The sequence below is a fragment of the Schistocerca piceifrons genome, chromosome 1 (genome assembly GCF_021461385.2).
Source record: "Schistocerca piceifrons isolate TAMUIC-IGC-003096 chromosome 1, iqSchPice1.1, whole genome shotgun sequence".
Lineage (NCBI taxonomy): Eukaryota > Metazoa > Arthropoda > Insecta > Orthoptera > Acrididae > Schistocerca > Schistocerca piceifrons.
The window spans coordinates 165,935,999-166,224,356 of record NC_060138.1 but is presented as its reverse complement, the minus strand read 5'-3'; the positions used below and the strand labels follow the sequence as shown (position 1 = coordinate 166,224,356).

Below are 288,358 nucleotides of genomic sequence, written 5' to 3'. Positions count from 1 at the left end.
CAAGGACCACACTCAAAGGTCTCTAGAGGCACAGAGCCAAGGTGTGTAGAAAAAGGAGGTAGGCCAATTTGGCTCCTGGTAAACAAAAATTCTGAGATGCCCTTCCACACATTGATGTCACTTTCAGGACTCTCATGTCTGTGCATCTGGCAGGACATGGAAGCTGTTGTGTGCATTAAAGAAAAAACTTGTTTCATGTCAGTCATGAGCTAGGGTCACTGTAATTATGGTGTGGTTCAGTGCATTAATATTGCTTTGAAATATGAGAAAAATTATTTGTCATGGTTTTCCCAAAGAAGAGAACTTGCTAGGTGGATGGATAGTACCATCCAAATGCACGGACGAAGTGAATATGTAACTACAAGTGCAGTTCATTTTCAGTCTGAAGATTATGAATGAGATTTGAGAAATGAACTTTAAGGGTTACTTTCAAGAACCTACTACCCACAGCAATACACATCGTAAACATTCCAAACTAGAATGAGAAAGAAATTACAGAAAGCAGAGATGTAAACAAAAAGATAAGTAGTCAGTACACAAATAACACTCGAGAAACTTCTTGGCAGATTAAAACTGTGGGCCGGACCAAGATTCGAACTCGGGACCTTTGCCTTTCCCGGGCAAGTGCTCTACCAACTAAGCTACCCAAGCACAACTCACGCCCCATCCTAACAGCTTTATTTCTGCCAGTACCTCGTCTCCTACCTCCAAACTTTCATATCTGTGCACACTCCGCTGAAGAGTGAAAATCTCATTCTGGAAACACTCAAGAGTTATAACTCAAAAATTACCTTAAAATAAATTAATTCACAGATAGAGTTCATGCTTTTTTCGTGCAGTACTGGGTTCCTCTTAGACAATGAACGACTCACTGTATTGTATAGGAAATAAATACAGTAAATTATGTTCCTCAGGTTTATTACCTTTTGCTCCCGTATACTATTGCTTCATTTCTCATGGAAGTAACAGATATTTTTTTCGTATTCTCGAGGTGTAAGCAACTGAGCTCTTATACCTGCACATTTCATGTGCTACTCTAAGGGCTACAATAACGGTGTAAGTCACAGTTGCTGCATAGCTCAGTTTATGAGATTTATGTTTGACATGCTGAAAGTTAGGTGTTATAAACAGGTCGACTGTGAAATTTTATCAAAATAAGATACTGCAGTGATTTACGTATCTGATATTTCTCTCTCTTGTTTTTTATTTGATTAATAATTGGAAATTAGTGTAGCTGTATAGTACTTAGTAAATAATTCAAGGAATGATAAAAGTAAATTCATTCCTTACAGATCTGGAAGTCGTGCACAACGCAGCAAAGCAAGAAGTTTGCAAAAACTAGCTTTGTAGCTTTGGTGACTTTAGAAACTGTCACTGAGAGAGGGGGGGGGGGGGGGGAGATGAGACCACAGCTAATGATCCTCTTCACGAGCTCAGTGAAATAGTGGTAATGATTCAGAAATTAAGGAACTGAGGGCCGAGATAGAACTTTTAATAGAACTAAATGCACAGAAAGAATCAGCACCAAAGAGATTTGAAGTAAAACGAATGCTCTTGCCATGCTTTTTTTCATTAAAGTGGACAAAAAGCTCATCTGATGCAAAAGAAAAAAGCATATTACACAGAAGTGTGAGCAATGTGTTGTCAAAATGTTTCACACTGCTAATCCGATGTCTGTTGAAAGAAAGCAAAAGGGTAAAGTAGAATTCAGAGTACGTTGCCTATGCATAGACTTCCAGAGCTCAATCACCAAAAACATACTTATTTGTGAAAGAAGCAAAAAATACCCTTGCTGTCCAGGGCAACACTTCCGAAGCGAGTGAAGGAATTTAAATGCAGACAAAGTACTCTCAACGATTAAAGGTTGCATGATCTGTGGGTTGTGTAAACAGTGGAAGCAACCAGTTTAATAGACTTTTACACGATTATGACTAGTATCTTGCTTCAGAATTCATTAAGACAGTTGAGGAATCGGGAATAAATGTTGTAGCTGTGACATGTTATACAGGTGGTAAAAATATATGTGTTTGGAAGGAATTGTGTGTCAGTACAGATAAAACATACGAGGGTAATCCCAAAAGTAAGGTCTCCTATTTTTTATAAGTACATAGACCTGTTTATTTCTACAAAGGTTTGCATCAGTTTACAGCATGAACATTTAGCTATTTTTTGACATAATCACCATTTCTGTCGGTGCATTTTTGTAGATGCTGTGGCAGTTTTTGTATGCCCATGTCATACCAGCGTGCTGCCAGGCTGTTCAGAAAGTTATGAACCTCTTCTTTCACCTCGTTGTCGGAGCTGAATCGCTTTCCGGCTAAATGTTCTTTTAACTTAGGGAACTGGTGATAGTCACTGGGCACCAAGACAGGACTATAGGGTGAGTGGGTGGGTGAGTGATTGTTCCACTGAAACTGTTGCAGGAGAGCAACGGTTTGCCGAGCAATGTGTGGGCGAGCATTGTCATGGAGAATGTGTACGCCCTTGCTCAACATTCCTCTTCTCTGGTTCTGAATTGCCCGTTTGAGTTTTTTCAGAGTCTCTCAGTACCTGTCAGCGTTAATTCTGGTCCCCGTGGGCATAAAGTCGGCCAAAAATACCACTTTCCGATCCCAAAAACAGTTGTCATGACTTTACCGGCAGATTGTGTTTGTTTGAATTTCCACAGCTTTGGTGAAGAAGGATGCCGCCACTGGTGTGATTGTTGCTTAGTCTCAGGTGTAAAGTGGTATGCCCAGGTTTCATCACCCATGAGAATTGAGTCCAGAAAGTTGTTCTGTTCGGGTGCAAGGCGGTGAAGAAATGCGCAGGAAGCATCAACTCGTTGCTGCATGTGATCCTCAGTCAGCATGTGTGGCACCCATCTTGCACACACCTTCCGGTATTTCAATGTTTCCATTAAAATTCTGTGAGGGACCGGAAACCTCAGGAACCAACGTGCAGAGATCATCCTGGGTGATCCACCAATCTTCACGCATGCTTTGCTCAACCTTCAACACTGTCTCCTAATCAAACGGTCTCCTGCTCCTTTGTTCATCATGAATTTTGGTGCAGCCAGCTGCAAACTCTCTACACCACTTACGAACATTTTTGACATCCATGCAAGACTCGCCATACACTTCCATCAATCGGCGATGGATTCTTTGTGTTAAAAAACCGAATAACTGCGCGCAGTTCGCGCTTGACGGTAGCATCCAATGGGAGCTCCGTTCTCAAAGCCTGCCAAGCTCAAGACTGAGCGCCTCAGCACGGCGTGCGCATGTTTACACACAGCGCGTGAAGCACTCTTCAGAACAGTGTGACCAACTGCCACACAGACAGACTTCTGAACCTATAAAAAAAATAGGAGACCTTACTTTTGGGATTACCCTCATATTTCATAGATGCAGGTGACTATGCTAGGAATAACATGGATTTTCGGCAATGTACCATATCTGTTAGAGTATTGAGGAACCATTTCATTACACCACCTAATAGGTCTAAAATAACCGAGGGAACTATACAAGAACTTTTTTAAACAAAAAAAAGTGACCTAACAATCACATGCCGCATTACCCAAGCACATTTAAATGTAACTCGGCGAATGCATGCATATTTTCATGACAAGCAGCTTAAGCCTTGAAGTATGCTCTTACCAAAGACATCAAAAGTCATTTTATTGATCTCCTTAATGAGGTCTTGAAATCTAGAGTTCCAAAAGATGAATGTTCATGTGGATTTGGAATGACACTCTTAATTCATGAGAATACACTAAACAGAGTCGTAGACATTTGTTTGGCAATATGAGTTGGTGACATAGTTGCCTTTCCAGAAAGGTTTTATCAAATCGATGAAATCTCTCTTTGATAGTTTCGAAAGCTGAAACAGTATGAAAGTCGGCTACATATTAACTTCCAGACTAAATTGAGACTGCTTGGTATTTTTTTCTATGGTACAAGAATTTAAGGTAAGGAACAGGGTGCGTCTCCTTATACTGTGATGATTCTTTCTGTGGAAACATGCTGGTTGCTGAAGAATTAAATGCAGACTCTTCCCAGTGTGATGGTGACTCCTGTTTGGCACCCCTAATTTTTATTACCAGTGAGATATGCATTGCTGATGAATTGCCAATATGAGAAATTACAGAAGCTGTGAATGTCAAAGAAAATTTGTTAACAGATGTGGTAACAGCATGCGATGACTATATAATCTCAGATGTTCTTTCAGATGTGGTGAAATACATTGTAAGCTTTATTGCATTTAAGTGCCAAAACACTGATAAATTGTTAGGTTTTCCAGCATCAAAATGTGAAGTATTTTTAGAATAATTTGCTGCTGTTCATAGAAATGAATTGTGAAAACAATAAACTGTAAAGTCTCTGTGCTCTATTTTGAGGCAGAAGTTTTCTGAGGTTCATGACATAACTGTTGGTCTTTATGTAAGAACAAGGAATTAATACGGATTAGGTATCTTAATCAAGAAGCAAAGTTGGAAGCCATGAAAAAAAATGTGACATATGGAGGAAGCAGCTTTGGATTGCATCTTCATCTGGTGAACAGCAACAGAAATCTGGAACAGACTTCATTAAAACCTGCTTCTTCATCGAACAAGTAAGTTAGTTCTCATCTTAATTATCATTTATTTGGTCCTAATGTGTAATACAGATGTCATTCCACTTCCCAACTGCGTACTGAACCAAATCGAAAGCAAAATGGACAAGTAACACGTGACAGAGTCTGTAGTATGGTGCACTTGCCATGTAATCACACAGCCTCATGGTGACATCAGGGGGGCTCCAGCCAGTAGCAAGCATTTCTGCCAGAATCACCTCACCTCCCCATCCCACTCAGCACAGGCACAAGCCGTGTGTGAATTGAAGTAAACTGAAATCTGTATTAACGAAGACTGGTAAATCGAGACTGACTGGTCTGAGTTGACGAATTTGTGGCACTACTCAAGCTATTGTTGAATCATAATTGTTTTCAGTTTAATAATAGAGCTTACAGACAGTCTAAGGGGCTGGCTGTGGGCTCTCCATTAGTGAGTATAATCGCTAATATTTTTGTCAGCCATATTAAGCATCAGTTCTTTATGTTACATCCGAATCATTTGCAGAACATAGTGCGTTATCATCACTACTACTTTTGTACAATGGTCTCAGTGAAAAAGTCTGGCAATTTCAACAAGATCTAAATGACTTGCATCCCAATGTACAATTTACACCTGTAAACAACTACTCCTTACCATATTTGGTTCTGCTTATTACTGGAAAAGACAATAAAATTATGTATAGTACTATCCACAGTTTGTCCAATTACCTGCACAGGTATAAAATGGCTGCGTTACAGGCTATGCTGCAGTGAGCCAAGTAAGTACCATTCAGTACACAAGATTATGAAAAAGAACTTAAAGTTGTTCTGTCAAACAGTGGACAACTTCCAGAATGAAATTTTCACTCTGCAGTGGATTGTGTGCTAATATAGAACTTCCTGACAGATTAAAACTGTGTGCTAGACTGAGATTCAATCTTGGGACTTTTGCAGGCAAGTGCTCTACAAACTGCGTTACCCAAGCACGACTCACAACCTGTCCTCATAGCTCAGTCAGTAGAGCGCTTGCTGGTGAAAGGCAAAGGTCCCGAGTTCAAGTAACAGTCTGGCACAAAATTTTAATGTGCCAGGAAGTTTAGTGGACAACTTAAACTTCACTAACAGATAAGAGCTTAAGAGAGAGAAAACTGATAATCACGGGATCTCACACACAGCTACTATTACAGATAAGGCATGGAATGCATATTGTAAAATATAGTATATAGAAATTATTTCTGACAAAGCTGACAAAACTGCGGTTTTTACATACCGAGCTAAGTTAGCCTTCAGTATAGACAGAACGTAACCTGCAGCCACAAACCACATGCACTATCAGGTGTTTACCAATCTAGTTGTAATGACTGTTAATGACTTTATGTTGGACAAACAGGACATATGTTCACTATTTGGTTCAAAGAATGCCAGCACATTAGTCATTCATGATCTGCATTGATTAATCACCTAAAATACCTGCCCAAGATGCAGTGACTTGGAGCCTTTGCACTGACTAGCCCGACCATTTGCTATGCATGATGAAGTACAATGAGTAACAATATTATGAAAAGGGAAGTTGCCACTCACAATATATCAGAGACGCTGAGTCGCAGATAGGCACAACAAAAAGACTATCACAAATATTAAAGCTTTTGGCCAGTAAGGCCTTTGTTAAACACACACACACACACACACCTGCAGTCTCATGCAACTGAAACCACACTGCGAGCATCAGGACCGGTGCGTGATGGGATTGGCAACTGGGTGAGGAGGGGGAGGGGATAGTATGGTGGGGGTGGTGGTCAGTGTAGTTTTGCAGGTTAGTCAGAGGGCAGGGGAGGGGGAATAGTGAAAAGGAAAGAAGTAAAAAGGCTTTGTGTGATCGTGGAATGACAGCTGTTTAGTGCTGGAGTGGGAACAGTGAAGGGGATGGATGGGCGAGGACAGTGACTAACAAAGGTTGAGGCCAGGAGGGTTACTGGGAGTGTAGTATGCATTGCAGGGAAAGTTCCCACCTGCATAATTCAGAAAATCTGGTGTTGGTGGGAAGGATCCATATGGTACAGGCTGTGAAGCAGTCATTGAAATGAAGGATGTCGTGTATAATGAGTTTGTCGCCTCGTTCTATTGGTCTGTTCTTCTCATTTTTCAAGTTATATTTCCCCACCTTCTCTCCTTCTGTATTGTACATTTTTTTTATTCACATGCAGATGGGATTTTAACATCTCAAAACCGGTTGTGGATTGAACAAATCATTATTACAGTTGAAATTATCCCTCTCAGATGCAGATGTCCTACAAATAAAATTTTGAGTTTCTTATTGGCCAAAAGGCAGGGGAAAGGCTGCATGAAACAAAGAATTTCTCAATCAAAGAATATGAAACAAAAATGAAAAATATTGAAATGGCACCAAAAGATTTTTTACACTAAAAATATTGAGAAACAAGTTAGTGTGTATGTAAGATTGAAAACTTTGAGGAGATTTTTATGAACAAGTAATCAGAATGAGCAAGTTAAAGTAACAAAGTGAAGTCGCTACAAAAACAGAAATTTTTGTTAGGCATGTAGTCTAGCTGTTGTCTATAAAGGTATGCTGTTGGTAGCTGCACCTCCTTCGAAATTGGATGAAAAGTTGGTCGTCGTGATATGCTATGAATAATACGGCCCACACCAGAAATTTGCAATTGAAATACTTCACTTGCACTTAGATGTTGCATGAACTACTGTTTATGGCCAGAACAAGAATCGTCTACTTCAATTTTGCACAGATAACCCGATAGCCGCATACTACACTTGATTTATGCCCAGTAATATGATTAGAACTTGCTGGCAGATTAAGTGTGTGCCAGAAGAGACTCAGAACTTGTGACCATTGCCATTTGCTGGCATGTGCATGCAGGAGAGCCCCTATGAAGTTTAGAAGGTAGGAGACTAGGTGTTGGTGGAAGTAAAGTTGTGAGTGTGGGTGTTCTGTGGGTAGCCTCATTTAGTAGAATGCTTGCCCCTGAAAGGCAAATGTCCCAAGTTTGAATCTGAGTCTGGTGGATAGGAAGTTTCATATCAGTGCAAACTCTGTTGCAAAGTGAAAATTTCATTCCGATAATAGAGTGAAGTGATCTAACACTGATACAAGTATTCACAAAAGTTCATGTGAGGTGAACAGACATTTAACACAGTTACAGAATTATACTGTTAAAACACTGTCTTTTGGCTTCAACACTCAAATACAAGGGCAGAAAGTATTGTACCCTTATTGTTACTTTTCAACATAATCACTGGAAAGATTGAGACATTTATCGTATTTGTGGCCAAGCTCTGCAATACCCTCTTCATATACTGTTGCCGCCAATGATGTCAAATGATCATTGACATGATTTTTAGATCTTTGTTGGTTTGAAAGTGCTGCCCTCCTATCCACATCTTCAGTTCAGGGAAAAGGTGAAAGTTGCTGGGTGCCAGGTCAGGACTGTATGGCAGATGATCAAAAATGACCAATTGAAATTCTTCAAGGAACTGTTGGGTTATGCCAGCAGCGTATGGATGAGTGTTGTCATGGATCAACACAATTCCTAAAGTCAGCATTCCTCTTCTATTGTTTGGAATGGCTTTCCGTAAACGTCATAAAATTTCACAATAAGCAGCTGCACTAGTGGATCCGGGCTACATAAACTGTACAAGCAACACACCTTTTTTGGTCCCAAAACACGATTACATTTTAGAGAAGTGAACAGCAGAAGGAGATTTGTTTCAATGTGAACTTTCAGATGCAGAAAAAATTTCTATTGATTTGATGTAAATATGTGGTCCTATTTCAGTAACAATTTTTTTTAGTAAGGAAGCTAATTTCTGTGAAACTAAATGAGTGCAAATGTTGCTGACGTATTTTTGTCGTTAGCTGCATAAATGCTCTAGTCGTGTATGTAGCTTTTTCATCTACTTTATCAGGAAGTTAGTAACTGGGTGTGTGTTTACATATGAACAATGGCAATGAAATCAGAAATTAGTGATGTTTTGTAATTAGCACATTTTTTGTTAAACTAATCTGGTTCATTAATTGCTGACAATCAGGAATGTAATCCATCATAGATATTACAAAATGGATGTGTGTATGTTCCAAATTTCCTTCTAAACCAGTGGACCAATTTCAACCAAACTTCATACAAACATTCCTTGTTGCAAGGCAACAACTGCTGTTCAGGAGATATGACGTCATAAAGACTGAGATGCATGAAAAAATGCCGCATCATGCACAAAGTTTTAATACATTTATTCTTTACTACCAAGACATTTCTACAGTCAAGTCGACTTAAGGAAATCCTTGAAACCTGGCAATGCTGTTGATAAATTTCAACAACAAAGTGCAAATGGCTGTAAGCAAAAACAGTAGCCACCTATAAAGCTGTGAAGAGGTGTTGCAACAGAGACATGTACAAAATCGCATTGTAGTTCCTGGACATGTAACTAGAAATATTGTTTATTATAAAGTTCTGAGTTAAACAAACATTACAGAGAATTTGTACTGTGCATACTATATGCCTTAATTTGGATACTCTTCATACACATCTTTACATCATGCGTATTTTTTTTGTACGATTGTTTCATAATTTTAAAGGTATTTTCACAAATGCATGGAAATGAAATTTTTTCCATGTTACACTATAAACACATTTCATTTTTAGTTTTCATTTCTAATAGGAAATTGCCAAAATGAATACCCAGGTATAGCTGGGTTTGCCAACTAGTAGGTAATAAAATTAAGTTTGATAAGCCCTGTGTCAACATCTGAGATTTTTATATACTGTGCACATATTGTATGCATGATAGTATTGAAGATGTCAAAATTAATAATAATTGTTGTTGTTGTTATTTCTGGGGAAAGTTAATCTTAACAGGTGGAACAGATCCACATGCTTTGTCACGTGTGGAAATGAGAATACTAGTAAACTGGACAAAGTGCCCATGGTGTTAGTGTGCCTCACATTTATGGATTTCCTTTATCCATTGTCAGATAGCTCATATGTTGGCTAGATGCACGCCTGGCAAACTTTGTAATGTCAGCTGCAGTTTGTGCAGTGCTCCTTGTACCATATGCATTTTTAACACTAAGGTGCCATATTAAAATGCTGTGTGTTTTCAGATTATTATAGTTTAACCTATGCTTCCGTGTTCTCAGGACAGCTATAAAATAAATTGCTCCCAACCTCAGAATGAGCACACTGAGGTTCTGTGATGAATAGATATTATGGAGAAAGCTCACACTTACAAAATCTAACCTCAGCTACATCTCTGTCTGGATAAGATTCCTTAGACATTAAGTGTGTTCCCCGGCAGGGTATTTATCCTTTCTGGCATTCACTGCTGCCGTAATGTTGCCTGAGAGTGGAAGTACCAAGCAAAATAAGTATTGAATATCATTTGTATCAATATTTGTATTAACACTCCTCAGGAAAAGTAACTTTACCAGTTAGGTCAACAGGACCTTGACATATTAAGACAAAACCATGCAATTACATAAACAATTTAAGAAAAATACTGATAGTCAATACAACAATCTCTTTAAGTACAATACTCAAGAATGCTCCAAGTAACAGTATTTTATAAGAAGATAGGAAAACAGTCTTCACGATGGGCAGGCAATAAGCATCTTTCAAATGTGTTTGACTAAAGTGGAACAGATAATTCAGGTTTACCTCAATGGAGTTCATTAAAAGGAAACAAAAACAATTAAAGCTGCTTGATATGAAACCATCATGCTGCGGGCAATGTGGCCCGGAAGAACAGCCCCGAAATTACTTAGGGCAAGTCCGATTTGCTGCTCACCACACTTATCCTTTTCTAAGTGTGCACACATCCCAAGGCACCAACATAACATGGTAAACTGATGAACAGAGAAGTAACTTTTAAGTAAAATGAGTAAAACGTAAGTCATCAGATTACATGTTGGCAGTGTAGACAACACAGTTGTAATAAGTTATTAAAAGATAAGGTAACTGGCCAAGGCAACCACCCCCACCTACACCCAATGGTAAAGAAGTTCAGCAACCAGCCAAGATTCAGCTTGAACTCATGCCACAAGGTGGAAACAGTAAATACTTGACCATTGTGCAGGGCACAAACACAGGTGGAAGGAAGTTGCGAATGGTTGGCTGATGAACCTCAGCTACATTAAGTGCAAGCTTGGCTTGGAAGTATAACCCACCAAAATACATTCAACAAGATTTGCCCACATAAGACACACAAGCTTGCAGGCACGAAGTATCTAAAGTAAGCAACTTGTGGATTTAGTGCACAACATATATAATTGAACATCCTGATTAATGACACATTGAACAATTAAAAAAATGTAATTTCAAGCAATCAAAAACCCCAATAATTTTGACACTGTACCACACAAGCGACTTTTAGAATGGATTCATGATTTCCTGTCGGAGAGGTAACAATTTGTAGTAACTGACGGAAAGTTATAGAGTAAAACAGAAGTGATTTCTGGCATTTCCCAAGGTAGTGTTATAGGCCCTTTGCTGTTCCTTATCTATATCAACAGTTTGGGAGACAATCTGGAGCAACTGTCTTAGGTTGTTTGCAGATGACACTGTTGTTTGCCAACTAGTAAAGTCATCAGAAGATGAAAACAAATTGCAAAACTATTTAGAAAAGATATCTGTAGGGTGAAAAAAAGTGGCAGTTGACACTAAATAATGAAAAGTGCAAGGTCATCCAGACGAGCGCTAAAAGGAATCTGTTATACTTTTGTTTCCACGATAAATCAGCAAATCTAAAGGCCATAAATTCAGCTAAATACCTAGGAATTACAATTATGAACAACTTAAATTGGAAGCAACACAAAGAAAATGTTGTGGGGAAGGCTAACCAAAGACTGCATTTTACTGGTAGGACACTTAGAAAATGTAACAGATCTACTAAGGAGACTGCCTACACTATGCTTGTCCGTCCTATTTTAGAATACTGCTGTGTGATGTGGGATCCTTGCCAGATAGGATTGACGGAGTACATCAAAAATGTTCAAAGAAGTGCAGCACGTTTTGTATTATCGCGAAATAGGGGAGAGGGTGTCACTGAAATGATAGAGAATTTGGGGTAGGCATCATGAAAACAAAGGCATTTTTCGTTGTGGCAGTCTCTTCTCATGGAATTTCAATCGGCAACTTTCTCCTCCAAATGTGAAAATATTTTGTTGATGCCGACTTACATAGCGAGAAATGATCACCATAATAAAATAAGGGAAATCAGAGTTCGCACGGAATGGTATAGTTGTTCGTTTTTTGTGCACGCTGTTCGAGATTGGAATAATAGAGAATTGTGAAGGTTATTCAATGAACCCTCTGCCAGGCACTTACATGTGATTTGCATAGTATCCATGTAGATGTAGAATCAGATACAGATGTGCATTTAGAACCTACAATCAAAGGCCGACTCTATGACATTTTCCAAACTGAAGCTTTTGCTTTCCTATGAGCAACATGCTTCTCAGATTGCCTGCCCAGACACAGGAACAGTGAATAACAACAACAGGAGGCTGAACCAAGTCTGATATAGAAGCAGCAGGACACAGACTTGCAGGAAGTGAACCAGATACAATTATCGCGCTCACAGTGGGGAGGAAGATCAGTCTTTAGGAATACCATGTGGTCTCGGCATTGAAGCAATGAACTAATAATAGCTCTCGAAGCAACCATAGTTGCTGTGTGGTGACAAACAGTGGAAAAGCTTGGAGGTGCGAGGAAATGCATGGATGGCGATGACACACTACCCGCCTCCAAATCTGGTCGGCATAGGAATAATGTGTCCACTCCCATTTCCAGTGCACATCCCCCGTGTCCAGTAGATGCGCAGCCAGACAAACTTGGAAGTCACTCAGACAGGAGAACAAAAAGTCCGCCTATCAGCCTGCAGATCTGCGCTGTCCTTGCTACTTCACTCACTGCCTCTGCCCATAAATGGGCTGAATGCCACCTGCAGCAAACGTGCCACAATCCGTTCATGCTAAAGATCATGTTCCAGAGGACATGGCATGAGCTATTTATCACATACAGTTCCCTTTCCTCATTTGTTTCCAGAACCAATGTTAGAAATGTAATGGTTTTATGTAACATGAATCGAATACAATGGAAAAACTGATAGAAGCCAACATTGAGGAAGATCAGTTTGCATTCTGGAGAAATGTGGGAGGCAATACTGACTGGTTAAAGAAAGATAAACTTATGTTTGTAACATTTGTAGACTCTGAGAAAGCTTTTGACATTGTTGACTGGAATACACTCTTGAAATTCCGAAGGTAGCAGGGATAAAATACCAGGAGCAAAGACTATTTACAACTTGTAGAAAACTAGTTGACATGAAAGGGAACCAATGGTTGAGACGGTGACACAGGCTACGACACTATCTCCAAAGTTATTCAATCTGTACACTGAGCAAGCAGTGAAGGAAAGGAAAAGGAATTAAAGTTCAGGTGGAAGAAATAAAAACTTTGTAATTTACCGATGACATTGCAATTCTGTTAGAAAGCAAAGGACTTGGAAAAGCAGTTGAATGGAATGGACAGTGTCTTGAAAGAAGGACACAAGATGAATGAATATCAACAAAAGTAATGGAATGTAGTAAAATTAAAACAGCGATGCTGAGGCAATTAGATTAAGAAATTGGACTCTAAAAGTAGTTGATGAGTTTTGATGTTTGTGTGGTAAAATAACTGATGGTGGCCGAAGCGCAGAGGTTAAAAATGTTAAGTGATAATGGCAAATATGTTTCTTAAGAAGGGAAATTTGTTTAACATCAAAAATAGATTTAAGTGTTAGGAAGCCTTTTCTGAAAGTATTTGTTTGGAGTATAGCCTTGTGTGGAAATGTAATTTGATGATGATCAGTTCAGACAAGAAATGTGTTGCTCCAGAAGAATGCTGAAGATTAGATGGACAGATCATTTAACTATTAGGAAACACTGAATAGAAATGGGGAGAATATCAGTTGTGGCATGACTTGGCAAAAGAAGGGATCTGTTGTGGGATCAGCAGTTTAATATTGGAGGGAAGTGGGGGGAGGGGGGGGGGGGGGGTGGGGAATTTAGAGGGAGACAAAGAGATGAATACAGTAAGCAGGTTCAAAAGGATGTAGATTTCAGTAGTGACTGATGAAGATGCTTGCACAGGATAGGGTAGCATAGAGAGCAGCTTAAAACTAGTAGTCAGACTGAAAACCACAAAAACAAAAATTGTATCAGATCATCTTTTTCATAATAAAAATATAACATGCACAAGTTGTTAAGATTTGAATCATTCACATAAATAACATTGTCACTGACAAAAAGCAAATTTTACAGGAGAACAAAAACAAAATTGTTTTATGCCCATATGTTTGGGCTCTCTTGACTCTCACCATGTATATGAGGTAAAGCATCAATCTACATATTTTTGTGATGGTTATTATACAGTTGCTTATATCAAAGAACGGAAAGTCCAAGACAGAATAACAGTATTATGAAAAGGATTGATTACTACTCAACGTTTAGAGGAGACCTTGAGTAGCAAACAGGCACAACTAAATGACTGCTATACAGTTTAGCTTTTGGCCAAAAGGCCTTCTTCTGAAGTAGAAAGCACACACATTCACAAAAAGCCCAAAAAACACACACACACACACACACACACACACACCTGTGACCACTACCACTGTCTCTGCCCCTGTGGTCAGACTGAGTTGTGACTGTGCCTGGTGGGAGCAGCAATCCAGTGGTGTGGATAAGGAGGTGGCTTGGGACAGGGAAGGGGAAGGCATAGTGGTGCTTGTGGGAGCATGCAGTGATGTAGGGTAGGGCTGCTAGGTGCAGTCAGGAAGTTTGGCGAGGAGTGGCAGAAAGGGGGGAGGGGGGGTTGGATGGATGGGAGGAGGACTAGTGGGTGTAATGGTGGAATGGAAGGTTGTGTTTTGTGGGGGTGGGGGCAGACAAGGGGGCAAGTGAGTGGAGGGCAGGGAGTAGCGAAGGTTGAGGTCAGGGGAGTTACAGGAATGTATAGAAAAAACTCTCCCTCCAAAATATCCTGTTCATGTTAAGCTGAGCCACACTTTGTAAATGTTATTGTGTATGCTGCCAGTAAACAGGGAGTGGTGAGGTAAAAGTGGTTTTCCTCTGATCTGAACAGCTCTCACACGGTGCACGTCCACATATGCGTTGATTTTAAAATTCATAACAAAAATACGGGGTGATTTATCCCACAGGATCATACAGCACTGCAGCAAACCAATAATGAGTGCAAAATGAGGTCTCAACAAGAAAACAATGAAGCCTGTAACAACTTTCTGAAGAGGGATTTGTAATAAATCCGAAACTGGCCTGGGTTTGATTCAAATAAACCTTTGTAAACCATGCTTGTACTGGTTGCTGCTTCAATTTTAAACCTTAAAAAGCACTGTTTCAATTTTATGAGATGAACAACATTGTATTTGCCCATTACAATGTTTTCTCTGGTTTTTCTGTGTTACTTGTTGTGGAAATAGAGAGCTTATTTTGAGAAAATACTGCAACCCAGGTCGAAACCTCTAGGTATAAAAGGCAATGTCCTGACTGATTGACTCATCCATTGCCCAGCCAAAACTTACAAGGATAGAAACTTGAAATTTGGAGGTGTGGGTTGTATACTACAGGCATTGATTAAGAAGGAATTTCTTGAAATTTCAACCCTAAGGGAATGAAATAGAGGATGAAGGTCTTTTTGAAAAAAGTTGCTACTTAGGCAATTTTGAAGCTAGACCTATAAAAATTGTTGTTTGTTTTCTTGGTCAGAAATAAAGAAATATATGTTTCAGCATTTTTGTAAATTTAACCCTATGGGGGTGAAACAGTGGATAAAAACATATTTTAAAAAAGTAGATTATTGTTGAAGAATTGCTAAAGTATTTTTCAAGCTACATGTATGAATGTATTTGGAATCTCGGTTACAAATTAAAAAAAAAAAAAAAATTCAGTGTTTTTCGAACCCCTAAGGGAGTGAAATAGACAGATTTTGTATGAAAATATTTTATTATGAAAACATTTTTAAAGCTGAATTGAATAAAATTTAAATCTGGCTTCTCAGTTAGAAATTAAAAAATACTTGTTTTCACTGTTTGTTTAAATTCAACTCTTGTGGGGTGAAATGGGGGATATAAGTTTTTATGGAAATATTTCGTTGTACAAACATTTTTGAAGATTAACCTATGAAAATTTGTATTTGGGTTCTCTGTTAGAAATAAAACATACACATGTCACTGTTTTTGGAAATTCAACCCCTAAGGGGATGAAATAGTGGGGGATACATTTTAAGACAATATTTCATTGTGAAAGCATTTTTAAAGCTAAATTTCTGAAAATTTGTGTTTCTCTTCTCAGTTAGATATGAAAAAATATGCGTTTTTGGAAACTCAACCCCTAAGGGGTGAAATAGCGTCAGATTGATTCACTGACTCATCATCACCCAGTCAAAACCACTAATGATAGAAACTTGAAGGTTGGAGAGGGTGTGGGTCTTTACTGTAGGCATCGTTTAAGAAGGAATTGTCCAAAATTCCTCCTAAGGGGCAGAAATAGGGGATGAAAGGCTTGTTGAAAGTATGTCATTTGTAATGGAATTTTGAAGCTAGAACTACAAAAACTGGTATTTGGTTTCTCAGTCAGAAAATAAAAAACATGTATTCCAGCATTTTTGGAGATTCGACCACTAAGGGGTTAAAATAATGGGCAAAAGTTTTTTTTGAAAATAAATAATCACTAAAGAACTATTACAGCATTTTTAAGGCTACATCTATGACAATTGGTATTTGACTTCTCAGGTAGAAAAAAAACGTATTTCTGGAAATTCAACCACTAAGGGAGTGCAAAAGGGGATGAAAATTTCTAAGAAAATATTTTGATATGAATATAATAGAAAGAAACATTCCACATGGGAAAAATATATATAAAAAACAAAGATGCTGTTACTTACCAAGTGGGGAACTGCTGGTAGATAGACACAATAAAAAACACACAAATTTCAAGCTTTCGCAACACCCTCTCCCTTAAAACCCACATCATTTAGTCTTTCCCTCTCCTTCCCTCTTTCCTGATGAAGCAACCTTGGGTTGCGAAAACTTGAAATTTGTGTGTGTGTTTGTGTGTGTTTTATTGTGTCTATCTACCAGCACTTTCCTGCTTGGTAAGTCACAGCATCTTTGTTTTTATATATATTTTTCCCATAGGAAAATATTTTGTTACATTAAAAATATTTCTCGGTTAGATATAAAGAAATATTTGTTAGGGGATGAAAGTGGCTATGGAAATATCTCCACCAGAATGTAAAAGACATGATTAACAAAAACTTTGGATTCCAGCTACCAGAATCACCTTTTGGTCAGAAGTTCATTCGGGAAAAAACCATGCTTATATGGCCTTAAAGGTGTTGCAATTTGTGAACTACATAAAAATTTGATAAAATAAAGAGAAAAAAAAACTCTCCAGGCCATGCAGTCTACACGAATGAAGCATTGGGTGCTTAGCTAGTACATTATATTTATTGCAAAACAAATCAACAGCAGTAGATGAATTTAATGCTATTCCTGTACAAGTAGACTAAACATGTACATGCCACATTGCATTTTCTGTCCTCAATCAGTGGGCTCAGCCAGTGGATTTTGACTGACAGATGAGCAAATCCACTATTCCCTTGGTTGCTACCAATAAAAATCCACTTTTTCAAATGGTATATACTGACACATGTTAAGTACATCTTTCTTGTTGGCACCTATTATTGGCAGTTTGCAAAATTCAATGGGGAACACTGGAATGTTATCTGGTGGCAGACTTATTTTCCCAGTACCTCTCAGCTTTTTGCAATGCCTTGACAAACCCATAGTTGCAGTATGTTAAGACTTTCTTCCCCTTACTGTAGTACAACTGTCAGATGAAATTCATAGCCAAATATACTCAGTTATTGTGAATGAGCCTTCGTGCAACCCTTGGTCTAGTGCACTAATATCACTGAGGTTCCATCTCGCAGAAAAGGAATCCATTGTCCTTGGCATTGGCATTGGCATTGGCAATAACTGGAATCCATTCAGCTCGGGGACATACCAGAAAGGTCTTCTTGTTCCTCTCTATAAGGACAAAATATATATAACATGGTAGCAAGCTATGCACTGTAACAAGGAATTTCTGATCTATAGCAGTTAGATACTTATGGACGAACAAATTTTGGGACAACGAAACTGACTGCTAATTGTTGTCAGCAAAAGACAATGTTCAGACCAGATTAGCAGATTCCAAAACTCGCCATCACTGAGTGATTGAAATGTGGAAGAAAGTGCTTCAGAATGGGTGACAGTATATCTGCTGTGTATCCTGACAATGCTTTTATTCCAAAAACACATGAAAGCATTGTTATGACTAGTATTCTGTACTATTTTTTATTAATGAAAATGTGTACAATGTGCAAATGTGTGTATTGTCAAGTTGTAACACAAGTAGTGCCATTAATAAAATACAAAAGAATGTATCAATTATGGACAGAAGAGTACCTGCTGAATATAAACACACACAGTCATATTATTAGCCATTGTTTTGCATTTCCCGGTATTAGCAGCAATTGCATTGAATGTTGCTTCAGCTCTTGCATGTTGCATTGCGCTTTCTCTTTTAGCATTTTTATTTCTTTCAGCAGAATGTAAACTAAACATCTACATAAAAAGTTTGTCACAATATGAGCATGTGTCCAGCCATGGTACATTACATTTTAACTTAAAATGACTTCCGAAAATCTCTCTTTACTGATATTTAGCTAAGCGTTCTTTTCTGGTAAAGCACAGAACTTTGTGCATTCTCATATCTGAACTTAGATAACAACTAACCTTTTACCCTTGGAGTAGTGACCTTTTTGCTTTGAAGACAATATTTGTTTCTAACAATATTTTTGGTTCTCCACTGTCTGTCATGAATCGGGATTCTTCGATGTCTGTTAGAATGCACTCCTCTATCTTCTTTAATGACTGATTTCTCTTTAATATGTTGATCAAAATTTTCACTCTTTGAGTTTAAAGTGCAAAACATTTCATAGTTTATTTTGACAATGCCTTACCAGTTCCTAATAGCAAATGGCATGTAAATGAACTATGATGATGTGATACTTTCTTCTGTTGTATGTCTCTTCACATCAGCCATCTCAGTGTACTGGAAAGCCAAAAATTGTCTCTTCATGTCATAATCAAATGCATAAAATCTCCAAATAATCTGCACCATATCATTAACTCATAAAGCTCCACCTGAAAAATGCGAATTATATTTAAAATATTCCAGTATTGATTAAGTTGTACGCTGCTTAATTAACTCAACAAATATTTAATATACACAAATTTTTGCTACACAAATGACAAGTAGCAGGTATGATGTTCTTCATCAGGTAGCAGTTTTCCAGTAACAGGATCACTTCTCCTTGAAATATAAGGGCATCTATTATACCTCAGTGCCTTGTATCTATTGTCCTTCCACTCACAAATGTTAAATTTACATTTGCTTCCTTTATTGAAGTGCCGGCCGGTGTGGCCGAGCAGTTCTAGGCGCTACAGTCTGGAACTGCGCGACTGCTATGGTCGCAGTTTCGGATCCTGCCTCGGGCATGGAAGTGTGTGATGTCCTTAAGTTTAAGTAGTTCTAAGTCCCAGGGGACTGATACCCTCAGAAGTTAAGTCCCATAGTGCTCAGAGCCATTTGAACCAACCTTTATCGAAGCAATTTTTGTGCTCCGCTCATTACTATAACATTCTGCACTTCACGCAAGATGTTTTCACTCACAACATTGTTTGCTGAACAATGGCTTAAAAATAATGCAAGGCATAAGCAATTTAACCAACAGATGCAGGCTGTCAGATACAATGCTGTTACAATGCTGTTCCACTTTTGGCAAAAATGTTGGTTACAACATTGTTCAGATGAAAGATTCATTTGAGGATGTTCATTAACATTCATAAAACTCTCAACAGAGAAGGAAAATGTTGTTGTTGTTGTTGTTGTTGTGGTCTTCAGTTTAGAGACTGGTTTGACGCAGCTCTCCATGCTACTCTATCTTGTGCAAGCTTCTTCATCTCCCAGTACCTACTGCAACCTACATCCTTCTGAATCTGCTTAGTGTATTCATCTTTTGGTCTCCCTCTATGATTTTTACCCTCCACGCTGCCCTCCAATACTAAATTGGTGATCCCTTGATGCCTCAGAACATGTCCTAAATTCTATTCAATACCTCCTCATTAGTTATGTGATCTACCCATCTAATCTTCAGCATTCTTCTGTAGCACCACATTTCGAAAGCTTCTATTCTCTTCTTGCCCAAACTATTTATCATCCATGTTTCACTTCCATACATGGCTACACTCCATACAAATACTTTCAGAAATGATTTCCTGACATTTAAATCTATACTCAATGTTAACAAATTTCTCTTCTTCAGAAATGCTTTCCTTGCTGTTGGCAGTCTACACTTTATATCCTTTCTACTTCGACCATCATCAGTTATTTTGCTCCCCAAATAGCAAAACTCCTTTACTACTTTAAGTGTCTCATTTCCTAATCTAATTCCCTCAGCATCTCCCAACTTAATTCGACTACATTCCATTATCCTCGTTTTGCTTTTGTTGATGTTCATCTTGTATCCCCCTTTCAAGACGCTATCCATTCCATTCAACTGCTCTTCCAAGTCCTTTGCTGTCTCCGACAGAATTACAATGTCATCGGCGAACCTCAAGGTTTTTATTTCTTCTCCATGGATTTTAATACCTACTCCGAATTTTTCTTTTGTTTCCTTCACTGCTTGCTCAATATATATAGATTGAATAACATCGGGGAGAGGCTACAACCCTGTCTCACTCCCTTCCCAACCACTGCTTCCCTTTCATGTCCCTCGACTCTTACAACTGTCTTCTGGTTTCTGTACAAATTGTAAATAGCCTTTCGCTCCATGTATTTTACCCCTGCCACCTTCAGAATTTGAAAGAGAGGATTCCAATCAACATTGTCAAAAGCTTTCTATAAGTCTACAAATGCTAGAAATGTAGGTTTGCCTTTCCTTAATCTATCTTCTAAGATAAGTCATAGGGTCAGTATTGCCTCACATGTTCCATTATTTCTAGTGAACCCAAACTGATCTTCCCCGAGGTCAGCTTTTACCAGTTTTTCCACTCGTCTGTAAAGAATTTGCGTTAGTATTTTGCAGTCGTGACTTATTAAACTGATAGTTTGGTTATTTTCACATCTGCCAACACCTGCTTTCTTTGGGATTGGAATTATTATATTCTTTTTGAATTCTGAGGGTATTTCACCTGTCTCATACATTTTGCTCACCAGATGGTAGAGTTTTGTCAGGACTGGCTCTCCCAAGGCTGTCAGTAGTTCTAATGGAATGTTGTCTACTCCCGGGGCCTTGTTTCAACTCAGGTCTTTCAGTGCTCTGTCAACTCCTCACGCAGTATCATATCTCCCATTTCATCTTCATCTACATCTTCTTCCATTTCCATAATATTGTCCTCAAGTACATCTGAGGGTATTTCACCTGTCTCATACATTTTGCTCACCAGATGGTAGAGTTTTGTCAGGACTGGCTCTCCCAAGGCTGTCAGTAGTTCTAATGGAATGTTGTCTACTCCCGGGGCCTTGTTTCAACTCAGGTCTTTCAGTGCTCTGTCAACTCCTCACGCAGTATCATATCTCCCATTTCATCTTCATCTACATCTTCTTCCATTTCCATAATATTGTCCTCAAGTACATCACCCTTGTATAGGCCCTCTATATACTCCTTCCATCTTTCTGCTTTCCCTTCTTTGCTTAGAACTGAGTTTCCATCTGAGCTCTTGATATTCATACAAGTGGTTCTCTATTCTCCAAAGGTCTCTTTAATTTTCCTGTAGGCAGTATCTATCTTACCCCTGGTGATATATGCCTCTACATCCTCTAGCCACCCCTGCGTAGCCATTTTGCACTTCCTGTTTATCTCATTTTTGAGACATTTGTATTCCTTTTTGCCTGCTTCATTTACTGCATTTTAGGAAAATGTTAAGGAAACAATTTAGACAATGTTTGGAAGTTCTCACTAGTTTGTTTTCTACCCTAACATGCAATTTTTTTTCTTCAGCTGCTTTGTGTCATACTGCGGTTGGAATTTCAAGATATTGTAACATATATTTGTCAGACTGAAAAACAGACTATTCAATGGCTTCTTTTGCAGTTAATGATGTGATTTGTATTTGTTTACTGCAACAAAGAAACAATGTGGTGGGGGCATGTATGCCTTATTTATACAAAGGCTTCGCTCCTTTCTACTACAAGTTACCATTCTTCTGAAATTTTATAATACAGGGTGATTCAAAAAGAATACCACAACTTTAGGAATTTAAAACTCTGCAACGACAAAAGGCAGAGCTAAGCACTATCTGTCGGCGAATTAAGGGAGCTATAAAGTTTCATTTAGTTGTACATTTGTTCGCTTGAGGGGCTGTTGACTAGGCGTCAGCGTCAGTTGATGCTAAGATGGCGACCGCTCAACAGAAAGCTTTTTGTGGTATTGAGTACGGCAGACGTGAATCGACGACAGTTGTTCAGCGTGCATTTCGAACGAAGTATGGTGTTAAACCTCCTGATAGGTGGTGTATTAAACGTTGGTATAAACAGTTTACAGAGAATGGGTGTTTGTGCAAAGGGAAAAGTTCTGGACGGCCGAGAACGAGTGATGAAAATGTAGCACGCATCCAGCAAGCATTTGTTCGGAGCCCAGGAAAATCGACTCGCAGAGCTAGCAGAGAGCTGCAAATTCCACAATCAACTGTATGGAGAGTCCTACGAAAAAGGTTAGTTATGAAACCTTATCGTCTGAAATTGGTTCAAGGCAGGCAGCCCGTGACAGAGCACTTCATCACTGGTCTCCAAGAAGCCCTGATCTTACCCCCTGCGATTTTTTCTTATGGGGGTATGTTAAGGATATGGTGTTTCGGCCACCTCTCCCAGCCATCATTGATGATTTGAAACGAGAAATAACAGCAGCTATCCAAACTGTTACGCCTGATATGCTACAGAGAGTGTGGAACGAGTTGGAGTATCGGGTTGATATTGCTCGAGTGTCTGGAGGGGGCCATATTGAACATCTCTGAACTTGTTTTTGAGTGAAAAAAAACCTTTTTAAATACTCTTTGTAATGATGTATAACAGAAGGTTATATTATGTTTCTTTCATTAAATACACATTTTTAAAGTTGTGGTATTCTTTTTGAATCACCCTGTATGTTATGAGTTAACATGTTGACTGCCACATGCATTGCGGTGATTCACCATCGGGCCAGACCACAGTGTCAAACATGAGATTCTGCTGTGGCCTGTGGCGGCCTTGCGATGCTCAACGTGTTACTGAATGATAGGCTCACTGTTCAATATGTTAATAAATATAGTGTCCTATATAATTTGACACACACAAACACCCAAACCTTAGTATATAGTTACACACAGCTGATTCTGCTGGGCATTTTATGTGCAGCTGTTCAATATGTGCTGTGGAAACTTCATCATATTAAACAATACCAGCACAAATTTAAAACTGTGCAAGAACTGAGGTGCAGATAAAGCAGGGACTTCATTGGAAACATATCTTCAGTGAATATGTGAACCTGTAAGAAATGGACCGTAAAATTCTATAGTAAATTTGAACTGTATCCTGACAACCCAAAATTTAATATATTCTTGTGCTTTAAGCAAGAACTATGTTTTTGGCCCTTTTGTACTTCATGATTTGTGTATTTTGATATGCAGATTTCATTTTTAATTGTGTAGACAGATGAATATGATAAAGCACACTACAGACACACCACCTTGATGAAGTTCAGGATTTCCGCAATGTATGGTTTCTATACCAGTTGATGGATCAACATGGTCTCTTACATAGGCACCTTGTCTGCTGGTTCATTCTGCAGAACTAGCAAAGATGAAATTACTAAACTACTTAACAATCAATTTCAGATCAAAAATCTTCACCATTTCAGTCTAGAAATCATTCATAAAGACTATATGTACTTTTTAAAAATCCTACAATGATTACAGAAATGGCTTTATAGTATGGGAAATACTTATACTTGACACACCAACCAAGTTCATTTACTACACAATTACAACTAACCACCCGAGTCATTCCATTTTATTCCACAACTCAAAGATCTGGTTGCTCATGAATCTTCTTAAGAACTGAGCAACCATCAGAAGTATGGCTTGAAGACCTCTGAGGAGAACTTGAATTCCTGCTTCCTCCCCCTCCCCCCCTCCCTCCCTCTCCCCCAATAACCTTTGTATGCAAGACTCTCTTGTGTTCCCCTCCCCCCATGCTGTGTTCTGTGACCAGTAGAAAGGATGGATCTCTGGTGTGGCAAAAAAGGTACCAATTGTTTATTGCTTTTCATGTTATTGTTGTCCAAGTGTATCCACATTTTAGACTCCTCTGCCCACTGTTCTAAAGATAGTGACTGAATTGGTTATTCATATAAATGCTTACATTACATAAATGGAACTGAAGACATTTTCTGTCAAATGAGTTCAGTGTTTATTCTGCAGATATAGAATCCTAAACAAAACATTATAACTTTTCCTCTATAGAATTTCCTCTATACAGAAACTTCTTGAGCACAAAATAGTACATAAGTGTTGTCCAAGTCATCCACTGGTCTGTGCAATTCATGACATATCCTTCACAGCACAGATATATCTACCATTTTCCTTTGGACACAGAGTCACATTGGCATTTCAGTTAATCGACTAGCTGACAAACTAATCAAAGAACCAATGGGGGTGGAAACATCAGTACTAGATATTCCAAGTACTGATTTATGGTTACACATTTGACACTGCATCCTGAAGAAATGGGAAGAAAAATTACTAAATACTGCACAATCCAATACTACTAAAAATCAAAAACAGCATCAAGTCTGGGCAGACATCACAAAAATTTACAAAGCTCAAGAACTGGACAAACAAAAACTGCTTGTGAATTTGTACTATAGCAAGAACAAACCTCCACAGTGTGTATGCGGAGCAGCCCTAATGATTTGGCAAATCTTTGAAGATTACATAGTTACATCAGACAAGTAATGTCACTTGGACCTAGGAAACCACCTACCAGAGATTCTAGTATATGATGGAACAGCTGTAAAGCACTTCTTATGGTCAGCACTATTATGTGTTGGGGAAAGGGAGGGGGGAGGGCAAATGTGAATGGTGAGATCTCTTGCCAACAGTCTAAGCCCAAGGTGCCACCTGCACTTCGTTACTTAGTCGGGCTTAAAACACTGAAATACCTTTAAACGTATAGTCTGGAAGATAATCTATATTACTAATTGGCTAAATGGTGCTCAGTCCCAGTTGCAAGGTTTCTGTGTAACAGCTTCCAGGAGAAAGAAAATTAGGTTTCCAATATTTCATATAATTATTGACTGAAGTTAGAAATTTAAAATGCTGTTGTAATTGCTCATTAAGAAGTACAATCTTACGTTAAAGGTTTGATACAATAAGTCAAGCAGAGACTGGGTATGTGTTCTGAGACAGCATAACTCAAGGCATGCAAGTTACCAGACCAAATTCATTCAGTATTTGAGAATAAGAGCACTTAGTGATTTCCAACAAACATTAAACATAATTTCAAATCTAGTCTAAATTTATCTTACATGCTTAACACCAAATAGTTAACATATTAACCCTATTTTTGGCAATATAAAAGTTGTAGAGAAAAACATTTTCCTTGTTTATCCTCATTATACATACTTAGAATAATGATAATAAATGTTTTAGTTATAATATTTATTCTTTATATAACAAATACAGAATGATGCTTGAGAGCAACGTTGCCAAACAGCGACACTGGTATTCTGAAATTTGAAGGTAATCTACTTTCTGATTCACTTCAGTTCATTTGTGATAAATGTGTCCACAACTAACTTATTGTCTTCATACATGAGTATACCAGCCTCTTCATACACACAACAACTGAAAATGAAGATTACCAATGATTGATGATTTCACACATCAATTACATTTTGTACAAAAAGCTTTGAAACAAATTCTTCCAGGCACAAAACAAAGAACTGTATTACACTTAGAACACGTGACCGCTAAGTAACTTCTTGGGAAATAACAACATCGACCCTTTGATCCATGAGTAGGCCAGATGTCAAGGCCATCAAACCTCACATCTTGTGCAGGCACTGGAATCTTTGCACTCTTCTTGGGAAGTGGCGATTCTTTACTAGGTTTTCCCGCTTTCCTTTTGTTTGAACCCATCAAAGCATTGGCAATGTCTACTCAAAATGAATTGAATGAAATTTTCATATCACAATTGCAAAAAGGTAACCATGCATTGATGACATACAGGTTCACACCCAGCCAAAAATTCTCAGGTAACAGCGTTAAAAAAAATTTGACTTGAGAGGCACTCGGTATAGTTCGATAAGCGTTCCCGCCAGGTCTACGCCACCCATATGCTTATTGTAGAAACTGACAATGTTTGGACACGGCACATCTGTCTTTCGTTATTGAACAGCACTCCAATGTTTCACTGGTTCTATTCCACAAAATGAACTTGCTAAACACATTATCTCGTTATCTGTGCATCTAACTACAATGATTCCTAAATTTTTATCCAACCTATAATCATAGCTTCATAACCTCACTTCAGCAGTGACTTCTCTGGTTCAACAGGGAAATTTTTTATATGATTACTGCATACTGTTCCAAGAGAATCTATGTTCACTTTATTCTTCAGGAAAATGAACAGTTCTAGTGTGGAAAAGAAGTTGCCAAAGTACACTCTTGAGTTGAGGAGCTGAGCTGTTGTCTTATGTAGCAGAATTACAACTTGGCCACCAATTCCAAATTTCTTTTCATCGTCCATAATCATACCTTTACCAGCATATGGAATATAATTGTATACAATTCCAGACACTCCTGCTTATACAAAAATCTTGAAGCCCCATTTGTGAGGTTTGTTCTGAATATACTGATGTAGATTGCCAGCCCTGGTACCTAAATATGGAACTATAATATCATTGACTGAATAATCATTTTCTGCATCAAGGTTTCGACACTTGCTTACTACAGCATCCAGAACAGGTCTAATTTTCACCAAGATGTCGCTAGAAATGGGGATTCTGAAATGTTTCCAAACTCATAACACAGGAAATGTTTCTATATTAGTAGAGTGAGCCCAATAATCAGTATATGAAGGCAAATTTATTATACCCATGTAAATTAGCATGCCAATGAATTGCTCCATTTCATTTACATCTGTATCCAGTAATGATGATGTCTGCTGCACAGAAAATAGGTTTGCCTGATCAACAGTCAGTTTTATTATCTCAGAGTCAAATAGTTTTCCGAAATATTGTAAAGGAGTTTCACTACATGATTCACGTAACTCATGAGACAGCTCTGAATATACACACACAAGATCTTGCTTCACCTGTTTGAACTGACTTGCTGGGGGAGCTTTATTCTTGGTGGAGGTGGATGGTCCCGTTGTGCCACTTACATCACATTGATGACGTGGTACTACTTCGTCTGTTGTTACTACATCATCTTCAGAATCAGTTTCTGTTATGATTAGCAACTGATAATTAATGAAATTTGAGGCAGGTAATCTGGATCTTCATCAGAATTGTCCACCAGAATATCTAGTTCTGAACTTGAACTGTCACAGTTAGAAAGCAAATGGTCCAGAGGAGGAAATAAAGTGGCTTTACACTTCCTTTTTCCATAAAAACTCACTGGATTCATCTTCATTTTAGTTGCAAACAAACATACCTATTAGCTGTGATGTTATTTTTCAATTACTTTTACTGGCAATGTTGCTCTTCAGATTTGCTTGTAAACCACAAATAACATTTCATATTACAACGGCAGACATTTTTCTACAAATAAAACAGGTATTGCTTGCAGGACATATCCTGAGGCATCAAGGAATCATCGTTCTGGTAATGGTTGGGAGAGTGGAAGATAGAAACTGTAGATGGAGACCAAGCAAGGAATACAGTAAGCAGATTCAAATGGATGTGAATTGCAGTAATTGTACAGAGATGAAGAGGCTTGCACAGGACAGACTAATGTGGGCAGCACCATCTAACGGATTGTCGGACTGGAGACCACAACAACAACATAATAATCTTGTATTTACCTTAATGACAAATTTTATTAGTTTAGTTACAAATTAATGTGTGAAGTGTCATACATATGATGTCAGTATCACTATAGAAAAAAACTCTCTGAACTGTACGAGAATATTGAGGGACTAGTAACAATGAACAAATCCCTTTAAAATCATCACCGCCACATCCATCACCACTAAAATCAATAACTGGTAGCCTGTTGATGTCACTGTGCAGCAATGTTTCAAGGCTATCAGTCCGTTGAGGTGAATGTCGCCTTGATTTGACCTCTAGTCGTTCAGAGTTGGTTCTGGTAGGATATCAAGCAGTTACCAGACCCACTTGTGAACTACCTGTGCATTTCTGACTCGGTTATACTTTACACACAAATGGATACGAAATACAAACATTACGCATAGATTTTGATGTACGTACATTCATCGGTAAATTTAACCATTAACAATTCTCTTCAGGAAAAATATGCTCAGTAGGGGATTATACAAAAAAGGAGACAGCTTTGTGTTGTCAAATAGAAAGCCTACAGCTATAGGCGAAGTGATACAGAAATTTTTGCAAGTTAGAATAAAAATGGTAAAAAAATTATTGAAGTTTTTGAGCTTCACATCACATCACTGTTTTATACAGGATGAGGTATTTGCAAAGAAGTTTTCCAGGAACTTAATTATAGGACAACAGAAGGAATGATTAATAAGAGGAGTGGGCTTAATGTTGCAAATTGGAGAATGCAGTTCTCTAATGCCGAGCATATATTCAGAAAAAAATTGAGGGAAACTTACGTTGGGAAGGTTTAAAGCCCAAGTGACACAAGTGGCTGCTTGGGATGCCAAGATAAGATGAACACTAGAGGCACCAGTCAGTAACTTTCCCAACAACATAATTTACTATGCTCCCAAATTGTTGTTGTTGTTGTTGTTGTTGTGGTCTTCAGTCCTGAGACTGGTTTGATGCAGCTCTCCATGCTACACTATCCTGTGCAAGCTTCTTCATCTACCAGTACCTACTGCAACCTACATCCTTTTGAATCTGCTTGGTGTATTCATCTCTTGGTCTCCCTCTACAATTTTTACCCTCCACGCTGCCTTCCAATGCTAAATTGGTGATCCCTTGATGCCTCAGAACATGTCCTACCAATCGATCCCTTCTTCTAGTCAAGTTGTGCCACAAACTTCTCTTCTCCCCAATCCTATTCAATACCTCCTCATTAGTTATGTGATCTACCCATTTCATCTTCAGCATTCTTCTGTAGCACCACATTTCGAAAGCTTCTATTCTCTTCTTGTCCAAACTATTTATCATCCATGTTTCACTTCCATACATGGCTACACTCCATACAAATACTTTGAAAAATGACTTCCTGACACTTAAATCTATACTCGAAGTTAACAAATTTCTCTTCTTCAGAAATGCTTTCCTTGCCATTGCCAGTGTACATTTTATACCCTTTCTACTTCGACCATCATCAGTTATTTTGCTCCCCAAATAGCAAAACTCCTTTACTACTTTAAGTGTGTCATTTCCCAATCTAATACCCTCAGCATCTCCCAACTTAATTCGACTACATTCCATTATCCTCGTTTTGCTTTTGTTGATGTTCATCTTATACCCTCCTTTCAAGGCACTATCCATTCCGTTCAACTGCTCTTCCAAGTCCTTTGCTGTCTCCGACAGAATTACACTCTTATCGGCGAACCTCAAGGTTTTTATTTCTTCTCCATGGATTTTAATACCTACTCCGAACTTTTCTTTTGTTTCCTTCACTGCTTGCTCAATATACAGATTGAATAACATCGGGGAGAGGCTACAACCCTGTCTCACTCCCTTCCCAACCACTGCTTCCCTTTCATGCCCCTCAACTCTTATAACTGCCATTTGCTTTCTGTACAAATTGTAAATAGCCTTTCGTTCCCTGTATTTTACCCCTGCCACCTTCAGAATCTGAAAGAGAGTATTCCAGTCAACATTGTCAAAAGCTTTCTCTAAGTCTACAAATGCTAGAAACATAGGTTTGCCTTTCCTTAATCTAGCTTCCAAGATAAGTCGTAGGGTCAGTATTGCCCAACGTGTTCCAATATTTCTACGGAATCCAAATTGATCTTTCCCGAGGTCAGCTTCTACTAGTTTTTCCATTCGTCTGTAAAGAATTCGCGTTAGTATTTTGCAGCCGTGACTTATTAAACTGATAGTTCGGTAATTTTCACATCTGTCTACACCTGCTTTCTTTGGGATTGGAATTATTATATTCTTCTTGAAGTCTGAGGGTATTTCGCTTGTCTCATACATCTTGCTCACCAGATGGTAGAGTTTTGTTAGGACTGGCTCTCCCAAGGCTGTCAGTAGTTCCAATGGAATGTTATCTACTCCTGGGGCCTTGTTTCGCTCCCAAATAAGAAATAAAAAAATCCCAACTGATGATATTTTATCAGTTAAAAATTATTTTTAAAAAGTAATTGTTAAAAATATCTGATACACATGAACTGCTGTTTAAGAAACACACAACTCCTCGGCTAAGATTATCACATAAGTTTCTTTTTGTCTTAACACCAATGGCGCTTCTTGTATCTGTACTTGTATCCATTTTCCCATAGTTTTCCAGTGTTTACAAACACCAGTTTCATTGTTCACCCTTACTAAAGTAACTGCAGCTAGTTAATATTTTCTCACCATTGGGGAATATGGCAACTGTCAAAGATATGGGAACATATGTACAGGTAAAGACACAAGAAGTTCTACTGGCAGCAGAACAAAAATGAACTTATGTGCCATGTCAGCAGAGGAGTTACAGGGTTGTAAAAGAGTCTTACAGTCTGCCTGACTAGGATGGTTCAGACCAGTGTGCGGGCATGTAAAGTACAACTGCTTTGGGATAAGATGGAAGCAGCTGGATGTCACCTGGAAGACTTGTCGTCATATCCCTATTGATGCACATGCATTGGGCTTACTTGGAATTCACTCCAGAAGTGGTGATATTAATTTTTATGAGCAAGGGAAGCCAAGAAGATTGACAAGGACTGAGCTATGAGATAGCAGTGTGTTAATCAGTGGTACAACCTGTGATGTAGCAGGAGCAACATTCCGTCTCCCAACTATTATCACTGCAGTGAATGTTGTAAATCTGACACCGCCTACACTGCTATATGTGTTGCCAGCCCAAAACCTAACCTTCCTATAGAAGACCTCCCACATTCCATAGTCTAATTCATGACATCACATAGAAGCATTGTGGAGCAGATGTTACAACACATACAACAGTATTGTGAGAAGCATAACCAGACATTATTGACCGTAAGTGTCACAGTTTCTAGTGCTGTGCTGGTTTTTATTGTGAGAAGCAAAACCAGACATGACTGACCATAAGTGTCACAGTTTCTAGTACTGTGCTGGTTTAGACAATCCTTTGCGTGGCCTATATCAATCGTGTAGTGTAACATGATGTTCATTAGAACATCATGTTCCACCATGATTTCTTTCAGTAGCTAAAGGTACTCATGTTCTGTGTTATCATGGTGTAGTGTAAATGAGGGGAAAACACCTATTTTGCACGCCCTCATATCTCTATGTGCAAATGGTGTGCACAATACATGGACACAACCCGCAATGAGATACGAAAAAGGTCATTGGCCGTGAATAACAACTGGTGGTCTGGTGGTATCTATGAACGATATGGTGAACTCCTCACAGCAAGAGGGTTGCCGACATTGTCAAGGGCTGGAACAAAGAAAACTGTCATTGAACTTATTTGCTCTGATAGTGGACATTGCCTGAAATGCTTTACTGTACACTGAGTTGTGTAATTGTCATTACTCAGAACATTATTGTAAAATGGATCTGTCATTTGTTTAACTTGAATTGTTCAAATAAAGAAGACTCATTGAAGAAAGGAGTAAACTGATTATCTCAGTAATGCCAAGTAGTGAAGAGGTTTTTTTTCCAGCACAACCCTGCAGGAAGAAGAATTAAATTCACATACTACCTTAACCAGCTCAGAGAAACAACTGCAAGATTTTGTAGAACAAAAGTTACAGGAGACTGTGGAATCTTACAGCAAAATATCCCTTCTGTGGATAGCACTGCACAATAACAAGAAGAATTTTAAAAATTGTTGAAGGTTTTAGAGAAAACACAATCAGACTTTGAGAAAAGTAGGTGGGGCTAAACAATTGTTGGAGAAATTCCAGTTAGGATCAGGTTTAAATTTATCCCAGCAATTTCCTAAATTTAAACTAGAGTGGGAAGTACATCCCACTTCTCACCCAAATTTTCTAGATCATTATCTAGCAAGTGGGAGACCTCATTAAAAATAGATTTTGTGTTAGGCTATTTAATAGTAGATGCAGCAGAATGGGGCATTACCCATTCTGAAGCCTTCAAATCTTGGAACGATTTCAAAGGTTGTTTCAGGAGGAAATATTGGTCAACTACCATGCAGGAAAAATTAATACTTGAACTACTTAATCCTAAAAATTGTAATAACAGTGGCAATTCCTACAAGAAATATGTGGAATGGCACTTAACTAAGGCCAAATATTTAGACAATAAAACAGAAGAAGGATATTTAGTAAAAGTATTGGTAAGGCAATTACCATATCATGTACGTAAGGAAGTCTGGCATTGGGGATGGACAAATGTTAGTGACCTGTTAATATTTATTGAGGGATTGGATAATTTAAACAAAGAAGGGAAACACTACTTCCATGGAAAAATCAGGCATTGGAGAGTAATGAAGAAAATCATTATCGTTTCAGATTTAAATGGAAAACTGAAAACAAATTTTGTAAGATCAAAAGACAATGTAATAGTACGGGAAACAACTGAACTGATGAACAGTCTATGGAGTTAACTTCCATCAATCATTCCAGCACTAGAGACAATGTTCATGATGCCACATGAGCAGGAGGCACACATGTAAACAATTAATAGCTTGTATGCACACAATTCCCATGCATGATTGGATACTAGAAAAGGAAATAGCAGTAGAGGAGGAACAAATAAAATCTGTAATTGTGGAAAAATTTTTTGAAATAGAGGTAGATATTCATGTAGATTCAAGTAGTCAGATATCAGTAATTCAGCAGGAATTTATGTCTTTGATTCATAGTAAATGGATATGTTCAATACTACTAGTTACTGGTGTTTATGTACTAGACATGATGAGAAGTAATGGCAAGCCTATAAAAGAAGAAAAAATAGTATCAATTAAGTGAATGGTTGTGCGTTTTACCGAGCTTTACTAGTCATCCCTAATTTAAACTTGCATTTATTACTCACACTTGATTGGCTATTACAGTGTAGAGTATCATGGAGGAGCAGAACTATTTCTCACAGTGTACATTTAGAAATAAAATACGAGAAATTAGTCAGAATTTAAAAGAGATAGTCAAGATACATTTGGCAGCTACTGCTGAAACAGTAGTAGTGGAGAATGGTGTAGACGAATGGCTGAAATCCATGAAGTCTACAACTGAAGCCTTTCGTATATGGTACGTTAACCACAAATAAGGAAGTTTTCTCTGATAAGCCAGGATGGGTAGGAAATTATATCTGTAAGTTTAAAATAAAAGATAATAGGAAATTTTTTGTAAGCTGTATGCTATTCCTATGAGTTTACAGAAAGAGGTACAGGAAGATATATGTAAAATGATCGAAAATGGGACTGGTGAACATAGTTTAAGAGTATACAATAATTCACTATTGGTAGTAAAGAAAGCTACTGGAGGAATGTGCTTAGTATTAGATGCTTGCACATTAAACAAACACATTGAAACAGAAAGAGACCATCCAGTATGAATAGAAAAATTACTATCCAGATTTGAGCAAACCAATGGATCTCACAGCCAGGTACTTGCAAGTAAGTTTGCATGAAAGTTCAAGGCCATATATGACACCCTGGAAGAACATGAGCAATCAAAGATTGCCCAGAACAAAGGAATGTCAAACAGTTACCATCAGTTTTGGGTTTAGCTGGATTCTGCCAATGTTTCATACAAGATCAGTCCACGAATGATCAGCATTAATTAAGGGATGAAGGAATGGCTGAAGCCTTTAACAAAATTAAACATTCCTCATTAAGTGCTAAACTACTTATGCCTCCAAAGTTGCATCAACCTTTGAAGTTAACAATGGATGCTTCAGAATGTGAATTAGGTTGTGAACTCTTTCAGGGGCAATGGGATTCAGCACAAGGAGAACACAATACCATACCTTTTGCTAGCCACGGTCTTAATAAGAATGAATAAGGTGCCACAGTCCAGCCACAGAGGAGCATTCCCCTCGTAACTCAGCACCATCTGGGACTGGAGCAACTGAATTACATTCTCCGTCAGGGTTTCAATTACCTCTCATTGTGCCCTAAAATGAGAAATGTCCTGCCCACTATCCTCCCCACCCCTTCTACAGTGGTATTCCACCATCCACTGAACCTACACAATATACTTGTTCTTCCTTACACAACCCTTGCTCCAAATCCCTTACATCATGACTCATACCCCTGTAATAGATCTAGATGCAAGACCTGTCACATACATCCTCCCTCCACCACCTACTCCAGTCTGATCACTAACATCACCTATCCCATCTAAGGCAGGGCTACCTGTCAAACCAGTCATGTGATACAAGCTAAGCTGCAACCACTGTGCTGCATTCTATGTAGGCATGACAGCCAACAAGCTGTCTGTCCGCATGAACGGCCACTGAAAAACTGTGGCCAAAAAACAAGCAGACAACTCAGTTGCTGAACACGGTGCCAAACATGATATCTCTCATCAAAATGCCTGCTTCACAGCCTGTGCCATATGGATCCTTCCCACCAACACCAGCTTTTCTGAATTGTGCAGGGGGGAACTTTCCCTGCAATACATTCAACATTCCCATAACCCTCTTGGCCTCAACCTTCATTAGCCACTGTCCTCACCCATCCAGCCCCCTCCCTGCTCCCATTCCAGCACTACACAACCATCATTTCATCATCACACCATCTTCTAATTTCTTTTTATTTCTCTCCTTTCCGCTACTTAACCCCCCCTCCTCCACCCTACCTTCTCACCTGCCCTCCATCTAAACTGCAGCACTTCTCTGTCCGCCACCCCCACCATACTATCCCTCCCCCTCTCCACCCCAGCCTCCTCCTTACACCCACCCAGTTGCCACTCCCATCATGCACTGGTGCTGCTGCTCGCAATGTGGTTTCAGCTGAATCTGCTGAGAGAATAATGAAAGAAATCAGATGACTGTGCAGAACATATTGTTCACATAGGCACACAACACGGGTGCAGTTGATCTCTGAGTTTCAGGTGATTTTAAATGAGTGTCTCTACCTATCTACAGACATGTGTTCAAGTTGTGTGTGTGTGTGTGTGTGTGTGTGTGTGTGTGTGTGTGTGTGTTTGTGTGTGTTTTGCTAACAAAGGCCTTAATGGCTGAAAGCTATAATTGTGTGAATCTTTTTGTTGTGACTATCGCAACTCAGCATCTCCGCTATATGGTAAGTAGCAGCTTCCCTTCTCTAATATTGTAAGAATGAATTAAACTATACAGCTATGGAAAAGGAATTATTAGCTATTGTATGGAGTTTACAAAAGTTTCAAATGGTCATATAGTTATCAAAGATTGCAATATAAACTGACCACCAATCTTTGAGTTTCTTAATGGAGAGTAAACTGCTTCACAGTAGACTAATGGGATATGTGATGTCACCGCCAGACACCACACTTGCTAGGTGGTAGCCTTTAAATCGGCCGCGGCCCGTTAGTATACGTCGGACACGCGTGTCGCCACTATCAGTGATTGCAGACCGAGTGCCGCTACACAGCAGGTCTAGAGAGACTTCCTAGCACTCGCCCCAGTTGTACAACCGACTTTGCTAGCGATGGTTCACTGACAAAATACGCTCTCATTTGCCGAGGCGATAGTTAGCATAGCCTTCAGCTACGTCATTTGCTACGACCTAGCAAGTCGCCATTACCAGTTACTATTGATACTGAGAATAATGTACCGTCAAGAGCGACATTCACCATTTATGGATTAAAGTTAAGTATTCCACCAGCTACATCTGTTTTTTCTAAATTCTAATTTCCTTGTCCTGTTCCAGACCTCACGCCAGCCTGCGTGAGCTAAAACGCGTGCCTTTCGGCTTCCTCTTGTAACCCGGTGTTGGCTCTCCTGCCAACCCACAACAGGATAGGTATTATTTTTGCAGGATTTTCCTATAGAGCTAAATTATATTAAATGGTCATTAAATACACTACCTGGTGCACTTCCCCAATTACCCCTTGGCATGAATATGTTAACTAGAGCAGAGGGACCAGAACTCTATTAAAGGAAATCAAAAAGGGAGTTAAAGGAGAAGAGTTTTTCAGTCACATGTTGTTGTTATTGGAACAGACTATTTAACCAGAAAACGAAAGGAAATGCTGGATCATTTACAAGGATACTTTGTTTCAGAAACTAAATAAGAACTCTCATTACTGTAGAATCTGTTTCCCTCAAGTCATGATAGATGATTTGATTTGGTTCTTACACAGAGGTTATGGGTACTTTGGGATAAGGAAGTGCATTAAACAGCCAACAAAATTTTATTATTTTAAAAATGTGAGCAGAAGCGCGAGTAATATTTTACAGTTTTGTGAATTGTACCAAAGGTGAAAGGTAACAACAATAAATTAACTTACAAAAGGTATGCAATAATGTAAGCAATAATATCTAAGGTGTTAAATGACTTATCAGCTGTGGATTTAAGTGGACACTACCAGAAGGGAGAGAAGGTGTTACCTACACTCTTGAGATATGAGAATGCTGGTCCAAGTATGTAAAACTATACCCAATAAATTAGCAAATTCAGTCATGATAATTAAATGCCAGAGAGAATACTTTCAAGATGTGGTAAACCAAGTCGTTTATTAACCGACCATAGAACACAGTCCACTAGTAATAATTTTAAGAAGTTTCTTGCTTGGGAAAGTATTAGAAATGTCACTATTTCTAAACTCCATCTGCAGCTGAATCTGCTGAGAGAATAGTGAAAGAAATCAGATGACTGTGCTGAACATATTGTTCACATAAGCACACAACATGGGTGCAGTTGATCTTTGAGTTTCAGGTGATTTTAAATGAGTGTCTCTACCTATCTACTGAGCTTTTGCCAGTAGAACTAATTAGTAAGCAATTTACTGGAGAACCATTGTTAAAACATTTCACTTGGCTTGACAATGTGAAAATCACCTTCGACAATGTACAAAGCAGGTAGAAGAACAGTTAAGACATCAGTCTGAAATTAGGAGTCAAAGCACATAACAGAACCTTACAGTTGTTTATGTAATGCAGACACCAGCCAGAAGAAGTTCTGTGATTAAATCTGTATGATTATTGTGATTGAAACGTGAATGAATTCACAATTGCTAATTCGTATCAAGTATTGAAGATACATATGTTGTAAATGAATTACATAGTACATATGTCAAACAAGGATTTTTTTAAATTTATTATTTTTTTAAACAGGGAATTTTATAATGTTTTATCAGCATCATATAGAATGAAGAGGTTTGTATTATTTTTCTAGGGGAAGTGTACCATAGTTGAATAGCATATGCAATGATTGACAGACAGACTTTTGATGATAACAGATTATGACAAACTTTTTTTTCACATGTTGAACTTCACTTTCATCATGTATTTTGATAGGGGTTTGTTGAGACTACTTCTCTGGAGGCTTTGAAGGTGAAACCGTAACATGGCTTCTTATATCTTATTCACAGGAGTCCTGGAGAATGAAGAATTTATGATAAGACATTGACAAGTAGACAGCTATTTTGGTGGCACACTTTCAGGTGAGCAGAACGAGTCACAAAACATGACAACAGTAAAGGAAATGACTTGTTAACTTGTGCCAGAGTAATAAGAGATAATTGGAGAGTGAGATACAGGGAGATAAAATGTAGATATTAAGTACTGAAAATCAAAAGTGATAAAAAAATCAACATACACCAACATTAAAAACTACCCTTGTGAATCATACAATGAAGGCTTTCACGGCCGGATGGTACTATTGTTGATAATTCTTCTGGGTTATATGGCCATGGTCCATGGAATATTTCTATTCCTAACGATTCGTCCAATACTACGTTGGACATCCTCAGAGGAACGGCTGGTCCTGTTGAGTCCCGCAGACTGACGAGTCGGGTGTCGGAGAGCGGCCTAAATACCGAGGAAAGTGGGCGTGGTCTAGCTTGCACATAGTAGCAGAGAGAAAACTAGTCAGAGATAAAATGTAACTATCGATAATAGTCCGTCATAGATAAAAATCACTTATCGATTCTGTAACGCCACTGTCCATATCACACTTAATTTCAAGGCCTCTTCTTTTCTATTAAAATTATCTTCGTGTTTATAAATTTCAATAGCCTCCCTATACAGTCATGGATAATAGTTCGTGGTAGCACTTAAAACTGTAGTTTTACCCAGTTGGCAAAGACTTTTATGCTCCTTTACCCTCGTATTCACACTTTTTTTCGCAGTACCAATATAGACCTTGCCGCAGGTACACGGAATTTTATACACACCGCTAGATGATAATGGTGGCCTTCTATCTTTAATAGAACAAAGTACTTGTCCTATTTTTCTGGTAGGTTTGAATACCGGTTTCACTTTGTTTCAGCAAAATTTTGCCGATTCGATCTGTAACCTTGCTAATGAAAGGTAAAGACACCCTCTTCTTCCATTGTTGTGTACCATCCTTGTCCTTTGGCCTGCTGTAATTAGGTCTTAAAACACTATTAATTTCTTTGCTTGAGTACCCATTCTTTTCGAAGGCCTGTTTCATATGATTCAGTTCCGTATCCAGATGTTCCGGCGTACAAATCCGTTTGGCCCTGTCCACTAAACTTTTGATTACACCTCTTTTTTGTTGTGGCTGATGATTGGAGTTCTTATGTAAGTATCTATCAGTATGTGTGCTTTTCCAAAACACTTTATGTTTTAGACTGCCATCGGTCTGTCTCATGACTAACACATCGAGAAACGAAATAGCCTCGTCTTTTTCCACTTCAATGGTAAACTGAATTTTTGGGTTTATGCTGTTAAAATAATCAAACAATTCGTCTAAGGCTTTTTTACCATGTGTCCAAAATGGTTCTTTATTTAAATAAATGTCACAGGCCTTATGACATTAGTAAAATAGCTTTTAAAAACAATAATAAATTAAACAATTTGTCAAATATTAACAAGGAAATGAGATTAGGAATTAATGTCAGGAAAAGACCTTTTAAACTGTTAAGAAATCAAGCAATTTGTGAAACATTAACAGGTATTGGAAGTCACCCAAACTGCATATTAATAACCAAAACCTTAACATTTACAAAATTTTAATTGGCTTTTAAATATAAAGTCTTAAATGATTTCAGGAGATTTGGTAACAATTACAGTAGCAATGCAAGAAATGCATTACATCCATTGGTGATACGTTCAGAACCAGGAGAAGTTACACAGATACAATTCATTCACGCAGCAGCTGAGATAACCCAACGGACAGCATGGGCGGTGTGAACGCATCACCCAAGGGTCTGTTGGTGGATGGGGTAGGTCCTGCACAAAGTGAACTACAACAGACAAAGAACTAATGCTACAAAATTAGTAACAGTGCACTGGTTTACAAAAAGTGGCACATATTTCATTATATTACCATTTAAGAGACAAGCACAAATAAATAAAAAACAAACACCTGCCCACTCAGCGAATATGGTGACTTACATCTAAACCTATACTCTGCAAACCTCTGTGAGGTTCATGGCAGAGGGTACATCCCATTGTACCATTATTAGGGTTTCTACCCATTCCATTCAAATATGAAACATGGGAAGAATGATTGTTCAAGTACCTTTGTGTGTGTGTGTAGTAATTATTCTAATCTTATCCTCATGACCCCTATGTGAGCGATACATATGGGGTTGTGGTATATTTTTAGAGTAACCATTTAAAGCCAGTTCATGAAACTTTGTAAATAGACATTCTTGGAATAGTTTATGTCCATCTTCAAGAGTCTTCCAGTTCAGTTCCTTCAGTATCTCTGTGACACTCTCCCATGGATTAAACAAACCTGTGATATCCCCTGTTAGTTCAATATCAATGTTCAATGTTCAATATCCCCTGTTAGTCCTATCTGCTACAGGTACCACACACTTGAGCAATATTCTAGAACTGGTCGCACCAGCGATTTGTAAGCCATCTCATTGGAGACTGATTGCACTTCCCCAATATTCTACCAATAAACAGAAGTCTACCACCTGCTTTATCCACGACTGAACCTGTGTGATCATTCCATTTCATATTGCAACAAAGTGTATTTGTATGAGTTGGCCATTTCCAACAGTGACTCACTGACGTTACAGTCATAGGATAATGTGTTTTTTTCATTTTGTGAAGTGCAAAATTTTACATTTCTGAACTTTAAGAGCAAGTTGGAAATCTCTGAAACATGTTAAATCTTATCACGAGCTGACTGAATATTTATGCAGCTTCTTTCAGATAGTACTTCACTATAGATATCTGCATCATTTGCAAAAAGTCTGATTTTACTATTAATATTGTCTGCAAGATCATTAATATACAACATGAATAGCAAGCATCCCAAGACACTTCCCTGGGACACATGGGGCACACTTGAAGTTACTTCTACATCTGACTACGACTCTCCATCCAAGATTACATGCTGTGTCCTCCCTGGTAAGCAACAAAGCACTTAACAACTACATAGCATTCTGATTACAGGAAAGAGAAAACCAATAAGGTTTATGTGCCCCCAAAATTAATTGGTAAACAGTTACTTGTACTAATTATGCAGCAGGAGCAGTCATTAAAAACTATTTTTAAATGGAAGAAAATTCAAACTCGCTGACTTCTAACATATTTTCCAGTAAGACATTAGCCATATGTAACAAATCATGCAGCTCTTACCAATGTAAACTCCACTGTTTCAAATAACTAAGTAACCAGATCTCAGATGTCAAACTTTGTTTACCAGGCTGCCCATAATAACTACAGTGGAAAAGTACATTCTTATTTTATCAGAATTTACCATAGAAAATCTCATGGTCAGTCAACTAACAACCCCACCAAAATGTTGAGTAATGAAACAGAGTTACTTCCATTAAGGTAAACTTCAGTTCTTTTGGAGTGAACCCCATAAACAGCAAACACAGCAGACCTTCCATGCAGGAGAAACTAGTCTCAGCACTATGACTTTAACAAAACAAGGTGCATAAGCCACAGAAAGAGTCTCACCAAATATATTTGATGAATTGGTAGCGAAGTGGCACTCAAAATCTCCACATGCTCAGCACAGGCAAATTTACAGAGTTCCACTGCCACCACAGCAACACAAAACACCATCTTCCTAGACTGATATCTGTTCTCTGCAAAAGCTGTTTACTGTCGGCTCCAGACAGTGGAGGTAACCCAGCCTTGCGCCCTGCAACTGTTCATTCCAGTTTGGCCCGCAAATTGTAACTGTCAGTCTTCAAGCCGGTCAAAGCTCCTCGTGTGGAGAACCACCAAAGATCATGCCCCACAACTGTGATCTAGCAGTTGATCTATCAATGCATGCCAGCACGGTTCAGTGACATGGTGCAGTGTCATCCATAAAAATTCCATCATTCTTTGGTTGCAAATGGTCTCCAAGAAGCCCAACATAACCATTTCCAATCAATAATCAGTTCAGTTGGACCAGAGGACCCAAACCAATCCATTTAAACATAGCCCACCCCATTATGGAGTCACCACCAGATTCCACAGTGCTTGGGTGCATACCTTCAAGGGATGTGCACCACACTTATACCCTACCATCAAGTCTTACCAACTGAAACCAGGACTCATCTGACCAGGCCACCATTTTTGAGTCATCAAAGGTCCAACGAAATGGTTACAAGCCCACGAGAGGAGCTGCAGGCAATGTCGTGCTGTTAGCAAAGCCACTCATGTCAGTCGTCTCCTTAACATAATTAGTTCATTAATACCAGATTTTGCTGCACTGTCCTAATGGATACATTCAACATTCATACCACATTGATTTATGCAGTAATTTCAAGCAGTGTTGCTTGTCTGTTAGCACTGACAACTCTATGCAAATGCTGCTGCTCTCCATCATTAAGTGAAGGTCGTCAGCCACTGTGTTATCAATGGTGAGAGTTAATGCCTGAAATCTGGTATTCTTGACACACTCTAGACACTGTGGATCTCGAAATACTGAAATCCCTAACTATTTCCAAAATGGAATGTCACATGCACCTAGCTCCGACTACCATTCCACCTTCAAACTTCTGTTAATTCCTGTCATATGGCCAAAAACACGTCGTAAACCTTCTCACATGAATCACATGAGTACAAATGACAGCTCCGCCGATGCACTACCCTTTTATACCTGGTGTACATGATACTACCGCCATCTGTATATATGGATATTGCAATACCATGACTTTGCCACCTCAGTGTTTGATAGCGCCAGTCTCTCATCAGGAGGCTCTGTACTTCTCTGCATGATTTCGTGTACTTTGAGCAGAGCCACTAGATGCCTTTCCTGTATGTAGTCTACGAAAGGTTCGTTGATGCCCTGCTCATCTTCTCTGACAAGCTGTTGGCTACCTTGGGCAGCATGGACAGCGATGTGTGCTGCTCCGTGGGGCAATGGCTTCGTGACAACATTGGTGCTGATGCTGCCAATTGTAGTACTCCCACTGTGGCTGTGGGCTGCACACTGCTTAGCACATTTCAAGTGGGTGCGCATGGCTTGTGCTCCCACCAGTATTAGCTGCCTAAATGTCGATGCATGAACTGTTGTATTTTGCGGACAATGATGTTTAATACTGTATATTATTTTAATAATGCCTTTGGGCATCAAACAGGTATCTACCCTCCATTTTGGCATACCTATATCCCTTAGGCGTTCAGCTGTCGACCTCTTGACCTCTATACACTGCGCAACATTGTGTGCTGTCCCCAGGGCACTACAGTATTTAGTGAAAATTGTGACAACATGGATGGAAGAAGTGTTTAACTCAGACTGTGGTGTTATTTGTTAACTTGCAAGTTCTTGAGAGTCCTCTTTTTACACTAAATGGAAGATTCTTCAACAGTGCAGTCATTATAGACAGAGCACAAGCTCAGAATACGAAAGCAAATCAGCTTTGCCCTTTCAAAGGAACCATCCCACCATCTGCCTGGGGCAATTCGAGAAATTGTGGGAAACCTTAATATGGATGGTCTCTAATTAAACCTAATTCCACAAATCATAATCCCTTACACTTAATTCCTTAATCTGCTACACTAATTCCCAGATGACTCTTTACCCTTCATTTAATAATGCATTGATCTATGAGTCGACTTAATTACTCAATATTACTTCCTAAAGTTACTAAACTAGGTGACAAATAATTGATGCACAGGTAATTCTGGGTGTTGTTCACTCTTTACAACCCAAAAATGCAATATGCATGAATGGTCACCAGAATCACTACAGTTCTGGTAGCTGAAATGTTTATATTCATAACATGGTTATGCTGGTTCTCTTGGTACTGCTGCATGGGTTTCAACTTCTGTTCTGCAGAAATATGTCCCTTGTGTGATGTTATAAATTTATCTAATGAATGAAGGATATCTGCATCTAAGATATCATTCAAAAAGATCAAGTTCTGAACCGACAGTATTTCCAACTGCTTCTCTGGCCAAAACAGCACAGTGCACGTCACTATGATCATTGCCATTCCTGTAATCGTGGATGGAAAGCAGAAGGTTATCCTGGCTACGTCATACCCTGCAACTTCCCCTTCTCGTAACAATTCAGAATTATAATCCAATGTACACCCATTCTCTGCGGATAGGGGGTTAGCACTTTTCTCCAACACTCTGTTGCTTCAGATTTCAGTGGAACAGTTGCACTTCAGACGCCTATGTGTCAGTTCAGACCACCCTAGTTGGACAGATGATGATACTCTCTAGCTGGCAACCCCATACCTCTTTCGAGGACATTACAGTGTAAGTTCCCCTGTTTTCCGAGACTGTTTGCTAGTTCTTACCTATATCCACTTTCCTACTGTATCCCATTTTACTGGGTAAGAGCGTACAATGAAACATTGATACTGGGCACTGCAGCTTACTAATTGAAAGCTACTGACATATGGAACCTACAATGTGATAAAACAATGACAAACCATATTCAGTTGGTTCTATTATGAGCCGTAACTCTGTTATAAAAGTCCTTTCATCCTCTCTGCAGTCTGCTTAGGAACATCTACAGTGGTAATGGTGTGGAATCAGTTGTATGCCCGTGTATGGCAAGGACAACAGCTTCCTGCAATGTCGTTGCTTCTAACTTGTGTTATTTATACCGTCTGTCAAAATCCATGACAATATGGCTACAGTTATTCCAGTTAGTTCTGGATTCTTCCTAGCTGCCCATGTTGGCCCACCACTTGAGGGAAAGGGCTTCCACGTCCAGGGCTGGCTAAAGGGATTTGCCGCCCGCCCCCCCCCCCCCCCCCTTTTTCAACACAGTCAGATTTTCTCACAATATAATTAATACATGATGCCTTATTTTCACATACCACACTAATTCATCTCTTTTGTTGTGACTATATCTTTAAAATCAAAGCAGCAGTAAGTGATATGTTTGCAGTCCAATACATTTTAAGCCATAATTCCAAAATTAATATGTCATCAAGATTAATTTACGTCACTGGAGAGCATCAAACTAAAATCTGCTCACTTTTTCTAGTTCCTTGAGCACAGACTTGAGTCTCTTACCGATTAGCTGTTCTGTAAAACACAGGTCCCTGAAAGCACTGTGTCCAGAGACGTTTATCTTGACATGCGGCACATATTCATCGCTGTTCATAATTAAGACAAAGAAACAAAATCACGAAACTTCCTGGCAGATTAAAACTGAGTGCTGGACCGAGACTCAAACTCTGGACCTTTGCCTTTCGTGGGCAAGTACTCTACCAATTTTTTTTTTGTCCGTTGTTGATCGTTGGGTTTGGTCGTTGCAGACGTCACATGACATCCGTTTAAGTTCGTTTGGTGATCCTTCCGCTCAGTTTTTATTACAGAGACCAACCAGCTCCCTGACCGAACACGCTGAGGTACCATGCCGACTGCCAACTGAGCTACCCAAACACGTCTCATTCTGGAAACAAAATCACGTCTGTTTACTGTGCACAGATTCAAGGCCAGGTCATCGGAAGATAAATATTTATATTCGATATAATCTACTGTTGTTGCTGTAAATATCGATACCAATGACCAATCGATTTAAAAATATCTCCAGGAACAATAAAAATAAACGAACTGTAGCATGTGAAACCTCCAACGATCAGTCTGCACAGGCAGATGACGTCTGTCAGACAAAAAAAATGCAGCCATACCCTACATTCTACAACAAATCTACACTATGCTAATGACTGAAGAAGTTTGATAAACACAAATCAATCAAACCAAAAATTAATTAAAGATGCGTGGAACACGTATCTTGTATGACAGATATTGTTCTTGCAGCGAACTGCTGCATGACTTCGTTGAAATCCAAAGCTTCCGCTAACTCTGGTCAGTCGATACCGTTGCTAGCCCACTCAGTCGTACCTGGCCCATTGTTGACGAAAAAAAAAAAAAGGTTCAAATGGCTCTGAGCACTATGGGACTTAACATCTGAGGTCATCAGTCCCCTAGACTTAGAACTACTTAAACCTAACTAACCTAAGGACATCACACACATCCACGCCCGAGGCAGGATTCGAACCTGCGACTGTAGCGGTCGCGCAGTTCCAGACTGAAGCGCCTAGAACCGCTCGGCCACTCCGGCCGGCCCCATTGTTGATCTCATGTACGTTTTTATCAGTTTAAGCTTCGAAAAACTTCTTTCTCCACTTGCCACTGTCACCGGTTGCGTCAGCAAAATTCGTAATGCTGCACTTAAACGTTGGGCGCAAAGCCATACTCTTGTGAGTTTCAACGTTTCAATTGGCGTTCTACCAGGCTTCACTAACGTTGACACTGCTTTAAGTTCATCTTTAAAATTGACAAGACTGGTGTCCTTAGCCTGTCCGTGACTAAAACTGTCGCACGACTTGGAATACTTTTCACTTAGACCGTCAGGTGACATGTCCTTAATTTTACTGTCATAAAAAAAAGAAAAAAAAAAACACGAAAAGCTCACTGTGACATTTGAGCTGTTGAAACCTCTCACTGAGGGCGCACATTATAACATCCAATACTTTAAAATAAAAATCTTCTTCGAACTGCAATTCTGGATCTTGGATCTTCAATTTTCTCATCTTCTCCCTCATATTGGAACTGTTACTTCTTCGTCGGACCTACTTTTGCCCAGCGCAGTGCAGCAACTCGGCATGGCATAGACACGACAAGTTTCTGGAAGTCCTCTGCAGAAACACTGAACTTTGCTGCCTCTGTAGTTGTCCATAACTGCGAAAACATTGGCGGTGTGCGCGAATTCACATCTCGGTGACATCCCATAAATATACGGTGGAATTCATGTCGGGCGATCTGGGTTAGCAATCATTGGCGCGAATTGTCCACAACGTTCTTACATGGCGCATTGTCATTCATAAAAATCTCACCTTTGTTTGGGAACATGAAGTCCATGAATGGCTGTAAATGGTCTCCAGGTAGCCAGACATAATCATTTCCAGTCAGTGATCGGTTCAGTTGGACCAGAGGACCCAGTCCATTCCGTGTAAACAAAGCCCACACCATTATGCAGCCAGCACCAGCTTGCAGAGTGTCTTATTGACAACTTGGGTCCACGGCTTCGTGGGGTCATCGCCATACTTGAATCCTACTATCAGTTCTTACGAATTGCAATCGGGACTCATCTGACCAGCCACAGTTTTCCAGTCGTCTAGGGTTCAACCAACATAGTCACGAGGTCAGGAGAGGCGTCGCAGTCGATGTGCCTGTTAGCAAAGGCACTCGCGTCGGTCGTCTGCTGCCAAAGTCCATTAACGTCATATTTCGCCACACTGTCCTAGCGGATACGTTCGCCGTACGTCCCACATTCATTTCTGCAGGTGTTTCAAGCAGTGTTGCTTGCTTGTTATCACTGACAATTCTACGCAAACGCCGCTACCCTCGGTCGTTAAATGAAGGCCATCGGCCACTGTGTTGTCCGTGATGTCAATTCCCGTCGAGCAGGCACAATCTCGTCGGAAACCATTTCACTTGAATCACATAAGTACAAATGACAACTCCGCCAATGCACTGCCGTTTTATACCCTCGTACGCAACACCATCGCCATCTGTATATGTGCATTTCGCTATCCCACGACCCTCTGTGTATTTCTCTGCTTTACGTTTGGCAGTTACTCTTCAACTGCCAGAACACAGAGCACAGCGTTTCCTACTGGTGCAGCAGCTTGCAGTATAAATGGCAATCTCATTGGACATTTGTTAATCGGAGCTGGTGGGAACTTCAGGTTATACTGTGGGTCCAGGTGGAACGCAGAGCAAATTCTTCTGGAGTTTATAATAGTGAGTTGATAGTGTCCACAGATATGGTACAGCTTGGTGCGTGTCTCGTATGTTGTAGATAGTATCGAGTGTAACCTCACTGTAGTGGATAGGCGCGGATACAAGGTTGGGCTCAGGATGGCAGAGGAGAGGGTGATTGTCACAAATAGTAATTTTTCTCACCCCTCCCCTCAATACAGTATTAACATCCCACAGATTCATAGCATTTTAATGACAATATCAAAAGATATAAACATTATTTAATACACTCCTGGAAATGGAAAAAAGAACACATTGACACCGGTGTGTCAGACCCACCATACTTGCTCCGGACACTGCGAGAGGGCTGTACAAGCAATGATCACACGCACGGCACAGCGGACACACCAGGAACCGCGGTGTTGGCCGTCGAATGGCGCTAGCTGCGCAGCATTTGTGCACCGCCGCCGTCAGTGTCAGCCAGTTTGCCGTGGCATACGGAGCTCCATCGCAGTCTTTAACACTGGTAGCATGCCGCGACAGCGTGGACGTGAACCGTATGTGCAGTTGACGGACTTTGAGCGAGGGTGTATAGTGGGCAAGCGGGAGGCCGGGTGGAAGTACCGCCGAATTGCTCAACACGTGGGGCGTGCGGTCTCCACAGTACATCGATGTTGTCGCCAGTGGTCGGCGGAAGGTGCACGTGCCCGTCGACCTGGGACCGGACCGCAGCGACGCACGGATGCACGCCAAGACCGTAGGATCCTACGCAGTGCCGTAGGGGACCGCACCGCCATTTCCCAGCAAATTAGGGACACTGTTGCTCCTGGGGTATCGGCGAGGACCATTCGCAACCGTCTCCATGAAGCTGGGCTACGGTCCCGCACACCGTTAGGCCGTCTTCCGCTCACGCCCCAACATCGTGCAGCCCGCCTCCAGTGGTGTCGCGACAGGCGTGAATGGAGGGACGAATGGAGACGTGTCGTCTTCAGCGATGAGAGTCGCTTCTGCCTTGGTGCCAATGATGGTCGTATGCGTGTTTGGCGCCGTGCAGGTGAGCGCCACAATCAGGACTGCATACGACCGAGGCACACAGGGCCAACACCCGGCATCATGGTGCGGGGAGCGATCTCCTACACTGGCCGTACACCACTGGTGATCGTCGAGGGGACACTGAATAGTGCACGGTACATCCAAACCGTCATCGAACCCATGGTTCAACCATTCCTAGACCGGCAAGGGAACTTGCTGTTCCAACAGGACAGTGCACGTCCGCATGTATCCCGTGCCACCCAACGTGCTCTAGAAGGTGTAAGTCAACTACCCTGGCCAGCAAGATCTCCGGATCTGTCCCCCATTGAGCATGTTTGGGACTGGATGAAGCGTCGTCTCACGCGGTCTGCACGTCCAGCACGAACGCTGGTCCAACTGAGGCGCCAGGTGGAAATGGCATGGCAAGCCGTTCCACAGGACTACATCCAGCATCTCTACGATCGTCTCCATGGGAGAATAGCAGCCTGCATTGCTGCGAAAGGTGGATATACACTGTACTAGTGCCGACATTGTGCATGCTCTGTTGCCTGTGTCTATGTGCCTGTGGTTCTGTCAGTGTGATCATGTGATGTATCTGACCCCAGGAATGTGTCAATAAAGTTTCCCCTTCCTGGGACAATGAATTCACGGTGTTCTTATTTCAATTTCCAGGAGTGTATATTCAAATGGTTCAAATGGCTCTGAGCACTATGGGACTAAACTTCTAAGGTCATCAGTCCCTTAGAACTTAGAACTACTTAAACCTAACTAACCTAAGGACATCACACACATCCATGCCCGAGGCAGGATTCGAACCTGCGACCGTAGCGGTCGCGCGGTTCCAGACTGTAGCGCCTAGAACCGCTCGGCCATCCCGGCCGGCATTTAGTATATTAATAACAACAATTTGTTTACATTAGTGGTTAGAAAATCACTTTAGAATAAACTGCAACACACTGCAGTTAAGACAAACATATAATTTCGAAATCTTGCTTCCAAAATTTTGAGACTTTCATGTGTCGTTCAACCGATTTAAGAAGTATAACAGCAAGGCTCTCTCAAAACTTTGAAAAAGCCGTAATTTACACAATCGAAAATCAAAGAGCGCACTAATCCTTATTAGTGTGCCGCTCAGCACTGCAAATGTGAATACTCAATTTACTCTGGCTTTCGGATCCTATCTGTCAACTATTTATTTATTATTGCTTACAATTTCGACAGCCGCACTTGGAATCCAGCGTAGGGTGTATTTTTACATACCTGCAGATAGTTGTACATAATTTTTTTTAACCTTCACTTCAAGACTTGTAATTTAAGCATTGTCAATAATTAGTAAGGTTATTATATAGGACACTTAGAATATTTATGGAATATTAAATGAAAAGGAAAACGCCCCAAACCCTTAAACCATGATACAACATTTGTCATTCATTTACTAGTTCGTAATCTTAACCACTCGGAAACATGAGCGATAAAGGATATACACTATGTGATCAAAAGTATCCTGACACCTGGCTGAAAATGACTTACAAGTTCGTGGCGCACTCAATCAGTAATGCAGGAATTTAGTATGGCGTTGCCCCACCCTTAGCCTTAATGACAGCTTCCACTCTCGCAGGCATACGTTCAATCAGGTGCTGGAAGGTTTCTTGGGAAATGGCAGCCCATCCTTGACGAAGTGATCCACTGAGGAGAGGTATCGATGTCGGTCGGTGAGGCCTGGCACGAAGACGGCGTTCTAAAACACTCCAAAGGTGTTCTATAGGATTCAGGTCAGGACTCTGTGCAGGCCAGTCCATTACAGGGATGTTATTGTCGTGTAACCACTCTGCCACAGGTCGTGCAATATGAACAGCTGCTCGATCGTGTTGAAAGATGCAATTGTCATCCCCGAATTGCTCTTCAACAGTGGGAAGCAAGAAATTACTGACAATATAAATGTAGGCCTGTGCTGTGATAGTCCACGCAAAACAACAAGGGGTGCGAGCCTCCTCCATGAAAAACACGACCACACCATAACACCACCGCCTCCGAATTTTACTGTTGGCACTGAGAACGCTGGCAAATGACGATCACCGGGCATTCGCCATACCCACACCCTTACATTGGATCGCCACATTGTGTACCGTTATTCGTCACTCCACACAACGTTTTTCCACTGTTCAATCGCCCAATGTTTACGCTCCTTACACCAAGCAAGGCGTCGTTTGACATTTACCGGCGTGATGTGTGGCTTATGAACAGCCGCTCGACCATGAAATCCAAGTTTTCTCACATCCCGCCTAACTGTCATAGTACTGGAATAGATCCTGATGCAGTTTGGAATTCGTGTGTGACGGTATGGTTACACGTCTGCCTATGACACATTACGACCCTCTTCAGCTGTCGGCGGTCTCTGCCAGTCAATAGACGAGGTCGGCCTGTACTATTTTGTGCTGTACGTGTCCATTCACGTTTCCACTTCATTATCACATCAGAAATAGAGAACCTAGGGCTGTTTAGGAGTGCAGAAATCTCGCGTATAGACATATGACAAGTGACACCCAATCATCTGACCACGTTCGAAATCCGTGAGTTCCTCGGAGTGTCCCATTCTGCTCTCTTACGATGTTTAATGACTACTGAGGTCGCTGATATGGAGTATCTAGCAGTAGGCGGCAGCACAATGCACCTAATATGAAAAACGTATGTTTAGGGGGTGCCCGGATACTTTTGATTACATAATGTATATTCTTCAGGAACCCCTTGAATTCTACACGCATGATCCCTGTTGCCATTACTTATTCTTTGCGAGAGAGTCTCCGATTTTTGGGGACACAATACTAAATCTATAGAACCAAAGTTCAAGGAAACCCATATGATCTCCAGACAATACCAAGCCCACACACCTCAAACCTGAGAGGGAGCCACAAGTGAGCTAGTTTCGTCTTCAACATTCCCAATGGAGTCGACCTATAGAACATAACGGATTCACCACGCCAGCTCCTCCATAGCCTGCTCTTGCTGGGAGACTGACATACATCATCATTTAAGTTCTCTTTTATTCTACCATGGCTGCAACGCTGTTGGTCACATGTCCAGTGCTTCTGGTCGATGTATGTGTAGAAAGTAATTCCCGTCGCCGGTGAATCCTCAGTGATATTCACTCACTCACTCATTCAGAGTACACACTTCACATTATCACTTCCAACTGGGTTTCTCTTATGTACTAAATATTTTCTAAGTTCCCTCCCAGGTACCTTGCAGTATTTGCTACTATGTTCACCAGATGCCACTTATTTTTGTCTCCAATAATGTCATGTGTAGCAATGCCAATTATTTGATTCTGCATATCGCCGTAGATTGGACGTTCTAGTACAATACGTGTGGTGTATCAATGTCACGTGCACACTTATTTGTCGGAGGTTTCTTTATGCTGTATAAATATTCAGAGTTTGGACCATGGTCTGCCAGGGATTGTAGCTTGCCTCTAGATGCATGTACATGGTTCATAAGCATCCCGTCCTTGATGTTTGGAAATATGTCATGTACCCTGAGACCTGTTGTGGTAGTGCCCCAGTTTCTTAACCACTCATGTGTTATTTATGTTTTTAGGTTTTATTTCAGGTTTTATTTGGTTATTTCCTGACCCGTAATTTCCTTTGCGAAACCAATGTGAGTTCCTCCATATCTGACAGTAAGATCTATTGGACAGACGCCTCGTATGACTCATACTGCCTCAACCAGCTCTGTCCTGCGAGCCTCAGCAGCAAACTCCTCTGTCTACGCCTTAAGTCTGATCTGTATCGATTGTATCGCAGTTTGTGTGCCTAGACGCTGCTGGCCCATTTGTGGGCTCGAGAGCCATGTCGAGTTTGTTATTGGGAACAGGTACAGCCAGCCTGTTTAAGGATACTTTTTAACTGCCTGCAATGTTTTCTGCAGCAGGTGAGTCCACAGGCTAGCAACTTAAAACTTTCCTACATTAAATTGCTTGTAATTTTCTAAGAGTCTGACATTTTCGAGACTTTTAGTGTTCATGCTCTTTATTCTACGAAAGGCAGCTGAGAAATTGTGAAATTCATATATGTAAAAACATAAACACGTTTATCCAAAGCTCTGTTAAATCGCCTAGAACCTGAGATAGATGTACATATCGGAGAGTACCAAGCAGGGATCAGGAAGGGAAGATCGTGCAGTGAACAGATCTGATGTCTGAGAACAATATTAACAACGAGAAAGTAGAGGAACACCACAACAACATTTGTTGATTTCAAGAAGGCGTACGATTCCATAGACAGAGAAACACTTTTCAATACACTGGAAGAAATGAAGGCAGACAACAAGACCAGAAAACTAATCCAGGAAAAATTAAAAAATACAAAATCCAAAGTGAAGTTCACAGGAGAGATCTCGGAACCGTTCGAAATCAAGACTGGGAGATGGCCTGTCACCCATTTTAGTTAACACAGGTTTAGAGAAAATAATCAGGACATGGGACTAAGGACCCAATGCGGTAAAGATGGGGAGACACAAATATAGAACCATCAACGTAAAATGTCTGGCCTTTCCCGATGATATAGCAGTCATAATAAATAATAGAAAAGAAGCCAATGAGGCCCTAGAGACTCTACATGAAATCGCAGCGAAAACAGGACTACAAATTTCGTATGAAAAAACCCAGCACATGGACATAAAATCCACAGACAGAAACCCGTTGGTAACAAAGTATGGGATGATAGCACAAGTAGAAAGTTTCAAACACCTGGGAGAGATTATAGAGAAAACAGGACTAAATTCGACAGCCAATGAAAAAAAGAGTTGCAAACCTACAAAAAGCTTACAGGCTTACATAGAACCATTACAACAAAAGAAGCATTTTCGTTAATGCCAAATTAAGGCATTACAAAACAGTAGTCTTACCAGAAGCCTTGTATGCCTCAGAAACGACAGTAATCAAAGGAAGAACGAAGATCAAGGAAATGGAAAAGCAAAAGAGGAAAATTCTGAGAAAGATCTATGGGCCAGTTCAGAGACAGGGGATCTGGATAAAAAGACGGACAAAAGAACTGTACAAACAGACAGAGACAATTATAGACATCAGAATAAGAAGGGCTAAATTCTATGGGCACATTTATAGGATGAACGAAAATAGGCTGATCAAGTTTTTTTTTTAACACAGTGATGAGTGATACGGTGAAGGCTAACTGGGCAAGGGAAACAATGGAAGACTTCAAGAAACTAAATATCTCCACAAAGGAAGTAACAAACAGAGAAAAATACAGAGAAAAAATCAGGAAACAGAAATTCGAGGAAACACCAAAAGAGAAGAAACCAGGATAGAAGTGGACAAAAGAGAGGAAGAAGAAACACAGTGAATATATGAGAGGTTTTGTGGGAAGAGAAAAGGAAGAGACAAAAAAAGTGCCACGAAAATGGATTGTGTTTTAACGCTTTCCTAAATGGGGAATTAACGATGATGATGATGATGATGAAAACGCGGAATGGCAGTTGGACCTAAACACATAGGACATTCCCATTCGAAGAACCTTACGGGATTCAGTATTCTGAGATCCACAGTGTCAAGAGTGTGCAGAGAATACCAAACTTCAGGCATTACCTCTCGTCACGGGAAACGCGGTGGCCGACGGCCTTCACATAACGACCGACAACAGCGGCGTTTGCGTAGAGTTGTCAGTGCTAACAGACTAGCAACACTGCGTGAAATGATCGCAGAAATGAATGCGGAACGTTGGACAAACGTATCCGTTAGGAGAGCGCGGTAAAATTTAGCGTTCATGGGCTATGGCAGCGCACGACCGACGCGAGTGCCTTTGCTAACACCACAACACCTCTCCCGAGGTATTGACCATATTGGACGATCCCTAGACGACTGTAAAACTGTTTCCTGGTCAGGTGAGTCCCGATTTCAGTTGGTAAGAGCTGATGACAGGGTGCGGGTGTGGCGCAGGCGGCACGAAACCATAGACCCAAGATGTCAACAAGACACTTCAGAAGCTGGTGGTAGCTCCGTAATGGTGTGGGTTGCGTTTACATGGAAAGATTGGGTCCTCTGATCCAACTGAACTGATCATTGACTGGAAATGGTTATGTTCGGCTACTTGGAGACCATTTGCAGCCGCTCATGAACTTCATGTTCACAAACAACGATGGAATTTTTATGGATACCAATTAATCATGTCAGTGGGCAACGATACTTCACGATTGGTTTGAAGAACATTGTGGACAATTCGAGTGAATTACTTTGCCTCCCATATCGACCTACTTAAGTCACAAAGAACATTTATGGGAAATAATCTAGAGGTCAGTTTGTAGACAAAATCCTGTTCCGGCAGCACTTTCGTAGTTATGGCTGAGTATTTCTGCAGTGGTTTTCCGACGACTTCTTAAGTCCATGTTATGTTGGATTGGTGCACTACGCCCCGCAAAAGGAGGTCCGACAAGATATCCCACGAGTTTTCTCACCTCAGTATAAGCGACTTTGACAAGGAGAAGATTCTTAAGCCCATCGTTTGGGAACGAGCTACACGGAAATGGCGAAGCAGGTCATCTGTTCACGTGTTACTCTTGTGAGAGTCAACGGAAAGTGGTCGAAGGACGGTGAAGTCATTAGTTGGGAACAAGCTATTTGAAGTCCACGCCTCGTGACAGAACGTTGAGGTTGGAGGCTTGCCTGCTCTGTAAAGCCGGATAGACGGATGTATGTGGCAGTTTTGACACGTAGGATGCACAGGATCACCTAGACTGAACCGCCTGGTCGGATGAATCACGTATATGGTTACACCAGGTCGATGTTGTGCGAAGACATGCCTCATCCCAGCGAATGGTTGCTCGAAACATACACGGCGCCACGGTTGCCAGTGGTTGAGAGACACCACGACAACTGCATAATCTTTATTTCGAATCACCTGCATTCCTTCACGCTTGGTATCTTCCCCCACGACAATGGCATCTTCTAGCAGGGTAACTGTCCGTTTCAGAAGGTCATGTTCATGCATTAGTGATACACTATGTGGTCAAAAGTATCCGGACACCCCCAGGTAATATCAGCGACCTCAGTAGTGATTTTACGCCGTGAGAGAGCAGAAGGGGGCACTCTGAGGAACTCACGGACTTCGAACGTGGTCGGGTGACTGGGTGTCACTTGTGTCATACGTCTGTACGCGAGATTTTCACACTCCTAAACATCCCTAGGTCCACTGTTTCCGATGTGATAGTGAAGTGGGAATGTGAAGGGACACGTACAGCACAAAAGTGTACAGGCCGACATCGTCTGGTGACTGACAGAGACCGCCGACAGTTGAAGAGGGTCGTAATGCGTAATAGGCAGATATCTAATCAGGCCATCACACAGGAATTCCAAACTGCTTCAGAATCTACTCCAAGTACTATGACGGTTAGGCGGGATGTGAGAAAACTTGGATTTCATGGTCGAGCGGCTGCTCATAAGCCACACATTACGCCAGTAAATGTCAAACGACGCCTCGCTTGGTGTAAGGGGCGTAAACATTGGACTATGGAACAGTGGGAAAAACGTCGTGTGGAGTGACGAATCACGGTACACAATGCGGCGATCCGATGGCAGGGTGTGGGTATGGCGAATGCTCGGTGAACGTCATCTGCCAGCGTGTTTAGTGCCAACAGTAAATTTCTTAGGCGGTGGTGTTATGGTGTAGTCGTGTTTTCCATGCATCCCTTGTTGCTTTGCGTGGCACTTTCACAGCACAGGCCTACATTGATGTTTTAAGCACCTTCTTGCTTCCCACTGTTGAATAGCAATTCGGGGATGACAATTGCATCTTTCAACACTATCGAGCACCTGTTCATAATGCATGGCCTGCGGCAAAGATGTTAGACGACAGTTAACATCCCTCTGATGAACTGGCCTGTGCATAGTCCTGACCTGAATCTTATAGAACACCTGTGGGATGTTTTAGAACGCCGACTTCGTGACAGGCTTCACCGACCGACGTCGATACCTCTTCTCAGTGCAGCACTCTGTGAAGAATGGGCTGCCATTCCCCAAGAAACCTTCCAGCTCCTGATTGAACGTATGCCTGCGAGAGTGGAAGCTGTCATCAAGGCTAAGGGTGGGCCAACACCTTACTAAATTCCTGCATTACTGATGGAGGGCGCCACGAACTTGTAAGTCATTTTCAGCCAGGTGTCCGGAAACTTTTGATTACATAGTGTAGGAGGAGGATGATAGAGAACTCAATTGATGTTTTAGTCATGAAATGGAAGACATCCGCACCGTTATCGGGCAGTAGCTGCACGTCGATAAACCGTATGGCCGTAATTTACGGGAATTGTGTGACCGGTATGTAGGCGTCTGGTGACACACACCTCCGGAAACCTACCAAGGGCTTTTCGAATTCTTGCCGCGCAGAATCGCTGCTGTATTCCGTTTCAAAGGTGGACCAACACGCTATTAAGCAGATGTTTTGGCTCATCGATATAGTACGTTTTCAATTATTTTTAGATTTTATCCTCTTCTCACCCCAAAGGTTGTTAGGAATATGTTACTCCTAACAGTATATCCTCGAATAGTATATGTCATACATGTATCACGTTCGACTGAAATCAGATTTATGCTTTCTTATCACCGCTCTCCTATCCCCATCTCCACAAATAGAGTACTAGGGTTGCTTACCACCACGGTAATTATCTCCTGATGCTGTATCATAAATACGCAAAATTTGTCTGAAATTTCTGCTCTTGTTCAAGTGTTGCAGAGCTGTGTTGGAACACACATACCATTTTTACGGTTTCTTAACTCATTCGGTAAAAACGGAACTTTTATTGGATCACCTAGTTGTCCATCTGTAGGTCTCTTTGTCCAACCGTTAAAAACCCTTGTTCTCACGGACGGGTAGAGTTATCGAGTTCTAATTTATGTCATATGCTAGGGTCAACGGTCCCTTGGCGGCCTAAGAAACTGAAGCTTCTAAGTCAATGCAATCAAAAGGTACGGCCTTTTACGTCACATATTTTCATACAAACTCACTCATTAAGGCCTACATGGCACTTCCCGTTGACCTATACTCGTCAAATTTGGCAACAAGTAACGTTTCGCCCCTCAAGTAAAGGAAAAAGATCAGAATATTGTCAGTTTGGAATTATATCACACGGGAAGAAATTCTTTTTACTTTTGTTATCCGAGTTCAATCTTGAAATTGAAACATTCTCTAAAGTCTTGGAATCCCCAGGACCGAAATCCTGCCTGTATCAATGTCGATAATAGGCAAAAGTCCTCGATATTCTCAATGAACGTAATCTGTATACATAATTAAGTTTGCAAGGACCACTTCTATTCGCACCTGGCCAATTCTTTATACTTATAGATGCATAATAAGCCCAATTAGAGTATTTCATACCGTCAATTATCGCTACATTTTCCTGCCACTTTTATTCGCATAATTTCTATTTGGTTGTCTCCATAGGAATGATGTAACATCTATTATACGGGAGACACAAACACCAATATTAAGAAGCTGTGCGCCTCCACGGTTACATATTCCAGAATCTTGGATTTAATATTCACTTGAGAGAGTTTGGTAGTAGTTACTTGAATCCCTCCAGCAGAGATGGAGAAACAGGAAGTTACTAGTGTTGTTTACAGTGACTAAACGAAAGGCCTCACGGACACAGCTGTGGCACGGAGCCAGCCACATGAGTAGCCACGTGTTGATACGCGCTACTTGGTTTTTCAGAGGATTGCTGTTGATAAGCTGCACAAACCGTTTCTTGTTCGACCAGGTGTAGTGTTTTACTTCATCTTCTGTCCACTGTGGGATGATAAAAGAAGTATATGACACAAACTACCAAGGATGATGTTCACACTAGCATAACTTCTGCTAAACTTCAGGCCAGATGCGCACACGATTATTAAAAGTAATGTTTTTCAAATATATATTTCAATCTCGGTAACGTTTCAAAACCATTAAGAAATCAATACCACTGATCCGGTGAGCAAGGTGGATGAGACAGGCGAAATACCCTCAGACTTCAAGAAGAATATAATAATTCCAATCCCAAAGAAAGCAGGTGCTGACAGGTGTGAAAACTACCGAACTATCAGTTTAATAACCCACGGCTGCAAAATACTAACACGAATTCTTTACAGACGAATGGAAAAACTGGTAGAAGCCGACCTTGGGGAAGATCAGTTTGTATTCCGTAGAAATGTTGGAACACGTGAGGCAATACTGACCCTACGACTTATCTTAGAAAATAGATTAAGGAAAGGCAAACCTACGTTTCTAGCATTTGTAGACTTAGAGAAAGCTTTTGACAATGTTGACTGGAATACTCTCTTTCAAATTCTGAAGGTGGCAGGGGTAAAATACAGGGAGCGAAAGGCTATTTACAATTTGTACAGAAACCAGATGGCAGTTATAAGAGTGGATGGACATGAAAGGGAAGCAGTGGTTGGGAAGGGGGTGAGACAGTGTTGTAGCCTATCCCCGATGTTATTCAATCTGTATATTGAGCAAGCAATAAAGGAAACAAAAGAAAAGTTCGGAGTAGGTATTAAAATCCATGGAGAAGAAATAAAAACTTTGAGGTTCGCCGATGACATTGTAATTCTGTCAGAGACAGCAAAGGACTTAGAAGAGCAGTTGAACGGAATGGATAGTGTCTTGAAAGAAGGGTATAAGATGAACATCAACAAAAGCAAAACGAGGATAATGGAATGTAGTCGAATTAAGTCGGGTGATGCTGAGGGAATTAGATTAGGAAATGAGACACTTAAAGTGGTAAAGGAGTTTTGCTATTTGGGGAGCAAAATAACTGATGATGGTCGAAGTAGAAATGATATAAAATGTAGACTGGAAATGGCAAGGAAAGCGTTTTTGAAGAAGAGAAATTTGTTAACATCGAGTATAAAGAGTCAGGAAGTCGTTTCTGAAAGTATTTGTATGGAGTGTAGCCATTTATGGAAGTGAAACGTGGACGATAAGTAGTTTAGACAAGAAGAGAATAGAAGCTTTCGAAATGTGGTGCTACAGAAGAATGCTGAAGATTAGATGGGTAGATCACATAACTAATGATGAGGTATTGAATAGAATTGGAGAGAAGAGAAATTTGTGGCACAACTTGACTAGAAAAAGGGATCGCTTGGTAGGACATGTTCTAAGGCATGAAGGGATCACCAATTTAGTATTGGAGGGCAGCGTGGAGGGTAAAAATCGTAGAGAGAGACCAAGACATGAATACACTAAGCAGATTCAGAAGGATGTAGGTTGCAGTAGGTACTGGGAAATGAAGCTTTCACAGGATAGAGTAGCATGGAGAGCTGCATCAAAGCAGTCCCTGGACTGAAGACCACAACAACAACAACCACTGATTAGTATTGAATAAGTAAGATCTACTCTATGTTTATCTTTTATCTAGTGAAAACTCAAGAATGACCTGTAACGGAAATCACGCATGTCAGCCAATCTTTTATCGAGTACTAATTCCGAATGAAGTTTAATGCAGCATGTGGAGAATACTCTGTACTGTCTATTAGCTAAGCCTTTAAAGTACTCGTGATTGGGCCATTGTTTTGAATTCATTTAGTAAATGTAGCACTTCCATTTGATGCAAGTATGTTTTCAATAGATCATATACTTTCTAGTATCTCTGGTCTATGTTTCGCACTGTATTTCAGTATGTCTATGAAATGGCTACAGAAACTGTGTGGCTAAAAATTTCCGGACGTCCATTCCTGGTCGTTATCACAGGCAGTAGTAGATCGCATAGCTTGCATACGTTTTCTTGTTCCACGAATTATGTCGATGAACCTTTGCCCGCTGCAGTCGTGATTGACAATGTAGTTGGTTCAACAAAGGAACACACGGGGGTCGTGTGCTACGCTGTACCGTGTCCAACAATGTAATCTGAACTACGTGCTCCGAAATATTTGTGCCTGTACCAGCGATGCATTCCGTAGTCAGATGTGCCCTACATCACTGCCTATCCAGCTTTACAGAGCAGCCAAGCATCCGACCCCCACATTTTGTGGTGAGGCTTACGCGTCCAATACCTTGTCAGCTACTCGTAGCGTGACCGTCCTTCCCATAGATGTTCACGACAGTAACAAGCGCCACAGCCGACGAGTTTCGTCGTTTCCGAGATGCTCGTTCCCAGGTGCCGGGGGAATAATAATCTTCCTTCGTCAAAGTCGCTTACGTCAGCGGATTTCGCCATGTGCTGTCCCTATTGTCACCAGAATGATTCTCCATTCGTCTTTGCACCGTTTATACACTTTTGTTGCTGCGCCACGTGCTCACGAAGCTATCAGGCAGCATCGTCTTGCAGTGGGCAGAGTTCACAATGTCACGCCTCATAGGTATACTGCTAATGTCTCGCAAGGCAAGACTTTATGCTTCATGTACATAAACAAAGACACACACAGTAGACTGTCGCCGTTGTTGTCCAAGATGTATTGCACCAGAATTAAATATGCCAGCTTTTCCTCCCTCACCACCGAGCTTTCCGGGACGTTTCCCTTGGTTATAAAGCAAATACTGGAACCGAAATTATAAATGTGTGTGCGGCGTTTCGAGATGGTCGTCGTCTTCCACTTCTCATCTTGCATGGTTTCCTTCCAGTCTTCTTCCTGAAGGTACTTTCAATTCATCTTGCATCCATCTTCTAAGTGGTCTAGCGCTTTTGCTTCTCTCAGCTTGTGTCTGTTCACAGATTTTTACTGGTAATCAGTGCCCATTTATTCGTTGAAGGTGACCATAAGAAGTTAATTTTTTTCATCTATCGCTTCGCGAACAGTGGGGGAACTGGTAGCAGTCTGGGGAACGAAATTCATAATTCTCAACTTAAAGTGTTTTACTCTGTAAGGCAACGGGGGATAATATCGAGCTCTTCCAAGTAGTTCATAATTTAAATTTAAAGCATAGCAGCAGAAATAATATGTTGGGCTGGTGCACTTCAATCAAAATGTTTTATAGTAGAATTAAGTTACAAAGATGCTTAGAACAGCTGCAAAGTAAGTCGTTATTTTACTGTGAAGACATAATTCAGTTTCGATATTTGTAGTGCCAGACAAGTATTTGTATGTCTCATAATTCGTGCAAAGACGTCATTAAATGAAGGGAGAAGGCGAAACTGTGCCAAAACATGGAGTTATTTCTAATTATGTAAATCTGATAGCATGCCATAAATTAGTTCTGATTTTAATTTTCTGTACTTAAGAATAAATATATATATTAAATGCAGAATGAAAATTGTGTAATGCAAAATGAACATGAAAATACTTGTTTGTGTTTTGATGAGCGTTGTAGTTCCGCTGCGTAGTGTTTTTTTTTTAACTGCAACGAATTATAAAATTATGTGGTGATAAATGTGTGTAAAAGTATATAATGTATTTAGGTTTAAGTATTTAAATCTTATAAAAATTGTAAACGTATGCTGGCCATGTTCAGGAATTATTTTGATTAATGTAGTGTCACGTGACCCGACTCAGGACTGGGGATATGAGCGGGAAAACGGAGTCTTTGGGTCGTTGTCCGTTGTGGTGGTAAGTTCGGAGCGGCAAAGTGCCGCGAATGTAAGCATGGACGCCAATGTATGCGAATAAACTGTGAAGGAACAACGTGAAGTATGTAGGTGTGAGACAATAAACGGTGTGTACGAATGGCACCGTTTATTATTTATCCAGACGGATATGTGAACTTTGATGTGCATGGCCACAAAGTTAGAAGTGTTTTTTTTAATAAACAAGTTTCAATCTGAACTTTTCTAGTGTACCACATTTTGCGCAAGGTTGTGGTATGGACAATTGTGTATTCAATTCACTGCTGTTCAAAGGCTGGGCAATATATGACTCAGTATTAGGAGCGCAAATGCAACCGTTCACTACCAACCCCCTTTGCAGATGAGCCACGTGAAAAATAGATAGTGAACGAGCCCGAGTACAGTCGCAACTTATCTATATCTTAATGGCGTTGCTCACAATCAAGGACCACGATGGCGAGGTATGAAGTTGATTACATGGCTTTGCTGACCTAGACTCCTCAAAGCTCCGCCCAGAACCTCACTCACTATCTTTTAAATGAGCTAAAGCATCGATTGCATGATAGATTCAATCGTTTAAAAATGTACAGATTTGTAAGTTAAAAACGCTCAATATTTAACGTGTTAGGAATTTCTACTGAGGTGACAAAAGTCATGGGATGCCTCCTAATGTCGTGCAAGACCTCCTTTTGACCGACGTAGTGCAGCAAATCGAAGTGGCGTGGACTCAGCAGGTCGTTAGAATTACCCTGAAGAAATATTGAGCCATGCTACTTCTACATCCGTCAATAATTGCGAAAGGGTTACCACTGCAGGATTTTGTGCACGAATTGATGTTTCGATTATGTCCCATAAGTTTTCCATGTGATTCATGTCGTGCTATCTGGGTGGTCAAATAATTCGCTCGAATTGTCCAGAAGCAATCGCGAACAATTTCGGCTCGGTGACATCCTGCTTTGTCATCCATAGAAATTCCATCGTTGTTTGGAAACATGAAGTCCATGACTGGCTGCAAATGGTCATCAAGTAGCCGAACATACCAGACACCCAGTCTACTCCACGTTAACACAATCCACACCATTATGGAGCCACCAACAGCTTGCAGAGTGCCTTGTTGACAACTTCGATCTATGAAATGATAATTAAATCAAGACCCTACGCTGTCGACGGGCGTTAGTTGAAACTGTGTGCCCCGACCGAGACTCGAACCCGGGATCTCCTGCTTACATAGCAGACGCTCTATACATCTGAGCCGCCGAGGGGACAGAAGATAGTGCGGCTCCAGGGACTTATCCCTTGCACGCACCCCGTTAGACTCACCTTCCCAACTTAACGTCCACACACTACTTTCGTAATGCCCCGCTCATTACGCTCTTTACTCGGGGCAGACAATCTTACCGACTCCCGTAAGAGTTCGGGCAATACGTGTGCATCCAGCACAGAAGAAGAAGGTCGATGGCCGGTTAGCCTCAACTATACGAAGATGGTATCTGTTCTTTAGGACATGTCCAAAACAACCGATACCATTTTCATACACTACTGGCCATCAAAAATGCTACACCAAGAAGAAATGCAGGTGATAAACGGGTATTCATTGGACAAATATAATAGAACTGACATGTGATTACCTTTTCACGCAATTTGGGTGCATAGATCCTGAGAAATCAGTACCCAGAACTACCACCTCTGGCCGTAATAACGGCCTTGATACTCCTGGGCATTGAGTCAAACAGAGCTTGGATGGCGTGTACAGGTACAGCTGGCCATGCAGCTTCAACACGATACGACAGTTCATCAAGAGAAGTGACTGGCGTATTGTGACGAGCCAGTTGCTCGGCCACCATTGACCACACGTTTTCAATTGGTGAGAGATCTCGAGAATGTGCTGGCCAGGGCAGCATTTGAACATTTTCTGTATCCAGAAAGGCCCGTACAGGAACTGCAACATGCGGTCGTGCATTGTCCTGCTGAAAAGTAGGGTTTCGCAGGGATCGAATGAAGGGTAGAGCCACGGGTCATAACACATCTGAAATGTAACGTCCACTGTTCAACGTGCCGTCAATGCGAACAAGAGATGACCGAGACGTGTAACCAATAGCACCCCATATCATCACGCCGGGTGATACGCCAGTATGGCGATGACGAATGCACGCTTACACTGTGCGTTCATCGCGATGTCGCCAAACACGGATGCGTGTCACGATGCTCTAAACAGAAACTGGATTCATCCGAATAAATGACGTTTTGCCATTCGTGCACCCACGTTCGTCGTTGAGTACACCACCGCAGGCGCTCCTGTCTGTGATGCAGCGCCAAGGGTAACTGCAGCCACGGTCTCCGAGCTGATAGTCCGTGCTGCTGCAAACGTCGTCGAAATGTTCGTGCAGATGGTTGTTCTCTTGCAAATGTCCCCATCTGTGGACTCAGGGATCGAGACGTGGCTGCACGATCTATTTCAACCATGAGGATAAGATGCCTGTCATCTCGACTGCTAGTGATAGAGGCCGTTGGGATCCAGCAAGGCGTTCCGTATTACCCTCTTGAACCCACCGATTCCGTATTTGCTAACAGTAATTGGATCTTGACCAAGGAGAGCAGCAATGCGATACGATAAACTGCAATCGCGATAGGCTACAATCCGACCTTTATCAAAGTCGGAAACGTGATGGTACGCATTTCTCCTTCTTACACGAGGCATCACAACAACGTTTCACCAGGCAACGCTGGTCAACTGCTGTTTGTGTATGAGAAATCGGTTAGAAACTTTCCTCATGTCAGCACGTTGTAGGTGACACCACTGCGCCAACCTTGTGTGAATGCTCTAGAAAGCTAATCTTGTGCATATCACAGCATCTTCTTCCTGTCGGTCAAATTTCGCGCAAGTCATCTTCGTGGTGTAGCAATTTTAATGGCCAGTACTGTACTTGGATCTATGACTTCGCGGGATCTGTGCCACACTCGAACCCTACCGTCAGCTGTTACCAACTAAAATCGGGATTCATCTGACCCGGCCACGGTGCTCCAGTCGTCTAGGGTCCAACGGACATGGTCACGAGTCCAGGAGAGGCTGAGCAGGCGATATCGCGCTGTTAGCAAAGGCACTCGCATCGGTCGTCTGCAGCCGTGACCCGTTAATATCACATTTCACGGTACTGTCCTAGAGGATACTTCGATACTTCTTCATTCATCCGACATTGACTTCTGCGGTTATTTCACGCAGTGTCTCTTGTTTGTTAGCACTGACAACTCCACACAAACAGCGCTGCTCTGGGTCATTAAGGAATGGCCGTCGGCCACTGCGTTGTCCGTGGTGAGAGGTAACGCGTGAAAATTGATATTCTCGGCACAGTCTTGACACCGTTGACTTCACAACATTGAATTCCCTAACGATTTCCGAAAGGGAATGCTCCTGCGTGTAGCTCCCAACTTCCGTTCAGCGCTCGAAGTCCGTTAATTCGCGTCACGCGGGCATAATCACGTTGTAAGCTTTTCCACGTGAATCACCTGAGTAAAAAGGACAGCTTCGCCAATGCGGTGCCCGTTTATACCTAGTGTACGAGATACTAGCAGCACCTGTATATGTGCATGTCGCTACCTCATGACTTTCGTCATCTCACTGTCTGTCGCCTTCTAGCAGGGAATTAACTTGAGTAATTTCGATATTCTTACGTCTCATTAGGGTTTATTGGTTGTAGAACATATTTAGTGTGTACCAATAGAACGGTTTAGATTTCCGTCATGTTATCATTTGAGAAAATCTATCACTCCGATCTCATACAGGCGCGTAGGGTAACACGTGCGCTCCACCTTTTATTCCGATATTTGATGCCACAAGTTTCCTCGGCAGACTTTTTCTGCTGTGACACTGAATTGTGAAGTCTACTGAAGCGTACGTCAACACTTTTTCCCGCAGCGATGTTTGCCACTGCTGTTACTATTGCAGATATGGGTCTTTTCTTGAAACGTGTATAAAGTCGGAATACGTCCAGTTGATTCAAAAGACTTGCAAACAAACTGCCAGTTTTGTTTTACCCATCGCAAGCAAATCAGCAGAAGGCATCCCTTTCACATCCTAACAAACGCAGGTGATAGCCTCCCCTGTAGGCGAAACCGAATTCTCCTGTTTTGGAGCAGCGCCGTCAACTTCCACCTATTTTATGGACTGCAGTTTCATTTCTGACAAAAAGTGGCAGGTCCATGTCTCATCTAAAGTAATAAATTGGCAGACAAAATCAGTTGGATTAATTTTAAAATGTTTCAGACATAGCTGCTAAAATCGTTGTAGCATTTGCTTGTAATGAGCATTTTTGTGCAAAAGTTTCTCGTAGTTAATTCTTATCTGTAACGTACTGTTTCTTCTGATATTCCTACAGCGTCAACTATCTCATATAAATTTTATCGTTGATCGTTCAATAACATATTGTGTACTATCTCGTTGTATTCAAATCCTTGCTGCAGTTCTGTGATTTGCCTTAAATGCATCATCTTCAAGAGGGAATCGAATTCGCTATCTCATACGGATTTAATCACCGATCGTTCAGTAACATATTGTGTACTTTCTCGTTGTATTCAATCTTTGCTGCAGTTCTATGATTTGCCTTAAATGTATCAGCTTCATGAGGAAAAAAATGCGTGTTTGAATTCATTCGCATATTTCTTAACTGTCGGAAATGAAGGTGCAGAGTGTCTATAAAACTTAATCACTTCCGATGGATTCTGTTTGCGTCGAATAAAATCATTTTTATGACAGCCCAATATTCCTGGTCATATGTTTGAAAGCAACTCATACGACAGGACTTAATTAAAAAGCGATTTGAATGAAATGAAAGACTGGCTCAGACAGCCGACAATTAATTTTCGTTATTGTGCAGTATGTAGGTACCAACATGGCAGCAATTTATATCACTGCGAACAGTTTCTAAAATGACAAGTGAAATGTCAATAGGCCCGTGATATTGGTTACAAAGTTTTAATCTTTTACCGTCGACCACTACATGGCATTAGCGAGGTGAGAAGTTAGTATCGTTTTAAAATTTGTCATTTGTTATCATTAAAACATGGCAGCTCAAAAACAGACGCAATATTTTTTACACAGAGCGTTTAAACTAACCGTCGAAACACTCCTATTCCTTTTTAAACTAAGCTGCATACCTAACTTGTACCACTTTAATGGAAATGCCCTGAAAATATCCCTCATTTTGTGCCAAATTTACACCCATGAATGAATAATAACGAGATCGGGTGCCTCCCCAGTTGACGAATAGGAGAAATGCTTCCTAAATGGGAGATAGCGAGGAAATGAAATACTCGGAACAGAACTTAAATGAGCTAGTCTACGAGTGCGCAGCAGCACTGGTAGAATTAACTACAGAAGGAGACAGAGTCGATACAGTTAAAGAGCGAGCGCAGTCCTACGGAAACAGTAACCAGCAGCCCGGCTGTCTCACTGCGTTCAAGAAAGTATGGAGAACTACCACATGAGTCATCTCACTGAAGCAAACCATTTACATCTACGACGTTCCTTCTGTGATTAAATTTTTCGTAGGTAATATAGTCACCCATTCACACCTCCCCCCAGGACATTCCCTGACGAGGTTAATAGTAATAAAAAAAAATTAACTCAAAGAAAACGGCAAAGTGAAATGTTAGATCACAATATTTGAAGTGCAAGCTTTAGGTGATTGATATGCAGGGCTGAGCAGGTTGATCCATCATCGGAAATAGCTTGGGATAGAGATGAGGTACAGCTAAATGTTTCAGATAAAAGTTGTAGATCTCAAAGAGGATCACACACTACTACTAATGGCCATAACCTCGAAAGTGATTTTTGAGGTAATTTGGGGGTTAAAGAGATTTTTTAAAAAGGAACTTAAATATTTGATTTAAGATTTGAAAGTGTGGCAAATTTTACTTATAAAATGATTCATTATTCAAGATCATGGTAAGAGTCAATGAAAGTGAAATCAGCAAATATGTTTTTAGTTCTGGTACGGATTAACTCGGAACAGAGAAGGGATACAGCAAAATGCAATGTTAGATACATGTTGGAAGGGGCATCCCAAGGAGTGTGATAGGAGAGGAGTGATTCACCGACTTGTAAATCTGTAATATACGTTTCATTTATGCTTGTTCTTTCTTGCAAACATCAAAATAATATTTATGCATTGTGATGTACTTATTTTTGCCAATAATCACATTAATTAAAACTCTAAGTTCAAATTTCTCTTCGCTCTTTCCAAATGCGTCCTCACAAATAGGGGTTTCCATGAAATAGAACTCAACCTTCGAATGTTCTTAGATAATTGCCTTTAAGAACATGGTTATTGGTAGTAATATGTGACCCCTAATGCTCCTTCCAATTTATATCTAACATATTTTGCTGTACCCCTCGTCTATTCCAAGTTAATCTTACTAGAACTAAAAACATGCTTGCTTATTTGATCTCCACTGAACCTTGCCACGATCTTGAACAATGTAAATTGCCCCGCTTTTCAGACCTTAAACCAAATATCAGGGTTCCCATTTAATAATTCACTTTAACTCCCAAGTTACCTAAAAAATCACTTTCGAGGCTATGGCCATTAGTAACACTGTGTGATCCTTTTCGTCACCTACAACTTTCATCTAAAACATTTTGCTGTATCTGATCTATGTCCTGAGTTATTCCCTTTCATGTATTAAAATGATCCGCTATCCTACATCTGTCGAATTCCGACGTGTTGTTGGACTTCCTCCTCCTTAAACGAGGCGTAACACGGTCTTCTCACAAATAGCCAAGATTCAGTTGTTAATTCTGAATCAAGTGCCTGGTGCTTAAACTTTTCTTGGATGCAGAATGTAAACTGGCGTAATTCATGCCTCATCTGTGCGATTGCGCTGATGTACTAATTATTTGAATATCCACCCTTGTAGTATGTACATAATGCCAATTTAAAGTTTATTGCATGCCGCCTTGATATTCCTGCAATTTTAAGGGCCAGCAGGGCGTCCGTAGAAAGCTCCTAAAATACGGCAGCGTCACGTTAATTGATATAAGTAACTCCGCGAACAAGCAGAGATACTGACCGACCGCCGTGTCATCCTATGCCATGTGGCGTTATTTGGATGCGACGTGGAGAGGCGTGGGGTTAGCATACCGCTCTCCCGGCCGTTGTCTGCTTTCCAGACCTTGAAGCCGCTACTTCTCAATCATTTAGCCTCACGTGTTAGAGTGCACCGCGTTCTAGTCTTGCCACCAATCCCTGGTAGTAATGGGAACTGAACTCGGGTCCTCCGCATCGCATGGCAGCAAGATGCGATGACCGCTCAGTTCCGGAAGCGGACATCAAGCTATGAGAAATAATAAAATTTAATTTGCTTTGCACTACTGAACCTGCAAAACGAATTTACCCGATGCTACGCTATCGGATGCAGGTGTACATTTCAACATGCTTTGTGCACAGGCCGTAAGCACCATTACGGGAAGCGACGACCCGGGACTGCGAACGGCTGATGCAACGAGTGGCCAGATGTTGCATCAGCCTACTCTCGGCGGAATACGGCGAACCGTGGAAACGCCAGTGTCTATTATGAGGCCGATTCGGGTAGTTGTCTGATCATAGTCGTCTCTCTGCTGTTCAATGTAGATCGTCTCCTTACGATGTTTCCTAGTGTCACTGTCCACTCTGTCGTGTACTTTTTTTTCCATGAACAGAGTTGCCATTGAGTAAATTATGAATCGTGGTCGCTATTAAACGCGGAATCGTGAATGACGGTGGTAATTCTTGATGTGTCTCTCGTTATCTATCGCATGGAGCGAAGCGGTGTGCAATGATGGATTACGCATCAATTTAACGATGGAGGATTGGAGTGTATGTGACGACGGTGTGTTGGAACGGACGGCGTTGAACTGTGTGTGACGTAATACGAGTGCAAAATACATGTGTGATACACCACGGAAAGTGGGCATTGAATTTTAAACCAAACGTTCTCTCATTAACCTTAATACTGCTTTCTGAATTAATATTTCACTCTACAGTATGGTATATTCTATTACGAAAAATTCTGACATGGAGTTGTCAGCGAAATGCGAGGTCCCATGTTCGAGTCCCTGTCTCATACATAGATTTTATCTGCCAGAAAGTTTCCTGTAAGTAATATTACCTTGAAATCATCTTCACTCAGCACCAACAACTTGTCTGAATTATCATAAATCATAAAGCTGAACTCCAATTTTCAAAAGAGCTCATCCTTCTTTTTATATTGTTCGTTGCCTGTTTTACAAAAGTTGCAATAGGCGAACTCTGTGACATGCATCGTATTGCGACTGACAGGAGAAATGGAGGCGAGTGTCTTTAAAAATCGTACTTAACAGCACTACAGTTATTAATAATAGTACCAGACGTCATGAGTAATGTAGATGGCATTTTTAACGTAACGCTCGTTTTCGAATCCAAACTTGTTTTGTACTTACGAAACTGAAGTTTAGCATGTTCTCACTCTGATTGTGAAAAATCGTCATTCTGCAATCACATCGGTCGCCTGAATGGTATCATGCCTGCAGCATATGCAAAAGTATCGTAATAAAATTCGACTATCTTAACCTTCCTCCCACGAATTAATTAGGTTTTTGCTGCCAGCGTGCGTGTTTCAACACACGTTGCCTGAATCAGACACGTGAACTTTCTTTTTTGGTTCTAAGGCGCGCAGTCCGGAACCGTGCGACTGCTACGGTCGCAGGTTCGAATCCTGCCTCGGGCATGGATGTGTGTGATGTCCTTAGGTTAGTTAGGTTTAAGTAGTTCTAAGTTCTAGGGGACTGATGACCACAGCTGTTAAGTCTCATAGTGCTCAGAGCCATTTCTTTTTTGGAACCTCTTTTTAAAATACTAGTTTGCCTCTGGACTGCAGTTTATTTGCCTGTTATTCATTGCACGATCTTATTTCATAAAACTTGTGTACGCTTGTGTCTTTTCATGTCGCCTATGTCATCTTACATTTTCTGTTTTTCCATCTACATCATACTACGCAAGCTACTTCATGGCGTGTGGCAAAGGTTGTTTCTGGTACCACTAACTGACCCCTCCCCCCCTCCCCTCCTACCCTAATCCACTCGCGAATGGCGCGTGGGAAGAATGATTGTCGGTAAGCCACTGTATTCGCTCTAATTTCTCGAATTTTCCCTTCGTGGCCACTACGGGAGGTGTATGTGGGAGGAGTTAATATTTTGTCCGATTCTTCCTGGAAAATGGTTGGTTGGTTGACTTGGCTTTGAGTACTATGGGACTTAACATCTGTGGTCATCAGTCCCCTAGAACTTAGAACTACGTAAACCTAACCAACCTAAGGACATCACACACATCCATGCCCGAGGCAGGATTCGAACCTGCGACCGTAGCAGTCGCGCGGTTCCGGACTGAGCGCCTAGAACCGCGAGACCACCGCGGCCAGCTGGTTGACTTGTGGGAGGGGACTAAGCAGCGAGATCATCGGCCCGTCGGATTAGGGAACGATGGGGAAGGGAACCGGCCGTGCCCTTTTAAAGGAACCATCCCGGAATTTGTCTCAAGTGATCTAGGTAAATTACGGAAAACCTAAATCAGGATGGCCGGACGTTGGTTTGAGCCGTCGTCCTCCCGAATACGAGTCCAGTGTGCTAACTACTGCGCCACCTCGCCCGGTCCCTGCAAAATGATGTCTCGAAATTTCGGCAGTAAACCTCTCCGTGATGCACAACGCCTCTCTTGTAACGAGTGGAAATGGAGTTTGTTGATCATTTCGGAAGCGTTCTCGCGCCGACTAAACGATCACGTGACGAAACGCGGCGCTCTTCGTTGGATATTGTCTCTCTCTTCTATCAGTCCTACCTGCTAAGGATCTCATATTAATGAACAATACTCAGGAATTGGTCGAACAGGCGCCTTATAAGCCCTTCGTTCGCATATGAGTTTAACGACCGGGAGAGCGGTGTGCTGACCCCACGCCCCTCCTATCCGCATCCTCCACTGAGGATGACACGGCGATCGGATGGTCCCGGTAGGCCACTCGTGGCCTGAAGACGGAGTGCTTTTCTGTATATGAGTTACATTTCCTTAAGATTCTTCCTATGAATCTCAGTCTGGCATCTGTTTTTCCTGCTATTTGTTTTATGTGGTGATTCCAATTAAGGATTGGTATTCCCAGATATTTTACGGTAGATACTGCTTCCGACAATTTGTCATCAAAAAATTAGTTGTGCACTAGCGGATTTCTTTGCCTGTGCGTGCTCAATATATTACATTTATTTACGTTCACAGATTACTTTCAAATTTTCGCTCTTTAATGGGCGAAGTTACCGAACTTTATGTGCTGTTGTCACCCTTGGTAGCTTCGCATAATGGTTTGTTACTGTTCGCTAGCATCTGTTGAGATAGGAGGGTGTATTATGTCGTTGCGTTAGTTATCGAACTTCAATTGTTCTTTGCCGGTAAATATGATGATATCAAATTTATGTTAAGTCGTTCAGCTCCGGGGGGCACTATTAAACATGTTAAATGTGCGCTTTGATGTTATATCAGAAGGAATGAAGGCGAAATTTTTACTTTACTTAAGTTGTAGTACTAGATTAAGAAATCTTCTTAGTCACATATTAGTCTCGGCTTACGTAGCTGCTTTCGAACATTTACAAAAGCAACGTGTTACTGACATAAAAATGGTAGCAAAGTCACATGGTACGCTAGCATTAGTGATGATTTACAAATTATAGCTAAAATGCTCCCATTCGTGATGGTAGACAAACAATCAGGGTATGTTGAAAACTACGATACGGTAGGCCGCACTCGTTTACTGGAAGGTTACGCTGTTGCGTGTAACGGGATCGTCAATAGCATTTTGCTTTGTCCTTCACGGGCTCACTCTCTCAGTAGCCGTTTGAAGTTTTTGTGTTCAGCATCCGCAGCCCTGGTGGCTGAAAGTTGTCCGTAGTGTGGTCTACAACTCAATAAGCACATAGCGGTTTTTTTGTGATATTTTGCTACTGTTTCCGTATCAAACGATCCTGAACTGAGTATTTTGAAAAAAAAAAAAGGAACCAATGACCGTAAACTGACATTTCATGTGGCCTGAGAGGAAACTGTTTCTAAACTGACAATGTTTCATAGCAAATAACTGCCAGACACATCGATACTGCTGATACCAGCTAGAAAAACAAAACACTAGCTGATGAAAAGACTCCGGTTACCTATTAGTTGACATTAATGTGAGATGTATCCACCCTTCGTCCTTATGGCGGCTTTAATTCTGCTGGGGACACTTTAAGTGAGGTGTCTGAATGTTTGTGGAGGAGTAACAGCCCATTCCTCAAAAATGGTTCAAATGGCTCTAAGCACTATGGAACTTAACACCTGAGGTCATCAGTCCCCCAGACTTAGAAGTACTTAAACCTAACTAACCTGAGGACATCACACACATCCATACCCGAGGGAGGATTCGAACCTGCGACCGTAGCAGCAGCACAGTTCCGGACTGAAACGCCTAGAACCGCTCGGCCACAGCCGCTGGCGCCCATTCCTTCTCAAGAGTTAATACGAGAGAAGGTAGTGACGTTGAATGCTAAGGTCTCTAGTGAAGCCGACTTTCGAACTCATCAAAATTGTTCCAGTGGGTTCAGTCAGGGACTGTTGGCGGGTCAGCGCATTTCAGGAATTTTCTTGTTCGTAAACCACTGTCTCGCAGATGCTGCTTTGTGGCAGGGTGCACTGTAATGCTAATACAATCAGCCATCGCCTCCTAACTGTTGCCATGTGGTACTTAATGCAAAATGCTGTAAGATGCGTTCATATCCTTCAGCATTTAGCACTGCCTTAATCGCAATAGCAGGATCGGTTCGATTCCCGGCTGGGACGAAGATTTTCTCCGCTCAGGGACTGGGTGTTGTGTTGTTCTAATCATCATCATTTCATCCCCATCGACGCGCAAGTCTCCGAAGTGGCGTCAAACCGAAAGACTTGCACCCGACGAACGGTGTACCCGACGGGAGGCCCCAGTCACACGACATTCACTTTTTTTTACTTTAAACACGAAAAACACCTCCATACCGTAAGGCCACATTCACCGTACGTCATTGCTGGCACTACTCGTGATAGTAGATAACGTTATCTAGCCTTTGCCAAACTCAGATCTTTCCATCGGATTGCCACAGGATATACAGTGGTTTATCTTTCCAAAACACCAGTTTCATGTGCAGTGATGTCGCTCTTTACACCACCTTCAGCGCCACTTAGCATTGCCTACAGAAATGTGCGACCTTTGTACCCCATTATTTTTAACTCCCTATGTACAGACACTGTGGTGGCTTGACTGCTGGTAACACTTTGGAACACACGACTGATTTCTTCCACTGATTTCGTGCGAGTTTTTAGAACCACCCTCGGCAATGCTCGTTGGTCCTTGTTCATCAGTACGTAAACGCTGCCTGGTCTTGGTTTAGCTATGGTTGTTCCTTCGCGTTTCCACTTCACACTCGCATCAACAACAGTCGACTTTGAAAGTTATTGAAGAGTTCAAACGTTCCTGATGGATTTGTTACCCAGTTGGTATCCAGTGACTAATCCACGTCCGAAGTCACTGCTGTTATTACCTCTCCACTGACAACACAACGCCCCGCTCATCCTTTTATACTGCCGAATCCGCCTCTCGTGACATCTGATGGTCAATTCCGGATTGCATACGGTTGTCCGTGTACTTTTGATCGCTAGTGTACACTATCATTTGCAAAATGTCCACTGTTTACGTTCCCCACTTGAGTGCCGAAGACTGAGGCATCACTCGTTACATGAATTTGCAGACGTGTATTGAATGCGTGGTGCAGTAGGATGTAGGTCCCAGAAAGCTGAACCGATCCACACAAGAATTCGTCAGCAGGTATAGTCCTAACCGGTAGAAATTTACAGCAGTGGATAGCCATAGAAGAGACCAAGATTCCCAACAAAATATTGTTCTCACAATAGTATTTGAGAAATATTTGGATCGTATGGGAGACGATTCATCAATAAGGACCGGATAACCAGTCGGTGAAATGCACAATTCGAATAATACAAAGTTGGAAGGTCTGGTGCAGCAGCAGTTACAAACAACGCGCGCAGACAATGGGGCCATAAGATTTTGAACCCAAGGCTTAGACCTGTCAGTGTATTTCGACGTAACGTAAGCAATGAAACTGTCGTCTCTCGCTTTCAATAGCTGCTCTGAGCTTAACTTTGTTGCTATAAGTGCAATTTGTCATTAAAAACTAAACATTCAGTTCCAGCCATATGTTGCTTTTCTCAATGTACTCCGTTTAGTATCATTCGACATATTTATACTTTTGATCCTAAAGATTTGGGATGCACTGTATACCGTACTCCGGTCGTTTCTTTGCTTCACATGTTAACATAGACAGGAATGGGTTTCTCCACACCACTTTCCCGCTAACCAATTACCCTGGGAAAACTTTATCGTCACTGGGACAGTACACTGATTTCCAGAAAGAATTCGTCGTCACATAATATTGTTTTATCGTCGTGTACTACGTTCTCTGGCGTTTTCATGAGATTTGATGTGTGTATCTCAATACTATGATTCTGAAATGAAGTACTATGATTCCGAAATGAACTACCTCGTGGAACGCGATCAGGTGTGATAACAGATACCACCTCCTATTATCTTCTATTACGTCCGCTGCTAGAGATATTTTCAGTACATTTCATATTTATGTCCCTACACTGTCCACTTTCTTCCCTGGCCACACTGGATATCTTCTAACGACTCTCTTGTCTTCACTCACAGCAAATACAAAACATGCACCGAATTAAAGTTGACTGAGACATATATTAAAAACATTCCTATGACGCTAATGTCTAAAAACTAAGAATCACTATACTTTCAGATCATAAAACTTGCGATTTCGGAGGCTAAAAAGATTTTATAAAAATTTGCGAAATACGAGGCAGCAGTTCGTAACGGGTGATGTTCACTGATTACATACCATGGCGGAACTAATGAGAGAACGGCGTTCATAAAAATCATCATGAGGTTATTTGCACTAATATATGCAGCGGCATAATGAACTACAATTATACAAAACATGATATTGAACGGATTGTGAAATTAAATTTTAGTTGTGCTGTCAGGTACCAACATAACGAACATCTCGGATATCGCAACGTATTCCGAAAAATTCGCCAAAAGCACGTACAGTTATGCCTGTAAACGTCACAGACATTTAAGCTGTGTTATTACACCCTAATCTAACCACCACCTCGGAAATCGTGACTTATTCCTAATAAAACCGCACTCCATGCACGACTTGATAACGTCTTGCCACAAGTCAAAAGTTATTGCACTTTTCTACAATACTGTAGCACAACAAATCGTATTTAGTTCGCGTATTTTTCGGAACACCGGCAATAGTTCGAAACTAATTTGTACATTATTACCTGGTGTTTCTGATCGCACATTCTCCCAGCTGCCAACATTATTTTTTCCACTTCGCCGTTGTATCTCCTGTTCTAGTTTGGACCTGAGATCGCGTTGTAATCCACAGCATACACCTCGTGTGGAATCACCGTTACATCTTAGTTTGATCGAACGTGGCACCCGTTAACGAGAATTGTTATAACCGCAGGTCGGTATTGGGTTTGCCATCAACTGTCAAAGACCATGGTGTCACATGAATCACTGAAGAACGAAAGCTGTTTACACGAAAAGCCATCTTCCACTCGTTCGTAATCTTCATTGCCCCGCAACGTTCTTTGAGGGCATCTTCTGTAGAACAGCCGTTGCTAGGCAACTGAATTATATTGCACGGTGTCATAGACCGTACTATTGCTGAATGTGGACACCGATAAGCGTGCATATACACGAAGCACTACACATTTATTTAGAGCTGCTTTGGTTTTCCTTTCTCACACGTCCTATGATAATTACGCCGTGTTGAAAATACACTGGTGTGCAAAACTTAAGGTCGAAAATAACTAAAAATAAATGTCGTTTGACTAGGGCCTCCCGTCGGGTAGACCGTCCGCCGGGTGCAAGTCTTTCGATTTGACGCCACTTCGGCGACTTCCGCGTGGATAGGGATGAAATGATGATGATTAGGACAACACAACACGCAGTCCTTGAGCGGAGAAAATCTGCGACCCAGCCGGGATTAGGATTGACATTCTGTCACGCTGACCACCTTTTTTATTCGGTATAGTTCGTTGCGTTTGTGCATTTGGTCTGGGCGGACGTCACAAGACATCCGTTCAAGTTGATCGTTGATTCCTTCACTCAGTTTTTTTTTTAATTACAGAGAGCACGCAGCCCTCTAACGGAACACGCTGAGCTACCGTGCCGGCACCATTCAGCTACCGGGGACTGACGTCGAAAATAACTGCCGCATGATGTGTCACTGCCAAGAAACATAGAGCGATGAAATTTGGATCATACATAGAAAGAACAACTGCAGTATAAGTACGGTAGGTGACTATATGAAATACGGAATAAGACGAACAGAAATGTCTCCTTAAGTGATTTCAGAAGGGGAAACATGATTATTAGTAGGGTGTGTGATCAACACGAAAGGCAACGCATGTTCTGCAACGTGCTCCCATGTTGGCCACAAGGTTGGTAAGGAGTTATCGTGGTAGGGCGTCCCATTCCTCCACCATCACGGTGGACAGCCACTGCGTGTCGTCGACGCATATGGACGTGGTGCGCTACCTCTCCCCAACGCAATCTACACACGCGCGAGAAATTTAAGACAGGAGCACGGTCAGACCAGTCCATTCGCCGAATATCCTCTCGTTTCAAGAGATCCTCTACCTGCGCTATTCCAAAAAAGAATGTGTAAATGTGTGAGAATTCCTAATGGACCATACTGGTGAGGTCATCGGTCCCTGGACTTACACTCTACTTAAACTAACTTAACACTTTGCTGTCCGCACGTCTCGTACAAATTTATTCGCTTGGCGCCGGAAGCGATTATTCGGATTACTTGGCTTGTCGCCGGCCGCTTGTCACCTTTCCGTTGATGACAAGCTTCAAACACATTAACTTTTGCGAGCTTTAATTTTCCGTAAATCCTCTATTTTGCCGTATCGTTCCACAAGCTCGAATTTTCTTTTCAGGTAACTTCTCTGCAAGTTCTACACTGTTATAATTATTACCCATGCAGAAGTGATGCCACTTTCCGTCAGAAGGTGTCACTAGTTCCGTCACTGTTTTGGCTAAAGGCTGTCCAGCGCCGGAATATATCTTGAATGAGGAAATGTATCCCGTACTCGAATCACACAGCATCCGAATGAGTATGCCGTATTTCGTAATTTTCGATGGATTGTAAACTTTAAAATTTAACCGTACACGCCACGGTATCATTCTTTCATCATTTGAGATGTTTTGAATTAGATTAAACGTTTCTTTAAACTTTTTGGAAAAATAATCAATTACGAATTGCACTTTGACAATCCGGTCGGCATTATCCAGTTTATTGTTGCTGTCGGAAAAATGTAAAAATGATAATTGTCTGTATCGGTTGCGGGACATCGTTTTGCGAAATATCGGTGTGTCTATCAACGGATTCGTTGACCAAACTATTTTCGCTGTTCGGGTCCCGTAACGTCGACAAATTTGGCATTTTTTAAATCCAGTTTCCTTCTATTGCAATTTTGACTGTAGTACTTGGTGGTTTCGTTGCTAATATATTCAAATAGATCGTTCCCAATATATAATTCTACGATATCCTCGACGCTCTGTGTATCTTTCGGAAACGTGTTTGGACCCGGGAATCCTTCAAATTTATTATTGGTCCTCGGTAAATCAAAGTCTGACCACTGTGCAGTGTCTTCTTCGTCTGATTCAACCGACTCAGTTGCCAACCGTAGCGTTCGCAGAATTCTTCGTGGACGTATTTCACTATCTTCCTACGATTCTGCTTCACTTCCATTTTTTTTATATCCAATGTCTTCTTCCCGATCGGCCAAGTCGTCCTGAACGTCACACAAGATTTCCGCGCATTCATCGTAAATAATCCTATGGTCTCTTTCATCCGCCATGATGAAAGGGCACAAGCACTTGTAAAAACAAAAAACTTGTTGACGTGTGCAACTTATTGTTACCTAAACAAAACACCAACAGAATGCAAAAGATACTAAAGTGCTGTCGCAGGCCACTGCGTGATACTATGCTCACGACACCACTCTGGTGTCGCCGGCCACTGAGCGATACTATGCACACGACTGTGGTGTCGCCGGCCACTGACCGCTATTTCGCGCATGACACCACTTTGATGTCGCCGGACTGCATAGTGCTAATCTAACTTACGCTAAGAACAACACACACACCCATGTCCCAGGGAGGACTCGAACCTACGGCGGGAGGGCGCTATTCGATGTGGTCGCTCATTGTCATCTATAAAAATGAAATCAGGCTGAAATCATCTCTGAAAAGAGAGGAAGGACAGAGTCACAATAACGTTGACCAGTGTGTGTGTCGTGTTCAAAGTTTTCGAGGCCAGTGCGCCCATGTACATTACGCTTCCTTGTACCATAGGATTGAGGCCACCAAAACGATCATGTTCGATAATGTTCATAGGCGCCTTACGTGTTCTCACATCTGACCATATGAGGGCGCGTACTGCACCAGGAACAATGTGCAACATGATCGTTTTGACTATCCAGTAGTTATGGTGTGGGGAGGCATAATGTTTCGTGGACGTACTCACCTACAAATCTTTGAAAACGGTACACTCACCGGTAATTTCCAAGTATGATTGCCTATGGAAGTCGCGGGGTCCAAACGATACATATCGAACGTGCGATCGTAAATCGATCATGCAACTCGGGTGGCGGCTGTTATGAGTATGTTTACGGTGGTCACTACAGCAATGACAAAAGAAGAGCGTTACAAAAATACTTGTAATTGCAAAGGAGACGACTTACCTTACTCGTCGTCGGTGTTGTCGTCATGTTAAAGTCTATTACGGTGGTCTGGATGAACAATTTGGAAGAGTCGAACCATGTATTCTTCCCGATACTCGTTCGTTCTCCGCACTGTCCGCAATGAAATTGTAGAGGTATTTCAGCATGGAAACTGTTCTTACGAAGTTTTACACACTTCGCACCACCACAATCTACGTAGTCCCTTCTGTCCTCGTCCGGTAGCACTCCATATTTGCGACAAAAAGTCAAACAATTTTCAGTCTGAAACCGCGCGACCGCTACGATAGCACGAATCCTGCCTCGGGCATGGATGTGTGTGATGTCCTTAGGTTAGTTAGGTTTAAGTAGTTCTTAGTTCTAGGGGACTGATGACCTCAGATGTTAAGTCCCATAGTGCTAAGAGCCATTTAAATTTTCTATCCTGGATAAACATGGAATTAGATTTTTCCATGTGAGAGAATCCGCCAAAGAAACGTCAAGAACACCAGACGTCCCACTCACTAACGACATAAATCGTCTGGGTTTCCCTAGCAACTCACAAATAATTCGCGGAGGTATGTAATTTAGAGCAACTACGGGAACAACGGGAAACAGATAAGGAGAAGCATGGTCGATTTACGATCGCACGTTCGATATGTATCGTTTGGACCCAGTGGCTCCGATAGGCAATCATTCTTGGAAATTACCCACTCAGCCTGTCAACATTATCGTGACACTTTACTCTTTCCATACTGTGCGTCTTTTCATCGGTGCATTCGACCCCGATTTCATTTTAATGGATGAAAATGGACACCATCGAATTGCGCAGGTAAAGGAGCTCATGGGAAGAGAGGAGATTGGGTGAACCGATAGACCAGCCCGTTTCCCTGCTTTAATCCCCATTGAGCACGTGTGGAATGCACTGGGGAGGACACGGTAAAACACGTAAAGAGTATGTTATAGTATCTCATATAGTGGCTCAATGCGATGCTATTTTCCTGCTTCGCAAATGCTGGCAGAAGCTGCGTCAACATGAGGAAGATGAATTGAGAAACTGAATTCGTATTCATCTGTCACAACCGCAAGCGAAAAATATTTACTGTTGATGAACAGTGTCATCATGCTATCTACACGAATAAATTAGTATCAGGTTAGAATAGCTTTGCTAACTCAGAGCGCTAAAAAAACTATCAGACAGCAAAACCAGAAAGCTTGTTACTACGGTCTCGTTTTATTATACGAGTATTATCCATTCATAGTCAGTCTTCAATACTGTATTGTCGTTTCCACAAGTACGCAGCAATTTTAATTCGTATTCATCCGTGACAACCAAAAGTGGAAAAAGCTTAATGCCAATGAATTATATAAGAAACCAAATAATTTCAAAATAATGTACCAAACCATCTTTTAGAGACGGGTGCCATACTTTCCTTAATTTAAAGATAGGAAGTATTTGTCGGTTGTTGGCGGTACATGCCGAGAAACAGGTATGTTATTTTTCCATGTGTTGTTATCACATAAAGATGAATATAATTTCACCTAATTCAAGTCTATGTATTGAAAGCAATGATACGAAAAGATTTCTTCCCCTTTTCTCCTTGTTTGTAATGAGATTTTCATTCAAATGTACCAAGCAGTGCTAAGACCTTATTTATAATAAAGTTTGCACGTTTAACATTGTCGATGGTACTGGCGATGTTCTTCCCTTTAGGGAAGATGTAGTTTATTCTTGACTACTTCAGTTTCGCTGGTGTTGAAACAATCTGAAATGCCTTGATGCAGTTGTAGACAGTAATTAAAAGTCATGTGACAACAATTTATGTCGTAGCTTCGTTTTTATCAGCACTGTTAAAACCAGTACGAATACGTGTAGATATGAACGCAGTACTTGAAGTAAAACTAGCTGAGTAGCTGTTCAATACCTCTTGGATTCCCTGGACATAAAAAGGACACTGATTGCCTTTACTGTCTGATTATTGGGGTATTGGCAGTTGTTGAAGTCTGAGGTCATAGCTGGTAGTTGGGTCATAACAGCTCTCTTTCGAACATGCTGGACAAGAAGGCGAACGGAAGAGTGTCAGCTCATGCACTCGCACTACAGACCACCTCTCTCTCAGCAGGCTTGGTCTGAGAGCGCACACACTGCTACCACCATAATCACTTAGACTCGCTAGTATTTATTTATTTCAAGTTTCTACTGCCAGTCACTTTTTATTTTATGCTTAATCTAACATAATGCAACGCGTTTCGAACATGTTCTGTTCATCTTCAGGCGTTTATACATACATACATACATACATAGAGAAATGTTACTTAAAAATAAACAGTCTTAAACTAGATTAATCTAGAATGCTTTGTCCATTGCTTTTTACTGTACCTGCTGGTGTGGCATTTGGGGGGAAGGAGGGGGGCAGTGTATGGCTAGAAATCGAAATTATCCCACACAGTCACGATTCACAAACATAGCCATTGTTGTTGTTGTGGTCTTCAGTCCTGAGACTGGTTTGATGCAGCTCTCCATGCTACTCTATCCTGTGCAAGGTTCTTCATCTCCCAGTACCTACTGCAACCTACATCCTTCTGAATCTGCTTAGTGTATTCATCTCTTGGCCTCCCTCTACGATTTTTACCCTCCACGCTGCCCTCCAATACTAAATTGGTGATCCCTTGATGCCTCAGAACATGTCCTACCAACCGATCCCTTCTTCTGGTTAAGTTGTGCCACAAACTTCTCTTCTCCCCAATCCTATTCAATACTTCCTAATTAGTTATGTGATCTACCCATCTAATCTTCAGCATTCTTCTGTAGCACCACATTTCGAAAGCTTCTATTCTCTTCTTGTCCAAACTATTTATCGTCCATGTTTCACTTCCATACATGGCTACACTCCATACAAATACTTTCAGAAAAGACTTCCTGACACTTAAATCTATACTCGATGTTAACAAATTTCTCTTCTTCAGAAACGCTTTCCTTGCCATTGCCAGTCTATATTTTATATCTTCTCTACTTCGACCATCATCAGTTATTTTGCTCCCCAAATAGCAAAACTCCTTTACTACTTTAAGTGTCTAATTTCCTAATCTAATTCCCTCAGCATCACCCGACTTAATTCTACCACATTCCATTATCCACGTTTTGCTTTTGTTGATGTTCATCTTATATACTCCTCTCAAGACACTGTCCATTCCATTCAACTGCTCTTCCAAGTCCTTTGCTGTCTCTGACAGAATTACAATGTCATCGGCGAACCTCAAAGTTTTTATTTCTTCTCCATGGATTTTAATACCTACTCCGAATTTTTCTTTTGTTTCCTTTACTGCTTGCTCAATATACAGATTGAATAACATCGGGGAGAGGCTACAACCCTGTCTTACTCCCTTCCCAACCACTGCTTCCCTTTCATGCCCCTCGACTCTTATAACTGCTATCTGGTTTCTGTACAAAATGTAAATAGCCTTTCGCTCCCTGTATTTTACCCCTGCCACCTTTAGAATTTGAAAGAGAGTATTCCAGTCAACACTGTCAAAAGCTTTCTCTAAGTCTACAAATGCTAGAAACGTAGGTTTGCCTTTCCTTAATCTTTCTTCTAAGATAAGTCGTAAGGTCAGTATTGCCTCACGTGTTCCAATATTTCTACGAAATCCAAACTGATCTTCCCCGAGGTCGGCTTCTACTAGTTTTTCCATTCGTCTGTAAAGAATTCGTGTTAGTATTTTGCAGCTGTAGCTTATTAAACTGATAGTTCGGTAATTTTCACATCTGTCAACACCTGCTTTCTTTGGGATTGGAATTATTATATTCTTCTTGAAGTCTGAGGGTATTTCGCCTGTTTCATACATTTTGCTCACCAGATGGTAGAGTTTTGTCAGGACTGGCTCTCCCAAGGCTGTCAGTAGTTCTAATGGGATGTTGTCTACTCCCGGGGCCTTGTTTCGACTCAGGTCTTTCAGTGCTCTGTCAACTCCTCACGCCGTATCATATCTCCCATTTCATCTTCATCTACATCCTCTTCCATTTCCATAATATTGTCCTCAAGTACATCGCCCTTGTATAGATCCTCTATATACTCCTTCCACCTTTCTGCTTTCCCTTCTTTGCTTAGAACTGGGTTTCCATCTGAGCTCTTGATGTTCATACAAGTGGTTCTCTTGTCTCCAAAGGTCTCTTTAATTTTCCTGTAGGAAGTATCTATCTTACCCCCAGTGAGATAAGCCTCTACATCCTTACATTTGTCCTCTAGCCATCCCTGCTTAGCCATTTTGCACTTCCTGTCGATATCATTTTTGAGACGTTTGTATTCCTTTTTGCCTGCTTCATTTATTGCATTTTTATATCTTCTCCTTTCATCAATTAAATTCAATATCTCTTCTGTTACCCAAGGATTTCTACTAGCCCTCGTCTTTTTACCTACTTGATCCTCTGCTGCCTTCACTACTTCATCCCTCAAAGCTACCCATTCTTCTTCTACTGTATTTCTTTCCCCCATTCCTGTCAATTGTTCCCTTATGCTCTCCCTGAAACTCTGTACAATCTCTGGTTCTTTCAGTTTATCCAGGTCCCATCTCCTTAAATTCCCACCTTTTTGCAGTTTCTTCAGTTTTAATCTACAGGTCATAACCAATAGATTGTGGTCAGAGTCCACATCTGCCCCTGGAAATGTCTTACAATTTAAAACCTGGTTCCTAAATCTCTGTCTTACCATTATATAATCTATCTGATACCTTTTAGTATCTCCAGGATTCTTCCATGTATACAACCTTCTTTCATGAATCTTAAACCAAGTGTTGGTTATGATTAAGTTGTGCTCTGTGCAAAATTCTACCAGGCGGCTTTCTCTTTCATTTCTTATCCCCAATCCATATCCACCTACTACGTTTCCTTCTCTCCCTTTTCCTACACTCGAATTCCAGTCACCCATAACTATTAAATTTTTGTCTCCCTTCACTATCTGAATAATTTCTTTTATTTCATCATACATTTCTTCAATTTCTTCATCATCTGCAGAGCTGGTTGGCATATAAACTTGTACTATTGTAGTAGGTGTGGGCTTCGTATCTATCTTGGCCACAATAATGCGTTCACTATGCTGTTTGTAGTAGCTTACCCGCATTCCTATTTTCCTGTTCATTATTAAACCTACTCCTGCATTACCCCTATTTGATTTTGTGTTTATAACCCTGTAGTCACCTGACCAGAAGTCTTGTTCCTCCTGCCACCGAACTTCACTAATTCCCACTATATCTAACTTTAACCTATCCTTTTCCCTTTTTAAATTTTCTAACCTACCTGCCCGATTAAGGGATCTGACATTCCACGCTCCGATCCGTAGAACGCCAGTTTTCTCTCTCCTGATAACGACATCTTCTTGAGTAGTCCCCGCCCGGGGATCCGAATGGGGGACTATTTTACCTCCGGAATATTTTACCCAAGAGGACGCCATCATCATTTATACAGTAAAGCTGCATGCCCTCGGGAAAAATTACGGCCGTAGTTTCCCCTTGCTTTCAGCCGTTCGCAGTACCAGCACAGCAAGGCCGTTTTGGTTATTGTTACAAGGCCAGATCAGTCAATCATCCAGACTGTTGCCCTTGCAACTACTGAAAAGGCTGCTGCCCCTCTTCAGGAACCATATGTTTGGCCTCTCAACAGATATCCCTCCGTTGTGGTTGTACTTATGGTACGGCTATCTGTATCGCTGAGGCACGCAACCTCCCCACCAACGGCTGAAAATAATTATGATTCCCCCTAGTATTGACTCTTGACAGAGATGTTCTGTGTAACTTGCAGAGGTAGACTGAATCTTCGTTGTGAGCAACTAGCAATTTTTTTCGTTGTACTTTAATCTCTCGGATATGCCAATACTTAGTGGGTATGACAACCAAATCGTTCATTCAGGTACATCCTATGGAACATATGGATAAGATATCTGCGCTGAGGTACTTCCATATTTCTTATTGTAAAATTTCGGTTGTAGCTCAGTTTGGCTTTTAACACTAAATAATTGGACTTGTGAAGTGTAACTGGAAGTTGGTACAGTCTGAACCATGACCAGTGCAGCTTTCCCAACAGATTTAGTTGAAATCTACTATTAACTTCTCCCAGTAGTAGGAGTATGCGCAGCTACAGACAATATTCGAGGTTTTCTGATCTTCATTCTGATTATGTTAGACATTTATTTCGAAATAAATTCGCTGAATGCGAATAACTTGGCTTCAGTTGTGTTAGGTGTCGATGTACTATCTATTGGCGACATACGAAAATTTGTGCCACACGGGGCTCGAACCCGAATTTGCCGTTTACAGCAAGCGGCCGCCTTACCTTTAGACTATCCGTTCACGTCTCGAAACCTCATTTTTAGTACCTTTACAAATATTTTATAAAGGCCATTAAAAGAGCAAATGTGTCTCTAAGACTTCGGCTGTACTTCATTTTTATCTTCGCATTGTTTTAGTATTATTACTTCTAGTGATTTAAGTACGCTCAGAAATTTTCGGCGGGCAAAGCAAGTCGCTGGTCAGCCCAGTTAAAAACATCACAAGTAAGCACTGCCTCGTATCAAGGCATCCGTTCTATGGCTATTTGATGGATGGTAGACGGTTCTGATTTTTACCACATAAAAGGAAGTTTATTGTCCATTTTCAGGCTTCCCGCTGAACAGAAGATGCGAGTTCTGAAACAGTTAATAAGTATTAAGAGACAAAAAAATAAACTTTTAATTTTTATTTTATTACTTTGTTAATGTTTATGTGTGAATACTTGACGATTCCACTTAAAAATGCTGGTAAGGCTTGTGTGCATCATTCCTAGCTGGAGCACAGAGCAATTACTTCAGTATGTCCATCCCTTTTTTGTCATATCTGTTTTTGAAATTCAAATAAATTTCTGCTTCACTGGTCGCCAGATACTTTTACTCGCTGTGCGCTACGGCGAACTTTTACAGCTTATGTTGGCTGCCCTGAAGAACGAAAGTGCCGGCAGAACCGGCTGAACGCACGGTAAAGCCTGCTGCTGCCGGACAGGTAAGATTTGAAGGTGTCCCACTCATTTGTATGCCAGCTACCACCAGCACTTGTTGCTTAGAATGCAAATCAGTTCATCAGCACAAGGAAAAAAAATTCTGATAGGAACAAGTATCTTACCCACTGTGCCTCTTGAGAAGCGCTAGTCACCAGAGATGACTGAAAGCTATCTCTTCGGACCATCACTCTCTTCACTTCTGAACTTGATATAGGGTCTTTGGGCATCTTGCTATACCAGCACTCCTGTGAGAAATACGGATCTTGTCGCAGTAGTTTGCAGTGGCTTGCGTGCCTCAACGAAACCTTAGGTGCAACCATAGCGGGGTGTGCCTATGGAGAGGCGAGACTAACATGTTCATGAAGAAGGGCGGCGGCCTTTTCAGTAGTTACAGGGGCAACAACAGTCTTGATGATTGACTGATCTGTCCTTGCAGCATCAGTCGTCATGGCCTTGTTATGTTCGTACTGCAAAAAGGCTGAAAGCAAGAGGAAGCTTTTTTTGTTTTTGGAATCATCAGTCTTCTGGCGCCATTCCTCTCTTGTACGAACCTCTTCATCTCGGAGTAGAGCTTGTACGCTAATGATTTGTTGAATGTATTCTAATCTCTGTGTTCCCCTACTGTTTTTACCCTCTGTAGATCCCTCTAATGCCATGGAAGTTATTCCCTGATCTCTTAACACATATCATCCTTCTTGTCAGTGTCGTTTATATTTTCCTTTGTTCGCGATTCTGAAGAGAACCTCCTCATTCCCTGTTGTATCAGTGCACCTAATTTTCGATGTCCGTCTTAGTAGCACACCTCAAACGTTTCGATTGTCTTCTCTTCCGGTTTTCTCACAGTTCATGATTCACTATCGTACACCGCTGTGCTTCAGATGTACATTCTCGAAAATTTCTTCCTCAGACTAAGACCGATGTTAGATGCTAGCGGACTTCCCATGGCCAAGAATTTTATGTGCTCCTTATGTCCTTCTTGCTTCGTCCGTCATGTGCTGCTTCGCTTCCATGGTAGCATAATTCTTTAAAATCGTCCGCCTGTTTAGGTGGGTGGTACCGTGCTAGCCTCCCATGCAAGCGGGCCTGGGTTCGATGTCCGGCTGGGTTGGAGATTTTCTCCGCTCGGGGACTGGGTGTCGGAGCGCAAGCAGCCGAATGTGGGGTCGAATGAAATAAGACTTGCAATTGGCGGCCGAACTTCCCCAAATAGGGGCCTCCCGGCCAAGGATGCCATACGCTCATCTCCATTTTTTTCCTTGAAATCATCTACTTCGTAGTCCCCAGTTTTGATGTTAAGTTAATCGCCAATCCCATTTCTACTACTCCTCATTAGTTTCGTCTTTCTTCGGTTTGCACTCAATCCAGATTATGTATTCATTGGGTTCATTATTCCATTCGACACGATCTGTAGTTCTTCACTTTCAAATGTTCAAATGTGTGTGAATTTCTAAGGCACCAAACTGCTGAGGTCATCGGTCCCTGGACTTACACACTACTTAAACTAACTTACGCTAAGAACAACACACACACCCATGCCCGAGGGAGGACTCGAACACTTGGGGGGAGGGGCTGCGCAATCCGTGACATGGCGCCTCAAACCACGCGGCTACTCCGCGCGGCTTAACTTTCACTGAAGATATTTATGTCATCAGCGAATCTTATCATTGGTAGCCTATTTCATATTCTATTACGAGAATTTTAATCGCGGTTGTGAACCTTTGTTTTATTTTCGTCGTTGCTTTTTCGATACACAGATCAAACAGTAGGGGCGAAAGACTACATCCCTGTCTTACACCCGTTTTAATTCGAGCTCTTCGTTATTGGTCCTCCATTTTTATTGCATCCTCTTGAATATTGTACTTATTATGTATTATACGTCTTTCTCTACAGCTTAGTCTAATTTTTTTCCATAATTACGAACATCTTGCATAATTTTACACTAACGGCCGCTTTTTCCAGGGCGACAAAAGCTATGAAATACAGCCGTTATATTTTCCGAGCACATACAAGTATACTGTATGGATCGGCGTGGAGAGCTGCTTCCTTCGAACTGAACACCACGACAACGACATATTACGACGACGTGCTGAAAAGTAATGCGTCCGAATATTTTATATGAAAATTCGTCGAGGTTTTTAAATGGAATAAACGTTATTAACGTTCTACATCTTTCTCCTTCATGTCTACGTATTTATTTCTCAACATAGTCGCCCTGGCGACGAACACATTTCTCCCAACGAGAGAGAAGTTTGTTGACACCGTCACTTTAGAAGTTCGACTTCGTTTATGGAGCCACAACATCACTTCTGCTTGCAGCGCTTCTTAACTATCAAGGTAACGTCCCCGAGGTGTCCTTCAGCTTTTGGAAAACGATAAAAATCGGATGGGGCCGAGACGGGATTGTATGGAGGTTGATCCCAAGATGTCGGGTTGTTGCGGATGTCGCAGCGCTCGTGTGTGGTCTTGCATTGTCATGCTGATGGAGAAGGTTCTCCACGTGTGGACGAACTCTTAGAATTCGAAACTCGATTACAGCATGCTGTTTCTCACGCACAGAGTAGTTAACGTTACGCACCGCCATGTTACACTCTATAATTCGTAGCCCTCTAGTAGCAGAGGGCTGTAAATATGTAGACATGAAGAATAAAGATGTAGAATGGTAATAGCTTTTGTTTTATTTAAAAAGGTTTTAGTATTTTTACATAAAAAATTCCGAGGCGTTACTTTTTAGCACGCTCTCGTAGGCTTAGAGGTAAATTTCCCATCGAGGATGATGCCACTTGAGATTGTATACAAGTTCGGATTGGAGGAATGATGGTGAATAAAAAAAGCTGCGTCTTTTTCAAAGAAACCGTTCCGTCTTTCGTATTAAGCAATTTCAAAACGCCAAAAAGAGCCTAATTCTAGACGGCCGAACGGGGATTTGAACCGACATCATCTCGAACGATACACTGGAATTCGCAGGACAAGCATTCGTCTCGCTGGAGAATCCCCCGCACTGGTTAAGGTAATGGACTCTGAGCAGGGAGGTACGGGGTTCAAATCGCCGCCCTGGCAGCCACACCAACATAATCATATATTCAGCAAGCCACTGTACAGTGCGTGGTACAGGGTTTCTCTAGCTTGCTTAACATGGTTGGTTTCTTTGAGAAGGACACAGTCGATTTCCTTTACCGTCCTTGTCTAATTTTAGTCTGTGCTTCGTTTCTAGTGACCTCTGCTGTCGACGGGACGCTAAACCCTAACATTCGCCGAAGAGTCTCCGAATGAGAGTACATTATCACAGACAGGTAAGTCTTTTGTACATTGGCAAGTTGAGGGAAGATTACGTCAGTGTTTTTCCAGCCGCCAAGAGCGTCCAGTGTTTGGCGAAAACACATGTTTGCGCTGTCTTCAGAGTGGCGCACACTGCAATATCGCTGGACAACCGCGCGGTCAGCAACGACCAGCAACGTGCGCAACACGTGATCGGCGGTGCCCTCCTGCAAGGACAACTTGTTTGGTCGAAGCCTTCTGACTTCTGGCTTCCTGCCCATAAGCCATAACTTGCTGCCAGTATGCGACAAACTATCTACTATTAAAACAGCCAACAACATTTTACATTCACTTTGCCATCCCTATAGTCTTCTGATTCTCGTAAGAGATTATGTGGAAGGGACGTCATCAATATTGATCGATTAGTCTGCGATAACCATAAATTGAATTTTAAAAGCCCCACCTTCTCTTACTATTGTGAACATAATTAGGATCTCAAGTGAAAACAATTTTATGCGGTACCTAAGCCCACTATTCTATCATGGAAGCTAATATAAATTGTAATAAAATTTCAGAGGGTGCGTTAAGGTGATTTTGGACTGCATTCATACACAAGAAAGCCTGGTGCCCGCAAGGTATTAAAGGGTAATTTGACAATGTGTTTCTTATTGTCTCGCATAGGGAATGCTATCTACATCTTACATCTCTACACCATAAGAAAGCTTATGTTGTGCGGTTGAGGCTTCTTAAGGTACTGTTGTTCATGTTATAACTAAGTGCCTCTACTAATTCAGCCCAAAAATTCATGGTAGCAGGAATTGCTTTTACTGCTACAGTTCTTTAAAGGTGGTGGATTGCACACTTACTAATTAGACATTTGCTAGACAGAGCTGAACTAGAGCTGAAATGTAAAATGTAAATATCGTGTGACTAGGGACTTTACTTCTGAGGTCATCAGTCCCCTAGAACTTAGAACTATTTAAACCTAACCAACCTAAGGACATCACCCACATCCATGCCCGAGGCAGGATTCGAACCTGCGACCGTAGCGGTCTCACGGTTCCAGACTGTAGCGCCTAGAACCGCTCGTCCACCCCGGCCGGCTTGTGACTAGGGCCTCCTGTCGGGTAGACCGTTCGCCGGGTGCAAGTCTTTCGATCTGACGCCACTCCGGCGACTTGCGCGTCGATGGGGATGAAACGATGATGATTAGGACAACACCAGTTCATGAGCGGAGAAAATCTCCGACCCAGCCGGGAATCGAACCTGCGCTCTTAGGATTGACATTCTGTCGTGCTGATCACTTTTTTTTCGTTTTCTTCGTTGTTGATGGTTGTGTTTGGTCGTTGCGGACGTCACCTGACATCCGTTCAAGTGCGTTGTTGATCCTTTAACTCAGTTTTTTTTATTATACAGGCCAACCAGCTCTCTGACCGAACACGCTGAGCTACCGTGCCGGCGTCCACACAGCTAAATGGTTCAAGTGGCTCTGAGCACTATGGGACTCAACTGCTGAGGTCATAAGTCCCCTAGAACTTAGAACTAGTTAAACCTAACTAACCTAAGGACATCACACACATCCATGCCCGAGGCAGGATTCGAACCTGCGACCGTAGCGGTCGCGCGGTTCCAGACTGTAGCGCCTAGTACCGCTCGGCCACTCCGGCCGGCTCCACACAGCTACCGGGGTCGGACAACTGAAATGTGGTAACATGATGAGAAATAGCCATGAAGATGTATTAATAGTACGTTACAAAATGATATTTAACTTAGGTACAGTTTAATGTGTGGCACTTGATGTCCTATACATAATACAGTGATTAGAGATTGAAACGTCCTCTTAAAACATTTATACATGACTGTGCTTAAACTGACACACAATATTTTGTTAGCGCAACGCAATCTGACTTTCAAAATTCCCTACAAAAGAATGGCCCTGACTAACATTAAACTATACCTTTCACAAATCACTTACCTCACAAAAATCTTCGCTGCTCAAGCTACTGCAATACAGCGAGCGCCACTACTGCCAGCTAAATAAAAGATTCAAACTATGGAAGGCACTAACTACTGATAGGGATAGTTAGCAAATGAAAGATATTAATAGAGAACAAACAATGTATTTACCTTGATATCATCATATATAAATATAGCAGTTCATGACAAATTTCAAAACTCCGCCATCTCTCTCTCCACATCCACCACTGCTGGAGGCTCACCTCCAACTGCGCAACGCTATGCGCTGTTCACATCCAGCTGCCGCTGCCCAACACTACAATGGCAGACAACAATGCAAACTAGCCACAGACTGCGCACAGCACAGCCAGTGATTTTCACACAGAGGTGGCGTTACCAATAAAAAAACCTAAACAGCCTACTTACATAGCCCCCATGCTCCCCACAAAAAATTTTACAAGTTTTTTTTTGGGCAGTGGCCAATAATGATTTGATAAAATTTTTTATAATTACAATAACAAAGAAATCAAATGCACACACTTATTGATACAACGTTGGTCAAAAGCTAAAATTTTCTCACAGTCCACAAAGACAGTCCTGATCATTCATCATAATAGTAATTACAGTTTCTCATTAGTAAAAGAAATTGCACACAGAAGTAGTGGATTTCCATACAGTCTTGAAGAAGTAGTGTTGTCCTTCCAACGGAAAGACAGTGCTGACTCTTGACATGCATACAGGTAATGGGCCACAACAGAGCAAACCCACAGCAGAGTCAGTCGAAATTTTGAAGAGCATTGGTAGGTAGGTCATCACAGAGCAGACCCACTGTAGTCCTGGTAGAGATTACGGTATTGGTGGGCCACCAGAGGTGCAGACCCACTGCAGTCCTTGTAGAAATAATGGTATTGGTGGGTCATCAAAGATGCAGACCCACTGTAGTCCTTGTAGAAATAATGGCGTTGGTGGGTCATCATAGATGTAGACCCACTGTAGTCCTTGTAGAGATAATGGTATTGGTGGGCCACCAGAGGTGCAGACCCACTGTAGTCCTTGTAGAGATGGCCAGCAGCCATCTGTTGCGATTGTGCAGGTGCACATTCACCATCGAAGAGTCTTGCGGAGAATATAGCAAGTCCATAAACCACCACTTGTGCACTCACAAAGTTTTTTGGAATTGTCCTTAGAACGAGCAATGCTGTTATCCAGTCCCTTGCTGAATTATCAACACACGTGCAAACACTAACAGTCCCTACTTCTCACATATTGTCCATATACTATGACCAACAGAAACGTGTGCAGTGAAATGTAACTTACAAGTTAATAATAAGATGAACTGGTGTCAATTACAATTTTATAACATGAGAATACAATTACAAAGGTACAAAATACATCACTAAAAACATAATAATACAGATAACATTTGTAGTAATACGGGCTTTACAAAAGAATTGAAATAACATATACATCAGTGTTACAGGAATTATGACATAAGTACATACATAAAAGATCAGAATAACTTTTGGAACATCAACTTTACACATGAGCATTAAAACAAAACAGAATAAATAATGTCTAAGCATCTTTACAAAGTAAATAACAGAGTATTAGAAAAATTCTACAACATAGCTCTCATCAGCTAAACACATAAAGACAGGAAAAACACAAATACACAAGAGTACACAAACATATAGAGGGATGACACCAAAGGAAAGGACAGGGTTTGTTTTACTGCAGTATTTTGCATGGAGATCTCCCTTCGTTCATCATTATTCCCAAAAGTCCTATCTAAGCCTGCTTTCTGTATTCTGTTCACATCCTCTGTCAAAAATAGTTTTTCTCCACTGTACAGTATCCTTTTTTTTTTTTTTTTGCCAGACCATTTTCTGATAGCTTCTCAATGCATTTCTTATAAATTCATCATAGTTAGTTTCTTATATAGTCTACCCCCTCTTAAGCTAACTTAAATCTACTGATCTCAGATGCTAAACTAAGAGACGAGGCAATGCAGCAGCATACAACAAATCAACACAAACAGCAATGACAAAAAAATGCCAATTTGCAAAGCAAGCAGCAGTAAATCTAAATTAACAGAAAAAATGCAAAATTACAACTAATATGAGCCAATGTGCAGCAACAAGAAAAGCTTAACAGAGTAATACAAAGTTAAATTTAGCAGCACTATGCCTGGCAAACAGCAGCAGCAAACATGACAAATCTCAAGCGGAAAAAATATTACAGTAAAGACAACAATGCAAAAAAGGAAAATGTCTATTCACATCTTAATGTCTATGTAATTAAAGTGGTGCACCACAACAACTGATTGTAAAAAGAAATATTACCATGTACTTCAAAAGAAAATTATGTGTTACTGTTACTAGTTCCTTCTTATTGTTCTTTCCTTTCCAAGTGCTCCTTTTTTAAAGAATGTGGATCATAAAATAATTATTTAATAGATCTGTTGACAGAAAGTGTTCACATTAGCAAATTCATTTCATTTTATAAAAGCAATGCTGCAACACAGCTGGAAACCAGATATCAAATGAAATAAGCAACTATGAAAAGCAAAGCATAAAAATATCATTCAGTAGTCATGTGACATTTCATAAGTTAGTAGAAATTCTCTCAACTCTCATAGAAAGACTCTTGTCATAATCAGGTGTGCAGATGTAAAAATATTTCTTGTCATTTTATTAGGCATTTCAGTAAATATCATAAATTACGAGCTCCACAGTATGCTTTCAACAAGGAAGTGTCAGTAGCATGGGCAATGGCCTACCCTTTTTTTTTTTCTACCTGTGCCGCTGAAAGGCTAATGGCTTTTTTTTTTTCGGGCGGCTGTCGCCCAGGTGGGTGCCCGCGACGCATTATGTGCGGGTGGTCACTTAACTTTCTTACGGAAATATTTACGACAGCATTTTCCGCTACTGTGACAGTCTCATATACAAAATTTCACGGGTCGAGAATTTGCGTTGCAAATGTGTAGAAACAAAACCCTATAAATATAAGTGTCCAAATAAAATATTCGTCAGCATTGTGATACAGTCACGCATTGACGCACACATTTCATAACTTTTAAAGTACGAATCTCGGTTTCCAACAACCTTTTTCACAAACCAGAGTCCCTAAACACTACTCATTATTCCTTACCTTATTCGTCGACACTTCTTCGGTATTTCATCATAAGAAATACGTAGCATAATCAAACTCCTCATATATGGTATCATCATCTTATTAATCATAAACATACCTCAACAGTATAATACACATCATCGTCGAAATAATATCATAACATCTTAGTCAACTCTCAAAATCGTTGTAGCTTCCTCCAATAATTTCAAAACCTAAAAAAAATTCTCTGCTGATTTCAATAGTGTCATCTACCTCAAACGTACTTTAAAATCATGCTCCCTTACCAAGTATATCATTCAAAGCTCATTCATTGTCACATAAGAAGAAACACTTGAATCACAAATTCTTTCTAGTTTACAATGGACCGCAGGGTCGCCATATGAAACGTCCTCTTAAAACATTTATACATGACTGTGCTTAAACTGACACACAATATTTTGTTAGCGCAACACAATCTGACTTTCAAAATTCCCTACAAAAGAATGGCCCTGACTAACATTAAACTATACCTTTCACAAATCACTTACCTCACAAAAATCTTCGCTGCTCAAGCTACTGCAATACAGCGAGCGCCACTACTGCCAGCTAAATAAAAGATTCAAACTATGGAAGGCACTAACTACTGATAGGGACAGTTAGCAAATGAAAGATATTAATAGAGAACAAACAATGTATTTACCTTGATATCATCATATATAAATATAGCAGTTCATGACAAATTTCAAAACTCCGCCATCTCTCTCTCTCCACATCCACCACTGCTGGCGGCTCACCTCCAACTGCGCAACGCTATGCGCTGTTCACATCCAGCTGCCGCTGCCCAACACTACAATGGCAGACAACAATGCAAACTAGCCACAGACTGCACACAGCACAGCCAGTGATTTTCACACAGAGGTGGCGTTACCAATAAAGAAACCTAAACAGCCTACTTACAAGATCACTCCGCTTTCTCTTGACAATCTATGATATTGTCACTATAATTGATAGTAGTATTGCAGACACTCTTGATTTTCCTATTGTATCTAGGGACTGCTAAGTTCGAATGTAGTCTTGTGGGAATACACTGAAACAAAAATCGCAGCACCAACACAGTGAATCTAGAGTAATGAAATTTGGAGAATATATTTTGTCTACGTTACATATTTAAGTGATTAACATTACAATATCGTAGGTCAATGTAAGCACGAAATAAGCAATTGTAAATGTGAAATGCGGGTACAATAATAACTGGTGTAACCACTAGAATGCCGAATGCAAGAATGCAAACGTGCACGCATTGTGTCGTACTAGCACTGGATGTCAGTTTGCGCGATGGAGTTCCATGGATGTTGCACTTGGTCCGTCAATACCAGGACAGTTAATACACTTTGTGCGTGACGCTAGAATTGTGGTCTGATGATGTCCAGTATGTGCTACATTGGAGACTGATATGGTGGTCGAACAGGACAAGGAAGCATGTCAATGTAGACCATGTTGGGTTATCACACCGATATGTGGGCGAGCGTTGCCCTGTTGGCACCCCACACCCCCCTAGAATGCTGTTCATGAATAGCAGCACAGTAGATCGAATCATCAGATAGACGTACAAATTTGCAGTCAGGATGCATAGGATAACCACGAAACTACTTCTGCTGTCATACGAAATCGCACCCCAGAACATACATCTACTTCATTACTCTGCTATTCACAATAAAGCGCCTGGCAGAGGGTTCAATGAACCACCTTCAAACTGTCTCTCTGCCTCTCCGCCGCGCGGGATTAGCCGAGCGGTCTCGGGCGCTGCAATCATGGACTGTGCGGCTGGTCCCGGCGGAGGTTCGAGTCCTCCCTCGGGCATGGGTGTGTGTGTTTGTCCTTAGGATAATTTAGGTTAAGTAGTGTGTAAGGTTAGGGACTGATGATCGTAGCAGTTAAGTCCCATAAGATTTCACACACATTTGAACATATTTTTTCCACCGTTCCACTCTCGAACGGCACGTGGGAAAAACGAGCACTTGAATTTTTCTGTGCGCGCCCTGATTTCTCTTATTTTATCGTGATGATCATTTCTCCCTGTGTAGGGGGGTGCCAGCAGAATCTTTTCGCAATTGGAGGAGAAAACTGGTGATTGAACTTTCATGAGAAGATCCCGTCGCAACGAAAAACGCATACTCTGAGAGGAATCTGACTGGTATACAAAATGGCTCTGAGCACTATGGGACTTAACATCTGTGGTCATCAGTCCCCTAGAACTTAGAACTACTTAAACCGAACTAACCTAAGGACATCACACACGTCCATGCCCGAGGCAGGATTCGAACCTGCGACCGTAGCAGCCACGCGGTTCCGGACTGCGCGCCTAGAACCGCTAGACCACCGCAGCCGGCGACTGGTATACAATCTGGACCGGAGGCCTTGCCTTTATTACGTGATTTACGCTGCTTTATTACACTGAGGATGTGTTTCTCATCTTGGCAGTTGTTCTTAATTGGAATTCAGGAATATTTACTTCGTCTTCTTTGGTGTAAGTCCAGTGTGTCTAGCACGCAGACAGATTGGTTGAGGGCTCTCAACTGGCCACCTTCTAACCAACACACGGCCATCACTGGCACCGAAGCAGAATCACCTTTCATTAGAAAACACAACAGAGCTGCACCTTGCCCTCGAGTGAGCTCTCGCTTGACACCACTGAAGTCGCAAATGGCCGTGGCTTGGTGTTAGTGGAATGCACCGTATAGGGCGTCAGGCTCGGAGCTGTCCTTGCAGTAACCGATTCGAAAACAGTTCGTTGTGTCACTGCGGTCCAAACTGCTGCCATACGCCGAACACGACGGTCTTCCCTCTCGGTAGTGCCACGTGGCTTGTCCGGAGCCCGATCTTCTTGCGACCGTACATTCTCGTGAGCACTGCTGCAGACAATCGTGTGTAATGGCTACGTTCCTGACAAATCGCTCTGCATTATCGCAGAAACTCATTGAGGGGTTGATAATGGCATCTTTGTCTCCTTAGAGGCATTCTTGACTAACATAATCTCACAACGTCCAATATCAAACGTAACTAACGCTAACGACCGTTACAGTCAGTATTTGAAGCAAACCTCATACACATCCTCATAACGACGCTACTAGTGCCACCCTTATGCAACTGGAGCCGAAATTTGAATAGAGATTATCTTTCAGGTGTCGAAAAGCGCCTCAGGTGGCACACCACCTTCTTTTATCCCCCGTCAGTATATACTGAAGTGGCCACAGGTACAGGGCTATTACAAATGATTGAAGCGATTTCATAAATTCACTGTAGCTCCATTCATTGACATATGGTCACGACACACTACAGATACGTAGAAAAACTCATAAAGTTTTGTTCGGCTGCAGCTGCACTTCAGGTTTCTGCCGCCAGAGCGCTCGAGAGCGCAGTGAGACAAAATGGCGACAGGAGCCGAGAAAGCGTATGTCGTGCTTGAAATGCACTCACATCAGTCAGTCATAACAGTGCAACGACACTTCAGGACGAAGTTCAACAAAGATCCACCTACTGCTAACTCCATTCGGCGATGGTATGCGCAGTTTAAAGCTTCGGGATGCCTCTGTAAGGGGAAATCAACGGGTCGGCCTGCAGTGAGCGAAGAAACGGTTGAACGCATGCGGGCAAGTTTCACGCGTAGCCGCGGAAGTCGACGAATAAAGCAAGCAGGGAGCTAAACGTACCACAGCCGACGGTTTGGAGAATCTTACGGAAAAGGCTAAAGCAGAAGCATTTCTTAAACAGGAGATTGGAAAACCGATGGATCGGTCGTGGTGGAGATCATGATCAACAATTCATGTCATGGCCTCCACGCTCTCCCGACTTAGCCCCATGCGATTTCTTTCTGTGGGGTTATGTGAAAGATTCAGTGTTTAAACCTCCTCTACCAAGAAACGTGCCAGAACTGCAAGCTCGCATCAACGATGCTTTCGAACTGATTGATGGGGACATGCTGCGCAGAGTGTGGGAGGAACTTGATTATCGGCTTGATGTCTGTCAAATCACTAAAGGGGCACATATCGAACATTTGTGAATGCCTAAAAAAAACTTTTTGAGTTTTTGTATGTGTGTGCAAAGCATTGTGAAAATATCTCAAATAATAAAGTTATTGTAGAGCTGTGAAATTGCTTCAATCATTTGTAATAACCATGTACTTAACTGTCTAATTGCTGGTTCGGAACTATTCTGAGTGTCTGCAGGATGTCGTGTTTTATGCCCGTCGGCGGTAAAGCACAAGACGGAAGTAATGCAGCCGATGGTTGACAACGTCCTTTTCGGAAGGTGTCAACACTATAGGCGGACGAATGTCATGCGTTGAAGGACGTGGCACGGAAGCAGAAAGAGATTCATGTTATGAGATGATAATTAAATCAATACCCTAAGTTGTCGACAGGCGTTGATATACATCAACGGGGTCAGTTGAAAATGTGTGCCCCGACCGGGACTCGAACCCGGGATCTCCTGCTAATATGCAGACTCTATCCATCTGAGCCGCCGAGGGCACAGATGATGGTGCGACTGCAGGGACTTATCCCTTGCACGGTTCCCGTGAGACCCACATTCCCAACTTAATGTCCAAGTACATTCGTAGTGCCGCTGCCCACTACACTCATTACTCGTGGCAGACAATCTTACTGAGTCCTCTAAGAGTTCAGACAATGCGAGTGCAACCAGCACAGAAGAATGAGGTCAATGGCTGGTTACCCTTAACTATATATACCATGGTATGTGTGTCATCTGGAGGCTGCTGCTTGGAACTGAGAGGTGCCAGGCGTGTGGTTGTGTCTCTGTGGTGGCCGCCTTTCGGGATATTTGTTGCGTACCTATTGCTTGGTACACAACAGGAACCACTACTATTTCAGTCCTTCTCTTTGGAGGCCTGTTATTGAATCACAGTTCTCCGAAAGTTAACAACAAACCTCTCGTTGAAACAAAACACTTCTCTAGTAGTGCTACTGCTAACGTTGTATTGTCATCTCCGTGACGCTCTCACGCTTGCTAAATGCACATGGTTACTTTCTATATACATGAAATGTTGGTCTCTCGGGAGGCGTGCCAGAGATAGTCCCTGCAGTCGCACTGTCCTCTGTGTCCTCGGTGGCTCAGATCAATCTCTGTAATAAAAAATTTGAGTCAAGGAATCAACGATCTACCTGAACGGATGTCCTTTGACGTCTGCCCAGACCAAACACAACGAACTATATCGAACAAAATGAAAAAAGAGATGGATAGAGCGTCTGCCATGTGAGCAGGAGATCCCGGGTTCGAGTCCCGGTCGGGGCACACATTTTCAACTGTATCCGTTGACTTATATCAACGCCTGAATGCAGCTAGCGGTATTCATTTCATTGTAATTTTATGGTTACTTTCTTTTGGATCTTCTTCGATTTCTTTATTACCCTACCTGTTAAGAGACCCAGACACACGAAAATACTCGAGAATCTGTCGAAGAAGTGTTTTGCAAGCCTATTTGTACATGAGTTAAATTTTCGTGGGTTTTTTCTAATGAAATTCAATCTGACACGTACCTCTTCTATTGTTAGTTTCATACAGCCCCTCCACCGTAAATCGCTCCGGATACATGCTCCTAAATAAGCGCTTGAGGCAACTGAGTAATCAGATAGTAATAGATATTTCCAGCTACTTCTGAGCAAAACGTTATATTTGTTTATGTTGAGGGTCAACTGGAAATCTCCACAGGACGTGGTCTTCTGAAGGTATTCCTGAATTTCACCTCGATTTCCCGGCATTGCAACTATACGCTGATGAGTCAAGGCATTATGATTAGTACCGAACACGAGAGACTAAATGTTCCCTTGTAGCGCTGCGGCCACGTGATGCGATAGTGAAAGTATAACAAGTGGAAAAGAAGCGAATTTGGAATCATTCTTGCGAAGAAGCAGACCGGAAATACGGAAATCCACTGATATATCAATTCTGACACAGGACGGATTGTTATGACCCGGCGGTTGGGAACAAGCACCGCGGAACTGTTCGGGTGCTACTGCCGCCAGCATCTGTGGAAAGTGGTTGAATGACGGTGACGCCACAAGTAGGCGACTTCCACGCCTCATCACAGAACGTGGTCGTCGGAGAATTTCACACTCTGTGAAGCGACATAGGGGAGACGATCTGTGGCAGATTTGACAACACAGAGCAAGGCTGGTGCAGGCACAAGTGTTTCGGAGCACACTGTCCAGTGCACATTGCTGACCATACGGCTACACAGCACAGGATCCTTTCGTGTTCCCATGTTCACACTTCCCCCGTCGAAGGTTCGAGTCCTCCCTCGGGCATGGGTGTGTGTGTGTGTGTCGTCTTTAGTGTAAGTTAGTTTAAGTTAGATTAAGTAGTGTGTAAGCTTAGGGACAGATGACCTCAGCAGTTTGGTCCAATAAAACCTTACCACAAATTTCCAATTTCCATGTTCAAACGGCGGTATAGTTAATTATAATTGCAGTGGGGTCGTGATCATCGAGACTGGACTGTGTATCAATGGAAACTTATCGCCTGGTTGGATAAACTATATACACTCCTGGAAATTGAAATAAGAACACCGTGAATTCATTGTCCCAGGAAGGGGAAACTTTATTGACACATTCCTGGGGTCAGATACATCACATGATCACACTGACAGAACCACAGGCACATAGACACAGGCAACAGAGCATGCACAATGTCGGCACTAGTACAGTGTATATCCACCTTTCGCAGCAATGCAGGCTGCTATTCTCCCATGGAGACGATCGTAGAGATGCTGGATGTAGCCCTGTGGAACGGCTTGCCATGCCATTTCCACCTGGCGCCTCAGTTGGACCAGCGTTCGTGCTGGACGTGCAGACCGCGTGAGACGACGCTTCATCCAGTCCCAAACATGCTCAATGGGGGACAGATCCGGAGATCTTGCTGGCCAGGGTAGTTGACTTACACCTTCCAGAGCACGTTGGGTGGCACGGGATACATGCGGACGTGCATTGTCCTGTTGGAACAGCAAGTTCCCTTGCCGGTCTAGGAATGGTAGAACGATGGGTTCGATGACGGTTTGGATGTACCGTGCACTATTCAGTGTCCCCTCGACGATCACCAGTGGTGTACGGCCAGCGTAGGAGATCGCTCCCCACACCATGATGCCGGGTGTTGGCCCTGTGTGCCTCGGTCGTATGCAGTCCTGATTGTGGCGCTCACCTGCACGGCGCCAAACACGCATACGACCATCACTGGCACCAAGGCAGAAGCGACTCTCATCGCTGAAGACGACACGTCTCCATTCGTCCCTCCATTTACGCCTGTCGCGACACCCCTGGAGGCGGGCTGCACGATGTTGGGGCGTGAGCGGAAGACGGCCTAACGGTGTGCGGGACCGTAGCCCAGCTTCATGGAGACGGTTGCGAATGGTCCTCGCCGATACCCCAGGAGCAACAGTGTCCCTAATTTGCTGGGAAGTGGCGGTGCGGTCCCCTACGGCACTGCGTAGGATCCTATGGTCTTGGCGTGCATCCGTGCGTCGCTGCGGTCCGGTCCCAGGTCGACGGGCACGTGCACCTTCCGCCGACCACTGGCGACAACATCGATGTACTGTGGAGACCTCACGCCCCACGTGTTGAGCAATTCGGCGGTACGTCCACCCGGCCTCCCGCATGCCCACTGTATGCCCTCGCTCAAGGTCCGTCACTGCACATACGGTTCACGTCCACGCTGTCGCGGCATGCTACCAGTGTTAAAGACTGCAATGGAGCTCCGTATGCCACGGCAAACTGGCTGACACTGACGGCGGCGGTGCACAAATGCTGCGCAGCTAGCGCCATTCGACGGCCAACACCGCGGTTCCTGGTGTGTCCGCTGTGCCGTGCGTGTGATCATTGCTTGTACAGCCCTCTCGCAGTGTCCGGAGCAAGTATGGTGGGTCTGACACACCGGTGTCAATGTGTTCTTTTTTCCATTTCCAGGAGTGTATTACACTGATCAGCCAGAACATTTATGACCACCTACCTAACAGCCCCTGTGTCCACCTCTGGCACTGATAACAGCAGCGACGCGTCGCATCTGTGCGCACACACACACACACACACACACACATACACACACACACACACACACACACACACACGCACGTCACCTAATTTCCGTAAACTCCGGGGGTGGGGGGAGGGGGAGCGATGAGCTCTGACACCAAGTTCAGTCACATATCAGATGTGTTCGATCGATTCAGATCAGATCTGGCAAGTTGGGGAGGGGGGGGGGGGGCAGGGCAGCACATCGACTGGAACTCGCCACTGCGTTCCTCGAACCACTCCATAACACTCCTGACCTCTTGACCTGGCGCATTATCTAGTTGCAAAACGCCACTGCCGCAGGAAACAAGGTCGTCATGAAGGGGTGTACTTGGTCTGAAACCAGTGTACGATACTCCTTGGCCGTTATATTGTAACGCACGAGCTCCACTAGACTCATGGATGCCCACGTTAATGTTCCCCACAGCGTAATGGAGCAGCCACCAGCTCGTCTCCATACCGCAGTACAGGTGTCAAGGAGCTGTTCCGTTGGAAGACGACGGATTCGCGCCCTCCCATCGTCATGATGGAGGTGCTGGGGTTCATCAGACCATGCAACGCTCTGGCACTGCCTCAACGCCCAGTGCCGACGGTCACGTGCTCATTACAGCCGTAAATGCCGATGTCGTGGTGTTAACATTGGCACCCACACAGATTATCTGTTGCAGAGGTCCATCGTTAGGAATTTTCGGTGCACCGTGTGTTCAGACACACTTGTACTCTGCCCAGCATTAAAGTCTGATGTTAGTTCTGCCACAGTTCGCCGCCTGTCGTATTTTACCCGTCTGCCCAACCTAAGACGTCCGACATCTGTAATGAGGGGTGGCCCCCAATCCCAAGACGTCAGGACGTGGTTTCACCTTGGTTTTGCCAAGAAGAAACTCACCACAGCACTCCTCAAACACTCGAGAAGTCGTGTTGTTTCTGAAACGCTCGATCCGAGCCTCCAGGCCATCAAAATCTGCCCTCGGTCAGACTCAGGTAGATCGCACGCCTTCTCCATTCTACACACGGACAGCATGGTCACTCATACCACATGGCACAGTGCGTGTGTCTGACTAGCAGTCATTCCTCACCAGGTGACGCTGGTATCGACTGGATGGGTTTACATCGGTAGCAGGTCAGTGGTCATAACATTTTGGCTGGTCAGTGTATACTCCAAGGCGATGATCGTGCTTGAATATGCACTCATCCAGGAGAGTGGCTGCTCAAAACGCCGTCATAAAACGTGTGGCAGTAATCGAATGCACCACGTCAGCTGTGGACTATGTGAACGTTATCTCGGAGTACTTGCGTCTCTTCATGCTTGATGTCTTCCCCGGGGTAATGGCAACGTCCAGCATGATAACTGTCCTAGACTCAAGGCCAGCCCTATACTACAGTGGTTTCCGCTGAATCGCTGCTGTAAAGCGTTCCACAGGTTGACCAACACGCTATTAAGCAGTTGGTCATGATGTTCTGGTTCAGCAGTGCGTACCACAAGATCATACGCGAACTTCCAGCATTATACGCTAGCTCGTTTGTAATTTATATTCCGAATGTAACAAAACGAAACCGACAAATAGTGGGGACTTTAGAATGAAATTTTCACTCTGCAGCGGAGTGTGCGCTGATATGAAACCTCCTGGCAGATAAAAACTGTGTGCCGGACCGAGTTCGAGTCTCGGTCCGGCACACAGTTTTAATCTGCTAGGAAGTTTCAGTGGGGACTTTGTGTGCCTTGAGGAGCAAATTATGATTAGGAACTGAGGGCTAGAAACGACGTCACAGACCGTCGAAGTAGCAGAGACTGATAATGCACTCTGATCAGAGGCCCTCGACTCGGTGGTAGCCTGTTCGGATTTTAGTTGCGCATAAAATTCAGCGCCGGTATTAGACCCGCACTGGGAGGAGAGCTAGCAGCATGAAGTTTCTGATTTTGCGTCAGGATCCCAGGCTAAATTCCAAGGCTGCCTGCAGTGCCTCACTGAGGGAGGGAATGTCACAGTGTTTGTGATGATCCGTCCACCGGATGAGGACATCAAGCACGGAAAACCGCTCGGTGCTGTTCAAAAGTATGCTATGTGCTCGCTCCGGGTTTCACGTTCTCTCTTCTTTTTCACGACCATAACATCACAAACTTGACACTCAGCCAGACACCTTCACTAAAGAAACATACTTCACACACAGTAATCATACTGCACAAAGGATGGATGCCCATGAGTACACGTAAAGGCAGTCTTTTCGATTCAAGTGCTTCTTGACGTCTTCCAGCCGAGAATACTATACGACATTTACACTGAGGTGACAAAAGTGTGTGTGTGTGTGTGTGTGTGTGTGTGTGTGTGTGTGTGTGTGTTGGGGCTTACGGGCGCTCAACGTCGAGGTCATCAGCACCCTGACACACATTAAAAGAAAAGAATGTGGACAGATTTAGTAAAATGCATGCATACACGCCAAGAAATCTGGAAAAGATGAAAAATGCTGTATAAGAAAATAAAACGCAAGGAAAACGAGAGAGGAGCGTGAAGGATGCCACAGGAAATTGTCACTACCTGGCCACTTACGTAAAATATGGGCGAACCCGTCACCTTGTGAACAAATTAAAACCCTCTCTCTAAAATCTTGGTAAAAACATTGGACAAATCACAGAACTTTAAAACTTTAACGACATTAGTTTGGGTGTTTCCTAAAACAGATGGCAGATCCGCCGGCAAGTCACCCTCGGCCCACTCGTCAGAAAATAAAATGCAATCCAATAAAACTTGGCGCACAGCGACCTGGACGCTACAAGCACCACACATTGGAGGGTCCTCTCGCCGGAGCCATGCGTCATAGGACTGTGGCGTATCCGAAGCCGAGTGAGGAGAACCTCGTCCCGTCTACGTGGCTGGAAGGAAGTACACCAACACGCGTTGTGGGCCTGACTAAACGGAGCTTATTGTCAGTCATTTCCAGCCACTCATCCTCCCACCGAGATATGACTCGTGAGCTCAACAGCGAGGTAAGTGCATGAAGAGGCTTGCACGCTGAAATTCTTGCGGATCGAGACTCGCCTCCTTGGTTGCCAGACCTGCCCTTTCGTTCCCAGCAATGCCGACGTGCCCTGGAACCCAGCAGAAAGCCACCTCCTTCCCCAGTCGTTGTAGTTGGAGGAGGGCATCCTGAATGGTCTGGACTATTTTATCTGCTGAATACAAGCGATGCAATGAGTGAATGGCACTTAGCGAATCGGAACAGACAAGAAATCTAGGACAGGAAGAGCGTCTCATCTGCTCCAGTGCCCCCAAGATCGCAGACAATTCTGCATCAAAGACAGTAAACGCTGGAGGCAATCGGACCATTGGATATCGAAATTAGAATTATATTAACATCTTCAGCTGCGAAAGGGCGTTGATATATATCAACGGGGTCAGGTGAAAATGTGTGCCCCCACCGGGACTCGGACGCGGGATCTCCTACTTACATGGCAGACGCTCTATCCATCTGAGCCACCGAGGACACAGAGGATAGCGCGACTGCAGGGACTATCTCGCGCACGCCTCCCGCGAGACCCACATTCTCACCTTGTATTGTAAGGTGTCAAGCAAATCCAGCACCTTCCATGAAAACCCTGACATGATAAGCAAATCCAGTAGTATGTCACATAGCTCCGAATAAATCGTGACATTAAATTAATCAAAGTAATACGAGTGAGCAAATGGAATATCACAGACTAACACAAGAATTCCTAAATGCGTGTCATACCTTCCCACCGTGAGACAGACGCAGTTCCGAGGGGAGAAACGAGAACAGAAGCCGAGAGCAGAACCGTGTTAAGCTGGAAGGCCCTACGATAAGGGACGGATGGACACCCACGTCGCCAGCTAACCGCTAGGACCACACCACCCGCAAGTTTTAGCGTGAGGCTTTTTCGCGTCTCTGTTACGTTAGGACCACCCCCCAGCCCATGTTAAAAGATAGAGCCCTCCAGAAGAACAGTATAGATCTTACGATAACACTAAAGGACCACACCAGCTGCAAGTTTTAGCGAGAGACTTTTTCGCGTCTCTCTTACGTTGCAAACTTTAAAAACATTGCCCCACCACGAAAAGTATAACGTTTCTCATTGGATAGACAGAATTTTTGTAGGCGGAGCTTAAGGTTAACATTGAGACCCTGATTGGTCAGATGAAAACACAGCCAGATAGTTTTTTTAAACCAACTTCGGTAAATTGTAGTGAGGAGAAGTTAGGAGAAGGAGTTACTTCCGAGACGGCGAGGTGAGCGGAGCTGCGCTGCCCGCCGCCCCCTGACGAACACCGACAAGGTAATGAACGCACCCGATGCCGCATAACAGCGCATAAAGCTTCACTCAGAACTGCAGAAGTCTCATCTCTTACACCCCCTTTTTGCGTAATACTAGTGTCGATCGTCAATTAAAGCTCATGGAGTTCACATTTGCCACTTGAAGTAAAAATCTGAAACGCAATGATTTTTTTGTTATATAGTTATTGAGAAGCCACATTAGCCACTGTAATTTACGACAAGTTAGATAAGTAATTAAAGATAATTGAGGGTCACTGTCGACCATTTTGATAGTTTTCTCTTTTGTGAAATTTAATTTAAACCTAGATTATAGATGTGATATGGCATAGGTCATCCTTCGATCCATTGTAGAACTTGGAAACCCACTCAGGGAATATTGGTTCACATTTTTGTTGAACGCAGTTGGTTTTTACCATCCTGTATTAAAACATTTCCTTTTATCAATAGTGCAATTTATAAACAATGTTTTGTGAACAGAAAAAAATTTTGAATGGTAAACTTAACTGCTTTTTCGACGTTATTTTACCATCTAACTAAAAATAGGAAAGCCTTGAACTCCTTCCACTAAATTTAGTTAGTATTAAGATTCTTTTACAGGGAGTGCAGTGGAGCTGACGCTGAAATCATTAAGTATTTGGTTATATCATCGCTAGTCTCACTGAACTCTTCTGAATTCTACATGTCATGTGTGGTCTGGCGTCTCCTTACCAGCAACAGGTCTCAGGTTCAAACTAGTCAATTCCCTAAAAAACACGCTCAGAGCGTCGTTGCGCGAAAGTGGTAAGGAGACACGATATAGAACAAACAGACACCACGCAGAATGTTAGAGTATGTCCACACGCTACATTCGTTGTGTCCCACCCAACACACTCATTACTCGTGGAAGACATTCTTATCAAGTCCCATAAGAGTTCGGGGAATATGTGTACATCCGCACAGAGGAAGAAGGCCATGGCCGGTATTGCCAGAACTATATATTTATATGGATATGGTGTCTGTTCTTTCGGACAGACACCATTCCATTTAAGTATATAACCATTTCCAGTTAATGATCGTTCGGCTGTACTAGAGCGCCAAGGCCGTTCCATGTAAACACAGCCCACACCATTATGGGGCCACCACCAACTTGCACAGTGCCTTGTTGACAACTTGGGTCCATGGATTCGTGGCCACACTCAAACTATACCATCAGCCCTATTTATGGGTGAGGGATTGGACATGTAACTTTTACACTGGAGCGCCTAAAGCAATTTAGACCAAATGTGAATCATACATGGGTTTCTATCTGACAGGAAGGTACTGTTTGGGTAAACCAGCCCTAGCTCATCTAGGGGCGAGATGAAGGTGTGAAAGCCGGCCGGTGTGGCCGAGCGGTTCTAGGCGCTTCAGTCTGGAACAGCGCGACCGCTACGTTCGCAGGTTCGAATCCTGCCTCGGGCACGGATGTGTGTGATGTCCTTAGGTTAGTTAGGTTTAAGTAGTTCTAAGTTATAGGGGACTAATGACCTCAGATATTAAGTCCCATAGTGCGCAGAGCCATTTGAACCATTTGAAGGTGTGAAAATATGACCAAAATTATTGAAAACGAACGGTATTAGTCTTGAATCCGCAATTTTTGGTTTGTGGAGCTGATTGGTAACAACCCCGATGCACGTGTAACTCCTAGAATTCGGGTTGGCGGTAGAAAGGCGTGCAACATAAAGCATAGCACTGGCAGACATGGAAACAATACTGTGGGACAAGAACACCCTTAGCACTACATGAATGGGGATACATACAGGGAGGGAAGGGTTCAAATGGCTCTGAGAACTATGGAACCTAGCATCTGTGGTCATCAGTCCCCTAGAACTTAGAACTACTTAAACGTAACTAACCTAAGGACATCACACACATCCATGCCCGAGGCAGGATTCGAACCTGCGACCGTAGCGGTCGCGCGGTTTCAGACTGAAGCGCCTAGAACCGCTCGGCCACATCGGCCGGCTGGAGGGAAGGAATAACATACTGAAATCCGTGAAGAAATTTCAACCAAGCTGGTTACACATACGGCTTACTATCTACGAAAAACGTTGCGGAAGAGGTTGGGGGTTTGATACCTCTAGCATTGCTATTTATGGAGAGGGGGTGGACTTGAAAGCATAACCCTGGAACTCTGGGAACAAATTCAACCAAATTTGGTATGTATATGACTTAGTGTAAGAAAAAATTGAATTAAAAGGACACCTTTAGCACTCCTATGGGCGAGCTGGGAGTGTGAAGTGGGTAACGTGTAAAAAATCGGAAAGTAGTAGTGGACAGGCTTCATTCCATTTTCTTGCCGATATCAGACTGTGAAAAACGGGGTAACGTATGATGGAACACTGGGTGTTATACACAGCAGCGCGTGAGAAGGGGCGTTCTTCCGATCGCTATGTGGTTTGCTACATCCACCGACTGTTGCACGAATCCTGCAGTCACGAACTCGCTGGCTCGACCAGCAGCCAGGCGTTCGCGGCGTGGCCTGAGTGTGGCTCTTGTTTACTCCTCGTCCTCCGAAGGCCGCAGAACCTGTTGGACGGCCGCGCCGCCGATCTCTGGGACCGGTGCTACGGCTAGGCGACAACCGCTCTCGGTGTACGTATGCGATGCACCGAGTTTCGACGTCTTTGGTCCACATAACGCTCTCGGTACCCAACTTGCAGTTCCCAGATGCAATCAATAATGAAGGACTCTCGGCAAATTTTAAACGTGACATAACTGTTGTCTTTCGGGTGACCAACTCTCCGTGTTTCCCGAGATATCCTGTATTAGAGCAATTTTCCTGTAATCGCTTATTTACAGCCTATTTCTTCCACATATTTCGGCAGCGATCACTGTTATAAATATTAATCCCGCGAAGTACTGTCGCTAATTAAAATTCTCGGTCCGACAAGTTCCGAAAAGTTTTCGTATAATAACCAACACTATCCTCGACATAATTTTTTTTTTTCTGTTCGTGCTTCTACGGAAAGATGGTCTGGCTCCATGCAATACGAGGAGCGAAGAAACAATGACATAGCATACGCTTGCAGTAGAGCCCCGGAAGGGGGAATATTAACTTGTTTCTCGGTCAGTACTGGCAACCCACGGATGCTCTCGCCTCTTACTGATCAGAAACTATGAGACACGGAAACAACAAGGACCCGCGAAAGCGTATTATGGAGACGTTCATGTTTAAAGCAACTTGTTATATAATTTATTTCCCAATTGACTCACTCAAGACAACAAGATTTCTCAGCGCTTCGAAAGGACCAGTGCTGACAAATCGCTTAAGTTGGCAACAATCAAAAGCAGAGGGCAGGAAACACGAAATAAAACGACTTGCGTAGTCTTCTTTCCTTAATCGTATCTACTACATAGTACTACGCTTTTATACTATACTATATCAATACACGTTTGTGCATTCTAAAAGCTTCCTCTCGGTTTGTAAAAATACCGCAGGCCGCAGTGGCCGTGCGGTTCTAGGCGCTACAGTCTGGAGCCGAGCGACCGCGCCTCGGGCATGGATGTGTGTGATGTCCTTAGGTTACTTAGGTTTAAGTAGTTCTAAGTTCTAGGCGACTGATGACCTCAGAAGTTAAGTCGCATAGCGCTCAGAGCCATTTTTGTAAAAATACCCGTATGACATAACAGCGTAAAAGTAAGCCATGTGTGCCAATTTTTTAAATACTTAAATCTCCATTGTCATCCAGTACAAGAAATTGATATGTAGTTGTGCAGTTGAAATTTATTGCTGCTACGACTCCATTAGAACTCCCATAAAATAATGTCCAGATGTTCGTCATCTCCCTTAAAACCACGAGTAAATATTGGTAGCCCTAGTTGGCTTCAGTAGTAATCCTAGATTACAAACCCTCCTCAAATTTACGATTACTGTTGATACCAATTCGCGGTTACCGCCGATCTAGTATTGTATAGGGTGTAAAACAGGAAATTTTGTTCAAATGGTTCAAATGGCTCTGCGCACTATGGGACTTAACTTCTAAGGTCATCAGTCCCCTAGAACTTAGAACTACTTAAACCTAACTAACCTAAGGACATCACACACATTCATGCCCGAGGCAGGATTCGAACCTGCGACGTAGCGGTCGCGCGGTGCCAGACTGTAGCACCTAGAACCGCTCTACCACCTCGTCTGGCGGAAATTTTGTACTTATTTTGTTCTCGTATGTGACATACCATTGGAGACCTTAAAATGTAGGTAACTAGTGCATAAATTATAAATTATGACTTCCTTTGAATAAAATATGAAAGGAGTAAAATTTACAATGGTTTAGTAACAATATAATACATCCCCCCTTAACTGTTCTAGGGTTAAGAAACGAACGACCAGTGACACAAGCATTTGAGAGCCGAGGATCATATTCTAATAGCTCTGAGCCGCCAAAGAACCGATTTACTTGATCCGTACGTCCGCCACGGCTGATTATTGCACACGTTATCACTACACCACAGAGATTTCCACCTAAACTCAATGTCCAACGGCGGTTATCTCAGCGTCCTGGCCAAGGATGCTCGTACTTGCTGGGCATCATCTTGTGATTAGACAAGAAACGAAGGATCAATATAAGGCGAAAGAAAATAATTTCCGATTCTGCGACCACAGAACTCTGTAACATCAGATGCTCCAGATCTCTGGAGAGAAACATAATGGGCAGTCTGAAAACTAGTACAAGAAACGTTGTCAGTTCTTCTGTGCCATTTAAAAACTCGAGTGTGGTCCAAACATTGACAGGGTGATCAGAAAATTGATTTTCCTTGATTTTCATTTTTTCTGTGCTCATTCATTCCAATGTAGTTAATAATAACGCCTTAATATGTAACAGAAATCTATAAATTAAATATATTAGTCATATCTTATCGTACGTGAATTTCGTAAAGTCAAGTGCTCTAAACAATGCAGACGTCTCTGGAATAAACCTCTACCTCGTTATTTCTCTGTTGCTAAGTGGTGCTTACCGACCTGCAGTATGGAACGAAAATTAATGCTGAACGTTTGCTTTTACTTTTTTATACTAAAAATACGCAAGGTGCATTTATACACTCAGACCTGAGTGCAATATCATGTGTGAACTTAATCAGGGACATGTGTGAACTTAATCATGAATATCGGCCCACCAAGATCAATCTGCTTTAGGCAATTCTCTTGAATTAAAATCCGTACGTATCAATGGTTTAAGGGTGAAGCCCGTATTACATTGCACGAAGTCAGATACATAGATATCAGAACAAAACGGAGTGACTGGGTCTAGAATAACTGATAGATTAACACGGACAAATAATACCAGTCATAAACAGTAAAGCAGTAACATGATATTATGTTACTAAGAGAGCTATAGACAATACAGTATGTAATGAACGGTTCATCGTGATTACGAAGACCAACACATATTTACGAGTAATGTCGAATATTAATTTATTTATTATGTCAAAAATAGGGCATTAAGGTCCTCTCTTACAGTAACGAGACACTCTTAACATTAACGTGCATTATGACACCCATATTATGAAGGATCTCATATTTAGTAGGTATCTAACACTTAGGAATGTTATACTACAGAATTAGTAAAAACACTAATAGCAACAGCAGGTGAAAGAATCTGTTTATTTAGATTTATGAAGCGTAGTATACTGAAGATAATTTACGGACATTTAGAGTTAGACTGTGGGCCTATTGCTATGTTTATGCTTCTAATGCAACGTACAAACCGCTATTATAATTTCTTACTGAAGGTATAGCAAAATGTCTCTTAAGCAGTAGGTACGGTGTAAATTAACTTCCGTATGGTACTATAGAGACAATTTTCTTCGTAATTTCACAGCCGTCGAAGAAGAATAGAGACGTTTTCGAGGAGAAATAGTGTGTTTTACCAAAGAAATGACTCGATTAGCTTGTAAAACAGTACAGTGACATACTCAGTCACTGTACCTTGTGAAGCCGGCCGCTATGGCGGAGCGGTTCACGGCGCTTCAGTCTGGAACCGCGCGACCGCTACGGTCGCAGGTTCGAATCCTGCCTCGGGCATGGGTGTGTTTGATGTCCTTAGGTTAGTTAAGTTTAAGTAGTTCTAAGTTCTAGGGGACTGATGAACTCAGATGTTAAGTCCCATAGTGCTCAGAGCCATTTTTTTTTTTTTTTTTTTGTACCTTGTGAACTGTGGAAACAAAATTGTTGTTTGCTTACTTAGTCTATTATTCTCATTATTTCGTCTGACCGTAGTTCGACGTCGAGCATGACTTTGCAATGCTCTCTGCGAAAAGGATGTCTCTCTCGATGCTGAATCATCACTTAAAATAAGCTGAGATGCAAGCCTTATGCCTTGCACTCTACGTTATATTTATCTCTGCACCTTGTTACCTAGCACGGAAGTGCTTAGAACCTAGCAGTTATCTTAAACAAGTATGGAAAAATAGAAAGTCGCATTACTAGTATGCTAGCACTGATTCCTGCACTGCAAATGGGTCTCAGTTCCCTCCCTGTATCAGAAACATGCTTCCCTTATATGATACGTCCTCTTATTTCCATTTACATGAATAACTGAAATTCAGCGTATTCTACTACATCAGATAAATGACGCGGGTCTCCCGGATCGTATACAATAGAGTGCAAGAGTTAGCATTCTAATAAATGAACAGGGATTGCTCATTCTAGCTACAACATTTAGGCGATTTCCAGTAGCAGTAGAGTAATGGTTAGTTGCTTACTAGTCTGTGTGACGAACCTACAAAATGTAAAATATTACAATAGGATAAAGCATAAAGTGTTTGCACATGTCCCAAGTAAACAAAATTCTATCTGCACACTTTTTCTTTGACGCTTTCCGAAGCACAGGAGAACTGTGGAGCGCTATGAAACAAGCTCGAACTTCCTCATGCACACAACGTGTGGAAACTGTACACTGACAAACGCTTAGTATTCTTTTTCTGACAAGGCCCTCTTAGGTGTCTCCCAGCCCACCATACCATACGAATTTACGTTTATACTCTTACTCCTTCACTGACTTTAATGAAAAAAGTGCATTTTATTTCTAATAATGTTTCAAAATAGACTGCTGAAAAAAAATTCGGACCCCGTCATGACTAGTACGAGGCATGATCAAAAAGGGTATTTTTTAATTTAGCGTGCTTTAGACATCCGATTTCCAGATTTTTTGTTTATCTTGTTGGTACACATGTTCCTGATGTATGTCTGCAGTTTCATCTCTTTTGAATATTTAGTTTGTTGTTGACAGTCGAGGAGGTTATGCGTGTTTTAGAATGCTCGGCGAATTTTAACTTTCGAAAAAGATGCATCAAAGAATCTGCATTAAACTTTACAGGAAGAATAGAATTCAGTGCAGCACCGCATTCGAAATGTTAACTGTCGCTTTTGGCGAATCTGCTATGTGTAAGACAAGAGTTAACGAGGGTCGAGCAGATGTTGATGACGACAACCGTCCCAGACGTAGGACACCAATTATTGACGACAATGTGGAAGAAGTAAAGAAAGTGGTTCTGGAAACTTGCTGGCGACAACGGCATATCGTTTAGCTCAAACCAAGCAATTTTTTTATGTTTTAGGCATGAAACATGTAGCAGCAAAGTTTGTTCCGAAACTGTCGAATTTCGACCAAAAACGACGTCGCGTAGACATCGCTCAGGAACTGTTGAATGAAATCGACAACGATCCAGAACTTCTAAAGAAGGTTATAACAGATGACGAAACATAAGTTACGAGTATGACGTCGAAACCAAGGCCCAATATTCCCAAGAACCTGAAGAGCCAAGACCGAAAAAAAAAATCGACGAAGGTTCTCCTCGCTCTTTTCTTCGGTTACAAGCGGACAGCGTATCATCAGTTCCTTACGGTCGTTCGGTCAATAAAGAATACTACCTGGAAGTTATGCGTCGTTTGCGTGGATCAATCCGAAGAAAGCGATCAGAATTGTGGCAAAAGCAGTCTTAAAAATTGCAGCACAATAATCCTCCCGCTCACACCTCAATGTTTGTTCGTGATTCTTCTGGCGCAAAACAAAACCGTTATGTTACCTCACCCATCATCTTCTCCGTCACCCCCCCCCCCCCCCACCCCTACCCTCCTCAACGACCCTGAACCCGTACGACCCCCGGCGACTTCTTCCTATATCGCCGTTTTGCCAGCACTGATGAGATGAAAACAGTATCACTGCACAGCGTAAATAGAGGCGAGATCCAGAAATGCATCCAAAATTGGAAAAAAGCGCTGACACAATTGTATTACGAGGGCGAGTCAATTGAAAACCTTAAATTTGTAATAACAAATCGAAATTTCGCGCCGTTATCCTGTATGTTGGTAAGCGTGCTACAAACAGCGTGTAGAATGGCCTGTAGGTGGCAGCATAGTGCATATGCACACATACCGTCGCAGTATCAGTATAAAGATGGCCGCCACACTTGCGACTTGCACCAGGGAAGAACAGCGTTTTGTTATTCGGTTTTTACGTAGTGAAGGTGTGAAACCGATTGAAATTCATCGATGAATGAAGGTTCAGTACGGCGATGCATGTTTTTCACAGCAGCAAGTCTACGAATGGAGTAGGAAGTTCGCAAATGGTGTGACTTCAGTGGAAGATGCTCCTCGTCCAGGTCAGGCACAATGCGTTGTGGCTCCACAGAACATTGCAGAAGTTGAAGCCATAGTGAAGGAAAACCGCCGAGTGACACTGAATGACATAGCAGCATGTTTACAGATTAGTCATGGGTCAGCACACCACACTGCGCATGATGTGCTCCAGTTTCACAAAGTGTCTGCAAGATGGGTGCCACAGCAGCTGACTCCTGAAATTAGAGAACGACGTGTTGATGCTTGTGAAGAACTTCTTCGGCGCTTTGAACGAGAAGGTGATGGCTTCCTTGCAAGAATCGTTACTGGGGACGAAACCTGGGTTCACTTCCACCAACCGGAAACGAACAGAGCGAGCAAGGAATGGCGCCCTTCCTCATCACCAAACCAAAGAAGTTTCGAACAGGACCGTCAGCAGGGACGGTTATGCTATCTTTTGGGACGAAAAAGGCTTCATTTTGGAGCATTACATGACTAGAGGGACAACTGTCACCATTGCATCATACACAGATCTCCTAAAAAATCATCTGCGGCCTGCTAGCAAATCAAAGCGACGTGGATTGCTGTCAGCAGGTGTCCTTTTGCAACATGACAATGCAAGGTCCTACACTGACCGTACAACAGTTGCAACAATTACAGACCTGCATTTTGAGTGTCTTCCTCATTGACCATACTCACCAGACCTTGCCCCAAGTGATTTCCATATGTTTGAACCACTCGAAGACGCAATGGGAGGAAAGAAGTCCCGTTCTGATGAAGAGGTACGCCACGCTGTGCATGAGTGGTTGTGCAGACTACCAAAAGAATTGTTTTCTAAAGGAATTTATGCACTTTGTAAGCGCTGGAGGACTTGCATTGAGCGTGGGGGAGATTATGTTGAAACGTGATACAGCTTTGTACCACTTCTGCACAATAAATAATATTTAAAAAAATATTTAAGGGTTTCATTTGACTCACCTTCGTACCTCTGAGGTGTATTACTTTGAAGGGCACAAAGTTGATTATGGAGAATAAATAAAGGTTCTTTAAGAAAAACAAAAACTCGCGCTACTTTTTGATCACATCTTATTGTTTCCTTTTTTTATCGGAAACTTGTTTCTCAGGGATATTTCTACCACGAGAAATCGCTACGTACAAACACATGTGAAATGAAATTATAGCTAAACCCGCATTCTCAGTGCATTCGCTTGTAATATAGTGTGCTGTGTCTCCGGACGTGAGGGGTGTAACGCCAGCTTCTGTGCACTGTCCAGGCTCCTAACATTCTTCGAGACTCCTTTAAAGCTTGGTCTGCGCGCACATTGTCACTTACGGTAAGAAGGGTTGTCAATCTGCGCGAGAAGTTTCTTCGCGGTATCGGGAGTAATTGGAGCGATGTGTTTGTCATTCAAGACGATAATACACGAACACACCGCATCCACCTCGTGATCACGTTCCTCCAAGAGACAGTAATCGAATGCAGTGATCTCCAGAATGCTGACAGGAAGCGCACTGAGCACATTTGGGACCAGTTGATACTTGCAGTGTGTCGACATAGGAACTCTCCTTAACACTAGAATCTAGCGACTAGATGATCTTTTTAGAGCCCTATCGAAGACAGTCTTGAGCAGGAATGTCTGCTCCATCTTGTGACTACGAGAATTCAGTCACGTTGCAATTCACGAGATGGACCAGTACGGTACTAAAAGTTACCCACCAGCAGATTTTGATTTTCAGTTGTGCAAAGATATTCACTTTGATACAGACTGCCTTTGTTTTGGTTGTTGTTTCCTTTCATTACGTCTCCAACATGGCTGCCGAGTGACATACACAGGTATATCTCGCCAACAAAACGTTGTTATATAAGAGTGTTCAGTGTTTAACTTGAATTTATTTTTTCCTGGATACTTGCTGCAGTGTCTGTTCGTGTTGCACAGGTGAAAATTTACCGTCTCTATAGTATTTTCTTCTTAAAAGCTACCAATATTATTTGAAATACCAATATACAGGACATAGGCCAAAATTTTGCTTGTTATAAACATCGAAAATTCTATTTAAATTTTCTTACCGTATAAATTTATTTAAAACACAACAGATATTAGTTTCAGTGCAGTCTATTCTCACAATCAAAGTAAACGTTTCTAAATTGTATTTCTGAATTTATTTCGTTTTCTCTTTTGGATTTGCAGATCTTTTATTTCTTCCGTGTTTACAGTTAAAATTATTGGATATAGATTCCGCCTATTCCTTGATTCAAGAGATAGGTTAAGTCGCTGATAAAATTCACATTTACATCCTTTGGTTTTCAGAACATCATACAGATAGTCCTACAAAACTATGTAAAGTAAAATCAAGGTAAGAACAAAAACGAACAAAAACTGTCTTTAGGTCTCATTTTGTTACATCAGTTACAACCAAGAATATATTCACTTTTACGGTTGTCCCCTTTTACAGTTCTCCAATAAACAAAACCCACTGATGATGGCGCAGAAGTGCTGAAACACGTTTGGGTAACAAGAAAAACAATGTGTTGGATAAAAGGGGGAACCTATATCCAATTATTTAGTTTTAGTGACTAGCCGCATAGACACGCTCCAGGCCTAAGTTTTCTGAGATATTAACATTTAAAAACCTAACCAATCAATCTCGGCAGCTTAAAATCCCTCAAAACAAAGCAACTATTAATTCATTCTTCTCTCATTATATCTCTAAATCGGTAGAAAATAGCGGATACAGTCGGTATTGCTTTCTTTATTCACAATCAAACTCGTATTCTTGACAAATTTAACACAATATTTCAAATTATACTTAATTCTTCTATCGAAATTACTCTGAACAAGAGTGAGAAATGTAAGAGCAGTTACAGGGCAGAGAGTAGAGGAATTTATTTCTAGTCTCTGGAAAAACTGAAAAGGCTCTGTCCTAAAGTTGCAGAGTATGCAGAACTGTTTGAATGTTGGGCCCTTCAGGTGGAGTTGGAGGGAGCGAGGAAGAAATAGATAAGGATCAAGGGAACAGAGAGATGGGGTCTACTTGGGAACTGGTAGTTGGCAGGAAGGCAAGGAGAAAGAGAACGCAATCTGTTAAGGCCCTCATACAAAAGGTGGCCGGTCCGCCGATTGGCGCAGGATCCATGGCTTCTGTGGTCAGAAAAACAGGATCCATGTTTCCTGGGACCTTGAAGAATCTGCCTGGCGCATGGGACCCAAGCCTCCCGCAGTCAGGGAAGATCCCAGCCCTTTCATTCAAAGCAGGTAGCAACATGCATACTTCTAGTCGAAGCTGTAAAACATTTGTCTGTCGCAAGTAGTAAGGAAAAACGACTCTGACTATCGTGCATGTCGAGATCAAAAGAAAATGTGCCTGTATTGCTTAAATATGAATTACTGGTTTTTGTATGAGTTCACCTAGCGTTACCCAGTGTGCACCATGATGACACAAACTGTCTCACACCTCAAAAGTATTTACAAATTTAAATTTTTTATTTTTAAATATACTTACAAAAATATTGTCATACTAGCCTACAGTGTACGCCCATAATTAAAACTGGCAATATTTCTAATTTTAGTTTGTTCTTCCAGATTTTACTTTATAGGAAACTTATTTCAGATATTGTAATCTTTTTAATTTTTCCATCTTTGAAGTTTGGCGCCTGTTACTCCATGAGTTCTAAATCTGGGCATGACTTTTCCTTGTTTTTGTTTTCTGGGTAGTTTATTGCAGTTTTGATTTCGAGTTGTGTTTGCGTCCGTGTCTCAAGAAATCTGTATATACATGGTGTGCAGGAGTAGAACTGACTATTGTACATTGTCACTTTCGCATTCTTTGACAGTTTTCTATCTACTGCAACTTAGTTCTGTACATGTACATGCAGGAAAGAGAGCGCTTTCGTCTATATAAGTATCCGCTAAGTAATCGCAAAATGTTTGTAGTTTTCCACACATGGACATCGCTAACATTAAGTTCTCAATAAAACAGTCACCAATCATATCAGGATCCACCACTGTCAAACCAAATATATAAGACAGAAATTTCCTGATTTAATTTCTTGAATATTAGTCATGTGCAATATCAACGTTTGTATCTTCCGCCTCCAACTCTGTGTTCCATGAAATTTACAATTTTGTGTTCTTACATCGCTGCACACTTCACTTCCAGCTTTCATAATGCTTTCTTAAAAGTCTGAAAACATTGCTGGCAGAGATGATTTCAGATCTAGATTATCACATTCATCAACTGTTGAAAAGACATGCAGATAAGGTGAAGTTTTCTTGGCATTCAACGGTCAATTGGAATATCATGTCCATTAACAAGGCCATGGATCGTAAATGTCTGACAAAAGACTTTGTGCAGTTCTTGAAAGTTCCATCAACATACATTGTGTCACACCAAGTATTTTGATGTTTTCGGCTTCAGAAGACATTACAACATTCTTTTCAGCCTCGTTATGTAACAGCATATCCGCCCCATGTGTACTTTTCACACTTAATGTGTCTGGAACAACATGAACCTCCTGAATACTTTTCTGTAATTTAGGTATAATTTTCTGCCTAGCTTCGTAAGTGGAATGGTAGTTTGCGGGCACAGGTTTCAGTCTATGGCAGATCGTTTCATAATGACCATGCGCCCCCCCCCCCGCCCCCCCCCTCCCCCGATGCTGTTGCAGCTACTGTGAGTAGAACAGGAGAGAAACTGCTATTTCAGAAAGGTTATGCTTTCAGATTCCAAAAATGGTCAAAATATGGTATAGTGCGACGGACATGTAACATCAAGAATTGCAAAAGTTTTATTAAAACTGCCTCCATTGAAGACACTGATGTGCTCGGAAGTCAAGACTGCCACAACCATGCCAAAATAGCTGGTGATATAATTAAGAGTCAGAAAATAGTTTGTGATTTGAAGAGGAAAGCTACGGAAGATACATGTGAGAGACCATTAAATCATATAAAATCATATATGTAACCAACTGAAAAGAGAACACGTGGCTGTATCTGTCCCTGTACACAGGACAACCAGTCAGTCACCCCCCCCCCCCCCCCCCCCCTGACAACCCATCTGCCTGTATGTGAGCGATTTTGTAACTACTGGGTCTGTCGTCAAGTTGTTTCAGTGTGACGACGGACCATTGCCTGCTAGCTCTGACCGCTGCCAGCCCACACTCCATCAGTGCCAATCGGTAGGATCCACCAAGTAGTAGCCCACACACAGACAGGTAGGCAAGCGAGTTGACACACTGGTTGGGCCCTGAATGGGCGGCTTTAAGGCCCCATACGCAGGTGAACCACCGAGTCGGACTGCCTCAGGCCATTCCCCTGTGTGCAGGCGGTTTTATACCAGTTGGAGGGGACTGATGACCTCTGATGGGGGTCCACACAATATTGAGTGGGTTGCCGCTATGGTTGGTGAGTCGGTCACCCAACCAGTCAGCCTGAGCCTGTCTGTGGGTGTCTTTAATTTCATTACAAACACTAAAAATGGATATCGACCACTACCAGAGATATGTACAGAAGGCCCTTATGCAGGACTATTAGCAGGAAGCCTAGGAATGTGCAAAGTATTAGGAAGAAGAAGAAATTGTGTTAAAAAATATATCGGGTCAACCACTTGTTTATAGTGTAAAACACTAAGATTGACGTGTTTGGGAAGTCAAGCTTCCATCATCAGAATATTACAAAGTAAAAGAACCTGTTAAAACTCGCTAAACTGGAACATGCACCAGGCACAATAAAACTGATAATAAAATTAAAACAGACAGGACAAGGGCAAAAAGCTGGATAATCAGAACACACTGAATGAACAGCTAACTGGTGATACAACGCTGAAGCGTAAAAAAGACAAGAGCAGGGTACTGCACGACATTCCACGCCCAAGGCCAGCGCCGAACCCAGTAAGGAACGGCGTAACGTTTGCCACGGTTGCACGCCCTGGCAAACCGCGCAGGCCGCGGAACCTCAGCGCCCTTGACACACGCGCGAAACAACCGCTGCAACAGCTACACAACAGCCGCAGACAACACCTGAAAACCAACAAGCATCGGTACCAACACCTATGCCCCCAAACAATACGACCCCATTCCCGGAAATCACGTGCTGCGAAGAAACGCACCTTATACAGGAAAACACACCCACACAAGAACCCCCCGAACCCCAAGCCCAGAGGAGGAATAGACGTACACGTAAACACAGGGCGGGGAACACGAAATCGCCACAACAGGCCACGCAGCAACAACAGATCAGCAACACACCGGAAAACAGTCAACAAGACACCGAGACTGTAACTCACACTACCACCCCCCCTCAACACAGAAGTAACACAGGCGTCACAACCTCTGTCACAAAACACAAATGCCGCTCCTAACAACACACCAATACCCGCACAAGCGGCCGCTAACTCTACAACAGCACCTCAGTCTGCCACACCCAACACCAACACATCACCTGGGGGAATACTGGAAACACTATTCCCTCGACACACGACCGTTCAAATCCTTACCAAGGTGCTGACGGCCGTCACTACACTCATCACCCAGCTCATGAGCGCCGAACCCGGGCAATACTGGGCTGTCATACACACTGCCATCACAACACTCTTTCACACTCTTACATGAATAATATACCACACCCGGCCCATAAATCAGACCCGCACACACTTTCACAGATCCTGTTCTGGAATGCAGACTCGATCCACAACAAAAGGGCAGAATTTGCCGCGTTCATGGAGCCCAAGGGAATCCTTGTCGCGCTACTGAGCGAGACTAAGCTTAAACCGCACAAACAATTAAACTTTCCTGGCTACTGTGTCTATCGTACCGACCGACCGGGCGACGCCGTGGCAGGTGGAACTGCAATCGTCATACACAAAAACATTGAGCACACAAACATAGAGCTCCCTGAACTGGAAAAAATCGAGGCTATGGCCGTCAGAGTCAAGTTCAACGGAGCCTACACCACATATCGGTATACAACAGCCCTGTAGACATTTCAACACGCGATATCAGCACATTACTCAACATTTCACCGCGAGTAATAGTCGCTGGAGATCTGAACGCAAAACACCCGGAATAGAATTCACGCATACGAAATCCCAACGGCAAAAAACTGTACGAACATTCGCTAGGCAGAAACTACATTATACTAGCGCCGACTGAACCGACGCACATTCCCTATCAGAGGGGACACAGGCCAGACGTGTTAGACATGGCCCTCATCAAGGGCATTACATTGACACTCAACGTTGCCGTTGAAAACGATCTGCCCTCAAACCACCAACCTGTAATACTATACATTGAGGAAACACTGCAGCACATGGAACAACGCAAGATGTTGGACTACGGGCGTGCGAATTGGACATTGTTCAAGCAAACGCTCGATAGCCACATCCCACCTATACACGAAATTAATGAAACAGCACAAATTGACGAGGCAGTAGAAACCCTCACTAACGCCGTCCAGGACGCAATGGCAGGCACCATACCTGATCGCACCTCACAACAACGCAGTGCGGCCCTGCCCCAGGAAATCCTGGGCCCAATCTCAATGAGGAATCGCCTCAGGAGACAATGGCAGCGCACCAGGCGTCCGTACTTGAAACGGCACATTAACAGGCTACAGGGCATCATACACGATAAAATACAAACACATAGAACACAACAGTGCAACCAAAAACTCGAAGGGCTGGACACCGCACGACCTGGCGTGTGGCAACTAGCCCGACACTTCACCAGGGAGAAAATATACACCCCAACGCTTCAAGGGCCTGACGGACCTGCATACTCAGCGGAAGAGAAAGCAGAACTAATGGCCCGAACACTCGCAGCGTCATTCACACCGAACCTGGTATCATCAGATCCAATGTTCACACTTGCTACTGACCAAGAGGTTACACGCGTTCTAGCCCAACCATCGCGCGACGACATTCGACATGCTAGCACAGCCGAAGTCTCCTAGGCTATAATGCATTCCGCTGCTAGGAAAGCCCCTGGTCATGACGGCATTCAAAACCGTGTCCTCCAGGAGTTCACGGATAAAGCAACTGAGTACTTAACACACATAACGAATACCATACTAAAACACCAACACTTCCGCCTTTTGGAAGACGGCCAAGGTCCTGATATTCAGGAAGCCGGGGAAAGACCACAGCCTCCCACAAAATTACCGACCCATCAGCCTTCTGAGCTCGCTCAGTAAGATTCTTGAGAAGGTGATTCTCAAACGCATCACTAGGCACTGCATAACAAATAACATCCTGAGACCGGAGCAATTCGGCTTCAGGAATCACCACTCCACAACAAAACAACTCCTACGGGTCGTTGAACATATAACATATGGCTTCAACATAAACAAAGCTACAGGGGCGGTGTTCCTGGACATCGAAAAGGCTTTCGACCGTCTATGGCACAACGGCCTCATCCTCTAACTCAGCGACGCGGGATTCCCAGACGGGCTGCTGCGTCTAATACACTCATACCTCACAGACAGGAGTTTCAACACTGACGTGCAGGGAAAACAATCAACACTACACGGTATACACGCGGGAGTACCCCAGGGAAGCATCCTAGGGCCCCTACTGTTTAACCCCTACATAAACGATCTCCCAACCACACGCAACACAATGATGGCAATCTATGCGGATGACACAGCCATCCTTGTGCAAGATTGGAAACCATCAAACATTACGTCACGCCTACAGACTGCACTCAGAGTGGCCGAGCCTTGGTTGGAGAAATGGCGTGTTGGAGTAAACCTCGACAAGTGCGAAGCCGTTCTGCTCACTAGAAGACCGAAGCAACTGCGCAAACACCGATACTGCAGACCAATAACTCTACATGCACGCCCAATACGTTTCCGTGAGAAAGTAAAATACCTCGGTGTCTGGCTGGACCGGGAATTACTCTGGGGGGACCACATACAACACATGACCAACCGAGCTAGCGCGAGGCTCAAACAGCTCTATCCTATGCTCAACAGGCGTAGCACACTGAGCAGAAGGGTGTCGAGGTCCATGTACATGACACTTATCCGACCCCTGATGACGTACGCAGCTCCTGTCTGGGGATACGCTGCGCCTACACGCCTGCAGCTCATACAAAACAAAGTACTCAAAATCATAAGCAATGCTCCACGATACACACGCATCGCGGACCTTCACCGGGAATACCGACTTGAGACTCTCACGGAGGTAATCCACAAACTCACCACAAGACTATACAGAAACTCCAGACATTCGCAGAGCCCGTTTATTCTGAATCTGGGGAACTACGACCACAACCATAGGTGGAAACATAAAAGAACAAAAGACATACTTGTAAGGACATAACATCTATGGCCAAGCATACGCAAACATAACGGCAACAGGCGAGCCCCTGTTAATCAGACGCCATTACTGGATATCCAGCTGAAATACACTGCCGAATAACTGGCACCACACAGGGAAGCCGTATCGTACACTGCATGCAAACAAGCTCCACACATCCCCCACACAGTGAGATGATCTATGGCCGATCTCCCACTACTGTATAACGATCTTGATTGTTCCAGGAATGTAGCAGCTGCAGCAACTGGGACACATCGCCATCGCTTGTCACGGTAATGATGCATAATACCTATACTAACAAATCCAACCTTGCATGAGCTATCGCAGCTAGTAAGCCACTACTGCTCTTACTACCCATCCCACTGTCGCAGAGGTTTTTTTCCCACGGCACGAGCCATGGCACTTTTTTCCTCTGCTCTTCAAATCGCTACCCTCACTCGCGTTTCATCCACTATCTATCATCTGATGGACCGTGTTAATGCGTAGCCTTACCCAGACGCACGGACAACATCACAGCCCAGCATCCTGTGATCCACTTACTAGATAACTAACATGTTTACGGAGGTGACAGTAGAACTTTTGGTTTGGTCACCACGTTGGTGCGGGCGTGGAGGGGCCCCATCTCTATTTTGGTGAGACAAATAACTTTTTCAAACATTTCACTGGTTTCTTTTAGTAACTACTTTTTTAGCAATTGACAGGATACCATAATTTCATGAGGTCCTTGGAACATGTATACGTTATCTGTTTGTATAGACATCTCTGTGACTTCCTTGTTTACTTGCTCGTGAACTCACTCGCGTTTCAGTGTCGTATTTGGCTATGTGGTGTGTGGTATCAACGAAGACGCACGGGCGATTTAAGACGATAGAGGAGAGAGCCATGTGGTTAGATGTTGAACACCATAGGCGACACCATTTTACAGTTTTTTTATTTTGACGACTATGTGGAGATGCACCTTGGAAGACACGGCTGCAACAAGGGAAGTAGCCACGATATTTTAATTTTAATATCAATTTTATTGTGCCTGGTGCGTGTTCCATTTTAGCGAGTTTTAACAGGTTCTTTTGCTTTTTATTATTCTGATGATGGAAGCTTGACTTCCGAAACGCGTCAATCTTAGTGTTTTACACTATAAACAAGTGGTTGAGCCGATATATTTTTTAACATTGACATTCACAACCACGACCTCTCATCCAGTATGGATAAAATCGAAGAAATTGGTGTTGCTAGGTGGTGGCTATGGGCGAGATAAAGGCCCTCAGCTAGAGGATAGCTTGGGAGTAGGGTAATGGGCCAGGAGTATATTCAAACCAAATGCATGGCTAAGCCATGTGATAGAAGACTTTTACGGTGTTTATGTTAGGACTTACGAAAAAAGGACCATGTTATGGTAGTGGGTGGTGCAGGAAATAATTTAGACAAGATTGGGGAGTATGACGTAGGTCGCGATATGGGTGAGATAGCCTTCCTCATTCGAGGCACCAATGTACACTTTGTCAAGCTGATCCAGAGTCATGATCTGCCAGATCTTACTGGAGCCGTAAGGCGGATTAATGTGGAGTTTAGAAATGACACTGATGGCAGCCAACTTTGCGTGTATTGCTCTGGTACCAGTATGCACTATCGTTAGATGAGATTTCAGTAGAAATGGCCTACACCTAACCGGGACTGAAAAGGAAGATTGGAATAAAAAAGAAGGAAGGGATATTAGTGTTTAACATCCCGCCGACAGTGGAGTCATTTGTGGCAGAGCTCAAATTTGGACTACGACAGATTGGAAAGGAAATCGGCTCTGTCCTTCTCAAAGGAATCATCCCAGCAGTTGCCTGGAGCGATTTAGCGAAATCACAGAAAACCTAAATCTGGATGTTCAGACAAGGATTTGAACTGTTGACCCGCCTGATGCGAGCCCATTATGCTATCTGCTACGCCACCTCACTCAGTAAATTTGATTCAGCTCATACATGACAGTATAGGGGGGATTTTGAATTTTGGGCCATGCATCATCAAATACGTTTTGTCATGGGTACGATAAGTAGGTCTCTTGTAGGATAAATCCAGACGACAGGCTTCCCTGCCTAAAGCGTGTCTCTACCAGTTTAAAAAGTTCTGCGATAAAGATTCTGGTACGTTAAGTTTGTAAGTAGGCTGTTTAGGTTTTTATGTTGGTAAGGTCGCGTAGCGCTCTGTATGAAAATCACTGGCTGTGCTGTGTGCAGTTTGTGGCTGGTTTGCATTGTTGGAATATTTGCTACTGTAGTGTTGGGCAGCTGGATGTGAACACCGCGTAGCGTTGTGCAGTTGGAGGTGAGCCGCAGCAGTGGTGGATGTGGGAAGAGAGATGGCAGAATTTTGAGAGCGGACGATTTGGACGTGTGTCCGTGAGAAAAACAAAATTTGTAAGACTGGATGTCATGAACTGATGTATATGTTATGACTTTTGTTCACTATTAAGGTAAATACATTGTTTGTTCTCTATCAAAATCTTTCATTTGCTAACTATGCCTATCAGTAGTTAGTGCCTTCAGTAGTTAGAATCCTTTGTTTAGCTGTCAGTATTGGCGCCCGCTGTACTGCAGTAGTTCGAGTAACGAAGATTTTTGTGAGGTAAGTGATTCATGAAAGGTATAGGTTATTGTTAGTCAGGGCCATTCTTTTGTAGGGATTATTGGAAGTCAGATTGCGTTGCGCTAAAAACATCGTGTGTCAGTTTAGTGCTGATTAGAATAAGTAAAGAGAGAAATGTCTGAGTAAGTTCAGTTCTGCCCAGCTGTTTGAAAATCAAATAACGTAAGAGGTTTACTAGCACAGTCATTCATAAATTTTTCAAAGGGGATGTTTCCAGTTGCACGCTTACTATGTAGGGCAAATTCACAATCACTTCTTCATCTTTCTCAGACGTCCATGTTCAACTGTTTTTATATTAGTTGTAGTAGAAAATACGCTTTCACGCGAATCTGTTGAGAAACACTACTTGATCGCTTTTCTGTGTCTACTGAAGTTTCAGATACACTATTTGACTGTTGCTCTACATCTGATGTTTCATAAACTGCCAAAGTTCTCTTTCTGACAATAAATGTAGCCATTTTTGATGACCTCTGTATCTCATCACTTTGAAAGAAGGAAAATACTGCCATGTCACGAACGATACAAATAAACAGACTGAAGGAAAAGTGTACAATCTCTCACTATCACCGCTCGAAGACCTTGTTAAGACATGGACCGACAGTGTGGCAATGTACAGCAGCAGCAGCAGAAGAGACGTCTACTGCTATAATAGGAAGTTAAACGCACAAAATAGAGGAATTCAACATAGCTATCACTTGTGTAATACGTTCGGTGCCCCCGCCGCCCTTCTGACGTGGTAGCTAGGGGAACGACAGGTGTCCGATGCCATGCCTAGCGTGTTCTGACTGTCGCCGACGTCTAGTCTACAGTATGTTTTGTTTACAGTGCGGGTCGGATTTGCGTCAGCCCGTGCCTGGGCACTCCGCAGTGAACGTCAGCTGCTCTTGGTTTATCTTTCTTAGCGAAACTTGTGCAGCTCCATTTGTTTTCAGTTTACCGTTTTTACCTCTAAAGTAAATACTTTTGACCTAATTACACGCACATTTTATTTTTATATAAATATCCCAAAACAGGGGTAGATGTAAGAGGAAATTATTTTCTGTTGGAGGTAAATTTTATGTGTAACTACGCTGAAAATAAACTACTGGCCATTAAAATTGCGCCGGTCGGAGTGGCCGTGCGGTTCTAGGCGCTACAGTCTGGAACCGAGCGACCACTACAGTGGCAGGTTCGAATCCTGCTTCGGGCATTGATGCGTGTGATGTCCTTAGGTTAGCTAGGTTTAATTAGTTCTAAGTACTAGGCGACTGATGACCTCAGAAGTCAAGTCGCATAGTGCTCAGAGCCATTAAAATTGCTACACCAAGAGGAAATGCAGATGATAAACGGGTATTCATTGGACAAATATATTTACTAGAACTGACATGTGATTACATTTTCACGCAATTTGGGTTCATAGATCCTGAGAAATCAGTACCCAGAACAACTACCTCTGGCCGCAATAACGTCCTCGATACGCATGGGCATTGAGTCAAACAGAGCTTGGATGGCGTGTACAGGTACAGCTGCCCATGCAGCATCAACACGATACCACAGTTTATCAAGAATAGTGACTGGCGTATTGTGACGAGCCAGTTGCTCGGCCACCATTGAGCAGACGTCTTCAATTGGTGAGAGATCTGGAGAATGTGCTGGCCAGGGCAGCAGTCGAACATTTTCTGTATCCAGTAAGGCCTGTACAGGACCTGCAACATGCGGTCGTGCATTATCCTGCTGAAATGTAGGGTTTCGCAGGGAGCGAATTAAGGGTAGTGCCACGGGTCGTAACACATCTGAAATGTAACGTCCACTGTTCAAAGTGCCGTCAGTGCGAACAAGAGGTGACCGAGACGTGTAACCAATGGCACCCCATACCATCAAGCCGGGTGATACGCCAGTAAGACGATGACGAATACACGCTTCGAATGTGCGTTCACCGCGATGTCGACAAACATGGATGCGACCATCATGATGCTGTAAACAGAACCTGGATTCATCCGAAAAAAATGACGTTTTGCCATTCGTGCACCCAGGTTCGTTGTTGAGTACACCATCGCAGACGCCCCTGTCTGTGATGCAGCGTCAAGGGTAACCGCAGCCATGGTCTCCGAGCTGATAGTCCATGCTGCTGCAAACGTCGTCGAACTGTTCGTGCAGATGGTTGTTGTCTTGCAAACGTCCCCATCTGTTGACTCAGGGATCGAGACGTGGCTGCACGATCCGTTACAGCCATGCGGATAAGATGCCTCTCATCTGGTCTGCTAATGATACGAGGCCGTTGGGATCCAGCACGGCGTTCCGTATTATCCTCCTGAACCCAACGATTCCATATGCTGCCAACAGTCATTGGATCTCGACCAACGCGAGCAGCAATGTCGCGATACGGTAAACCGCAATCGCGATAGGCTACAATCCGACCTTTATCAAAGTCGGGAACGTGATGGTACGCATTTCTCCTCCTTACACAAGGCATCACAACAACGCTTCACCAGGCAACGCCGGTCAACTGCTGTTTGTGTATGAGAAATCGGTTGGAAACTCCTCATGTCCGCACGTTGTAGGTGTCGCCACCGGCGCCAACCTTCGCCAACCTTGTGTGAATGCTCTGAAAAGCTAATCATTTGCATATCACAGCATCTTCTTCCTGGCGGTTAAATTTCGCCTCTGTAGCACGCCATCTTCGTGGTGTAGCAAATTTAATGGCTAGTAGTGTAATTATTTTGTAGATAAACAGCTATACATTTTTAACAAATGCACATTCCTGCACATGGTACGCATGCAGAATGGTAGAAAGATAAAGCGCCAGCTACATCGCAACTTACGTTCACTACAGAGTGCCCAGGCACGGACTGACGCAAATCCGACCTACACAGTAAACAAAACATAAACTAGGAGGTATCGATAGTCAGAACACACTAGGCGTGGCATCGGCCGCCTGTTGTTCACCGAGATATCACGTCTGGCGGGGAGGGGCAAGGAACGAGTTAATACGTTATCTGTGGTTTCGCTGAACAAAGAGAGATATTTTGTATTTTACCACAAGTTTTTCATATGTTTTACACTGTAAACTTACCAGTCTCGCGGAAACCTTGATGCTACTACCTCACACACCCGGGTGTCACGACACCCAGTTTGGAAATCTGTGATATAGAGAGAATGGGAACTGGCCCACGGAAATCGAAACTGCAGGTCCCTCAGAACACACAAGAACTTCACGTTTCAGTATGGTTTACCAAGCTCACATTTTCAGCAAAATGTTACCTTGTTTTACAGAGCAAGTGCACGGAGAAATGCTGTTCATAATTCTCGTCGTAATCTCACATATACAAACCCACACTGTAGTCGTACAACACGCTCTTTCCTTCTCAGTACAGTGCAGGACTGCCATGTTTCTACCACCCTATAACACACACAAGAAGCGAACACCTCGGAAGCCAGAACAAGGGAGCCGTCTTTGTTCAGCTTCAAAGTAAAGGGCCACGCTGTCTACGCAGCTGCCTTCAGTCTCATTGGCTGGGCCCCGCTTGCCCCAAAGACCTTAGTTAAGATAAAGCAGTGTAGCAAAAACAGTATGACCACGCAAATAATTGACTAGTGCGCACAAAAATGGCTCTGAGCACTATGGGACTTAACATCTGTGGTCATCAGTCCCCTAGAACTTAGAACTACTTAAACCTAACTAACCTAAGGACATCACACACATCCATGCCCGAGGCAGGATTCGAACCTGCGACCGTAGCAGTCGCGCGGTTCCGGACTGAGCGCCTTAACCGCGAGACCACCGCGGCCGGCTTAGTGCGCACAGATAACACAGTAAAAGACAGCTCGTGAATAATAAAAAAAAAAAATGGCTCTGAGCACCATGGGACTTAACATCTTAGGTCATCAGTCCCCTAGACTTCGAACTAAACATAACTAACCTAAGGACATCACGCACATCCATGCCCGAAACGAGATTCGAACCTGCGACCGTAGCAGGAGCGTGGTTCCAGACTGAAGCGCCTAGAACCACTCGGCCACTGCGGCAGGCCGTGAATAACAGGCGCATAAAACATGACACATGGAAATTATCAATAATAACAGACAATTATCAAGAAACAGAAAGCACTGGAAAAAGTAAGATGGGGCATTTCAAAGACTTAACAATCCTTCATCAAAACACAGAAGCAATAAAGAATAAAATACAGAAAACTAGCCGGCCACGGTGGCCGAGCGGTTCTAGGCGCTACAGTCTGGAACCGCGCGACCGCTACGGTCGCAGGTTCGAATCCTGCCTCGGGCATGGATGTGTGTGATGTCCTTAGGTTAGTTAGGTTTACGTAGTTTTAAGGGACTGATGACCTCAGAAGTTAAATCCATGCTCAGAGCCATTTGAAACATTTGAACAGAAAACTAAAGGTGAGCACAGTAGTTTGTTCTAGTATCACTCAGCACTGGTGTAGAGACACAAAAACCCCAACATGTAGCATTATCGACGTATGAAATGAAAGACTCTTACTATAGAACTACTCCAAAGTATGATGGATCATGTTTTTAGATTAGAAAAGGAACACGTTTTAAATCAAGGTAAGCCTTTAGTACTGGAAGTGAAGCCCCACACTTTGAAATATCAGCTATTGAATTTACAGGATTTTACATCAGTAAGAAATTACTTCTTGTGTATCGATCATCCGGTGGTGGTGTGGAAACTGTTTTGAATAAACTAATATAATAGACGAAATCTCAACTACAAAAGTCAACATACTTTTGTGTGGAGACGTACACTGAACTGACAAAAGGCTAGGGATATCTGCTAATAACGTGTAGCCGGCCTCTGTGGCCGAGCGTTTCTAGGCGCTACAGTCTGGAACCGCGCGACCGCTACGGTCGCAGGTTCGAATCCTGCCTCGGGCATGGATGTGTGTGATGTCCTTAGGTTGGTTAGGTTTAAGTAGTTCTAAGTTCTAGGGGACTGATGACCTCAGATGTTAAGTCCCATAGTGCTCAGAGGCTTTGAACCATAATAACGTGTTTGAACTTATTTTGCCCAGCGCAGTGCAGCGACTCGACTTTACATGGAAGTCCCCTGCTGAAATACTGAACTGTGCTATCTCTATAGCCGTCCATAATTTCGAAAAAGTTGGAGCAGAATTTTCTACACGAACTGACGTCTCCATTGTGTCCCAAAATGTTCGATAAGATTCGTATCGCGCGATCTGGATGGCCAAATCATTCGCTCAAATTTTACAAAATACTGTGATGTAGTGCACTGTCATCCATAAAACGTCCATCGTGATTTGGGAACATGAGGTTCATGAATGACTTCAGACCGTCTCCAAGTAGCCGAAAATAACCATTTCCAGTCAATGATCGGTTCAGATGGACCAGAGGACCCAGTCCATTCCACGTACACACAACCCATACCATTAATGAGCCACCACCGGCTTGCACAGTGCCTTATTGACAGGTTGGGTCCATGTATTCCCGGGGTCTGTGCCACACTCGAACCCTACCATCAGCTCTTACCGACTGAAGTCGGGACTCCTCTGACCAGGGCACGGTTTTTCAGTCGTCTAGGCGTCAACCGATATGATCACGAGCCCAGGACAGGCGCTGCAGGCTTCAGTTTGGAACCGCGTGACCGCTACGGTCGCAGGTTCGAATCCTGCCTCGGGCATGGATGTGTGTGATGTCCTTAGGTTAGTTAGGTTTAAGTAGTTCTAAGTTCTAGGGGACTGATGACCACAGCTGTTAAGTCCCATAGTGCTCAGAGCCATTTGAACCATTTTGAACCAGGTGCTGCAGGTGATGTGTTGTTAGCAAAAACACTTGCGTCGGTCGGCTGCTGCCATAGCCCACTAACGCCAATTTTGGCCGCAGTGTCCTAATGGGTTCGTTCGACGTACGTCCCTTATTGATTTCTGCGATTATTTCACGCAGCGTTGCTTGTCTGTTAGCACTGACAACTCTACGCGAACTCCGCTGATCTCGGTCGGTAAGACCGTCGGCCACTGCATTGCCCGTGGTGAGAGGTATTGCCTGAAATTTGTAATCTCTGCAAACTCTTGACACTGTGGATTCTGAATTTGAATTTTGAAACGAATTCCGAAATGAACTGTCCTATGCGTCTAGCTCTAACTACCATTCTGCGTTCAAAGTATGTTAAATCTCGTAGTGCGCTTATAATCATATCGGAAACCTTTTCACGCAAATCAGCTGAGTACAAATGGTAGCTGCGCCAATGCATTGCTCTTTTATACCTTCTGTACGCGTTACTGCCGCCATCTGTATATGTACATGACGCTATCCCACGACATTTGTCACCTCAGGATAAACGTAAACACAAATATTACAAATGAAACTAGCAGCGTCCTCAAAATATCCTCCAGAGATTTGTTATGCTCGTCAAATTAAACAAGTGTAACGACAATCATTCCATCAGTAATCGACCGTGTTGTCAAAAATATAGACATGCAAGAATGTAATGTAGCTGTAAAAATCTTTGACTCTCATTCCATTTCTGCCAAATAATATCAGTACAACTAATTGTGGAAAAAATCCGTAAGCTACAATCCTGAAAAGACATTTATCAGAAATAAAAATGCAAGTCTTTCAAGAGAGCTAGCAAACCAAAGTTGGGGTGAAGTGTACGTAGAAAATGTGGAATTCTCTACGTTCTCAACATTAATTAAACTGAACTTTGAAAAGGCGGTTCCGAAATCATGCTCACCAATAACAATGTCTCACAAAATCAAATGGATAACAGCAATTATTATCAAGTCCTATCAATTCCTTGAGTACCCTAACTCTCATGAAAGATCGTCATAATGAGCCATAGTTCTTTAATGTATCTCATAGCTACAAAAAGATTTATAGAATGTGGCTTACTGCTGCAAAAATCCATGTAATTAAAAAACAATGTACAGTACAGAGAATAAAAGCAAAGCAGTCTGGGATATGATTAAGTAGGAAACAGGGAGAGAAAAGGAAGAGCATAATAACACACTCATAAGAGAGGAGGATAAAGTAAAAAGTGATCCAAACCACGTAGCAGAGTACGTGAATCAGTATTTTTCAAGTATTGCAGAAAAACCACAAATTAAATTTGTCAGAAACACATATAACATCTGTAAGTCAGTAAAACCGCGCGAAACATAAAAAGAAAAAGACAGTAGGCCTAGATGGAGTAACAATATACGAGGGTCACTCCAAAAGAAATGCACACTATTTCTTTTAAAATCCATCTTTTATTCTACATGTTTGAAAGTTTTACAGTGTGTAGATACATCCTTTAGGAACAATATTTTCATTTCTCCACATAATTTCCACTCTTCTCAACTGCCTTACGCCATCTTGGAACCAGCGCCTGTATACCCGCACGGTAAAATTCTGGACCAACCTGTTGGAGGCACTGTTTGGCAGCGTGCACAAGGGAGTCATCATCTTCAAACCTTGCTCCACGAAGAGTGTCTTTCAGTTTCCCAAAGAGATGATAGTCACATGGAGCCAGATCAGGACTGTAAGGCGGGTGTTTCAGTGTTGACCATCCGAGTTTTGTGATCGCTTCCATGGTTTTTTGACTGTCATGTGGCCGTGCATTGTCGTGCAACAACAAAACATCCTGCTTTTGCCGATGTGGTCGAACACGACTCAGTCTAGCTTGAAGTTTCTTCAATGTCGTCACATATGCATCAAAATTTATGGTGGTTCCACTTGGCATGATGTCCACAAGCAAGAGTCCTTCGGAATCGAAAAACACCGTAGCCATAACTTTTCCAGCAGAAGGTGTGGTTCAAAAAATGGCTCTGAGCACTATGGGACTTAACATCTATGCTCATCAGTCCCCTAGAACTTAGAACTACTTAAACCTAAGGACATCACACAACACCCAGCCATCACGAGGCAGAGAAAATCCCTGACCCCGCCGGGAATCGAACCCGGGAACCCGGGCGTGGGAAGCGAGAGCGCTACCGCACGACCACGAGATGCGGGCGCAGAAGGTGTGGTTTTGAATTTTCTTTCTTGGGTGAATTTGCATGATGCCACTCCATTGATTGCATCTTCGTCTCTGGTGAAAAATGATGGAGCCATGTTTCATCACCTGTCACAATTCTTCCAAGAAATCCATCTCCACCATTCTCGTCCGAGCCACTGTCAACATCCTGGGAACCCACCTGGCAGAAACCTTTTTTAACGCCAACACTTTCAGTATTCTACAAACACTTCCAACGTAGCGTGACGATTCGTTCACTGTGAAGCGTCTGTCAGCAGTCACCAATTCCTTAACTCTCTGCACATTGTCTGGAGTGTGTGCAGTACGAGGCCTGCCGCTGCGAGGACAATCCTCAATATTGCTGTGCCCGCTTTCATCACGTAACCTGCTTGCCCACCGACTAACTGTACTGCGATTGACAACAGCATCTCCATACACCTTTTTCAACCTCTTGTGGATGTTTCCTACTGTCTCGTTTTCACAGCACAGGAATTCTATAACAGCACGTTGCTTCTGAGGAACGTCAAGTGTAGCAGCCATCTTGAAGACATGCTGTGACGGCGCCGCTCTCGGGAACAGGTTGAACTAAGTTTGAAAACAAGCGGGAAGGATGTATCTACACACGGCAAAACTTTCACACATGCAGAATGAAAACTGTATTTTTACAAAAATAGTGTGCATTTCTTTTGGAGTGACCCTCGTATGTGCTGAAACAACGAATAGACAGTATACTAGCTCCTTTGACAAACACAGTATATAAGTCCTTTACATTAGGGAAATTTCCAGAGTATTTAAAACAGGCAAGATGTGTGCCTCAGCTAAAGAAAGTTAATTCAGAAGACATTGAGAAACCACCCAGGAGACTTCCACCGACTCAGCATGGGCTATTACATCGTTGCTCCCTTTCAAATGCAGACAACGAACTACAGCACAATACTCCAGTTTATCAGTGGGTTGCCCCTTTTAGTTTTGGTTGCCCTAGCAGAGTGCCACGGGACTGCGACGGGGGGGATTTCAGCCATGTACATACAAATAAACAAAGTATTACGTAACTTTATTATATTCGAGGTGAGGATTGAAACTTCGTGACTACCTTCGGTATGTTACGGTACTGAACTGGGGACCTAGAAACGATGGAGAGGCTTCGTCCCCGCCGTAGCGTCAGTGGTACACAACCCCACAACAGGCTACAGCAGTCCACTCACCCCTCCGCCGCCCCACACCGAACCCAGGGTTATTGTGCGGTTTGGCCCCCAGTAGACCCCCTGGGAACATCTCACACCACACGAGTGTAACCCCAATGTTTGGGTGGTAGAGTAATTATGGTGTACGCATACATGGAGAAAGTGTTTCCCCAGCAATCGCCGACATAGCGTAACTGAGGCGGAATAAGGGAAACCAGCCCGCATTCGCCGAGCAGATGGAAAACCGCCTTAAAAACCATCCACAGACTGGCCGGCACACCGGACCTCGACACTAATCCGCCGGGCGGATTCTTGCCGGGGACCGGCGCGCCTTCCCGCCCGGAAACTACCTCTGGTACTTGAGGATAAACAATGATGTGACATGGCTCCTTAACGAGAGTCAACAAGCAGAGTTTTCTCGGCGGCTGCGAGACGCGCACCACCTGTTGACGCGTTCCGCGGGCCACCTGGGCGACCTCGGCAGCCAGCACGCTGGCCAATGGCGAGCGGAGAAGCCGGCGAGCCTCCAGTCCGGGCGCCGCGGTTAAAAGATCGGCCGGCCACACCCCAATCAAAACACGACGCTCTGCAGCCGGCCGAGCAACGCCGATCATGGTGAGTCCTCGCGCCGCCTCCTGTTACCGCATTGCCCACCTCACTTTTCGCACGGACTAGTATTTCAAGGCAGGCACCAGTAGTCGCACGCGATCGTCTTAAAGTACGTATACCAGATCTGCACAGACACACTGCGAGCCACATTACAGTGCGAGGTGGAGGATACGTCGTATGGATCCTATCCTATCCTGTTGTATTAGCGTATGGAGCGAGCGAGAACTGATCATCTATACGCCTCTCACTTAACCCTCGTTACTCCTACGCGAGATCCACTATTGCGGCAGCAAAAATATCGCACAGTTTTCTAATTTAAGCAACCGGTTTTCTCAAGAACATCGTCGCCATTGTTATACAACTGCATGACTGCTCCGCAACTACCAGAGGGTCATCGAACCACTTCCATACTATTTATCTATCATCCCACTCTCGAACAGCGCGAGAGAGAGGAAAAAAAAAAAAAAAGAACACGAAAACTTAAATCTTTCCGTGCGAGCTCCCAGTTCTCTTATTTTATTGCAATGATCATTTCTCTCAGCGTAGGTGGGCGTCAACATAATATTTTCGCATCCGGAGGATGTTGGTGACTGAAATTTTATGAAAAGATCTCGCCGTAACGAAAAACGCACTCGCGTATCATATTCGTGATACTCTCTCCCGTATTTCGCGATAATACAAAACAAACTGTCCTTTTCTGAACTTTTTCGATGTCTGTCCTCTCTGGTAGTGATCCTATACCACACAGCAATAATCTAGCATACGACGGACAAGTGGATTTGTTGCATCTTTTAAGTGCTGTGCCAATAAAACGAAGTCTCTGATTCGTCTTACGCACATCATTATCTCTGTGATCGTTCCAGTTTAAATAGTTTGTAACCTCAACCCTAGGCTTTTATCTGAACTGACAGCATTTAGATTTGTGCAATTTATCGTGTAATGTAAACGTAACGAACTCCTCTTAATTTCATGTAGATGGCCTCCCACTGTTCATTATTTAGGGTCAATTACCATTTTTCGCACCATGCAGGTATCATGTCTAAATGATATTGCAATTTGTTTTCATCTTCTGAAGACTTAACTAGACGGGAAATAACAGCATCATCTGTGAACTATTTAAGAGGGCTGTTCAGACTGTCTCCTAAATCATTTATATAGATTACGAACAACAGATGGTCTATAACACTTCCTTGGGGAACGCCAGGTATCACCTCTTTTTTACTCGATGACTTTCCGTCAGTTAATGCGAACTGTCACCTTTCTGACAGAAAATCACTAATCCAGTCGCACAACTGAGACGACACTCCACAGGCACGCCATTTGATTAGAAGCCGTTTGTGAGAACGGTATCTAAGGCCTTCTGGAGATCTAGAAATATGAAATTAATTTGATATCCACCGTCGATAATACTCATTACTTCATGAGAAATTGTGTTCCACACGAGCTATATTTTATGAATCTCCGCTGACTATGTGTTAATAATCGTTTTCTTCGTCGTAACTCAAAATGCTAAATCTTCCAAATTCATTCTTTTATCGTGTTCCATAGATTCCATCACAGAGCAGAACCCTTAGGGATGTAGAACGAGTTAAAGCATAACTTACATTAGCATGAGAAAAAGACACCATAGAAATTTTATCTGTATACTGTAATCAATAACCTATTACTATAACGCTTAGTGCTATTCGCACCTACCTATGGATCTGCATAAATTAAAGTTTTCCCTCCCCCCACCGTCTCCTTCTGTCTATACGTGAAGGATAATCTTAGTAACTACTGTAAGGATTTTGATACGGGTTTTCACTAATAGCTAGACTGATTCACGAGGATGGTTTCTGCACATAATCAGTTACTGCTACGCCAGACAAGTCGTCCAAACGTAAATACTTAGCGCAACCCGTGCGAAGTCGAAATGTCTATCTAAATTTAATCCAGTAAATTAGAAACAAAGCTGATAGTTCGAAAGGCCTGTTGCACTCTCAGTTTTAACACCCGCTGCTGTTTACCTGCTATTAGAAGCTAAATATTTACTAGATTACAAGAGTCTTTCAATTAATAGTTGTGATGTAGCTTTACAACAAATAGTGCTATTGATTCTAGGTAACTAAGTACCATACGAACTGAGAACATGAATTAAGAAACCGTTGCAAGCGCTGATAATTTCGACCTCTGAATATTTCACAAATCATTTACTGGAACTTAAGAGACATTTATAGGGGCTACTGATGCTTAAGTTAATGAATAAAGAGTTCTTAGACCCATCCCACAACCTCATATACATGAACTTAAATGAAAACTGAAAGAGAAACTAAAGGCACCTTCGTCACAACTATACAGTGTGTATCATTAATGTTTTTCCTTGGAGGCATAGTTCTTTTTTTTTCAAACGTGTCTAGGGACACTATTATTGCAAGCTCTAGGTTATCCACAAAAGAATTGTTTAAAATTGGATTGTTTTGCGCTCCTGATAGAAAAAATGATCATCGGCATATTATTGACGTGCAAAGCATATTTTTAATTTCCCCATGTTGTTTTAAGAGACTAATTTTTCACATTTTCCAATCAATTCTTATCTCGCTATTAAAGGTTCTTGAAATTCCATGACTTTAAGACAAAAAAAAACACTCACCACGAGGAAATTTTGCGAATGCGACGGAAATCGGTAGTTTTGATGTTCATGTATAGACAAACAAATGATTACAATTTCAGAAAAATTGGATCATTTACTCAAGATAAAGAGCTGCACAAACAGAGCAAGTCAATAACGTATTGCCGTCCGCTGTGGCCGAGCGGTTCTAGGCGCTTCAGTTCGGAACCGCGCTGCTGCTACGGACGCAGGTTCGAATCCTGCCTCGGGCATGGATGTGTGTGATGTCCTTACGTTAGTCAGGTTTAAGTAGTTCTAAGTCTAAGGGACTAATGTTAAGTCCCATAGTGCTTAGAGCCATTTGAACCATTCAATAAAGTGTTGGTCCACCTCTGACGCGTACAGAAGCAGCTGTTCGTGTTGGAATTGAAAGAGATTGTTGGATGTCCTCCTGACGGACACTGGGCCAAATTATGTTCAACTGACGTGTTGGATCGTCAAAATCGAGAGCTGCTTGGAGGGCCCTACCCATGATGTTCCAAATATACTGTTGGGGAGAGATGCGGCGACCTTGCTGACCAAGATGAGGTTTGGCAAGCACGGAGGCAAATAATAGAAACTTCCACCATGTGCGGGCAGGCATTATCTTGCTGAAATTTAAGCGCAAAATGGCTTGCCGTCAAGGACAAGAAAACTGGACGTAGAATGTCATCGACGTATTGTTGCGCTGTAAGAGTGCCGCAGATGACAACCAAAGCGGTCCTGCTATGAAAAGAAATAGCGTCCCAGACCATCAGTCCTGACTGCGGGCGACAGTCAGATTGCTAACCCACCACTGTCGTGGGCATCCCCAGACCTGTTTTCGGCCTCGAATGTCATTGAGTGGAGTAGAATTGTTTACAGTGATGAGCTCCCTCTTCGAAATGAGCCCCGATGACCAGTGAAGACATATCTGGAGACACCTCGGACAGTGGTGGAATACCAACCTATCACCCACCATTCGGCCCGACAACCAGGGATGATGATCTGGGATGCCATTTCTTTTCATAGTAGAACACCTGTCGTTATCCGCGGAACGTTTACAGCACAGCGGTACGTCGAGGATATTCCGTGCCCCGTTTTGTTGCCCTTCACGGCAAGCCAGGATAGGTTTCAGCACACGACGAAAGTTTGTAGTGCTTGTCTTCGTGCTTGCCGAACTCTACCTTGACAGCAAGTCACCAGATCTCTCTCCAATTGAGTACATTTGGAGCATTATGGGTAGGACCTACCAACCAGCTCAGGATATTCACAATTTGAAGCGCCAATTGGACAGAATTTGGCACTATATCCCTCTGGAGGACATCCAAACAACTCTATCAATCTATGCCAAGCCGAATAACCGCTTGCAACGCGTTATTAACTTGCTCAATTTGTGAATCTCTTTCTCTTGAATAAATCATCCAATTTTTCTGAAATTGTAATCATCAGTACATGTACATCACATCAGCCGGTTTCCGTCGTATTCGGATAATTCCTTCGAGGTTCGCCTTCTTTTTGTCTTAGAGTGTACTTCGCTGTTTTTATGATTTTGTTTGCATTTTGATGTACCGTTTGCAGTTTGATTTAACAGTGTATTCATAAGTGACAGTTTATGTTCTAATACCGTTTAGAATGGCAAAGCATTTAAGAGAAGGGACGTGGAATTATTAAACGGTAGGTTGGCTACCTATACGACACACTTTTGTAATACGCCAACCTGGCTGTCTGCTCTGCGGTATGATAGTTATATAATGGGCTCGTCTTATTGCGTACAAAGCGCTTTGTCTGAACTGTTTTATCGACGTAACTAGTCAGCCTCCTTCGTACCGGTGCTAAAAACTAATGTTAACGGTTTTGTTATGTATTCGCAAACTGTAAGCGGTGTGTACATGCTTCAACAGTTTAATAGCGTTTGCTAAAGGGGGACGTTCGATTCCGCTGTAGTTGAGTCTACCTGCAAGAAATTATATTTTAAATTTGGACGATGTATAACAATTATTTCCTGCTTCGCATCTGCTTGTCTGTACTGTCCGCCTGGATGGGCTGTGACATTGGGGATCTTAACAGCGCTTTAATTGCTATGAACTCCAAGTAATTTGAAGTGGAATTCTCATTAATGATTTTTAATGCATGTGTATATTAAGTTTGTGGTTGCTAACGCTGTACAAATCTGACTGTACACCAGCTCTCATTACGTATGCAGGCGGTTCTCAGCTTACTTTCGTATCCTTGTTTATTGACAGAGCGTAGCGCAAAGCTGTCAACGTCTCAAGGAGATCGAGCGTTACGTAACTTTTGGTCTCAGGGCGTTCTGTTTACACATAACTTAATTCTCTTTCTCAAGTTTACGACGACGCTGTGGAGTTTCCTTAATGTACGTCCTCTAAATCAAATTCATCTCTGTCACAGGATAAATTATTTTCCTGCTTTGTCATCCTCAGCTGAAGCTTACAGATTTAATGAAACTATCACTTTAATGTAAGTTTTTTTTAATTTTTCTATTCCTGTATGCTTCACACCTCTCTGCTTCCATGCTTGACGGCGATCATGAACCATGTGTACCATGGTCCTATCTCACTAGCAGCTTTTATCTCGTTTTGCCTTGCGCTGCATCTTTCTACGCCATGCTTTCTGATTCCGGTTCTCTCTTCTCCAAGAGTCTATCTATCACTTGAGCCTTGTCCCGCAGTTATGCAGGGTCAGCCATCATTAATCGTATTTGGCATGTTAATGTGTAAGGGGTGGTCGGGTGCCCTTCCTGCCGCCGCCGCCACCCCGTACCCCCCCCCCCCCCCGTACCCCCCACCCGCCGCCTGGACGGAAATGTGTACCCCAACTGTCTGCGTAGAGTGGAATCCATGGAATGGTGCGAATGTGTTCAGATGCCTGCGAGCTGTGTAACTGAGGTGGAACATGGGGACCAGCCCGGTATTCACCTAGTGGGATGTGGAAAACCGCCTAAAAACCACATCCTGGCTGGCCGGCACATCGGCCCTCGTCGTTAATCCGCCAGGCGGATTCGATCCAGGGCCGGCGCGCCTACTCCAGGAAGCAGCGCGTTAGCGCTCTCGGCTACCCTAGCGGGTTCTTCTCCCAGAGTACCGCTCCTTATTAAATAATCCCTCGTCCTCTATAAAACGGCAGAATCTTCCCTACAGAGCTATGTCCTCTGAGGTCGCATTATTCTCTAGCCTTGTTCATACCAAATCAGTACGCTTACCATTCTCACAATTTGTTGATCGCATATTCTCAGCTTCTCTCCCTATTTCCTAATTGTGCTCCAACTTTATGACAGCTGCAGTATTACAATATACAGAACAGCGAAATAGACTGGATTTACAAAATGGCTCTGAGCACCATGCGACTTAACTTCTGAGGTCATCAGTCGCCTAGAACTTAGAACTACTTAAACCTAACTAACCTAAGGACATCACACACATCCATGCCCGAGGCAGGATTCGAACCTGCGACCGTAGCGGTCGCTCGGTTCTAGACTGCAGCGCCTAGAACCGCAAGGCCACTCCGGCCAGCGACTGGATTTACTTTGGTCTAAACATTCTCTCCACAATGTTGTCTTAACACTATTTTCTTCAACGAAACTATTAGATATTTAAATCATTAGTTTTTCACTACTTCATTGATTCAGATTCGATTGTTCCTGTATTAGCTTCGTTTACTGATAGTTCCATAAACCTTCTATTTGTTTCTCAAATATTCAGTCTGACTTTTATTTAATCCTGTGTCAAATATTCCTATTTATTGATCGTGCTCTCATTAAATTGCAATCCTTTCCAATTTTTTTGTCTTTATCTCTTATTACCTTTTCCGAGATGAGGCAAAAAAGAATTTAGAATGTTCCAAAAATTCTCTGTGACGCTAGTGCATTGTTTTGGGTTTATCTGATACGATTCCCTTTTTCTAAACCCTCGTCGCCAGTTTTGTAAAGGCCTCATCGCTACTGCTGTGGAGGCCGAGTTGCCACTGTTGTTTGCCGGCCGCGGTGACCGAGTGGTTCTAGTCGCTTCAGTCCGGAACCGCGCTGCTGCTACGGTCGCAGGTTCGAATCCTGCCTCGGGCATGGATGTGTGTGATGTCCTTAGGTTAGTTAGGTTTAAGTAGTTCTAAGTCTAGGGGACTGATGACCTCAGAAGTTAAGTCCCATAGTCCTTAGAGTCATTTGAACTATTGGAGCGACTGTTGTTACGGTAGCCCAAGTTAGTGAGTTCGTGAAACGGCTTCTGGTGCAGTACACCGCTAAGACAATTTCTCGCAGTCACAATTACACAGCTATGTCCCAGAGTCAGGAAAGAGGATAGGACAACGAAGTTGTACAACACTCCAACAAATTAATAACAAAGTCACACAAATGAGCTAAAAAAGTTTACTTATCTTTGTGACTTGTCGAAAAATGAAACTTGCAACACTATACGTGATATACCACAAAAAAGGCCCTCAATGGCTAAGTGCAAATAATCGTAGGTAAACGTCACAGTACATAAAAAATGCAATTTACAACAACTGTCTGTTCACTTCTAAGAGTTCACTAAACCACGTTCTCTGTCTAAGTCAGCGCTAGACGATGATCTATAACCAAGTGGACGAGAGCTGCTCTTCTGTCTTCCGAGTAGGCTTCCGTGCGTTGTCATCCAGTCATCGGCGGATTGTAATCGGCCGGCAATTAGCCGAGGCGAAGTCGATATCTTCATCCTCTACGCTGCCCGTGGCGCTGGTGGAACTCGCGCAAGTCTCTATGGCACTGGCACCAACCGGCTCGCATCTTTGCGCCTGTGGTGCTTTTGCCCTGGCTGTGTCTTTTTCGGACGACACAGCACCCTCAATGTTTAACTTTTCCCTGGCCGATTTTGATGTCTACAGTAATTCATCAGCCCTTTCAATGTTTTATTTAACCCCATCCCCCACCTGCTCCGTATCATTTGGACTCTACAAACTAAATCGATTCCTCAACACAGTCTGCGTAGATTTCACTCGGACTGTTTTGTTATTGTTGTTGTTGTTGTTGTTGTTATGGTCTCCAGTCCGAAGATGGTTCGATGCAGCTCTCTATTCTACTCTATCCTGTACAACCCTCTTCATCTCTGAATAACTACTGTAACCTATAGCTTTCTGAATTTGCTTACTGTCTTACTCCTGGCTCATTCTACGATTTTTACCCCACGCACTTCCCTCCGCTATTAAACTGGTGATCCATTGATGTCACTGAATGTGTCCTATCAAATAATCCAATCTTCTAGTCAGGTTGTGCCACAAATTTCTATTTTCTCTAATTTTATTCATTATCTCCTCATTAGTTACGTGACATACCAATCAAACCTTCTAATACCAATTATATACACTGAAGCGCCAAAGAAACAGGTATAGGCATGCACATTAAAATACAAAGATATGTAAACAGGAAGAATACTGCGCTGCGGTCGGTGACGCCTATGTAAGACAAGTGTCTGGCGCAGCTGTTAGATCGGTTACTGCTGCTACAATGACAGGTTTTCGAGATTTACGTGAGTTTGAACGTGGTGTTATAGTCGGCGCTCGAGCGATGGGACACAGCATCTCCGAGCTAGCGGTGAAGTGGGAATTTTCCTGTACGACCAATTCACGAGTGTACGTGTACTGTGAACATCAGGAATCCGGTAAAACATCAGATCTCCGACATCGCTGCTGCCGGAAAAAGATCCTGCAAGAACGAGATCAAAAGACGGAAGAGAATCGTTCACCGTGAAAGAAGTGAAACTCTTCCGTAAATTGGTGCAGATTTCAGTGTTGGGACATCAACAAGTGTCAGCGTGCAAAACATTCAACGAAAGATCATCGTGTGGGTTTTCTGAACCCATTCGTGTACCCTTGACGATTGAACGACACAAAGCTTTCCTCTTCGACCGGATCCGTCAACACCGGCGTTAGACTGTTGATGACTGGAAACATGTTGCCTGGTCGGACGAGTCTCGTTTCAAATTGTATCGAGCGGATGGACGTGTACGGGTATGGAGATAACCTCATGAATCCATGGACCCTGCATGTCAGCAGGGGACTGTTCAAGTCTCGCTTCAAATTGTATCGAGCGGATGGACGTGTACGGGTATGGAGACAACCTCATGAATCTATGGACCCTACATGTCAGCAGGGGACTGCTCAAGCTGGTGGAAGCGTTTGCAGTTGCAGTGATATGGGACCCCTGTCTAGATACGACTCTGACAGGTGACACGTACGTAAACATCCTGTCTGATCACCTGCATCAATTCACATCCATTGTGCATTCCGACGGACTTTGGCAATTCCAGCAGGACATTGAGACACCCCACACGTCCAGAATTGCTACAGAGTGGCTCCAGGAACATTCTTCTGAGTTTAACCACTTCCGCTGGCCACTAAACTCTTCAGACATGACCATTATTGAGCATATCTGGGATGCCTTACAACGTGCTGTTCAGAAGAGATCTCCGCCCCCTCGTACTCTAACGGATTTATGGACAGCGCTACAGGATTCATGATATCAATTCCCTCCAGCACTAATTCAGGGATTAGTCGAGTCCATGCCACGTCGTGTTGTGGCACTTCTGCGTGCTCATGGGGGCCCTACACGATACGAGGCAGGTGTACCAGTTTCTTTGGCTCTTCAGTGCAGATTATACAAAAGCAGTAAGACAGGCTAACAACAAAATCCAATAAATTCATTGTCTTTAAAACTAATGGAGGATTAGGGTCTTACATCCTGTCGTCGACGACTTTATTAGAGGAAGAATGGGGAAGGAAATCGGCTGTGTCGTATTTAAAGTAACCACCCAGGCATTCGCCTTAGTCGATACAGAAAAACACGGAAAAATAAATGTGGATGTGTAGATGGAAATTTAATCTGTGGTCTTCCGAATGGAGTCTTTTGCCCTGCCTGGCCACTATGACATCTCCTGTTCTCACTTTCTTTTGTATGATTTTTTGCAAAGTGATTTTGTACTCTTGTGTGGCAGTTGTAATCAGCGTCAAAGATACTTTCCTGGTTGCCACGAGAGTTGCGTATTTGTCACCTCCTACCTCTTTTCTCTCACTGTCACAACCATTTCCTTCTGGTCTCGTTATTTATTGACGTCATGGTACTGAAGACAACAACAACTCCAAAGAGACCGGGCTTATGATGCAACTTGCGATCACGTGAGTTATGATTAAATAGCCGGCTGACAGCTGAATGCACACCTGTACAACATGCTGCAGTATCATTTGCTTCTAGCATCAATGCCAAGTCAACGAATCACTCATACTCCAAGGGTCTTCGGTTCATAGGTGATAGTAAATTTCATTCAGGGTAATAAATATCAGACGGCTGTTGATTTGGTGAACAGTAACGATGAGCCAGCAAGCTGCATATAGTGACTAGTTGGCTAGCGCTGTGGTAAGGAATCTCTTCACACTTCCTGACAGGGTTTGCTTGTAACTAGCGCAACGCAAGCATCCTGTTACATGTTTCGAACAGTAACCGCTCGAACCCAGCAAAACTGAGGCTTTCCTGGCCTTTGTCACGTACTAAGATAGTGATCAGTACATGTTGAATCTCTGCACGTGTCTGTACTGTACAAGCCACTCTTCGACCTCGTTGACTGTGGTCATTCTGCAGTGTGAAATAAGGCTACGATTTAAGGTAGATATGTTGTTGAAGTAACTATAATTTGTGTTAATAAAAAAATAGATGCTTCAGTTCGTGTATTAAGAAAAAATAGCAGTATTCCAGCGAAACATGACATATTGAAATGAAGAAGTTATTTCGCTCAATTCAGAGGTACAGACTGTGCTGATCATCATACGCAAGATTTCGGAACATAGCTTTAATTTATCCCAACGATCGCTGCACGTAGACTTGTATGGAATTCATTTCAAGTAGCGATGCGGGCGGATCTTTCTAATGGAGTCTCGAGACGTAACATATGCTTCCAAGTGAGGTCGTACAGGGGGAAAAAGGGGAAGGACTTTATTTCCAGAAGGCAAACTGACGATACTTTGATACGCTCACAGGACCCAATGGCACCTAAATAAAGCGGGACATAGTAACTGACAAACAATATACACTTAGATCTACTTCTGTAGTTGGAGGGGTGCACACGCATAATCACAAGAGAGGTGCCGCAGTGGTTAAAGAACTGGACTCTATTCCGGACGGACCGGAACCAAATCCTTGTCCGGTCATCTAAATTTAAATTTTCTGTGGTTTCCGTAAATCGCTTAAACGGTTAAGAAAACAGTTTAAGCGAAAAGGATATCATCTAATGCGTCCCCTGTCCTTCTCAAATTCGAGTTTATGCTCCGTATCTGATGATAACGCCGACGATGGGAAGTTAAGCTCTAATTTTCCCTCCTCTTTGAGACTAACCAGCAAAGAGAAAGCGGTTGTTTTCACACGTTTGTAATAGCAGATTACTTATCCTTTAATTTTATGATGTTTTACCATACTATCACAGACTATCAGAGGAAGAATCCAACAACTCTTTGATATCTTACGTTAGGTACAGCACTTGTGAGAATACTTTTCCTTGAATCCAACTCCTGGAAATTATTTTGTCAAGAATTTATGTATTATTTTTATTGATCACTGGCTAACATACACCTCGCAGTTAAATTGGGAACATTTATTTTCCTTACGTAATTAATTTCTCTCCAGTCTGCTATTACCTGTATAATTCTAAGCTACTATTTAGACTGGCGAAATTCAAGATTCTATGGAGCTTTTCGGCAGCCTGGGCAACGATATCTCTCCCCAACCCCTCTCACCCCCCTCCCCTTCAGTGGATCTATTAAGTATTCGATAGTGTCTAGTCCCCTCCTTAACACCACGTGGCTAGTACTGGCTAAGACAACGACAACCTGACCCATGTAAAAAAACGTATATTTTTATGACCCTGTTGGGGGCAGTTCCTATGCGAGACTAACTGCTTGTCAAAACTCATGCATGAACCATTTGTAAAATACACCACATCAAAAAAAGTTTTGCATCATCCCGGTCCCCAGAACTCCTGAAGATAGACGTTAACTGTAGATATTGTGTCACAGACACAGTCCCTTTGACTGTTCAGAGATGCTACTAAACACGCCCAAAGATGTCAACAACAATGCATGAGCAGCGCCTATTAGACGGAGGGGGTCCGACAGCCGATCAGTTCCAGTCATTCCACCAGGAAGGAGGTACATGGCTCGTGTCGTCTGTAGTTCAACCATGCCTAGATGGTCAGTACCGCGGTTCGATCGGGTCCGCACTGTTACTTTGTGCCAGGAAGGGCTCTCAACAAGGGAAGTGTGCAGGCGTCTCTGAGTAAACCAAAGCGATGTTGTTTGGACATGAAGGAGAGACAGGCACTGTTGATGACATGTCTCGCTCAGGCCACCCAAGGGCTACTACTGCAGTGGATGACCACTACCTACGGATTATGGCTCAGAGGAACCCTGACAACATCGCCACCATGTTGAATAATGCTTTTCGTGCAGCCACAGAACGTCGTGCTACGACTCAAACTGTGCGCAATGGGCTGCATGATGCGCTACTTCACTCCCGACGTCCATGGCGAGGTCCACGAGACCATGCAGCGCGGTACAGATGGGCCCAACAACATGCCGAATGCACCGCACAGTATTGGCATCACATTCTCTTCATCGACGAGTGTCGCATATGCCTTCAACCATACAATCATCGGAGTCATGTTTGGAGGCAACCTCGTCAGGCTGAACGCCAAGACACACTGTCCAGCGAGTGCAGCAAGGTGAAGGTTCCCTGCTGTTTTGGGATGGCATTACGTGGGGCCTACGTACGCTGCTGGTGGTCATGGAAGTCGCCGTAACGGCTTTACTATACGTGAATGTCATCCTCTGACAAATAGTGCAACCATATCGGCTGCATATTGGCGAGGCATTCGTCTTCATGGACGACAATTCGCGCCCCAATCTTGCACACCTTGTGAGTGACTTCCTTCAGGATAATAATATCGCTCGACTAGAGTGGCCAGCATGCTCTCCAGACATGAACTCTATCGAATATACCTGGGATAAATTGAAAAGGGCTGTTCATTGACTACTCTGACGGATATACGCCGAATCGCCGTTAATGATTGGGACAATTTGGATCAACAGTGCCTTGATGAACTTGTGGATAGCATGCCACGACGAATACAGGCATGAATCAGTGCAAGAGGACGTGCTACTGGGTATTAGAGGTACTGTTGTGTACAGCAATCTGGACCACCACCTCTGAAGGTCTCGCTGTATGGTGGTACATAATGCAATGTGTGGTTTTCATGAGCGATAAAAAGGGTGGAAATGATGTTTATGTTATCTCTGTTCCAGTTTTCTGCACAGGTTCCGGAACTCTCTGAACCGAGGTGATGCAAAACATTTTTTTAAGTATGTAAATCGTTGTTTTGGACATTATCGAATGTAAACGACTCTAAGAAATTCGGTTCATGAATGATTTATTTGGTCACCAAGAGAAGGTTACAGTACACTAGTGTCACACATTACGCTCTTTACTGAAAGAGTAAACTTTCAATATATGGAACATGTCTTCACAGATGAGTTCAGAAACGCTCCCTTGCTCACACATCACGTAAGAACAACAGCGATAAAATTAGAATGATTGAAGGCACACAGACAATTGCACTATCCAACTTGCGCTAGAATATTGCTACGGGTGCGAAATCACAACAGCCCTTTATCTGTCAAAATAATTTTCAGGCAAGGCATTGCGAACAATATTCCACGAATCCCTGTCTCCGGAACCAGTTTTCATTACATGACTTACCAATTTTACAGGGTGGGGCAAATAAAAGTGACTTGGGGAACAAAGTTCCAGATACAAAGAAACACAGCTGAGGAAAGGAAATACAGTAGTAACCTGACTACAGCATACGTTGAAAGTGATCATCATTCATCTCTTGGCACTTTTGAGGGGATCGAAGCTGGACAGCTGGAATTGCTGCAGTCACATCCGTAATGTTCTGCTGCAGTTCTTTAAGATTATGAGGGTTACTGCGATACACCTTAGACTTGAGGGCCCCCCACACAAAATAATCGCACACTGAATGATTAGGTGATCTAGGTGGCCAACTAAAGCCGCTACCAGACTGACCTCTGCTAACATCTCTGTCAGGCGTGAAGACTGTGTAAATGTGGTCCAAGTTTCGGCCGGCAATAGGGGCAGTTGCTCCTTCCTGTTGGAAATAACTACGTCTTTTCCTTCTCCTTAATGCTGCCACAAATTCACATCCAATCGTATCCACTCCACTTTTATTTGCGCCACTCTGTATTACAGGCAAGTTGAAGTCTTTTCTACTACAATAACATGATCAGGAAATTTAAGCGTGATGTTCTCCAAGTTTTCTCTGAAGCGCTCTGCCACTACAGTTTCTTAGGCAGGTAGTCTATAAAAGCATACGGTTACCGTGTTTGACCCAACTTTGATGCTTAACTTCACATGAAATATGTCACATTTTGAATGTGTAATAACATCACTAGATACTATAGAATTTTTTTACGGAAATAAAAAAGCCGCCGCCATTGGCTTCTAGCCTATCCCTGCTACATACAGGGTGATTCAAAAAGAATACCACAACTTTAAAAATGTGTATTTAATGAAAGAAACATAATATAACCTTCTGTTATACATCATTACAAAGAGTATTTAAAAAGGTTTTTTTTTCACTCAAAAACAAGTTCAGAGATGTTCAATATGGCCCCCTCCAGACACACGAGCAATATCAACCCGATACTCCAACTCGTTCCACACTCTCTGTAGCATATCAGGCGTAACAGTTTGGGTAGCTGCTGTTATTTCTCGTTTCAAATCATCAATGGTGGCTGGGAGAGGTGGCCGAAACACCATATCCTTAACATACCCCCATAAGAAAAAATCGCAGGGGGTAAGATCAGGGCTTCTTGGAGGCCAGTGATGAAGTGCTCTGTCACGGGCTGCCTGGCGGCCGATCCATCGCCTCGGGTAGTTGACGTTCAGGTAGTTACGGACAGATAAGTGCCAATGTGGTGGCGCTCCATCCTGCTGAAATATGAATTGTTGTGCTTCTTGTTCGAGCTGAGGGAACAGCCAATTCTCTAACATCTCCAGATACTGTAGTCCAGTTACAGTAGCACCTTCGAAGAAAAAGGGACCAAAAACTTTATTGGCTGAAATGGCGAACAAATGTACAACTAAATGAAACTTTATAGCTCCCTTAATTCGCCGACAGATAGTGCTTAGCTCTGTCTTTTGTCGTTGCAGAGTTTTAAATTCCTAAAGTTGTGGTATTCTTTTTGAATCACCCTGTATATTCCAGTCTGAATTTAGGATTTCATTTCCGGTTTCAGCGAGCTTTCTGTTCCTAATACTAAGTAGCTTTTTTACTTGTATTAACTGATGCTAATTCTCGGACCTTAGCAAGGGCGATCGGTCAGTTTACTAACGCCACATTAACACTTCCCCTTTCCTATCAGCAAGGATGAACGTTCTCCTCTGAGAGTGACGTAGCTGACCTATCTCAGATTTCTGCACACAGTTCATCGTTGTCCCTATGCTCCTCTAACCTAAAAACTCTCCTTGTACACGCCGCCACACATACTCTGCTTCCTTCGTTAGTGACATATTGAAGGGTGATTTACAATTTTCCACGATAGCGGTCGAGAAATTCGCATCTGAGATCGTCGAAGAATCTTTTGGGCCTCTGGTTTGTTCAACTCGGTTCTAAACTAGAGGTCTGGGATCGTTTCTGGATACAACGCTGCAAATAGTGATTCGTGCTTGCCTTCATCAGTCGAACCAACCATTGAAATGAACCAAGCATGGTCTCACAGCTGGCGAGTATTACTCGTGCTGACATCAGCGATGATTTGCATCCGGTGCGATATAGTGTTCTTAATAGCCGCCAGCACGGCCTTCTTCTCATCTGGGACGAGATCTCCCGGTAACATACGCAGTACACAGTGACTATTTTTTTACCGACCTGCCTGCTACCGCACAGAGGGGCTCCATTACCGCCTAAGGTTGGAGATGACAGTGATCAGCATACCCACATGCTGCACCCGACCAAACTTGACAGACAAATCCCGTTCTGGACCAGCTATATTATCATTAAAAGGCAGTGCGTCACAGCTGTTGTGGGTGTAAGCGGAAGCCGTGCGGCCAGTTTCCACATTCGCCTTCGGTCCAGAGATATGCAATACTACTACTATCCCCACTCAACCTGAAACCATCGGGTCAGACGTTACGCAACTGGAGACGCAGTGATCACAGGTTTTCAAGGCGATTCTAACAGCACCATAGGTGTCGCAACTTTCGGCACTGGTTCCCTAGGTTTAAGGCCTGTTCAAGGCCCAAGCTAATGCAAGTGGCTGCTTGGATCGTTTTCTAACTGTCTGCGTAGAGTTCGTCTGAGACAGGATGTGGGTACCAGCCCGGTATTTACCTAGTTGGATGTGGGTGACAAAAAAAATTCCAGGCTTGCTGGCTTACCTACCAGCCGTCGTCGTTCATCTACGAGGTGGATTCGATCCGAGGCAGATTCGCTGCCGGCCGTAGTGGCCGAGTGGTTCTAGGCGCTTCAGTCCGGAACCGCGCGACCGCTACGGTCGGAGGTTCGAATCCTGCCTCGGGCATGGATGTGTGTGCTGTCCTTAGGTTAGTTAGGTTTAAGTAGGTCTAAGTTCTAGGGAACTGATGACCTCAGATGTTAAGTCCCATAGTGCTCAGAGCCTTTTGCACCATTTTTGAGCAGATTCGCTTCCTGAATCCCTGAAGCAGCACCTTAACGCGCTCGGTTATCCGGGCGGTGTCAGAGAAAACTTGGAGAATATCACGGGTACATTTCCTGATCATGTTATTGTAATTCGGAAGACTTTAACCTGCCGGCTACAGAACTAGATTCATGTAACGAAAACTCACACTGGAGGCGGGGATTTGTTTAAGATTGTACTGAATCTCTTGTCTGAAAATATTCCGAGTAGAGAATGGTCTGATGTGATTTAGCGCATACCGTGTATAGGCAACAAAGTTAAATATCAATAAGCAGTGTGTATCGTAAGTAGTAGCGAAAACTAACACGGGTGAATGTGTACAATGACAGAAGCAAAGCCGTTCCAGTAATCGTACTTCTGCAAACAGAGTAGAAGTAATTGGGAGTGTGTGGTTAGCAGCGTCAATGCTTTCAGTTTCAAATATTGTCATCGTCATTACTGGTATAAATGTGTTTAAAATATAAACTCTTCTATTAAATCCTCATCTAACTAGACTCTAATTCCTCTCAATATTTCCCTCAGCAAGAAATAATATACTACTTTGCACGTTAGATGTTACAATTTACTGGTGAGTTTTCCTCACATGTAACATACAAGTTACCCACTTTAACAGTGTCTTATGCTTCACAATTCAACATAAAATTAGATTATATTTTTCGTATTTCCATCCCATTTTTTCCATGGAAGGTGAATATTTGTAAATTATAGAATTAAAAAGTCCCATTATTAAACTAGAAAGATAACAGAAATTTCATATTTTCACTCTTTCGTTTCAGTTTAATGCAAATTTTATTGACGCTAGAATAGCGCAATAGGTCTAGTTTTTCCTGCTTTCATTAAAAACTTTTTAAGATCTCAGGAACTACTTAAGATGAGATAAAGTGTGTCTTTTTATATTTATCACTGGTCCAAGATTCGGAAATTCATTTCTGTTACAGAGGAATGTCAATGTAGTTGTTCCCAGAATGAGATTTTCACTCTGCAGCGGAGTGTGCGCTGATATGAAACTTCCTGGCAGATTAAAACTGTGTGCCCGACCGAGACTCGAACTCGGGACCTTTGCCTTTCGCGGGCAAGTGCTCTACCAACTGAGCTACCGAAGCACTTGCCCGCGAAAGGCAAAGGTCCCGAGTTCGAGTCTCGGTCGGGCACACAGTTTTAATCTGCCAGGAAGTTTCAATGTAGTTGTTATTTGAGAAGAAAAACCAAACCATTTCCACGACCACTACACATAGATTTATTTTTACATGTCTTACCATGAGCCCAAGCAAAGGCAACTAATGTGTGGAAGTGTCAAATGATGGCTCGCTTGAGAGGAAAAATATTCTCCAATCGGTCCTGTCTACGTCGCTACAGCTTAGGAGAAGCGCTGATCTTTTCTATGTGTCAAGTGTCAGTTTTCTTTGTCTCTGTAGAGGATGTCCCGAACCTTTAGTCCCAAAATTACACAGATGCTAGGCTAGCGGCTAGAGGACATTAAACTGCATATTTTGAAGAACCAATCCCCAATACTATTCAATGCATTGAGCAGGCAGTTAAGGAAATCTGCTTTTCGCACAGTCCGCCGTCTCCCTGCGCGTTCGTCTGTTGAGAGGACCCATAATCTCACAGACGCCCAAAATGGGCTTGAAATGTTGTTTGATATGGTTGTTGCCTGTGAGCGTGCTTGTTTTGGTACAGCCATGCTACCTCTCGACCGTTTCCACGAACACCATCTCGGCTTGTTCCCGACATAAATACCGGACCATTCTGCTGCCTACAGTACACTGCGGTAATCACACAGCCTGCGGCACACAAGGAACACACGGCAGGAACTCTCATTCATCATCGCCATCTACCGAGTCAAAGTTGCATTTTTTTTCCTTTATTGGATTTCGATTCCCCCGAAGGGGGAGGGCTGGCAGCAGCTTAGTACGCTGCTCTTCAGCCTACACAATTTTTAAAACATAAGAAGATAAGAAATAATAAAAGCAGGCGATAAAACGGTGACGTTAATTGTAAAACGGTGGAAGATTGTGGAAAGTTAAAACATAAAACAAATGGTGGGCGATGATAATAAAATACACAGAAAGCAGACGGAGAAAATAGTAGACAGACAATTAAAAAAACATGGCGATAATCTGGTATCTGTTCGCAAGAGAATAAAAATCACACACAGCGACAGCGTGATATCTGTTCGCAACACTTCGGAAAAGACGCACAACACTTAACAGTCACTGGAAACACTGCACTAAAAAGGCGGCACGGAGATGACACACCACAGGCAAGTGCAGAGGGGCGGGGGGGGGGGGGACCTGGACAGACGAGGGGGGAAAAAAGGGGGGAGAAGAGGAAAAACGAAAGGGGGGACAGACGGAGAGAGAGGGCTCTGAAGGGGGGAGCAGGGCACATGCGAGAGGGAATGGGAAAAGGCAGAGGAAGGAAACGCAAAAGGACTCGGGGGAGAGAAGGGAGGCTGAGAGAGGGTAGGTGGGTAAAAAACAGGATGGAAGGGGGGGAAGAGGGAACCTGGGAATAGGACAGAGGAAAGGAGGGGGAGGTGAGGATCAGAGTTGATAGGAGGGATTAATGGAGGGAGAGAGCACATCATCCAGAAGGGGGAGTTGACAGAAGCCACCTTCGCAAAGGAGATGAAGGGTGTAGAGATGGAGGATAGGGAGCAGATGGGGGAAAGGGATCAGGTCGTAGATGATCCGCGTGCGGGATGGGAGGCGTATACGGAAGGCGAGGTGGAGTGCATGGTGCTCGAGGATCTGGAGGGACTTATAAAATTTGGGGGGGGGGGGATATCCAGGCAGGACTGACATAACAGAGGATGGGACAGATTAAGGATTTGTAGGTGTCGAGGATGGTATAGGGGTTCAATCCCCATGTACAGCCAGAGAGAAGTTTGAGGAGCTGGAGGCGGTTGTGGGCTTTGGATTGGACAGAGTGGACATAACGGATCCAGATGAGGTGACAGTCAATGGTGAGGCCAAGGTAGCTGAGGGTGGGGGTGGGAACGATGCATTTCCAGACACATGTTCATAATACCGTTCTTCCTCCATTTCCAATCAGGTCTCAGTCCCTGCATGTACGCCTATCTTGAACTGTCTCTTCTAGACTGCAGTTAGGGCACATAGAGACTCAGCATAGACCTATTTAGTAAAGTTCACTCTTAGCAGCGATTTTCCAGTGAACCAGTCTCTGTAGGCGCAGTTGAAATGTTTAGCTGATTGTACAAGTTTTTCCACATTTTTCTTCCAATTTAGAGTTTCTTTACCCTTTTTATTTCACACCTGTGCTTTTATTGTAATTAGCTCCACAGCCTTCATGTCCTGATAATTCTATCTATAGGTTTCTTCGCGTAGCTTTTATCTACAAACAAACGTTCGGAAGTGTTGCACTTTGCTGCTAACTGGAATTCCTCCACTTTCTGGCTGTATTACGCTTGGTATGCATCTAGTCAGGCTTGGCTTCCTCACATTCCGGTGTACGAACGTATTACGAAGTAAAGAGACCATGCGTTTCACTGTGTTTTCTACTATCTATTCAGGCACAATCCACGGCCCACCCTCCAGCTTCATTTGGTCGTGTTCTGGGTTCGTCTCCCGCCCTGCGCACCATTTTAATCTACCAGGAAGTTTCAAAACAGTGGACACTCCGCTTAGGAGCAGAGGGAAAGAATGATTCATATTTCTGCCCCACTATGGAAATCATATTTACGTACAAGCTTCTCCCTGAAACGATCTGCGTTGTGGGCAAGTTTCTAACAATAAGACAGGCACTCAGATACGACTACATATAGCATGATACAAGCTATATTCGATAATAATATTCGCGCAGCGCTGTCTAAAAAGGACATCACTCATGGAACTTGGAAAGGCAATCTGTCTTTGATGTACGGCACAGAAACTATTTTATCAGTGTATCAAAATGGTTCAAATGGCTCTACGCTCTATGGGACTTAACATTTGATGGCATCAGTCCCCTAGACTTAGAACTACTTAAACCTAACTAACCTAAGGACACCACACACATCCATGCCCGACACAGGATTCGAACCTGCGACCGTAGCAGCAGCGCAGTTCCTGACTGAAGCGCCTAGAACCGCTCGGCCACAGCGGCCGGCTATCAGCGTATCGAACAATACAAAAGAATACATTCCGGCATCATAGATAATGAGACAGGTGACCAATAAGCAAAGAGTTGTATCAAGAAACTGATACGTTTCTTCATACGTCTACCTTATACGCTACCTGATCAAAAATATCCGGACACCTATTACTGTACATTACTATGGGTCGTGTCCACTCCTCGCCTTTGTGATGGCTTGAACTCTGCTGGGGACACTTTCAGTGCTACCTGATCAAAAATATCCGGACACCTATTAGTGGACATTACTATGGGTTGTGTCCACTCCTCGCCTTTGTGATGGCTTGAACTCTGCTGGGGACACTTTCAGTGCGGTGTCAGAATGACTGTAGAGAATTGGTGACCCACCTCAAGAGTCGAAACCAGTAAAGATTTTGATGTTGGATGTTGGAATGTGGCGCGACGGTGGAACTTAACCCAGAGGTGTTCCAATGGGCTCAGATCGGGGCTCTTGACAGGGCAATCCATTTCAGGATTTTTACTGCCCACGAACCACCGCCTCACACTTCTTCCTTTATGACAGGATACACTGCCATCCTGGTGCGAATCATCGTTCCCGAATTCTTCCTCTGCAGTACTGAGTACACAATGCCGTAAAAGTCTTCAAATCCTTCCGCTTTTAGTGCTTTCTTCCGCGTAATAAGGTGACCACTGCCTAAACACGAAAAACAGCCCATATTGTAACCCTCCGAACTCCACTGTTGGCATTATACATGGTGGTAGATAATGGTCTAAGGGCATTCGCATGCATATACTTCCCTCTGATTGTCACAGGGTACAGAGTAATTAATCATTCAAAATCACTCGTCAGTCATCCACAGTCCATTGTGCTAGCTGGACTGCTGGTAGCACTTTGAAACTCACGAGTGATTCCTTTCAGTGATTTCTAAAACTACTGTCCGCAATGCTCTAGTGTCCCTCTCCGTCCGTACATGATGTCTGGCTGACGCTGTTTTAGCTGTGGTTGTTCTTTCGCGTTTCCACTTCACAGTCGCATCACCAAAAATCGACCTGGGCAGCTTCAGACGAGTTGAAATGTCCCTAACGGATCTGTCACTCAGGTGACGTCGAATGAATAGTCCACGTTCGAAATCACTATGTGCTGTTTCTTCACTAACAACACAGTACCCCCTGCTTCCTTTTACACTGACAGCTTCGCCTCTCGTGATATTTAGTGGCCATTTCCGCATTGCATATTGTTGTTGTTGTTGTGGTCTTCAGTCCTGGGACTGGTTTGATGCAGCTCTCCATGCTACTCTACCCTGTGCAAGCTTCTTCATCTCCCAGTACCTGCTGCAACCTACATCCTTCTGAATCTGTTTAGTGTATTCATCTCTTGGCCTCCCTCTACGATTTTTACACTCCGCGCTGCCCTCCAGTACTAAATTGGTGATCCCTTGATGCCTCAGAATATGTCCTACCAACCGATCCCTTCTTCTAGTCAAGTTGTGCCACAAATTTCACATCTATCCAATCCTATTCAATACCTCCTCATTAGTTATGTGATCTACCCATCTAGCATTCAGCATTCTTTTGTAGCACCACATTTCGAAAGCTTCTATTCTCTTTTTGTCTAAACTATTTATCGTCCACGTTTCACTTCCATAAATGGCTACACTCCATACAAATACTTCCAAAAATGGTTTCCCGACACTTAAATTTATACTCGATGTTAACAAATTTCTCTTCTTCAGAAATGCTTTCCTTGCCATTGCCAGTCTACATTTTACATCCTCTCTACTTCGACCATCATCAGTTATTTTGCTCCCCAAATACCAAAATTCCTTTACTACTTATGTGTCTCTTTTCCTAATCTAATTCCCTCAGCATCACTCGACTTAATTCGACTACATTCCATTATCCTCGTTTTGCTTTTGTTGATGTTCATCTTATATCCTCCTTTCAAGACACTGTCCATTCCGTTCAGCTGCTCTTCCAGGTCCTTTGCTGTCTCTGACAGAATTACAATGTCATCGGCGAACCTCAAAGTTTTTACTTCTTCTCCATGGATTTAATTCCTACACCGAACTTTTCTTTTGTTTCCTTTAGTGCTTGCTCAATATACAGATTGAATAACATCGGGGAGAGGTTACAACCCTGTCTCACTCCCTTCCCAACCACTGCTTCCCCTTCTTGCCCCTCGACTCTTATAACTGCCATCTGGTTTCTGTACAAATTGCAAATAGCCTTTCGTTCCTTGTATTTTACCCCTGCCACCTACAGAATTTGAAAGAGAGTATTCCAGTCAACATTGTCAAAAGCTTTCTCTAAGTCTACAAATGCTAGAAAGGTAGGTTTGCCTTTCCTTAATCTATTTTCTAAGATTGAATAACATGGGGGAGAGGCTACAATCCTGTCTCACTCCCTTCCCAACCGCTGCTTCCCTTTCATGCCCCTCCACTCTTATAACTGCCATCTGGTTTCTGTACAAATTGCAAATAGCCTTTCGTTCCCTGTATTTTACCCCTGCCACCTTCAGAATTTGAAAGAGAGTATTCCAGTCAACATTGTCAAAAGCTTTCTCTAAGTCTACAAATGCTAGAAAGGTAGGTTTGCCTTTCCTTAATCTATTTTTTAAGATAAGTCGTAGGGTCAGTATTGCCTCACGTGTTCCAACATTTCTACGGAATCCAAACTGATCTTCCCCGAGGTCGGCTTCTACCAGTTTTTCCATTCGTCTGTATAGAATTCGCGTTAGTATTTTGCAGCCGTGGCTTATTAAACTGATAGTTCGGTAATTTTTACATCTGTCAACCCCTGCTTTCTTCGGGATTGGAATTATTATATTCGTTTTGAAGTCTGAGGGCATTTCGCCTGTCTCAAACATCTTGCTCACCAGATGGTAGAGTTTTGTCAGGGCTGGCTCTCCCAAGGCTATCAGTAGTTCTAATGCAATGCTGTCTACTCCCGGGGCCTTGTTTCGACTTAGGTCTTTCAGTGCTCTGTCAAACTCTTCACACAGTATCATATCTCCCATTTCATCTTCATATACATCCTCTTCTATTTCCATAATATTGTCCTCAAGAACATCGCCGTTGTATAAACCCTCTGTATACTCCTTCCACCTTTCTGCCTTCCCTTCTTTTATTATGTACGAGTATTAATGTTCGGATACTTTTAATCAGATGGTGCACGGGCTTTATGGGTACTGTAACGAAAGGGGAATTTGATGAATGCTACCAGTTTGGGAATCTTCTCACATGACGGGACAACAGAACTTTGCAGGGATTCAGCTACTCTTTCCAAGAAGAACATGATACTCAAAGTCAAAACTGTTACGACACCATGCAATACCACTAATGTGAGTGCGAAATGGACTCGGGCATTATCTTGCACGTACCGTATTGCGAAGATCAGCCTTCACAACTGGCAGATCTAAATCGCCTATTGCTTGGGTGTTACCGATAAGCCAGTTAGCTGGTCACACTCTATAAGGCAGTCGTCGAACTGGGACTCCTCTTCCTGCAAGTGTCACGAAGCATGTCCGACAGCCAGAAATCTATGTGCACTTCCCAGGACATTTTAAAGAGGCGCACACATATCTCTGAATCCCAGAATGTGATGTTATCAAGCCACAGCAGGCGTCTCACGTGATTGACTCCACAGGTGCACACCAACAGCTGATGCCAGAGGAAGAAACCGTGCTATTTTTTCACAGTCTTAACTGCTACCCGCATTAATTATTTATATTCGATGATGATCTCCACAGAACGTCCACCGACTCAAATACGGTTGTCCTCAGCATAACATCACTATAACGAGAACGAGTGTGCGCTGATATGAAACTTCCTGGCAGATTAAAACTGTAAACCGGACCGAGACTCGAACTCGGGGCCTTTGCCTTTCGTGGACAAGTGATCTACCAACCGAGCTACCCAAGTACGAATCACGCCCCATCCTCACAGCTTTACTTCTGCCAGTCCCTTGTCTCATACATTCCAAACTTTACAGAAGCTCTCCTGCGAAGCTAAGCCATGTCTCCGCAACATCCTATCTTTTAGGAGTGCTAGTTCTGCGAGGTTCGCAAGAGAGCTTCAGTAAAGTTTGGAAGTTAGGAGACGAGGTACTGGCAGAAGTAAAGCTGTGGGGACGGGGAGTGAGTCGTGCTTGGGTAGCTCAGTTAATGGACTATTCTACTTGCACGGTAGCTCAGCGTGTTCGGTAAGAGGGCTCCGTGCTCTCTGTAATTTAAAAAAAAACTGAGTCAAGGCGTCAACGATCAACTTGAAAGGATGTCTTGTGACGTACGCCCAGACCAAACGGAACGAACTATATCGAACAAAATGAAAAAAAAGTTGGTAGGGCACTTGCCCGCGAAAGGCAAAGGTCCCGAGCTAGAGTCTCGGTCCGGCACACAGTTTTAATCTGCCAGGAAGTTTCATCGTTATAACGCATAAAAATTAAGATTTTTGGAAACTTCACTGTAAACATAACAAGGAAGTATGTAATTTGTAAAGTTATTAAATAACAATGTACGTGGCTCAATAGCTGGGAAGCTAGCGCCAAATAAATACAATAAAAATGGTTGGAAATTGTGTAGTAATGAGGAGAACTACCAAAAATATGCAGAAAATATCGGAAGTAATAGGAAAGCAAAGGTTAATATGCTTTGGACATCTCTACCCACCGAGCGAGGTGGCGTAGTGGTTAGACACTGGACTCGCATTCGGGAGGACGACGGTTCAATCCAGCGTCCGGCCATCCTGATTTAGGTTTACCGTGATTTCCCTAAATCGCTCCAGGCAAATGCCGGGATGGTTCCTTTGAAAGGGCACGGCCGACTTTCTTCCCCGTCCTTCCCTAATCCGATGAGACCGATGACCTCGCTGTCTGGTCTCCTTCCCCAAACAACCTAACCTAACCTAACATCTCTACCAAATAAATGAGAACAGGCTAACGAATCAAATATTCCTGTATTTCTGGATAAAAGAAATCAACAGTAGTACGGATTACATAAATAAGAAAATAACTAGAAAGGAACAACATCAAATAATGGAAAATAACAGAATGAAACCTTTTTATGAATAAAAAACTAAATTTAGAATGCTTTCAAGGCAGAAGAAATAAGAAATTGGGAAAAACATGGACAGAAGAAAGGAAAAGACTACATAGTGAGAATATGGAGTTTTGGAAAACTGGGAAACAAAGATACGAAGACAAAAAAGATTTTTTGAGATCCGCATTTGGTAGTATTACTCAGTATAGGATCATTTACAATCACCGTGATTTTGACTTCAAAGGTTTGCAAGAATCTGTCTGCATCTCACTATTAGCCTCGCCCCCCCTCCTCCCCCCTCCCACTACAGACACAGAGAGATGGAGAGAAAGAGAGAGAGAGAGAGAGAGAGAGAGAGTGAGAGAGTGCTTCAGTGTCTCGTCCGCCCCATAACATTCTCCTCTCTACATTAACAGAAGTTCCCACTGATATCCCCGGCGCCAAGTGAAACCGAGACAAAACACCAACATAAAATTCCCTTCCGTTTTCCGAAAAAATGTGACTCAATATTTGTCGCTGACGCAGCTCCACGAGTTTCTGTCGTGACGCGACACCTCTGTGAGGTAGGGCTGAGGTGCACGATAAGGCACAACGCGACGGCCTAAATGAGGCACGAGAGGACCCTGAAGAGAAACTGGAATGTCGCCACCGGTGCTCTCGCGGCTTTTGTGAAAGTCGCTCTGGAGAATACCGTTACCGTGACAACATATTCTTCTTTTATTTAACCGGACGACAGTCACTGGGAATAACAAAGGAAAAGTTGGTCAAAATAAAAAGCCTTCGTTCGTACTTCAGCGAAATATTTTATTTAATTTCTATAATAATGAGTGAGATCACCCACGAGTTTAATTTTTTTACAGTTGTCAACACCTTTAACCCACGCTGACACAGATTCAGATTCATTTATTTTACGATGATTCCTGGTCCTGAGAACCAAAGGTATCGAAGAAAGGTAATACGATTTATCCATATCTCTATTGTAGACCTCTGCGACTGAAATGTCCGATAAGCAATGACGTCATGGCTGTTAAAACTTTCTAGGCCTGCAACTTTACCGACTTTAGGTCCACATACTAGAGCAACGGTGATCCAGCCATTACTGTGCTGATTGGCATCATTGTTGCTAAGGGTAAAGTTAAGAACTCCACCACAGAACACTGTTGGACCATGCAGGAAGACTTGTGCACCAATATAGGTGGACTAAGAAAATTTCTGATCGGTTGCGTAAGCCGAGAACCGCCAAACGTACATCGAGAATCGGGGACTCGTGTTTGCGCACGTGTTTCTCAATGTCGAACGACGTCAAGGAGGTGCATAGACCAGGTTCTAAGGCCTTGGTTGGGACAAAGAAGTACGGTAGTCGAGCTTGTGTTGCAGAGAACTATCGGAACTGTACCCATTGTTCGGCGACGTGTTCCAGGACGTCGCCGTAGGGTCGGAGAGCAGTTCGAATATTCGTATCGTTCGTACGCCGAGACCGGCGTGATCAGCGGTAACCGTGCCCTACGTAAGCCGTTGGAATGGCAGAAACGTTGTCCACGTTTGGTAATATGTAGCACTGTGCCACTCGATGCATCGTTAATCATTTTGACAAATACGGTGCCACTAACTATAAAAACTAACTAAAACTAAACTTCCTCCAAACAGGCGTAACGGTACCGACCGGGCGTCGTGACATCCTCAGCCCACAGGCGTCAGTGGATGCGGATATGGAGGGGCATGTGGTCAACACACCACTCTCCTGGAGCCGCTACTTCTCAATCAAATAGCTCCTCAGTTTACCTCACAAGTGCTGAGTGCACCACTCTTGTCGACAGCGGTCGGCAGACCGGATGGTTACCCATCCAAGTGCTAGCCCAGCCCGACAGCGCTTAACTTCGGTGATCTGACGGCAAGGCCGTTGGCCTGCTACTATGGACAGTTGGATTCCAGTTACCTCCTGTGGTGGTATTTTAACGTCGTCGCAAAGAAACCGTTCGATGTCCAGCGCCTGTGGAAGGGCGAAGTCTGGACAAAAGGTGAAACGCAAAGTCGTTTTGCGACAGCTGTGTACCATGTTGGTCTATAAGGAAGACGGCACTCTGCAGGGGCCGACGTAAACACAACACGCGACACGTGCCTCGCTTGCGGAAAGTTGGCGCGTGACTGCTCCGAACACTGCCGGCGTCAGACCGAACTAAGAAGTAAATCCTCTATCAGATCCTGAGGACCTCGCGATGTCTTCAGGCCACCGTGTCACCCTTTGCTACGCGGGTTACGCGGATGCAGTATAGAGGACCTTGGATTCAGCACGCAGCCCCTCCGGTCGTTGTCGCCTTTCCAAACCTCGAAGCTGCTAATTATCATTCACGTACATCCTCAGATGGCTTTAAGTCGCCGAGTGGACCCCGTCCCTGTCCTCCCACCGAACAAAATACCTGAGAGCACCAGGAAATGAACCAGGGTCCCTGGCATTTCAGCCAGACATGCTGACCACTCAGCTAAGGAATCGGGCGATGAAGAAATAACAGTAAATAAATGTCGTTTCCAGCATGGCCATCAGAGTGGTGTGCTGACCCTACCCAACTCCATACCACATCAGATGACGGCACTGATTCAGGGTGACCCAGTGGTCGGTCGGTCCCGATTGGCCCGTCTCTGACCACAGTGGTGGCACTTCGCTTTGCTTTCCTTGTCAGCAAGACACGTTTATACACTCTTGTTTGTTTTCTAACATCATTTGCCCACCTTATATTACATGATCGTCTCAGTTTTTGTTGTCTCGAAGAATCCAAAAAAGAGCTTCGTTTCGCCCGGCTACGTATCCCATCCACCTCGACTTCGGTTTCCTTACAGTAATAATTACGTCTTCCACTCCTGTCTGTCCATGCTATCTTTTTTACCCAGTGACTCCCAATAATTCCCCAGCACGTATCCTTGTCTCTCTTGCTCAGCAGTCCTTAGTTTTTCAATGGGTGCCACATTAAAAGTCTATTTCTCACTACTATAAGTTAAGCTGGTAATACGAACGGATTGGAAAGCTTTCCTTTACAGAGACAGTGGAAGCTTAGTTTCGAATGCTGTTTCCAGTTTACCAAACGCACTCTGGACCTTTTCTGTTATTCTGTTTATTTCTTTTGTAACTCATAAAAAAATTACCTTCATCTAGTAAAAAACTAGTCAATTAGTTGGACTACTTTAACGCTAGTTTATACTACTTTGTTTCCGATGTGTTGGCTCTGAGCACTATGGGACTTAACATCAGAGGTCATCAGTCCCCTAGAACTTAGAACTACTTAAACCTAACTAACCTAAGGACATCACACAAATCCATGCCCCAGACAGGATTCGAACCTGCGACCGTAGCAGTCCCGCGGTTCCGGACTGAAGCGCCTAGAACCGCACGGCCACCGCGGCCGTTGATTATTTCAGTCTTATTTCAGTCTTAATAGAACTGTTTTTTGATACTTCCTGTACTGAGTCGTTCCATTAGTTTTTTGAGTTTATCTGTACCGTGGCAAATAGTTCAATGTCACCAGCAAAGCGAAGGTTCTCCATTAACACTCATTTCGCCATGGTTGTCCAACATAAGAAATCTTATTGTATGACTTCTAACAATATGGTGGTGTGGAACGTCCCTACCTAAATTTGCCTTCAATCGTGAATTTCTCACTGTCCTGATGTAGACGAACTGAAATGCAGCATTGATGTATAAATTCACCAGTATAATGATTCAGATTGAGTCACTACCCTATTTCACAATAACTGTTAGCACAGATTAAGCCAAAGAATGCTTCAATTACTACGTGTATAAGACAACGTCGCTAACAATAGGCTACGAGTAATGATGAAATCCGGCCGGAGTGGCCGAGCTGTTCTAGGCGCTTCAGTCCGGAACCGCGCGACTGCTTCGGTCGCAGGTTCGAATCCTGCCTCGGGCATGGATGTGTGTGATGTCCTTAGGTTAGTTAGGTTTAAGTAGTTCTAAGTTCTAGGGGACTGATGACCTCAGATGTTAAGTCCCATAGTGCATAGTGCCATTTGAACCATTAATGATGAAAGTTTTTAGACGAGAGTTCTCCGTGATGCTGACCCTTACTTTTATCTGTTTCAGACGACCTACACCGACAAGGGCGACAAGGTAAGCTAGGTGGCAGTCTGTGCTGGCTGTTGCTGCTGCGTAGCCTCTGCACCGAACAAACCGGTCCTACGAGACGTCGTCAACCCCGCTGTGACGTCCTGGCGATACGCAGGCCGTTACCTTCCAGCCACTTTCTGAAAACTGCAGAAGAGCACTTCTGCTTCTGAATATATTTTGTATTCGCCACCATCAGTACGCACCGCACCCTCGATATGAATTTCCCCTAAGTTCGTCACATCTCGTTTCACAGATGACTACTGGCCATTAAAATTGCTACACCACGAAGATGACGTGCTACAGACGCGAAATTTAAGCGAAAGGAAGAAGATGATGTGATATGCAAATGATTAGCTTTTCTGAGCATTCACAAAAGGTTGGCGCCGGTGGCGACACCTACAACGTGCTGACATGAGGAAACTTTCCAACCGATTTCTCATACACAAACAGCAGTTGAGCGTCGTTGCCTGGTGAAACCTTGTTGTAATGCCTCGTGTAAGGAGGAGAAATGCGTACCATCACGTTTCCGACTTTGATAAAGGTCGGAGTGTAGCCTATCGCGATTGCAGTTTATCGGATCGCGACATTGCTGCTCGCGTTGGTCATGATCCAATGACCCTTAGCAGAATATGGAATCGGTGGCTTCAGGAGGGTAATACGGAACGCCGTGCTGGATCCCAACGGCCTCGTGTCACTAGCAGTCGAGATGACAGGCATCTTATCCGCATGGTTGTAACGGATCGTGCAGCCACGTTTCGATCCCTGAGTCAACAGATGGGGACGTTTGCAAGACAACAACCGTCTGCACGAACAGTTCGACGACGTTTGCAGCAGCATGGACTGTCAGCTCGGAGACCATGGCTGTGGTTACCCTTGACTCTGCATCACAGACAGGAGCGCCTGCGATGGTGTACTCAACGACGAACCTGGGTGCACGAATGGCAAAACGTAATTTTTTCAGATGAATCCACGTTCTGTTTACAGTATCATGATGGTCGCATCAGTGTTTGGTGACATCGCGGTGAACGCACGTTGGAAGCGTGTATTCGTCATCGCCATACTGGCGTATCACCCGGCGTGTTGGTATGGGGTGCGATTGGTTACACGTCTCGGTCACCTCTTGTTCGCATTGACGGCACTTTGAACAGTGGACGTTACATTTCAAATGTGTTACGACCCATGACTCTACCCTTCATTCGATCCCTGCGAAACCCTACATTTCAGAAATTGCAGGTCCTGTACGGGCCTTTCTGGATACAGAAAATGTTCGACTGCTGCTCTGGCCAGCACATTCTCCAGATCTCTCACCAATTGAAAACGTCTGGTCAATGGTGGTCAAGCAACTGGCTCGTCACAATACGCCAGTCACTACTCTTGATGAAGTGTGGTGTCGTGTTGAACCTGCATGGGCAGCTGTTCCTGTACACGCCATCCAAGCTCTGTTTGACTCAATGCCCATGCGTATCGAGGACGTTATTATGGCCAGAGGTGGTTATTCTGGGTACTGATTTCTCAGGATTTGTTCCCCCCAATTGCGCGAAAATGTAATCACATGGCTGGCCGGAGTGGCCGAGCGGTTCTGGGCGCTGCAGTCTGGAGCCGAGCGACCGCTACGGTCGCAGGTTCGAATCCTGCCTTGGGCATGGCTGTGTGTGATGTCCTTAGGTTAGTTAGGTTTAATTAGTTCTAAGTTCTAGGCGACTGATGACCTCAGACGTTAAGTCGCATAGTGATCACAGCCATTTTTTGTAATCACATGTCAGTTCTAGTATAATATATTTGTCCAATGAATACCCGTTTATCATCTGCATTTCTTCTTGGTGTAGCAATTTTAATGGCCAGTAGTGTAGGTTGATGGCACTAACAAAACATACAAAACTAAATCCTGTCCTGGCCTGTGTGTTTTTAACTTCTCCATTGATGTTAGTTTCTTAACTCATGAACACAAATGCAGAGATTCGTGCACGGTTTGTTTTGAGGTAACGTACTCCAATGGGTAAAAACGGAATCCTTATGGAGGAGGTGGAGATTAGTGTTTAACGTCCCGTCGACAACGAGGTCATTAGAGACGGAGCGCAAGCTCGGGTTAGGGAAGGATGGGGAAGGAAATCGGCCGTGCCCTTTCAAAGGAACTATCCCGGCATTTGCCTGAAACGATTTAGGGAAATCACGGGAAACCTAAATCAGGATAGCTGGAGACGGGATTGAACCGTCGTCCTCCCGAATGCGAGTCCAGTGTGGAATCCTTATGGGATAGCGTTTTTGTCCGCCTGTCCGTCATAATTTGACACTGGCAACCTCGTTCAAACAAACATGTAGGGAACTCCCCTTAAGCTATAATCTTGAAATCCAACAAGAAGCCAGGTTAAAAATTACATGCAAAACAAAAAAAAAATGGAAAATTGTTAATTTCTTATTATATCACATAAAAAATATTTTTTCTCATTTGTTTTACAACTGTCTGTCCGTCTGTTACGACCCATTTTCCTCAGGAACGGGTATAAGTATGAAGTTGAAATTAATGTTGAATACTAAAGCTTACGGTCTCCCCATTCCCATTTCGAAAAGTGGGGTAGGTTAGTGACACACAAGTCGCCGAAGTGGCGTCCAAACGAAAGACTTGCAGCAGGCCATTGAGCGACACGAAATTCTTGTTATTATCTATATACATGTCCGCAGCTCGTGGTCTTGCGGTAGTGTTCTCGCTTCCCGCGCACGGGCTTCCGGGATCGATTCCCGGCGGGGTCAGGGACTTTTCCTGCCTCGAGATGATTGGGCGTTGTTGTGTCGTCTTCATCACCATTATCATTCATCCCCATTACGGTCGGAGGAAGGTAATGGCAACCCATCTCCACTAGAACTTTGCCTAGTACGTCGGTGCGGGTCTCCCGCATCGTCCCCTACGCTCCTCACGGAGCCCGCCCGTCCACGGGCTGCTACCGCAGTGGTTATTAAAAAGAATAAATAATTACACTTCAGTCACAGCCATTCGTGGTGGTCCCCTCGACACTGCGAAAGGCTGGACATGGTTCGTTATAGGGTGTGTGATCACCGCGGACAGCTGCGCACTAACCGCAACCGCGCTCCCATGTCGGCCACAAGATTGGTAAGCAGTTCCAGTGGTCAGACCTTCAGGTTCTCCCACTAGCGCGGCTGGCGACTGCTACATAGTCGTTGGTACATGTGGGAGTGCTGTAATGCTTCACCGCAACAAATCCTTCACTTGCTCGATGGTACTTAAGTAGGGAGCAAGAGCAGAACAGTCCATTCGTCGAATACCCTCTCGTTCCAAAAACTCCTCTACCTGCGCTCTTCGGTGCGGTCACACATTTTCATTCATAAAAATGAAGTCAGAATCGAAGGCATCCTTGGAAAGACGCACATCAGGAAGGAGCAGCCCGCCCCGAGAGCTGAGTGGTCATCGCGACGGAATGCCATGCAAATGGGCCCGGGATCGATTCCTGGTTGGGTCGGTGATTTTCTCCGCTAAGGGACTGGGTGTTGTGTTGTCCTCATCATCATCTCATCCCCATCGACACGCAAGTCGCCGAAGTGGCGACAACTAAAAAGACTTGAACCAGGCGACCGGTCTACCCGACGGGAGGCCCTAGCCATACGACGATTCATTTTAGGAAGGAGTACAGTCCCACAATGACGTTGACTAATAAGCGTACCATGTATAAAGATTTGGTGGTCAGTACGGTCTTACAACATGATCCTCCCCATACCATAACACCTGGACCACCAATGCGATCATGCTCGACATTGGTGGATGTACCTTCGTATGGCGAGAATTGGGAACAGATTAGATTAGATTAGTACTTGTTCCACAGATCGTGAATACGACACTTCGTAATGATGTGGAACGTGTCAGGTCAATAAAAGGTGTCTATACAAGATATTACACTACACAAAATATTACATGACACTGAATATTTTTAATTTTTATTTTTTTATTTTTTATTTTTTTTTAATTTTTTTTTGGTGGTGGTGGTGGGGATTACCCACTTACTATATCCAAAAATTCATCTAGTGAGTAGTAGGATTTGCCATTCAGAAATTCTTTTAATTTCCTTTTAAATGCTATATGGCTATCTGTCAGACTTTTGATGCTATTAGGTAAGTGACCAAAGGCTTTTGTGACAGCATAATTACCCCTTTCTGAGCCAAAGTTAGATTTAACCTTGAGTAGTGAAGATCATTTTTTCTCCTAGTGTTGTAGCCATGTACACTGCTATTACTTCTGAATTCGTTCAGATTGTTAATAACAAATTTCATAACTGAATATAAATATTGTGAGGCTACAGTGAAGATCCCTAGCTCTTTAAATAAGTGTCTACAGGATGATCTTGGATGAGCTCCAGCAATTATTCTGATTACATGCTTTTGTCCAATGAGCACTCTTTTTCTCAATGATGAGTTACCCCAGAATATTATGTCATACGAAAGCAGAGAATGAAAATAGGAGTGGTAAGCTAATTTACTGAGATGTATATATGTGTATGTATACATATTGCAATGACCCTAATAGCACACTTATGCATCCAGGAAAACTGTCTAACTTTATCGTTCTGGTGGTGCAGCTATTGTGGTGTGTGTAGGCATAATGCTGCATGGGCGTACTGCCCTCTAGTTGTTTGAACACGATACACTCGCAAGTCACCACTATCGTGACTCTATACTTCTTCTCCATGTGCGCCTTTCCACAGGTGCATTTGGCCTTGACTTCATTTTCATGGATGACAATGTGCGAACACATCGAACAGCACAAGTGGCGGAACTCTTGGAACGAGAAAATATTCGGCTCATGGAATGGCCTGCCCCTTTCCCCGACTTAAATCTCATCGAGCACGTGTCACATGCCTTGAGGAGACACGTCCACGTCCGCCAACGGCCATTCAGAAATTGGCGACACCGCAGGTAGAGGAATGGCACACCCTACCACAAGAACTCCTTACCAACCTTGTAGCCAGCATAGTAGGACGATGCAGAGCAAGAACTGTCGTCCGTGGTTAACATACGCCCTATTAAGAACTACACTACTGGCCATTAAAATTGCTACACCAAGAAGAAATGCAGATGATAAACGGGTATTCATTGGACAAATATATTATACTAGAACTGACATGTCATTACATTTTCACGCAATTTTGGTGCATAGACCCTGAGAAATCAGTACCCAGAACAACCACCTCTGGCCGTAATGACGTCCTCGATACGCATGGCCATTGAGTCAAACAGAGCTTGGATGGCGTGAACAGGTACAGCTGCCCATGCAGCTTCAACACGAGACCACAGTTTATCAAGAATAGTGACTGGCGTATTGTGACGAGCCAGTTGCTCGGCCACCATTGAGCAGACGTCTTCAATTGGTGAGAGATCTGGAGAATGTGCTGGCCAGGGCAGCAGTCGAACATTTTCTGTATCCAGAAAGGCCCGTACAGGACCTGCAATTTCTGAAATGTAGGGTTTCGCAGGGATCGAATGAAGGGTAGAGTCATGGGTCGTAACACATTTGAAATGTAACGTCCACTGTTCAAAGTGCCGTCAATGCGAACAAGAGGTGACCGAGACATGTAACCAAAGGCACCCCATACCATCACGCCGGGTGATACACCAGTATGGCGGTGACGAATACATGCTTCCAATGTGCGTTCACCGCGATGTCGCCAAACACGGATGCGACCATCGTGATGCTGTAAACAGAACCTGGATTCATCCGAAAAAATGAAGTTTTGCCATACGTGCACCCACGTTCGTCGTTGAGTACACCTTCGCAGGCGCTCCTGTCTGTGATGCAGCGTCAAGGGTAACCGCAGCCATGGTCTCCGAGCTGTTAGTCCATGCTGCTGCAAACGTCGTCGAACTGCTCGTGCAGATGGTTATTGTTTTGGAAACGTCCCCATCTGTTGACTCAGAGATCGAAACGTGGCTGCACACTCCGTTACAGACATGCGGATAAGATGCCTGTCATCTCGACTGCTAGTGATACGAGGCCGTTGGGATCCAGCACGGCGTTCCGTATTATCCTCCTGAATCCACCGATTCCATATTCTGCTAAGAGTCATTGGATCTCGATCAACGCGAGCAGCAATGACGCGATACGATGAACCGCAATCGCGATAGGCTAAAATCCGACCTTTATCAAAGTCGGAAACGTGATGGTACGCATTTCTCCTCCTTACGCGATGCATCATAACAACGTTTCACCAGGCAACGCCGGTCAACTGCTGTTTGTGTATGAGAAATCGGTTGGAAACTTTCCTCATGTCAGCACGTTGTAGGTGTCGCCACCGGCGACAACCTTGTGTGAATGCTCTGAAAAGCTAATCATTTGCATATCACATCATCTTCTTCCTGTCGGTTAAATTTTCGCGTTTGTAGCATGTCATCTTCGTGATGTAGCAATTTTAATGGCCAGTAGTGTATGTGCCGCCGTTTGTAATGTGCAGAGGACCATTATAAATTGCAGCGACTTCAGTGTAATTATTGTCTTTGAATTAGTCTTTTTGTTTGCCTCATTGCATATTTCTTTCATTTATCTCATGTACAATGCTGTAGCAGTTCATTCTATGTGTGGTACAAGTCTGTTCGAGCTGTATTACTTGCACTGTGACACACCATGTGAAAGTTACTTTCATCCTTAAGGTTTGCACACATGTGTATACTGTTTCTCCATATCAAAAATTGTACATACAGCAATGTGGTGTTATGTTTTCTTCCTCGCAATCGGTTTTGATCGACAATCTGTACATTATGAAATTTTTACATATGCTTAATTGGCTTGCGATTACAATACTATTACGCAAGATGAATCGTCTCAAACTTTCCAATGCTATCTGTTCGCAGATTAAAATTGTGCGAAATAATGTTATGGAAGATCCAGCAGCTGGAAACCTCTCTCCCATACCCCGTATACCAATGATACCATTCACTTTAAACACATCAAGGTTTCGTCTGAAGTAACAATAAAGAAGGCTCGAGATCATTCACTTTAAGCGACTCCATTTCCCAATCAAGGTTTCGTTTGCAATAAGAATAAACAAGGCTCAAGTTCAGACATTAAAATACTTTTTCAATTGATTTACAATGAAAGCGCTTTTCGCAAGGTCCAACGTAGGGGGTGTTCGAAAAGTCTCAGCTGTGCCGTATGACTGTTAGCCACGCGTGCCGTATGCCGCAGTGAATATGCCGAAATGAAACTCAGTGAAATACAAGCTATTAATTCATTGAATATTCAGTTTTACTTACAAATTTTCACATTAAATGTTGAAAGTGTCCACCCTGTTGTTGAATACACAACTCAATTCGTCTAATCATGTTTCCAAACACAAGCTGTAACATTTCTTCTGTAACAGAAGCAGTGAAAGTGGATATTGTAGTTTTCAATTCATCGACGGAATTTGGACGATTTTTAATTGACAGCTGCTTTCGCTGCACCCCAGAAGAAAAAGTCAGGTGGTGTTAGGTGAGGCGATCTTGGAGGCCAAAGTCCCTGTGAAATTATGCGATCACCAAAAACATCAGCAAGCAGTGACATTGAAACGCGAGCTGTATGCGCGGTTGCACCATCTTGTTGAAAATAACCGTTGGTGCTGAGTACTTCATATATTTATTGACTGAACTTAACAATTTAAAATGCAGTCATAATCTTGTTGCCGGCCGGTGTGGCCGTGCGGTTCTAGGCGCTTCAGTCTGGAACCGCGTGACCGCTACGGTCGAAGGTTCGAATCCTGCCTCGGGCATTGACGTGTGTGATGTCCGTCGGTTAGTTAGGTTTAAGTAGTTCTAAGTTCTAGGGGACTGATGACCACAGACCCATAGGGCTCAGAGCCATTTGAACCATAATCTTGTTATTAACAAGTACAGTCTTATGTTAAAGGTTTAAGACAAGTCAGCGTTACAAAAACACAAGTTCTCCTATAAATGGGTACGGAATACCACTGCAGTATCGTTGTGCGTTTATTGTTTCGTTGAAAAACTCAGGCAGGCGGACAATCGTACGGCACCCACAGCTAACGATCAAACGGCACTGCGGTGAGACTTTTTGAATACCCCGTATGTTGCCCTTTCACGGGCTGGTAGCTCACAAAATCAGTTCATACTCTTACCACCAGGGTACAAAAGAACAGAAAATGTTGTACATCCAGAAGTTTTATAATTGTACTGTGTACGAAAAAAATTACAAGCAAAAGACGAAAGCAATGGGGTCTTATTCGTTCAAATTCTGTACGATTTATTTTGATTTCGAGATCCATGTCTTCAAAGTGGACGACGTTGCAACGAGAAGACGAAATATGCGTATCGACACAATTCCCAGGGGTATCCTAGATTACTGTACATATTTACTTCCTAAACGTGTTTAGCAATTGCGAAATATTGCCGGGATCGCTTGTAGATAATAACTTTAGCTTCAGACACAAACTGAGATCGTAATTACGTGACAACTCTTACACCGTAGAAGTAGTTCTGAATGTACAATAACATGCCTGTGTGTGTGTGTGTGTGTGTGTGTGTGTGTGTGTGTGTGTGTGTGTGTGTGTGTGTAGTCAAAGACAGAGAGAAAGAGAGGTGCTGATTACTTCATACATTTATTGACTGAATTTAACAATTTAAAATGCAGTCATAATCTTGTTATTAACAAGTGCAGTCTTATGTTAAAGGGTTAAGACTACAAGTCAATGTTACAAACTGTGTATATGTTTTGAGGCAGCTTAACTCATGGTGAGCAAATTTTCCAGATTATATCCATCCAGTATTTGAGAGGACTAATAGACTTCCAATAAAATTTACACATAATTTCAAACGTTTTCGAAACTTTTCCTCATTGGACACCCCCTCTCTGCTAGTAATCAAAGGAAGAAAGATTATTTATTCCTCTTTTACATTTTCGCTGTTTATACGTAAATGTTGAGCCTCAGGCATTCATTACTTCTTTCATAAAGGAGGCCCGCGTTATACCGAACGTGATTTTTGAAACTATATGAGTGTTTTCCCTTAAAACATCCGGGCTGATAGGTTGTGGTCGATGTATAAAACTCTCCCCTAACGTTTCGCCTCCGACTGCGGGAGACATCCTCCGAGGTAAAGTGCCGCTTTCTTAAGGCTAGTGCGGCGCTCGAGCGGGGTCCCGTGGTGTAACGTGAAGTTGAGCAGTGATTTAGTGATCAGTGCTGGGTTGTCAGCAGTCACTTTGAAGCTTGTTGTGAATACAGTTCTACAGAATGCCTTTTTCAGTCGAACGAAGAGTGTTTATCGTTGAACCTTTTTATTGTAAATCGTTTAAAATGTTAAATGAGAGGTTCACGATGAAATATCGAGAGACAGCTGATTCGGCAAACGGCGTTGTGCAGAAATTGATCACTAAATTTAGTGTGACAGGTTCAGTCGCTAACGCCAAATGTAACCGTGTAAAGAAAATTTATTCGCCGGAAAATATTGAACGTGTTCACGAGACTGGTAGGAAGTCCATGGAAATCAGCTAGACGTCTATCCGCCCAACCGAACATCAAACGAACGCAATGCCAGGTAACGTTGTAGCTGTTACGTATGCGAACGTGTAAAACAAGAGTCATACTAGCATTAAAACCTACGGAGTACGCCCAACGACAACGCCATTGCGAATGGTTACTGACGCAGGACGCTGATTGCTGTCTGGATCCAAATCTTTGTTTCATATCAGATGAAGCCTGGTTTCACATTAGCGGGTACGTTAACACTGAAAACACAATCCCATATAACGCTTTGAGGTGCCTCTGTACGATTTGGAAGCATGCGTTCGGTGTGCAGTTTCAGGCCAGTGGATTATAGGCGATATTTTCTTTAACAACATCGACAACTCTCAAACGGAATTGTTGCAGCCATTCATTGCACAACTAACAGAGGAAGGAGAGTATGCGTTTCCACAGCAAGATGGCGCTAGGGCGCATACTTCACGGTTTTGAACGTCGTACGTCCACGAAGCTTTCGGAGAAGAATGACAGTTTCTACAGGTTTTGGCCTCCCAGGTCGCCCGATCTTTCTGCCTGTGATTTTTATTTTTGGAGTAATTTAAAGGGTAAAGTCTACTGTACCAACAGGCGTACAATTGATGAGGTGAAAACCTACATTAGCAATGCGATCGCGGAAGTCATACCAAATGAACTGGCAATTTTTCCCAGAAACATATTGAGGTATGCTGAGTTTGTATCGAAGTTCATGATGAGTGTTTTCAGCACTTCCTGTGAACTATTGACTTACTGAATGAGAAGTACATTCTTTTTCATAATAATAATTTACTGCTCAGTAATTTACAATAAACGGCCGAAGAGGTGGACTCGTATTTGGGAGGACGACGATTCAAACCCGCGTCCGGCCATCCTGATTTAGGTTCTCCATGATTTCTCCAAACCACTTCACTTCAGGCAAATGCCGGGATGGTTCCTTCGAGAGGGCACAGCGACTCCCTTCCTCATCTTTCCCTAAACCGATGGGACCGATGACCTCGCCGTTTGGTCTCCTCTCCCAAACAAACAAACCAACCAACCAATAAACGAGTGATTGTCTGTATAACGCTTATAAGACATGGGGCCTCTTTTATTTTCGCCACCCTGTATAAACGTGGTACGTGGGGAAAAACATTGACAAACAAGTTAACGGTGAGCATATTACCATATTTTTCAATGACAAAGTATACTCTAACCGTAATAGTCACTCGTTACACATCGTACTGAGAGGTCACAACTCTATTATGATCACCAGAACATGCTAACTACCTAGGCAACTAACTAACCCTTCCCCACAGACGACTCCCTGAAAGCACTTTACGAGCAAAGGACGCTCAGGTGAACTTAAGTCATTACCGAGAACGTAAGATATACCAACGGCTGACGTAGACCCTTCCACACAGACGACTCCCTGAAAGCACTTTACGAGCAAAGGACGCTCAGGTGAACTTAAGTCATTACCGAGAACGTAAGATGTACCAACGGCTGACGTAGACCCTTCCCCACAGACGACTCCCTGAAAGCACTTTACGAGCAAAGAACGCTCAGGTGAACTTAAGTCATTACCGAGAACGTAAGATATACCAACGGCTGACTGGCCAGAAATGCCGGCCACCCAACAGACACAGACAGTGACTATGTCGGTAGCAGCGAAACGTTAACGAGGCAGGATGTGAGCACGTGCCGGTGTCTTGCAACTCCACAGCCATGACTCACGCCCTGTTTTGTGTGTTTCACTCGTAGCTGCTTTTTAAGTCCAAACAACGTGTGAGCAGTCCGCTTGGGTGTTTAAAAAAAGCTTGTCGCAAAGAGAGAGTACCAGAAGCGGAGAAGAGCAACACAGTCGGGAAAATCTTGTTGAAATTGTTTTCAACCGATGACATATACATATCACGAATGTACCCGTGTTTCAGGAAATCTCCCTCTCGAAAACAGTAGACCACGAGGTTGTAAGAGGTTCCTAACATCACTACTAGTTGAACGCAAAGCGGTGACTAATATTCTGCAAAGCAGGAAATAGTACGACAAAAATTTCTCTCTGATTCGTTTATTTTCATCTCGTGCTAGCTTTGCGAAATTACGACCATGTGGCAGCTGTTTGTTCCTAGTGTTTGGACCGAATGTTCGTTTATTAGACCCATCGGCCAAATGTGTAATGTTCTGTTTTATGCTCTTTTACGCCCTGCTTAGTTTCGCGTAGTAATGCATTACTCTTTGCATAACGTGTGTTTTGTGCGCGGAGAGAACGGTGTGCTGACCACATGCCCCTCCATATCAGCATCCGATGACGGCAATCGTCTAAGGATGACACGGCGGTCGGTCGGTATCGTTGGGCCTTCCGAGGCCTGTTCGAACGGAGTTTGTATCAGAAATGCTTTATGAACTTTGGGGTCAGGCTACTCGCACCTCCACATTTAACAAAGATTTTACTTTTGAATTATTAATAAGAGAATGTTTGATATACAGACTGATAGGACATATTCAGACGCACGCACTCCCACAACACTTCTGGGCAGATGAAAATCACCGTGGTACAAAACACAAGATACACACCAACGGGCCGGCCGATGTGGCAGAGCGGTTCTAGGCGCTTCAGTCTGGAACCGCACGACCGCTACGCCCGAAGGTTCGAATCCTGCCTCGGACATGGATGTGTGTGATGTCCTTAGGTTAGTTAGGTTTAAGTAGTTCTAAGTTCTACGGGAGTGATGACCTCAGATGTTAAGTCCCATACTGCTCAAAGCCATTTGAACCACACCAACGGCAACGAGCGAGGTGGAATAGTGGTCAGCACACTGGACTCGCATTCGGGAGGACGACGGTTCGGACCTGTGTACGGTCATCATGTCTTAGGTTTTCCGCGATTTCTCTAAATCACTTAGGGGCAAATTCCGGGATGGTTCCTTTGAAAGGGCCCGGCGACTTCTTTCTCCATCCTTCCCTGACCCGATGGGAGCGATGACCTCGCTGGTTGGTCCCTTCCACCTAATCAACCCACCACACCAACAGCACTATAAGATTCTTCTATGTTATATTGGAACAAATAAGCCCTCGGTCACAAATATTAAGTCAAAATTGCCCTGGTTTCGACGCTACTATGAGCGTCGTCTTCAGAATTGGACTAACTGTTGTAAAACATATTAGGTATATGGTACATTAATAAAGTTAAAGTTTGTACTGACTCGAAAAGATGCAGTACTTACAAGTCACATATTAAAAAAGATCTAAGCCGAAAAGGCCGATCCGTCAGACAGATGTCTCAAAATGTTTGTTTGTTATGGGGTGTCGAGGAATGTGAAACGGAGGCAGTGATTGAGTAGGGGACGAGAATTGTAGTCTATCTATCGTGTTATTCAATCTATGCGTTGAGACAGCAGTAAAGGGTATTATAGTAATATTTCAAAAGGGAATAAAAGTTCTGTGAGAAGAATTAAAATTTTCAAGGTGTGCCAATGGCAATGCTTTCGTATCAGAGACGTCAAAGGGCATGGAAGGTTAGTTGAACGGTATGAGTAATGCCTTGAAAGTGGTTATAATATGAACATCAACAAAAGTAAAACAGGAGTAGCTTATAGGACAGAGTCGATTAAAATCGGGTGATGCAGAGGGAATTAGGTTAGGAACTGAGACACTATTGGTAGAACAACAGTTTTGCTATTTGAGCATCAGAATAACTGATGATGACCGAAGTAGAGATGATGTAAAACGCAGACCAGAAACAGTATGAAAAGGGTTTCCGAAAGAGAAATTTTAACATTAGTATCTGTACGTACGAAAGTGCAACGTGGACAATAAACATTCAGATAAGAAAAGAAGATAAGTTTTGATGTGTTGTGCTACAGAAGAATACTGAAGATTAGGTGGGTAGATCAGATTACTAACGAGGTAATACTGAATCGAAATGCGGAGAAAAGAATTTGATAGACTGATCTTGAGGCATCAAGGAATAGTCGATTTCGTAGAAGAAGTAAGAGGGGAGGGGTAAAACTTTTTGACTACAATAACCAGTTTCACATGGATGTTGGCTGCTGTAGTAGCTCAGAGACGAAGAGAATTGCACATGATAGGTTAGCGTGGAAAGCTGTACCGAACGAATCTCAAAAATGAAGATTAGAACAGCAACAAGGACAACATGAAACACGAGCCACTTTCGAACAAGGACCTGACACAATATATATAAATGACCTTATGGATAACATCGGAAGTTCACTGAGGCTTTTAGCGGATGATGCTGTAGTATATCGAGAGGTTTTAACAATGGAAAATCGTACTGAAATGCAGGAGGATCTGCAGCGAATTGATGCATGGTGCAGGGAATGGCAAATGAATCTCAATGTAGACAAGTGTAATGTGCTGCGAATACATAGAAAGAAAGATCCTTTATCATTTAGCTACAATATAGCAGGTCAGCAACTGGAAGCAGTTAATTCCATAAATTATCTGGAAGTAGGCATTAGGAGTGATTTAAAATGGAATGACCATATAAAATTAATTGTCAGTAAAGCAGATGCCAGACTGTGATTCAGTGGAAGAATCCTAAGGAAATGCAATCCGAAAACAAAGGAAGTAGGTTACAGTACACTTGTTCGCCCACTGCTTGAATACTGCTCACCAGTGTGGGATCCGTACTAGATAGGGTTGATAGAAGAGATAGAGAAGATCCAACGGAGGGCAGCGCGCTTCGTTACAGGATCATTTAGTAACCGCGAAAGCGTTACGGAGATGATAGATAAACTCCAGTGGAAGACTCTGCAAGAGAGACGCTCAGTAGCTCGGTACGGGCTTTTGTTGAAGTTTCGAGAACATACCTTCACCGAGGAATCAAGCAGTATATTGCTCCCTCATACGTATATCTCTCGAAGAGACTATGATGATAAAATCAGAGATTAGAGCCCACACAGAGGCATACCGACAATATTTCTTTCCACGAACAATACGAGACTGGAGTAGGACGGACAACCGATAGAGGTTCTCAAAGTACCCTCCGCCACACACCGTCAGGTGGCTTGCGGAGCATAGGTGTAGATGTAGATGTAGACACGCATTCCTCACTCAGGACTCGTACCGCGTGAAATATCAATGTCCTGCCGTTTTTTAATACACTACTGGCCATTAAAATTGCTACACCAAGAAGAAATGCAGATGATAAACGGGTATTCATTGGACAAAAATATTATACTAGAACTCACATGTGATTACGCAATTTGGGTATATAGATCCTGAGAAATCAGTACCAGGAACAACCACCTCTGGCCGTAATAACGGCCTTGATACGCCTGGGCATTCAGTCAAACAGAGCTTGCATGGCGTCTACAGGTACATCTGTCTATGCAGCTTCAACACGATACCACAGCTCATCAAGAGTAGTGACTGGTGTATTGTGGCGAGCCAGTTGCTCGGCCACCATTGACCAGACGTTTTCAATTGGTGAGAGATCTGGAGAATGTGCTGGCCAGCGCAGCAGTCGAACATTTTCTGTATCCAGAAAGGCCCGTACAGGACCTGCAATTTCTGAAATGTAGGGTTTCGCAGGGATCGAATGAAGGGTAGAGTCATGGGTCGTAACACATTTGAAATGTAACGTCCACTGTTCAAAGTGCCGTCAATGCGAACAAGAGGTGACCGAGACGTGTAACCAATCGCACCCCATACCAACACGCCGGGTGATACGCCAGTATGGCGATGACGAATACACGCTTCCAATGTGCGTTTACCGCGATGTCGCCAAACACGGATGCGACCTTCATGATGCTGTAAACAGAATCTGGATTCATCCGAAAAAATGAAGTTTTGCCATTCGTGCACCCAGGTTCGTCGTTGAGTACACCATCGCAGGTGCTCCTGTCTGTGATGCAGCATCAAGGGTAATCACAGCCATGGTCTCCGAGCTGATAGTCCATGCTGCTGCAAACGTCGTCGAACTGTTCGTGCAGATGGTTGTTGTCTTGCAAACGTCCCCATCTGTTGACTCAGGGATCGAAACGTGGCTGCACGATCCGTTACAACCATGCGGATAAGATGCCTGTCATCTCGACTGCTAGTGATACGAGGCCATTGGGATCCAGCACGGCGTTCCTTATTACCCTCCTGAACCCACCGATTCCATATTCTGCTAACAGTCATTGGATCTCGACGAACGCGAGCAGCAATGTCGTGATACGATAAACCACAGTCGGGATGGGCTACAATCCGACCTTTATCAAAGTCGGAAATGTGATGGTACGCATTTCTCCTCCTTACACGAGGCATCTCAACAACGTTTCACCAGGCAGCGCCGGTCAACTGCTGTTTGTGTATGAGAAATCAGTTGGAAGCTTTCCTCATGTCAGCACGTTGTTGGTGTCGCCACCGCCGCTAACCTTGTGTGAATGCTCTGAAAAGCTAATCATTTGCATATCACAGCATCTTCTTCCTGTCGGTTAAATTTCGCGTCTGTAGTACGTCATCTTCGTGGTGTAGCAATTTTAATGGCCAGTAGTGTACCGGGTGATCAGATAGTCAGTATAAATTTGAAAACTTAATATACCACGGAATAATGTAGATAGAGAACTAAACATTGACACACATGCTTGGAATGACATGGGGTTTTATTAGAACAAAAATAAATAAAAATAAAAAAAGTATTGCTAGACGCGTGTAAGATCTCTTGCGCGCGTCGTTTGGTGATGATCGTGTGCTCAGCCGCCACTTTCGTCATGCTTGGCCTTCCAGGTCCCCAGACCTCAGTCCATGCGATTATTGGCTTTGGGGTTACCTGAAGTTGCAAGTGTATCGTGATCGACCGTCATCTCTAGGGATGCTGAAAGACAACATCCGACGCCAATGCCTCACCATAACTCCGGGCATGCTTTACAGTGCTGTTCACAACATTATTCCTCCACTACAGCTATTGTTGAGGAATGATGGTGGACATATTGATCATTTCCTGTAAAGAACATGATCTTTGTTTTGTCTTACTTTGTTATGCTAATTATTGCTATTCTGATGATATGAAGCGCCATCTGTCGGACATTTTGTGAACTTTTGTATTTTTTTGGTTCTATAAAACCCCATGTCATTCCTAGCATGTGTGTCAATTTGTACCTCTCTATCTACATTATTCCGTGATTTATTCAGTTTTCAAATTTATACTGACTTTTTGATCACACGGTATATTACAATGCTCAGTTTAAAATTCTTTACCTCACCGAAGCTAATCGTCTGTGCGGGTTTGACTCGGAAGGTTCGAGACATTCTTTATGTGTCAAATCTAAGATTTTGGTTCTCTAAACTTACCTCGTCTTCAGCGATTGTTGCACCCTGCGCTAGCTGTAGTTGTCTCTGGGGATAAGCAGCGCTCTTCCAGAATTAATCCCAAAGTCTTCCATTGTAGCGTCTCACCAGCAGATTTAGTCTCCATTCCTCATCACTCATAACAGAAGTTTAATTAAACTGGTGAGTGCAGCAATACTGGTGAGTGCGAGTTACTCCCTGTGCACAATTACGTTCAGAATATAGGCGCGCATAGAAGGAGTATTTGAGGTGTGTTTGAATGAAGCGCCGCCGGGAAAGGCGAGAGATCTTGTGAGCTTATCGCGAAAGTCAAAGACCCCCAGGTTACGATCCGTGACCGGGGAGATTGGTCACACAGGCAGCGACGTGTCGCCCCGCGGGACGCTGGCGAACTTGCGTGGCGCGCGCCGCCATTCAGCGGTCGGAAGCCATGCCGCAGAACAGCGACCGGGTGGCGGTCGCGAGCCGCGGGCTTAGGGTGCTGGGGCGCGCCGTGGCCAACGGGCTGCCGGTGGCGTCCTCTCAGCGGGCACCACGTATCTCTGGCGGCTGTCAGCGGCACGACGGCAAGCCGGACGTGCGTCTCGGCAACGGCATGTACCCGCGCCCGCGCAAGGTAAGACACGGGGCCGGCAACCCGCAGCTCGGCCTCATTTACCAGACTGGTCTGGTATTCTGGCGTATCTTCCTTCGTCGCCGGCGTTGTCGTTGTTGCCGCGAGGCACCGTTATACCAAGTGGAAAGGCGCGTCGATCTTAGAGCATGGGATATGGTAACCTTAACCCTTTCATGGGAAGTGGTTCCGTTTGAAACCATCTACAATTTTTTCATTTTGTGGCAAAAGGGCAGTAGCTACATTTGGGGACACCATTCAGCAGCCTAGTTGGTGCTGCCCTCTAGCAGCTGTCACTGGAACCGCTTCAAAATCTGTAAATATTAGCAAGTAGTGAGGCGAGTTGGATAGCCATTTTTGTACGCTGTGCGCCAACGTCTTTTTTCTCAAATTGTGACTGTATTCTTCTGTATTAGGTAACTTTTATGCATGCATTAAATGCAGAATACTGTTCTGTTTACATTAAAACTATGTTGTTGTTGTGGTCCTCAGTCCTGAGACTGGTTTGATGCAGCTCTCCATGCTACTCTATCCTGTGCAAGCTTCTTCATCTCCCAGTACTTACTGCAACCTACATCCTTCTGAATCTGCTAAGTGTATTCATATCTTGGTCTCCCCCTACGATTTTTACGCTCCACGCTGCCCTCCAATGCTAAATTTGTGATCCCTTGATGCCTCAGAACATGTCCTACCAACCGGTCCCTTCTTCTAATCAAGTTGTGCCACAAACTCCTCTTCTCCCCAATTCTATTTAATACCTCCTCATTAGTTATGTGATCTACCCATTTAATTTTCAGCATTCTTCTGTAGCACCACATTTCGAAAGCTTCTATCCTCTTCTTGTCCAAACTATTTATCATCCATGTTTCACTTCCATACATGGCTACACTCCATACAAATACTTTCAGAAACGACTTCCTGACACTTATATCTATACTCGATGTTAACAAATTTCTCTTCTTCAGAAACGCTTTCCTTGCCATTGCCAGTCTACATTTTATATCCTCTCTACATCGACCATCATCAGTTATTTTGCTCCCCAAATAGCAAAACTGCTTTACTACTTTAAGTGTCTCATTTCCTAATCTAATGCCCTCAGCATCATGCGACTTAATTCGACTACATTCCGTTATCCTCGTTTTGCTTTTGTTGATGCTCATCCAATACCCTCCTTTCAAGACACTGTCCATTCCGTTCAACTGCTCTTCCAAGTCCTTTGCTGTCTCTGACAGAATTACAATGTCATCGGCGAACCTCAAAGTTTTTATTTCTTCTCCGTGGACTTTAATACCTACTCCGAATTTTTCTTTTGTTTACTTTAATGCTTGCTCAATTTACAGATTGAATAATATCGGAGACAGGCTACAACCGTGTCTCACTCCCTTCCCAACCGCTGCCTCCGTTTCATACCCCTCGACTCTTATAACTGCCATCTGGTTTCTGTACAAACTGTAAATAGCTTTTCGCTCCCTGTATTTTACCCCTGCCTTGCCGTGATGCACCGTTATACCAATTGGAAAGGCGCGCCGATCTTTGAGCATGAGATATGGTAACCTTAAGTCACCGACAATACACAACGGTAACGGTAGCACCTAATTCCAGAATAGCTGCAGTAGTTGGGATCTACGAACTACCCCCTCTTGACCAGGTCCCCAAAAATTTTCTCAGCATGTTATAGTCTTAGGTGGAGATTTCAATTTACCAGATATAGACTGGGACACTCAGATGTTTAGGACGGGTGGTAGGGACAGAGCATCGAGTGACATTATACTGAATGCACTATCCGAAAATTACCTGGAGCAATTAAACAGATAACCGACTCGTGGAGATAACATCTTGGACCTACTGATAACAAACAGACCCGAACTTTTCGACTCTGTAAGCGCAGGAAAGGGAACCAGTGATCATAAGGCTGTTGCAGCAGCCCTGAATATGGAAGTAAATAGAAATATAAAAAAAGGGAGGAAGGTTTATCTGTTTAGCAAGAATAATAGAAGGCAGATTTCAGACTACCTAACAGATCAAAACGAAAATTTATGTTCCGACACTGACAATGTTGAGTGTTTATGGAAAAGTTCAAGGCAATCGTAAAATGCGTTTTAGATAGGTACTTGCCAAGTAAAAATGTGAGGGACGGGAAAAAACCACCGTGGTTCAACAACAAAGTTAGGAAACTAGTGCGAAAGCAAAGAGAGCTTCACTGCAAGTTTAAACGCAGCCAAAACCTCTCAGAAAAACAGAAGCTAAACGATGTCAAAGTTAGCGTAAGGAGGGCTATGCGTGAAGCGTTCAGTGAATTCGAAAGTACAGTTCTATGTACCGACTTGACAGAAAATCCTAGGAAGTTCTGGTCTTACGTTAAATCAGTAAGTGGCTCGAAACAGCATATCCAGACACTCCGGGATGATGATGGCATTGAAACAGAGGATGACACGCGTAAAGCTGAAATACTAAACACCTTTCTCCAAAGCTGTTTCGCAGAGGAAGAACGCACGTAAAGCTGAAATACTAAACACCTTTCTCCAAAGCTGTTTCGCAGAGGAAGAACGCACTGCAGTTTCTTCTCTAAATCCTCGCACGAACGGAAAAATCGCTGACATCGAAATAAGTGTCCAAGGAATAGAAAAGCAACCGAAATCACTCAACAGAGTAAAGTCCACTGCACCTGACGGGATACCAATTCGATTCTACACAGAGTACGCGAAAGAACTTGCCGCCTCCCTTCTAACAACCGTGTACCGCTAGTCTCTAGAGGAACGGAAGGTTCCAAATGATTGGAAAAGAGCACAGGTAGTTCCAGTTTTCAAGAAGGGTCGTCGATCAAATGCGCAAAACTATAGACCTATATCTTGGACGTCGATCTGTTGAAGAATTTTAGAACATGTTTTTTGCTAGCGTATCATGTCGTTTCTGGAAACCCAGAATCTACTCTGTAGGAATCAACATGGATTCCGGAAACAGCGATCGTGTGAGACCCAACTCGCTTTATTTGTTCATGAGACCCAGAAAATATTAGATACGGGCTCCCAGGTAGATGCTATTTTCCTTGACTTCCGGAAGGCGTTCGATACAGTTCCGCACTGTCGCCTGATAAACAAAGTAAGAGCTGTGTGGCTGGATTGAAGAGTTTTTTGCAAACAGAACATAGCATGTTTTTCTCAATGGAGAGACGTCTACAGAGGTTAAAGTAACCTCTGGCGTGCCACAGGGGAGTGTTATGGGACCATTGCTTTTCACAATATATATAAATGACCTAGTAGATAGTGTCGGAAGTTCCATGCGGCTTTCCGCGAATGATGCTGTAGTATACAGAGAAGTTGCATCATTAGAAAACTGTAGCGAAAAGCAGGAAGATCTGCAGCGGATAGGCACTTGGTGCAGGGAGTGGCAACTGACCCTTAACGTAGACAAATGTAATGTATTGCGAATACATAGAAAGAAAGATCCTTTATTGTATGATTATATGATAGCGGAACAAACACTGGTAGCAGTTACTTCTGTAAAATATCTGGGAGTATGCGTACGGAACGATTTGAAGCGGAATGATCATATAAAATTAATTGTTGGTAAGGCGGGTACGAGGTTGAGATTCATTGGGAGAGTCCTTAGAAAATGTGGTCCATCAACAAAGGAGGTGGCTTACAAAACACTCGTTCGACCTATACTTGAGTATTGCTCATCAGTGTGGGATCCGTACCAGATCGGGTTGACGGAGGAGATAGAGAAGATCCAAAGAAGAGCGGCGCGTTTCGTCACAGGGTTATTTGGTAAGCGTGATAGCGTTACGGAGATGTTTAGCAAACTCAAGTGGCAGACTCTGCAAGACAGGCGCCCTGCATCGCGGTGTAGCTTGCTGTTCAGGTTTCAAGAGGGTGCGTTTCTGGATGAGGTATCGAATATATTGCTTCCCCCTACTTATACCTCCCGAGGAGATCACGAATGTAAAATTAGAGAGATTCGAGGGCGCACTGAGGCTTTCCGGCAGTAGTTCTTCCCGCGAACCATACGCGATTGGAACGGAAAAGGGAGGTAATGACAGTGGCACGTAAAGTGCCCTCCGCCACGCACCGTTGGGTGGCTTGCGGAGTATAAATGTAGATGTAGATGTAGAACTTAACTCTTAACGAGATACCTTCGAAGCAAATTGTCATAAAGATCGTCTATAAAGGCTTCGTACAACGATAAGAAATGTTACAGTTTATGGAATAACAACAGATACGACCAAACTGTCTTGTTTCTTCTGTTTTATTTAACGTAACTTTGTTCACAGTTTTATTTCGCATTTACCACTCATTCACTCTCTGATGTGGAGTATATGCGGTGCCTGAACCCTAACTCCCAAGTTCCATCGAAACCCTTTGATGAACAGTTTTGGTTGATCGACGCCAAAAGTCAATGATAATGATACAGTATTTTGTAATTGACTCTTCTAGTATTAGCCACCGCCCTCCACGAATGTTTGTTAGGCGTAAGACAATTACACACTTTTCTCTCCGATCCGCTATTATTAAGGGTTCGCGTAAAAGTTAACGTTTTTCTCCTTTTCATAAATTGGAGCCAGCTCTCTGTGATATAATTAAAACAAAAAAAAAAAAAAAAAAAAAAAAAAACGGTCTCAATGCCGCGTCCCTCGCGAGATGCGTATAGATTTATCCCGGAATTTACCGCCCTGTAGGTGTACTCAATTTAATGACCACACTTCGCTATCCGCGATTTCGTGTAACTAAATGTCCTTTTGTTAGTCTGATCGTATACCGTAGTTATTTAAAACTTGCCCCTATATTTTTTCACAACGCACAATTAGCACTTCTTTACTTGTTTATTTCTAAGAGTAAACGAAAAAATGATGCCGTATCTTCGGCTTCGTCGATATAAAGCAAAACACCACAATTGCCCAATTTTACCTCTTCTTATAGGATCGGCTACCTTACTCATTAATTTACTACATATTATTTCCAATAACACTAAACAGGTATCGCCGTTATATTTTAATTGTATTCAAAAGCATGTTATTATTATTATTATGACCGACCAAATCGTAACAAATCGGGCGGCGTGCGTTTTTAACGATAGCTTTACACTCGCCCAGCTTTTATTCATGCAATATTATACATAAATATACAGACAGGACCAACAGAAGCAAATACGCTATTCAAGTTCCGTTACATCTATCTTGACTCGTATTGTTACAGTATGTCTGGTAAGAAAGCAAAAAAATATATATATATATTTGTTTAGTAAATAATTCATCTTACTTCTCTTCGTGAGTCCACCGATCCTCCAGCTGTTTCATCTCATCTGAAAAATACGAGGCGTGTTTTTTAAGTAAGTACCGTTTTGAAATTAAAAAAAGTACGTGCTAAGATATCTCAAAAATTTTATTTTGACATGAAAGGCTGTACATTAATCTACTTTTCTACATAATTTCTGTCGATGTTGAGGCACTTGTCATAACGTTGTACCAGTTTTTGAGTGCCCTCCTCATAGGAGTCTGCCGCCTGACTTGTTAACCACTGCATCACCACTGTTTTGACTCCGTCATAATCTTGAAGACGCTGACCGCCCATGTGTTTCTTCAAGTGCAGGAACAGATGGCAGTCACTGGGCGCAAGATCAGGGCTGTACGGAGGTTGATCTAGAGTTTCCCATCGGAAAGATGTGATGAGATCTTTGGGCCTGATTCGCCACATGCGGACGGGCATTGTCTTGCAGCAAAACGATGCCCTTGCTCAACTTCCATACACTGTTGCTTTGATTTTTGTGGTACCGGTACCGCTCAAGGAAAGTCAATGCACTGTCTAAACGTTTGGTTTTGTGCACATCCATCAACATTTTCGGTACTCAACGTGCGCACAATTTTCGGTAATTCAAGTGCTCGGTCACAATGCCATACAGAACACTACGAGAAACATTAGGAAAGTCATCGCGCAAGGAGGAAATCGTAAAGCGTCTGTTTTCTCTCACCTTGTTGTCCACTTCCTGCACCAAACTTTCATTAACGACCGAAGGATGCCCACTCCGTTGTTCATCATGCACATTTGTGCGGCCATCTTTAAGTGCTCTCACCCACTTTTTTACCATTCCATCACTCATAACGTTTTCTCTGTAAACTGCACAGATCTCACGATGAATACCGATCGCTTTTAGGCCTTTAGCACTAAGAAACCTTACAACAGCTCGTACTTCACAGTCGGAGGGACTCACGATTATCGGCGGCACCTTAAACACTCAGTACACAATGAAAAAAAGAAAGAATCAGACTGTAATGGAGTCAGTGCGTAGATTAAGGTATAGGCTTTCATATAAAAATAAAATTATTGAGATATCTTAGCACAGCTTTTTTAATTTCAAAACGGTACTTACTAAAAAACACTCCTCGTAGCTTCTATCAGACTCTGCAAAATACTCGTAGACTGCAACTATCAACTCCTCATTTGAAGAAAATTTCTTTCCAGCGACTCAATACTTCAAGTTAGGGAAGAGGAGGAAGTCACTTGGGGCTACGTCCAGTGAAAAGGATGGATGAGGAACCAATTAAAAGTCCAGTTCATCCACTTTCGCCACTGTTATCGCCGATGTACGGGGTGGTGTATTATCCTAGTGAAAGAGCAGTTTTTTGCGTACCAAGCATGTTCTTCTTTCAGCCAACGCAAGTTTCAAACGATCGAAGAATGAAGCGAAATAGGGTCCAGTTATGGTCCTGCCTCTTTTACATCTATGAGGATTATTACTTGGGAATACCAAAAAGCAGTGGCCATCACCTTATGGTTCTTTGCACAGGTTTAGTACCCTTTGTCAGTGCTATTTGGTACACGTCCCACACACGTGAGCAGTATTCTAGGATCGGTCGCACAGGTATTTTGTAAGCAATTTCCTTTGTAGACTGTCTAAATGTTCGTAGTATCTGGATTAAATGTTCCTAATATCGTGCGGATGGATCAAAGTCAAACACCTTTTTGCGTACGACTGAGCCCATGTGATCGCTCCATTTCATGACCCTACAAACTACACTCCTGGAAAAAAGAACACATTGACACCGGTGTGTCAGACCCACCATACTTGCTCCGGACACTGCGAGAGGGCTGTACAAGCAATGATCACACGCACGGCACAGCGGACACACCAGGAACCGCGGTGTTGGCCGTCGAATGGCGCTAGCTGCGCAGCATTTGTGCACCGCCGCCGTCAGTGTCAGCCAGTTTGCCGTGGCATACGGAGCTCCATCGCAGTCTTTAACACTGGTAGCATGCCGCGACAGCGTGGACGTGAACCGTATGTGCAGTTGACGGACTTTGAGCGAGGGCGTATAGTGGGCATGCGGGAGGCCGGGTGGACGTACCGCCGAATTGCTCAACACGTGGGGCGTGAGGTCTCCACAGTACATCGATGTTGTCGCCAGTGGTCGGCGGAAGGTGCACGTGCCCGTCGACCTGGGACCGGACCGCAGCGACGCACGGATGCACGCCAAGACCGTAGGATCCTACGCAGTGCCGTAGGGGACCGCACCGCCACTTCCCAGCAAATTAGGGACACTGTTGCTCCTGGGGTATCGGCGAGGACCATTCGCAACCGTCTCCATGAAGCTGGGCTACGGTCCCGCACACCGTTAGGCCGTCTTCCGCTCACGCCCCAACATCGTGCAGCCCGCCTCCAGTGGTGTCGCGACAGGCGTGAATGGAGGGACGAATGGAGACGTGTCGTCTTCAGCGATGAGAGTCGCTTCTGCCTTGGTGCCAATGATGGTCGTATGCGTGTTTGGCGCCGTGCAGGTGAGCGCCACAATCAGGACTGCATACGACCGAGGCACACAGGGCCAACACCCGGCATCATGGTGTGGGGAGCGATCTCCTACACTGGCCGTACACCACTGGTGATCGTCGAGGGGACACTGAATAGTGCACGGTACATCCAAACCGTCATCGAACCCATCGTTCTACCATTCCTAGACCGGCAAGGGAACTTGCTGTTCCAACAGGACAATGCACGTCCGCATGTATCCCGTGCCACCCAACGTGCTCTAGAAGGTGTAAGTCAACTACCCTGGCCAGCAAGATCTCCGGATCTGTCCCCCATTGAGCATGTTTGGGACTGGATGAAGCGTCGTCTCACGCGGTCTGCACGTCCAGCACGAACGCTGGTCCAACTGAGGCGCCAGGTGGAAATGGCATGGCAAGCCGTTCCACAGGACTACATCCAGCATCTCTACGATCGTCTCCATGGGAGAATAGCAGCCTGCATTGCTGCGAAAGGTGGATATACACTGTACTAGTGCCGACATTGTGCATGCTCTGTTGCCTGTGTCTATGTGCCTGTGGTTCTGTCAGTGTGATCATGTGATGTATCTGACCCCAGGAATGTGTCAATAAAGTTTCCCCTTCCTGGGACAATGAATTCACGGTGTTCTTATTTCAATTTCCAGGAGTGTATTACACTGAGGTATTCGTATGTGTTGACCCATGCCAGATGTACTGATTGAATGTTCGTGGTATCCAGAAGGAATGCTCCTAATATCACGTAAATGAATCGAAGTCTGCCACAGTTTTGCCTACGACTGACTCTATGTGACCCCTCCATTTCTTAACTCTACAAACGCTTACACCCAGGCAACAATATTTGTCGACCGATCTAGTGGTGACTCATTGATACTGCAGTCATAGGATACTCAGTTTTTAAACTTTGTGAAGTGCCCAGTTCTGAACATTTACAGCACGTTTCCAATTTTCGCACCTCTTTGTTATCTTACCACGATATGTACTTGTATGAAGATTTGATCAGTTCTTTTCAGACACTACTTCATTACAGATAACTGGATATTTGCGGAAAGCTTCGATTACTCTTAATATTGTCTGCAAGGTTACTAATATACAACATCAAGATCAAGCGGCCCAACGCTCTTCCCTGGACGACACCTAAAATTACTTCTCCAGCTGTCAACGACTCTTCATCCAAGATAACTCGCTGCATCATCCCTACCACCAAATCCTCACTCTAGTAACACATTCACTCAATACCCCATCCGATAATGTTTTCGAATACCGTGTGAAAAAGTGTATGTTTGATTTTGCATAACCGATGTTTTTGGTGTGAGATATGCGGGAAAACCCGGTAAATTTCTTGATTTAGTGCATGCAGATATGTTTTTGTATGATACACGCTACACCGAATACAAGAAAAAGTATAAGGAAATAGGCACAAGTCTGAATCAAGCAAGCGTTAATTCATTCCATATATATTTATAAATAAATGCAAGCGTTGATCTTAGGTACAGGGTCTAAGATGAAACCGCCTCAGAACATATTCTTCTATAATGTATAACAGAAGTTGCATTATCAAGAAATGTTTCGAGTACTTTGCACATCGACATAAACAACGACAGTCAGTGTTTTTAGCACTTTTGATATCGACTGATGCGTTTCAAAGGGGTTGTATCTAGCCTTAGACTGCACTTTGACACGGTGGTTAGTTCACGTAGAAAGAGCTTTGTGGGTGTGAGGTAGGCTCATCTAAAAGTGCCAAAAGGGTATCGTGCTAACCTCCACATGATTTTCACGTTACACAGTTTACAACGAAGGGGAATCAACAGAGCAGCTGAGCTTTCACTCTCTAATCTCCATCTATTATGCTTTAATATTTCGTTAGTTAAAATTTAATATTATTGTTGTGATACTCTTAAAAATCCTTGTTTTGTTTGTGGCATAGTCAACTTTATACACTATAGTAATGGCATGCTAATAATATAAATGTCTCGGTAGCTGCACGATCTAGTGAGAGTTTGACGAATGATTAGATAACGTGACGGCTCGATACATATTACTTTCAGTTATAACAAGGTGCTTACTTACTATCCGAGTTTTCTTGATAAAGGGCTTTATTTGCTAGTCTTTTTGTTTCTTGAGGTGCGCTTTGATGGTTTTTGCAACATGTGCGTTAGATAAAAGAGCCGAAAATAAGTGTTGTAAGATATAATCAGTGGCGGCTCGTGATTATACATTCTGTGTGTTCAAAGTCTTTAGACTCGGATGAATATGAGAGTGTGAAATTAATAGCATTCGCTGTAAAACAGTTATACTTATCAACGTATTTATACAACAACAGCCACCGTCAATAATAACAACAATAGTAATAATAATAATAATATACATAACTTGACTGAATAAAGAAAGAATTGTGTCTGTGGAATTTTGTTGTATTGTACATAATTAAGTACAGTTTAGGGCCAGAAGAAAATAATGTTCAGTCTTTCGGTACTCTTATGTTTTATATTTTGGTTGTAAGTGGGAATTTTTGTGGATTTTTTTATTTTTTTGGGACTAATGTTTGAGGTCCCTAACACATATGTCAGTTACCGAATTAATTTCGGTGCAGAAAATCAGACATCCTTACGTTGCACCCATACAAGTTACGCTTATTATACTCTTCTTTCTTGAATGTTCGCTTGTAGTCGAAACAGTGATGTTTCATTCCGCTCTGTGTCGGACGAGATTCGGGTTCGGCACAGGTATTGAAACGCAACATACCACTTCATGAAACACTTTCAAGAGTGTCGAAATCTTTTTGACAAGCAATAGCATGAAGCTTAAGATATCCGAAAATAAAGCTTCGTTTCTAGCTGAGTGTCGTATTTAGAAATGGCGTAACATCTGCTTTACAAACACAAACCAAACAATAAAACAATGCATACTATTCACATTCAAAATAATGAATACGTGAAAATCATTTAGTTAAATTACACTTTTTTTTATAACATACGCTTCTCTGTTCATGTATAGTAGTCATATTAAGAAATGCAAGTAAGCCTACAACATTTTGAATAAAAAAAAGGGGTAGAGTGACAGTTATTAAACATATACATAAATCTGATGTAGGTATAATTGCAAGCAATCTGTTTGACATATCACTGATAGTGTAATAGTGAACGGGAAGGGCTGGGAAGCATGGTGAATTTATAGTAACGGTTCGAAACACCTTGAAAGACAAAATTTTTTCTGTTATATTTTGTTATTTATTCGAATTATTTGGCGTTATTTGTGAGTCTATAGTCACTGTGCGTATTATCCACAATGATTCCCTTGTGTGCATGGAAATTAGCAGGATGGGTATATTACCCATACTAACGGAATGTGGGAATCCCAGTAGCATATCCATTGTTTCTGCAGTTTGCTCCCATCTCCAGTTCCGTTCGTGGTGGTTCTTCTGTCTTCAGCTATGACTGTCCTCAGCCAATTGAAAAGTATGAAAGTCACACGACACGAAAGCAGCGCATTTGCTGCAGGAAATACGAAACTGCCAAGACGCCTAAGTGATAGTTTCATACTTTCTGCGATATGATTATCGCTCTCGCACCTCATTTGTGCTTATACGGACATACTTACACAGTAGACATGCAAGATGATAAAATATGTAGGCTTATTAGATTACAAAACACAAACTACAAACTGTCTCACTGTTTCGAAACAGCGTATCGAAACATTACATTGTACTGTTTCATTTGTTTTGAAACAGTTACGTGTTTCAGTTTGCCCATCTCTAGTTCCTATGCCAGGCCCAGATATAATGGGGGTGGTCGGAGGGCGGGGGGGGGGGGGGGGGGGAGGGACCCGGGTATCTGCATCACGCGGCAAATTAGAGGGCGCCAAATTCATATCCCTGAAGAAAAAAACCTTTTTTTTATCAAAGTGCATAGCATACAGCGCACGTTGATCTATCGATTATTCATATGATTTTGAAACGCATCCCTGTGGGTCATTGAATATTCTTGAACACCTTAATTGATTTCTGAGCGAATCATGAGTTAATTTTTGAATGAGTCCATAGTGCACGTGATGTCTCTGACAGGGGAATCCCCGCCTCATCAAGAAATAATAAACTTCCCTGCAGACAAAAGGGGCCGGGGCTACACGAGCTGAGACGAATAAATCCGAATGGGTGAATACCAATCGCTGTTTATGTGGTTGACTGGGTGTCGGAATGGTTAGCGTTGTCATAGTTACTAGCGGAATCCATAGATTCAGATCACCAGTGTCGAAATAAACGACTAATAGGAATAGCAGGTGAGAAAGATTACATATTATCTTCTCCGTGTAGTCAAGAAAATGAAATTTTGACAGAAAGTTTTTGCCAGATCGCTACTCTACTAAGAATCAGTTGTACAATTCTGGTTAGCAGCCGCGTAAGTTCTGTTATCGGAATATCGCTAAAAACGCGTTGTACGAACACATAATAACGCCCAACCAGAAAATAAACGCGGGATAACTAAACCGATGATTCTGGTAGGGTTAGTGAAGTTAATTGGAGAATAAGTTTTGACGTTGGCAGGAATAATCCCCGAATTAGTGATGAGAGGATTATATGTTAGAACGAGGAAGGAGAAGAAACGGGGACATCACACAAATTACATGGAAGAATATGATGATTAAAAATTTATATAAAAATTTCGTGCTACTAATACTACTACTACTTTTTCGATCTCGTGCTTGAAAAACTGGAGCATATGAATGAAACGTGAAACTATTTCCTGCCGTAAAACTCTTTTCTTGTAGTAGGTCTAATAGGCGTTTGATGTTGATACTTTGTGAAGTATATTCTGTTGTGTTATTTATGTAAATGAGGTACATAAAAATGAACATCTGTGCCAAAACAATCTCGCTTATTAGACGTGTGTTACAATTGTTGCAGTATTAGAAAGGCCTACTTCGTTTTATTTAGGAGACAGTGACAAAATAGACGTAATCAAATCGAAAAACCACACCAGTCTTGGCTACTACCCGTATTGACAGATTTTTCAGTATTAGACAACGACATTTTGATTTTTTATGTAGCGTTTGTCTAACTTTGATGAGGTAGTAGATTCTTTCGCAGAAAGCTGTACCAAGATTAAAGAGAAAACAGAATGCTAGAACCTAAGGGATGAAGAAATGTGCACTGTCTTGCTTGTCTCTTGTCTTTACTGGTTTTACCTACATTTCATTTTATGTGACACGAAAGAGAAATTTACTAGCTAATAGGCAAAAAAGAGTGCAAATTTTCTGAAGAGTTCTTATTCTTCTGGTCACAAATAATCCTACCCAATATTAATTGTGAATTTTTTATTTAATGGGGGTAGGATGTCAAACCGACGAACTGGGAGCAGGAGAGGCACCACAGGACATTTTAATTTCCACTATCATGAATAAAGGTTTGATGGCTTCCGTTACAAAATATACGCGTCTAAATTCCACATACCGAAATACAGTAACGTGCAATGGAAGAATGGTGTATGAAAAGTGTACACTGCGCTATGGCACACTTAAGAACAACATGTCTTATATTTCCTCGAACGAATATATTTTGTAGATCAGTCTCTTCATAAAAAGATGTTCGCTACAAAATAAACATGTTTTCAAAAAATCGCTTAAGTGTGTGTATATTGGGGGAGGAGGAGAGGTGCCAGTATCGAGTTTTTGCTCCAGTTCGGAAATTTCGTAGGTCTGGGGCTGTCCTTTGCAGCTAACTTTTCCTGGTAGCTTTCTTTTCTGTAAGCACTTGGAATAGATTCAACAGACTACATGTTCACACTGCACACAAAAGCCGATTCCCGCACAGTAAACAACCAACTCCAAGCGCAAACTGCCGTTTGTGCAAACGATTAAATTCAAGTAGTTCTGTCTGCCAACATGGTCATTTTACAAGAAAACGAATGAGGCGCTGAGAATCATAAAGGCCGAAACCACACCATTGTCGATCCCACATTTAAGAGAATATTAGAGAAACCAGTGAGACAGCTTTTCGTGAATGTTCATATGTACAGGATGGGCCTACAGCAGAGATAAACCTGAGCTGCCATAAGGTCAGTAGATGTCAAAAGCATTTATAAAAGCTAATGGCTCACAACCAACGTTGATGTACTTCATGCTTCTCAGCGCCTCAAATGGATTACCGTATAACAAAATTCAAAACTTAATATGCTATAGGCCTATCTCATTCAGACTCCCACAATAGATTTTTCCATCAGTATGACTATAGAATGTGTTGATGCTCGACCTAATTTTACTGTGCAGTGAATAAATTTGCGTATCTGAGGAGTCTGCTACCGCCTAGCGGTATTTAAGCCAAGCGAATGGGGATAAAAATCTGCTGTGGTGTACTATTACCTGGTGGCGTTGATGTAAACTTGTAGTTGAGTGCACACTGTGAACTGTGCATGTTGTTTATCAAATCCGAATGTATTTGACCTGTAAAGCAATTACGTCGCGCCAGTCGCGCATGTGCAAAACTTAAAACGTGCACAAGTAAAGCTGTGCTCGCGACCCTGGTGCAAAGTTTCACCGAATTTGGAGGAGCAATGTAGCATAGCCACTTAGATTTAGCGCCTTATGTTTCAAATTATCGCATCTACGTTATGTTTAACAGCATTCACAGAAAAATAACCAATAAATCCGCAAGCTGTGAAAAGACAGTGTGTTGACGTGCTCTTACACAGTAGCCGCCACTGGATGTAGTAGTAGGGAGAAAAAAACCGGTAGGATTCTGGCCTTCGAGAGTTTGACGGCTCTTGTAACAGAGTCACAGCCTTTCACAGTATGGAAAACACTGGCTGCCCTGAATAAATTATATAAGCGTACTTGTTGGTCTGTGCGTAACATTGCACATTACCAATATGTTCCAAAAAGGCTTACGCAAGAATGCGATTTTTCGGGCGTCATAACTTAGGTTCTATTGATCACAGAGATAAGTGGTCAAATGTTTTGGAGAGCTCTTGACATAGTGAGCATTTGTATACCTATCGGGAGAATGGGCATACTTAGCTATTCTACAGTACAGGGTCCAAATTTTAAACATCGTGCACTTCCTACAGACGAGACAAATTAATCAAATTGGTTAGTTCGTTTGCTAGTGTGCTCTAGGATGGATTTAGGCGACTTATAAAAAGCATCATTTCTTCATTGGCGGATCGTGAGAAACTCTCGGAAAACCATGATTTATGCAAAGAAAAGTACCAATTGTGGGGATGGCCACTTCCATAATTTCTATTCATGGCTGATCGTCGAATATTTTTTCATATGGTCTTAAGAAGATATTCTCGGGGATCTGTGCAACGTTTCTTGGTCAGCATACCAGACAGAAACCCAATGTTAAATTTCCATTCAGTCACCAAGTAAACTATATATATTTCCAAGCTTGTATTGTCGAATTTCGTTCTTAAGGCTTATTTAAGCTAGCAAGTTGTTTAACAATATTAAAAATTTTTGTCGTTTGTGAGCGCAATTATTTTAAAACGTAAAGTGGGTAAAATGAGTACAGAGCAAAAAATGCCGCCTCCCTTAGGGTGCCGCTTTAGGCACTGGCGGTAGGTTCATCTTGATGTTACTGCATCGCCACATGGGAATCACGTAATGGTATAAGTAAGTTTCTGTACTTCTTGTTCACAGAGAATTTTGTTTCGCATGCTAAATGTTCGGCGGCGAACTTACAAAGCCTGACTACATGCTGTTGATACAAAATTCGGTCTAAGACTGACTGACTTCAAGACTGACGTAAGACTGACCAATGGCGGCATACAAATCACGTCTATTAATACGATTTTAAACAATTACGGTTATTGTTACATAGTGAATTTTTCATATTTAACAATTAAAGTTTTTACATACATCTTCCCAAATTACATAGAAAATTACATGGAATGACAGTGAATAATTTCATGCAAAGACAGGAAACAATCTGTTTCTTTTAAGACTATAAATTACATGTTTTATCATTGCAACAATATATTTCGTTAAGTTGCATATACTATTTTACTAACTTAAAGTAAAATCATCCTATCGTTGTCAGGTGAACAGAGCGATTAGTTTTACTGAATGAAAGGCCTAGATTGAATTAATTAAATTCTGTACAATAAAATTTTACATTCTATAAAGACGTAATTACTTTTCTATTAACTAACGCCAATTGGAACATGAGCATGTTTGATACTGCCTGAAAAATCATTGTACCATATTTCTGTTAGGAGAATGCACAATTTCTGACTTAAAAACATAAAAATAGCAGTCTCTCGATGACTCTAAATATCGGAACTTAAATCGTTAATTACTCCATAACTACAATAGCAAATTTATTCCTACCATGTGCCTGTAGTTTGTATTGTATGTAAATTATGATGGTACATTAGTTTTTAATCCAACATGTTTCTTTCATTGTATATACTGGTGAGGCCCAACGTAAACAATGTCAAAACAATAGTTTAAATTAGTGTAAATTACTAATATTACATACATGCTCGTTTGGGAGACTGGAACAGAACACAGGAATCCAAAAGGTGTTGCGGTATTACACTGTCAGGGTCACATATAATTCCAAGTTCCCAAAGAGTTAACAAAAACCAAAACATCATGTGATATGAGACATAGGGTCGATGTTTAGTAAATGTCTTCGATTTCATTTGTCTTCTAACACTGAAAAACAACACATGATATGAATTTACACAGAATTTAATATTACACCTGATTTTGTTAGAAGTCAAATAACAATTGCTGAGGCTGTTGCCCAAATGTGTCAGTATGTGAGTTAATAAGATCAGATATTCAAATCACTTTTCTTCTGTGAATACTTAGTATGTACAACTCACATAATTTGTTTACACTAATTGTAGAATATAACCACAGTTTTATTCTTCCAGAGTACTGAAGGATAATTGAATTGTGTGTGGAGTAGCAGGCAAAGCAAGATCAATTAATACAGACTTTTTTCATTTTGATGTTGTTGTTGTTGTTGTGGTCTTCAGTCCTGAGACTGGTTTGATGCAGCTCTCCATGCTCCTCTATCCTGTGCAAGGTTCTTCATCTCCCAGTACCTACTGCAACCTACATCCTTCTGAATCTGCTTAGTGTATTCATCTCTCCGTCTCCCTCTACGATTTTTACCCTCCACGCTGCCCTCCAATACTAAATTGGTGATCCCTTGATGCCTCAGAACATGTCCTACCAACCGATCCCTTCTTCTGGTCAAGTTGTGCCACAAACTTCTTTTCTCCCCAATCCTATTCAATACTTCCTCATTAGTTATGTGATCTACACATCTAATCTTCAGCATTCTTCTGTAGCACCACATTTCGAAAGCTTCTATTCTCTTCTTGTCCAAACTATTTATCGTCCATGTTTCACTTCCATACATGGCTACACTCCATGCAAATACTTTCAGAAATGACTTCCTGACACTTAAATCTATACTCGATGTTAACAAATTTCTCTTCTTCAGAAACGCTTTCCTTGCCATTGCCAGTCTACACTTTATATACTCTCTACTTCGACCATCATCAGTTACTTTGCTCCCCAAATAGCAAAACTCCTTCCTAATCTAATTCCCTCAGCATCAACCGACTTAATTCGACCACATTCCATTATCCTCGTTTTGCTTTTGTTGATGCTCATCTTATATCCTCCTTTCAAGACACTGTCCATTCCATTCAACTGCTCTTTCAAGTCCTTTGCTGTCTCTGACAGAATTACAATGTCATCGGCGAACCTCAAAGTTTTTATTTCTTCTCCATGGATTTTAATACCTACTCCGAATTTTTCTTTTGTTTCCTTTACTGCTTGCTCAATATACAGATTGAACAACATCGGGGAGAGGCTACAACCCTGTCTTACTCCCTTTCCAACCACTGCTTCCCTTTCATGTCCCTCGACTCTTATAACTGCCATCTGGTTTCTGTACAAATTGTAAATAGCCTTTCGCTCCCTGTATTTTACCCCTGCCACCTTTAGAATTTGAAAGAGACTATTCTAGTCAACATTGTCAAAAGCTTTCTCTGAGTTTACAAATGCTAGAAACGTAGGTTTGCCTTTCCTTAATATTTCTTCTAAGATAAGTCGTAAGGTCAGTATTGCCTCACGTGTTCCAGTGTTTCTACGGAATCCAACTGACCTTCCCCGAGGTTGGCTTCTACTAGTTTTTCCATTCGTCTGTTAAGAATTCGTGTTAGTATTTTGCAGCTGTGACTTATTAAACTGATAGTTCGGTAATTTTGACATCTGTCAACACCTGCTTTCTTTGGGATTGGAATTATTATATTCTTCTTGAAGTCTGAGGGTATTTCGCCTGTTTCATACATCTTGCTCACCAGATGGTAGAGTTTTGTCAGGACTGGCTCTCCCAGGGCCGTCAGTAGTTCCAATGGAATGTTGTCTACTCCGGGGGCCTTGTTTCGACTCAGGTCTTTCAGTGCTCTGTCAAACTCTTCACGCAGTATCGTATCTCCCATTTCATCTTCATCTACATCCTCTTCGATTTCCATAATATTGTCCTCAAGTACATCACCCTTGTATTGACCCTCTATTTACTCCTTCCACCTTTCTGCTTTCCCTTCTTTGCTTAGAACTGGGTTTCCATCTGAGCTCTTGATATTCATACAACTCGTTCTCTTATCTCCAAAGGTCTCTTTAATTTTCCTGTAGGAAGTATCTATCTTACCCCTAGTGAGATAAGCCTCTACATCCTTACATTTGTCCTCTAGCCATCCCTGCTTAGCCATTTTGCACTTCCTGTCGATCTCATTTTTGAGACGTTTGTATTCCTTTGTGCCTCCTTCATTTACTGCATTTTTATATTTTCTCCTTTCATTAATTAAATTCAATATTTCTTCTGTTACCCAAGGATTTCTACTAGCCCTTGTCTTTTTACCTACTTGATCCTCTGCTGCCTTCACTACTTCATCCCTCAGAGCTACCCATTCTTCTTCTACTGTATTTCTTTCCTCCATTCCTGTCAATTGTTCCCTTATGCTCTCCCTGAAACTATGTACTACCCCTGGATTAGTCAGTTTATCCAGGTCCCATCTCCTTAAATTCCCACCTTTTTTCAGTTTCTTCAGTTTTAATCTACAGTTCATAACCAAAAGATTGTGGTCAGAGTCCACACCTGCCCCTGGAAATGTCTTACAATTTAAAATCTGGTTCCTAAATCTCTGTCTTACCATTATATAATCTATCTGATACCTTCTAGTATCTCCAGGATTCTTCCATGTATACAACCTTCTTTTATGATTCTTGAACCAAATGTTAGCTTTGTTTAAGTTATTCTCCATGCAAAATTCTACCAGACGGCTTCGTCTTTCATTTCTTACCCCCAATCCATATTCACCTACTATGTTTCCTTCTCTCCCTTTTCCTATTCTCGAATTCCAGTCATCCATGACTATTAAATTTTCGTCTCCCTTCACTACCTGAATAATTTCTTTTGTCTCATCACACATTTCATCAATTTCTTCATCATCTGCAGAGCTAGTTGGCATATAAACTTGTACTACTGTAGTAGGCATGGGCTTCGTGTCTATCTTGGCCACAGTGATATGTTCACTATGCTGTTTGTAGTAGCTTACCCACACTCCTATTTTTTATTCATTATTAAACCTACTCCTGCATTACCCCTATTTGATTTTGTACTTGTAGCCCTTATTCACCTGACCAAAAGTCTTGTTCCTCCTGCCACCGAACTTCACTAATTCCCACTATATCTATTTTAACCTATCCATTTCCCTTTTTAAATTTTCTAACCTACCTGCCCGATTAAGGGATCTGACATTCCACGCTCCGATCCGTGGAACGCCAGTTTTCTTTCTCCTTATAACGACATCGTCTTGAGTAGTCCCCGCCCGGAGATCCGAATGGGGGACTATTTTACCTCCAGAATATTTTACCCAAGAGGACGCCTTCATCATTTAACCATACAGTAAAGCTGCATGCCCTCGGGAAAAATTACGGCTGTAGCTTCCCCTTGCTTTCAGCTGTTCGCAGTACCAGCACGGCAAGGCCGTTTTGGTTAGTGTTACAAGGCCAGATCAGTCAATCATCCAGACCGTTGCCCCTGCAACTACTGAAAAGGCTGCTGCCCCTCTTCAGGAACCACACGTTTATCTGGCCTCTCAACAGATACCCCTCCGTTGTGGTTGCACCTACGGTACGGACATCTGTATCGCTGAGGCATGCAAGCCTCCCCACCAACGGCAAGGTCCTGGTTCATGGCACATCGATTATTAAGAATTTGTACTTGAAATCGAATCAGAAATTTCGCATCCAATATGTAATTGGAAACAGGAAGACGTGCATTATTCAAAAAAAATGACGGTGAGTTTTATAATTACGAGATGTAGGTATTTCACATTGAAAGAGACAAATAATGTTGTTAGAAACAATGCACGAGTAACCACATTCGGTTTACATGCCAAGATGCTACCGACTGGGCTATACGTTCACAAAAGAGGGTTTGTCTCAACTGCAGACTATACGCTGGAAAACTTCAAAGACGATTATCTCTGTAAATTTATGAAAAACATTAAGAACAGCTTATTTCTCGGCACTTTTTAACCATTCTCCACACGCATGTTTCACTACGGAACAGAGCCTCAGCCAGCTTTAACAGCACAACGCAGCAGAGGCTGTGACTGTACACGATTTTTGAAATAAAAACTACGTAGCTAAAGGGTTATTAAGAAAAACGCTGAAGGCTTTTAATACATTTAAATATCTTAGTTTCATTTAACGTAACTTGATAATAAGATATCTAATACATAAGTAGGACTTATTCCAAGTGCGTAAGAACACCAGTGCATGTTCTACGGCTTCTGACCAATCATCACGTTTGTGTTTGTTTACATCAGGTTTATTCGTATGATGAACGTGTTATAATGTAGACAGTCCTGTGATAAATTATTATAAAGCATCTATTTTGTTTCCTTAACCCTGTACATTATAGTGCAAAAATGATAAATTATTCTCGTATGCACTTATTTAGCCTGTTTGAGACACACATGAAACACATACACTTACATCTAGTGTTGCACTGGTGGAAAGTATTATTGTCCTAAAAAACATCGCTCTTGTCCTGCCGATGTATTGTTTCACTGACCTAGCATTTCGTGGTTAACTCTCCCAAGTATTCGTTATTTTTGTCTTAGAGAGGGATGATGTCTGTCGCACAACACTGCACATTCGGTTTGCTGTTTAGTACTTCTAGGATCCATGTTATAATCAAGTCTTTTGAGATATAACACATGGGATGTATGGAATCTTCTTCCTACACAGCTTATGCCCATAAATGTAACATTTTTGAATCTCGTGCATATATTTAGGATCTGTTTAGTTGCGCTTCTTTATTTAGGATTAAAATGGCAAGTCATGTCGATGTGGAATACAGAAGACGATCATGCTTGATCTTCTCAGCTCGTGTAGCCTTCTTTTGAGTGAGATCACTAGGTCTTTCGTTTCGTTTCTTGCTACATCATTTGTTCCCGCTAAAAACACGAAAGAGTCGTTATTGGTTGTTGCTGTTTCCATGTCATGGTTCAAGGAAGTCACTGCCTGAAATTTTGCAGCTAGTTTCACTATGCTGAAATTCCGCTGTTATGTTCCGTCCTTGACTATCTGCAAATAGGTTTATTTTACACGTTTTTGCTGATTGTTGATAACTGTTATTAGACCTGCCGGTACCTGTACTTAGTGTTGCGTGGCGGCACTGTTTGTCTTTTTTGTTCATAGCAGTCGATAATCCATCTCGAGGAACACTTGTTTGATTCACTGTCGGCGACTACAGTCATGGTTGGATTGTTTTTTTTTTTTCCTGTGGTTGATGCGACTCTGTCGTTTTTTGTTTCTGATGCCCTTTTTCTTCCCATGTGGTTCGACACAGCTCGTTTATATATCACAGTCTACAATTGAAAGCACTTCAAAAGAATTTTCGTGCACAAAGATTGTGTCACCGATGATTCACTGTTTCCACGATTTTGCAGTTCTTACGTGCTGTTTTTTAAAGCAACTGTAGCCCACTTTTCGCTGGCAGACGCGATGCTTTGCGGAACTTAGCGAGTATTCGGCTCACTTTTTCCAAGCTGAAAGTTCGAGATATCCACTTTCAGAGCACTGATCATAAATTGCAAGCTCGACACACGTTCCGTTAACTTCGCGATTTCGTCTTTACAATCTTTACACAAATTCTTTTTAACGGCAAATTAACTCTTTTTCGAAGAGAAAAAAGTCTCACTTTCACGTTGACCGCCATATTGCTACAGGTTACGAAACAAATGTTGATACTACGAAGTGTATATAAAAATAACTGTTTAATAGACACTAAGCAGGCTGATATAGATTATAGAATGTATCTGAAATATAAAAAAATCATAAAAATAAGCTTCTTCACATAAAAAATTACCCAATGAAAGGTTTATAGGAGCTGTTTCAAACAAGTGCAAAGTGGCGTGGCAGATAATCACACAAGGATTGACATAAGACTGCTCTGGATCACATTGGGCCATGACATGGCGTAAAAAACGCATTTAGTTAATTTTTTATGTGTACTAAAATTGCAGTTTATCCCATTTTTTTTCTGACGGCTTTATGTGTTGTGTGTACTGAAACGCAGTTTTCCAAATTTTTCTTTTATTATGATGACAGTTGTAGAATACACAAAATACAGGAGATACAGGGAGCTGCAACGATGGTAACCGGGTGCATTATGTGTTCCCACCTCTTTCCATGTGAGATACGTCCAGCATGGTCGAGGTGTAATGTTTAATGTTGCATGGGTGTACTGACCTCTAAATCTTTGAACTCAGACGACTCACCGGTCATCGTCATCGTGCTACCGTACTCCCTCCCCATGTGCGTCTTTTCAAACGTGAATTTGGCCATGACTTCATTTTTATGGATGACAATGCACGATTGCATTGAACAGCGCAGGTGGAAGGGCTATTGGAACGAGAGAATATTTGATGAATTGCCTGTCCTGTCCGTTCCCCCGACTTAAATTCCATGGAGCATATGTGAGATCTGTCTGGGATACATATTAAATCATCTCTACATGCACCAACAACAATTTAACAGTTGTCAACTATGTTGGTGGAGCAATGGGACGCCCTACATAAGACCTCCGTACCAACATTGTGGCCAGCATGGGAGCACGTTGCAGAGCTTGCATTGGCATTGGTGCTGATCACACACCCTACTAGCAGTACTTTCTATGTGTGGTCCACGTTTCGTCGATCTATGTTACTTGGCATTGACACATCATGCGAAAGTTACTTTCGTCCTTGAGTGTGTTTGTCACTACAGTCTCGATATCATGTGTAAAAGGGAGGCAGGGAGCTGCAGTGTGTTCTTAAAATCTTTCGTGAAGGCAGGCTCTTGACATTCCATGATGTAAAATGCACTTCTCGTTGATAATCCCATTGGAGCATTCCTCAATTCTGTGCTATCTAGCATATGAACTTATCACAACTCAAGAAGGTCTTTTTCCAAGTTTACAGTTCGTGTGGCGTGGATCCCAGACAGGGAAACTATGCTAAATTTGTTTTAAGCTACTGGAACATCCTTCGTGGATAAGTTACACGCACTCAGACTTTTTCCAGTGACAATCTGGCATTTATGTTTCCTACAATAAAACAATAGTGATTTTTGCACATTTTTGGTACTGTACGCTCATTGAGACTTTTAAACGCAGGCGACGTCTGTAATGCTGTATCCTTGCTGCTACATTCATACAATGCAAGGTACTTTCGCATTTGCATATATTTAGTGTGTGTCACTGGACAAGGCAAAGACCAACAAATCCTCCTGTATCTTGCAACATTCTCATGAGAGGTAACTTTGAGCAGTGAACAGTGTTAGGAAACAGCTGGACATATGTGACCATGTTATTTACGTGCACATTGAACTGCTGTAGCTGTTATCACACTATTCTCAGAGATGATCGACGACGGGTCATCATCCAGAACAGCTTACTGAATCACAACGAACAAGAAGAACTCGCCCTAGTTGTGTATCTGATGGAATATTGTCAACAGTGAAGTTTGTTGATTAATCCATCAGAGTACAACTGTTAAATATTCCCCGAAATTCAAAAGAAAGGCTGTACGCTGGTGACCATCCTTATTTATACGGTAGAACTTTGGTATAAATAGAAGAAGTTCCGTTTCACACGATATTTACCTAAGGAATCCGTGCTCAGCCTGGACAGAGGAGCCGATAAAGCTCATGAAAACAGGCGATAAAATTTGTTTAAAATGTGTTCCATATCTCTTTCAGCAAACGTCAATGGTATGAGTCCTTATGACCGATCTTATCAGGCCCGGATCTGGGAAGGGCAAACCGGAATATCTGCTCCGGGCGGCAATTTCAGGAGGCGCCAAATTCATATTCTTTTTTTAAAAAAAATCCTGGTTTCACAAAGCGCCAAGCATCCAGCGCACGTTGGTCTATCGATTATTCACATGATTTTGAAACGCATCCCTGTTGGTCACTGAACACTTGAACACATTCTAAATTGACATCTGAGCGAATCATAAGTTGATTTTTGAATGAGTCCATAGTGTACATGATGTCTCTGCCAGGGGAATCCCCGTCTCATCTACATCTACATCTACATCCATACTCCGCAAGCCACCTGACGGTGTGTGGCGGAGGGTACCCTGAGTACCTCTATCGGTTCTCCCTTCTATTCCAGTGTCGTATTGTTCGTGGAAAGAAGGATTGTCGGTATGCTTCTGTGTGGGCTCTAATCTCTCTGATTTTATCCTCATGGTCTCTTCGCGAGATATACATAGGAGGGAGCAATATACTGCTTGACTCTTCGCTGAAGGTATGTTCCCGAAACTTTAACAAAAGCCCGTACCGAGCTACTGAGCGTCTCTCCTGCAGAGTCTTCCACTGGATTTTATCTATCATCTCCGTAACGCTTTCGCGATTACTAAATGATCCAGTAACGAAGCGCGCTGCTCTCCGTTGGATCTTCTCTATCTCTTCTATCAACTCTATCTGGTACGGATCCCACACTGCTGAGCAGCATTCAAGCAGTGGGCGAATAAGCGTACTGTACCATACTTCCTTTGTTTTCGGATTGCATTTCCTTAGGATTCTTCCAATAAATCTCAATCTGGCATCTGCTTTACCGACGATCAACTTTATATGATCATTCCATTTTAAATCACTCCTAATGCGTACTCCCAGATAATTTATGGAATTAACTGCTTCCAGTTGCTGACCTGCTTTTTTGTAGCTAAATGATAAGGGATCTATCTTTCTATGTATTCGCAGCACATTACACTTGTCTACATTGAGATTCAATTGCCATTCCCTGCACCATGCGTCAATTCGCTGCAGATCCTCCTGCATTTCAGTACAATTTTCTATTGTTACAACCTCTCGATACACCACAGATCACAGATTCAGACCACCACAGTCGAAATAAACGACCAATAGGAATAACAGGTAAGAAAGAGTACATTTTATCGACTTGGTGAAAAAAAATGAAATTTTGATTGAAAATTTTTGCAAGATCACTACACTACTAAGGGCCAGTTGGACAGTCTTACGATAGCAGCCGATTAAGTTCTATTCTCGTAATATCGCGGAAAACGTGTTGTACGAATACATAATAGCGCCTAACCGGAGAATAAATTCGAGATAACTTAACTGATGATTCTGGCACGGGTAGTGAGGTTAACCAGAGAATGGGAGGAATATTTACAGTGATGACAAGATTGTTTGTTAGAACGAGGAAGGAGGGGAAGTGGGGATATTACACAAATTAGCTGGAATAATATGACAAATACAAATTTATATAAAAGTTTTCTACTACTATTACTACTTTTCGATCTAGCGCCTGAGAAACTGGAGCATATGAATGAAATGTGAAACTATTTCCTAACATAATACTTTTTGCTTGTAGTAGGCGTATTAGGCATTTGGCATTATTACTGCATTCTGTTGTCTTCTTTATATAAATGAAGTAGATAAAAATGACCATTTCTGTCAAAACAGACCCGCTTATTTGGCGTGTGTATAATATTGCTGCAATATTAGAAAGGCCCATTTCATTTCATCTAGCAGACAGTGACAAAACAGACACAATCAAACCGAGAAACCACACCAGTCTCCGGTACTATTCATAGTAAAAGCTTTTTCAGTACTGGACAACGTTATTTTGATTTTTTATATAGAAAAACGTTTGACGAACTTTGATGAGGTAGTAGATTCTTTCGCAGAAAGGAAAGCATGCCATGTAAAGCTGTAGCAAGGTTAGAGAGAAAAAAATGCTGATGCCTAAGGATTGAAGAAATGTGTACTGTCTTGCTTTTCTCTTGTCTTTACTGGCTTTATGTTTCCTACATTTAATTTTGTGTCACACAAAAGAGAAAGTTATTAGCTAATAGGCAACAAAGATTGCAAATTTTCCGAAGAGTTCTTATTCTCCCAGTCACAAACAGTCCAAACCAGTATTAATTGTGAGTTTTTTTAAAAGGGGTATGTTGTCAAACTGACCGACTGGGAGCAGGAGAGGCGCCACAGGACATTTTAATTTCCACTGTCTAGAATATAGGTTTGATGGCTTCCAATACAATACAAAATATACACATTTGCATTCCTAAGATCGAAACATAGTGACGTGCGATACAAGAATGTCATGTGAAGATATGCGGCACTACACTTTGGCATACTTAAGACCAAATAACATCAACTAACATGTCTTATACGTTTTATATATCAGAAAGATGTGCGCTACGAAATGAACATATTTTTGAAAAGTCTTTTTTTTTAATTATGACGTCCTAACTCAAATGCTCGAAGAGGGCGGGGGGAGGAGGGGCCGCCATTATCAAGTTTTTACGCAGTTTGGGAATATCATAGCTCTGGGGCTGGATCTTACTATAATTTCCGAAAACAGGGGAGACTTAGCTTCTTTCCGAATCACCTGAGAATCATCCGGAAACTTTTACGGTAAACAGAAGCTACAAATCAGACAGAGTAGCTTCATTATTGGCATTCGTAAATTTTTGTGGCTTGAGAATGCATAATGGTGAGGTTAATCTAATACAAGTGTGGTTAAAACAGATAAAATTAAATACGCAAAAAACGAACTCCCCGATGCTGACAATCACTCTCTCCCATTTTCACTCACATTCATCCACCCAGTCACACAGTCTGTAAAATTGTCATGTTTATCAGTGTTAAAATTTGCTATTAAAATTTTAACTGATATTTAGAAGACAGTCAAAAAATAAATTAGGAGAATGTGGCTGATGAACACCCACAAAAAATTGCATGAATGAAGTCATCCTGATAAGACATTACAACCTTTCCTGCTAATCCTTAAGGAAGCTAGTCAGAAATGTCACTACATCTTCAAAGTCATACCACATTCGTCTCACCAATTGCTGAAATAGAGACCAGCTGCTATAATAGCTTCTGTTTTGTGTGAATATAGTATATCAAGGCCGTGGACACAGGAGAGATCTCTCGGAAGAGCAAGAAGAAGTGTGTCCTCGAGATTTGCCCTCTACGTGGGTCGAGTGGAGAGATCTTTACCTCGCTCAGTTTCCGAAATGAATTTCGTGACAACCGAGTAATCTTTTTGCCGGCCTCAGCTTGTTGTCCTCATAGCCAGCGGTTAATTTCGGCTGGAAAGGAGTTCTGGCACCTCCCATGGAATTTTAATTGCACTCACTAGAACAAATCAGCGCCGGAGATTTAAAATAGTGCGTATGTATTAGTGATGATGATGATGAAGTAGCATAGGGAACCATGCGGGAGACCGGCACCGCCGACTAGGCAGAGTCCTAGCGGACGTGTTTTGCATTGTCTTCCTTCGACCGTAATGGGGATGAATGATGATGATGATGACAACACAACAACACTCAGTCATCTCGAGACGGAAAAATCCCTGGCCCCGCCGGGAATCGAACCCAGGACCCCGTGCGCGGGAAGCGAGAACGCTACCGTAAGACCACAAGCTGAGCTTTGTTGCGACGTGGTCATTGTTGTATGTCGCCTTTTGTTTACGACTTCCACCAACTGTCGTGATCTAGTAGGCTGGCAAGGTCTCGGGTTATCTATCAGTGAGAAGTAAATAAAGTACGTAGAGTTTGAACATGAACATCTGTATGCTGTGACAAATGTACTTCATAATTTGCAGCTCGGCAAAGCTAATTGTTTCCTGAGCCAAAGCGGCTCAGAAATACAGAGTGTATAAAAAAGAATCGTTCGTTTTAAAAAAAAATTCGCTATTATGTTATTTGAGATACGTGCGTGAACAGCGTGTTGTTGGAAACTGCAAACTCTCAAGTTTTACGTGGTTTCCGCTGGGTAGCAGCGGTGTGCGCCCACTTCAGCTGTTGCTACGGTCGCAGGTTTGAATCCTGCCTCGGGCATGGATGTGTGTGATGTCCTTAGGTTAGTTAGGTTTAAGTAATTCTAAGTCTAGGGTAGGTTTAAGTAATTCTAAGTCTAGGGGACTGTTGACCTCAGATATTAAGTCCCATAGTGCTCAGAGCCATTTCAACCATTTTGAGCAACAGAAAGTGTTTTGCGTTTTACGTTCTGCGCAGTGCGGGTCAGTAATAACTGTTCAGCATGACTTTCGTATTAGATATGATGTGGATCATTCTACAGCACAGAGTACTAGACGATGGCATGAACAATTCCGAGAAAACGTTCTTTGAGTAAAGGAAAATCCCCGGGCCGTCCTGAGTGTATGACACAGACATTGAACGCAACCGCCATGGTTTCACAGGACCGCAGAAATCCATTCGCCGTGCAGCTCAACAGCTCAACATGCCCTGGATATCCTCCAGCTTGTGTTGCGTCGATGTTTACACATGAAAGCATACAAAATTCAGGTACTACAAGCTCTTCATGAGGGTGACAAACAACAATGTGTGGAGTTCTGTAATTTCGGTCTTGGCACGCTGGAGGATGACAGTTTTCTTCCACACTTTGCGTTTAGTGATGAGGCAACATTCCATTTAAATGAAAAGGTGAACCATCATAATGTGAGAATATGGGGTTCGGAACAATTATGTGAAGCTGTGCAACATGAGAAGGACCCTCCAAAATTTAATGTGGTTTCTGCAGTTTCACGGGAAAAGAACGCTATTACAGGAAGCACGTATCTCGATATGCTTGAGAACTTTCTTTTCCCACAGTTGGAGACTGACTCGAATGACTTCATTTACTAACAGGATGGGACATGGCCACACTGGCATCTGGAAGTGCAGGGATTTTTTAATCAAAGGGTTACTGAATGATGGATCGGCCACACTGGTCCATATGATTCAGCCTTAAATTACTGGCCTCCAAGGTCACCGGACCCGATTGTACGTGATTGTTTCTTGTGGGGGTTCATAAAAGACTGTTCGTGTGCCACTGTTACCAAAACAATGAATGAACTGAGATATCACACAACAGCAGCTGTGGAATCTGTAACTTGAGACATGTTCGCTGCAGTGTAGGAACAATTTGAATACTGCGCTGACGTATGCTGTGCATCTCAAGCGGGCATGTTGAACCTCTATGAAAAGGTGCGGAAAAAAATACTTTTTGAGCTTCCCATTCATCAACAAACAAAATTCATTGTATATGTTTATTAGTTTCAGAAATATAGTTGTACCAAATCGGATGATTCTTTTTGATACACCTTGTGTTATGATATTCATAACTTCCTATCTGAAGCAACACTGTGGTATGATTTTTATTCTTGAGAGCACAAATACCTATAAATCTATCCATCACTGATATTGTTGATAAACATACAGAATTTTTCCTGCTATGAAAAAAGTCCCCCCCCCCCCCCCCCCCATGAACCATGGACCTTGCCGTTGGTGGGGAGGCCTGCGTGCCTCAGCGATACACATAGCCATACCGTAGGTGCAACCACAACGGAGGGGTATCTGTTGAGAGGCCAGACAAACGTGTCATTCCTGAAGAGGGGCAGCAGCCTTTTCAGTAGTTGCAAGGGCAACAGTCTGGATGATTGACTGATCTGGCCTTGTAACAATAACCAAAACGGCCTTGCTGTGCTGGTACTGCGAACGGCTGAAAGCAAGGGGAAACTACAGCCGTAATTTTTCCCGAGGGCATGCAGCTTTACTGTATGATTAAATGATGATGGCGTCCTCTTGGGTAAAATATTCTGGAGGTAAAATAGTCCCCCATTCGGATCTCCGGGCGGGGACTACTCAAGAGGATGTCGTTATCAGGAGAAAGAAAACTGGCATTCTACGGGTCGGAGCATGGAATGTCAGATCCCTTAATCGGGCAGGTAGGTTAGAAAATTTAAAAAGGGAAATGGATAGGTTAAAGTTAGATATAGTGGGAATTAGTGAAGTTCGGTGGCAGGAGGAACAAGACTTCTGGTCAGGTGACTGTAGGGTTATAAACACAAAATCAAATAGGGGTAAAGCAGGAGGAGGTTTAATAATGAATAGGAAAATAGGAATGCGGGTAAGCTACTACAAACAGCATAGTGAACGCATTGTTGTGGCCAAGATAGATACGAAGTCCACACCTACTACAGTAGTACAAGTTTATATGCCAACTAGCTCTGCAGATGACGAAGAAATGTATGATGAAATAAAAGAAATTATTCAGATAGTGAAGGGAGACGAAAATTTAATAGTCATGGGTGACTGGAATTCGAGTGTAGGAAAATGGAGAGAAGGAAATGTAGTAGGTGAATATGGATTGGGGCTAAGAAATGAAAGAGGAAGCCGCCTGGTCGAATTTTGCACAGAGCACAACATAATCATAGCTAACACTTGGTTTAAGAATCATGAAAGAAGGTTGTATACATGGAAGAACCCTGGAGATACTTAAAGGTATCAGATAGATTATATAATGGTAAGACAGAGATTTAGGAACCAGGTTTTAAATTGTAAGACATTTCCAGGGGCAGATGTGGACTCTGACCACAATCTATTGGTTATGACCTGTAGATTACACCACATGTTATATGTGCAACTGCATTAGATATAGAATGAGAGTGCAAAAATTTTTAGTTATTCTTGGGAACAGAATACATGACTGATGATTAGATACCAACTTGCTACATTTCAAATGCAAACAAGTTTCCTCCTATACTAGGAGCTCGTTCTGTACCATGTAAAAAGACTTATGGGGATACGATGCTGATCTCAGGAAAACTAAAACCAAATATTCTTGCTTCCCCTGCCTGTGGCATAACAAAGCACACAACACAAGAAATGAGCCCCTTTTGTGGCCCCCCCCCCCCTCCCTCGCAGTCCCCAATAGTATACATTGTGGGAAATGCATTACTGTTGCTGGATTAAGTAATAAACACAAAAATAAGATAAACAAAAACTTCATGTAACAATATTATGAAAAGGATAGTTGCTACTCACCATATAGCAGAGATAGTCATAATAAAGACTGATAAAAAGTGGGCTTTTTATCAGTTGCCAGTTCTGCTATATGGTGAGTAGCAACTATCCCTTTTGTAATATTGTTACATTCCATCCTGGATTTTCCATTGTTTGAAAACTTCATCAAATTTTGTTATTTAGAGCTGTATTACATTATGTTAATGCCTTGGTTATTGAATAGGTACCATCCACAAATAAACTGATCTGTTATATATTCATCACAGCTTAAATATGTCACCATTTAGTTCAATTTCCTTAATAAACAGTTCCAGCTCTTCTGGTTTCATACTTTTCATATCAGTTTAACTTACTTGTCTACAATGTTGTATATTCACATCAAACCCACCTCAGCATTTCTTGAAACTAATCAACAGAACTTTGTTACCCAGAAAGCAAAGTTGCTAATACAATGCTACTGTTTCTCAAAATCTTCCATGTGCTCTGCTTTGCTGTAATGTATAGGACTAACAATACAGTCAGTTATTCAGTATAGAAGGTCCAGTTCTGTAAATTTGTATTGTTGTTGTTGTTGTGGTCTTCAGTCCTGAGACTGGTTTGATGCAGCTCTCCATGCTACTCTATCCTGTGCAAGCTTTTTCATCTCCCAGTACCTACTGCAACCTACATCCTTCTGAATCTGCTTAGCGTATTCATCTCTTGGTCTCCCTCTACGATTTTTACCCTCCACGCTGCCCTCCAATACTAAATTGGTGATCCCTTGATGCCTCAGAACATGTCCTACCAACCGATCCCTTCTTCTGGTCAAGTTGTGCCACAAACTTCTCTTCTCCCCAATCCTATTCAATACTTCCTCATTAGTTATGTGATCTACCCATCTAATCTTCAGCATTCTTCTGTAGCACCACATTTCGAAAGCTTCTATTCTCTTCTTGTCCAAACTATTTATCGTCCATGTTTCACTTCCATACATGGCTACACTCCATACGAATACTTTCAGAAATGACTTTCTGACACTTAAATCAATACTGGATGTTAACAAATTTCTCTTCTTCAGAAACGCTTTCCTTGCCATTGCCAGCCTACATTTTATATCCTCTCTACTTCGACCATCATCAGTTATTTTGCTCCCCAAGTAGCAAAACTCTTTTACTACTTTAAGTGCCTCATTTCCTAATCTAATTCTCTCAGCATCACCCGACTTAATTAGACTACATTCCATTATCCTTGTTTTGCTTTTGTTGATGTTCATCTTATATCCTCCTTTCAAGACACTGTCCATTCCATTCAACTGCTCTTGCAAGTCCTTCGCTGTCTCTGACAGAATTACAATGTCATCGGCGAACCTCAAAGTTTTTATTTCTTCTCCATGAATTTTAATACCTACTCCGAATTTTTCTTTTGTTTCCTTTACTGCTTGCTCAATATACAGATTGAACAACATCGGGGAGAGGCTACAACCCTGTCTTACTCCCTTCCCAACCACTGCTTCCATTTCATGTCCCTCGACTCTTATAACTGCCATCTGGTTTCTGTACAAATTGTAAATAGCCTTTCGCTCCCTGTATTTTACCCCTGCCACCTTTAGAATTTGAAGGAGAGTATTCCAGTCAACATTGTCAAAAGCTTTCTCTAAGTCTACAAATGCTAGAAACGTAGGTTTGCCTTTCCTTAATCTTTCTTCTAAGATAAGTCGTAAGGTCAGGATTGCCTCACGTGTTCCAGTGTTTCTACGGAATCCAAACTGATCTTCCCCGAGGTTGGCTTCTACTAGTTTTTCCATTCGTCTGTAAAGAATTCGTGTTAGTATTTTGCAGCTGTGACTTATTAAGCTGATAGTTCGGTAATTTTCACATCTGTCAACACCTGCTTTCTTTGGGATTGGAATTATTATATTCTTCTTGAAGTCTGAGGGTATTTCGCCTGTTTCATACATCTTGCTCACCAGATGGTAGAGTTTTGTCAGGACTGGCTCTCCCATGGCCGTCAGTAGTTCCAATGGAATATTGTCTACTCCGGGGGCCTTGTTTCGACTCAGGTCTTTCAGTGCTCTGTCGAACTCTTCACGCAGTATCATATCTCCCATTTCATCTTCATCTACATCCTCTTCCATTTCCATAATATTGTCCTCAAGTACATCGCCCTTGTATAGATCCTCTATATACTCCTTCCACCTTTCTGCTTTCCCTTCTTTGCTTAGAACTGGGTTTCCATCTGAGCTCTTGATGTTCATACAAGTGGTTCTCTTATCTCCAAAGGTCTCTTTAATTTTCCTGTAGGCGGTATCTATCTTACCCCTAGTGAGATAGGCCTCTACACCTTTACATTTGTCCTCTAGCCATCCCTGCTTAGCCATTTTGCACTTCCTGTCGATCTCATTTTTGAGACGCTTGTATTCCTTTTTGCCTGTTTCACTTACTGCATTTTTATATTTTCTCCTTTCATCAATTAAACTCAATATTTCTTTTGTTACCCAAGGATTTCTACTAGCCCTCGTCTTTTTACCTACTTGATCCTCTGCTGCCTTCACTACTTCATCCCTCAAAGCTACCCATTCTTCTTCTACTGTATTTATTTCCCCCATTCCTGTCAATTGCTCCCTTATGCTCTCCCTGAATCTCTGTACAACCTCTGGTTCTTTTAATTTATCCAGGTCCCATCTCCTTAAATTCCCACCTTTTTGCAGTTTCTTCAGTTTTAATCTACAGGTCATAACCAATAGATTGTGGTCAGAGTCCACATCTGCCCCTGGAAATGTCTTACAATTTAAAACCTGGTTCCTAAATCTCTGTCTTACCATTATATAATCTATCTGATACCTTTTAGTATCTCCAGGGTTCTTCCATGTATACAACCTTCTTTCATGATTCTTAAACCAAGTGTTAGTTATGATTAGGTTGTGCTCTGTGCAAAATTCGACCAGGCGGCTTCCTCTTTCATTTCTGTCCCCCAATCCATATTCACCTACTATGTTTCCTTCTCTCCCTTTTCCTACACTCGAATTCCAGTCACCCATGACTATTAAATTTTCGTCTCCCTTCACAATCTGAATAATTTCTTTTATTTCATCATACATTTCTTCAATTTCTTCGTCATCTGCAGAGCTAGTTGGCATATAAACTTGTACTACTGTAGTAGGCGTGGGCTTCGTATCTATCTTGGCCACAATAATGCGTTCACTATGCTGTTTGTAGTAGCTTACCCGCATTCCTATTTTCCTATTCATTATTAAACCTACTCCTGCATTACCCCTATTTGTATTACACTATCAATATTAATTTCTGACAGCATATTTACAGAACATCTATTCTTTTGCAGCCAGATGGGGGACGATTTGTTCACTTTGATCACATCACTTTCTGGGTTGGAAATGCAAAACAGGTAAGTGTTTTCCACAGCTGTTTATGTCTGTACTCTGAATACTAATTTTTTAAATAATGTTATGTACCTGTTCTCTTGAGATACTGAAGCTGTTTAAAAAGCTACAATTAAGAATGCAGTTACACCAACATTTTTTTAAAAGTATGACTGCTCAGTTTCAAAGGTCCTGTCCAACTCTGCCTCAGTTATTTGATCCTCTCCATGACATTCGTTCATTGATAATCATTTGTTATGTTACAGCAATAAAATCTTTCTCACTCATTAAATACAATTTTAACAAGCCAAAAATTTATCATGTGTTCTTAAGACCATACTCAAGGGGATCTTTTTCACTGACAAACTCTGATCCTTTTGAAGTACCAGTATGTTTATTTCTTACCTTCCTTTGGATGTTCTTAAAAGTTAAAAGTACTTCTATTCATTTTATGTTTGTCTTTTGCTGCCTGGCAGCTTGCTATATTTGTCACAGCATACCCCAAATGAATCTTATAAGGCTTAGTTGTTTATATTAATTACAGCTCTTTCTCTGTTATTTTATTGTCTTTAAGTTACTATGGTATAAATACAACAGTAAATAACTCCCACTGTTTGGCATACTAACACTCATACATAAATAGAGTTAATACACCTGAACTGCAGTGTTCCAGCTTTCTGTCTTTGGGGTTAAAACACATTGTTATTCCAGTAGATATTGAAAAGTGCAGTAAGCATCTGTTTTATAATTACATACTTAATTTGTTGGAAGCGTTCTCTTAAAACGTCATGATGTTGAAGTCACGAAGCTTCCTTGCTGCTAAATATCATTCCATTTATTTTATTTTGGTAACATTCCATCCATATTTAAAAAGTGACTCATAAAAGGAAATGGAGGTGTCATCTGTACCCATAAATTTGTAAGTAAAATCTGGTGTATCTGTCTTATAATTAATCCAGTACATTATTGTTGTTGTTGTGGTCTTCAGTCCTGAGACTGGTTTGATGCAGCTCTCCATGCTAATCTATCCTGTGCAAGCTCCTTCATCTCCCAGTACCTACTGCAACCTACATCCTTCTGAATCTGCTTAGTGTATTCATCTCTTGGTCTCCCTCTACGATTTTTACCCTCCATGCTACTCTCGAATGCTAAATTTGTGATCCCTTGATGCCTCAGGACATGTCCTACCAACCGATCCCTTCTTCTAGTCAAGTTGTGCCACAAACTTCTCTTCTCCCCAATCCTATTCAATACCTCCTCATTAGTTACATGATCTACCCACCTTTATTATGAAATATACAATATGCTAAGATTTTGCTTTTGTCAACACATTAATATAAAAATGTCAACAATTTGTTTTGTTAGTTTTGTTTGCCGTCCACTGATGCTCCTCCAAATTGTAGATAGGTGTATAATGGACTACAGATGACTGAAATACCCTTCAAAATATGAGAGAGCATGTCCAAAACTTTCTTTGTGAAAGGCTAGTAAAATTGGTTCCCTTAAAATTGTAGCTATAGATGAGAATGCTGTTGTAACTTTATTTGAATGTGTTAGAAAATCTAGCCTTAGTAGGCATAATACTAATTGTATGCAAGTACTCTAGCCCTCAATTTTATAAAAAAAGATGTGTAATGCAATGCTAGCTATGCAATGATCACTGACAGCTCTTCTATCTTTATCTATTAAGATATATGCTTTTTATGGAATAATTGATTGGTACTTGGTGGAACATTGACGTATTAAAAACTTAAACACACAGTACCGAAGTTCCACAATAATATTTATTTAATAGTTCATTATGAACTTGCTTTTGGCTCTTCAGGCCATACTCAGATTACTTAAGATGAAACAGGTAATCCAAACAACATCAGTGAGAATTTGTAGCTGTACAAAGATTGTTTTTCAAAGCTAAATGACATTTTATGACTATACGAGGTCTGTTCAAAAAATTGCAGAACTTTGTCCACAAAATTTTTCTATGCTTCCTTTTTATTTATTGTGCATGGCCTCCTTTGAAATACTCTCCTCCACAATTGCTACACCACTCCCAATGCCATTTACACTTCCGGAAGCAATCTTGGTATGCCTCTTGCAGACTGCGCGAAGCATCGTCTGTAAATTTTCTTTTATCTCGTCGATCATTGCAAATCTTTATCCTCTCAATGGGGTTTTCATCTCCGGAAACAAAAAAAAGTTTGCAGGGTCCAGATCTGGAGAGTATGGAGGAAGAGGGGCACAGTGATTTCATTTTTTGTGCAATAGTCATGCACCAACAGGGATGAATGTGGGGGTGCATTATTATACTGCAGGAGCCATGAATTGTCTTGCCACATTTCAGGCCATTTCTTTCTCACATTTTCTCACAGGCATCACAACATGTCCCAATAGTATCATCAATTAACATCAATTAACAGTTTGTGTCTGTAGCATGAATTCATGATGAGCATTTGACCTGACCTGGTCTTGGAGAAACTTCCCTGACCCATTGTGAAGATTGAACCTTGGTCTCACCATCATAGTTGTAGACCCATGCCTCATCACCAGTTATGAATCTCTAATGGAACATCTCATTCTCATTTGTGCAATTCAAAAACTCTTTGCAGATTGCAAGGCAAGGGTCTTTCTGGTCTTGATTCATAAGCCCCAGGACGAACTTGACAGCAACATGATGCGTTCCAAGATGCTGTGTCAGGATTTCATGACATGAACAAGTGAAATGTTACATTCTTCTGCAATCTCTTGGATAGTCAGTCTTTGATTGGCATGCACAATTTCATTGATGTTCCTGACATGAGCATCGTCAGGAGACAGTGAAGGGTGTCCTGGATGAAGATCATCTTTAACTTCCATCCAGTCATTTTTAAACCATGTGAACCATTTGTAACACTGAGTATGGATAAGCACTTATTACTGTAGCCTCTCTGCATCATTTGGTGTGTGTGTGTAAAGGTTTTCTCGAGTTTCAAGCAAAATTTAACGCAGACACATTGCTCCTCTATCACTGCCATTTCAAACTGTGCGACACAATGTTCTACTCAATACAGCACTGAACAATAATTAACATATATACGACAACAAAATTTCTTGTAGTTACACATTAAACATAAGTGTGTGCACGGATGCCAGGAGTGTGTTGCTAACACAGTATTGGTGCAAAATTATGAATGTTCTGGAATTTTCTGAACAGACCACATATATTGATACTAAAACCTGAGCATAAACAGATTCACAAAGAAGCTCTAAACAAATGCATCTTCAGTTACTTTGTACTCAAAGATTAAAAATTTAGGAATGTATAAGCCAAGAAATGTTATACAAGTGAATAATGGTGCAGACTACTATATTGTACGGACAAACTGGTGAATGTGATAAAGAGGCCAAAAATGGGAGGGCGTCAGAGGGGAGAAAGAAGTCTATGGAATGTGGGTGTGGAACAGCGATAACAAGCACATTATCTAATGGCGAGGACAATATTAACTAGCTGCTGCTACTTTAGTGAGGTGAGTAATGAAACTGTGTTTGCCTTTAGTTCCTCTGTAGATAACATCAGTGCATGTTTAGCAAAGGTGGAATCTTCGCTTAGTTTGCTGGCAAGTGCATCTGAAGTCCTGCCTTCATATAGCATGGGGCCCTATTTGTATTGTTGTGGTTTAGTGCTTTCTGAGCACTCCCTTCTGAGGGAGGAAAGGGCAGGGGAAGCTGAAAATGGAAAGGGGAGAGAATAAGGTGAAAAGTTTGTTGGTGGAACAGAAGGCATGTGCAGTGTTGGAATGGAGCATGGAAGGGGATAGGTAGATGGAGGACAGGGAATAGTGAAGGTTGAGACCAGGCGGGTTACGGGAATGAAGGGATGGAGAGTTCCCAGCTGTATAATTCAGAAAAGCTTATGTTGATAGGAAGGATCTAGATGGTGCAGGCTATGAAGCTGTTACTGAAGTGGGTACATTGTGTTGGGCAGCACTTTCAGTGACTGGGCAGGCCAAATGTCTCTTGGGCATAGTTTGGCGGTGAACATTCATGCGGACAGACAGCTTGTTAGTTGTTATACCCACCTGGAAAACAGGACAATGGTTGCAGCTTAGTTTGCAGATGACATGGCTGCTTTGTGCCTTTGATGGGATGGGAGATGCCTGTGACAGGACAAGATTAGGTGGTGGTGGGAGGATGTATGGGATAGGTCTTGCAGCTAGGTCTTTTGCAGAGATATGAGCCACGAGGCAAGGAGTTGGGAGCAAGAATGAAGTAGGAATGGACAAGAATGTTATGTAGGTTTTGTGTTCAGCAGAATACCACTTTGGAAGGGGTGGGAATAATAGTAGGTAGAATAAGTCCATTTCAGAGCTTGGTGAGAGTTAGTCAGAGCCCTGGCAGAAAGTGTGTTTCAGTTCCTCCAGTACTGGGTGGTACTGAGTTGTGAAAGGAGTGCTCCTTTGTAGCTGGATAATAAATGTGTGGGAGGTGATAGGAGACTGGAGAGACAAGGCATGAGCTGTCCGTTTCTGAATGAGATCAGGAAGGTGGTTTCGATCTGTGAAGGCCACAGTGAGGCCCTTGGCATATTTGGAGAGGGCTACTCATCACTACTGATGCAACGATGATGGGTGGCTAGGCTGTGTGGAAGTGGCTCCTGTTGAAGTGAGAGATTGCTGATGGTTGGCAGGCTTGATGTGGATGGAGGTGTAATGTAGCTATCCTTGAGGTGCAGGTCAACATTGTGGAAAGTGGCTTGTTGAGTGGAGCAGGACCAAGTAAAGTAAGTCAGGGAGAAGGTGTTGAGGTTCTGAAGGAATGTGGATAGGATGCCCTCACCCTCAGTACAGATCACAAAGATGTCATCAATGAATCTGAACCAGGTGAAGGGTTTGGGATTCTGGATGGTTAGGAAGGATTCATCTAGATGGCCCATGAACAGGTTGACATAGGATGGTGCCATGCGAGTCCCATTGCTGTAACATGGATTTGTTTGTAAGTGATGCTGTCAAAGGAGAATTAATTATGGATGATGATTAGTTGGTCTTGGTGACAAGGATGGAGGTGTTTGTCTGAAATCAGTTAGGCATTGGGAAAGGCAAAGCCATGGGCTTTCAGGATAGGGGAGGAGAAGGTGGCACTGACAGTGACAAGCATGGTGCCTGGTGGTAAGGGAACAGGAACTGTTGAGAGTCAGTACAGGAAATGGTTGGTGTCCCTTACGTAGGAGGGCAAGTGAAGCATAATAGCCTGAAGGCTAGAGAAGAGATTCTCTGTGGGGGCACAGTAACTGGTCACAATGGGACACCTGTGTGGTTGGGTTCATTGACTTTAGGAAGCACGTAGAAGGTAGGAGTGCAAGCACTGGTGGGGTAAGGATGGAAGTTCTAGAATGGGCCTAAGGATTTGATGAGGGACTGAAGATCTTCTGGACTTCTGGAATGGAATCATAAGGAAATAATGGAGGAATACACTGTATTTAAATTACTGGACAGAAAAAGAACAATTAAATGGAGTTCTCTAAGTGTTCATATATAGGTCTGAGTATGTTATTAGTATTAGTTAATGAACTTGCATTAGTATGCTCTGAAGTTGGATTAAAACTGAACATTGATAAAACCAAGATTATGATCAATGAATGGACACCTGAGGGAAGTATATCAGTTGGAAGTACACAACTCCAAAGAGTCACAGAATATATCTATCTGGGTCAACTGATAAACATGAAAGGAAATTTAAAACCAGAAATATTCTGATGAAATAAACTGGGCTGGCAAGCTTATGGGAGGTACTCTCCAATTTTGAAATCTAATTTTTGGTTGAGCTGAAGAAATCTATTTTTGACCAATGTATATTGCCAGTAATAACATATGGCTGCAAAACATGGACATTAATGAGTTCATTGTTAGGAAGCTAACAGCAACCCAAAGAGGAATGGAAAGATCAATGTTGGGTTAGATCAAAAAAGACAGGAAGAGAGCAGTTGAAATAAGGTCACAAACATAATGGAAAGAGTGAATACTTTGAAATGGCAGTGGGCTGGTCATGTTGCTTGAACAAAAGATGGTAGATGGTCTAAACAAGTCCTAGACTGGAGCCCAATTTACCAAAAGAGACCTAGAGGAAGACCACCAGACAGATGGGACAGAGATATAAGGAAGACAGTGGGATTCAATTGGCAACAGCAAGCTCAGGATCGGAAAAAATGAAAGATCTTACTGGAATGCTTTGTTACACACTGACTCAAAGAGGTCACATCATTAAGTGATACAACTGGTTGATGATGATGATGATGATGGTATCCTTGTTCATAGTGTTGTAATTATAAATTTCTCTCTTCATATAGATTTTTTGCAGTTATCTTTATACAAGTGATAAAGTTTAAGACATGTCAGCTGAAGCTGTTGTTGATGCTAATGCAGAAATCGATTTTCTGAAAATAAATCAGATCCTTAGAACATGATGAATTAAAGTAGTCACAGGCCTTAAGGCTCAGTGAATATTATGTTGAGCAGGTCTCTGAATGCTGTGTTACAACAGTGGGTTTTGAAAAACACAAGTCAATAGTGCTCACAGTTTTCTGATCACCATGTGGCATCCATACAACAATGAAATATGCAGGGTATCTTGAGTATTTTAGACTAGGCTAATGCAATAATATTTGTGGCAATTTGGAGCAGTTCTCTTTCTCACTCAGTTATTCATGATGATCAATGAGGAAAGAAACGTTTTACATTGTATCTCTCTCACTTCACCATTAGACAAATCGAATGCCAACACAATGAAATAGGTACACTTTGCTTTAACACACAGCAGCAATTATTGCGTAATGTCATCTGAAGATAAAACAATATGAACAATGAATGCTTAAAAGTTAATTTCCTTAAATATTTATTCAATATAAGTTTCTCTGTGATATCAAAAATACATCAGTTGCTACACCTGACTGCATATGTAGATGTACAAAAAATGCTACCGTATACTACTGAAAATGTGATCTGTGTGGAATACTTCTCAGAGCACTAACTCTAATGATGCTGATACCCACCAGACAAAAGATGGTAGAGCTAATCTGTGTTCTCATGTCTTAAATACATGAAAAGCAGAATTGCATCCAACAGTGCGATTTTGAGTCATAAGTAGCTACTGTGGCTACAGGGATTAATTAAGCATAGAAGATGTGCATTAGCAGTAAAAACAAGTTTGGAACATTACAACAAGCAAGTACTGTATTTTCATAAAGCAGTTAGAGAATTTGTTAAAGAGATTATGCTGACTTAACAAACTCACATTATTTGTTGGGACTTTAATACTGATTTTCTCTCTTATAGTACAAACTGAGGACACCTGAAATGTCTGTATTGTTTTTTATTTTAAAGCTTCAGAATATGATTAAAAATTACACTGCAATAGTCATAACAACTTCTTTTTAGACTGCGATCCGTTTAGTGATTTAGATGTAAAAGCGACCAAGACACTCAAATGTTGGTAGAAAACATGTCAGTTACTCTCTGATCATAAAAGGAATCTAGTGTGTAACAGAATCGTAAACAATGACTCATGTACGCTGGAAAAACCATAAGTGAAGAATAGTTAAGTAAGATTTACAGAGCAAACAGCATTGATGAAAAATTTAACTTTTCTTAAACACATTGCTTCCACATTTTTAGTGTTGTCTTCTCCTGGAACAAGTGAAACAGTACCAGGAACATGTCTGATTAATGTGTCTTGCATTAGCAAGAAAAACCACAACCTAATTCAATGAACTCTATCATAAATATACTGTTGCCCAAGGCAGCAGACTCCAAAGGCAGTAGTTTTCCCAAAACTTAGTTACTCATAATATACTCCTGACATGGTGATACATGAAAATTCCAGTGCCTACACAAAGTTTGAGATGGAAAGTTCTCTGTGTTCAGCACAGGGTATCGGGCTGTGATTATCATATGTCATGGCCATTCTGTACTCAGTTGTCATGACAACACCCAGTACAAAAACTGAGACATACTAGTCATGTTATACTGAAAAATTCTGTTTACCATCACAACAGCAGCACTCTTTTTCCAGTAAAGCAGGTATCTCTAATTCAATTGCTCATGAGTATACAACTCAATAAACTCAGCCTAAATTGTGTATGCAACTGTTTTGAAACTGGAAGTGTTTGTGGCCATAAATAAATTTCTAATTGAATACACAAGAATCATTTAGGAAGTAGCACAAAACTGATCAGAAAAGTTTCACAGTGCCTGGTCATCTGCAAAATGTGTGTGTAGCTAGAGTCCAGGTGTACAGGAAATGAAAGAATAAGACTTATGAAACTTAGAAAATACATTGCCCTGCAAATCTTAAGGCTGATACAGGTAAAGTAATTATTTGGTGGAAATGAAAGTTGAGGACCATGTTCTCAGATTTCTGCCAATTGTGCAGAGAAAGATGGATGTCACATGGTGTGAGATCAGCTGGCTCCAGAACACCAGGCTGTTGAGGGAACCAGAAAAGACAGTGTGGGTGAATCAGTGAGCATTTAGATTGCTCTGTGGTTACATTCTCCATTACAGCATGACCTGAAGACAATATTTGGATGACTTCACATGGTTTAGAATAATCAGGAAACTGGAGGGAAGACAATGTGTGATGAGTGTAGCTCAGGAGTTTAGTACTGCTCACAACATTATTTCATGTGCATTGGAAGTGTCCCAAACCACAGACTCTGCTGCCTAAAGGAGATAAGCAGGTCGATAATGGTCACCTACAGCAGCAGATGAGTGCTACATTGTGCAACAGACAAGAATGGACCCTTATCCAACAGCAGGTGCATTTGTAACCACATTTAACATGATTGCAAGGCATGCAATGTCATGTGTCACAGTGGCACAACTGCACTATTTGCTGGATGATGAATACATTGTGTTCCCGCAGCTTTATTGTTTTTAAGAGTCTTGATACTAACTTTAACTTCTTCCAGTGTGGGTTCTGCTACTGATCCCTGGTGCTCTTCATCTCTGTTTACCTCCTGCTCCACCTCTTCTGCCATATCGGCATCAACCCCACCTTCGTTTTCCAATTCTGCATTCAATAGTTCACTAAAATACACCACCCATCTGTCTAAAATCTGATCTTTTCCTCCAATCAGATTTCACTCCTTATCTTTACAGAAAAATGCTCTGGGTTGGAATTCTTTCTTTATGTCCTTAACCCTCATATAGAATTTCCTTGTTTCTTGAGCAGTATTTCTCTCTTCTAACTCATCAATCCACCATTTTTTTCAAATTCTCTCTTTTTCCTCCTACATTCCTTATCTAATTCCCTTCTCTTCTCATGGTATTCTTCTATAGTACCTCAAGTTCTCCTTTTCTGATGTCTGATGACTAGAAATATCGGAGCTTTAATCATTAATTACTTCATAATTACAATAGCAAATTTATTCCTACCATGTGCCTATAGTTTGTTCTGTGTACGAACTGTGATGGTACTTTAACTTTTAATCCAATATGCTTCCTTCATTCTACATACTGGTGAGGCCCAATGTAAACAGTGTCAAAACAATAGCTTAAATTAGTGCAAATAACTAATTTGATGCAAAAAAAATTTTTGGTGTATTCAAATCCAGGTAATCAGAAAAGACAAATTCAAAGCATCTTCAGGAGAGTGGAGATGAGACTGGAAGAGGATATGGGATCCCAAAAAGGGTTGTGGTATTATACATTTCTGTTTGTATCATTGCATATTTCTTTCAGTTATCTTTTGCATTACACTGTAGCAGGTCTTTCTATGTATGGTCAAAGTTTAATTGAGCTACATTACTTTGGCAGTGACTCATCATATATGAGTTACTTTTGTCCTTTAGTTTTGCTCACCATTGTACCTTTATTGTGAAGTAAATACAAAATAGTAGCCAAAATAAAGGCAGTCTGTTCAAAAGTGCACATCTTTGAAAGTAAAATCTGCTAGCTGGTAACATTCAGTACCCTGTAGCTCCAGCCCATGCACTATAACATGCTTGGATCCTCCTTGACATATGTCACAAAGTTATTGAGACACTGCTGCCCAAGATTGTTTCACTGCTTGACAGCAGTCCTACTGAAATTATCCAGTGCATGAGGGGAATTCCTGTGAAGATGTAATCAAATTTCAATGGGGCCAAAGCTTGCTCAATCAGGCTCATGTCAGCAGACACACAGTCCATTCCATTCAGATGATTATGGCCCCTTGAAGGAATATATGTATAGGGTGGGTGCAGTGTGCTCATGCATTACTGCATTGAAACACCAACCCTTTGATAAAAATTAACTGAATGACTGCACAATAGACTGGAGGTTCCTGTCCTGATATTGGACAGCCTTCAGTTTGCCTTCAATAATGGTTACAGGTGTCCAACAGAATATCTTCCCAAAATATTACTGATTCACCTCCATGTTCAACCATCAATTTGCATGCCTAGGACATGCATTGATATCTGGCTGCCTCCATCTTCTTCTACAGTGATTACAAAAAATCAGACAAATCCTGCACTCATCTGTGAAGAGAACCCAGTACTGTTGAACTAGGTACCATTCAAGGTGTTCCCTACTCCACCTTTTTCACATGGCATGGTGTCAGCAGAGTTTTTATTATTGCTCATACTGGATGCCTGACGTGGTTAAATTAATTGTGTGGCATCCATTGCATACTGTCTTCGTTGACACAGCACTGTCAGTGGCCTCCAGAAAGCTCCACCTGGGCTGCTGTGAGGTATCACTTCAAGGTCACTTAACAAGAGCTGTAAAGTTGGTCGTATGACTGGAAAACAAATGTGGAATGTGAGGTGCTGCAACATATGAACCAATTACAGTACAGCAACAAAAGCCTTGTCTGGCTTTGATGCTACCCTGTTGCCAGCTCCTGTGTAGACACTGTGTATTATTGTGGGACTGTCTGCTTCTGTATAGTTGTATGATGTTGTGTTACCACCTTGACTACAGTTCTGTTTATTAAAGAGTGACACCAAAATGATGTCGTTCACCAAGTGACAACACATTGCATCATGGGGTGCCAATAATTAATCAGGCTTTGGAATAGCTACAAAGGTCACATGAGTTTTATGAGCAAGTAAAATAATTTGTTTCTGTTCAGGGGCACATGTTGATTCTTGCTGATAAAGGTCCGCAGTTCGTGGTCGTGCGGTAGCGTTCTCGCTTCCCGTGCCTGGGTTCCCGGGTTCGATTCCCGGCGGTGTCAGGGATTTTCTCTGCCTCGTGATGACTGGGTGTTGTGTGCTGTCCTTCGGTTAGTTAAGTTTAAGTAGTTCTAAGTTCTAGGGGATTGATGACCATAGATGGCTCAGAGCCATTTGAACCTTTTTTTTGCTGATAAAGTTTTAGAGCATACCTCAAAAACTCTAGGACTCAGCCAAAGAACTATTATAAAGGAAAAAAAAGGCTGCCTTGTCCAGTTACAGGTCTTGATTTGTTCCAAACCGATGCCGTTCATTGGTGCATTTATGAATATTATGGCAGGAATGTGACTGTGAACTTTTCTCAGGGGGGAAAATGTCACTTAGAATGGTGTTAAAAGGTAAGTGCTTTAACTTTAGAAAGTTGGATGGATGAAAACTGTTACTTGAAAAAGCTCATGTTGTTGTAGCTCATGGTATTTTCTTGCATAAAATTGTAGGACAGATTGGTTCAAATGGCTCTGAGCACTATGGGACTTAACATCTGAGATCATCAGTCCCCTACAACTTAGAACTACTTAAACCTAACTAACCTAAGGACATCACACACATCCATGCCCGAGGCAGGATTCGGACCTGCAACCGTAGCAGTCGCGCGGCTCCAGACTGAAGCGCCTCCGGCCGGCAAAATTGTAGGAAAGGATATCCATTCAGTTGTATGGTTCGACGAAGCCTGGCTCAATGCTGAAGAAGCACGTGATCGACGCTGGACCGATGGCACTCAGAAAAGCAGCGATCATCAAATAACAGGAAGAAGATCCTGATTAATCGTGGCCCATGCGGGTGCTTCAAACAGTTTTGTGTGTGAAGGACTTTTAGTTTTTTGGTCGAGAAAAAATATGACTATCATGAGGATGTGGTCCACCCGTGATTTTCTGCAGTGGTTTAAAAATTTGTTGCTCTGGTTTAGTGTTCCATAGTGTTTGTAATTGATAATTACCTTACCATTAGGTGGTATTAGATAAAACTCCAACAACTAGTGACTGCAAAGAAATTATGGTGCAGTGGGTACAGGTGAGAGATATTGCTATGGGCATGAGCATGACAAAGCTTCTGATATTCACTTGTAAAACAAACTAAGCCTGTGATGCCTACATATGTTGTAGATGAAATTGCAAGGAGATAGGATTATATAGTAATTAGGCTAACACCTTATCACTGCCATTTTAACTCAAATGAATTCGTTTGGAGTGATGTCAAGGTTTACATTAGAAATAATAACAAGTCATTTACAACAGAAGTGGAAAGGCTACTATGTGAAGGGCTCCCTACTGTAAACATCACCTCATGGAGGCAGAAAGTAGGCCATGTTGGCAAGCATATTAGAGAAGCACAGACCACTGATGGAATTATAAATGCATATTTATTATCAGTTAAATGCCACTTTAAATCAGAGTCACAGTTTGTCATACACATTGGGTATATTGAAATTTTAAATGAGAATTTACAGTTAATGATTTCTCTTGAAGAAGAAGAAGAAGAACAAGAAGAAGAAGAAGATGATGATGATAGTTTTGGTGCCGATTCTGATGATGGTGAAAGAGAACTGGCTGGAATTGTGCCACTGACATTGTAAATTGGTGGGTGCAAATGTATACAGATTTTATTCTTCCTTTCTGCAACCGAGTAAGCTATTCATCTTTTTCTTTATTTCATTCTACAATTGTGGATAGCATTTTTTTGGTATGCTTATGTTCACAATATTATATGACATTTTACACACAGCTATTACTGTAACATTTTGGGTCGGCTTCTCACAGACATTGTCATTAACTTCGGGTGTTGTTTATTTTGCAGTTTCATATCCTATCAAACACTTTTTCTCCATCATTGTCTTCTCCATTGTTTGAAAAATGTACTTTGTTGCACTTATGTATATATTATTATGCAAAGGCTTATATACATGTTGATTGCAGCTTACATTTCCAAAACATATTTCAGAGCTGTGGGTGTGTGATTCCAGCTATTTGAACCTCGCAATTGCAGTACAGCCAACTACACATGTGTTGTCAAGTGACACATTTCAGCAGTCTGCATATAGTGTGCTGTTGTGTTGCATTCTCCTTGAGATACCTACAAGTTGCAGTTTGTAGGTAGTGGTCATTTGCTGGTGTTATCAACAATGGGCAACCACAGTGAGGCACATCTTCAATGTTTTGTGTTTCATGACAGTGGTTGAATGTTCTAATAATGTCACTGTGGTACAAGCCAATCCAACAGGCACCTTCCCATATTGACAACTCTCTTTACAATAAAGTGACAATGTGCACACCATCTAAGCTTGAAATGACCCTTTGAGTCAAAGGTACAGATTGAACAATCTACAAAAGCTGCATTGTCTAATTCATGATCAGAGACAAAGTGAACTGAACAGATATTCAGAGATAGAGATTTATCGTGGTCAAAAGAGTATTGATAAAGATGTTCGTGATTTAAAAAAAACACACCAACTATCAAGTCATTAGCATGGTGGAAACTTTCTTTGAACCATTTATTTCATACCACAGAAATAACAATAGTTAGTATTAATATTTGCAAACAACAGACAGGTTACCAGAATTGATCTGAGTTTCCAGTTTATTTCCAAACCATTCCTTGTTATTGAAGGTTCTTCCTCATATAAGGAGATGAGAAAGATAATGTAAATATGAAAGAATATAATAGTACAGTAATCAGTGTGAGGTTAACACGGTTTTGGTTACTGTCGCATATGTTAACTGTCCCATCCATGTTTTACAATTTAGTTTTTCTATATTGCAAAGAATCTGTTTTTCATTGACACAACATATTTTCAGGCTGCCAGTTACTACTGTACCCAGCTAGGGTTTGAGCCAGTTGCATACAAAGGGCTTGAAACAGGATCTAGAAAAGTTGCAGCCCATGTTGTAAAACAAAATAAGGTAAGTTGTGTAACATATTTTTTCTACTATAAATAGGATTAAGTTATGATTGGCACACAAGACTCTTATAACCTATGAGTGTGTTTGCAGCTATATGATCCATTACTTGAGCCTACAGTTTTTGATGTTTCTTTGTATATTGTCAATATAATGTAAATGGATGAATAAAAAATCTACTCACCAAGCAGCAGCAGGAGAATATGCACACAGAAAGGTCTAACTTTTACAAGTATACAGAGCCAGTGGCTCCTTCTTCTGGCAGAGTAGTTGAAGGGGAAGAGAGAGGGTAAAGGAAAAGGACTGGAAAGTTTTAAGGAAAGGGATATAGTTGAGAAAAGTCACCAAGAGGCCTAGGTCAAGGAAGACTTACCAGACAGGATGAGAGGGAAAGACTGATTGTTGGGGACTGCACCAGACGGGATTTGAAAATCTGAGAGCTTAAAGATGGAAGACAGAGAAGTATGCAAGACAGAGAATACTAGCAAAACATCATGCAAGAGTTGATAAGAGTGAAAGAGTAAAAAGCTAAGTTTATTGTATGTATCAGAGGTTGCAGGGGGGGCAGAGAAAAATAGACAGGTCAGAAAATGGAAGATGTAGAAAATTAAAACAGATTGAAGAAAGGAGTAATTACTGTGAAGAAACTGACGTAAATTAAGGTCAAATGGGTAGCAAGAACCAAGGACATGTTGTAGCACTAGTTTCCACATGCTGAATTCTGAGAAACTTGTGTCTGGGGAAAGAATCCATATGGTGTGTGTGGTAATACAGGTAAAGAGGTCATGACTGTCATGTTGTAAAGCATGCTCTGCAACAGCTTATTGTGTGTTGTCAGTATACATCCTCTGCCTATGCCCATTCATCCTGACTGATAACTGGGTGCTAGTCATGCCAATGCAAAAGGCTGGTATACAAGAAGTGTCATTTCAAAGGTGGCTCTCCCTTTGATAGTATATTTTTTCCACTTGCAGGGCTGGAATAAGTGGTGGTAGGAGGGTGCATAGGGCAAGTTTTGAAGTGGGAATGGTCACAGGGGTAGGAGACATCAGGTAGGAAGATGGGTGCAGAAGGAGCATAGGGTCTGACAAGGATATTGTGGAGATTGGGAGGGCAATGAAAAGCTATTCTAGGTGTGGTGCGCAAAATCTCAGACAGAATGGATTTGATTTCAGGGCATGATTTTAGAAAGTCATGGCCTTGTCCAAGAAGCTGATTAATACATTCAAGACCAGGATAATAATGGGTGACAAATGGTGTGCTCCAAGGTTGTTTTTGTTTGGTATCAACAGTACCAGGATTGAATGTGATGGCCTGAGAAATCTGCTTTTGAACGAGGCTGTTGGGATAATTATTTCCAGTGAAGTCTGAGGTGGGAGTGGTGGTGTATTACTGGAAAGAGTCTTTATCCAAACAAATACCTTTGCCTTGAATGCTGAGACTGTGGAAGGGAACATTTGAGATAGAAAGGGTGGCAACTATCAGAATTTAAGCACTATAGTTTGTTAGTTGGTGTAATGTGGACAGTAGTGTGTAGCTGACCTTGGTGAGGATGAGATCAACATCGAGGAAAGTGGCATGGGCTTTGGAATAGGACCATGTGAAATTTAGCTAGGAAAAGGTATTAAGAGATTCCAGGAATTTTAACAGGTCAGTCTTACCATGAGTCCATAAGGCCACGATGTCATCAATGTATGTAAACCAAACCATGGGTTGAAGACTTATGGATCCCAGTAAAGCCCCCTCCAAGCAACCTATGGAAAGGTTGGCTTAGGAAGGAGCCATCCTGGTTCCTATGGGCATACCCCTGCCATCAAGATCCGATTGCTGTAATTCAAACTGACCTCAGTCCCTCCTAAAAACCTCAGGCCCCTCAAAAGGACTTACACTTCAGTCCGTAGAAATTCTTAACCCACCTAAACCACACACCCCACCTTTCTTCTTACTAATCTTAACCAACTTTATACTTACCAACAAGTACTTCACCTTTGAGGGGTAGACATACAAACAGGTAAGTGCTGTGACCTGAGAAGCAGGTTGACTTCTTCCTATGCCAACTTTTTCATAGGTTGCTTGGAGGGGACTTACCTGGGATCCATAAGTTTTCAGCCCCCGGTTTGATTTAGATACACTGGTGACATCTTTACCGTACGGACTCATGGTGAGGCTGACCTGATAAAATTCCTGGAATCTCTAAATACCTCTTCCAAATTAAATTTCACATTGTCATATTCTGAATCCCATGCCACTTTCCTTGATGTTGATCTCATCCTCACTAAGGCCAGCTACACACTCCTGTCCACATTAAACCTACTGAAAAACAACAGTACTTACATTTTGACAGTTGTCATCCTTCCCATGTCAAATGGTTCTTCCCATACAGCCTCAACATTCGAGGCAAACGTATTTGTTTGGATTAAGACACTTTCCAACAATACACCACCACTCTCATCTCAGTTTTCACTGGACGAAATTATCCCAACAGCCTAGTTCAAAAGCAGATTTCCCAGGCCATCACATCCATTTCTTGTACTGCTAATCCCTCCAAACAACAGCTTTGGAGCACACTGCTTGTTACCCAGTATTATCCTGGTCTTGAATGTATTAATCAGCTTCTTTGAGAAGGCCATGACTTCTTCCTAAAATCATGCCCCAAAGTGAGATACATTCTGTCAGAGATTTTGCCCACCGCATCTAGATTAGCTTTTCATTGCCCTCCCAATCTCTGCAATATCCTTGTCAGACCCTATGCTCCTTCTGCACCCATCTCCCTACCCTATGGCTCCTATCCCTGTGACCATCCCCGCTACACGACTTGCCCTGTGCTTCCTCCTGCCACCACTTATTCCAGCCCTGCAAGTGGAAAAACATATATTGTCAAAGGGAGAGCCACCTGTGAAATGACACATGTTGTATATCACCTGTTATGTAAATGCTTTTCGGCCTTTTACATTGGCATGACTACCAGCCAGTTATCAGTCAGGATGAATGGACATGGGCAGAGGATGTACATCAGCAACACACAATGTCCTGTTGCAGAGTATGCTTTACAATATGACAGTCATGATCTTAGTGCTTGTTTCACCACTCTTCCTTCCCCTGCAACTTATCTGCCAGAATAAGAAGCCAATGGTGCTGAAAGCTTGTAAAAGTTAAACCTTTTTGTGTGTGTGTTCTCCTGCCATTGCTTGGTGAGTAGATTTTTTATCTATCCATTTACATTATATTATCAATAATTGATTATTTTCATTTGTATATTATCAGTTTCATAAACTCAAACAATTACATGCTACCAAGCACATGATGAAATAGCTTGACACGTATGTGTGATTTGTTGATTTCTAAACACATCTCTCACATAATTTTTCACATCTGATATTGTCAAGATAAGTTTATTTATCTTCTGCTGACTGAAAATTTTCAGAACTTATGTGTTAAATGGCTAGATTAAGGATTAAGTACCATATCTCCCCATTTTGTCAGAATGTGTTTGCTTTCATTTTCTGTGTGTGATTCATAATGTAGGTCAGTGCAGTCGTAGTTGCATCTTCATAAGAATGTGAATCAAAATTCATGCACATAATATAATTCATGCACGTAATGTTGCCATTCTCACTATAAACATAAAATGTAATGTGTAGGAAGATTTATTATGACAATAGTTCTTATACAGAACTTCAGAACCTGTCACTTCTCAGTGAACTTTTTCCATCCATATAGAAGCCTTACATCATAGTCAGTACGACGTGTTGCACATGCGCACACCAAGGCTCAGCCTGACATGACTTTGCCCTGTCCTTCTCAGAACTGCTCGGTACAATGCATCACTTCATTTACCAGTGCAATGCACCATAATTCGTTGTGGCATTTGCTGTAGCATTTTGCAGGCAGAATGACTTTCTTCAGTTCCACAGAATAATGGTGTCAGTGCTATGTGTCTTTCGCTATTTAATCATGGTATAAAGGAAGTTCATAGATTAAATGGTTGTTTGCACAAAAAGAGGCAGGGTTGTGATCCATCATCCCAACATAAAAATGAATGGGAATCACAGAAGGAAAGGATGAGAATTCTCAATATCAGTTATGTAGTTGCAGAATCAATAGGTATCACAGATTTACTTTCGAATGGCATTACAACACCATGCAGAAAGAATTTAAGATTTAGTTGATGATGAAAGAGCAAAAAATTGCAATAACTGACAAAAAAATTCATATGGTAATTATTGTTCTGTATATCAAGCAGCACTTTTTGCTAAATTTACAAGCATGGCGCATGTGATGAAATTGGTGGCACAAATAGTAAAGTTTCTGGAGTCGCGTTCGTTACTAGATCCTCAGTGTAACAATTGAAAGGAAGAGTATACATTATACAGGGTGAGTCAATAACTATTGCCACCTAGAATAACTCCAAAAGTATGATAGTAGCTGAAAAGTTTGTGGGACAAATGTTGCATGGGACAATGGGGGCCATAATATGACGATGGTTTTTTGTTGCTAGGTGGGATCCTATCAGAGATGGGATGCTATAGTTTGGTACTTATTTTCTGATAGCAGCTTTTGAGACGAATCCAATGATGTGTAACAGTAAGGTCTTTGAAGGTCAACAAAGGTCAAAAAGGTGGCATAAGACCCTTTGTAAATGGATGTTCATGCCACCTTTGTGACCTTCATTGACCTTCAAAGTCCTTACTGTTGCACATCATTGGATTTGTCTCAATAGCCGCTATCAGAAAATAAGTACCAAACTATAGCATCTCATTTCAAAAAAATGAAGTTGACCTTCATATCTCTGAAGCAACCCCACCTAGCAATGAAAAACCAACATCATATCATGGCCCCCATTGTCCTATGCAACTTTTGTCCCACAAACTTTTCAGCTCCTATCATACTTTCAGAGTTATTCTTGGTGGCAATAGTTAGTGACTCACCCTGCATATTACAGCAAAGAATTTTGGTTAAATCAAGATGCATGCTTGGAACAACATTTAAAAATAAAATCACTTTCTGGAAGGGGCAACTTCTGACAAATAATTATCTATTTCTCTTGGCTTGCTGGCATTAAAGAAAGAGCAAATTTTGAGGAATTCATTGTGGCATTGAAAGAATTACAGGAATAGTTTTCTGAATGTTTTGAGGACACTGCCAGTCTTCCATCTTTTCTGAGCTGTTTTTGAGACTGATTGCTGTTTCAGGAGAAAGTGCCACTGTACATGTGCAGATGGTACCAACTGAACTGCAATGGTATTCCTATATAGAAGGCAAATTTGTTAAGGATAAAACTATCCCAGGCCTCTAAGTTCTTTTCCTCAGGAAAACTTTCCACATCTCCATAACAGAGTTGCAAACATGATACAATATTTTGATCAACATATATGTATGAAAGGCTTTTTCTGATTATGGACGTGATCAGTTACAGGGCAACCAGAGTGACAAAAATTTGCGAAATGCTCTGTGTCTGCCCATATGCCAATAGTCTGTAACAATTATAAATTTCATTATGTCTTCACTAAAGCAAAAACCATTAAATAATACTGAAGCTAGAACTTTCTGGCAGATTGAAACTGCGTGCCGGACCAAGACTTGAACTAGAGATCTTTGTGAAGAGCAGGGGACCTGAGTTTGAGTCTTGCAAGGAAGTTCTGTATCAGCACACACACTGCAGCAGAGAGAAAATTTGATTCTGGAAACAGCCCCCACGATGTGGCTAAGCAGTGTCTCTGCAATATTTTTTCTTTTGGGAGTCAAGTTTCACAGGAGAACTTCTGTGATGTTTGGAAGGTACGATATTAGCTACTGGCAGAAGTGAAGCTATAAGCAGGGGTCATGAGTCATGCTTAAGTAGCTTCCGTAGAAAACTTGCCTTTGAAAGGCAAAAGTTCTGAGTTTGAGTCTGAGTCTGGCACACAGTTTTAAGCTGTCAGGAAGTTTCATACCAGTGCACACTCTGCTGCAGAGTGAAAATTTCATTCCGAATATTAAAGCTTTTTTTGTTTGTAATCTGCGTTCTTATGAAATATGTAACCAGGCCACATGAAAGACGTTCAGTGTTCCTTGCACATCTGCATTGGCATCTGAATGTGGAAAATTCAATTTACCCCTCTTCCCACTCAGAAAGCAAGGTGTGATAACGGGGAAGTGTGCAGTCAGGTAACATAATTTCGCCCGTGAGTGGGAGCACTGCAATCATGCAGAAGTTTTAGCAATCCCTGCCTCAGATCGATGGGAATTTGTTCTTAATGCAACATTGTTGATTTGTGTGTGGGGGGAAGGGGGGGCGGGAGCACTTGCTTACACTCATGCACACCTTCACTCATGTGTTTGCAATCAGATTACACTGAATTTCATCCCAAAATTTTATATAGTTCATGAAGATGCTGTAACCATTTGATTATCTCTTTTATCTGCATCAGTATCTATGTCCTATAAAGAGATTTACAGTATCATTTGTCTATATTTTAAATGAAGATCTATATAAATAAAAAAATGTAAGAATATGAAGGATAAATGAAACTGAACTACATGAACAAATAAAATTTTATTTCAAATAACAATAACATATTTAGCTTATTAGCATCTTAATCTGTAACAGATCCTGTTCCAATTTGTTTCTGCATATGAGCCCAATAATGAAGAAATGGGCAAGCACTTGGTCAAACATGGAGATGGAGTGAAAGATGTTGCATTTACAGTTGAAGATCTTGACACAATTGTAAAGGTAAGTATACTGCAGAAACATTTAGCGTATAGTGAAATTATTTTTGTTTTAGTTACAAAAGATTTTGTATTTTTATATGACCTTTCAGAGAGCCAAAGAACGTGGTGCAGTTATTGTTAAAGATATTTGGGAAGAAAGTGATGATGATGGAATTGTTCGATTTGCAACAGTACAAACAGTAAGTAATAAAAATTAATATTCACATATGAAGTACAGCCAGTGGTTATTCTACAATGCATATATAAATTTCTTTTGCATTTATAAATATTTTACAGTATGGGGACACAACACACACTTTTGTGGAACGTGGCAATTACAAGGGTGCTTTCCTGCCAGGCTTCAGGAAAGTTACAAATAAAGATGGCCTTAGTAAAATATTGTAAGTATTTCAAACAAATTTCCTTTATACAGGATGGAGGCATTAAAATAAAATAGGAAGCAAATAATTACAGAAAAGTAATTTAATTTCAGATGGCAGGAAATTAAAAAACACAGAGCAAAGGTGAAATATCACAGGACTTTGGATGAGTGGTTCCTTTGTTTAGCCATAGAGATGTGAAACAGATATGCAGATATTGGGCAGGATAGTCACCTAAGATAAAATGCCAAGAGAGAGACAGCGTAACAACAGGATGTGGTGGAGTACCAACAATGAAATCTTAAATCTAGTTACATGCAAGACTGGAAAACTGCAGGGGAGGGGATGGAGAGTTAGCTATTATATCTGGTAGATATTGCAATAAATAGCCAGAAATAAGGGGAAGAGCTATAGGAGGAAAGAAAACAAAGAAACTAGGGAGGAAGCATAGATGAGATTCATTTTTTACATGGTTGTAACCCATAATAACTTTCTGATGTCAAACAGCAACCTGGCCATGACAGTGATCCCAATTTGGTCCACAACTGGTCTCAGTTATCCTAGATAAACAATGGTGTATCTTATTTTCCACATTAAATCTCAAAACATAACAACTGTTTATTTAGTCTGAACATAGCAGAAACTGATAATAAGAGCTAACCTAACAATGAACTGGTGGGATGGAACATAAAGAAGAAGAGAGAAAGAGGAGTAGGGATGGGAGAGAGAAATACTATGAAAAGAGGAATGCAAATGTGGGAAAAAGGGGAACAGCATGGAAAACATCACAAGACAAAAGGGCAATAACAAGGGCAAGTGAAGAAGGCAACTAAAAATAGGGAATACTAGAGACCTAGGTCAGGTGTCTGTGAGAACAGGGTATGTGCTGAAGGGACAGGTTCCACCTCTATAGCCCAGTGTAGCTGATGCCGAGAAGAAGTGGAGGGGAAGTTCCAAATGCAATGTATACTGAAGCTGCTGCTGAAACCATTCGTGTTGTGGGATGCAACATGTTCAACAATCAGGTGATGAAGTTTCTTGTTAGTGACAATTTGGCAGAGGATAGCTAGTTAACTGTCATACAGACACAAGACTGCCCAGTAATCAGACCATGTAAGGCATATTAAGTGGATGATTTTACATAACTCCCTAGTTCAGATTAGATAGGAAAGGTCTTCAATTTGATTTCGGTATGAGTGGTGAAAGGGTATATGAGTCGTCAACAGCGAAATGAACCATCAAGTGAAATATTTGCTCCAGGGATAGCGTAAGGATGGATTACAATATTACATAGGTTGTGTGGACAATGGACTAGTACTTTGTGGGATGTGGGTAGGATTCTGGGTATGCCATATTTCATCTTTAGGTGTAACAAGAGGAAGTCAAAGCTCTGTTCTGGGTGATACTGGGTCATGAAGGAAACACCTATCAGTGCTGCTTCAACAATGCAGAAACTATATTCCTGCACTAACTAGGCAGGATATTATCTGTCTGTGAAGGCTTTGTCAAGGTTAACAGCCCATTTTGATTACTCCTGCTTCCCACTGAAGATGTGGTGTCCATAGGTTCCAAGACTATGTAAGATGGGGACTGATGTGGAACAGGTGACAGCTGTCAAAATGGGGGCACTATAAATGTTAGCATTTTACATGGACAAAGGTCTTTATGGTGTCAACAGAGAGTGAAAATTACTATCCAGGGAGAAAGCTAGTTTAGAAGAAAAGGTGAAGCAGATTTGGTTGTAGATGTCACAGTTTTTGAGAAAAGAGCAGAGGGTCAAAATCATGAAGATATCATCAATGAATTTGAACCAGGCAAGGGATATATTTGACCATACACTCACTGACATAGGGATATGCAGTGCAAGTACCTATGGCACTTCCACATATTTGTTTGTGTAACTGGGTTTCAAAGTAGATATAATTCTTGGTTAGAATGTAAAAGACCTCTGCATAAACAGAGAAGGGAAGAAACAGTTCTGTGAAAATCTAGCTTTTCTCACTAGCAAGAGCAAAGTAAAATACAATTCACAAAACTACTGAGAGGAGAACAAGAAAGGAAAAGTAGAAGACATAGCAAAGTAAATTATTAAAACAGTACAAACTGCTACTGATCAGCAGATCTCAAAGAAAAAGGCAGAAGATGTAGGAAATAAATCAAAACAGTGAAAACTACAATTGACCAGTGGTTCAGGGTAACAGAGAAGAAGATATCTGGGGAATTAAGAGTGATGTGAACCAAACAAACTATACACAAGAACATCAATCAGTTCAACTTTGAATCTGTTTCATTTATCAAAAATGATGTACCAATGACTGCAGAATCTTATGCTTTTGGAAGACCTGCAACCTCAATGGAAATAACTCAAACATCAGCACTAATCACTCTGACAGCAGAAGAAACTTCAACAGGATCTGCAACAACCTCAACAATATCAACACCAAGATTAGATTAGATTAGATTTACTTTCATTCCAATTGATCCGTAGTGAGGAGGTCCTCCAGGATGTAGATCATGTCAGAAAAACAGTAACACATGACAAATATTTACAATAAAACAAAAAAAAGCTTCCTTCCACAGGTCCCAAGGGGAATGATCGTTTAAAAAAATTTTTTTTTTATTTATAAGGTAATAAACATAAAGTAGTACTACTACAATATTTATTTACATTGAACACATTACTGAAATGGGATGGTGCAGAAGTTAGATTGTACTTTACACACACACACACACACACACACACACACACACACACACATGATCCATCAAGTGAAGTTGGACACCCCTTACAAGTTCTGAACTGCATATAGTGTGTTTTTTCAAAGTTTAGTGACAAAGAATTGGTTAGGAACCAATGATTAATGTCCACAAATCAGTTGATTCTACTGAGAAATTCATCAATAGAGTAGGAGTTGGCCACCAATAAATCCTTTAGGCTTCTCTTAAACTGAATTTCATTGGTTGTTAAGCTTTTTATGGCTGCTGGCAAGTTATTGAAAATGTGTGTTCCTGAATAATGCACACCTTTTTGTACAAGAGTAAGTTACTTTAAATGCTTGTGAAGATTATTCTTATTTCTGGTATTGATTCCATGAACTGAGCTATTGGTTTGAAAAAGTGATATATTTTCTAATGACAAATTTCATTAAGAAATAAATAAATTGGGAAGCAGTAGTTAGTACCCCTAGTTCCATAAAGAGGCCTCTGCAGGATGTTCTTGAGTTCACACCACATATAACTCTTATTGCACATTTTTGTGCTTGGAAAACTTTAGCTTGGCTTGATGAGTTACCCCAAAAAATAATCCCATATAACATTATGGAGTGAAAGTAAGCATAGTATGCCAGCTTTTTCATTTTTATATACCCTATGTCTGACAGAATTTTCATTGCAAATAGAGCTTTGTTTAGACGCTTCATCAGTTCTGTGGTGTGATCCTCTCAGTTGAATTTATTATCAGGCTGTAATCCCAAGAATTTATCACTGTCCACTTCTTCTATCTGCTTGTCATCATATGTTAGGCATATACTGCCCACCCGGTTAGCCAAGCGGTCTAACGCATGGCTTTTCAGAGCGGGAAGGAGCTCCTGGTCCCCGGCATGAATCCACCCGGTGGACTTGTGTCGAGGTCCGGTGAGCCGGCCAGTCTGTGGATGGTTCTTAGGCGGTTTTCCATCTGCCTCGGTGAATGCGGGCTGGTTCTCTTTATTCCGCCTCAGCTATAATATGTCGGCGATTGCTGCACAAACAAGTTCTCCACATACGTAAAGATTTTATGAGGGACATTACTTCTTCTGGGATAGTGAGGGTCAAATTCATATTACGGAAGTTACTTGAAACGTCTGGTCTGAGGTATCCCATGGTAGCATCTACAGAACCTGACAACCCCATCTTTTCCGTAACAGTTATAAAATGTTTGTTAAAAAGTTCTGCAACACTGTACACATCTGTCACCAATGTGTCATTTACTCTTAATGCTATTTGCCCCTCTTCATGTCTGCTTCTACCAGTCTCCTGTTTCACTATATCCCATATTGTCTTTATTTTGTTATCTGATATTACTAGCTTTTCCTTGTGATATATTTGCTTTGATGTCCGTATTACAGTCTTTTTTCAGTATTTCTTGTAATGTGCTATAGCATCAACATCAAGACTGTTTCAGATTGACAGAAACTGTTTTCTCTTTGTTTTACAAGATACCTCTATTCCTTGAGTAATCCATGGCTTCTTTGAAGACTTTGCTCTAACCTTGGTTAATTTTGAGGGAAAACAGTGTTCAAATACAGTAAGCACTTTATTATTTAGCAAAGGTGTTGTATTTTTCATTCATGCCATGAGCACTGTAAACATCACTCGAATGAATGTCCCTGAGGAGTGCCCTAAAATAATCAATTTTTGGATTATTGTTTACCCTCTTGAGTTCAGATTTAATAGATTTTACATTTTACATGCTGTTCAGTATTAATATTTACAGAAGGAACTGCATGTCAAGGTCTGAGAGGCCATTGCCTATTGGTTTTGTAATATAATTTTGTTCATTGGACGTTTCTATAAGGATATTAACAATGGCTGTTTGTGAGCAATTGGCTACCCTAGGTGAAAACTTTACAGTGGGAATTAAGTTGAATGATAGTGTTACTATCTCAAATAAGTTCTTATTGGGAGAGTCTTTAAGGAAATCTACATTGAAGACATCAGCAACCACTATTTATTTGTTTTTGGTTGTTAAATGGGCCAATACAGCTTCAAGGTGGCTTATGAACAGATTAAAGTTACATGTAGGTGCTCGATATACACTTAATATTATGAAGCATTTTTTATGAAATTCTACTTCTGTTGCACATGCTTCCATATGCTGTTCTAGGCAAAATTTATGAATGTCTATGTTCTTAAATTTATGACAGTTCCTGATAAATGTGGCAACTCCTCCTTTCTCCATTTCTGCTCTACAAATGTGGGATTGTAACCTAAATCCTGTAATGTTAAAAGTTCTGTACCAGTGGTCACATGATGTTCAGAGAAGCAGATTATGTCAGCTGGGTTTGAGGACTCTAATTCATCTATGAAGATAATTAATTCACTAATTTTATTTCTCAGTCCTTGAATATTTTTATGCAATAAAGACAGCCAACATTACACATTGACTGAGTTAAAATTGGGAAGAGTTTAATTTTCTGCTGATTGTTGAAAATTCTTAACCGACAGCTGTTTATGCTGATGTAATAAACTAGAATTATGTTTTTCGGTTTCTTTTTCAAACTGAAGGTTTGTCTCAATCCTAACCTCTCTTAAAACTTGGTTTATTTCTCTCCTCCCTACCCTAAAAAAAGGGTCTTTTCTGAACCTTATAACCACTGGTATTTTACCACTCATGACAGTGCCTCTTCCTTTAACTTTCCTGCTATTTTCCCAGTCAGTTTATCCTTCCCTTTCCTGTTGAGGTGAAGGCCATGCCTAGTATAATTCCGCCTATTGAGAGAATCAACAGGAACCACATCAATGTGTGATCCTGCACCCGACATAAGCAGCCGTTTCAACCCCTTATTAACTCTCCTGACAGAAGAGTTCAAATGAGGTCAGTCATGGCACCCAAGAACAGATACAAGCTCAACACTAATACGCTTTGATGCTGATGCAATCTTTGCCAGGTCACACTCTATACTGTACCCAGGACCTCTGTCAGTACTATTACCTGGCCCACCCACAAAAACCACAGTGTCTTCCATAGTGAAATCTTTGTAAAGTGATCCTAAATCCTCTGTCACCTGTTCCAGACCAGTATTAGTTTTAAACAAAATTGGTGACCTGGTATTTGATCCTAGCTCATCCTGCAAAAGTTGGCCAACACCTCTTCCACGGGAACTACCTAACAACAACACTTTCTTTCTCTTTACTGATTTCCCTACATTCTTACTGTTCAATTTGCTGCTGAAAGTTTGTTGTCCCCTGTCTACACCTGCAACTTCTTGAGGCTCACCAGCTTCTGACTGAAGCAATAGGTCAGATCTATTTTCCACATTCTCCACAAAGCTGTGAGACAAAGTTCTAAGCCTGTTGCTCCTGTAGCCTGTTGCCACTTTCCACCGCTCTTCACCCTTCTCCTTCCATAACCTGCCAAGATCTCCCCTGGCCTTGTCTAACTCAGCCTGAAGGGTGGCAATTTTCCCCTCCACTATCAGCTGCAGCCACTTCAGCATTAGCACCAACCACCCCAGCAGCAGAAAGAAGCTCAGCATGCCCAGTTAGAAGCAACATGAGGCAGCCAAGTCATTTTAAAGATTAGTCATTGTCAAAATCAGCAGCAACAATGTCAGAAGAAGGAAGGGCGCTAAAGAATGTGTAAGCCGCACAATTGAAAGACCAGGAAATCTGATATCCGAAACTAAAAAAATTAAACAAAATATAAAAAGAAATTGAAAGTAATTTTGATTTCAATAAAATCTTCAGAGAGAGAGAGAGAGAGAGAGAGAGAGAGAGAGAGAGAGAGAGAGAGAGAGAGGCTTCACTTGCTGCTAACGTACCAGATATCTTCGATCATGGACTGGTAGAAAATGAAATTAAACTCACAATTTACAGGGTTATAATGCAGCATCATTTTTGCAGAACTGAATATAAAGCTGATGGGGTGATATCATACATGGATAACAGTATAAGGGAATGTATTCCATTGCCATTTACAAGCTAGGAGGACAAATGTCTAGTGTTAGATGTACATCACTCTGCAGGCTCTAGGCTAAAAGATTTCGTAATAGAATTTGAAGTACTACTTAACAGAGCTATTAAAGAATCCCCATACTTAAACAGATCAGCTGTAAAAAATGTTTTCATTATGTTGTCCATACATATAATATGAAGCTGCATGTAAATAAGCCAACAACGAGCACTGAACCATCAGACACAATAACAGATCAGGTTTTACAAACATATCTTTAAATAAAGTGAAAGTATGCATCATTAACACAGTCATTTCAGATCACCTTGTTCAGTTAATTGAGATACAAAACACGAAAACCAAAACTGGAAATGTAGTTGTAGAGTGAAGGCTGACAAGTGTTAAAAATCTCAACATATTGGAAATATGACTTGGAAGATTTAAAGCTTGTATATAGAATGATGTGGATGAAGGCTGGAAAACTTTCATTTCAAAGTGTCCAAAGGTTGGCATAAAGATAAATGCAAAACATAGTAAGAAATGGATCAACAGAGAAATTGTGACTTACAGAAGATTTAAAAAGTGTGTGTGAAGGATACAGGGGATGTAATAGTTGCGAATGTGTTGAAGTATACAGACATCAGACGAAAGAACACAACAGGAGGACAAGGCAAGCAGAATCTAGATATTATAAACATCAAATTAGAACTTCGTCAAATATTTCTAAGACAGTCTGGTCACACATAAATACAAACAAAAATGAATCAAATAAGACAGAAAGTGGGAACATAATACTTACAGCACAAGGGAAAGACTGATTAGCCCACATGAAGTGTGTTCCACTTTAAATCAGTATTATGTAAATATAGTTCAGAAGATAATGAAAATTAATTAAAAATAGTATAGTTTCTCTGAAATAACAGAATGACTATTCCTATTTCATACAGATGAAGCTAAAGTTACAAATATAATCAGATCACTGAAAAACAAAGATACAGGGGCACAGATGGAATATCTGCAAGAGTAATCAAACATGCCTCATAGTATTTAGCAAAACCTCTGACATTCCTAGTGAACTTGGTAATGGAGAAGGGTCTGTTCTCAACATCCCATGAAAGATCCCTCAAAAGCCGTTTTAACAAAATCATTCATAGAAAAGAGAGAACAACGTGTAGAAAAGGTAAACAATATGGTGGAAACATTTTACTCCAATTTTCAATTATTCAATTATTCAATCTTCACTGGACACAATTATCCCAACAGTCTAGTTCAAAATCTGATTTCCTGGGCCATCACATCCAATCCTGATAGTCCTGATCCCTCCATAAAACAACTTCGTAGCACACCATTTCTCACTCAGTATTATCCTGGTCTTGAATGTATCAATTAGCTACTTTGCCAAGGCCATGACTTCCTAAAATCATGCCCTGAAATGAGATCAACTCTGTCTAAAGTTTTGCACACCTTACCTAGAATATCTTTTGGGTTGGTTGGGTTGTTTTTGGGGGAGGAGACCAGACAGCGAGGTCATCGGTCTCTTCGGATTAGGGAAGGAAGAGGAAGGAAGTCAGCCATGCCCTTTCAAATGAACCAGCCCGGCATTTGCCTGGAGCGATTTAGGGAAATCACGGAAAACCTAAATCAGGATGGCCAGACGCAGGATTGAACCGTCGTCCTCCCGAATGGAATATCTTTTCATCATCCTCACAATCTCTGCAATATCCTTGTCAGACCCTATGCTCCTTCTGCACCCATCTCCCTACCCTATCACTCGTACCCCTGTTACTGTCCCTGCTGCAAGACTTGCCCTATGCACCTCCTATCACCACCTATTCCAGCCCTGTAATTGACAAAACATATGCAATCAAAGCGACATGTCATATACCAGCTGTTATGTAAACATTGTTTGGCCTTTTACATTGGCTTGACTACCACTCAGTTATCAATCAGGATGAATGGGCATAGGCAGAGAGTATATACAGGCAACACACAATATCCTGTTGCAGAGCATTCTGTACAACATGACAGTCATGACCTTGGTGCCTTTTCACCACTCGCACCATCTGGATTCTTCCCCCAGATGCCAGTTTCTCAGAACTCCGCAGGTGGGAACTGGCACTACAACATGTCCTTAGTTCTTGCCACTCACCTGGCCTTAATTTACATTAATACCTTCTGTCTCAGCATTTATTTGCAGTAAGTACTCCTTCCTTTATTCCATTTTAGTTTTCTACATCTTTCATTTTGTTACTTGTTTATTTTTCGCCGACCCCCTTCCCACCTCTGTTACAAACAATGCACTTAGCTTTTCACTCTTATCAACTTGTGCACAATGTTTTAGTAAAGACATTATGAATTAAGTCCAAAGAGCTGCTTTTATTGTGAGATGTTTATTCAGTCACGAGCTGCGGGCCCATTGGAAACAAAATGTTTTGGTAGTTATCTCTGTCTTACACATTATCCTGTCTTCCACGTTTAAGCCCTCAGGTTTTGAAACCTTGTTCAGTGCATTCCCCAACAATCAGTCTTTCCTTCTCATCCTGTCCGGTAAGTCTCCACTGACCTGGGGTTCTGGATGACTTTTCTGAACTGTACCCCTCTGCCTAAACCTCTCCAGTCCTTTTCCTTCACCCCTCTTCCTCCCCTTTCAGCTCTTCTGCCAGAAGAAGGTTACATTGCATTAATAATAATCAACACAGAGAAGTTAATTCATGATGTGGAGTTTCCTGTCACTTTAAAAGGATGTGATGGCCTGGAAATTGAACTAGGGCGTTTGCTTTTCATAGGAAATACTCTAGGAATGTTCAGAAGTATAAAATTGTGCACTTCACAAAAAGGAAAAATGTAGAGTCGTGTGACTAACATGAATGAGTCACAGTTGGAATCGGCCAGCTCCTTCAAATACCTGGGTGTAACACTTCATACCTGGGTGTAACACTGCATAGGGATATGAAACAGGTTGATCACATAGGTTCAGTCATGGGTAAGTCAGGTGCTAGACTTCAGTTTATTGGTGTAATACTGGGGAAGTACAGTCAGTCTGCAAAGGAGATTGCTTCCCAATCACTCATGCAATCCATTCTAGAATATTGCTCAACTGCACAGGACCTGTTCCAAATGGGACTAAAGGGGATATTGAATGTATACACGGAAGGGTAGCATGATTGGTCACAGGTTTGTTTGACCCATGGGAGAGTGACACTGGGGTGCTGGAGAAACTGAATTGGCAGACTCTTGAAGATAGATATAAACTGTCCAAAGAAAGCCTATTTACAAAGTTTCAAGAACTATCTTTAAATGATGACACTAGGAATATACTACAACATCCTACTTATCACTCACATAGGGATCACGAAGACAAGATTAGATTAATTACAGCACTCACAGAGCCATTTAAACAATCATTCTTCCTGCACTCCATAGGTGAGTGGAATGGAAAGAAATCGTAATAACTAGTACGTGCCATGCGCCTCGCAGTGGTTTGCAGAGTGTAGATGTAGATGTAGATTGGAAGATAGTCATTTCCCCTATGTTGCCTATTTTGCTGGTTACTTGTGGAACACCACTGAGGTTACTTGCGAATACCGTCTAAGAATGACAATGGAGTTTGTTTCAATATAAGACTCCTGACAGATCAAAACATAACAAATCATTCCTCTGCAATATGAAAGATTTATCCCAAATCTCATGATACAGTTACGAATGTTGCTGTTGTAAATTGAGAATATTGTGTATATCATAATGTAAAATTCAAGGGAATAGTTTCCACAAAGAATTCATGGGATATGAGGTTTTTGATTCCTGACTCATCATTTTTGCAGTAGCACCCAATGACTTAAATTGGAAACTCATTTGTGACAACAAATGATAAGTCATAAATTTAAATGTTGCTCTTTTGCTGATGATTTATAAAGCAATGAAGAGTTCATTTTTGCACTTGTGTTAACACAATGGCCAAAGCAAAAAGTAAGGTGTATAAACTAACTTTTTTTAACTGCTGACAACAATGTAAAACTGTACTTAAGAGAAAGTCATTCTACAGAAAGGAGCAGTATCTCTAAAAAATAATATAAAAGATTCCAGAATTTGTAGAGAGCCTTAGAAAGATTTTCAAAACTTTGTAAGCTGTAACAAAAAGAGAAAAGTCTCTTGGAACACATATTTAATAAGCAGGAGTGTCAAACTTTTATTCTTGTCTGTCTGATTCTGGGAAATTGCAGTAATTATTCTGAAAGCTGGAAACCTAACATTTGTTTTCATGCATGTCTGTTACTTGTATTCTCGTTTTTGCTCTTTTCTAAGTCTGCGAGTTTCTGATACTGATTTTTATTTGAGAATCTGCAGAGCTTTTTACTTCTTTCAATTATTTAATTATATATTTTGGAAACTGGTTTCATCTTATTGTTCTGTCTTCACAGATTAGGCCTATCAACCTGTTCTGGCCACAGTTCAAGGAAACTGGCTCTATGTGTTTAAATTCTCTACTTGTTTTAGGCCTCCTGGGAGACTTGATTTCATAGATCATGTTGTTGGAAATCAGCCAGATCTACAAATGGAATCAGTTGCTAAATGGTAAGTTACGTAAACTCTGTTTGAAATACTAATAGATGAAAATCACAATTTTGCTAATCCACTTATTAATTACAGGTATGAAAAGAATTTGATGTTTCATAGATTTTGGTCTGTTGATGATTCCCAGATTCATTCACAGTATTCCGCTTTACGATCAATTGTGATGACAAATTGGGAAGAAACAATCAAGGTAAAATCAAAGTGCTTTAAATGTTAGTTATAATATATTAACATGCTAGTTGTAATATACTGCCATCGCTATAGAAGAGGGGAATTCATTCATTCATTTTTTTCAGCAATGTACCTCACATCTTCAGTCCAAATAAAAACAAGCCTTTTAATTTAGGCATTAAAGGTATTAGATTTTTTTGAGGGCTGCAGAAAATAGGGTTTTTGCAAGTGACTGGATGATGTGAAAATCAGGCAGTAATATGTGCATGTGACTGTGATCAAAAGCCAGCAGCTGTTTGGTTATCTCCAGGCTTTGATGAAGGTGTGCAGAAAAAGAAAGAGTAACATGCCTCTGAGATAATCAAGTAATACTGACAGAAAAAAGTTAGGCAAGAGTAACATAAAGAAGAGTTACTATACTACCTATGTCATGTTCCATCAAATTATATGAATTGGGCTCCATACTGTTACCATAATGTTATATGTGCTTCCCACCACTTATTCTTGTGATGGACATGGTAATTAGACCATACAGTAATTTTGTATTGCTTGTAATTGAGGAAGACCAAGATGATGTTACATTCATTGCCAAGAAGATAAATACCAAACACCAGTTTGAAGATTGTCATTCTTCTTCAGGAATATTAATATGTCCCGAATGAAGCATTTCACTATACCAAAAAGTGCAGATCTTAGAAATTTCATAGGTGCAGTTAGGATAGTTGATGTATAAAAATAAGACACACAGTACATACTTTTTGGAACTATTAGTTGCTTCAGTGAAGAGGAGAGAGAATTAGGTTGAATAAGGTTAAAAAAAGGAGGATTGGTCTTTCAGACCCCAGGACGAGAGACATCCGCCTTTAATGAGGATGAGGCTAGATAAAGATGAAGGCTGATGCATCAGAGAGGGTATGTCAGAGACAATATAGTGGTAAGCATTTTGCTAGCTTCAGTGTCTAGATAAAGGCTCTAAACTGTGACAATTTCAGGCCAGAGATAAGGACACTAGACTGAAGCTGGCACAGTGCTTACCTCTGTTTCCTCTCTCTCTCTCTCTCTCTCTCTGATGCTTCTTCCATCGATTTATGTCAAGCCTTGTCCTCATTACAGGTAGTTGTTTCCCATCTGGGGACTGTGTGACCTGCACTTCGTTTTTAACCATATCCAATCTTACTTTCTCTCTTCCCCAATAATGGACCTCTTAGTTCAGTGTGTGTTTTGTTTTCTTTTATATGTGTCATGGATATTTTAATATACAACAAAAATTACATGTTTTAAGTCCAGTACAGGAATATAACGATACAGTTAGTATGCAATACATATGATGGGTCATAATTTTGGTTGACAATGATAGTATGTAAATTTGAATGTGGACTGGGAATACTGAGTCATGATAACAAAGCATATGTTCTGTCATGCTGGCAGGAACTTTACAGTAACATTGCTTTAATTTAATAATGTAAACATTACTCAGTCAGTGCACATGCCTTGTACACTAAATGATGAAACAGATGTAATGCTGACATTTTTTTAACCAAACATTTATTTTTCAGATGCCAATCAATGAGCCTGCTCCTGGAAAGAAGAAGAGCCAGATTGAAGAATATGTAGATTATTATGGAGGAGCTGGAGTTCAGCACATTGCTCTCAACACACAAGATATTATCAGTTCTGTGAGTAATTTCATTTATATTTTTTGCCCATCAAAATAAAATATTTAGTAATTTATTTTTTGGATTCAAAGTGCATTTATGCACAAAAATCACCATTCTAATCATAAAAAATCAGATGTGTCAATTATTTCTGACAGTAATCTGAAATGAGGGAAGGAACAGTGATCAGAATGTAATGATCCATTGATGACCATATCATTTGAGATAGAATACAATATCAGACAGGGAAAGGATTAGGGAAAGAAACTGGATGTGCCTTTTTCACAGGAACCATCATGACAGTCATCATAATTTATTCCAGGAAACCATGGAAAACCTAACTCTGCATGGTTGTATGTGGATTTGAACATTCCTGCATGAGAGTTCAGTAGCTTAATCACTTAACAGCCTAACTTTGTTGGAAATGAACATACTTATGAGATCCAAACACTAGCATTTGAATTCATGTTATTGCTATTTAAAATTTATTCATTGATCATTATTGGGAGTTGTAATAAATGTTGAGTGCATATGTAAAAGCAGTGATGTATGTGTTTCACTCTCTGTAACAGCAGTGCCATGCTCAGGAATTGCAATTAGACAAGTGAGAAGTCTCTTAACTTCTGCTCTTCATCAGTCCAAATCTCTCTCTACCTGCAGCTTATGCCAAGTCTCATATGCGTGTTTTCATTCTGAATCTTATTGCACTGTACCATTATCATTTCCCTTATTTGAAAAATTAATGATTCAAAATGCTTAGCAAATATGAGATGTTTACTTTTTTCTCTGCAAAATCCGTTTTGGCACTTTGAGAGTTTGTTCTTTAGGTAAGAGAGTGTCATGCCCCTCATTATTTTTTTATATGTTCACATTCAAGAGCCATCCTTAGCTGATGCCTTCTCCACATAAGATTAATGCTTTAATCAACAGATACTTGAGCTCAGTTTCTAGTATATTCTGCAACTGACAAAAGTGCTGCATTCCTCTATTACACACAAAGGTAGAAATTCCAGTGAGAGAAAAAAATGATGTTCTTATATCCAGTAACACCCAAAGAAGTAAAAATGGCTGTCAGTAAACTAAAGAGTAAAATGACCTGTGGATTTGATGGTATCCCTGATAAAATTATTAAATGTAGTGCTGATAATATTATCTCTCAAATTGTTAATATATTCAATGACTTCTTTGCAACAGGAGTGTTTCCAAGTAGACTTAAGCTATCAATAGTAATACCAGTCTATAAAAGTGGGTACAAGTTTGACATTAGAAATTTGAGACCACTGCCACTATTAGCTGTATTTTCCAAAGTAATTGAAAGACTAATATACAGTATTTTACTAGACTTTTTGAACAGACACAAAGTTCTTGTGACTGCACAGAATGGTTTCAGTAAAGCTAATAATTGGAGACAACTCTCTTCAATTTCCTAAAACTTGTTTGCAAAGCTAGAGAGCATAATGAACTAAACTGTGGATTGGTTTTGGACCTTTCCAAAGCTTTTGACCTTATAAATCATGACCTAATACTTTTAAAACTATATATTTATGGTACCCATGGTGTATCCTATGAGTGATTCAAGTCATATTTATTTGATAGGAAACGAAGAGTGGAAATTTATCAGGAAGGAAAAGTTTACCATTCTGAATATAAAAAAAGTTAATTACGGAGTGCCTTAGGATACAATAGTGGACCCATTGTTGTACTTGCTTTTCATTAATGACCTGCCACAGCAGTTTTCAACAGCAGATACGGTATTATTTGCATGCAGGTGATATGAGTGTAATTATGAAAGAAACAAATGATTAGGACTCTGAATTGGAGCAGAAAATTGACAAAACAGTACAAGTAGCACAAAAATGATTTAAAGACAATTATCTAATCATTAATGGTAAGAAAACTGTATGGATAAATTTCAACCACCTAAGAAATTAAAGTAAAACCCATGTAAAGGTTACATTAGGGAATTGACAAATTCAGGAAAGGAATGATATAGAATTTTTAAGATTATGGGTGGATGGTCACCTAGGAAGGGAAAACATGTAGAAATGCTTTTGAAAAGTTAAGCATGTACAGTTACATATTAAGAATGCTCAGAGATTGTTGCAATGATGAAACAATATTAAGTACTTATTTAACCCATATGCATAGTCTACTAAGGTATTATATAGGCTACCATTCTGGGGAAATTCCACTTTTGCAAAACAATCATTTGAACTTCAGAAGAAAGGTGTAAGATTAATAAAAGTTGTTACTTATGGAGAATCATGTAAAGGTGTTCTTAAAGAATTAAAACTTATGAGCCTGTTGTCTAATTTATAATTGAAAATACGTTTAATTTAAATGTATTGAGAGTTTTCAACTTTGAACAGTTATCAAACAAGAAAGAAATGACTTTCATAGGGATGGACACTCAAAATCAGTATATTGGGACAGTATATTATATAGACCAAAAATTAATTTTGATGCATTGCCAGATATGATCAAAAGAATACCAGACTTTAATATGCCTAAAAGAGAAGTAAATGATCTACTAATAATCCACAGCTTCTAATAGCATAATGAATATTTAGAATACTGCTCAAATCTATAGTTTCTACCTCATTATCTGACTACTTGGAAATGAATAATGATCAAAGCAGTTCTAGATAACAAAACTCCTTTTACTAATGTATTCCTATTAATTAATATGTGTAAGTATGTGTCTTTTGTGCCATGCATGTGGATATTAATTTCTATTATATGATGCATATTTAACTAGAATATTTCATTGATAAAATCAGTCAAGAGATTTCAAGATGTGCTGATAAGAAAAAAGCAGTCAATCTAGATGTTACAACTTACATGTGACTATATTTGCATATATAAAATGTTATACTGTATTGGATCTTGACAAATCCTGTAACTGGCATGTGATAAAATGAGAAGTCAATAACTAAAAACCATCAAATCAAATTGTACAGTGCACTGCCAGTGACTTGGGAATTTGAAAACAAAGCTCTTATATTTTTTCTGTAATACAGAATCTTTCCTTATATACCCCCAACAGGTCAGTGAACCGTTCAGGACTGTCCATCATGCCTTTCCTTTCTGCTATCTTTTGGGCTCATTTTCAACCACAGACTTTCCACTTTTCCTCCATACTCGAATAAAGTGCCTTATGATATAAAAGTTTAAATGGATGTTATAGAATATTAACTATATAATTTGCCTAATGATTGCCTCTGTTGATTGGTTAGTGTGGTATGTTTACTTGATTTATACCTTTTCTTTAGTTCGATTATATTTCTATTTCTTATATAAGGAATGTAAAGTCACTACACTGAGTTTTAAATAATGAATTTAAATTTTATTTGTGTTAGTTGCTGTCTCTTAGTATAGAATTCATTTGTATGGTTTTTATTTCTTTTTTTACAGATAACAAATTTAAAACAAAGAGGGATGGAGTTCCTATCAGTTCCAGATAGTTATTATAAAATGTTGAAAGAAAGACTGGAGAATGATAATGTAAATATCATGGAAGATCTTGAGACTTTGCAGGTATTATCTCACAGCAAAAATTTTATAAGTATTTGACTACATGAGTGCATGCAGAGTGTAATTATACCCTCCTGATGTATATAAATAAGAAGGCATCCTAAGAGTCTGACTCATGCAGTATTACTACTCTCCTCTAAAAACATTTGTAACCTACAATTACAGATGAATTCAGCTACTAGTAGTCCTCACAAAAACTTCTCAATGAATTGTCAATGGCAGAATGCACAACCAGTTTATCAGCATTTTAATTTGATAGCTAGCCACTATGCAACCTCTAACATTGAAAAGTTGTTACTGTCATGTGAATCAGTATTGTACATACAGGGCAAACGTTTCTAGAAAGGTATTGCAAAATTTAGAAGCTTTACAACAAACTGAAAATATGAAGGCCCATTTTCAATTTGTTATAAACAACCACTTCTGTTTTAAAATTTATCAGTTGTTATTGTTAAAGCAACAACAGCTCGTAAATTGATCAAGTAGTTTATTTACAGTGACCGCAACAAGAATGGTGTTGTGACGAAAAGGAAAATCAACATGAAATGTTTTGTTGGATTATTTTTTATGATTTTCATAAGGCCCAAGCTTGACAACAATTCTACAAATCACTTTGTTAATCTTCTGGTAATTAATCACCTTCAGGACAGACTGTTTAAATTTACTTTACAGAATTTTGTCATGGTCATTCTGCCATAGATGCTGAATTTTGTGAAGGGCAGCCAAAACCACTTGTTCTTCTAAAAAATGATCATTGCTCTTCAACAACTCATGAGGATGTGCATGTAGTTTACCATAAGTTAGAGGCATCCTTAGACACCAGAAAGACTGTGTGTACATTTATCTGTGAAAAATATCTGTTTCTGATGGATTCCACACAATCTGACTGAAATACACAATGAGCTCATGTAAACTGGCATCAGGAAATGCTAATTCCGTGTACAGCATCACAACGCATGATGAAACTTGGACATATTCATAAAAGCTGCAAACAAAGCAGTAATCAACTTTCTGCATGTTTCAAGGTGAACCAAAATCAGTGAAAGTGGTTTGTTTGTGAAGTGCTACAAAGAAAATGATTACTTGTTTCTTTAGTTACACTGGATATGTAATGATCATTGGTTTAGAGGACCAACAACAATTAATAGACAAGAGTTTGTTTGCCTTAAGTTAGCTATGAAATCAGGAAAAATAACTGAAAACATCACATCATTCTTCATCATGACAACACCAGCTGTCACACAGGATGCCAATTGATTGTTAGATGGAGGAAAACAAATGAATGTCTCTCAGTCTGTGTTTACCTGATTTATCACTGAACTACTAGTTGTTGTCCCCTTATAAGGGCAGCACTTTGAGTCATATCAAGTAACTTTCCAAACTCTCTTTTTAAGTACCAAACTCAAAATGGAGAAAATGTGTACAAAAGTAAATTTTATGGGCTAAAATCTGAGAACCAATCAAATGATTTGTACCAAAAAATGTGTTTCTTTCACCATTTTTGTAAAAACTTAAAAGGTGGCCCTCATAAGGATTCTGACCATCAACATAAACAAATTCTGTTTAACATGGACTTGAAACTATGGTGTAATTTGACATTTTTCACAGTAACAAATTATTGCCAGTGCTAAAAGAAGTGAATATCTTGAAGGGTTCATTCTTTATGATGTAAATTATTCTTATTAAATGTCTAAAATAAACAATTTGAAAGCTGAATGTTTGTGGTTGACAGGCATATAGCTGGTTTACAGTTAAATACCACTCTTTATTTCACACCCACAATGTGTTATTCCAGATTATTTAGACATTTCTTAATCTGAATATCTCAAATAAGAAATGCAAAATGTCCGAGTTATTTTCTTAACATATTATATAGGCATCTTTGAAATGTAGGTCACTGTCATAAGTATATATCCACTACAGATTTTACTAGGCACTCTCAAATAACATTTATGTCCACATGACTGTGAATGTTATAATTAAACATCCAGATTACACTATGAAACTGTGAAGCTTCATATATACATAATACATATTTAATATGCTAAAAGCATGTTAAAACAAGTTCATACACTCATCTTTAATGGATGTTAAAGTGAGTGTAAACAAAATTGTGGAAGTTTTTAAGTAGAATATCTTGTTGGCACCCTATAATATGTTATAACATTTATTTGGTCTTTTCTCTTAAGTTTCTGTGATTATTCTTGAGCCTCATTTGCTCTATATGCGAGTATGGTACTCAAGCCCTTGCTTTAGTCCTCATAAATGCTCTCTTGGAGGGATACGTTGAACAATTGCTGAACATATGTCTTCCAATTTCTTTCCTACCTTCAAAATTTTAGTATTCTTTCAGATAAACACAATGTACCATTCTTTCAAATCTGATGCACTGACAATATCAGGAATGGTTATGGTTAGTTAATCAGAAAGTGTCTCTGAGTTCATGGAGTCTGAAATATTTATGTATAGAAATGTCGGCCAACAGTCCACAGATAGGGCGATAGTGTCAGTAATAAGATTAAAGTTCAAAGTGTTTGATGTTAACCAATTAAAAACCCATTTAGATGGTGCCTTGGCTATTAGTATCAGATTTGTATCACTATTGAATGTTATGATTTCTGGAATCCTTTTAACAATTTTGAAAGTAATCACCTTTTGAAAATATAAGTAATTGGATAGACAAAAAATCTATTCACCAAGTAGTGGTTGGAGAACACACATACAAACAAGGTATTTCAATTTGCTAGCTTTTGGAGGCAGTGGCTCCTTCTTCTGGCAAAAGGGTTGAAGGAGGAGGAGGATGAGTGAAAGAAAGGGACATGTGAGATTTAGGAAGGGGGGAGTTCAGAAAAGTTGCCCAGAAACCTGGGTCAGGGCGACTTACCAGACGGGATGAGAAGGAAAGAAGTTTTCACATTTCTTTCATAAATCTTTTAAATGGTTTCAGGCAAATTGTGCACCCAAGCTCTCTTCATCTGTATCTCTTTCTGGGCTAATGTAATATTAACCTAAGTTTAAAATCAGCTAGTTGTTTTCCATAATTTTGTAGCATAAGGTTTGCTTACGACATTGTAATTATGTCAGAGACAGCAAAGAACTTGGAAGAGCAGTTGAATGGAATGGACAGTGTCTTGAAAGGAGGATATAATATGAACATCAACAAAAGCAAATCAAGGATAATGGAATGCAGTCAAATTGAATCAGGTGATGCCTAGGGAATTACATTAGGAAATGAGACACTTAAAACAGCAGATAAGTTTTGCTATTTGGGTAGCAAAATAACTAATGATGAATGAAGTAGAAAGGATATAAAATGCAGACTGGCAATGGCAAGAAAAGCATTTTAGAAGAGAAATTCATTAACATCAAATATAGATTCAAGTGTTAGGAAGCCTTGTCTGAAGATATTTGTCTGGAGTGTGCCATGTGCCATGTGAGGAAGTGAAACATGGATGATAAACAGTTTAGACAAAAATTAACTAGAAGCTTTTGAAATATGGTGCTACAGAATAATGTTGAAGATCGGATGGCTAGAACATGTAACCAATGAGGAGACAGTGAACAGAATTGGGGAAACAAGGAATTTGTGGCACAACTTGACCGAAGAAAGGGATTGGTTGATAGGACATATTTTGAGACTTAAAGGGACCACCAACTTAGTATTGGAGGAAAGTGTGGGGAGTAAAAATCATAGAGGAAGACCAAGAGATGAATGTAGTAAACAGATTCAGAAGGATGTAGGTTGCAGTAGTTATTCAGAGGCAAATAGGCTACCACAGGATAGAGTAGCAGTCTTCAGACTGATGACCACAACAACACCTGGGACAACTACTAGAAGTTTCCAGACTATTTGTGTTTTCAGTTGATATTCTCCCAAACACTTGATAATTCAGTGTTAGTAATCATCAAAACCACACTATAAATAAAACATTCAGAACTACAAATATGTAAACCAGAAGATGAAAGATCTAGTGAATTATAACTCAGAGAGATAATAAATTAAACCTGCAGTGAAAAATCTGAATAGACAACTTAGTTCTTACATTACTCTTAGGTATTCACCAGGGTCAAAAAAATCTGAGGAAATAATATTATAAATTATGAGAGATAATTGTTGGTCACTATTTACATTCAGGATGTGAAATATGTCTAAAGACAGATATAAAAGAAAAAGTGACACACCTAGCTTCCTGCCTCAGAGATGAGTGTGCAATAGGTTGGCAAAGTTTAAAAGGAAGGGCAGGTCACTCAGATCCCAGGATGAGAGGCACCCTCCTGTAGTGAGAACAAGGGTAGGCAAAGATGAAATGGGAGGTGTAATAGTCTCTCTGAACTATTAGTTCCGAAAGCTAGGAAGTGTATCACTTTTATTTTTACGTATGTCTGTTGGCAGTACTACATATTCTCCCTGTTAAAGATGAATATAGGTCAGCAATTTTACCCCATAACATATTAATTTCCTTGGTGGAATTTTCCTTCAATATAACTGAAGAAATAATTTTGGATACAGTGTTCTTAGCTTATGCTCTATGACAGTCAGTGAAAAATCATAACTTGTTTCATTTCAGGAGCTCAAAATTTTAATTGACTATGATGAAAATGGTTACCTGTTGCAAATATTTACCAAGAATATGCAAGATCGACCAACTCTGTTTCTTGAAGTGATTCAGAGACATAATCATAATGTAAGTTCAACTAATATGTGTCACATAATATATTTATTTTAGGTTTTTTTTATTTATTAAATATGTCATACATATTTTCAGGGATTTGGTGCAGGCAATTTTAAGGCCCTATTTGAAGCCATTGAAATAGAACAAGCTGAAAGAGGAAATCTCTGATGTTGTGATAGCATATGCAGGTTCATAATGTGGACAACTAGTGCACATATTACACTGATGCAGTGTTCATTATTCATGATTTGTATTTAGATTTCATTTTCTGGAGAAACAGGAGTTACCTGTAGAGAAAAAAATTGATTACAGCCTACATTGTCCCTCACAATGTAATGTATATACCACATACTAAAGTATCTTTAAACACTATACTTCAAAGTGAAATGATAAATCTTTTGTAATACTGGTAGATTTATTAAATAAAGATTTTTAATTTATACATTTATTTATTGTTTTTTCTGTTATGATGTAAAATCCTTCCTTCTAATGGTGAATGAGTGTCTTAGAATTGTGTAGTTATCATGGAAATTCCAGGGTGGAAACAAACAAAAAAATCAGAAATGGCAACTACTCACTTGCAGCTGAATCATGTGTGGTGTGCATATATACATACATATAAACAAGTTTCACTAGCTTTTGAGATTTTTCAGGAGATGTAGTGTTTTATACGAGTTTGCATGTGCTTCTTTTTACTGCAAAATTGAAAATGTGGCAAGATGTTGTCAGAACATCTCATCAGCAGTGGGGTGGTCAGGGTTTGAGCACCAACACACTTGATCTGGGAGTGAAGAAGAAATTAGCTGTGGTATTTAGACACACAACAGGAAACTTTAATTGCAATTTCGGTGATGGTTTGAGCCACATTCATCACAAATACAACTCTAGAATTTTAACCAATGAGTTGCCTCGCTTTGTCATGGATACTCTTGAGAAACATCAAGAGGAATCCTAGAAGAAACTACTGAATAATACACAAAAGATAAAAAGAACTCTAGGAGCCTTTCGGTGAAGAAGTAGCACATGGAAACTGACTGCAAGGCTACTTGTTTGGGTATATCAAATTGCTCAGACCCAGAACTTTCTCCAGTGAATAAAATATGTAACTAAAGTCAGAATCTTAAGCGTCTATTATTCCCTTAATATCAATGGGCACAACATTTTTTGAGACACACGTTCTTTTAGATATGCGAAGAAGTGAAAGTCAGAAGGTGTCACATCTAATTAAAAGGGTAGATGTTCCAGCAATTCACACTTCAAATCCCTTAGTTTCCCATTAACAAAGCACCTTTGTGGATAGGTGCATTCTCCTGATGAAAGTTGATTCTTTTTCCAAAGCATCCCTCTTCTCGTTTTTTTGTTTTTTTTTTTTTTTTTAAAAAAAAACCTGGGGACTTTTGCAGTATTCACCAGTCACCAGTTTTTGTTATAAAGAGTAGACACTCATGGTGTAATGAAATGAGACACTCTTTGTAAAATTCCTTGAAGTCCAGTGGGGTGACAAGCTAAAATGGAATCAACATACACATAAACTAATGAAGAACCCTGGTTCAGCATGATTGTTCTTATAAGTATATCTCTTTGTGTTAATGCAGAGATATGAGAATTGGCTTACTTAGCATATTTTGATTTCCTGTTGCCTTATGGACTTATCTTCTGGGCAGAAATAAATAAAGTGTTTAATCAGCAGAAGCAAGCAATAAGAATATTGTGTAAAGTAGACACCTGCACAATTTATAAAGGACTTTTTACAGATCAGGCAAGTCTAGCACTTACTTCCCAGAGAATTTTTCCCTTAGTACTTTTTGTTGCTTGCAATACTAACCCTTAGCTGAACTGTGATATACACAATCACAATGCAAGAAACAAAAATTATTTTTGTGTAGATTTTACCTTCTTGTCTAGGATTCAGAGTGGTGTTAGGCACTGGGTGTAAAGATGTTCCACAAGCTCCTACCTAGCATTAATGTGAGAAATTGTGAATCTCCAACAATTCAAAAGAAAATGAAAAACATGTTATGTCCCATCCCAATGGAAATATTACACAAATATACATCAGACGTACCATAAAATGTTTTATCGTACACAAAGTATATGTCACACAGTAATGCCACTGGCTCTGTTGTAAAGACATGTCCACACTAGGCCAATAAAGGCCACAAATGACAGCCATCTGCATCATTGGCAATTGCTTAGGGAGTACAGACAGCAAATCGATGCCAGTGAACTGGTTGGCCTTGGTTGCAGTTCGGTCTGCTGGCAGTAACATTGAAGGTTGATGCTGGGATCCCTCAGCTGGTGTGGATATTGGGTTGAATGTTTATTGGTTCAGTAGCAATTTGTACCTCTAGAAAGGGTGTGTATTTAAGTTTTTCAAGACAGCCACAAGTCATACTTAGTATGTTTTATTGACTGGTTTCGCTCTTTAATTTATCAACAGCACCATCAAAAACACTGGAATTTACACTTAAAATACAGTAGTTGGTTGTTAAATGAAAGCACAAAATCTGGCAATAAAACATACCAATTTGCAACTTGTTTCTGTTCATAAAAACTTAATTTCAATGGTCATTGTTTCCTCCGTATGCGCAACCCACTCTTGCTAAGGACGTGTATTTATTGTGTTTAATAATACTGGAGTACAGATTGGAACATGAAGAAATAACCACCAAGACCTTAATGTAACGGGTATTATCAAGCTTGGTACACCATTAAGTGAATTTCTAAAAATCTGTAGAAACATTTTGACAACTGGAAACAAATGCATCATAATTAGAGGCACAAAACTTGGCAAGCAATGAGAATCCTGAGGAAAACAATCAAAAAAATGCCTCAAGTACATTTCTACATTGTCAGTATTTCATGGAGAGACAATCTGATGGAAAACTCATGTATAAACATTGAAATTGTCACAGCAAACAGAATATTTGAGAAAATCAGTAGAGGTTCCCTGAGTGTGACATTTATAGAGATAAACATTGGTAACAATGAACACTTTACTAGACATAGTCCCCACATGAATGCTAGAAGAAAAAAAATTATAAGTGCCAAAATAATTAAATACATCAACAAGTCATCTGTACAGCAAGGGATTCCAGTACCTATTCCACTAAAACAAGTCACCTGAAACAGTAAAACCACCATTATCAGTGGCAGCAGCAGAGCTGCTTTCATTATCAGAAACAGCTGCAGAACAACAACAAGCATCAGCACAGAAACTGTCATTATAAGCTTCAGGCTGCCAACATCCACCAGTAACAGTAGAGGACCTGACTGCTTCAACAGCAGGAGCAGAACAACCAGCAGCAGCAGGATCACCACCATGTGAAAAAGCATCCTGTCCAGCAAAAACAATTAGTGGACAGCTGATCAGAAGAAGAGTGACACAAGTATCATCATCATCAGCAGCAGCAGCATTCAAGAAGGAAGAACGGTCACACTGACAGCAACAGCAATATCAACTCCAACAGGATCTAGAGTACCAGCGCAAAGGAGCTCTGTAGTGACGCAGCTATTCCTCATTGTACGTGCCTGAGACACAAAAGTCTTCAACTCCAAGTGGAGATTTTTTATGGTATCATCGGAGAATGGGAAGTTCCCAATCAGTATGTACATAATACAATCCATTCTAATAAACATCAGTGTTACCAGCACAACAGCTTCACCTCCCCAGCAGAAAATTACTGCTGTCATACAGGTATGTCAAAGAAAATAAATCTCAGTCCCAACAATGGCAGCACCTCTACTAACTGTGTCATTAATAATAAGCTCACAATTTTCAACCAAAATATCCATAGCCTGTTTTGAAAGTCAGATCAACTTATAATAAATATTGATGAACCAAGAGGTGCATTGTGCTCACTTTCTCTGCCTAACAGAGTACCATTTCACTGTTGGCATTTATATGCTCAATATTCCAAACTAAGTATTTTCAACCTCATATTGTAGAAAGCGTACGAGCAGAGGTGGGGTAGCTATTTATGTGAAAAGAAATCTGTCCTTTAGTACAATAAATGTACCAAAATAATGTGTGGAGCAGCATTTTCCGGTATGTATTACTGACATCTCAAAGACAGCAAATAAAAAGTGGTCCTACATGGATGCAACAATAGATCTCTAAATTCAATGGCTTCTGAGTGGGGCAAAATATAGCATGGGGCTCCCCAGGAATCTCTCCTTGGACCCTTGCTGTTTTTAATATATCTTAATGTTCTACCCCTGTCCATTAGTAAAAAATGTGAATTCACATTGTTTGCTAATGATACAAGAATTGTGGTAGATAGTACATCCACTACTGGTCTAGACCCTGATGTTAATTACATACTCAGAGAAATTACATTGGTTTACAAATAATTCTCTTTCACTTAATATGAAAAAAACTAATTTTATTCAGTTCCACACTAAAAATAAAAAACCAGAAAACATAGTCATTGCACATGACAACCAGGTACTAGAACAGGTGTACTTCACTAAATCCCTAGGGGTTCATATTGACAGTAGGCTCAACTGGGTACATCATGTGTCCCAGTGCTGCTTGCTGCACTGGAAATGGCTTCTGGATCTGGAGTGTAAGCCTAAATAATTGTATCATGGAGTGATACCTCATGTGTGATTGGCTCCAGTAAGTTTCTGTGAAAGTAAGAATTAGTTCAGCATGCACACGCTGATTGTAATGTGCATGAGTCTCATTGTGCTGACCCACCTGCCGGTGCTGTCCTCAGTCAGTTTGGCGGTGCAGCTTAATAGATTGAATTGCTGCGGTCTCTGGTCTGTTGGCATGCATAGTGTGGTACTGCCACCATGATATAAGATGTGCAGGTAGGTGTTGTTTTTTTTTTAATCAATATAATCAAGTGCAAGTCTTGTTTTGCTCTGAATCAGTTAAAAACAAAATTGAACAGAGGTAAGGATAAGGAATGGATAACTCTGTGGATTACACTATCTTGTACTAGGCAGGAGAGCTCTACATAATCTGGAGAACAAGAAGCAAAGATTTACAGCTTCATTACACCAGTATTCTGAATCCTCCACTCTGTCATTAAGAAAGGCACCACTCATGTACTACACTCAATAATAAGAATAAAGCAAAAACTATGCAGAAAAATGCTAAACAAAACCAGTAATCCAAAAAAATGGAGACCCCAGAAAATAGATCTGGCAGAAATGGTGCTCCTTCCAAATGACTTGGCACCAAATTCACTGACCACTTCCTCACAGTGGCATCAAACATTACACCCAGTAATAAAGAACCAAATACAGATGCATTTGATTCACTTGTGCAGACACTGGATGCACCACCAACAGATACAAGGCACATTTTTTAAGTAAGTAGTTTTGAAACCAAAATAAAAAAGTAGTCTTCCCACAGCAACTTTATTTTTACATGAAAGCCTGTATTCTAATCCACTTTTCTACACAATTCCCAGCAATATTTGGCATGTTCACATTTGTTTGTGAGTATTTGAAATGCCGCCTCTGACTGAGAACCCTGCCAACTGTGAAATACACACTGTGATTCACTTTCTTAGTGATAAATGTGTGAAAGCAGCTGAAATTTACTGTCAGATCAGCAAAATCCATGAAAAAACATTATGAGTGAGTGGATGTTACAGAAATGGGTGAGAGCCTTTAAAGATGGCTGTACAAATGTGCATTATGGGAACTGAAGAGGAAGACATTCAGACACTACTAATGACTTGGTGCAGAAAGTTGATGAAAAAGTGAGAACAAACAGACACTTTATGATTTCAATGTTATGTGATGAGTTTCTTCAAGTATTGAGGACTGTGCTTTATGTTGTTGTTGTCTAATCAGGTGGCAGATTTCTGTGAGGATGGTATTCAAAAACTGGTTGTACTATACAATAAGTAGTTCACTCTAGTCTGGTCACAAGCATCACCCACTGCATCAAATGCAGAGCTCCCTGTGAAAGGAGTCATGTGATCTACAAGCTAAGCTGCAATCACTGTGCTGTCTTCTATGATGTGGGCATGACAACCAAAACGTCGTCTGACTGCATGAATGACCACTGACAAACTGTGACCAAAAGACAGCTGGACCACCCAGTTGCTGAGTATGCTGCCCAACACAACATTCTTTAGTTCAATGACTGCTTCACATCCTGCATCATCTGGATCTTTCCTACCAACAACAGCTATTTTGAATTTGGCAAGTGGAAACTCTTCCTGTAAGATATCCTATGTTCTCATAACCCCCCTGACCTCAAGCTTCATTAATCCCTGTTCATCAGCCACCCATCTCCATCCCTGCTCACACCCCAGCACTACACAGCCTTCCATTCCACCAACAACCATAATTTTACAACAGAAGTTTTTAAGACAGCAACTATAAAATGTTGTGAGTGAAGAAACAGTATTCATGATGTGTAAATAAATGTAAACATCTGAAGATGGGGTGCACTTAAAATGAATGTACTCTCAAAAAAGAGTTTTTTTAGGCTTAGCTTGATGGAATGGATTGTCATGAAAAGGTTGCCATTGACACCAGTGCATTACTACATAAATTGTATTAATGTCATGGATACTGTAGCTTTGTCTTCATGCACTAAGTATGTGGATGTCCTGTAATGTGAAGAGGTGGTATGCGAGCTTAAGTAACTATGTGAATCAGGCCCATTAATCATCACAGGTTGCTCATAACTGAACTAAACTTTGATGTACACAGTTACAATACAAGACAGAAAAATAATTTTCATGTAGACTTTGTCTCCTCCTCCTGGGTTCAAAATGTATTCAACAAGCTTTCATCTAAGATAAAGCAAGAAACTGGGAATTCCTACTAGTTCAAAAACATATTAAAAACACAGCTCATTAGCCATTGTTTCAACAAACTACCTGAATACCTAGATTCAGTGATTCAAATTATCTGTTATTTATATGCCAAGTGCAGTGTTTTTTGTTATAAAGATGTACAGCAAGTAATAACATACAACAAATAGAACTTTAAACAATGAAAAATCCAGGATAGAATGTAACAGTATTAGGAAAAGGATAGTTGCCACACACCATATAGTGTAGATGATGAGCCACAGATAGCCACAGAGAAAAGACTGTCAGCAGAGTAGAGGTGGCGGACAGCAGAGTGTACCTTGAAGAAGCATACAGACCCAAGGTGAAGAAAGGGTAGAGCAGATACCCTTATCATCCCTACACAACCTCTGCTCCCAACCCCTTGCCTTATGGCTCATATCCCTGTAATAGACCTAGATAAAAGACCTGATCCATACATCCTCCAACCACCACATTCTCCAGTCCAGTCACAAACATCATCTATCCCATCAAAGACAGGGCTACCTATGAAACCAGTCATACGATCTACACATTAAGCTACAACCACAGTGCTGCATTCTGTGCGGGGATGACAACAAACCAGCTGTCTGTCCACATGAATGGCTACCGGCAAACTGTGACCAAGAAACAGCTGCACCACCCCGTTGCTGAGCACACTGCCTAACATGACATTCTTCACAGCCTGTGCCATCTGGATCCTTCACACCAACAGCAGCTTTTCTGAATTGTGCAATTCGGAACTCTCCCTGCAATATATTCTACGACGCTCTAACCCCCCTGGTCTCAACATTTGTTAGTCAATGTGCTTACCCATCTAGCTCTATCCCTGTTAACATTCCAGCATTACACAGCACTCTGTTCCACCAACACACCCTCAGCCTTTTCACTTCTCTCCTTTTCCACTAGCCCTCCACCCCCCACCCCCACCCACCACCACCACCCTCCATCTAACGTCCCGAATGTGTCTAGCTGCTCCACCCTCCCTCCACCCCACACCTGTATGCAGCACTGTACTGTCCCCCACCAATACGCTGCTATCCCTCCCCCTCCCCATTGCAGTCCCTCCTTACCCCACCACACTGTTGCCTCTCACAGGCTTTGCTACTCATTTTCTGGGTTTAGCTGCAAGAGACTATGGTCATGTGTGTGTGTGTGTGTGTGTGTGTGTGTGTGTGTGTGTGTTCTCTATTTTCAACAAAGACCTTTTTGGCCAAAAGCTCACTTTCTGACAGTCTTTCTGTTGTGACTGTCTGCGACTCAGCATCTCTACTACATGGTGAGTAGCCAACTACCCTTTTCAAAACATTGTCAAATTCCATCCTGGATTTTCCATTGTTTTATTTTGCCTGACAGCTTTTTTCCCATCCCAAATGCTAATGCTTTACAATACTGATTGGCCATCCTTCTTTTTCTTCTTGCCTGTGTTTCTCTTCTTGCCTTACAAACTGCACTGCAGGCTCTACTTACAAGCTACACTGTATAAACTGTCTCGGCTGCACACAATAGGAGGCTACAAGACTATGCTGATTGTTGGTGCAGCATCTCATGTCACACATTACTCCTGCCAATGTCATTAAGCTTATACCTCCAAACTGATCACTCTTCTTGTGTCACTCTCGTGTATTTTCACGTGTTATTTCAAATACCTTTCGTGTGCCACACGAACTTGTGTCTCAACTTACCAACCCCTCTCCAAATCCTCCTCCTCTTCCTATTCCAGTTCGTACCTATTAACTTCACCTAATCTACTCACATCTTCCCTGCCCCTTCTTCGCACTTATCCACCCACAGACCTGCAAACCACATTAGTCTTTTTATTTATTTTTTGATCTCATTACGTCTTCATGCCAATCTCATTTGGTTTTCGCCTTTCACTATCAGCACCTCACTCAGATTTTGTCTTGTTTCCCCTTATTTCACCCATTTCATCCTTTTTGTGATTTTTCCCATGTATTTGGGTGCACTTACGCCATTTTTCAGATGTAATTCTATGTTATTTATATATTATTAAGCATTTTTACCCAACATCATGAATCCTTGCTCCTTCCTCTGCATCAATACAGAAAAGTTTTCTTATTCCTAGCCAGGGCCCAGTCCCACATATTGTTCGTGTGCTTTGGTTGGCTCATGGTCTTACCATCAAATTACCCATCTACAGCTGTCAATCTTCCTTCCACAATGATCTCCTTCTGTTCAAATTCTGATAATCCTCAACCCTCACCAACACAGTCTTGGAAAACTATATCAATCAGGCTGAAACCTCCTTGCAGTACCTTCTTTCCATCTGAAAAATTCTCCTGTTATGCAATCCCATTTACTGGACCCCATAACACACACTGTAACTTTGCCCTCCAGGAACTAGAGTAACAAGCACAAATCTGCCTCAAAAAACTCTCCACCCTGTTCACTTCTCACTTCCATCTTGACTATTACTACCCACCACTTCTACAAAAACTCCAAAACCTCCCCCACATCCCCTCTTACCTGACAAACCCTGTCTCACAGACTTACTACATTCACACCACCCTCAAAAACTCCCTACCACCACCACACAAAATCCAGAATGCAAACAGATCTGAAACACAGTCATGAAAATTTTCTCCAAAAGCATTAATCCCACAGAAATATCAGTCCTTTCCAAAGGCCTTACATTTTGTCCCACACCCGAATTCAGTCACGTAAGACTTGTCAAAGACCTTCTTTCCTTCTCCCAGTCCCTGCAGTGAAAACAGTCTTTTGTTGCCAGTCGTGCCAATCAGACACAACTAAAGACCAAAGTTGAACCCTTCTTCACTCAGTTCACTCCACTGTGAAGTTTTGCAGAGAAACACATATACACACAAGCATGTAATAAATATTTTGATGCTATTGATGTGTGCACTTGTTTTGGGATCCTTAAATATCACCTTGTAATTAACAGAAAATGCTTGAATCCTTCATCATTCAAACATTTGATGACCTAAAACAGTTGCAAATTACTGTGGTTCCCAGAAGGCTGTATTCTTTGATGACACTCAGCAGCAACTTCCTTGTACATCTCAAAACAGCTTTCAAGAAACAATTGTGCATTCCTCTTTTAGTTCCTCCAAATACCCACCTTCCTATTTTTTTTTTTTAATTGGCTCTTCCTAATTTTGTTCTTCCAAACATAGTCTCATCAATTTTGACAATAACTCTGGCATCACCAAGTTTCTCACTTCGTTTAAAACAAATTTCTGTGCACACTTCTCTGCAGAAGCTTCTCCTACATACAACTGTCTTCTAAGATAATTACAGTTCATCAGAAATTTTTTAAAAAAGGATCCTGCACCTTTTCAGTCATAGAAAAGGTAACTGCAAAATTTTTGCAAGACTTAATTTGTTTCCCTTCAGCAAGAATTTTTGTGAATGCCACAACTCACTCTACGTCCACCCCTTTTTCAGCTCCAGTGCACCCCATCTGTACCTTTCATACCAATTTAGTTCATTTTATTTTTTGTTAAACATGTCAGGTTTCCAGTTTTATACACAACAAACAAATTTGTATTAGCCATACTGGAAATAAATTTAGATATTTTTGCAGACTGAAAAATCACATTTGCACTAATACACAGAATCAGGAACACAATTTTCCACTTAGTCTCTATGTTATTTTCTTTATTTTCAGCACTACAGTTTATCTTCCCTTTTCCTTTTTTTCAGGAAATTTGTTTCCACATGAGAGGCATAGTGTTTTACTCCACTTACAACTTTAAATTTATATTTGTCCTACTATTGCTTCAGTTTTCTTTTGAAGTTTTAAAATTCTCTGAATGTGTACATCTGCTGCTCCACCCCACATTGGTGTCCAGTACAATACGTGTAGGAAGATAAGTCCACAGCACATTTGTAGCAAGATTTCTGTGTCCACCACATAGCATGTTTTATCATAAAGAATATATTTGCAACCGTTTCTGAACAGACCTTAACAATGTGGTTTTCCCACATCAGAAATTTGTCAACCACTGTTACCAGAAAACTGCTGGAGTCCACATCTCCTAAGTCTGCATTGTTAATACTCAGAATAAATCCTCTATGCTGTCAGTTCTGTTTGTTTCAAATTTTGTACATGTTGTTGTGTTCTTGTTGATAAATAATTTTCTCTAAAATACCTTTCTGCCATTTGCATGTTCTAACTGGCTCTCTCAAATCCTCCATTGAATCAGTACATACTAGCAAAGTTGTGTCATCAGCATATATAGTCACTTTTCCATTTACTGCAGAGGGCATATCATTTATATACATGATAATGAGTAGAGGTCCTAATACTGAATCCTGTGCTACTCCATATTTTACCTCCAAGATACAGAGGTTTTTTACCTGTATTTCCAGATTTATGCTTTATTTCAACACACTGTTTCCTACAAAAGCTTTTATAATATCTGTAGCTCTTCATCTTATGCCATAGCAGTGTAGTTTCTTTAAACAATTCGATGACAGACACAATCAAAAGCTTTGGAGAGGCTAAGAATAATTTACTTTACTTTATATATGATAAAGCCCTTGTTGATCACACATTTGCTCTACAAGCCTCTTCCTTATTGATCATAAATTTGCTCTATGAGCTTTTTCCATTTGTTTCTGCCAAGTGCATTGTCTGTTCATTCAGTGTTGTTCATCCTAGCTGGATGTTATCTCACCACTTAGTTCTGGGTCTTCCTCTTCCTTTCGCTCAACCTACAGTCCTGCCAAATACTATTTTGTGTGTCCATTTTCCAACATTCTTGCTGTATAGGCTGTCTTCTTTAGCACTTTGATGATGTTATGGTGTTGGTACAGCTCTCTTAATTCTCCATTTTCTTGTTATCCTACATTCCATGTTATTTCCATCATAAACTGGTCCAAAATTTTTTCTTGGTATTTTTCTTTCAAATATTAAGTTTTTCTTCAACTCACTTTCTAAATATTAAAACTTCACATGCATATTATATAATGGGTGTAATAGCTCATTGATATGAATGGATTTTTAAATGAGTATTAAGTGATCTTTTCTTTAAGGTTTTGATGAAACTAAGAAGTGTTTTGTTCACTGTTGCCAGACGGTCATCTATTCCTACATCTGTTCTACTGCTGCTGCTAGATAGACTCCCTACATACTTGAAGCATTCAACTGTCTTGAAAGCGAGTCCATCTACAGCCAATTTTTTTGGGTCATGCAGGACGTCAGTTATGCGTGTCATGAAGTTTGCGACTGCAGTCTTTTGCATCTCCCCTCTCTGAACCTATGTTGTGCTTTGTTTAAGATATTTTGTTTCTATATGAAGTTTACAATTCCATCTTTAATCACTGTTTCTACTATTTTAGACAGAATAGTTGTGATTATTAACTGTCTATAGTTTCCTGCATCTCCTTTAGCCCTTAATTTAAATATTGATACTGTCTTGCTCCTTTTTTAAACATCTTGGGAATACTCCTTCTTCATTACTAAATTTCTAAGGAATGTCAGAGGTTTTGCAAAATATGTAGTTCAGCATTTTATTATTTTTGCTGATATGCCATGCAGACAATCTTTTTATTTTTTTTTAACATTCCAATTATTTTTGAAACTTCCAATTCATCTGTGGAGAGCAGGTACAAACTCTCAGTCACCCTTTTTGGACTTTCTACATGTTCCTTGATATATTGTTATGTTTTGTTTTAGAAGTTTGTCCACTACAGCTATATAATGCTGACTGAAACTGTGGTGGATCTATCACTTCTTTCTCCTCTGTTGTCAATATTACATTTGTATCTTCGAAGACACGTTACTCTTCTCTGTTCTTGGTTATATAATTCCAACTGTTTTAAAGACGTTAGAAGACATTCATATTTCAAGTTTATGGTGGCTAGCCTTTGTTTCTCTTTGAATCCTAATGTATGCTATCTTCTTGCATCTGTAAGCCTCGTGACCATCCTGTCCTTTATCTTTCTGGACAATTTCATACAGGTCAGTCAGTTCACCTCTTGCTGTTTTAATTTCCATGTAAACCACTTTTCGTTTGGTTTGCAACTAATAGTTCTGCACATTCTTGGACAAGCTATATCTATATGGTCTCTTAATACATAACAGAAAGATTCCCAGCACTTTTTTACAGTGTCCTCTATGTGCACATCACCCTACTTTGCTGCATGTAGCAAAAATTCTAGCATACAAAAATTTCCAAGTTTAGTTTGTCTAAATTCAGCCACTATGTTGTCCTCCCTTTTTTTATCATCTAACAGTTCAGTTGTTAGTCCAAAATGATCTGCAACAACAGTATTTACAAACCTAAACTTTTTGTCCGTCTATACGTATATTTGACACAACATGGTCTACAACTGTGCTTAATGTTTCCGTGGCTCCTGTTGGATTTTTTAATATGAAACTGGAGATTGTATGTCCCAACAATGTCATGAAAACTTATTATGTAGCCACTGTCTTTCAGCATATCTCCTTTTAAGTCAGCTGCTATTATTACAAAAAGATATTTCTTCATGGCTTTATGCAATAGTGCATCAACTTCCTGAAAAAGCTTTCAATGCTTGAGCTAGGTGGTCAACATATCCCTATTAAAATGCATTTTTGCCCCATCAACTTTATTTGCTCTGCTGCTACTTCAAAACAAAAGTCTGTGCAATTTGAGATCTTTTGTGGTGTGCAATCCTCTTCTTCGCTGTCTACATATATTGCTCCTCCCGCACTTTTAAGTGAGTTCTGCAATAATACACTAAACCATGCTCTGCCAAATATTGAGTACTCCAGCAGCTAATAGAACTTCTAAGTCTTCTGATCTGTTAGGTGCATATTGGACATTTTTATGCAGTATTTTTGAACTGATTTTTTAAAAACTCTATTGCTTTATTTGCTATATTGTTTTTCCCTACCTTTGAGTACCAATAATTTTGGTCCTTTTACATGGGTTTCCTGTTCCTGGCGCTTCTTCCCATGGGTCCAGATGCTGCCCCACCAACTGTCAGATCTACTGGTGATGCTAGCTCTGCTGCTTCTGATACCAATGGTTGTTATGCTTTGTCTGGAGCTACTGAAGATACTGCTGTCGATAGTGAAGCATCACATGCTGGTGCTGATGTATCTTCTACCTATGATGTGTAGCCATGGATGCTCTCCCTCCTGTGTTGCTGGTGCATCTTCCTTTTCTTCTCTTCTCTTTTCTTTTCTTTCGTAGTTGGCAGTGGACCTATTGCAGGCAGTGTAATTTTTACATGGATGACCATTCCTGATATTTTTATCGGCTAAAATTTCCTGCCAAGCTCTTTCTTGCCTAGGTGTTGGTATATGACAATAATGAGCTTGCACTGGCACTTTTTGGGTCAACAGATCTTTTTTAGCATTTCCCTGCAGCACTAGAATTGTTTGTCTTTTTGGACTATCTGCATGTAAGACACTGTATTTATTCATTACTGGAACCTGGAAAACACTTGTATTTAACAGAAGACAGATTAATTTGTTAAGCGTAATATGTACACTTGCTTGTTTAGAGGTTTGCGTCTCTGTGGAGATGTCCAAATACTGAATCAAACTTCTTCAGCATTTCAGTATACTGTCTGGCTTTACTTCGGCTATTTTGCAGTTCTTTACTCACATTTACAGAACTTGAAATCCAGTGCTGCATATTTCAAAGGTACCTTCATATCTGTTACACTGAGTTCCATAGTCACATGAATTTTCACCCAGTTTCACCACATGTTGTAACAATTTTTATCTCAGTAAACAATTTACTGACTGTAATTTACCAGTATGTATGGAGCAGTTTATCATTACATCTATACTTGCTACTATCTTAACTCATGCAAGAAATAAAATTCATATCTCCACCAAACCTCAGACATTATCTGTGACTAGCTATAAATCCATGGGACATACATCATTGGACAACACATCCTTCCTGTTCCATAAGAACATGATCCCTGTAACAAAGTCATTTGGAAGTCACAGATCAAACTGCAATAGCTGAATGGACAGAAATCAAATTGCCTGTTCAAAAGAGAGTACTTTTTCAGGATGAAGTCATCTGTTTTGGTATTTCTCATTTGCTACTTACAAGATCACCAAATGCAGCATTAACAGCCATGGTTGTCTTCTAAAGTGATTACAGACTAACAAAATTAATGTCTGTGAAAATATATGCACTTTCACTAAAATTATTCTTTGGGCGGCATGACACCTTTCCCACCCAAAGCACCTCCACCAGGTGGCTTCCAGCCACGGAAAAGCCACAGCGGCACAAACATCGATGCGCCTATCAGCCGAAACCGTACAGGGTGCGGCCCTGCCTCTTCAGGGCGTACACCATGTCTATGGCCGTCACAGTCTTCCGCTTGGCGTGCTCAGTGTGTCACGGATCACATTCTCCAGGAACACCTTCAGCACTCTGTGGGTCTCCTTGCAGATCAGACCCGAGATGCACTTCACACTGCCCCTGCGAGCCAGGTGGCGGATCGTGGGCTTTGTGATGCCTTGGATGTTGTAACGCAGCACCTTGTGGTGCTGCTTGGCACCACCCTTGTCGAGCCCCTTTCCTCCCTTGCCATGGCCAATCATTCTTCTTCCTCTGTCGAGAAACTTGCACAAACGGCAGCTGCAGCAGCTCCTCACCTGGTGCTAGCAAGACGGCTACACACATGAGATGGTACCACCCTCTTTCGATCTCCTCTGATCAGAAAGATCTATGGAGCACATTAGAAAGATACTATTGGAACTTAAATTACTGCCCATTTGTTACAGCCAGTACTGTAAAAGGTTAAGAAACAACACACTGGCGTAGACCTTGGACTACGCTATAGGTCATTCTGTTTCCTCATCCCTGCAAGTCACATTCACTGGCTTCGTCATCTCACAACCAAACTGTTGCCTTCTGACCTAAACTATACCTTGGGCTATGCTACAGGTCAGTCTATCACCACAATCAGATTTTTCACTTTCACATTCATTGACGGTGGCAACTCTCAACCAAATTGTTGCCTTCCAACCTATTGCAGACCTTGGTCTATGCTACAGGTCATCATAGAAATACACGGTTTCTGTAATTGCAGAAAATAAGCAAACACCTGTCCATTCAACAGGAATCATTCATGAAAGTCTGTTATCAATATCAAAACTGCATATTTTATACAAACTACTTGGGTCAGACAGTTGCAAAATAAAAATTTTTGTAATTTAGACAAATCACGTAGTAACTGCTTCAAAATAAAAAGCACCAAACTGCTATACACATTGACAACAGAAACACCAGGGTGCAACAAATCAGAAAATTATATTCAGAGCTGCCCATAAAAAATGAATAATTCATTGCAACCTGTCACCAACATAACATATCACATTTCAGAATAAATCATTAGTAATATTTCACCATCAATTTTCTAAATATATCAGTAATAAAAACACCAATATCCTGCATTAGCAAAATCTGAAGAAAGGGAAATATACACAATGTGAGTAATTTTTGTGTGTCTATCACCGCAGGTAAAATTACGTATTATATTCAAGCTACATAGTATCGGTATGTCACCACTTCAAACATTCCAAAGTTCAGATATATTTATTAATAGCTATTTCAAAACAAAATCATTGAAGTTGTACACATTAACAACAGAAATGCTCAGAAGAAATCTTTATTTATAATGTATCAATATCTGGCCAAACCAGTATGTAAAGAAATAATGCAAGTAGTTCATATCTCCTAGCTAACATCTCATCAGTACCTCTACAAGTGCCTGTCTTCAATTGGCTGCCAGCAACCATATAAGCACAAGCACTGCCAGCATTTACACTACACCACAAACAAGGCCAGTATATGGAAGGTCCATAATACAGTTTAGTCACTTTTTCAGTTATGCACTTTGAAAGGAATGGCTATAGGGGGAGATTTAATTCATCACACAGTATGGTAAGTGTTACAACTGATGGAGGCAGAAACATGAGTGGACAGAACAAGGGTCTGGTGGATTGTAGAATTAAAACTTAATGGACAGATGGGATGTGATATTCCATTATTTTTTCAGTGTATTGTCCACGAAGGAACATTATGCTGCAAAGGTCTCACATCGAAAGTAGTAATGGACATTGTGATGTCCACTGTAAACCCAAACAACGAAAATAGGTCAATGCAGTGCCAATTTCAACAGTTTCTGTGAGATATGGAAACAGATTAAGTATTCTGAAGTGAGATGGTTAAGTAGAGGTACAATACTGAGAAGATTTTTTTGACCTTAGAAAATAAATCAACACGTTTATGATAGAACAAGGCAAATGTGTTCCCCAACTTCATAGTTAATAGACACTGGATTTTTTACAGCTTTAGCTAATGAGTTAAATGCATTGAATATGTGGCTTTGAGTAAAATACAAATAAACATCTGATATGCATAGTTATGTAAAGGTGTTCCAAATGGAGAACAAGCTCTTCATAAAACATATGGATGAGAAAAAGTTGGACCATTTCCCAAATTGTAAAAAAGCTATCAAGGAAGTTGGAATAAATTTTCAGTGGAAAAATGATAAGATGAAATGCATTTTAATGCAGCTAAAAAATCAATTCAATGAGACATTTTTTGACTTTGAGAGGTTTCTGGTGAACTAAAAATTTTTGCATACAATTTTCCTTGTGATACTGGGAATGTACTGAGTAATTTACAGATGAATGTGATTGATCTTCAGTATAATAACACTCTAAAAGCTCATTCTATGAAATCAATGATCTCGTTAAATTTTATGGCAGTTTGCCATCCCAGTTTGAAGAACTGAAAAGATTTGCTCAGCAAATAATTAAATTTTTAAATGTACTTACTTATGTCAGCAAACTTTTTCAACACTCAATTACAGGCAAAATAAATATTGTTCTTGTCTCACAGATGAGCATCTGAGTGCCACTCTGCGAATTTTTGTGACAAAAATGAAAGCCAACATTCCACAAATAGCCAGTCAAATACAGCCTCAAAAAGCACATCATATTTTGACTTGATTTCCATGTTTAATTATTGCAATATTTTCATTTATTTTGTCTATTTTTTCTCATTTTCTTTTCTACTTCTTAGTGACATGATGATGAATAAAATATATAAACACATACTTGTGTTTTCGCATTTTTAATATCATCAACATAGTCATAGGTGTACCAAATTACTAACAAGTGAGGGCTGCCTTTATTTTATTTTGCCACTATATGGTCTTCGGTTGCTAAAAGGTTGCCAACCACAGCAGTAGAGGATTCATCTGAAAAATTCCCAATTTGTACAATACAATGAGTGCACACTACATTGAAACCAAATGTACGGGTAACAGAGTACGCGTCAAGTGAAAAATTCCAGAGCCTTACATAAAAACTTTCTGAACTGTAAATAAATTATGAACTCAAGCCTTGAGCTTTTCTTTTCAAAATCAACACATTTACTAACTGTGATCTCCATGCTTGCTCTATAACACTACTCAAAAATTATTTCAGGACTATAAAACACTGCTTTAGTTGTTACTGGTGTGTTGCAGAGATACTCAAAAGAAAAACATTAATCATAGTTGTAAAGATGATTTGCTATGATGAATGGTTGCAGAGTAATCTCTGAGAAAAAAATATTAAATATAATCTGTAAAAATGATTCTTTCTTCATGGTACATGGACACTACGGAAAATAAAATAAAATAAATGTATGTATGCAAACAGTTATTCATGTTCATTTGCCCTCTAAGTGATTTGACCTACAGAGTAAACAGTTAACAATGGTAAAAAGGATGAAGGTTATTCGGAAAGTAAAGGAGGTTTCTTTCCTACAGAAATTTTTATTTGATACAAAATATGAAACTATATTTTATGTACAACTTGATACCCAAGCTACTTTTATATGTAATCACTGTTCAAATTTAGCCACTTGTCGCACCATTTGTCAATTTTTTTATGCCTTCTGCATACTCAGTTGCTGGCATGTTCTTGAACCACTGATTAACAGCGTCTTTAAGTTCATGATCATTTCAATAGTATTGTCCACTCAAAAAATCTTACAATTCGGGGAACAAGTGAAAACCCTTGGAGCTAAATCTGGACTGTATGGTGGATGTCGAAACATTTCCCACTGAAACCACTGAAGCAAGTCCTGTGTCACTCCCACTCCACAAGGATGGGCATTATCATGAAGGAGGATGACTCCACTAGTTATCATTCTGTACGGCTTCCTTTTAGTGGAGTGGCAAAGTTGTTGAAGCATTTAACAGTAGGCCCCTGCAGTCCACTAACTGTGGAATGCCTGTCTTCTTAGTTTTTTCTTTCAGTCCTTGATTTGAGTCCATCAGTCACCACTGAGGGCTGGCCCAAACAATCTTCGTCATGAACATTCTTCAATCCACCATTAACCACAATACACCACTTCTGAACTGATGCTTCATTCATCACATTACCATAAACCTCAGTTATCTTGCTATAAATTTCAATGGGTCAGACATTTTGTGCATTTAAAAAACAGATAACACTGCTCACCTCACAATTGGTGGGATCATCTGTCTTGTCACACATTTTAAAGTCGCACAGAAAAGCAGTAAGCAACCATGTCAAATCATAGCTGTCACCAAACGAAAGCAGACGAGTACCAAGGTCACTGGTAGGTTGACAGTGGTGGTGGGTGGGCACATTCACATGTCAAAACAAAACATTCTTTACTTTCTAAACAACACTCATGTGTTCTCAAGTGTAAGATGACAATCAAATGTGGATATGGTGTAATAATCAAAAGACAGGGAGATCGTGTGACCTGATAAAAGTAATATAAAGGAAGAAAGATAAGGGTTTTACATCCCATTGATAACAAGGTCCTTAGGCATGGCACTCAAGCTCATATTGGTAGGAGAAACTGGCTGGCTCTTTCAGAAGAACCATCACAGCATTCACTGCAAGTATTTAAGGAAATTACAGAAAACCTAAATCTGGATAGCTGCCATCCTGAAAACAAGTCATGTGTTTTAACCACTGTGCCACCTTGCTTGGCTCATAAATGATAATATATCTTACAGAGTCTTCTTCATAGCAGTTTCTGTCATCAGGCTGATTTACAATGAATGCCCAAAGAGGTTTAATGCTCCTGAATCCTAGTCTCTGACTGGGTGCTATGGAAGTGGATTTGTGGCAAGCCAAGTTTGATTCCATCAGAACAGTTATGCACAGTGACTGTGATATATTTCAAAAAAGGAAAAGGAAGTTAGCAATCAGTCGCCAATTCAATATGTATTTTATTGCAGATCTAGATTTCAGCCACTGAATAGCTATCCTCAGTGCATTCAGACTGAGTCATTGAGCTTGTGACAATGCATTTTAGTATGCAATTAACAATTACTTGTGTACGTAGTTAGTCTATATGACTTGGTTTAAATGCACTGAAAATACCTGTTCAATAGCTGAAATCCAGCTCTGCAATAAAGTACTCACTGGAGTTGAGACTGATTTCTGAGTTCTTTTTGCTGTTTTGGAATAATGGTAGCTATACTTTGGTGTTGTCTTGGTACCACTGCTACCCTTGCTGGCCGGAATACCGTCTGTGACTCGAGGAAATTTTGATGTTGTCTTGGTTCTACTACTACACTTTCTGGACAGAATACCATCTGCAACTCATGGAAATATTAAATGTAATCTTACAGTACAGATTTTCATCTCTAATAACAGTTCAGTTTGTCATTCAACGTGATGTTTACTCCTGGTGTGAGGAACATGAAGTGATGAACTTCAGCAATTATGCTGGCCAGCCCTATCGCATTGACCAATGACCGTAGCAGTCTGGTCCCTTTAAACCCCCCCCCCCCCCCCCCCTACCACATTATTCTAATGTTAATCGTAAAAATAAAAGACATGAGGAAAAGCTTCCTCTCAACATATTTCATGAGCAAAAATGCAAAATTACCCTGAGTGATCAAGTGTTTATAAGAATTAGTTCTGAAAAAATATGTGCTGAGAGTAGGTGGAATATTAGTCAAAATTCTCTCTTAAAAAACAAACACATATTTTTCATGGCCTGGTATTATTTTATCAAATTAATGTTGAAGAGACTACCATATTTAACCCAACATTGAGATGCAATAAGACTCTACTGAGGAAGAAAATGTCAATCTTTCACAACCCAAGTATTACCCCTATGACTGTAAAGAGATGAGAAAGGACCGAAGAAAATTGTAAAATAATGTTATTATACCTGAAGAAATTTCATTTTCTAAGACAATGTTTAAGAACTTTAGGAGCACTGAAGCTCCACGACAGACGTGCATACTTGATTGGATATTGAACACAAGGTTACAGCTCCTGCAACTGTCCCATACTACACAAAAGGCAGTGACTTAAGCTTAAAACCTTGTTAATAACAGAGAAATCCAACAAGGAAGTTCATGATAAAAGCAATCACCAGAACCCTAAAATAACATAATACACAATAAAACATGAGAGAAGAAAAACAATGAAAATCAGTGAAGCAATTCGCAGAAGCTCTAGACTGAAAAGTAGCGCAAACTATTACACTAAGGAGACGGTTGCTAAAGAAGTCACGTGTGTCACAGGGACTACATTAACTGCTACAACAAGAACAAAATGAAAATAAGATGGCACTTGTGTGAAATCCTGCACAAGGTTGGATATCACCATGGATTTGTCTGATACTGCTGTTCCTTGGAATAACAATGGGTAACTCAGAGAAATTTGGAAAAAAAAAACAAAATCTTGCTCAATTATTTATTTATATCTCATTCTAAATTATAATGTAATTGGATGGATAAAAGATCTACTTACCAAGCAGTGTCAGGACAACACACACATAAAAGTTATTCAAGTTTGCATGCTTTTGGAGCCACTGGCCCTCCTCCTGGCAGATGGGTTGAAGAGGAAGGAAGGGGGATGAAGGAAAAGGACTGGTGAGGTTTATGAAAAGGAGAAGAGTTTGGAAAAGTCACCAAGAACTCTATGTCAGGGAAGACTTACTGGAGGGAATTTCTCATCCCGGAGTCCTGTGTGACTTTTCCAAATTCTACCCCTTTTCTTAAACCTTACCAGTCCTTTTCCTTCATCCCTCTTCCTTCCCCTTCCACCCTTCGGCCAGAAGGAGGAGCCACTGGCTCCAAAAGCTTGCAAACTTTAATACCTTTTACATGTGTCTTCTCCTGTTGCTGCCTGGTAAGTAGATTTTTTTATTTAACCAGTTACATTACATTTTCAAAAACTGATTATTTTCATCCTAAATTATGCTTCAATGCCTATTATGGATTCTGAACGACTGTAATATCATGACATGTCTAACATCGTTGTAAAAGTGATATACAGACACATGTAACTAATACTGCTATGTTAATATCATAATGTTCCTCAAAAATGTCTGCTTCTAGGTTTGATTCCCAGTATTGTCAGGAGTTTTTCTTTGGTGGGAGATTGGATGGGTGTGCACTCAGTATCATGAAGCCAATTAAGGAGCTACTCAAATGAGGGGTAGCTGCTCCTAGATCAAAATGTCAACATCAGCTGGGAGAGTGCTGTGCTGGACTCATGTTCCTCCCCACTGCATCCAGTGATGAATGACTGAGGGTGACATTGTGGTCAGTCAACTAATGTATGGTCTTCAGGCCCTGATCAAGGGGTTTCCTTTTTGCCTTTCTTCAAAAATAAAAATTCTTCAGTATGTGAAGGAGTTTTCTACAGGGTATTAAAAACTTGTGTTGACTTGGTACTACAATAAAGGGACATTTCTTGTCAGAATTAAAAATAATGAATCCCATGTATTACCCATGTATGTCATTTTGGGTTTTGTACAGGATTCTTTTCAGAGAAAGCAACTTATGATCTCAAAAATGCTAAAAAAAATCCTGTTCATGTATTCTGTGTCCTTGTGAAAAACTTTGATAATGTCCAACATAAAACTCTACTTGAGAAACTAAAATACTATGGTGTTGATGACATCCCACTTGCGTAGAACTTCATCATAAAAAAATCAGAGGATTGCATCCACAATTTGCACCATAGCAATAAAATTAAAATCAGAATGTTAATTCCACAAACTTCGGTATTGGGATTACTGATATTCCTAACCAAAATAAATGATCATCTAATTACTTTAAAGTACTGTTTAAAGGCTATACTCTTTGTTGAGGACAAGTAAACTGAAAAGGGGCTCAAATTCATCCATACCATAAACAGCCTAAATAATAAAATGAACAGGTCAACAACTTGTTCGCTGTGAATGGTTTAGATTTTAATTTCATAAAATCTCATCTTACATAATTCCAAACAAATAGAACTGACTGGCTGTTTCAGAATTTATACATTAACGGCCATATACACAAAGTGAAACAGTGAATGTAAAATTCTTTGGGGTCAAAATGGCTAAAAAGCCATAATGTAGTCATCACACCTATAAACAAATCAAGAAGCTTAGTAAAGCATGTTAGGCCCTCGCAAGTAACTCACCCTGCGTCAACTTGAAGATCATGATGATGATTTTTTCCCCACAAACTTCCACTCTCCATTGCCTTATGGAACCATCTTCTGGGCCAATGCAGCCGAAGTGAGTAGAGGGATATAAATGACACACTGACTGATTGAATAAATCTCCTTAAATGTGTACAACTGATCACTCTGCCAAGTGTTTCTAGAAATTAGCACTCTGTGGTAACAGTGACATTAGTACTTCCAGCACAGAATTTTTACACATCAGAAACAGACTATTGATGTTGTTGTTGTTGTGGTCTTCAGTCCAGAGACTGGTTTGATGCAGCTCTCCATGCTACTCTATTCTGTGCAAGCTTCTTCACCTCCCAGCACCTACTGCAACCTACATCCTTCTGAATCTGCTTAGTGTATTCATCTCTTGGTCTCCCTCTACGATTTTTATCCTCCACGCTGCCCTCCAATACTAAATTGGTGATCCCTCGATGTCTCAGAACATGTCCTACCAACCGATCCCTTCTTCTAGTCAAGTTGTACCACAAGCTCCTCTTCTCCCCAATTCTATTCAATACCTCCTCATTAGTTATGTGATCTACCCATCTAATCTTCAGCATTCTTCTGTAGAAACAGACTACCATAGAGAATTCTAAGAATATCACTACAGGACAATAAGATCTCTAACATCCAGCAAAGTTCAATAGTTAATGTTGAGTCACCAACATTCCTAAACTGCCATAACAAGTTTGGTATTGATTTAGACCAGGGGTAGTCAACCTTTTTTACCTGCTGCCCATTTTTGTATCTCTATTAGAAGTAAACTTTTCTAACAGCCCATCATCGTGATTTATAAAGGAGGTAAATAACTTTAGTTCACAATTTTTTAAAAGGAGAGTTACAGCTAGTTAATGTATATCATAATGATTACTTCACAAATACTTTGTCAAAATTTTACGAGAATTTAATGAAAAAGATTTTAAGATCTCCCCTGCTACTGCCCACCACAAAAGGTGGAACACCCAGTAGTGGGGTGGTAGGGACCAGGTTGACCATCACTGGTTTAGACTTTACAGGCATTATACAAAGTGTGCTCTGATCTGCAAAGTACTCATTAGCCCAGGGTAAATAAGCTGGATCTTCCTTTTTGCTTTCAAAGCTGTTTCTATAATAGCAGGTTTCTAGTGTGCCATATATTAAGAGTACTTTAAAAACTGTGATGGTTTAGCACTGTCACAAGCTTACTTGATTCTGTAAAACCCAGAGTTGCCTCCAAAATATGAAAATTTCAGCCAACTGTTCGCATCAGCAGTGAATAATAGACTTCACCATTTCACATGTAACATAAGTCATCCCCAATTATATCACATGCATATAACTACTTGTCAACTGACATGTGCCAATATGCAAAGCCAAATTAGAGCAAATTGTCTGCTTTCCTTATGGAAGTAACACCCTGGGAAAAAATATCAAGCACACAAAAGCAAAGTTAAGCTATCCATCAGGTAGTCATCAAAGAAAATTGTCACACAGCACTCAATTTAGTGTTAATAATGGAAAAATGATTGTCACAAAGCTAATCTTCACATCATTTCCCAATTTTTATGTCATAATTAGGTTTCCTAGCCCATCATATAGTCTGAAACTGAAGTACTGATCAGTTAGATTGGCCACTGTTAGTACTCATGCCTCTTTTTTCAGAAGTGCACATGCTGAACCTTCACTTTCCATCCAAACAACAAAAAATAAACAAAGAATTAATTAGAGGAAATCTGTGGTAACCCATTGGACTACCAGCTATGTATCAGGCACTGGGCAACATTTCCAAAAGTGGCCACTAGGAGACACAGCAGCCAGCTGACACTGCACAACATCTACACCCCTTTCATATGCATCTATGTAGATAATCACCACTCAGTGCTCATCCCCATTCTGCTCTGGCTCATTTTGTCACTGAGCTATTTGTACTGTCTTGCCACATGGCACTCCATTGTACTCATTATCCCTGGTGCTTGTTATCAGAAATATACCTGTTCTAGAAGTGTTCTCAGATTGTATGTTAGAACAAAACTTGTGGGCATTTTCTGTGTTCATTTTCCAAGCATGAACCCGGCACCCCGGGCTACCTCACCAGGTAAATCGATGAAAGTTGTGCTCTAACATTTCCTGCAACAGCAGTTAGACAGACAGAAATATCAGGTGACCTTGTTCTCCACATTGCTCTCCCAGTAGGCAGCTATGAATCCACTGTCATTCCCATCATATGACAACAGCATGTCACCGTATTCCAGGTAACTGATCCAGATGTGATAAAATCCCTTTTCCTGCTGTGGATCTTGCCTAGCACGTACCAGCTTTTGTGCATATTGGCCCCTCTCATGAAACCTGTGCACCTCACCTTTGATGAAATGTGTGCTTTGTTATCCACTTACTTCCACAGCCACAGCCCTGTCATTGCATCCCGAGTGGAATTTTATTAGTGTCGTAAACAATCTGATCAATCATCTCGCATAGGAAGCTGAACTGCAGGGACCAAGTAGTAAATACTGTTTTGTGACCCTGTACATAAGGAATCTTATGCCAAAGTGATGATTCAGGACACTATTATTTGGGGGTGGAGGCTCAGAACAAGGAAGTGGGTCAGTAAGCTCTACAATTGGAAGATCCTTCTGTGGAGGACATTTTAAAATTAGCCCAACCCTTCGAAGTTTCCCAGGCCATAGGCCATCAGTAAGATTTTGGGGTTGAGGTGGCGGCCGTCATTTCAGAACCAGAACAGGAATCCAACCTAGCTGAGGCAGCTAATGTGGCAACTGCAGAGAACAAACACTGCTACCCTATAGTTCAGTCTTGTACACAAGGAAAGCAATCTCAGCACCCCAACTGGCATTCGTTTTCGTCGTGCTCAAAATGTTTGAAAACATGTGAGAGGCAACTGCCCTGATAGATGGGCATGGAGTGAGACATGGCAGTTGGGAGCACATCTCGTGTCAGTCTTTTGTGCTTGAGGTACTTGAGGTAAACAACACATGCAATGTCAGGGCCAACTGGAAATTAATGTGATTTTGTTGGACTCCTCCAACTCGGGAGTGTCACCTCAGGAACTGTTCATCGCACTCACTTTGGTGGCAAACAAGTTCAATCACAGGTTGATACAGGCACCTCTGCATCCCTGTTAAACTACCAAACATATATCTAGCTGGGAATGCCTCCCTGAAATCCACAGTTCAGCACTTGGTAACATATAAAAAACAAAGCATTCCGCTTAAAAGACAAATCTTGATTGCGGTGTCATACATACAGATTGTATGCTACCTCACCTTCCTTGTGGTTCACAGCATGGATACAGAGAATCTTCTCAGCTTTGATGTCATTTACCATTCGGCCTCAATAAGAAATACTCTGAGATCTTCTCTGGGGGTCATGGCAAAGCAAGGAACTTCATGGTGCACATCACTCTAAAGAAGTCAGCATGCCCTCACTTCATCTGTGTGCAACCCATGCTCCTCACATTGTGGAACACTGTCAAAAATGGACTGGACGGGTTGACAGCCTTGGATGTCAGTGAACCCGTATCTATGACTGAGTGGCAGACAGCGTCAGTTATCATAAAAAGTCATC

The 288,358-nt window shown here is 41.5% G+C and overlaps 1 protein-coding gene across 1 annotated transcript; it reads left to right on the top strand.

The window, feature by feature from the left end:
- Positions 1–137,578: 137,578 nt before the first annotated feature.
- Positions 137,579–261,986, top strand: LOC124788969 (4-hydroxyphenylpyruvate dioxygenase). The gene is made up of 13 exons (XM_047256261.1): positions 137,579–137,656; positions 167,249–167,275; positions 219,096–219,158; positions 233,113–233,217; positions 239,804–239,929; positions 240,018–240,107; positions 240,205–240,308; positions 251,434–251,511; positions 251,587–251,701; positions 253,239–253,358; positions 256,752–256,874; positions 261,440–261,556; positions 261,638–261,986. Exons 1-13 carry the CDS (start codon positions 137,654–137,656, stop codon positions 261,710–261,712), a joined length of 1,146 nt encoding a protein of 381 aa, XP_047112217.1. The 5' UTR covers positions 137,579–137,653; the 3' UTR covers positions 261,713–261,986.
- The last annotated feature ends 26,372 nt before the right edge of the window (positions 261,987–288,358 follow it).

Excerpts from the sequence above, each read along its gene's own strand:
- LOC124788969 (XM_047256261.1), top strand. Across the intron at positions 239,930-240,017 it reads ATCTTGACACAATTGTAAAG|AGAGCCAAAGAACGTGGTGC; the intron begins GTAAGTATACTG and ends ATGACCTTTCAG. Across the intron at positions 251,512-251,586 it reads ATGGAATCAGTTGCTAAATG|GTATGAAAAGAATTTGATGT; the intron begins GTAAGTTACGTA and ends TATTAATTACAG.